Here is a 227,921-nt window from a genome sequence, read left to right as displayed (position 1 = left end):
CTTCCACCAATCCAGGACCTCTGTACCAGAGGAAGTCAGAAGAAGGCCCTAAAAATTGTCAGACTCCAGCCACCCTAGTCATAGACTGTTCTCTCTGCTACTGCACAGCAAGTGGTACCAGAGCGCCAAGTCTGGGTCCTAGAGGCTTTTAAACAGCTTCTATCCCCAAGCCATAAGACTCCTGAACAGCTAATCAAATGGCTACCCAGACTATTTCACTCTACTGCTACTCTCTGTTATTATCGATGCATAGTCACTTTAATAACTCTACCTACATGTACATATTACCTCGACTAACTGGTGGCCCCGCACACTGACTGTACTGGTACCCCCTGTATATAGCCTTGCTATTGTTATTTTACTGCTGCTCTTTAATGATTTGTTACTTTTATTTCTTATTTTTTTAATGTATTTTTCTAAACTGCCTTGTTGGTTAAGGGCTTGTAAGGTAAGCGTTTCACTGGAAGTTCTACTGCGCCTGTTGTATTTGGCGCATGTAACAAACAATTAGATTGGATTTGAACCTGCATTAACTGCTGAATCAGTTTTTTTCAATCTCCCACACACTTCTATACTGTATACACAGACAGCAGTGCAGTACCATTCTTTGTGAACAGGTGTCAGGCACTACATTTCCTTTCTCTGAGCACTGTACTGGTACTGCACTGGTACTGTACTGGTACTGTAGGCCTCAGCTATGGCTGATCTGTGTCCTCTTCCTACCTGAGACCAGACCTGAGCACCCAGCGAAGACATCTGACCAGACACACACACACCACAGTGTCTATATTCCTTTAAAAATATATATATATATTAACCAGCGTTTACCCAATGTATACAGTCGTTTTCAATTGTTCATTATTAATGTCCTGTACAACACTGTGGAGGATGCTGTTTGCTCAGCTGTTGTTTGGCTGATTTGTGTTGTAGGCTTATGCTGTGTTGTGTTCTCTAATCCATTACAAGCAGGGAGGGGGAGGTGGACGGGGAGGTGTGATGCATGGCTCCAAGAGAGGCTGAGCTATTTTTAGTTCCCTGCGGTTGGTTGGGAGCTGAGCAGGCGCTAGGCTCTATAAAAAATCGAGAGAGCTCTCCCACTATACTCCGACTGAGGGTCTCGTCATGATGCCTGGATGGACCCCATGTCCTAAACAAACAACACATCCATTCAGATGCTCCCTAGTTGCTGTCATCACAGATGTTGATCTTGACAGGGTTGTTTTTTTGTCATCTGAAGTAAATAAGGTCTGGGTCATTTTATCATATTTTATTTATCAGATAGTGACTCTGGTTCTGTTGCATAGTGCTTTGTGTATATGAGAGAAACGATATATCCCACTGAGGAAAACTGGACAATGACAGTAGAGCAACGCCCTTAACAGCACGTGCAGAATCCCAATATAAGATGGAGTCTAATTAACCATCACATGCTAGCTCATTTACAGGATGCGTGTTATCAGTCAGGAGTTTTTTTCCTGACCACATGACCTGACCAGGTAAAAGTATTTTTGTCTAGCTGTGTCACAAGACTTTATTGTAGAGTTGACCTTTTCCTCTACTTGGAGCCAGGAGTTGCTGTAGTCTTTGTGTGCCTTTACAGGGTTAAAGCCCTAAAAAGGAGCCCTTATTGTGAAGCCAGGCCATGTGAATGTAATCACTGTTCAATGTTTGTGTGAATAAGGGTGTCAGCCATAGGAACAATAAACTATGATCAAACCCAGCCTGCCTCACTGGAGGTCTTTTGATTACATTGTTTTTGCTTGCCTTGCACATTGAACAAAAGTCATTGTGCATAGTTAGAGGCAGTTTCGCAAGCCAATGGTAACTTCCTTCATACTGGACGCAGAAATTGTATCCACAAGTTCATCTGTCTCAGGGGACTTGAAAAAAATCCTGAAGTATCTCTTTAAGAGACTCTTCAGTAAATGTCCAGTGACATGAGGTCACTGGACAATAAAATAAAGAGCCGTCTCTCCTCTAAGGGCTGTGGTTCTTGAAAGCAAACAAACAAAACAGCAAATGATGCTGCTTTCTCAGGGGCGATGATGTTTTCACCAACACAGACTGAGACGGAGTGCCTCCTGTTCACTGGACAGCTTTTAGAGGTTAGCCGAGTCCCTGGTGAGTTCCTTATGGTGAGATATCACACCAATATACTCTTTAACAAGTAGGGAGGCAGTGTTGCTGTTCGTTTTTATAAACTCCCAATGAAAACCATACATCTTTAAGAAGAACCGAGGGAAAGTTACCAGCAACAGCTCTAGTCACAGTTCACAGGCATAGGACCGTTTTGAGTGTTGTTTCTCAATCTGTTCACAGAAAGATGATTTGACGCTTGTGGGTTTGTCGTGAAGCCTTGTACGGCTGAAAGAAGACGCAAACGATCAAGGCAATGAATAAGTAGAAGGGTAAACTACATTCATTGTGTTTTCTTTCTCTGCTATAGATAGTCTATGTGGGTTGGTTTCTGTCCTCAGGCCGGGGCAGGGAAACAGTAGGAGCAGTGAAATGTCAGGAAGCGAGTCCTAACTCGCCCTCTGCATTGGCTGTGGTCTGTACGGAGAAGACTGGCTGATTGACGGGATGATCGGGGGAAGTGATGATCACACAATGATATGAATGAACAAGTCCAATCATTCATTCAACCTCTTCAGATGTGTGCATCCTCTTTCTGTAATTGGGTGGTACAGTATGTGTAGTAGGCAGGGGTACAACTTTGGTTTTAGAAGTGGGAGGGATCTATATAAGACATGGTGGTTGGAACCAAAAAACTCAAATTTGGACTCATCAGACTTAAGGACAGATTTCCACCGGTCTAATGTCCATTGCTTGTACTTTAGTAGAGATTTCTTTGCAGCAATATATTTATATGTAGATACATATAAATAGTGTAAAAACAATGGCAGCTTCACCTTATCTATAGCAGCTCTGAGGACTGGCTACATAACCACTTCAAGCCTCATCAAAAGCAAATGTGATTATTTTAGCTCAACCCATGCTGTTTTAGTTGAAACGGGAACAGATTTTAGGGGAGAGTGTGTAGGCTGATGTCACACCTGCAAATTGTCTGTTTCTGTATATCTCTTACCTAGACCCTCCTTTCTCACTCTCCCTCTCCTATGCTTTTCCTCCCTCCCTTCTCCCTCGCTATCCCTCTCCTTTCACTCTCTTCTCCATCGCCTCTCTCTCCTTCCCCTTCCAACTTGTCTCCCCTGGAGGTGGGTTTCCAGGGGAGGCTTGGTGCCAGGCTGAGAAGGGGCTCCGCTGCCCGGCCGGTCCGCCTCTCTTAGATCATTACAGCAGATGTTGCTATGTTTTCATTGGGCCCTATCTCTTAGCAACCGCGCAGGCTATTTTGTGGAGCTGTGGCACGGTGGTAGGAGCTGGTGTTGTGCACCGTCTGTCTGTCTGGACCTGGCCTTTACACCCTCAGACCAATGGGCCATAAATATGGCGTTATGAAACAAACGGATAGTTATTCTGTACTATGAATAAAGAAAGGAAGCACAAGGCATTTGGGTCACCCACGTGCTGCTTAGTTTAACCTGTGGCAGCAATTGCGCTTGTCAGCTATTAGCCCAGAACTGTAAGTACGTGAGCCATACTGTATCACTCACACAGCCTTCGTGAAGATACTGTGTTGCCTACTACCAGGGGTGCAACTTTCACTGGGGACGGGGGGACATGTCTCCCCCCATAAATTCTTTAATTGCATTTTTGTCCCCTGGAGTTTTATCATTGGAATGTGATACAAAACGAGGCAACAGTGTGCTTTAGGACCATGCGGCCACCTCCGAGCAGTTGGGTAGGCTGTTTGGAGTGTTTATCCGACTGGATAAAAAAATATATATAGTACCGGTCAAAAGATTGGACACAGCTACTCATTCAAGGGTTTTTCTCTATTTTTACTATTTTCTACATTGTAGAATAATAGTGAAGACGACATCAAAACGATGAAATAACACACAATGCCAAGAGTGCGCAAAGCTGTCAAAGGTGGCTACTTTGAAGAATCTCAAATATAAAATATATTTTGATTAGTTTAACACTTTTTTTTAGTTACTGCATGATTCCATGTGTTTCCATAGTTTATGTCTTCACTATTATTCTACAATGTAGAAAGACCCTAAAATGACTAGGGGTGTCCAATCTTTTATCTGGTACTGTATATGTTCAGTGTATCAGCATAGAATATGATAGTGACATAGGCTAAGGACAGACCAGAGCTATATATACAGCCATATACAATATATATACACGAGATGTAGGCTATTGTATATGGCTGTGTATATATATACCAGAGCTATATATATATATATATATATATATATATAGCTCTGGTCTATACTTAGGCTATCATATTCTGTCACTATCATATTCTGTTCTATACAGAAGGAACATGGACCCTGATACTTAATACCATATGGTGGTATATTCAAGACCAACATAGCACGCAGAACACATCCAATACAGGTATCAAGGTGATGCTTTAATTGACCAAGTTCCGATGATATTGTCACTCCTATCTCCTCCTTTTACAAAAGACACTAAAATTGAAACATTTTCAAAGAGTAAAAAAGTAGTAAATATTGTTCAACCGACGAGGGCTATACCAGAGAAAGCATGGCAAGTATCCAAATCATATGACGATCATAGATAAGAGACAATACATATTACTATTTACATTTAGTAACACAGACAAATTTACATATATTATAATTTATGTATACAGTGCCTTCGGAAAGTATTCAGACCCCTTGACTTTTTCCACATTTTGTTAAATTACAGCCTTATTCTAAAATTGATTAAATTTGTACAAATCCTCAGCAATCTACACACAATACCCCATAATGACAAAGCAAAAAAAGGTTAGAGTTTTGCTAATTTATAAAAAAATACAAAACAGAAATACCTTATTTATATAAGTATTCAGACCCTTTGCCTTGAGACTCGAAATTGAGCTCAGGTGCATCCTGTTTCCATTGATCATCCTTGAGATGTTTCTACAACTTGATTGGAGTCCACCTGTGGTAAATTCCATTCATTGGACATGATTTGGAAAGGCACACACCTGTCTATATATAAAGGTCCCACAATTGACAGTGCATTTCAGAGCAAAAACCAAGCCATGAGGTTGAAGGAATTGTCCATAGAGCGCAGAGACAAGAATGTGTCAAGGCACAGATCTGGGGAAGGGTACCAAAACATTTCTGCAGCATTGAAGGTCCCCAATAACACAGTGCCTCCATCATTCTTAAATGGAAGAAGTTTGGAACCACCGAGACTCTTCCTAGAGCTGGTTCCCCAGACAAACTGAGCAATCGGGGGAGAAGGGCCTTGGTCAGGGAGGTGACCAAGAACCCGATAGTCACAGACAGAGCTCTAGAGTTCTTCTGCGGAGATGGGAGAACTTTCCAGAAAGACAACCATCTCTGCAGCACTCCACCAATCAGGCCTTTACGGTAGAGTGGCCAGAAGGACCCAGTCCTCAGTAAAAAACACAACAGCCCGCTTGGAGTTTGCCAAAAGGCATGTAAAGGACTCTCAGAGACCATGAGAAACAAGATTCTCTGGTCTGATGAAACCTGGCACCATCCCTACGGTGAAGCATGGTGGTGGCAGAATCATGCTGCGGGCATGTTTTTCAGCGGCAGGGACTGAGAGACTAGTCAGGGTCGAGGCAAAGCTGAACGGAGCAAAGTACAGAGAGATCCTTGGTGAAACCTGCTCCAGAGTGCTCAGGACATCAGACTGGGGCAAAGGTTCACCATCCAACAGGACAACGACCCTAAGCACACAGCCAAGACAACGTTTCGGGACAAGTCTCAATGTCCTTGAGTGGCCCAGCTAGATCCTGAACTTAAACCTGATCGAACGTCTCTGGAGAGACCTGGAAATAGCTGTGCAGCAAAGCTCCCCATCAAACCTGACATAGCTTGAAAGATCTGCAGAGAATAATGGGATTAACTCCCCAAATACAGGTGTGCCAAGCTTGTAGCGTCACATCCAAGAAGACTCGAGGCTGTAATCCCTGCCAAAAGGTGCTTCAACAAAGTACTGAGTAAAGGGTCTGAATACTTTTGTAAAATGTATTTTTATTTATTTTTCAATAAATTAGCTATGTCTAAAAACCTCTTTTTGCTTTGTCATTATGGGATATTGTGTGTAGATTGATGAGGGGGGGAAACAATGTAATCCATTTTAGAATAAGGCTGGAACCTAACAAAATGTGGGAAAAGTCTAGGGGTCTGAATATTTTCCCGAAGGCACTGTATATTAAGATCTGTCATTTACAAAAATCATAATGCATTATATCACAAAAAGAGAAAGGCTATCCATAACCTTGGCTTTTAACAACAATTCTCAACCCCACGTTTGGCAACATTTTGACCCAAGCAAACATTTTTTATATATATTGTGTGTGTGTGTTTGGTCAATTTATGGTAGATGGGTGGGTTCTTTGGTTGTGCTAGGGACGTCTACAGCCTCTGATTGGAAGTCTCGACTACCAGTCGGTTGCCGTGGAAACCAGGGACGTTAGTTTGATTAGTTGTGTTGCTTAGTTGGCTTCTGTTCAGAAAATCCACAGGTCCACTGTACAGCTTTGCTGTTCAGTGTTTTAAGTGAGGGCCAGGTAGTAAATTAGTGTGTGTAACAATCTATGAACTGCTATTGTCATCCCAGACTGAAAGAAAGCTTCAGAACATCAACCTTTCAGAACGTCATAAAAGCATCTCCTAAAGGCCTCCACATCCTAACTGCTTCAGTGGCCAAACCACTAGAACCAATCTCCAAGCCTGTTCAAGTCAGAGCTTCAAAAGTCAAAGATGTTCAATTTAATCCATAGTGGTGACGGTAGATGTATCCTGACTTACATCAGACACAACACATGAAGGATCCAAACATCACAAGACATGATTTCAGGCATCTACGGATGATGGAGAAAGACGAAACACTGACTGAGCAGATTCTTCTCAGAGTTTAGACTTAAATCCTCCACACTCCCTATCATCCTGACTCTCACAACAACAACTGCTGCCGCTGAAACCTAGAGTGGATCACACAGCTGTGCAACCAGCTGCTACTACAACCTCACAACCAGGGTGGACTAGAATCCAGAATCAGGACCTGCCCTCTCTCTCATCCTCCTTCCCTTAACCCTTCCCTCACCCAGCCCCCAGAGGCCTCATCACTGTCCCAACTGGCACGGCATTGGGTGAATTAGATCCGATGGATTTGGGGATAATCATTTTAGGCCATCTCATTCACATACAGACGAGAGCTTCCATTAACTCTTTAACCCAAGGCTACTGACCCTGCCAGGGCCTGGTCTCTCCTCACACTGCAGGCCAGCCAGCCCTAACATAGATAGTAACACAACAACACTGGCTTTGGCCTGGCTCTCCATCTGAAGAGCTACACATCAGGCTGGGATGTTGGTCTGGGACATGCATGTTTGTTTGTTTGTTTGTTTGTTTGTTTGTGTGTGTGTGTGTGTGTGTTTGCTTGCCATTGTGCGTGTGTCTGGTGGTGTCCATCTATCCCCAATGACATCCTCCTCCAGTCCAGACACACACAGAACCCAGAGAGGCAGGTCAGGCTGCTACTACAGCCACACACACACACTCCCCTACTACCTCCACCCTGGAGGCTGCTGGTGTGTCATCAGGAGGGGAGGACAGAGGTCCATGGTAAATCAAAGTCGCACACTCACCCACACACTCGGATCCTTCCCTCCCATCCACCCCCATTCAACCCCAAACCGAGTCACGGATGGCGCTTCGTCTTTCAGTCCCAGCCGTTGTCCTTGATCATGTGGGCCAGCTCGATGATGAACTTCCCCTCCTTGTACTTCTGACTGCTCTCAAAGGCATGCTCCTGTAGGGGAGTGTCGGGGTGGGGGAAGAGACAGGGTGAGGGAGAGAGAAGGAGGGAGAGATGGAGGGAAAGGGGAGAGAGATGGAGGGAAAGGGGAGAGAAGATGAGGCTTTTCCAGGATGAGAAACTTCACACTCATTGCCACTGAAAACACTGTCCTCTGATTTCACCTCCAACCTTACTGAACTACGTTACATAATGGAGCATTGCAAGGAGTGCTGTAGGCCACTGCAGATTACAAATGATTACAAATGTAATCAAATGTTTTTACTGTACATCTCAATATCCTATTTAGTCTTTCCTATTCAAGCAGAGAGACATTATCAGGTTTCACGTTCTGGAATTCCACTCAGTCAAGTGCCTCTGGAACTCGATGACGGTGTAGAAACAACCGTGTCAGGGATATTAATGGACTCGCCCCACGTTTCGTTATATCTGGACAGACGTGTGAGGTATGTGTGTGTGTGAGTCATAACAACCCCCCCACCCCCCACCCCCACACACACACATATGGGTCTGAAGGGGGGAAGTGGCAGTGACTACCAGGCATAAAGCCATGCTGATAAACGGGACAGCTGGTATGTGGAGTGGCTGTGTGTTCCACATTGACCTGCTGTTAGAAATACCACCTTTACTAAGCACTGAACATGGAGGCGCAATTATATTTCAGTGAAAATATAAAGCTGTCCACATCTATTACTAAAATATATATATATACACAGGGGAGCAACTTCTTTTAGAAGTGGGGGGACAGAAGTTTTTTTTATCCAGTTGGAAAAACACTCAACAGCTCACCCAATCGCTCAGAGGTATCCGCATGGTCCTAAAGCACATCATTGCCTAGTTTTGTATCACATTCCAATTATAAAACTGGGGATGGACAAAAATGCAACTTCTGAATGCACATATATATATATATATATATATATATATATATATATATATATATATATATATATATATATATATATATATATATATATATATATATATATATATATATATATATATATATATATATATATATACACTGCTCAAAAAAATAAAGGGAACACTGAAAAAACACAATGTAACTCCAAGTCAATCACACTTCTGTGAAATCAAACTGTCCACTTAGGAAGCAACACTGATTGACAATAAATTTCACATGCTGTTGTGCAAATGGGATAGACAACAGGTGGAAATTATAGGCAATTAGCAAGACACCCCCAATAAAGGAGTGGTTCTGCAGGTGGTGACCACAGACCACTTCTCAGTTCCTATGCTTCCTGGCTGATGTTTTGGTCACTTTTGAATGCTGGTGGTGCTTTCACTCTAGTGGTAGCATGAGACGGAGTCTACAACCCACACAAGTGGTTCAGGTAGTGCAGCTCATCCAGGATGGCACATCAATGCGAGCTGTGGCAAGAAGGTTTGCTGTGTCTGTCAGCATAGTGTCCAGAGCATGGAGGCGCTACCAGGAGACAGGCCAGTACATCAGGAGACGTGGAGGAGGCCGTAGGAGGGCAACAACCCAGCAGCAGGACCGCTCCCTCCGCCTTTGTGCAAGGAGAAGCAGGAGGAGCACTGCCAGAGCCCTGCAAAATGACCTCCAGCAGGCCACAAATGTGCATGTGTCTGCTCAAAAGGTCAGAAACAGACTCCATGAGGGTGGTATGAGGGCCCGACGTCCACAGGTGGGGGTTGTGCTTACAGCCCAACATCGTGCAGGACGTTTGGCATTTGCCAGAGAACACCAAGATTGGCAAATTCGCCACTGGCGCCCTGTGCTCTTCACAGATGAAAGCAGGTTCACACTGAGCACATGTGACAGTCTGGTGACGCCGTGGAGAACATTCTGCTGCCTGCAACATCCTCCAGCATGACCAGTTTGGCGGTGGGTCAGTCATGGTGTGGGGTGGCATTTCTTTGGGGGGCCGCACAGCCCTCATGTGCTCGCCAGAGGTAGCCTGACTGTCATTAGGTACCGAGATGAGATCCTCAGACCCCTTGTGAGACCATATGCTGGTCCGGTTGGCCCTGGGTTCCTCCTAATGCAAGACAATGCTAGAGCTCATGTGGCTGGAGTGTGTCAGCAGTTCCTGCAAGAGGAAGGCATTGATGCTATGGACTGGCCCGCCCGTTCCCCAGACCTGAATCCAATTGAGCACATCTGGGACATCATGTCTTGCTCCATCCACTAACTCCACAGACTGTCTAGGAGTTGGCGGATGCTTTTGTCCAGGTCTGGGAGGAGATCCCTCAGGAGACCATCCGCCACCTCATCAGGAGCATGCCCAGGCGTTGTAGGGAGGTCATACAGGCACGTGGAAGCCACACACACTACTGAGCCTCATTTTGACTTGTTTTAAGGACATTACATCAAAGTTGGATCAGCCTGTAGTGTGGTTTTCCACTTTAATTTTGAGTGTGACTCCAAATCCAGACCTCCATGGGTTGATAAATTTGATTTCCATTGATCATTTTTGTGTGATTTTGTTGTCAGCACATTCAACTATGTAAAGAAAAAAGTATTTAATAAGAATATTTCATTCATTCTGATCTAGGATGTTTTATTTTAGTGTTCCCTTTATTTTTTAGGCAGTATATATATATATATATATATATATATATATATATACACACACACACAGTTGAAGTTAACATACACTTAGATTGGATTAATTAAAACTCGTTTTTCAACTACTCCACAAATTTCTTGATAACCAACTACAGTTTTAGCAAGTCGGTTAGGACATCTACTTTGTGCATGACATGAGTCATTTTTCCAACAATTGTTAACAGACAGATTATTTCACTTCTAATTCACTGTATCACAATTCCTGTGGGTCAGAAGTTTACATATACTACGTTGACTGTGCCTTTAAACAGCTTGGAAAATTCCAGTAAATGATGTCATGGCTGTAGAAGCTTCTGATAGGCTAATTGACATAATTTGAGTCAATTGGAGATATACCTGTGGATGTACTTCAAGGCCTACCTTCAAACTCAGTGCCTCTTTCTTGACATTGTGGGAAAATCAAAAGAAATCAGCCAAGAACTCAGAAAAAAAATTGTAGACCTCCACATGTCTGGTTCATCCTTGGGAGCAATTTCCAAACGCTTGAAGGTACCACATTCTATACAAACAATAGCACACAAGTATAAACACCATGGGACCACGCAGAAATCTCTTTAGTCTCTTAGAGATGAACGTACTTTGGTGCGAAAAGTGCAAATCAATCCCAGAACAACAGCAAAGGACCTTGTGAAGATGCTGGAGGAAAAAGGTACAAAAGTATCTCTATCCAGAGTAAAATGAGTCCTATATCAACATAACCTGAAAGGCCGCTCTGCAAGGAAGAAGCCACTGCTCCAAAACCGCCATAAAAAGCCAGACTACGGTTTGCAAATGGCACATGGGGACAAAGACCTTACTTTTTGGAGAAATGTCCTCTGGTCTGATGAAACAAAAATATAACTGTTTGGCCATAATGACCATCGTTATGTTTGGAGGAAAAAGAGGGATGCTTGCAAGCTGAAGAACGCCATCGCAACCGTGAAGCACGGGGGTGGCAGCATCATGTTGTGAGGGTGCTTTGCTGCAAGAGGGGCTGGTGCACTTCACAAAATAGATGGCTTCATAAAGTAGGAAAATTATGTGGATATATTGAAGCAACATCTCAAGACATCAGTCATGAAGTTAAAGCTTGGTCGCAAATGGGTCTTCCAAATGGGCAATGACCCCAAGCATACTTCCAAAGTTGTGGCAAAACAGCTTAAGGGCAACAAAGTCAAGGTATTGGAGTGGACATCACAAAGCCCTAACCTCAATCCTGTAGAAATGTTGTGAGCAGAACTGAAAAAGCGTGTGCGAGCAAGGAGGCCTACAAACCTGACTCAGTAACACCAGCTCTGTCAGGAGGAATGGGCCAAAATTCACCCAACTTATTGTGGGAAGCTTGTGGAAGGCTAACCGAAACGTTTGACCCAAGTTAAACAATTTAAAGGCAATGCTAGCAAATACTAATTGAGTGTATGTAAACTTCTGACCCACTGAGAATGTGATGAAATAAATAAAAGCTGAAATAAATCATTCTCTCTACTATTATTCTGACATTGCACATTTTTAAAATAAAGTGGTGATCCTAACTGAACTGAGTTTAAATGTATTTGGCTAAGGTGTATGTAAACTTCCGACTTCAACTGTATGTGTGTATTTATATTTATGTGTGCGTATATATATCTATATATATATATATATATATATTTGTGCAATATACGACTGATTGTTGTCCTATGGACAGAGTCTCCCACTGTATATGTATGTATGTATTTATGTATACATAAAGTTTATATCGTTTAAAGTTTGCCACAAGCCACCTGGGAGACACACCAAACATGTGGAAGAAGGTGCTCTGGTTAGATGACACCAAAATTGAACTTTTTGGCAACAATGCAAAACGTTATGTTTGGCGTAAAAGCAACACAGCTCATCACCCTAAACTCCCTATCCCCACTGTCAAACATGGTGGTGGCAGCATTATGGTTTGGGCCTGCTTTTCTTCAGCAGGGACAGGGAAGATGGTTAAAATTGATGGGAAGATTGATGGAGCCAAATACAGGACCATTCTGGAAGAAAACCTGATGGAGTCTGCAAAAGACCTGAGACTGGGACGGAGATTTGTCTTCCAACAAGACAATGATCCAAAACATAAAGCAAAATCTACAATGGAATGGTTCAAAAATAAACATATCCAGGTGTTAGAATGGCCAAGTCAAAGTCCAGACCTGAATCCAATCGAGAATCTGTGGAAAGAACTGAAAACTGCTGTTCACAAATGCTCTCCATCCAACCTCACTGAGCTCGAGCTGTTTTGCAAGGAGGAATGGGAAAAAATGTCAGTCTCTCGGTGTGCAAAACTGATAGAGACATACCCCAAGCGACTTACAGCTGTAATCGCAGCAAAAGGTGGCGCTACAAAGTATTAACTTAAGGGGGCTGAATAATTTTGCACGCCCAATTTTTCAGTTTTTGATTTGTTAAAAAAGTTTGAAATATCCAATAAATGTCGTTCCACTTCATGATTGTGTCCCACTTGTTGTTTATTCTATATATATATATATATATATATATATATATATATATATATATATATATATATATATATATATATATATATATATATATATATATATATATATATATATATATATATATATATACATACACAGCAAAAAAAACTTCCTCTCACTGTCAACTGCGTTTATTTTCAGCAAACTTAACATGTGTAAATATTTGTATGAACATAATATTCAACAACTGAGGCATAAACTGAACAAGTTCCACAGACATGTGACTAACAGAAATTGAATAATGTGTCCCTGAACAAAGGGGGGGTCAAAATCTAAAGTAACAGTCAATGCAGCTGGTGGCCACACCAGATACTAAGTACTGCTGAGCACCTCCTCCTCATGGACTGCACCAGATTTGCCAGTTCTTGCTGTGAGATGTTACCCCACTCTTCCACCAAGGCACCTGCAAGTTCCCGGACATTTCTGGCCATGGCAGAACACTGACATTCCTGTCTTGCAGGAAATCAAGCACAGAATGAGCAGTATGGCTGGTGGCATTGTCATACTGGAGGATCATGTCAGGATGAGCCTGCAGGAAGGGTACCACATGAGGGAGGAGGTTGTCTTCCCTGTAACGCACAGCGTTGAGATTGCCTGCAATGACAACGAGCTCAGTCCGATGATGCTGTGACACACCGCCCCAGACCATGACAGACCCTCCACCTCCAAATCGATCCCGCTCCAGAGTACTGGCCTCGGTGTAACGCTCATTCCTTCGACGATAAACGCAAATCTGACCATCACCCCTGGTGAGACGAAACCACGACTCGTCACTGAAGAGCACTTTTTGCCAGTCCTCTCTGGTCCAGCGACGGTGGGTTTGTGCCCATAAGCGACGTTGTTGCCGGTAATGTCTGGTGAGGACCTGCCTTACAACAAGCCTTCAAGCCCGCAGTCCAGCCTCTCTCCGCCTATTGCGGACAGTCTGAGCACTGATGGAGGGATTGTGCATTCCTGGTGTAACTCGGGTAGTTGTTGTTGCCATCCTGTACCTGTCCCGCAGGTGTGATGTTTCGATGTACCGATCCTGTGCAGGTGTTATAACACGTGGTCTGTCACTGCGAGGACGATCAGCTGTCCGTCCTGTCTCCCTGTAGGGCTGCCTTAGGAGTCTCACAGTATGGACATTGCAATTTAATGCCTCCTTGCAGCATGCGTAAGGCACGTTCACACAGATGAGCAGGGACCGTGGGCATCTTTCTTTTGGTGCTTTTCAGAGTCAGTAGAAAGGCCACATTAAGTGTCCTAAGTTTATAACTGTGACCTTAATTGCCTACCAACTGTAAGCTGTTAGTGTCTTAACGACCGTTCCACAGGTGCATGTTCATTAATTGTTTATGGTTCATTGAACAAGCATGGGAAACGGTGTTTAAACCCTTTACAATGAAGATCTATGAAGTTATTTGGATCTTTACGAATTATCTTTGAAAGACAGGGTCATGAAAAAGGGATGTTTATTTTTTTGATTAGTTTATATATTTATTACACACACACACACACACACACACACACACACACACACACACACAAAACTAGTCAAAGGTTTAGACACCTACTCATTCAAGGGTTTTTCTTTATTTTTACTATTTTCTACATTGTAGAATAATAGAGAAGACATTACAACTATGAAATAACACATATGGACTCATGTAGTAATCAAAAAAAAAATATTAAAGCAAATCAAAACATATTTTAGATTATTCAAGGGAGCCCCCCTTTTCCTTTGACAGCTTTGCACATTCTTGGCCTTCTATCAACCAGCTTCATGAGGTAGTCACCTGGAATGCACTTCAATTAACAGGTGTGCCATGTTAAAAGTTCATTTGTGGAATTTCTTTCCTTCTTAATGCGTTTGAGCCAATCAGTTGTGTTGTAACAAGGTAGGGGTGGTATACAGAGGATAGCCATATTTGGTAAAAGACCAAGTCCATATTATGGCAAGAACAGCTCAAATAAGCAAAGAGAAACAACAGTCCCTCATTACTAAGACATGAAGGTCAGTCAATCCGGAAAAATTCAAAAGCTTTGAAATCTTCAAGTGCATTCGCTAATATCATCAAGGGCTATGTTGAAACTGGCTCTCATGAGGACCGCCACAGGAAAGGAAGACCCAGAGTTACCTCTGCGGCAGAGGATAAGTTCATTAGAATTAACTGCACCTCAGATTGCAGCCCAAATAAATGCTTCACAGAGTTCAATTAACAGACACATCAACAGTTCAGACGAGACTGCGTAAATCAGGCCTTCATGGTCAAATTATTGCAAAGAAACCACTACTAATGGACACCAATAAGAAGAAGAGACTTGCTTGGGCCAAGAAACACGAGCAATGGACATTAGACCGGTGGAAATCTGTCCTTTGGACTGATGAGTCCAAATTTAGGTTCCAACCTCCATGTCTTTGTGAGACGCAGAGTAGGTGAACGGATGATCTCTGCATGTGTGGTTCCCACCATGAAGCATGGAGGTGGTGGAATGGTGAGGGTGTGCTTTGCTGGTGACACTGTCTGATTCATTTAGAATTCAAGGCACACTTAACCCTCATGACTACCACAGCATTCTGCATCGATACGCCATCCCATCTGGTTTGCGCTTAGTGGGACTATCATTTGTTTTTCAACAGGACAATGACCCAACACACCTCCAGGCTGTGTAAGGGCTATTTGACCAAGAAGGAGAGTGATGGAGTGCTGTATAAGATGATCTGGCCTCCACAATCACACGACCTCAACCCAATTGGGAAGGTTTGGGATGAGTTGGACCGCAGAGTGAAAGAAAAGCAGCCAACACGTGCTCAGCATATGGAGGGAACTCCTTCAAGGTTGTTGGAAAAGCATTCCTCATGAAGCTTGTTGAGAGAATGCCAAAAGTGTGCCAAGCTGTCATCAAGGCAAAGGTTGGCTACTTTGAAGAATCTCAAAAATAAAATATATTTTCATTTAACACTTGACTACATTATTCCATATGTGTATTTCATAGTTTAGATGTCTTCACTATTATTCTACAGGCAGAAAAAGTTTGACTGGTAATGTGTAAAACACACAGTGCCTTCGGAAAGTATTCAGACCCCTTGACTTTTTCCACATTGTTACGTTCCAGCCTTATTCTACAATGGATGAAGTACAAAAAAAAAAATCCTCAGCAATCTACACACAATACCCCATAACGACAAAGTGAAAACAGGTTTAGATTTTTATTGCAAATTTATTAAAATAAAAAAAATACACATTTTTACTTAAATATTCAGACCCCTTTGCTATATGAGACACGAAATTGAGCTCAGATCCATCCTGTTTCCATTGATCATCCTTGAGATGTTTCTACAACTTGAATGGAGTCCACCTGTGGTAAATTCAGATGATTGGGCATGATTTGGAAAGGCACACACCTGTCTATATAAAAAAAGGTCCCACAGTTGACAGTGCATGTCAGAGCAAAAACCAAGCCATGATGTCGAAGGAATTGTCCGTAGAGATCCGAGACACGATTGTGTCGAGGCACAGATCTAAGGAAGGGTACCAAGAAATGTCTGCAGCATTGAAGTTTATAACCACCAAGACTCTTCCTAGAGCTGGCCGCCCGGCCAAACTGAGCAATCGAGAGAGAAGGGCCTTGGTCAGGGAGGTGACCAAGAACCCAATGGTCACTGACAAAGCTCTAGAGTTCCTCTGTGGAAATGGGAGAACCTTCCAGAAAGACAACCATCTGTACGATACTCCACAAATAAGGACTTTAATGGTAGACTGGCCAGACGGAAGCCACTACTCAGTAAAAGGCACTTGACAGCCCGCTTGGAGTTTGCCAAAATGCACCTAAAGACTCTCAGACCATGAGAAACAAGATTGTCTGGTCTGATGAAACCAAGTTTGAACTCTTTGGCCTGAATGCCAAGCATCAAGTCTGGAGGAAACCTGGCACCATCCCTACAGTGTAGTATTGTGGTGGCAGCATCATGCTGTGGGGATGTTTTTCAGTGGCAGAAACTGGGAGACTAGTCAGGATCGAGGCAAAGATGAGCGGAGCGAAGTACAGAGAGATCCTTGATGAAAACCCGCTCCAGAGCATTCACAGCCCTCCGACTGGGGCGAAGGTTTACCTTCCAACAAGACAACGACCCTAAGCACACAACCAAGGAGTGGTTTCGGTATAAGTCTGAATGTCCTTGAGTGGCCCAGCCAGAGCCCGGACTTGAACCTGATCGAGCATTTCTGGAGACCTGAAAATAGCTGTGCAGCAACGCTCCCCATCCAAACTGACAGAGCTTGTGTGCTTAGAGTCGTTGTCCTGTTGGAAGGTGAACCTTAGAACCAGTTTGAGATCCTGAGCATGTTTTCTTTAAGGAGCTCTCTGTACTTTGCTCCCTTCATCTTTCCCTCAATCCTGACTAGCCTCCCAGTCCCTGCCACTGAAAGACATCCTCACAGCATGATGCTGCCACCACCATACTTCACCGTCGGAATGGTTCCAGGTTTCCTCCAGACGTGAAGCTTGGCATTCAGGCCAAAGAGTTCAATCTTGGATTCATCAGACCAGAGAATATTGTTTCTCATGGTCAGAGTCCTTTAGGGGCCTTTTGGCCAAGCAGGCTGTCATGTGTATTTTACTGATGAGTGGCTTCTGTCTGGCCACTACCATAAAGTCCTGATTGGTGGTGCTGCAGAGATGGTTGTCCTTCTGTTAGGTTCTCCCATCTCCACAAAATAACTCCAGAGCTCAATCAGAGTGACCCTCGGGTTCTTGGTCACTTCCCTGACCAAGGCCCTTCTCCCCCGATTGCTCAGTTTGGCCAGCTCTAGGAAGAGTCTTGGTGGTTCCAAACTTCTTACATTTAAGAATGATGGAGGCCATTGTGTTCTTGGGGACCTTCACCCTTCCCCAGGTCTGTGCCTTGACACAATCCTGTCTCTGAGTTCTATGAACAATTCCTTCGACCTCATGGCTTGGTTTTTGCTCTGACATGCACTGTCAACTGTGGGACCTTGTATAGACAGGTGTGTGCCTTTCCAAATCATGTCCAATCTATTGAATTTACCACAGGTGGACTTCAATCAAGCTGTAGAAACATCGCAAGCATGATCAATGGAAACAGGATGCACCTGAGCTCAATTTCGAGTCTCATAGCAGCAGGGTAGCCTAGTGGTTAGAGCTTTGAAATCCCCGCGCTGACAAGGTACAAATCTGTCGTTCTGCCCCTGAACAGGCAGTTAACCCACTGTTCCTTGGCCGTCATTGAAAATAAGAATTTGTTCTTAACTGACTTGCCTAGTTAAATTAAGGTCAAATAAATAAAAAAAATAGCAAAGGGTCTGAATATTTATGTAAATAAGGTATGTTTTTTTATTTGTAAAATATTTTCAAACATTTCTCAAAACGTTTTCGCTTTGTGATTTAATGGGTTTTGTGTGTAGATTGAGGAAAAACATTGATGTCATCAATTTTAGAATAAGGCTGTAATATAAGAAAATGTCTGAAAACTTTCCGAAAGCACTGTATATAGGCTACATTATAAACTGGGCGGTTTGAACCCTGATTGGCTGACAGCCGTAATATATCAGACCGTATACCACGGGTATGACAAAACATTTGTTTTTCCTGCTCTAATTACATTGGTAACCCGTTTTTAATAGCAATAAGGCACCTCGGGGGTTTGTGGTACATGGACAATATTACACGGCTAAGGGCTGTGTCAAAGGCACTCCGCTTTGCATTGTCCCCAAGAACAGTCCTCAGCCATGGTATATTGGCCATATACCACACCACCTAGGGCCTTATTGCTTAATTATACAGTATATAGGCAACATGATATAGGGCCTACTTAGTCTCGATACATGAAAACAGATTTTTATTTTGAATTAATTCTAACCCTTTGTCTAGTTTGTGATTGGATAAGCCGTTGTTCTTGTTGCTGGTCAAACTGGTCTTTAAATCACTACAGTTCTCAGTGTGGATAGCCCAGCTCTGGTCCATCATGAATGACCACCATCTCTGAACTAGGAGAAGGAGGTCAATTTGATTGAGTACTTGGAAAATATATAGCCCTACATCATGAGAAATATGCCCCTCAGATCAAGATTGAAACTGCAAGGAATCCCTTTACTGAGTCAGCCTATGTACTGTAATGTTACACTTAAGGTAGGAAAAATAGTAAAAAAAATTAAGACCAGAACTCATCCATGTCAATACGATAACATGCACTCAATTGTTCCAAAACCTTTATTAGTTCACAGCGTTTCAATCCTACAACGATCTTATATGCTAATAAAGGTATTATTAATGAAGGTAATAATGTGCCTATCCTTTCTAACTCTAGATACAGTTCTAACCTCCTCTGACACGTAAACACTCTTACACTCACATATTTCCAACCCAGAGTTGTCTTGCAGTTCTCACAGTAGATATCTGCCACAGCATGCAGCCCCGTGAGCAACACCCTCTCTTCCGCCGGCCCGCACCCCACGTTCACCCTGAGAGCGAGAGAGAGAAAGCAAGCTCATAAGCTGTTCGATTCGTAAAGGTCGCCTGTCTATACTGAGTCATAACACACCCACTCACACACTAGATATTACCCAAAAGGCACGTCATACTGAGCTAGATAGGGACCATGCTCGTACAGTAGAAATTAGCATCTTCATTGTGATTGTGCTCACGGGCTGAGGACTGGATCATGGCTGTACTGTAACTACATGCAGACACCGTGATACTCACACTGAGTTGAACAGATAAGCTCTGCCTTGGCTCCCCTGGAAAGACTGCAGGAGAAGAAGATGAGTAGGTTAAAAAGGAGGAGGAGTATCCTCAGCAGTCAGCATTAAAGCCACTTCATTGGCATGATCATTGAACAGCAGGAAATATCCCAGATTTTGCCTTTAAATTAAGACTGACTGACAGACACATGTGCTTTTGTACAGGTGAGGGTTGACTTTACATAGTGTAGCACATGGAAAAAGTCATATTCAAACACACAAGCTGTAGAAGTAAGATGGCGGTGAAATGAGCGACAGAGGCTCGGTACGCTCGTTTTCAGTCTGAAAGTGCAGCGTCAGCTGTAATACTAGGTCCAAGTGTGAAGGAGTCTGCCAGCAGCGCTTTAAGACAGCTGCAGCAAGCACTCAATACCTTTCTAGTTATTACAGTGCAATGCACTGAAAGTTCAAATGAATCTATAAAAACTACAGTATTTATACAGGTCATCCTTTATTTAACCAGGAAAGTCATGTTGAGATGGACATCTTTCAAGTAAGCCCTGGAGCCCAACAGTAGCGTGTTCTCCCATGCGCTTTCTTGGGAATGACTTGCACATTAGGGCAGTTTCCCTTACATACCTGATTCAGCTGATCACCAAACCCTTGCTTAGTAGAATCAGGGTCAAGTTCATTAGGCACAAAACAGAAGAAAACAGAGAGTGTCTATCTGGACTTGTCAAACAAGAAACACAAATGTTCTGTTTTAAAACATTTGAAAACGTTTTCAGTTGTGTGCCCTAATGAGCACCAGCCAGGTGCTGGGCTTCAAAGTGTGAAAGCCTTTAAAAAGCAACAAACCTCCTTGAAAACGGCCTGTGGCGTTGATAGGAGTCAGAAACAGTTATTCCAGTGTCCAAATTGACTACAAAGTGGAAATAGGATGATTCATGAAGGAAGTCTCGTGTAAAAGGAGTTAAGAACATCCGTGAGTCACAATGGGTAAATGACGATGTCCTTTTGCCCACTAACATGGGGTGAACAGCTGCGGTGATTGCTCTGTATCCAATAGCAGCGTAGACAGTGAGACAGACCTGCCCAGCAGCTCCGACTGCTTACATAAGACAGCAGGTTGGTCATTTTTTTAACTTGAGAAATACTGCACCAAACACCTTAGTTAGATGTAAAATTGCGCAACTAAAACATCCTCTGTAAAAACGTCAAACTTAATTACATATTTCTTGAGTTATCTTAGATTCATTCTGGGAATTTTGAGAAAAGTGAAATACGCTTCTGCGTCTAGTATCTGATGAGGGACAAACATCATTAACCAGAACGTGGAATCGGTCAGGAAACACACCTCCAAGAATAAAATCTAGTTTTTCTAATGAGCAACAGATAAACATGTGCCTATAGGGGTGTTCAGTGGCTCTTTAAAGGAAATGTGGCATAGATTGAGGGAAACACTATTAGAGCAAGCAGCATTATTAGGGGATGGACGGTTGTGGTCGGTATGTTAAACAGTCAGTGTTCACCTTGGAGATGAGCTCGTCGTGGTTGGCCAGGTGCGCTCTGCAGTGGATGCAGCTGTAGGTTCGGTGGCAGCTGGGCAGGTAGGCCTGGAAGGTCTTGGAGCGCGTCATCCTGACCATCGGGTGGGGCGGGGTGGGGGGGCGGTGCAGGAAAGGGCTGCCGGCCCAGCTAGGCTCGCAGGGGAAGCACCGCAACACACAGGTAAGGGCCGTGGTGGGGGGCGGGGCGGGAGGCACACACCTGGTGAAGCGGAGCACAGGAGATACACACTGATGAAGGTGGTCTATAGTCAAAACGTTTTTTTTTACCTAATCGCTGTGTAGGTTGTTGGCAACACAGCACAAACAGATCTGGGTCCAGGATAATCCATGTGTGGATATAAAGAGATTTTAACTTGAGTGCCTTGGATATATATATATTGCTGCATATCATTGTCTATCTTTACACACTGTAAGATCCAAAAATCTGTTAGCCTCCATTTGTTCTCTGCATATGAATTAATGTTCAGTAGACAAATTACTTTGCAGTGGAGCATGAATGTGTACAGTATGTAGCCTATGATAAATGAAAAATGTCAGGCATTCTATACCGAGTTAAGCATAGACTGTGATCTCATGATCATTATACTGAGACACAGTAGCCTAAAAATAATTGAACTTTAGACAGTTAACAGAAAGAGGCTTATAAGGGAAAGGCTGTGTGCTATAAGCCTTTAAGACGTCCACTTGTTTTCTGTCGGCTTCTGTCTCTGAGCCAACAGTGTGGGACCGGGGTATAAAGAGACCACTCAAAAAGGTCTTGCCCACACACACTTTAACCCCAAAGTCTTTCCTTTTTCCCTGTCATTTTAGGACAAACATGTGAGGATAATCCTAAAGCAGAGTTTAGCACATATCGAAGTAATCGCCACAATCTTCATAGACTCCAATTAGTAACAGGTTGTTACTCTAAACCAGGGTTGTGGTCAATTCCCTTTCAATTCAGTCAATTGAGGAAGTAAACTTAATTCCAATTCCACATTTGCTTCCTTGAAACGCATTAAGGAATATTGGAATGGGAACTTGACCTCAACCTTGCAGTAAATGAGGTTGCGATGAGGGGGCAATGAGGTTAATCTAGTCAAACAGCCTTGGTTAGAGACATGTATATCTGTTATCTGGCAGGTTCAAGGCCTGTGCTGACATAATCTTGAAATATGGAGCTGAATACAGATCTGATGTATTTAGTTACAGTTAACTGTCAAAGCAGTGATGTACTCTATGAATCCAATATGTTCTGTGGCTAATGGATAACGACTCAACCACACTCTGTAACGGGTGGTTAGATTACCTAGGTCTAGTTCTGTCTCATGGGGATATCACACAAGCACGCCTCACCCACATAGAAACACACACTTACACAGCAGAGTTGATATATGTTGATATGGGGAAATCAAGTATTGTGAAAGAGATGCCTTCTGACTCACTTTCCTTCCAAAGGATCCATTCCCAAGCTTTTCCAATGCATGTCAGTTACTTGAGAGATGAAATGAGAGTGGAGTTTCGTGTGCATTACAAACGGAGAGACCGCCTTGTCTGCACAAATCAATTTAGCCTTCCAAATCACCTCTATCAGTAATGATTTTCCACCTTTGATTCAGATATGGAAAATAATTTGTCCAGGTCTCTCAGTTAGGAGATATTATAAACGTGGTGAATCAAGCCCTGAATGCTGATTGGCTGACAGCCGTGGTATATCAGACCATATACCACGGGTATGACAAAACATGTATTTTTACTACTCTAATTACATTGGTAACCAGTTTATTATAGCAATAAGGCACCTCAGGGGTTTGTGATATATGGCCAATTTACCACAGCTGAGGGCTGTTCTTATACACGATGCAACGTGCCTGGATACAGCCCTAAGCCGTGGTCTATTGGCCATATACCACACCTCCTCTGGCCTTATTGCATAAAATTACGTCTCCATGTGACATATGCACAGAAAGAGAGTAACAGATATAGAAATAGCAGGTGAATATAGTCACTTGTATCTAACATTTTATAGTTCAACTCATCTGTTGCACCGGTTGTTTCTTAGGTGAGAGGCTGATTGACACTTTGAAGAATCCTCCACTCATTTTCATAAACCAGATCATCTTTTGATGTGCTCATCTAGAAAAGGATCTCGTTCAAGACCCCTAATTTGTTTGTAGACTAAATGCATCCACTAGAACAACAACACAGCAAGCAGAGGCTCTACCCTGCTTTGCACCAAAGCCTCTTTGTTTCATGTCACAGAAGAAAATCTAAGACAGCTATGAATAAGTCCAAAAGACTAACCCGGACCCGGTCAAATAATTATCCAAAGGTAACAGGGATGGGATCCACCAATGCTGTCTGAGCTTGCAAAAACTGCTGCCGTGTTTTTCTGACATCATCATCATAATCACCTTCTCCTGTTTCTGTCTGCCCCTCAGCCTCGCCCCTGAAGGCTGATGTTCTGAGCTGTCTGGTATTGGTATAGTCTGGGTGCCACACTACATGCCACATCACTTACCAGCCAAAAGGTCCTCGCTGGTATAAAAACAACAACCTTGCTTACGTAACCGGAGAGGAGCTGCTGCGGTCGCTCTGTCGTACAGAGAGGGACGATGATCGTGATAGCAGCCAGGGGACAGAGAGAGAGACAGAGAGAAAGAGAGCGAGACGGATGGACGGACTGGGGAGCATGCGTCCTTGTGTTTGCGGCCCTAGTTGTCCTTCATAGCACACAGCCCCACAGCTCCAATAGGAGGCTTCATGTAGTTTCCGCTCTCTCTCTCATTCAGTGGCAACAGACAGCATAGTGATGCGTTACATCACTGACAGCAACAGACCGAATCTCAAATCCCCTTATCTGATCATGTGTCCAGGTGTCACGTGTGTGTGTGTGTGTGTGTGTGTGTGTGAGATTGGCTGGGTTTGTGTATTTGCACATATGAATCTGGTCAGAGACAGTGGCTGCCTGGATCACAGTATATAGGGCAGACCTTTAGCCACCACAGTTGGTGGGGATGCCTCGGTTTGGCAATGCAAGGAAGTTGATTCAACATACACACACACCTTGTTCATGTGTGTGTTACATGATCCAAAATTATGTCTTGTGTGTAGAGTAACGTGATTATTTGAGACAACATCGGTCTTTACATTATGATGCAGAAAAAGTATTTACTCAGCATTGGCTTTTAGCGTCACACTTTGAACAGTCATATAGAGGAGTTGAAGTGCTATGTTAAGGCAACACGAGTCTATTAGCGCCAGTTGTCTACAGGATACAACGGTCAACTAGAGGATTAGGCTACAGGCGATTCAACACCCAACACAAGAGCAATAATAAACATGACGTAGACATGTTCACTGGCATAGCACACACCGCCGCAGACCCAGGGTTGCTATTCCACCGGAGTCGGGTCCCCCAGATAGCATTATTATTTTTTTAATGAATGACATGAAATTAGTTTCAAAAGTTCAACATTGTCTCTCAGCCTCATGGAAAAAAATTATAGACTAGCTGGAAATTAGCTCGAAACCAGCACAATTTTCCCAGCCTCGTCCCAAAATGTGTAAAATAGCATGAGATGAGCTATAAAACTGCAAATATACCTTGCGCTACACCAATACATATGATGATATTGTCAGCAGGCAGTATTATGTTCACGCACTCGATGTTCTCATATCGTATTTCTGCCTGCGGCTGCTGGTGGCGCAGGATCAGGCCACGCGTAACGTGTAATAATAATAACAACCAGCTCCACTGCAGATCTCGCCATCCCATCCATGCCCGCAACATAAACAACCAGCTTGCAACATTCTGAACTACAATGGGCAATTCAATTAAAACAGCATATTCAACCATTTATTTGTATATATGCAAGGATTTACCTTTGAATATATGAAAAATATGTTGATCACTTAAAAAACTCGCGCCTCCTCGTTTTCCTCGTAGCAAAGCCAAACCTAAATCCGTCTTTGCATTTCTTTCTAGGTAAATTTCTTCTCCAGCCCTGGCAATCGTGCAGACGCAATGTTTTTAAGCGCGCAGTTCCCAGGCCGAGTTTGACGTAATTACACAGAACCACATTGTACTTCGTCTGGAGACAAATTGACAGCCGTGTCCGCCAACCAATACAGCGATAAGGCATAGCAACACTGCGCTTATTGGTTATGAATAGTCAGGAGCAACCAATACTTTTGCTCGTATAGTTAGGCTGGCTACCTGCAGTTCTATTCAGTTTTAGGATAGAGACAGATATGGACCTGTACTGAATTTGCTGCGGAAATGGATATCATTAAAAAAAATGTGTTTAAATTATGTAAATAGGCAGAATAGACACGGCAATGGACTATGGACTTCAACATCTTAACTTTTGATCCAAGATTAACCCTCCAGATAACTTGTTCTGATGTTCGGTGGGCTCTCCTTATATCCTACTTCAGGGTTTCCCAAACACGCTCCTGGGATCCCCCTGGGGGCACGTTTTGTTTTTTGTCCTAACACTACACAGCTGATTCAAATAATCAAATCTTGATGATGCGTTGGTTATTTGAATCAGCTGTGTAGTGCTCGGGCAAACACCAAAACGGATCATTTGTTTCCAGTCTTTATGTAACTGATTGCTGTCTCCTAGTGGTGGTTTTAAACCACACTCAAGATAATAGGTTAAAGTAAAGGTTGTGTGTGAAAGCAGATCAGTGCCATCTGATGTTTATACTTAGGGGTGAGGTGCCTTATTGCTATTATAAATAGAAACAATCTAATGTCTTTCCAAATGGCTTCATCATCTATAAACTTGCCCTGAGTTAGATGCGTTGCTTTTTCTGTTGATATGCTTGATTGGTGTATATTTTATCCAGTGTGTTTTAGATTCTGTTGTAAATCTTAACTGACTGACGTCTGGAGATTGTTTGTTATAACGTACCATATCTCCGGATGTTAGTGGTATATAAAGCCTAGCAGTTAAGAACGTTGGGCCAGTAACCAAAACGTTGGTTAGAATCCCCGAGCCGAATAGATGAAAAATTAATCGATGCAAGGCACTAAGCCCTAATTGCTCCTGTAAGCCACTCTGGATAACAATATTTACTCAAATGTACATTTCCAACTCTCTCACGTGTTGGATATTTGTTTTGAAACTGGAAAATGGCACAAGAAGATGCACAAAGGTTGCCATTTCTGTCTGGGGAGATGAGCAAAGGGGTTAATTTTAGTATTAGATTGAGGACACAATTTCAATGGATTGACGAGTCAATTAAATCACAAACAACGTCAATTTGGTCTATTTCCGGTCATGGCGGATATGTGCATGTCAATCATGGCATCGTGTGTGAAATATCTTGCACTGGAGATGATGGTGCTCAAAATGTCAACACAGGGGTGGGTTTCTTTCTACGTAGCCAGATACCTGGTTTGGACCCATTTTGGGATGAGGTTTGCTTAACAGCACCTAATGTAGCCTATTAGTTCCAAGATATCTAGCTGTTCAATAGCCTAACATCTTGATGTTCCGATGCTCAGTTGGTAAAATGCATTGACCCAGTCCTAACTTCAGGAAGAGACTGGTATGATGGCCACCTGCCCAAACAGGTTTTGGAACTACTGCTTTACTAGATGCCCCTAGTTGATGTCACCCCTCAGATAACACACTAAACATCAAACTATGGTAGTTGGGGTGTTGTTTATTAGGATCAAACGGTGGGCGAGGGAGTTTCGTTTTTTTAGGATCAAACTGGGAGATGGGGGTCATGATGTGGTTGTGATATTAGGTAGCCTAATATTGCTTAGCCACAGTTTTCTTTCCATCTCCATCATGCACCTGTTTATGAAGGAAGACATTTGAAAGTTATATACACTGCTCAAAAAATAAAGGGAACACTTAAACAACACAATGTAACTCCAAGTCAATCACACTTCTGTGAAATCAAACTGTCCACTTAGGAAGCAACACTGATTGACAATAAATTTCACATGCTGTTGTGCAAATGGAATAGACAACAGGTGGAAATTATAGGCAATTAGCAAGAAACCCCCAATAAAGGAGTGGTTCTGCAGGTGGTGACCACAGACCACTTCTCAGTTCCTATGCTTCCTGGCTGATGTTTTGGTCACTTTTGAATGCTGGCGGTGCTTTCACTCTAGTGGTAGCATGAGACGGAGTCTACAACCCACACAAGTGGCTCAGGTAGTGCAGCTCATCCAGGATGGCACATCAATGCGAGCTGTGGCAAGAAGGTTTGCTGTGTCTGTCAGCGTAGTGTCCAGAGCATGGAGGAGCTACCAGGAGACAGGCCAGTACATCAGGAGATGTGGAGGAGGCCGTAGGAGGGCAACAACCCAGCAGCAGGACCGCTACCTCCGCCTTTGTGCAAGGAGGAGCACTGCCAGAGCCCTGCAAAATGACCTCCAGCAGGCCACAAATGTGCATGTGTCTGCTCAAACGGTCAGAAACAGACTCCATGAGGGTGGTATGAGGGCCGACGTCCACAGGTGGGGGTTGTGCTTACAGCCCAACACCGTGCAGGACGTTTGGCATTTGCCAGAGAACACAGAGATTGGCAAATTCGCCACTGACGCCCTGTGCTCTTCACAGATGAAAGCAGGTTCACACTGAGCACATGTGACAGACGTGACAGTCTGGAGACGCCGTGGAGAACGTTCTGCTGCCTGCAACATCCTCCAGCATGACCAGTTGGCGGTGGGTCAGTCATGGTGTGGGGTGGCATTTCTTTGGGGGGGCCGCACAGCCCTCCATGTGCTCGCCAGGGGTAGCCTGACTGTCATTAGGTACCGAGATGAGATCCTCAGACCCCTCGTGAGACCATATGCTGGTGTGGTTGGCCCTGGGTTCCTCCTAATGCAAGACAATGCTAGACTTCATGTGGCTGGAGTGTGTCAGCAGTTCCTGCAAGAGGAAGGCATTGATGCTATGGACTGGCCCGCCCGTTCCCCAGACCTGAATCCAATTGAGCACATCTGGGACATCATGTCTCGTTCCATCCACCAACGCCACGTTGCACCACAGACTGTCCAGGAGTTGGCGAATGCTTTAGTCCAGGTCTGGGAGGAGATCCCTCAGGAGACCATCCGCCACCTCATCAGGAGCATGCCCAGGCGTTGTAGGGAGGTCATACAGGCACGTGGAGAACACACACACCACTGAGCCTCATTTTGACTTGTTTTATGGATATTACATCAAAGTTGGATCAGCCTGTAGTGTGGTTTTCCACTTTAATTTTGAGTGTGACTCCAAATCCAGACCTCCATGGGTTGATACATTTGATTTCCATTGATACTTTTTGTGTGATTATGTTGTCTGCACATTCAACTACGTAAAGAAAAAAATATTTAATAAGAACATTTAATTCATTCAGATCTAGGATGTGTTATTTTAGTGTTCCCTTTATTTTTTTTGAGCAGTGTAGGTTATTCACAGAGTGTACTACAATTCTACAAAATGAAAATGAATCCCTGAAGAATAAACTGGAATTTATGGTGACACCTTTGGAAAAGGGTGAGATCCGAGTCATTCTGAGTTGACCAACAATAATCATTTTGATTAGTTGGGAGTGTGGCCGCAATCCACCGGAAATATCACTGATTGTAAAAATCCAATATACAACATTAAAATCTAAATAGCTAGAATACCATGCAGAACATTAGATGAACACTCTATTGTTTAAACATTTTCATCTGATTTCATATGAAAGAAACAGGGTTGAAATAGTTCCTCTTATTTCCATTTCTCTTTCTGTTGTGTCTCCTGCCAGTGCAATGAAAATGGGGAGACCTCTGCATCATCAGAGGAAGACTGAGGTGGGTCAATTTTTCTTCATCAAACCATCGCAAATGAGAAATGATTGTAATAGGAAGTCTGTTTTTACTGTGTGTGTGTGCTTGTGTCTGTCGGCAGGAGGATGACTCAATTGACTGTTCCATCAAGGCGTGTGATATTTCAAGAATCAATGCCACATCAACCAGTGCAGGGGGTAAATATCTTTGATTGTCTATTCTCAGTGATTCTGCTCTGTAGATTCTGTCTCAACTGTATTTAGATGGTCATTTTGCTATTAACCAGAGGTTCATGAGGCTTTCTTTGTTTGCACTCTACAGTGCATTCAGAAAGTATTCAGACCCCATGACTTTTTCCAAATTTTGTTACGTTATGGTTTTATTCTAAAATGGATTTAAAAAAAGAATCCCCTCATCAATCTACACACAAAATCCGATAATGACAAAGCAAAAACATTTTTTTAGACATATTTGCAAATGTATAAAAAAAACTGACAGTCTGTCATGACCGGCCGTGACCGGGAGTCCCGTATGGCGGCACACAATTGGCCCAGTGTCGTCCGGGTTACGGGAGGGTTTGGCCGGGAGGGCTTTACTTGGCTTTACTTGGCTCTAGCGACTCCTTGTGGTGGGTCGGACACCTGCAGGCTGACTTCGGTCATCAGTTGTACGGTATTTCCTCCGACACATTGGTGCAGCTGGCTTCTGAGTTAAGCAAGCGGGTGTTAAGAAGCACGGTTTGCCGGGTCATGTTTCGAAGGACTCATGACTCGACCTTTGCCTCTCCCGAGCCCATTGGGGAGTTTCAGTGATGAGACAAGATGTTGGTCACGAAATTGGAGTAAAAAAAATTATAATAAAAACGATTTAAATATAAAATAAATAAATCATTAAACAAATAGAAAAAAATCTAATTTCATAATTATTCAGACCCTTTACTCAGTACTTTGTTAAAGCATCTTTGGCAGCAATTACAGCCTCGAGTCTTGGGTATGATGCTACAAGCTTGGCACACTAGTATTTGGGAGTTTCTCCCATTCTTGTTCTGATCGAAAATGTATGAATTAGCCTCTGTCTGTACATCTATATCTGTATAGCAGACGCTATAGCCTATAAAGAAATACATTGTGAAGCATTTGCCAGTGCGACACACTAGGCTGGTAGAGGTTAAGCGCTCAACATGTAAACAACATTTTGTTGTATTAAATCATTATAGTCTATCAATTGCGCATATATACTCAGTGACTTAGAATGAAGTAGAAATTAAATAGAAAATGCCTTATTAGGCTCAGTCTACAGTGACTTTGAATTCATTTTTAGAAACACCAGTTTGGCCAGAGTCTGTGGCTTCAGGCTCCTGCTATGGTGCCTGGAGAGCAGGCTAGCACCGGAGAATACCCGCTTGCAGAGCCACTGGAGATGTTAAACACCATACATCGCTTGGGGTATGTCTCTATCAGTTTTGCACATCGAGAGACTGACATTTTTTCCCATTCCTCCTTGCAAAACAGCTCGAGCTCAGTGAGGTTGGATGGAGAGCATTTGTGAACAGCAGTTTTCAGTTCTTTCCACAGATTCTCGATTGGATTCAGGTCTGGACTTGACTTGGCCATTCTAACACCTGGATATGTTTATTTTTGAACCATTCCATTGTAGATTTTGCTTTATGTTTTGGATCATTGTCTTGTTGGAAGACAAATCTCCGTCCCAGTCTCAGGTCTTTTGCAGACTCCATCAGGTTTTCTTCCAGAATGGTCCTGTATTTGGCTCCATCCATCTTCCCATCAATTTTAACCATCTTCCCTGTCCCTGTTGGAGAAAAGCAGGCCCAAACCATGATGCTGCCACCACCATGTTTGACAGTGGGGATGGTGTGTTCAGCTGTGTTGCTTTTACGCCAAACATAACGTTCTGCATTGTTGCCAAAAAGTTCAATTTTGGTTTCATCTGACCAGAGCACCTTCTTCCACATGTTTGGTGTGTCTCCCAGGTGGCTTGTGGCAAACTTTAAACGACACTTTTTATGGATATCTTTAAGAAATGGCTTTCTTCTTGCCACTCTTCCATAAAGGCCAGATTTGTGCAATATACGACTGATTGTTGTCCTATGGACAGAGTCTCCCACCTCAGCTGTAGATCTCTGCAGTTCATCAAGAGTGATCATGGGCCTCTTGGCTGCATCTCTGATCAGTCTTCTCCTTGTATGAGCTGAAAGTTTAGAGGGACGGCCAGGTCTTGGTAGATTTGCAGTGGTCTGATACTCCTTCCATTTCAATATTATCGCTTGCACAGTGCTCCTTGGGATGTTTAAAGCTTGGGAAATCTTTTTGTATCCAAATCCGGCTTTAAACTTCTTCACAACAGTATCTCGGACCTGCCTGGTGTGTTCCTTGTTCTTCATGATGCTCTCTGCGCTTTTAACGGACCTCTGAGACTATCACAGTGCAGGTGCATTTATACGGAGACGTGATTACACACAGGTGGATTGTATTTATCATCATTAGTCATTTAGGTCAACATTGGATCATTCAGAGATCCTCACTGAACTTCTGGAGAGAGTTTGCTGCACTGAAAGTAAAGGGGCTGAATAATTTTGCACGCCCAATTTTTCAGTTTTTGATTTGTTAAAAAAGTTTGAAATATCCAATAAATGTCGTTCCACTTCATGATTGTGTCCCACTTGTTGTTGATTCTTCACAAAACAATACAGTTTTATATCTTTGTTTGAAGCCTGAAATGTGGCAAAAGGTCGCAAAGTTCAAGGGGGCCGAATACTTTCGCAAGGCACTGTACATAGTCTCTTTTACTATGGTGTTGAAAACGCAAACCATGACATTGAAGTGCCCTAAGTAGTCGGTAGCTGATCATTGTCTGCAGCCGACTGACTGTGAAGTAATGAAACAGAGTGACCTCCTCTGTGGTGGTCGGAAAACCCTCAGTCTTCTGGCCCCTAGCCCTGTATGGCATTGACAGTGCCACAAAAGCATATTGAAGTGGCAAATTCGATATCAGTTTATAAACACAGGGTCACTACAGTTATTGTTATTTTGGGTCGTAAACATTATTTTGAGTTAATTATGAGGGGGGAGGGTGTTCCATTTATTTTACAATACAAAAGGAGGGTCATGTGAATATGTTTAATGTTGGGAAGAGGGGTGCATTATTTTTTATGACACCTTGAGTTGGACTAGCTCATCCCGCCAAGTAAATGTTGATCTATCCCTAACCTTAAATCAAGACCAATAAGCAAATGTTTGTTTTCATTCATTTTTACGATATAGCCACATTGACTTCGTGGCTGCTGTATCCACTAAAAACCCACGCCTCGACCCGGAAGAACATGTGACGTATGCCATTCGAGTTGTTTCAGGTCAGTCGGACAACAACACTGCTAACAGCACTAGCTACACTTATTTTGTAGCTAACGTTACATAGCGCTTGGTCAACTTGGCCAATAGCGCATATTTACAAAGATTTGTAAGTGCGTTGTGATTTCGACAAAAATGTCAATTTTGCAAGGACAGATTGGATCCATTTTGGAGATAATGGTCAGCGCGACTGTTACAGAAATTAGCAAAGTTTTCGAGGGTTCTGCCTCGTCTGAAGTGCCAACAACGGGAGAGAACGCGAGTGAAACCCCAAATGAACAGGTATATCTTCTGATTGTGTAAAGTATGGCATTTTGTAAACCAGTCCGCTAGTTAATTACACCGAGGTTGCAGCCTCCGCCCTGGGGCGTAATCATTACGCCGAAACGGTTTACTCCAGACGGAAAACGCAAACGAGAGTTGCTATTGGATACATTCAAAAAGAGCCCTCCCCATTTCGTTTTGTTTTGCTTCATTTTGATTCTTAAAGATGCACTATGCAGAAATCGCTCCGCCATTTCCTGGTTGCTAAAATTCTAATACGTCGCCTAATTTCAGTTTGTGACAACACAGTATAGTGTTAACCGCTGTGAAATATTTTCCATAATCAAAACTATTGTTTGTAGCTGGTGTACAAAAGTAAAATATGCAAAAACGAAACTTAAGCACTGGAAACAGAAATAGCTCACACAGAACAGATCTACCGCTTGTTATTCTTGTTTTCAAGGAGCGTGACTGATCAATGAGAAAGACGGATCTATAACCCATGCCTTTGCAGTTGTATGAAAACTGTTTCAGGTATGAACCGGTCCACTGGGATACCAGTGTATTGCCGGCTGCATACAATTCGTTTGGATGGTAAAATGAAACCATCAATACGAGATAAATATCTGGCTACATTCTAAACTGAAGACCATGATTAGTTGATTATTGCTGGGGCGAAAGCGTCACCAAACTGGTAAGGCAAGACAAATTAAAGTAAAGTAACATTCAGGTAATCAATTGTCTAATCTCAAACTCTTAATTCAGACCTCTAGGAGACCTCTAATAGACATGGTACACAAACAGTGAATCCAATACAATTCTCTTCTCAAGAATAGATTATCAGATGTTTTTGCTGGTGTAGCGAAATGCTTGTGCTGCTAGTTCCAACAGTGCAGCAATCCAAATAAAAATATTTAAATATTGATCATTTATTTGACCAAGAAAGACTCAATCTCAGAGAGAGCATCCAAGCGATTGAAAAAGCACCACTCTGTCTCAGTATTTGTAGCCCATGTATATGATGCTGTCTGGACAAAAAGAGCATGGCATGTCATACTCTTTTTGGCCAGACAGAATCAGATACATGGGCTACAAATACTGAGACAGAGTGGTGCTTTTTCAATCGCTTGGATGCTTTCTCCGGTGATATGGTAGTTTCAGCCACTTGCGAATTGAAGGAAAGTTGTCGGGTACACTTCGGATGCTGGAATTGTATTTTTGGATGAACGTGTGAAGGTAACTTCCACTTCAAGTATTTTTTGACAATCAGATGAAAGCATGACTGGTTGTGTTCATGCCACATTTAAAAGGTAATACATTTGTACAGTTTAAATTACATGTCTTTACTATAAAACCCACATTAGAACCGGTAAAGCTGTCATTTGGACTGCTCATTCATTTTTAAAGTCATGCCCCTCTCTGTTTTTGACCATTACTTAATAAGTCTATAAAACACACGGTTGTTGTTAGAATCTTAATATCACATACAGAAGTACTTTTAGAACCAGTTTTAGGCGGGCATGTCATTTTAAATGGTTTCCCCCTGTTGCCCCTCCTCCCGACAGTAGGGTCTGCTCCCAATAGTTGCATGTGCCATGCCCAGTAGATAATCACCCCGATAATTACCTCAACTGAACCTAAACTAAATTCACACATAACACAACAGATCAAATAAATTAAGTATGATGGGGCGAATGCGTGAGTTGATGGGGCGAATGCGTGAGTTGATGGGGCGAATGCATGAGTGGAAGCGGACGATGCATAATTGTGTAATCACCACTTGTGAATTAAGAGCAGGGCGGGCTATTTTATTGATCTATTGTAATTATAATCAGTCCACCGAATCCAAGCAGTCCTATCAGTCAACTCTGGCCTTAGAGTACACAGTCAGTGAGGACGTGCATCTTTTACAATGGCAAGAAGACCAAGACAAATGGATGCACATGCTGTGTTAGCTTTGCTACCAAATCTGAATGAGAACGACTGATGGGGAAGAAATTAATCCTGATGACATCTCTGATTATTCTGAGCCTCCAAATAAGAGAGAATGGTGTGCGCTCAGAGAAGGGACAGCGGCGTTTGCATAGAACGAGCTACTGGCCAATTATCAGCACAAAATGTTATCACAGAGAGCAGGTCCTAAAACATCAGCAACAAACTCACCAGCTTTCGTTGTTTTTTGACATGCTCTAACTGATGCCATTGCTTGAAGACGCACACCATGTAAGCACAAGCAGACGACAACTGACTATTTTTGCCTGCTATCATATCAACACTTACAGTATATTAATTAAAATGCCATTTTCTTTTGTGGTGATTTTCACTATCAAGCAAACCTGACACTTCTAATGTTTAGACTACTGGTGTTTTCATAATTTGACCACGTATGATGCTGACCGTTTGTCTTGGTGGTTGGGGTATTTTTATTTTGTTATAAAAAAAAATCTGTTACCGTGTTCCAACACACATGCTTTCTGTTCCATAGTTTATAACAAAAGGCTCTCCACAAATACAATTGATTGAACACTTGAATTACTGCGTTACGTTTATTTATCCTACAGTAACAAACCAATAAATTATTGTGTTATTTGGAAAACAAAATATCTTCATGTTCTGTTACCTAAGACCATGAACACAACCAAATGATCATTTTTGCGATAGCGTATATGAAATGTATTAATTACACTTAATGTTTGTCTGAATGAATTATAATCGCCAGAAATACTTGTCAGCTACGTTTTATAATGGTAGCTAGCTAGTTTAGTAAACTGAAGTTTGTTCTGTGAATAATATGTATGCCTTCAACTTGCTTTTGTTCTTTTCACTCAGTTGACCCAGTTGACCTCTTTCATGGAGATACTGGCTAAGGAGGCTGTGGACAAAATCTACCAGCTATTCAACGAGTGCTCCTCTGTTCTGCATCTGGAAGTGTCTCGGAGTCAAACTGAGAATGAGGACTTGAAGAAGAGGCTAGACGCGGTTGAGACCGAACTGAGGACTGTTTTAGAAGGGAGTGGAGGACGAGAGAACACATCAGCCAATGGCTGCTGCAGTGAAGTCAAGGTCATCCACCAGTTAAAAGGCACACAACCAGGTGAGACTTGGCATTATGTCAGATAGGCCATCAATCTGGTGTTAGATTGCTTTTGCACACTGTTACTAAAATCAGTGCTTTTGAATTCGATGCAAACCTTTTTGATTTTGACTGCACTCTTTTTCAGGCTTTTGCGCTGGTGATGCAGAAGTGAAACGCTCCCCCATCCTCCACCTGTGGAAAGGGAGACTTCCCTCAACTGTAAACCAGGTAGGTCTATTTGCGTAACTGACAATATTCTGTTAAAGGTTTAGTTCTTGGAAAGCTGTCTGGAATTACTAGGGGGTACAGAAAGTAACAAACTATTTACTTGTTTATATTACACAAGTGTCATTAGTTACCAATTGTATTTCATTATTTAAAGTGAGTACAAGAAGCATTTCATCCCTTTGTGGTGATTTCTGTTGTATGATATCATTATACATAGATCGGAGTCTAAAACTGCTTTCCCTCTCCATCTCAGCACCCCAACATGGAGGACACGATCGAGTCAGTTGTTATCAAAGAAGAAGGGTTGGAAGAGTACCTGTACAACAGCACATCAGACCCAAGTCATTTTTTAGAGAGCCAGGCCCAGGAGGTGAGTGACCCAGAGAACCCTACAGCGGACCCAAAGGACCAAGGTGGCGACACAGGGCCAAAGCGTTTGAGAAAGCCAAAGATCACAGGGGCTCGTCGGGCAAATCCCAAAAAAGAGAACCACCTTAGCTGCAAGCACTGCAGGAAGACATTCAGCAAACTGATCCAGCTGAAAGCTCACCAGGCGATCCATGCAGCAGCGGAGAAACCTTTTATCTGCCAGCAGTGCGGCAGAGGTTTTTCCTTTAAACGCAGCTTGGATGCACACCAGCTGCTTCACACAGGAGAGAGACCGCACACATGTGGCGAGTGTGGTAAAGCTTTCACCCTAAAGCAGCTACTCAAGAATCACCAGAGACTCCATGCAGGGTTGAGACCGTTCCGCTGTGACGAATGTGGCAAGAGCTTTAACCGGGCCCACGGTCTCAAGATGCACCAGATCGTCCACACGGGAGAGAGGAAGTACAGGTGTGAGATCTGCAAGAAGAGTTTCAGCATACCAGGAAATCTCCACAGGCACCAGCGTATACACACCGGTGAGAAACCGTTCCGTTGCGATACGTGCGGGAAAAGCTTCAACCAGGCAGACACTCTGAAAGGCCACCAGCGGATCCACACAGGAGAGAGGCCATTTACCTGTGAGACGTGCGGGAAATGTTTCATTCAAAGAAGTGCTCTGAAAATGCACCAAAGAACCCACGCAGGAGAGAGCGCCTTCCTCTGTGTGGTGTGCGGGACAGTCCTGGCTTGCGTCAACTCCCTCAAGACACACCTTCAGACTCACACAGCAGAGATGCCTTGTATGTGCTCAGTGTGCGGTAGTAGTCTCAGTTCTCTCACTCACCTCAAATCGCACCAGCAACTCCACACTATGGAGAAGCCGCACAGCTGTGGCCTATGCAACAAGAGCTTCAAGTCGGTCAGCTACCTGAACATACACATGAAAACTCACACTGGGGAGAGACCGTTCACCTGTGACGTGTGTGGAAGGATGTTCACTCAACACAGCAGCCTGAAAACCCACCAGGCGGTCCATACTGGGGAGAAGCCTTTCAGCTGTGAAACGTGTGGGAAATGTTTCAGCAACACTGGGAACCTCAACAGGCACCAGCGGATACACACTGGAGAGAAGCCTTTTAGCTGTGACCTCTGTGGGAGGAGCTTCAACCAGGGCAACAGCCTCAAAGCCCACAAACAAATCCACACAGGAGAGAAACTTTACATGTGCGACAAATGCGGGAAGAGTTTTTCCTACCTGAGGAATCTGAAAGATCACAAGTGTTACTATATCTAAAACCAATAGGCATAGCCTCGTATTGCGATGGACCACACTTGGTTTGAACAATTGTCTCGGCATTAAAAATGCATTTATAGGTCAGTGAGTGGCATACTTGACATATGAAGTGTACTGATAAGATTGGTTGTCAAAACAGCCCTATTCAAAGTATTTAATTTTAAACATGACTTGTTTTAGAAATCAACTTTGATTTTGAAAAATGAATAACCAGTTGCCTTTGTTGGGTAGAAGGACTTGGATTGGCTGGTGGTCCAGTAGCTGTTCAATGGAGCAGAGACTAATTTATTTGAGAATGATGTACATCTGTAACCTTTCTTGTCTTGTGTACCTTTTATTATTGTTGTCTCATTTGTGAGCCAATGGTAAATAAAACTCTTGAAATTAGTCCTCTGTGTGTGTGTGTATATATTTTGAAGCATTACTTGTTGTTCTTGCTATCTGTGCATATACAGTGCCTTGCGAAAGTATTCGGCCCCCTTGAACTTTGCGACCTTTTGCCACATTTCAGGCTTCAAACATAAAGATATAAAACTGTATTTTTTTGTGAAGAATCAACAAGTGGGACACAATCATGAAGTGGAACGACATTTGTTAAAAAAGTTTGAAATATCCAATAAATGTCGTTCCACTTCATGATTGTGTCCCACTTGTTGTTGATTCTTCACAAAAAAATACAGTTTTATATCTTTATGTTTGAAGCCTGAAATGTGGCAAAAGGTCGCAAAGTTCAAGGGGGCCGAATACTTTCGCAAGGCACTGTACATCCATACTCTCTCCAACTTGAGACATGCAGTCGCACTCAGAGATACACCTGCTCGTGCTTCTAAATGCCACTAGACGCCACGTTCCCACTGTGCAGAGTCAAAGATACATTCGCCTACAAGTGCTGAGGGACATTATTGCTGAGCATTCGTGAGTGAGCCTTGAGTCAAACTTTTATGGGGTTGAATGTGATTAACCCTAAATTGAAAGAAATTAAGGAAACTGTGGAACATGGGGTCAGGTCAGGCACCCTAAGCAGAACACAGCAGAACACATGAGGTTTGGTCCCTCACCTCCTGCACTGCATTCTAGGTGGGGTGCTGCTGAAGAGTGGCTGGGTGGCTAGAAAGTGGCCCTTAATCTAAATGACAAATTATCTGCTATTAAGTACATTGAGTATGTCAGAGAACTTTAGGGAAAATACCCAAAGGTCTTTGGTCTTCGTGAGTTTGGTCTGTAAACATAGACATTCTGCCATGCCCAATTTGACTGACAGGCAGCAAATGTAGACTTTTGATTTTCAGGAAGGAGGATTGGAGGGAAGGATGATCCTAGATGGGTGCAAGGCAGACCACCATAACCACATATTAAATTAATTAATAAATGTAAAGTGTGCAACAATATCATTATGGAAATCATTAATTGATTACCCTATAAGGATTTGCACATTTGCACACTTACCATAGCAATTTAAGTACCCAAGTTAACCTAACATGAATTAGGTTACCAGTGGAAACAGGTTAGATTATGTGCCCATTGCTGCCCTCAAGGATGCGTCACTGCGCCCCTTCTCCAGAACAACCGCTTGGTGGCTTTGCACCCTCAAGTCTTCGCCCCCCTGGCCGACTTACAGGAGCTTGACTTGGACAACAACCAGATCAAACTGTTCAAGTGGGGCGAATACAAGTGGGGCGAATACTTTCGCAAGGCACTGTAGTCCCTCTAACAGCTGCAACATAATATTGAGCAAATTGAAGGGTTATTGAGGGATAATTTATTTGTATTTTTTTAGGGGTGTGGCTTGTCAGTAGAGCGAAGCATGTCTGAAACCCTGATGAAGACAGCTTGCAGTCGGTTATTGGTTGGTTATTAATTTATTGCATCGGAGCTGCTAGTGTGCTGCTTTTTTTTTAAGGATTCAAATTATCGGGTGCCTACAGGTTGGTGTCCCTCTATGGCGCTAATCACGTTCAACCTCTAAAGGTTGACTCAAGGCTCACTCACGAATGCTCAGCAGTAATGCCCCTCAGCACTTGTAGGCTAATGTAGTATCTTTGACTCTGTACCGTGGGTACGCAGGGATGTGTAATGGCATTTAGAAGCACAAGCAGTTGTATCTCTGAGTGCGACTGCATGTCTCAAGTTGGAGAGAGTATGTATGTATGTATGTATGTATGTATGTTTTGTATCCATGGATGGGCAATTAGTCATACATTATACAGTAAATGCCTTACGTTTATTAACTCCGAACAACACTCATTTGAGTCTAATTCACATCAAGATCTCACATTATGGCAGATATTGTAAATGATCAAGAAATGAAATAAAAATAAAAGCATGAATTTTCAATAAAGCATTTAAAAACAATTCTGTGGCATTTTAAACTTAGATTCTTTACAGTGCATTTGCAATAGACAGTTGCATGAAAGCAATAAACATAACCATCTGAAAACAAAGAAACTGCAAAAGGAAGTCACAAAACCAATACCTAGAAGCCAAGCTGTAAGCACTGTCAGCGTCTCTAGGGGAAATTTGCTTCTGGGGCAGCATGCAACGCTCACACAGGGTTTTAATAGGTTTGCAGGCTGTGAAATGGGTCGGTTGAGTGAGGAACACATGGGTTCACCCTGTAGCTTCTGGGTGTTGTTGATGATCCAGTTACTGATGTACAGTGGCAAGAAAAAGTATGTGAACCCTTTGGAAGTACCTGGATTTCTGCATAATTTGGTCATAAAATTTGATCTGATCTTCATCTAGGTCACAACAATAGACAAACACAGTCTGCTTAAACTAATAACACATAAACAAATCTACGTTTTCATGTCTTTATTGAACACACCCTGTAAACATTCACAGTGCAGGGTGGGAAAAGTATGTGAAACCCTTTAATAACTGGTTGGCCCTCCTTTGGCAGCAATAACCTCAAACAAACGTTTTCTGTAGTTGCGGATCAGACCTGCACAACGGTCAGGAGGAATTTTGGACCATTCCACTTTACAAAACTGTTTCAGCTCAGCAATATTCTTGGGATTTCTAGTGTGAATTGCTCTCTTGAGGTCATGCCACAGCATCTCCATCGGGTTGAGGCGAGGACTCTAACTGGGCCACTCCAGAAGGTATATTTTCTTCTGTTGAAGCCATTCTGTTGTTGATTTACTTCTGTGTTTTGGGTCGTTGTCCTGTTGCATCACCCAACTTTTGTTTAGCTTCAATTGGCAGACAGCCTAACATTCTCTTGCAAAATGTCTTGATAAACTTGGGAATTAATTTTTCCATCAATGATAGCAAGCTGTCCAGGCCTTGATGCAGCAAAGCAGCCCAAAATCACGATGCTCCCTCCACCTTACTTTACAGTTGGGATGAGGTTTTGATGTTGAAGTGCTGTGCCTTTTTTCTCCACACATAGTGTTGTGTGTTCCTTCCAAACAACTCAACAGTAATATCATCTCTCCACAGAATATTTTGCCAGTAGCGCTGTGAAACATCCAGATGCACTTTTGCAAACTTCAGATGTGCAGCAATGGTTTTTTTTTGGACAGCAGTGGCTTCTTCCGTGGTGTCCTCCCCGATGAACACCATTCTTGTTTAGTGTTTTATGTATTGTAGACTCGTCAACAGAGATGTTAGCATCTTCCAGAGATTTCTGTAAATCTTTAGCTGGCACTCTAGGATTCTTCTTAACCTCCTTTAACATTCTGCACTGTGCTCTTGCAGGCATCTTTGCAGGACGACCACTCCTAGGGAAAGTAGCAACAGTGCTGAACTTTCTCCATTTATAGACAATTTGTCTTACCGTGGACTGATGAACATCAAGGCTTTTAGAGATACTTTTATAACCCTTTCCAGCTTTATGCAAATCAACAATTCTTAATCTTAGGTCTTCTGAGATCACTTTTATTCCAGGAAATGCTTCTTGTGAATAGCAAACTCAAATTTTGTGAGTGTTTTTTATAGAGCAAGGCAGCCCTAACCAACATCTCCAATCTAGTCTCATTGATTGGCCTCCAGATTAGCTGACTCCTAACTCCAATTAGCTTTTGGAGAAGTCATTAGCCTAGGGGTTCAAATACTTTCCCCAACCTATATTGTAAATGTTTAAATTATGTATTCAATATAGACAAGAAAAATACAATACTTTACATGTTATTAGTTTAAGCACACTATGTTTGTCTATTGTTGTGATTTAGATGAAGATCAGATCAAATTTGATCACCAATTTATGTAGACATCCAGGTAATTCCAAAGGGTTCACACACTTTTTCTTGCCACTGTACAGAAATGGGTGATCTGCAAGGGCAGACCCAGGAGTTCCCCTCCAGGTGGAGGAACTTCAGGCTCTCCAGAGGCTCCAGTGTCCCATTCACAAGAGTACTGAGGCGGTTTGATTTCAGGTGCAGTTTCTGGAGGTGGTGAAGGCCTTGAAACATGTTAGGGTGTAGCAGTTTGATCTGGTTGTTGTCCAAGTCAAGCTCCTGTAAGTCGGCCAGGGGGGCGAAGACTTGAGGGTGCAAAGCCACCAAGCGGTTGTTCTGGAGAAGGGGCGCAGTGACGCATCCTTGAGGGCAGCAATGGGCACATAATCTAACCTGTTTCCACTGGTAACCTAATTCATGTTAGGTTAACTTGGGTACTTAAATTGCTATGGTAAGTGTGCAAATGTGCAAATCCTTATAGGGTAATCAATTAATGATTTCCATAATGATATTGTTGCACACTTTACATTTATTAATTAATTTAATATGTGGTTATGGTGGTCTGCCTTGCACCCATCTAGGATCATCCTTCCCTCCAATCCTCCTTCCTGAAAATCAAAAGTCTACATTTGCTGCCTGTCAGTCAAATTGGGCATGGCAGAATGTCTATGTTTACAGACCAAACTCACGAAGACCAAAGACCTTTGGGTATTTTCCCTAAAGTTCTCTGACATACTCAATGTACTTAATAGCAGATAATTTGTCATTTAGATTAAGGGCCACTTTCTAGCCACCCAGCCACTCTTCAGCAGCACCCCACCTAGAATGCAGTGCAGGAGGTGAGGGACCAAACCTCATGTGTTCTGCTGTGTTCTGCTTAGGGTGCCTGACCTGACCCCATGTTCCACAGTTTCCTTAATTTCTTTCAATGTAGGGTTAATCACATTCAACCCCATAAAAGTTTGACTCAAGGCTCACTCACGAATGCTCAGCAATAATGTCCCTCAGCACTTGTAGGCGAATGTATCTTTGACTCTGCACAGTGGGAACGTGGCGTCTAGTGGCATTTAGAAGCACGAGCAGGTGTATCTCTGAGTGCGACTGCATGTCTCAAGTTGGAGAGAGTATGGATGTACAGTGCCTTGCGAAAGTATTCGGCCCCCTTGAACTTTGCGACCTTTTGCCACATTTCAGGCTTCAAACATAAAGATATAAAACTGTATTTTTTTGTGAAGAATCAACAACAAGTGGGACACAATCATGAAGTGGAACGACATTTATTGGATATTTCAAACTTTTTTAACAAATCAAAAACTGAAAAATTGGGCGTGCAAAATTATTCAGCCCCCTTAAGTTAATACTTTGTAGCGCCACCTTTTGCTGCGATTACAGCTGTATGTCGCTTGGGGTATGTCTATCAGTTTTGCACATCGAGAGACTGACATTTTTTCCCATTCCTCCTTGCAAAACAGCTCGAGCTCAGTGAGGTTGGATGGAGAGCATTTGTGAACAGCAGTTTTCAGTTCTTTCCACAGATTCTCGATTGGATTCAGGTCTGGACTTTGACTTGGCCATTCTAACACCTGGATATGTTTATTTTTGAACCATTCCATTGTAGATTTTGCTTTATGTTTTGGATCATTGTCTTGTTGGATGACAAATCTCCGTCCCAGTCTCAGGTCTTTTGCAGACTCCACCAGGTTTTCTTCCAGAATGGTCCTGTATTTGGCTCCATCCATCTTCCCATCAATTTTAACCATCTTCCCTGTCCCTGCTGAAGAAAAGCAGGCCCAAACCATGATGCTGCCACCACCATGTTTGACAGTGGGGATGGTGTGTTCAGCTGTGTTGCTTTTACGCCAAACATAACGTTCTGCATTGTTGCCAAAAAGTTCAATTTTGGTTTCATCTGACCAGAGCACCTTCTTCCACATGTTTGGTGTGTCTCCCAGGTGGCTTGTGGCAAACTTTAAACGACACTTTTTATGGATATCTTTAAGAAATGGCTTTCTTCTTGCCACTCTTCCATAAAGGCCAGATTTGTGCAATATACGACTGATTGTTGTCCTATGGACAGAGTCTCCCACCTCAGCTGTAGATCTCTGCAGTTCATCAAGAGTGATCATGGGCCTCTTGGCTGCATCTCTGATCAGTCTTCTCCTTGTATGAGCTGAAAGTTTAGAGGGACGGCCAGGTCTTGGTAGATTTGCAGTGGTCTGATACTCCTTCCATTTCAATATTATCGCTTGCACAGTGCTCCTTGGGATGTTTAAAGCTTGGGAAATCTTTTTGTATCCAAATCCGGCTTTAAACTTCTTCACAACAGTATCTCGGACCTGCCTGGTGTGTTCCTTGTTCTTCATGATGCTCTCTGCGCTTTTAACGGACCTCTGAGACTATCACAGTGCAGGTGCATTTATACTGAGACTTGATTACACACAGGTGGATTGTATATATCATCATTAGTCATTTAGGTCAACATTGGATCATTCAGAGATCCTCACTGAACTTCTGGAGAGAGTTTGCTGCACTGAAAGTAAAGGGGCTGAATAATTTTGCACGCCCAATTTTTCAGTTTTTGAAATATTCAATAAATGTCGTTCCACTTCATGATTGTGTCCTACTTGTTGTTGATTCTTCACAAAAAAAATACAGTTTTATATCTTTATGTTTGAAGCCTGAAATGTGGCAAAAGGTTGCAAAGTTCAAGGGGGCCGAATACTTTCGCAAGGCACTGTATGTTTTGTATCCATGCATGGGCAATTAGTCATACATTATACAATAAAGTCCTTAAGTTTATTAACTCTGAACAGCACTCCTTTCAGTCTATTTCACATCATGATCCCAAATTATGACAGATATTATAACATTTCAAGAAATTAAATGAAATAGTTACTTTTATTTAAAAGAAAAACAAAATAAACTCAGCAAAAAAAAGAAACGTCCCTTTTTCAGGACCCTGTCTTTCAAAGATAATTAGTAAAAATCCAAATAACTTCACAGATCTTCATTGTAAAGGGTTTAAACACTGTTTCCCATACTTGTTCAATGAACCATAAACAATTAATGAACATGCACCTGTGGAATGGTCGTTAAGTCACTAACAGCTTACAGACGGTAGGCAATTAAGGTCACAGTTATGAAGAGGCCTTTCTACTGACTCTGAAAAACACCAAAAGAAAGATGCCCAGGGTCCCTGCTCATCTGCGTGAACGTGCCTTAGGCATGCTGCAATGAGACATGAGGACTGCAGATGTGGCCAGGGCAATAAATTGCAATGTCCGTACTGTGAGACGCCTAAGACAGTGCTACAGAGAGACGTGATGGACAGCTGATCGTCCTCGCAGTGGCAGACCACGTGTAACAACATCTGCACAGGATCGATACATCCAAACATCACACCTGCAGGACAGCTACAGGATGGCAACAACAACTGCCCGAGTTACACCAGTAACGCACAATCCCTCCATCAGTGCTCAGACTATCTGCAATAGACAATAGGCTTGTAGGCCTGTTGTAAGGCAGGTCCTCACCAGACATCACCGGCAACAGCGTCGCCTATGGGCACAAACACACCGTCGCTGGACCAGACAGGACTGGCAAAAAGTGCTCTTCACTGACGAGTCACGATTTTGTCTCACCAGGGGTGATGGTTGGATTCGCGGTTATCGTCGAAGGAATGAGCGTTACACCGAGGCCTGTACTCTGGAGCGGGACGATTTGGAGGTGGAGGTGGAGGTCTGGGGTGTCATGGTCTGGAGCGGTGTGTCACAGCATCATCGGACTGAGCTTGTTGTCATTGCAGGCAGTCTCAACGCTGTGTGTTACAGGTAGACATCCTCCTCCATGTGGTACCCTTCCTGCAGGCTCATCCTGACATGACCCTCCAGCATGACAATGCCACCAGCCATACTGCTCATTCTGTGAGTGATTTCCTGCAAGACAGGAATGTCAGTGTTCTGCCATGGCCAGCGACGAACCCGGATCTCAATCCCATTGAGCACGTCTGGGACCTGTTGGATCGGAGGGTGAGGGCTAGGACCATTCCCCCCAGAAATGTTCGGGAACTTGCAGGTGCCTTGGTGGAAGAGTGGGGTAACATCTCACAGAAAGAACTGGCAAATCTGGTGCAGTCCATGAGGAGGAGATGCACTGCAGTACTTAATGCAGCTGGTGGCCACACCAGATACTGACTGTTACTTTTGATTTATTTTGACCCCCCCTTTGTTCAAAGACACAATATTACATTTCTGTTAGTCACATGTCTGTGGAACTTGTTCAGTTTATGTCTCAGTTGTTGAATCTTGTTATGTTCATACAAATATTTACACACGTTAAACTTGCTGAAAATAAAAGCAGTTGACAGTGAGAGGACGTTTCTTTTTTTGCTGAGTTTATTTAAAAACACAATTCCATGGTATTTTAATCTTTACACTACATCAACTTAGATTCTTAACAATGCATTTGCAATAGACATAATAACATAACAACATAACCATCTGAAAACAGGAAAGAAACCGCAAAAGGAAGTCACAGAAAACCAATACCTAGAAGCCAAGCTGTAAGCACTGTCAGCATCTCTAGGGGAAATTTGCTTCTGGGGCAGCATGCAACGCTCACACAGGGTTTTAATAGGTTTGCAGGCTGTGAAATGGGTCGGTTGATTGAGGAACACATGGGTTTGTCCTGCAGCTTCTGGTTATTGTTGATAATCCAGTTATTGATGTACAGAATGGGTGATCTGCAAGAGCAGTCCCAGGGGTTCCCCTCCAGGTGGAGGATCTTCAGGCTCTCCAGAGGCTCCAGTGTCCCATTCACAAGAGTACTGAGGCGGTTTGATTTCAGGTGCAGTTTCTGGAGGTGGTGAAGGCCTTGAAACACGTCAGGGTGTAGCAGTTTGATCTGGTTGTTGTCCAAGTCAAGCTCCTGTAAGTCGACCAGGGGTGAGAAAACTTGAGGGTGCAAGGACACCAAGCGGTTGTTCTGGAGAAGGAGTCTACGTAAATCATCCAGGGAGTAGAAGGTGGCATATGGGAGATCATGAAGCTGGTTGAAGCTGAGATTAAGCTCCTTTAGGGCACCTAACCCATCAAAGTCTGTAGAAGCCAGTGCTGTGAGGCGGTTGTTGTTCAAATCCAGAATCTTGAGGCTTCGAAGCTTAGAAAATACGCCTTTTGGAAGATCTTCAATCAGGTTTTCATTCAACAGGAGCTCTCTCAGTTCACCAAGGGTAGAAAACTGCTCAGGGTGAATTGCTGTGAGACGGTTGTTGAAGAGCTTCAGGAAGTGGAGTTTTGTCAGACCATGGAAGAGGGACCTAGCGAGAGACCTGAGGTGGTTATTGTCTAACTGTAGCTCCCTGAGACTCTTGGTCTTGTGGAATAGGCCTCTGGGAATCTTGCTTAGTACGTTGTTGTCCAGGTAGAGTTTCCGTAGGCTCCTCAAGCTGGAGAACAAGGCTTTGTGGAGGTCAGATATCTGATTGTTGGCCAGCTGGAGTTCCCTTAGCTTAGGCATCATGTGAAAGAGCCCTGGGGGAATGGATGAGATCTTGTTGCTGTCAAGCTGCAGCTCTCTCAGCCTAGTTAGGTTGTGAAACAGGTCCTCTGGAAGGTATGTCAGGTTGTTATGGTAGAGATCCAGGAGCTCCAGTCTGCCTAGATATTGAAAAACTTCAGAGGGGAGGGATTTTAGGTTATTGTAGCTCAGATCCAATTGACCAAGATGGAATAGACCACTCAATGAGTCCTCAGCTATTTTGCTCAGGCAGTTATTATTCAAAACCAAAATCCTTAGATGGCTGAGCTCAGAGAAAGCATCTTCTGGTATGAAGGTGATGCTGTTCTTCTGGAGGTATAAGCTGTGCAGCTGTGACACATCCCTCAGGGCAGCAATGGGCACAAAATCAAACTTGTTTCCACTGAGGTCCAGATGACTCAGGTTAACTGCTCCCCTGAATGTGCCATTCCCAATGCTAACCAAGTTGTTCTTGGACAAAATCAGCTTTACCAACTTGGAGGAGTTCTCAAACACCCCTTCTTCAAACTCCACAATACTGTTGCTGCTCAGGTGAAGGTCAGTGAGTGCAGGGGCTCCACTCAGTGCCCCGTACTGCAGGCTGTTGATCTGGTTCAGTGTGAGAATGAGCGTCTTCAATTGACCAAGGCCTTGGAGAGATCCTGGGTGCAGGGCCTCCATGTGGTTCTCACTGAGGTCCAGGAAGGTGAGCGCTGAAAGGCCTTGGAGCTGCCCAGGGCCCAGTGAACCCAGGCAATTACCCCTGAGAAACAGCTTGACCAGGCTGCTCATGTTGGGCCAGATGAAGTTGGAGGTCAAGGAGACATTGAGGCGGTTTTTGGTGAGATCCAGGAACTGCAGCTGCTCCAGTCCACTGGTGGGGAATGCCTGGATCAGGTTGTGGGCCATATAAAGCTCCTCAGTACCATCGGGGAGGTTAGGGAACTTCTTCAGCCTCTTGTCCGGGCAGCTGACTGTGACGTTGTCCAGACATTCACATGGTGAGGCAGGGCAGGTAGCAGCGACTGAGATGAGGGCCATGATGACCGTGCTTAAAATCCCCAACATCGGCAGGAAATAGTGCTGATGTGACAGGGAAGGAAAGCGGGCCAACATGAGATGTGAAACAAATATATGAAACTTCTGTTGAACCATAATTCCTGTTTACGGTACACATCCTGCTCAACAGTTTCAATGTAATCTATGCCATTTCATTGTTCCTTTCTTTGGAAATCCAGTACAATGTCTCAATGTCTTGTTAATTACGTGAAAATCTTGCGACTCTACAAACTTGTTGGATGCATTTGCAGTACAGAAAGAAAACATTTGATCACAAATCCAAAATGCTGGCTTATGAGCCAAATGAAAAGTTTTCAGTCTCCAAATAAATACATAGTGGAGTTTGTCTATAAACATGTCAGCACTGTGTAGCAATGAGTACATTATAATTACACTGTGCTTGCCAACTTAATAAATATATACTTTCCCTGTCACTTACTATAAAATGGGACCCAACGGATTGCTTGGGAGTGGCACAATCTGTCTTTCCAGTAGATTCCCTTTCATCATTAAAACTTGTATTGAGATTTAAGGGGCAACCTGCAGTTCAAACAATAACAAAGCGTCCCCACACCACTGTTTTGGTAAAAAGCTTGGGCTGAAAAATGTAATACTCTCAAATTCATGGAGAGAGCTATGGATACAAGGGAAAAAATGGTGTAAACCATGTTTTGAGGCTATACATTGTTTGTTTACAATTACAATTACATGTTTACTAACAAAATAGTAAATGTTTTTGGTTCTGTCGTACCGACAGTTGAACTAAGCTAATGAGGCATTGATAAGTTATATTCTTCAAAAATCATTAACTTTAAAGTCTAAAATGCATCAAGCGATGCAGATTGCCCCTTTAAGAAGTTGCATGTTTATCATGTTTTAGCAATGACAAAAGTGTAAAATGTGTACATGCATTCTGACTTTGAAAACACACTGTTGCATGAAAATATTTGACCAAAAATGGTATTCACTAGTCATAAGTCAACTTACCTTTGAGGAGGAGAGATTAGTGCTGCATCTGATAGCTGTGAGTCATAAATTGTGAAAGGCACAGAGATTAATTCTTCATTTTAAAGGTGAGGTTTTTACGAAGTGTCGGAAACTTCCTAATAGGTCAGCACAATTTCTGCAGTTTGGAGACCCTGTCTGTGACATCAGATCAGTCTCACATTTGATTACCACAGAAAGCTAAGCATGTGTCTAGATGTGACAGATGCATGTCAGTACCAAGAAAATGATAGAAACCACTTCAAAGCTTCATCTGTGACCGCACTGCAATCAGTCGAGGCTGTGTCTAGGGTAAAGCACGCTGATACTATCTTGCTGTGCTTGATCATGTAGAAAATGCAAAAGGCACACACATTTTGATGGGAAATATAGTATTTGTAACCTTATTATTACATAGTAATGTACTGTGCTGAGAGAGAGAGAAAGAGTGCCGCAATGGTCTGTTTACTTCTGGTTCACTTTCTATTTCCTTCTATAATGTAAACTCAGCAAAAAATAAACATCCTCTCACTGCCAACTGTGTTTATTTTCAGTAAACTTAACATGTGTAAATATTTGTATGAACATAAGATTCAACAACTGAGACATAAACTTAACAAGTTCTACAGACATGTGCCTAACAGAAATTGAATAATGTGTCCCTGAACAAAGGGGGGGTCAAAATCAAAAGTAACAGTCTGTATCTGGTGGCCACACCAGCTGCATTAAATACTGCAGTGCATCTTCTCCTCATGGACTAAACCAGATTTGCCTGTTCTTGCTGTGAGATGTTACCCCACACTTCCACCAAGGCACCTGCAAGTTCCCGAACATTTCTGAGGGGAATGGCCCTAGCCCTCACCCTCTGGTCCAACAGGTTCCAGACGTGCTCAATGGGATTGAGATCCGGGCTCTTCGCTGGCCATGACAGAACACTGACATTCCTGTCTTGCAGAAAATCACGCACAGAATGAGCAGTATGGCTGGTGGAATTGTCATGCTGGAGGGTCATGTCCGGATGAGCCTGCAGGAAGGGTATCACATGAGGTAGGAGGATGTCTACCTGTAACACACAGCGTTGAGACTGCCTGCAATGACAATAAACTCAGTCCGGTGATGCTGTGACACACCGCCCCAGACCATGACGGACCCTCCACCTCCAAATCGATCCCACTCCAGAGTACAGGCCTCGGTGTAACGCTCATTCCTTCGACGATAAACGCGAATCGGACCATCACCCCTGGTGAGACAAAACCGCGACTCGTCAGTGAAGAGCACTTTTTGCCAGCCCTCTCTGGTCCAGCGACGGTGGGTTTGTGCCCATAGGCGACGCTGTTGCCGGTGATGTCTGGTGAGGACCTGCCTTACAACAGACCTACAAGCCCTCAGTCCAGCCTCTCTCAGCCTATTGCGGACAGTCTGAGCGCTGATGGAGTGATTGTGCGTTCCTGGTATATCTCGGGCAGTTGTTGTTGCCATCCTGTTCCTGTCCCGCAGGTGTGATGTTTGGATGAACCGATCCTGTGCAGGTGTTGTTACACGTGGTCTGCCACTCCGAGGATGATCAGCTGTCCATCCTGTTTCCCTGTAGCGCTGTATCATAGTACGGACATTGCACTCTATTGCCCTGGCCACATCTGCAGTCCTCATGCCTAAGACACGTTCACGCAGATGAGCAGGGACCCCGGGCATCTTTCTTTTGGTGTTTTTCAGAGTCAATAGAAAGGCCTCTTTAGTTCTAAGATTTCATAACTGGGACCTTAATTGCCTACTGTCTGTAAGCTGTTAGTGTCTTAACGACCGTTCCACAGGTGCATGTTCATTAATTGTTTATGGTTCATTGAACAAGTATGGGAAACAGTGTTTAAATCCTTTACAATGAAGATCTGTGAAGTTATTTGTATTTTTACGAATTATCTTTGAAAGACAGGGTCCTGAAAAAGGGACGTTTCTTTTTTTGCTGAGTTTGTTAGTTTCAATCACCAAGCATATATCTCAGAGCCTAGAAGCATGGCAAGTAAGTTTATGCTAGATGAAAGTGAGACTGTCCTTAACAGGCATGACTAGCACATGACTAAGAAAGCTGCAGGCAATCATAATGTCACAACTCTATGGATAAAATGGGGTTTTGCTGATGATACAATAAAACACTGCCACCACAAGTAAAATAATCATTGATAACCACAAGATGACGCCATCACAACAGTTATAAGGATGCCTCCGGCCATGATGAGGCTACTACTCCACTAGGTGGCCCTCTACAACATACAGAATTGCAACACAGCACAGAAAGCAAACAGGATGACATTGCAACTTCTCACCAACATGATGTTATCTAAAAATGTCAATCAACAAACAATATCAACATAACAAGCAAAAGTATGATCTATACATGAGATATTTAGAAACATAATTCCTATTTCAATGGTAACTTAACCAATGCATTATTTTGTTGCCGATATACTCTTGAAAACCATGATGTTTACAATCAATGGCCTATATTTCTATCTATTTGGTTCCTGTATCAATTTGTATTCAAATAAACAGTTGGACAACATGTTCAATCATTCTTGAATTACAGTCAAGGCTCATCAAATATAATAATGATTCTGTTCACAAAAAGTTATTTCTAAACGTTGAACAACAACATCCTGGGCATCAGGGCCAGGGTTGGACAGATTCTTGATTAAGGGCAGAGCATGGCCTCCAGCGTGCCTCCAGACGTCATAATCTCTGCCAGATTAGAGATGAATGCTGTGGCGCTGCCTACCAACAATTGTAATTAGAACGTTGAGATGACTTGGTCTGAAATATAGTAGGTCAACTGGAATAGAGAGAAGTCACAGTACTTTGTAACTCTCCCCCAGTGGTGTCAGCGCAGAAACAACCAGTGTCCGAGGATATGTAAAGCATTTTGGAGTTTGGATAACAGTGGACCGTTCATGTTGCCATGTTATTATAGGCCTACATTGAGTGGGCTTGTTTTTTTTAATTATAACGTAGAAGTCAAATAGTTAAAAGGGTTCAACACTCTCTCAGCTGAAGTTATAAAGTAACATGTTTGGAATGAATGGACTACCAATGGGTTATTAATACAGTACTAATACTATTAATTCATGAAGCTATATCAAATCAGATCTGCCAAGAGTCTTGAGTCAGACAGTGGAGGCTCTGTTGGACAGTGGACCTGACTGGAGGTGGTGTGTGTTTAGTTCCTCAGGGTCAACCAGGGATGCAGTGGTGAGCTGGGCCCTGGTCGATCACCCTGACCTACTCCGTGTGCACACATCACTTACAATCATGTCCAGGCTCTCTCCGTGGTACACACTGTGGAAAGAGCAGCACCAACTGACGTCCACACTTTACCTGCCTTTGCACATACCCCATTAGGACTATTGAAAATTCCACATAAAGCGGTTTCCAAATGATTTGGTCCCAAATGACTGCCTAATGATGCTTCGGGACTAGATGCTGATTAGAGAGAGTCTGACGTGTGGAACTTGTCAGGTTCACACTGTTTCAATAGTGGCTCACTTTCTCACACTGCTCTTCTGTGCTCTCACACTGCTCTATCACCCATGCGAAACCAAGAAAAGCGCTAAACCAACATCCACTATATGCCTATCTCAATAACAAAATAGCAAGATCCCGGGGACCACAGCAGAATGAGGTGTTCATGGGCCCGACCCTCTCGTGTCCGATTTGTACAGGTGAGACTATAGTCTTTGGTGGTGTGCTTCTGCTGTCATCACCCACTTGGTATAATCTATTAATAGGCGTGAATAATATAGCTAGATTAAAACATAGAAATGCTACACACCAGAGAACAGATGGTTTGTCCTCACAACAATAGAACTTACAAGTGGAGGGGAAATTAAATACAAGTACAGTGGTTGTTTGTTGCTTTGTTTAAGTGTGTCTATTTTAGATAGGGCGCTGTCACCCCTGTTGTCAAATGCCCAAAAGATGCTGTCTGCAGTGTCAAGTGATGACATTACTGTACAGAGTATTGCTTGCCAATGTGGTTGGCGTGTGGTTTATGCTGGTAACTGCTGTTCTACCGATGAATGAATGGGGAAATTGTCTCTTTAAGAACATGGGGGAAGGGTGTGTTACTGAGCCTCCGACGCAGCCCTGCCTATTATTTTGCTTGACGTTCTTCCTTCTTGCTCTTGTCATACAGTTTGGGGATGTCTTTTTATGTAGGCAAATGTTACAACTGATAGTAATGAAGGATATCTGCAAGAATCCAAGATAAATAATTTTTCGAACGTTGATTATTATTCGACGGCTACTTTTTCGGAAGTGGCCCATCGCGAACAGAAAGAGAAAGGGGGTAACTGTATATTCGCCGATGCTTTATCCGCAATTGTCATGTCGTTGTATTGTTTCTGTTGACGGTTAATTATTAAATAATCAACTATGAAATGCTGGTTGACAATTAGTCTTAAGTCGTTCAGTGTTTTGCCTTGGGAGTGGTTGGTTTTGCGAGCATCATTTGGCACCCCCCCAAAAAATACATATTTCTCAACGACAGACATCCACCCATGGTCGTGGTACGCGCAGACTACCTGACCTATGTTTTTAGTTTTGCCAATTGTTTTTATTGGATATAACAAACTTCTGTGTTCCGGACATACACCCACAGGCATCACGGGACCACACATAATTGCTTTCTAAAAAATATTTTTAGTATAGTAATGGTGCGATAGTTAGAATAAACCCATTTTGGTTTCATTTTATTTCCATAATGAAGCACAGCATTGATGCCTTTCTTCACATGAAGAATCAGCCAAACATGAAGTGGATAGCCTAGTAAGTAGGCTATTCAGACAGTTTTCTAGACAATTGTCTGTATAATTTCGTGTTCGGTGCTGCCCTTTTACAATAAAAATGAGTATTGTTTGAGGATACAATTCTGTCTCACTGCTCTCGAACCTGGGGTTGCCGGTAGGATTGGCGTCTATTGCCTTTGAACACTGGCTAGGCGGTGGAGCGGCCAATGTCGACTGTTATCCTCGGTAGAATATAACGTTAATCCTGTACATACCTACATACAAACCAAGTTGGCATTTAGTCTAATAGAAAGGATACCTCAGGGACAATGTCTTCTCGTGCAGCACTACCTGGGAACGATCGGAAATCGGACCTCGTAAGTATTTAATACATTTTACTGCCTTATATAAGCTTTTGTTTATGTCAGACAGTCATGTGAATTACACCCTATAAATGGAACAGTGGCATAGAATCAAGCAAGGTGACAAGTTAACGTATTAAAAAACGACAGGAGGATGCATAAAGCCGATACAATCATTATTGATTGATGGGGGAAGGCTTTCTGCAGCCTATTTGCACTGCTGTTAAAACCAAAATTAATTCACTCTGTACATTTTGTTCAAGTGAACAGAATAACCCATAATACATCATTTTGAGAGAGCACATTCTGTCCCTAGAAAATCTGGAAATCAATAATGATACAACTGTAACACTGTCATACCAGTATGTAATAATATGTCAATTCAATGTGAAACAAATGTGGCCGAGCTAATGCAGTGGCAGGTTTGTATACAGCCTCTCAGGCACATATGTCACTTTGGTTTCAATGTCTATGTTTCACACACTTTTTTTTAAGGAATGCTGAAAAGAGGACATTTTGTTAATCGCCATCGAAAAGCTCTTTACCTCTTCTAATTCCCATCAATCATGAAGGGGATGTTTGGCTTGAGTCTAGTCTGCTCAGTACAGTATCATTGTAGAATAACAGAGCTTAAAGGGACAAGTAGCTCACCCGTTTTGCACAGACCTTTACGGATGACTGGCATTTGAAGCTGGACAGTTTTATCTGTTTATTGACAGTGATCCTCGGCCAGACACTCAGAAGTGTGACAATCCACCCAGTATTTTGATCAAAACATTGGACAGGCCCCAGTTTATTTCTTTATTTACGTAGACGAACAATAGATAAATAGACAATTATATTAGGCCACGCCCACATAACATATTACTTTCTATTGTCTGCTGATTGTTGTTGCTTTTATTTGTTGATCACCCTCTGCTACAATAAATAACCATTCAAATCCTATATCTAAGCAGGTCTCACATTATCATGGCACTGACTTGGTGCTTCCTGGAAGGAGTGGCAAACAATAGCGACACCCTAAAAGGCAGATAGATTCACTACAAAAATGCATTTGAGTTGAATTAGTTAACAAAGCATCATTGACAGGTGGATATACAGAGGGGGATACCATGCTGTGCCCACCCTCATCCATAGTATTAGGGCATGGCAAGATGTTTGTTGATTGGTGGGCTGTAGGGCTATATTAGGATAATATTATGGTACTACACAATAGATGGCCTGAGCTTCTTACATTGTTTTTCTAAAATATATATGTAAAGAAAAGGCATAGAAATCTTCGAGACATTCATGAAGCAGGTCATGCTTGTTGTCCTTTTCAGAAAGGACAGATTCCAGAAGGACTTCCATTCACATCAAGTGACAATACGAGAGTAAATATTTGATAACATGATTCTCTTAATTACAACCACTTTATGCTCACTTCAAGGAATACAAACAGAGTATTGTGTGAAAGCCTATGTTGTTCCGAATGACTGTGTGATCTCGCTCTCCGTGGCGGATGTGAGTAAAACTTTTAAACAGGTTAACACTCGCAAGGCTGCCGGGCCAGATGGAATAACAGGGCGTTTTCTCAAAGCATGCGCAGACCAGTTGGCAAGTGTCTTCAAGGACATTTTCAATCTAACCTTGTCCCAGTCTGTAATCCCAACATGTTTCAAGCTGACCACCATTGTCACTGTTCCCAAGAACTCCAAGGTAACCTGCCTAACCTGCCTATATGACTTTTAAAGGCTGGTCATGACACACATCAACATTATTATTATTATTTTTTAAATTTACCCCCTTTTCATGGTATCCAATTGTTAGTAGTTACTATCTTGTCTCATCGCTACAACTCCCGTACAGGCTCAGGAGAGACGAAGGTTGAAAGCCATGCGTCCTCCGAAACACAACCCAACTGCTTCTTTAACACAGCGCGCAGCCAACCTGGAAGCCAGCCGCACCAATGTGTCGGAGGAAACACCATGGCAACCTGGTTAGCGTGCACTGCGCCTGGCCCACCACAGGAGTCACTGGTGCGCGATGAGACAAGGATATCCCTACCAGCCGAACCCTCCCTAACACGGACGACGCTAGGCCAATTGTGCGTCGCCCCACGGACCTCCCGGTCGCGGCCGGCTGCGCGAACCCAGAGTCTCTGGTGGCACAGCTAGCACTGTAATGCAGTGCCCTAGACCACTGCACCACCCAGGAGGCCCCGACAAAAGCATTATTATACAGGTGGATATATCAGAGAAGAATAGGGTCTGTCTCATCCCAGACACCGACCCACTCCCAATTCGCATAGCGTCCCAACAGATCCTCAGATGACGCAATCTCAATTGCACTTCACACTGCCCTCTCCCACCTGGACAAGAGGGGAAATAACTATGTGAGAATGCTGTTGATAGACTACAGCTCAGTATTCAACACCTTGGGTCCCCTCCAAGCTCATCACAAAGCTGGGGACCCAGGGACTGAACACCTTCCTCTTTAACTAGATCCTGGACTTCCTGACGGGTAGGCCCCAGGTGGTGAGGGTAGGCAACAACACCTCTGCCATGACAACAACCTCTTCCTCAACGTCAGACCAAGGAGCTAATCATGGACTACAGGAGAAAGAGGGGAGAGCACACCCCCCATCCTCATCGACGGGGCTGTAGTGAAGCGGGTCGAGAGCTTCAAGTTCCTTGGTGTCCACATCACTAAGGACTTGACAGGGTACACACACACACACAGTTGTGAAGAGGGCACTACAGCGCCTTTCCCCCCTCAGGAGGCTAAAAAGATTTCGCATGGATCCTCGGATCCCTACAGCTGCACCATCGAGAGCATCTTTGCCTCCCTGCATCATCACTTGGTATGGAAAATGCACCACCCTTGACCACAAAGTGCTACAGATGGTGGTGCGGACAGTCCAATACATCACTGGAGCAGAGCTCCTTGCCATCCATGACCTTTATAACAGGCGGTGTCCCAGCCATCCAAGCCATAGACTGTTTACTCTGCAACCTTCCGGCAAATGGTACCAGAGCATTGGCTCTCAGAACAACAGGCTCCGAGACTGCATCTACCCCCAAGCCATAAGACTGCTAAATAGCCATAAGACTGCTAAACACACACATACACACACCCACACACGCGCTCGCGTACACATACACACACACGCTCGCACACGCATACCGACACAACACAAACATACATACATACATACATACATACACACACACACACACACACACACACACACACACACACACATACACATACACACATACATACATACATACAGGCACTTTTAGACTCATCATTTGCTGCTGCTACTCTGTTCTTTATTTTACTTTTATTATTATCTATCCTGATGCCTAGTCACTTTACCCTGCCTTTATGTACATATCTAGCTCAAATACATCGTACCCCTGCACATTGATCTGGTACTCCCTGTATATACCTCCATTCTTGTGTATTTTATTCCTCTAGTGTTAATATTTTTATTTGTCTTATATTTTTTAGTTCTGCATTATTGGGAAGGGCTTGGTAGCAAACATTTCACAGTTAAGTCTACACCTGTTGTATTTGGCGCATGTGACAATAACCTTTTATTTTATTTGACTTAAATATTGTCATTGTGACACTGCTAAACTATTTATTATTTAAATTTTTTACTTTTACCCCTTTTTCTCCCCAATTTCGTGATATCCAAATGGTAGTTACAGTCTTGTCCCATCGCTGCAACTCCCCTACAGACTCGGGAGAGGCGAAGGTCGAGAGCCATGCGTCCCCCAAAACACAACCCTGCCAAGCCACACTGCTTCTTGATACACTGTTAGCTTAAGCAGGAAGCCAGCCACACTAATGTTTCGGAGGAAACACCGTCCAGCTGGCGATCGAGGTCAGCTTTCAGGTGCTTGGCCTGCCACAAGGAGTCACTACAGCACGATGGAACAAGAAAATCCCGGCCGGACAAATCATCCCCTAACCCAGACGACGCTGGTCCGATTGTGCGCCGCCTCATGGGTCTCACGGTCGCGGCCGGCTGCGATACAGCTTGGGATCGAACCTGGGTCTGTAGTGATGCCACACTGTTAAACTTGATTACCTTTACAGCACAGATCATCAAATGAGCAGACTCCTCTCATCACACCTAATGTCAAATCAAATCAAATCAAATTGTATTTGTCACATACACATGGTTAGCAGATGTTAATGCGAGTGTAGCGAAATGCTTGTGCTTCTAGTTCCGACAATGCAGTAATAACAAGTAATCTAACTAACAATTCCAAAACTACTGTCTTGTACACAGTGTAAGGGGATAAAGAATATGTACATAAGGATATATGAATGAGTGATGGTACAGAGCAGCATAGGCAAGATACAGTAGATGGTATCGAGTACAGTATGTACAAATGAGATGAGTATGTAAACAAAGTGGCATAGTTAAAGTGGCTAGTGATACATGTATTACATAAGGATACAGTCGATGATATAGAGTACAGTATATACGTATGCATATGAGATGAATAATGTAGGGTAAGTAACATTATATAAGGTAGCATTGTTTAAAGTGGCTAGTGATATATTTACATCATTTCCCATCAATTCCCATTATTAAAGTGGCTGGAGTTGAGTCAGTGTCAGTGTGTTGGCAGCAGCCACTCAGTGTTAGTGGTGGCTGTTTAACAGTCTGATGGCCTTGAGATAGAAGCTGTTTTTCAGTCTCTCGGTCCCAGCTTTGATGCACCTGTACTGACCTCGCCTTCTGGATGATAGCGGGGTGAACAGGCAGTGGCTCGGGTGGTTGATGTCCTTGATGATCTTTATGGCCTTCCTGTGACATCGGGTGGTGTAGGTGTCCTGGAGGGCAGGTAGTTTGCCCCCAGTGATGCGTTGTGCAGACCTCACTACCCTCTGGAGAGCCTTACGGTTGAGGGCGGTGCAGTTGCCATACCAGGCGGTGATACAGCCCGCCAGGATGCTCTCGATTGTGCATCTGTAGAAGTTTGTGAGTGCTTTTGGTGACAAGCCAAATTTCTTCAGCCTCCTGAGGTTGAAGAGGCGCTGCTGCGCCTTCTTCACGATGCTGTCTGTGTGAGTGGACCAATTCAGTTTGTCTGTGATGTGTATGCCGAGGAACTTAAAACTTGCTACCCTCTCCACTACTGTTCCATCGATGTGGATAGGGGGGTGTTCCCTCTGCTGTTTTCTGAAGTCCACAATCATCTCCTTAGTTTTGTTGACGTTGAGTGTGAGGTTATTTTCCTGACACCACACTCCGAGGGCCCTCACCTCCTCCCTGTAGGCCGTCTCGTCGTTGTTGGTAATCAAGCCTACCACTGTTGTGTCGTCCGCAAACTTGATGATTGAGTTGGAGGCGTGCGTGGCCACGCAGTCGTGGGTGAACAGGGAGTACAGGAGAGGGCTCAGAACGCACCCTTGTGGGGCCCCAGTGTTGAGGATCAGCGGGGAGGAGATGTTGTTGCCTACCCTCACCACCTGGGGGCGGCCCGTCAGGAAGTCCAGTACCCAGTTGCACAGGGCGGGGTCGAGACCCAGGGTCTCGAGCTTGATGACGAGCTTGGAGGGTACTATGGTGTTGAATGCCGAGCTGTAGTCAATGAACAGCATTCTCACATAGGTATTCCTCTTGTCCAGATGGGTTAGGGCAGTGTGCAGTGTGGTTGAGATTGCATCGTCTGTGGACCTATTTGGGCGGTAAGCAAATTGGAGTGGGTCTAGGGTGTCAGGTAGGGTGGAGGTGATATGGTCCTTGACTAGTCTCTCAAAGCACTTCATGATGACGGATGTGAGTGCTACGGGGCGGTAGTCGTTTAGCTCAGTTACCTTAGCTTTCTTGGGAACAGGAACAATGGTGGCCCTCTTGAAGCATGTGGGAACAGCAGACTGGTATAGGGATTGATTGAATATGTCCGTAAACACACCGGCCAGCTGGTCTGCGCATGCTCTGAGGGCGCGGCTGGGGATGCCGTCTGGGCCTGCAGCCTTGCGAGGGTTAACACGTTTAAATGTCTTACTCACCTCGGCTGCAGTGAAGGAGAGACCGCATGTTTTCGTTGCAGGCCGTGTCAGTGGCACTGTATTGTCCTCAAAGCGGGCAAAAAAGTTATTTAGTCTGCCTGGGAGCAAGACATCCTGGTCCGTGACTGGGCTGGATTTCTTCCTGTAGTCCGTGATTGACTGTAGACCCTGCCACATGCCTCTTGTGTCTGAGCCGTTGAATTGAGATTCTACTTTGTCTCTGTACTGGCGCTTAGCTTGTTTGATAGCCTTGCGGAGGGAATAGCTGCACTGTTTGTATTCGGTCATGTTACCAGACACCTTGCCCTGATAAAAGCAGTGGTTCGCGCTTTTCAGTTTCACACGAATGCGGTTTAATAATGTTTTTGATATGGTCAAAATGTTTCTGCACTGAGACAATACTATACTATCCCCAAATGAACATCTTAAAGTTTCAATGCAGATGTTTTTAATCTCCACATCAAATCATTTTTGGGTAAAAATTAAGCACCTTACTGTGATTTTTTTGAATTACAATAGTCAAAAAGAAACACAAATAGCTTCTTAGCAAAGAGCAATTTCTCATTCAAGAATTTTGATAGAACTGTCTGTGAGTGGTTTGTGGGGAAGGGATAACTGAAAACTAGCTCTTATTGGCAGAGTGGTTTGGAACTCTCTTTCATATGATTAACTCATCTATTAACTAATTTACCACATGGTGATGTCACCAGGCAGGCCAACACTCGATCCCAGCAAAACAGGCTGAAATTTTAGACAGACATTTCAAACAGCTGTTACGCTAAAAGGGCATTTCACAGGGTTATTCCAACCTCATGGTGTGGGTATATACATTACACAGGAAAAACATTTGGTATGCTGCACTGGCCGTTTAACAAAAAACACATGTTGGTGGTCCTTTATGTGGCAGAAATGTTGCAGGCCAGGGATCAAAATGATTGACCTGCTCTTGGAGTCAACTGGGTCAAACGTTCCTTTTTGTTTTAAATCTCTCAATGGAAACTTAGGGGTCTTTCGCTTCCCAGTCCACTTCCCTCCAAATCCGAGATCTATGCTGAGAGAAAAGGAGGTGGCATAACACAAAGTTCACACCGGTCTCCTCCTATCACGTGGCTTGCGCCGTACCTCCGAGAAGGACCCATCTGTAATTAAAATTATTTTAGATTGTATCGTCTTCCTCGGTCTCGTTCTCTGGGACAGCCTGGGGGACAGCCTGGGGGACAGCCTGGGGGTGTGTGGGAGAGTGAAAACGTGTTGCATGAAGGTTGACGTAGTGTATCAGGATGTGTGTAAAGTAGGGTGGGATGGGGCTTCAACATGTTTTTAAGATTTTGATAAATCATTGTTAACAACAAACCAGACCTGTGAGGCTGTTGGCCTAAAATGCGGAATTTCTTGAACAGGGCTGAGAGTAGCATATTTGGCTCAGTAAACAGTTGATTCAACCACCATTTTCAATATCCACATTAGTTTTTCTGCTAGAATAGATAATAGGCCTACACAGTAAATAGACTACTGACTAGAAGATGACATGATGTTAACTCCAGGTGGGGTTTCACTTTGTTGTGCCCTTGTGTGAGACATCTACCTATATCCTTGTACATCAATCTATGTAAGCCTAATCAATGTAAATCCATGTCTGTAAAGCAAAGGAATTTGGTATGTAGGGCAGGCTAATGATGCTTATTCAAAGGCATATTATCTCCCTATCATCATAACTTGAATAATAAACCTAACAACACACATGGTGGCACACATTAGTCATCCAGATTTGAGATTTGCATAATCGCAGTCGCTTCGCACCTCCCGCTCCAGCACGTCCCAGGGATCCAAGTCGTTTTGAGTCAGGCGACTAATGCTGTCTTTGGGCTGGTACAGTTTCGCACCCCCCTGCATTGTGACATCCTCTGTATGCCCCTCTTCTATTCGCTTCAATCAGCACCATCTGGTAGAGTGACCATTACTCTCACTCTCCAGTTGCCCAGCCAGTCCCATGAATGGAGCCCATGTAGGCCCCGTTTCTGTTGTTTTGATCAGTACCTTCACTTCCCTCAATACATTTCTTATCCAGCTCAGCTTGCAAATATACAGAGAACGCCCAATATTGTGAACAAACTTTTAGTCATACATTTTGCTTATAAATGTTTTGTTTTATTTACCTGTCAATAGTTTGTCCCCTTTGCAAATAATTCACGAGCCTCTATAATGTAACCACATGCAGGTCTGAATGAATTAACAGGTTTTTCTTGGTGGCACAGAACAAAGCCATTGTGTGGCCTTGGATTGATGGATTCATGATTTGGCTGTCTACATGAAAAGGAATCCCATTGAAGATATGCAGGTCACATAGGATTGTTCAGTCTGTTGATTTGCATTGAACAGTACCTTGTATCAATGGTGGACTATACTTGACCTGCTCATCTTGTTAAAGATGACTATCGTCTAGTAGAAATGAACTTGATATACTCCCATTTATATGACCAAGTAAGCCTAAGTATCAGGCTAGCTTTGGTTGTGTTGAACTGGTTTATTTGGAAAGCTGTCAGGACAGGAGTCTATTTAAATTGCTTCAAGAACATTCGCACACAGCTCCCTGCTCTGTTACGTAACTGCTGCATTCTGGTGTCACTTTACCTGTGTGTCTCCAGGTCTGAGTGTGGGGCTGGGCGATATATTGCGAAGACCGGTATACTGGTATGGATCCACATTGTTACAATACCATCTATTAAGGTATTTTGATACAGTGCTAAATAAATGCAAAGTTCTACAAATTGGACTACATCACTGTCAATTTTGTCCTAGTTTGGTTGAGTATAAAACCATCAGAACCGAGAAAGACCAATAAAATCCCTTAGAATTAATGTGTGGCCTTTCTAGTGTCATGCATTACTCATAAAGCCTATTAAGATCTTTTAATATTCAGAAAAATTGAAATACCCTCAAATACCGCCATACCGTGAAAAATATTGTGATATGATATTTTGTCCATATTGTCCAGCCCTAGCTAACTATGTTACCTAGCGATGCATAATATGCTTGTGCCAGCTTTGCAAAATACATTTACACATACATGTTATTCAATCATTGCCAGGACAAATGAGCTAGCAACAGCAAGCTAACTAGCTACATTTCCATAAATGTTTAATGCTTTTTGACCTGTCCCCAAATTAATATAATTGGTTCTGAGTTTGTTTTAATATTTCAATCTGCGTGTTCTGATCGCATCTGGTGTGGGAGGAAAAAAAATAAACTTGCGCGCGATGGTGCATGCACACGTGGTCTGGTCAGCATGTAAGACATCTGTTCCACCTGGGGCCTACTGTCGCTTTCCAGAGCGACTAGGCTGCGCTAGAGCATTCCACTCCTGTGTTCGACTGCTACATTTTCATTGAGTTTGAAATAGATTTCAGCTGGATGAATTGAGTGAACATTACAGAAGTGTCACATTCAAGTCAAAAGGTTGTTGTTGGGGGAACTGTTTCAATTTCCACAACTGAAGGGTCACTGTGAAATTGAGCATTGTCTGGATTTGGAAAAAAGGAATGGCCTTTTTGTGGAAAGATTCTTCACCTAAAGTTCATAATTACAAATGATTTAATCTGGATGAATGATTATTGGAAAATGTAAGATTCAGTCCTCATTGAAGACACTAGGCTTGTAGCTGTTGATATAGATGGTAGAGTCATTAGTCCTAGTTTAATTTCATGCCTAGTTTCATATTTGTTTTATAGGGGACTCATAGAATATGGTAGGATCTATCCTATTTACATAAACCTACTCAGTCTCACTGCACGGTACTGCTTGTCCTCCCCTGGCCTCGACGTTGGAAACGTCTTCAGCAGAAGGTCAGATAGGCATGTGTTCCATGCGACTCCTGTGTGGGGTTATGACCAGAGCACAATTGCAACAGTTGAGCAATATGGTAGGCTCAGTCTCGTGACAGCGTTTTGTTCTGTGAGCAAAGCATCTGGTTTCACACGTTGCATACTGTAGTAAAGTAAAATGAACCTTCCTATTGAAGGCTAATGGCCCTGTCTCTCTGAGCCAGTGCTCCTGTGTTTTTGCTGGTGTTTAGGCTGTTTCTTATGGCAATGTTGTATAGATGACCTGTGTAGGCTGTGCAGTGCACTGTAAGTGGCTTTGGATAAGAGCATCAGTTAAATTCATTTCAGGCTCCTCAGTTGCATTGATTAGAGAACCTGACTGAGCAGACTGTGTGTTTGGTTTGTGTGTCGGATGAGAGAAAAAGAGACGGATATCTGACACAGCGAGAAATAAGGCAACATAAATAAGCAGAAGTGCTTGCTGGTAGAGTTCAGTTCTCTCTTTTCATCTGTCTCTGTTGATGTGTGTTTGTGTTACTAGCACGTGCCTATGTGGGGGATTATTAGACCTGTTGCAATGGAAAATTCACTTCAAGGGAAGGAATCCTGTCACCTAATACATCATGAACAGATTTGTATCTGTAATTTGCTTAGTTTGTATAGAAGCTTATCCTATGAGAGATTTGAAAGTGGGATTGTGTGTGTGTGGCCATTTTGTTTTGAACGCATTTGTTGAAGTAGTACTGAATGTGGAGGCTTCAGGCACTCCTCAGAGGCAGATTGTTAAGATATTCAAGTTTGACCCTCATTCTCTTCTGCTCTTCATACAAATACTTTTGGGAAAGACTTCTCACCTCTTCTGGTGCTGAGATATACTTAGGATTGAATGATCCTGATGATAGCTTGAGGGGTTATTCTAGTATTATATTGGTTAGGGTATAAGCCCTGAGGGTATGGACCTTTCCTGCTGTAGTGTTCTTTGCCGTTAGCACATGGTCTTCACATTTCAAGGTTTTGTTTGGGCTGCTCATCTGACGCCAAGGTGAGACGTGTGCTGTGAACAACACTGGCTGCAGTGCCTGTGTGTGTCTAGTGTTCTGGAGCCATTATCCGCAGTGGCTTCTCAGCTCTGTTGCTCATGGTTCTGGTAAAACACCAGTGGTAGTTTACAGACTGGACTGACTGAGGAGAGTACATTCAGTCATGAGTCATGCTGTAGAATTCACTGGCAGGCAGCAGAGCAGACTGTCTGGGACACCCAAAGAATAGAGCATGTTAGGTCATTGCTGCAAACTAATCTGCCCTCAATCAACACAATGGTATTTGCCAAAAGATCAGTCAATGCTCTGGATTAACGGCAAAGCAGGTTTTGTGTGAAAATGTACTGACATGTAACTGCTGTGGAACTAAAAGTAATTGATGGGGATTGATACGGGCAGAAGAAACTATAGTTCACTAGCTCAGTCTGACTTCTGCACGACAGAGCAAACGATCTGTCACTGTATTTACTAGCTTGGTGCCAGTAAAGTAGCCTAATATTGGTTCAGTCAGGTTCCCTAATGCAGCTGCCTGCCAGTGAAAATTGGGATATATGTTTTGGCCAAAGTCTATCAACATTTTTGGATGCTGTCATATTCACACTTTTTACCAAGCTGGATTTCCTTGTCAGCCAGTCCAGGAAACACTGCACAGTTTGATGATGTGAAAACGTGGCATGTCACCGTGCTCTTCAGGACAGTAAGTGACGCTGGCTAGTGTCAGAACTTCCTGTTGCCCAAGTCCTCTTAGATGGGTGCTAGAGAGGATATATTTCAAGCATTTATGAACAGAGACATTCCAACCATCCACATTGGTAAGAGGGACATAGATTTTGTCATTGGTAGCAATTCATATGCCATCATATTTTTCTTGAGGTTACAGTGAGATTATACTCTATGGACAGATCCAGTCTGAGTGAAACACCCATCACAGGCAGAGAGAGTAAGTCTGAGAGGGGGTTGTGGGGTGGAGGGCATTGTGCAAAGACGGAATGCGTGGTGGCGGGATGGTGTAACCCTGACCAATCATCATCCCTCCCCACCCACGTCAGGCAAACTGCACAGCAAAGCTTAGCAGGATGCCTCCTATTGTTTTATTATGCCGCACACTATCCATGTGATCAGAGGCGAACATAGCCCCCAAGCACTGTCCAGCCTTACTCAAAGATGGAAGTGGTTCACATTTGTTTACAGTGGTATGCCCATAGACACAGGTGGTACAGATTGCCATGTAGCCTATCCGAATGATTTATACATGTTAGCACTCATGCTAACCTACGCTTACAGGCTTTTATTGGCCTGTATGCATTTCTTGTAGGTTGCCACACTGACCTAATATCTCAGGGCTGCCCTCACCTTGCCCAGTGATGCACAGGAAACTGAGTGTACCTCCAGGCTGCCATCACATGACTGGGTCTGGACTACTTTCCTCTGAGGGAGGTGAAGCCTTGAGCCTGAAATTCTTTCTCTATTTTACCAGCTTCTTTTAGAAGGACATGGTTGAGAGCGCCAGAACTTAGACTAGAAACAGGTATAGCATACTTGTTGGGTGTACTGGTGTTCATGTCACTTCCTGTTGATGTAGTTGTGGGCTATGACACGACCTGTATCTCCTTCTATCTACTTGACTATGACTAATTCTCTTTTGACCCAGCAGCACCTTCCATTTATTTCAGCTGGTTGAATGTTATTTTGTGGAACATTTGAGATTCTATCCATTCCCTATTGTTTACACTCAAACGGATCCAATCTCTCACACTTGATTATTCTGGCCTTCACCCTCCAGGGTTCTCATGGCCCACACAGAACATTGTTGTAGCAACAAACAAGTAAAAATCACAGGCTTATAGTCACTTGTTTTTTGTTCTTGACGTTTTTGTTGTTGTTCAGTTTCACCTCCAAGACTTGTCTGTGACCCTACTCTGTTGGACTGCTACAACATGCATCCTGCGTTGTTTCATTAGAAAAGGTGTGGATTGAAACAATGGACAGTTTGGTTTTAGGAAAACGGTGCAGAAGGACGTCCTAACTTGGATATCAAGATGCGATTTTGTTTTATTGGGGTTAGAGTATCCCCAGCCGCCCTATGCCAAATGTCTCTCTAGTCTTGCCCCACCCACCTTTCCAGTCTCTCTATGTATGTATCAGCGACACCATCTCGTACTCAGCCCTCTGCCCTCAGCCTTCATCCCTCTATCTGAATGCATTGGCGTGGCAATCGGACGGAGAGAGAGAATCGATGGGATCTCCTTGAAAGGGGAAAATGGAAAGGGGCGGGGGAAAGAGAGAAACCCAGATTGTGAGGTTGGCTGAAAATGAGAGAAATATACCAACACTAGACAAAAGATGGTTGGGCTCGTGTGTGGAGAGGAGAGGGAGCCGAATTGATTTGTTTTTTGGGGAGGGGGAGATGAAGGGGAGGAGGCTAACTTGAGGGCTTGTCACACCTAGCGGGATAGGGATGCAGGCAGGGACAATGGAGCTCGGTTAGAGACAATGCCCAATAGGAGCTCTCCTCCTTCCCTTGGGAGCGAACGAGCGAGGGACACGACATGGGAACAGGTGGATGAGAGGAGTGATAAACCAGACTGGTTGAGGGGGATGGGGGGTTGAAAGGGCTCTGCCAAGAGTAGTCTGATGCAGCACCAAATGCTCTGTTTCACATGATGTGCTGATCTGGGGTTAAGGCTTGTGCGCTTGCTTGTGCATTGCACATTTATGGTTGTGTGAGTTGGTGTCTGCGTGTTTGTGTTCTTTTAAAAAACAGTTTACTGCAACTCCCCAACGGGCTCGGTAAGGGCAAAGGTCGAGCCATGCGTCCTACGAAACATTACCTGCCAAACCGCGCTTCTTAACACCCGCCCGCTTAACCCGGAAGCCAGCTGCACCAATGTGTCAGAGGAAACACCGTTCAGCTGACGACTGAAGTCATTCTGCAGGCGCCCGGCCCGCCACAAGGAGTTGCTAGAGCGCGATGAGCCATTTAAAGCCCCTCCGGCCAAACCCTCCCCTAACCCGGACGATGCTGGGCCAACTGTGCGCCGCCCCATGAAACTCTCGGTCACGGCCGGTAACGACGTGTGTGTTTTAAAGAAAGACAGTTGGTCTCAGTCAGGCAGCGGGATCTCTCCTGGGAATGAGTGTGCACTATTCTGTCGGAAGGTTATACACTATGCCTTCCCTGTGCTACCCTGGCTGTGGTCTGAAGCTGGGAACTGGTTGTGCGTGGGGATACTGATGAGATTGTGGGCCTCATCCCGCTTGCATCTGTCTTTTTAATCTCACGTCTATCTCTCTGGGTGCATTGAATAGTCCTTTGAGGCTATTCAAAGTTCCTAATGCCTTAAGTGACCTGGGCGTTTTTGACAGGTAGCAAGGAAAACCGCTTTCAGATTTATTGAATGATCAAGGGAAGGACGCTCTATTAGTCCTTACCTACGTTAGTTTGCCAAGGATGAAGAGGAGTATTCTTTGCTGAAGCGTTGTTGATTAATGTCGCCATAGCTCCGTCTAAAGATAATGTCGTGGTTTGACTGTTTAAACTAATTTTGGGATGTTCGCTGAAACGTTGGCGTAACACGATTTATATACCACAAAATCATAATTATCTTCATTATAGTGAGTTCCTCCGGAAATATGGATACATGGTCAAATGTTACTTCATTCATGATTTATATTTCAGTTTATAGACATCAGAGTGAACGAGGAGTAAATGAGGACGGTTTGATTCATTCAAACGCGATCCTCTTCTCGCTTTTCCTTTTCCTACCCGCTTTACCTTGAACACTGTGATCTTTTCAAATGAGATCAAGGTAAAATCACTAGGAAAGGAAAAAGGTCACATCTTAGAAACCACCCGAATGCACCCCTCTCCTGCCCTATTCCATTAGGGGCCCCACATGTCCCTTCCCTCACCACACCTCACCTAAATTATTCAGTTGATGAAAAATATTTTAACCTTGTCCCTCCACTTCTCCCTTCCCTCCTCCCTCTCTTTTTCTTAATTCTCCTGCATTGGCACTGTATCCTAAAGTCATTAGTGACGCCACGTTGTAAAGTGTAATCTCTCTGAAATGACACTGTTGCTTCAGGAACACCATGCTGTGACTCTTATCCAAACTATTCTCAAAATGTCGATAGTTATTTGAAATGATTCTAATAAATGCTGTCATAGATTGTGTTATCCAAACTCTCCATTTATGCTTTGTTGACTTGGAACATGCTCCGATGGGTAACCCAACGAGCCAGGGCTCTGTGTAGGAGGAATGTTGAGCCGTCATGTCGCGTTGGCGTGTGAGCGCAACTTGCCGTGCGCTACAGTGTGGTGTCGTGCATTCCAGAGCAGATCGATTAGGAGATGCCAAATTGGGCCACGACACTCGTTTCTATTTTATGACCTGAGGAGCAGGCGTGTGAAGAATGCCAGCAATGTGGGCTGGAATGAGATTAGCTGCCTTCCTTGGCTTCCACAGGCCTCATGAGCCACTGCTAACCCATATGTGTTAATGTGCTAGCTAGCTTGGCGCTACTCAGTATTTACTATCAGCCCAATAGCGTTCTCTAATCCCATCAACAGGTTTTTCTCAACCGACACTGATGCATTACTCATGGCCACTCAACAATCGACATGAACAATTCCATTACACAAAACCATTACAAATGTTGCCTTTGGTAGTTTCAGATGTGTAGACATTTGGGGGTTCTAGATCACCAGAATTTCTTAGATGATGTGTGCTTAAATCAATTGTATGTGTTCTAGAATCATCTATTGGCCCAGAATGTGATTTCACGCCATTGATGTCAAGATGCGATGCAGCTAGATTGTTTTGCATTGTGTTTATGACCCCTGTCTCTTTTCCCAGCATACCTCTCTCTCGACGAGCCGCTCTGAGAAAAGCACCGGTTGGTCGAGCAGATCACTCGGAGCACGATGCCGGAACTCTATCGCCTCATGTTCGGACGAGCAGCCGCACATTGGCAACTACCGTCTGCTCAAGACCATCGGCAAGGGCAACTTCGCCAAGGTCAAGCTGGCCAGGCACATCTTGACGGGCAAAGAGGTGAGACTGGACTGGGCTAGAGGTGTGGATGGGCTAGACTAAGGGGGAGGCTGGACTGGGCTGGTGGTGTGGATGGGCTAGACTGAGAGGTGAGACTGGGCTGGAGGTGTGGATGGGCTAGACTGAGAGGTGAGGCTGGACTGGGCTGGAGGTGTGGATGGGCTAGACTGAGAGGTGAGACTGGACTGGAGGTGTGGATGGGCTAGACTGAGAGGTGAGGCTGGACTGGGCTGGAGGTGTGGATGGGCTAGACTGAGAGGTGAGGCTGGACTGGGCTGGAGGTGTGGATGGACTAGACTGAGAGGTGAGCCTGGACTGGGCTGGGGGGCTGGGGGTGTGGATGGGCTAGACTGAGAGGTGAGGCTGGACTGGGCTGGAGGTGTGGATGGGCTAGACTGAGGGGTGAGGCTGGGGGGCTGGAGGTGTGGATGGGCTAGACTGAGGGGTGAGGCTGGGGGGCTGGAGGTATGGATGGACTAGACTGAGGGGTGAGACTGGGCTGGGCTGGGGGGCTGGAGGTGTGGATGGGCTAGACTGAGGGGTGAGACTGGGCTGGGGGGCTGGAGGTGTGGATGGGCTAGACTGAGGGGTGAGACTGGGCTGGGGGGCTAGAGGTGTGGATGGGCTAGACGGAGGGGTGAGGCTGGACTGGGCTGGAGGTGTGGATGGGCTAGACTGAGGGGTGAGGCTGGACTGGGCTGGGGGGCTGGAGGTGTGGATGGGCTAGACTGAGGGGTGAGGCTGGACTGGGCTGGGGGGCTGGAGGTGTGGATGGGCTAGACTGAGGGGTAAGGCTGGACTGGGCTGGAGGTGTGGATGGGCTAGACTGAGGGGTGAGGCTGGACTGGGCTGGGGGGCTGGAGGTGTGGATCGGCTAGACTTGGGGGTGAGGCTGGACTGGGCTGGGGGGCTGGAGGTGTGGATGGGCTAGACTGAGAGGTGAGGCTGGACTGGGCTGGAGGTGTGGGTGGGCTAGACTGAGGGGTGAGGCTGGACTGGGCTGGGGGGCTGGAGGTGTGGATGGGCTAGACTGAGAGGTGAGGCTGGACTGGGCTGGAGGTGTGGGTGGGCTAGACTGAGGGGTGAGGCTGGACTGGGCTGGGGGGCTGGAGGTGTGGATGGGCTAGACTGGGGGGTGAGGCTGGACTGGGCTGGGGGGCTGGAGGTGTGGATGGGCTAGACTGAGAGGTGAGGCTGGACTGGGCTGGAGGTGTGGGTGGGCTAGACTGAGAGGTGAGGCTGGACTGGGCTGGAGGTGTGGATGGGCTAAACTGAGGGGTGAGGCTGGGGTGGAGAAGTGGGTACTTGACTGAAGAATGGGGTTGGGCTGGTAGGAATAGTGCACACGGCCAATGAGGTTTGTAATAGGCCATTTGACTGGCTGGTTGTGGTGAGAGCCTGGAACATATGGGGTGGATGGATGGTCGTTGTAGTTTTAGAGATTATCCCTTTCATTTTGGACAGAACAAGACTGGGTTTGTTCTAGTCTGTCATGACTTTTAAGGCCTGTGTAGTTGTAAACATAATTTAACGTTAGCCCAAGTCATGACCCACGTTTTTAGGTGTATAATTACACAGGATTGCCATAAAGTTCAACCTAATGACATGGAATGGGATCATTTGGAGGGCAGTGTGTAGTGAACCATTACAGTCCTAGTCTCACTCACACTTTGACCGAGACAAATCACGCTGTTCAGCCATTTATGGGGCCATATGACCTGTTGGTTTGTTTTGGAGTTTGAGCTTTGAGATCTACTAATGCTCTTGAATATGTCACTGTTTTGGTATCACTGATCGTAATGATTTGTCTCTCGCCGTTTCAGGTTGCAATAAAGATCATTGACAAAAACCAGCTCAACCCGACCAGCCTACAGAAGGTGAGTGCTGTTGTGTGGTTGTCATGAGAAACAGTTTGGAGATGCAATGATTAAAATTCTTATCCAGCAACGAGGCCTAACAAAGCATGCGACGTCACACAGTTTTGCAAGACACAAACAGCATCAAGAGGCATTGAGAACCATTCTCTTCATGACATTTGAGATAATGATGGTTACCTTGAATGTAACAGCTTGAATGTAACCTTCCTAACGTCATGGTTTTTGTTTTGATATTGACTATATTATGCTGACCTGCACTCTGTCTGCACTCTGTTCCTACACAGCTGATAACTTTCTCACCTAGGCTACTATCTAGGCTAAACAACTAGGCTAATATCAATATACAGTGACAGGAAGTGGACTCCTGTGTGATTGTTTTGGTGGACATTTGGCCAGTGAGATGATGCAATGGCCTAACCTTTGACCTCATTCTAAGTTCTAGGAGGCTTATAGTGTCTGGGATGTTTTGATGGTTTTATTGTGGTACTTGCTATCCAGAATCCTTGGGGTGTCCCTACCCCGTTGAAATTTAAAATGGTTAAGGTTAGTGTTATGGTTGGGGTAAGGCAGGGATTCCCAAACTCGGTCCTTGGGATCCCAAGGGGTGCACGTTTTGGTTTTTGCCCTGGCACTACTCAGCTGATTCAAATAATCAACTAACATCAAGCTTTGATCATTTGAATTGGCTGTGTAGTGTTAGGACAAAAAACTAAAATGTGCACCCCTTGGGCTCCTGAGGACCGAGTTTGGGAAACACTGGGGTAGGTGTCAGGGTTTAGGGTAGGGACAACGAAAGGATCCCGGATTGCACCAATAATTTTGCTGCATACATACCAGGGATTTCAGGGCCAGTTAAAGGGAAGTTCAGGATTTTACCATTTGGATTTGAGATGGTTCCTAACCGTGAAAGTAGTCTATTTCTCAGATATAGGAGAAACTGTTATCCATTGAGGATGTAGCGATTCACATGTGGCACCTTCAGCATTCTAATGCTAAAATGGCTTGCAAAAAAAACCAAATAAAAAGTAATCTACTAGAGACACAACTCTGATCTGGCTATACCTGCTGATTGTTCAGGTTCACCATCAGCAATAGTTTTGGTAGTTTTGCTTTAAACAATCAGTGTATATGGTCATTTCTTTTATATACAGGGTAAAGTTGATAATTTCATAACAAGGACAGCAATCACATGTGCGAGGCGCACTGCATGGCCGAAGCGAGAGGAGAGGAGAGGAGAAGAGAAGATCTCTCCATAAAATCTTCCAAACGGTCAAAACCATTAGATTTTGAGTTGGGGGTGACATCCAAAATTGTGCTATATATTCATTGGCTATGTCATAGCTAATTTGTAAACAATAAATATTGATACATTACTAACTAAAATACTTAAACTGCAAAAATGACAAGTTAATTAGTAGGTGATGGTGATTTCAGAACCAAAGTGGGGGGACAAAAAACAGTCTACATTTCCCCAATAATCTGATAGTGGTAGTGGGGTGGTAGATGCCCAGGTCTCCCTTATGGCACTGCTCAGGTGCTCATAGACATACGTCATTTACACACCACACAAACACACATTCTCTAATCGCACCCAATCGTTTCAAACCAAAACATGTCGTTCCTGGATCGTAGTCCATGTATTTAGATGCGTATTGAATCTTCTTAAAAGGGAAATATGCACATCCCTATAATCCATAGTTCTGTTTTCTCTAAACAGCCATTACAAACTTCAGCTAGCTTTAGCCACCACTAGCTACAAATCCATGGGAGTGATGGGGCAATGATTTTGGAACATTGACAACTATGCAATGATAATGTTGCTGTCCATAGGCCTACATGATAGAGAGAACTGTAGGAAGGTGCTGCTGTATCATGTGTTGCCCCTCAGTGGAACTAAGTGGATTTCTATTTAAGCATGGAGCGATGCACATAACTGTCCAGTGTGCTCAGAGATCATGGGCAGACGGAGCCTATGTATAGATACATTGCATAGAGAAGCTGTAATCAGATTAGTATGCTGGCCCGACCTCGTATGACTGTAGTAGGCTTTCTTCAGACAAAACCAATGGAGGACAGAGACATATATTGAATTGTGTATGTATGTCCCTCCTCATTTTGAGGCAATTGAACAGCAGACCTGAGCTTGGTTTGACCACACATCATACAGGCTTATTCCCATGGTGCGTCCCTTTTGTACCCTATTCCCTAAAGTGCATTCGGAAAGTATTCAGACTTTTTCCACATTTTGTTACATTACAGCCTTATTCTAAAATGGATTAAAAAATAAATAATCCTCATCAATCTACACATAATACCTCATAATGACAAAGCGAAAAGTTTTTTTTTTAAATGTATTAAAAATAAAAGACAGAAATACCTTATTTACATAAGTATTCAGACTCGAAATTGAGCTCCGGTGCATCCTGTTTCCATTGATCATCCTTGAGATGTTTCTACTACTTGATGGGAGTTGACCTGTGGTGAATTCAATTGATTAGACATAATTTAGAAAGGCACACACCTGTCTATATAAGGTCCCACAGTTGACAATACATGTCCTTTGCAAAAAACAAAGCCATGAGGACGAAGGAATTGTCTGTAGAGCTCCGAGACAGGATTGTGTCAAGGCACAGACCTGGAGAAAGGTACCAAAAATTTCTGCAGCATTGAAGGTCCCCAAGAACACAGTGGGCTCCATCATTCTTAAATGGAAGAAGTTTGGAACCACCGAGACTCCTCCTAGAGCTGGCCACCTGGCCAAACTAAGCAATCGGGGGAGAAGCGCCTTGGTCAGGGAGGTGACCAACAACCCAATGGTCACTCTGACAGAGCTCCAGAGTTCCTCTGTGGAAATGGGAGAACCTTCCAGAAGGACAACCATCTCTGCAGCACTCCACCAATCAGGCCTTTATGGTAGAGCGGCCAGACGGAAGCCACTCCTCAGTAAAAGGCACATGACAGCCCGCTTGGAGTTTGCCAAAAGGCACCTAAAGGACTCAGACCATGAGAAACAAGATTCTCTGGTCTGATGAAACTAAGATTGAACTCTTTGGCCTGAATGCTAAGGGTCAAGTCTGCTCCAGAGTAATCAGGACCACAGACTAGGGCGAAGTTTCACCTTCCAACAGGACAACGACCCTAAGCACACAGCCAAGACAACGCAGAATGGCTTTGGGACAGGTCTCTGACTGTCCTTAAGTGACCCAGGCATAGCCCGGACTTGAACCCGATCAAACATCTCTGGAGAGACCTGAAAATAGCTGTGCAGTGATGCTCCCCATCCAACCTGACAGAACTTGAGAGGATCTGCAGAGAAGAATGGGAGAAACTCCCCAAATCAAGGTGTGCCAAGCTTGTAGCATCATACCCAAGAAAGCTTGAGGCTGTAATCCATGCCAAAGGTGTTTCAACAAAGTACTGAGTAAAGAGTCTGAATACTTATGTGAATGGGATATTTCATTTTTTATTTTTAAGAAATTTGCAAACATTTCTAAACAGTTTTTGCTTTGTCTTTATGGAGTATTGTGTTTAGATTTGATGAGGGAAAACACCGATTTAATCCATTTTAGAATAAGGCTGTAACGTAACAACATGTGGAAAAAATTGAAGGGGTCTGAATGCTTTCCGAATGCACTGTATAGTGCACTATATAGGGAATAGGGTGCCAATTGAGACGCAACTCCAGTCACTCATCATAATCAGTCCAGTTGCTACTGAGGGTCCATACGTGCTGATGAGCATGGTGAGGCATTCACACCTTCCATGTGAGAATTGATGCAGATGACATCACACTCATGCTTCCCTGTTGCTAGGCAAACATGTTTTGATCAACCATCTTCTCACAGACTTCTGACGAGGTGATCTTTGTCTGTTGCACATATTCGGACCAAACCGTCATCTGTTGACCAAACTTTAGCCTCGTTGTGCTTCCACCCTGTCAGCACAACAGGAGCAGGCTCTTACTTAGGACAATTTAATCCATTTAAAACACACAGCTATCGATTGTGGCTCTGTGTAAGGTATTATTTGTCAGACGCGGATACAGATATGGCTGGCACCAGCCACTGCAAATTATACTGTTCACAATTAGTTAGCTACTATCGCTTTGCAGACATCCTGTAAGGTTAACATATTTGTAGACTTTTTGTTGCAAGAAACTCCTGTCTTCAAGTTTTCAGTGATCAAGTGGCCACCATAGGGTTAAATAGGTTTCGATTAGCATATCCATTTCAAAGTAGTTATATACTGTAGCCATTGATTCCTGAAGAATTTATCTTATAAATGCCGGCTGGTCCATGTATGCGTCCCAAATGGCACCCTGTTCCCTATATAGTGCACAACTTTTGTTGGGAATAGAGGGCCAATAACAATGCACCCCCAGCGTTGAGTGGTTGCCTGGTGGGGACTGGGGATGGATGCAGGCAGGGAGGGAGGGAGGGGGACAGGGGCAGTTTGTGATCTCTGCATGCTGAGGTACACTGGTGGATGGATACTGCTGCAGTAGCGCAACGGGCAGACAGTTGTCCTGTCAGCACTATTCTCCTCCCATTCAGGACACACTAGACCAGAGCACCAGGTGCTCTCTCTCTCTTTCTCTCTCTCTCTCTCTCTCTCTATCTCGTTTTGCAACACTCCCCTGTCCCACCCTGTCGTTTTTTCGCCCTCCCGCTCTCATCGCACACTCTGACCTCCTCTCTATTAGTCACCTGCCCCACTTTATTCCTACTTTATTTATTGTCTCTATTCTTCTCTCATCGCCTCTCTTCAGGCGATGCAGGGTAACCACAGATGTACTCTCTGGTGTCTCTCTGGAGGCTGGGGCCCCACAGTAGCTAGCGTCCCACATCCAAGTGGCGGCAGGTGATTTAAGGGCCCAGGCTCCGCCCCCTCCCAGCCAGCTGCCATGCTGCAGTACTCTTGGGGTAATCTGGTTGCATTTTGCAGGCTTTAATCTGACAGTGACAGCAGGGCTGTAGCAGCAATGCTCCATGTTGGCCCACCGCCCCCCAAACTCACTCACTCTCCCTCTAATCCCATTTGTGGCTGCATGGGGGATCCCCGGCAGCTAACACACACACACACAGTGTATTTTCCCAGCAGCTTCAGCATGGTCCACAGAGCCATGAGCAGGACAGACACTTGCGCCCATCCTTTAACAAGCGCTCCATGTATCTGAAACAACCCCAACCACTTACAAACCCATGCCTATCTCATATCCCTAAATACTAACCCCCCATGTCTCATCTACCTCTCCCCTTTCAACCTCCCACCCCCTAATGTCTCCTTCTTACCCCACCCCTCACTCTACCTCTCACTCATTCCCCGTCCCAACCTCTGACCTATTCCACACCAGGCCCTTTAACTTTTAACCCCGATATCCATCTCTCAGTGATAGGCCTCCACCTCCATGTCTCCACCCACCCCATCCTTCACGTCACTTCTGTCCCTCACACCTCACCCACCCTTCAGCCTCTCTGTACCCCCATTCACCTCATCTTCCATCTCTCTCTCTGGTCTTTATTTATTTTATTTAACCTTTATCTGGATGATGTCAAGATTTTCTCAAGCTTCATCATGAGCGTGTGTGTGTGTGGGGGGGGGGGTGTAATCCTTGACCATGTAGGGCCCCTTCAAGAGTCTGGTGCTACTTTAAGAACCAAAAGGGATTCGGGAGGCAGCCATCCGGCGCTGGGAGAGGGATGCAGGCAGGGACGAGGCGGGAGGGGTTGTTATCCCTCTATCAGGCCCCTTCAGTTAGGAGCAGCATTCCAGACAGACGAACAATGGGGACAGCCGAACCTAGAGGGAGTGGGGGCATCCAGGGGGCCAGGGTACTGGAGCTGGGATCCTGAGAAAGCAAGCGACCATGAGATGAGGCAGAACCAAAGAGCACAGACAGAGTGTGTGTGTGTTGTAGAGAAAGGGATATTTTATTTGTATTTATTTTATTTATTTAACCAGGCAAGTCAGTTAAGATGAAATTCTTATTTACAATGACGGCCTACCCCGGCCAAACCCAGACGACACTGGGCCAATTGTGCACCGCATTATGGGACTCCCAATCATGGCCGGATGTGATGCAGCCTAGAATCGAACCAGGGACTGCAGTGACGCCTCTAGCACTGAGATGCAGTGCCTTAGACCGCTGCGCCACTCGAGATAAGGACGCTGCCAGACAGTATGTTTGTGTATCAGAGGGTAGTGTGTATCATTAAGATATTAAAGGAATGAATACAGAGGGGGGCGGGATATTTCCCCACACTGTTGAAGGATGATGGGAAGAGAGGTTTTCATTCTGTTCTTCCAGGGGTCAGAATATGTGCAGTAATTCAGTTTATGAATTGCTGCCCATAGGGTGTGTCCCAAATGGCACCCTATTCCCTTCAGAAAGTATTCATGCCCCTTGACTTTTTCCACACTTTGTTGTGTTACAGCCTGAATTTAAAATGGATTCAATTGAGATTTGGTGTCACTGGCCTAAACACAATACCCCATAATGTCAGAGTGGGTTTTATGTTTTTCAAAATTGTTACAAATTAATAAAAATATGAAAAACTGAAATGTCTGGAGTCAATAATTATTCAACCCCTTTGTTATTGCAAGCCTAAATAAGTTCAGGAGTAAACGTTTGCTTAACAAGTCACGTAATAAGTTGCATGGACAGTGCAATAACAGTGTTTAACATGATTTTTGAATGACTACCTCATCTCTGTACCCCAGACAATTATCTGTAAGATCTTTTAGTCGAGCAGTGAATTTCATACATAGATTCAACCACAAAGACCAGGGAGGTATTCCAATACCTCACGAAGAAGGGCACCTATTGGTAGATGAAAAAAAGAAAGGCTGGCATTTAATATCCCTTTGAGCATATTGAAGTTATTAGTTACACTTTGGATGGTGTATCAATACACCCAGACAGACACAGGCGTCCTTCCTAACTCAGTTGTCGGAGAGGAAGGAAATCACTTAGCGATTTTACCGTGAGGCCAATGGTGACTTTTAAACTGAGGATGGATCAGCAACATTGTAGTTACTACACAATACCAACCTAATTGACAGAGTGAAAAAAAAGGAAGCCTCTACAGAATAAAATATTCCAAAACATGTATCCTGTTTGCAACAAGGCACTATAGTAAAACTGAATTTAAAAAATGTGGCATAGACATGAACTTTGTCCTGAATAGAATGTTATGTTATGTTTGGGGCAAATCCAATTCAACACATCACTGAGTACCACTCTTCATATTTTCAAGCATGGTGGTGGCTGCATCATGTTATGGGTATGATTGTCATCGTTGTCATTGTCATTTGTTTTGTGGATAAAAATCAACTGAATAGAGCTAAGCACCGGCAAAACACCAGAGGAAACCTGGTTCAGTCTGCTTTCCAACAGACACTGGGAGACAACTTCACCTTTCAGCAGGACAATAACCTAAAACACAAGGCCAAATATACACTGGAGTTGCTTACCAAGACGACATTGAATGTTCCTGGGTGGCCTAGTTACAGTTTTGACTTAAATTGGATTGAAAATCTATGGCAAGACTTGAAAATGACCATCTAGCAACAACCAACTTGACAGCTTGAATAATATAAAAATGATGTGCAAGTATTGCAAAATCCAGGTTTGCAAAGCTCTTAGAGACTTACCAGAAAGACGCACAGTTGTAATTGATGACTATTGATTCTAACATGTATTGACTCGGGGGTGTGAATACTTATGTAAATGGGATAGTTCTGTGTTTCATTTTCAATAAATTAGCAAACATTTCTGAAAACATGTTTTAACTTTTTCATTATGGGATATTGGGTGTAGATAGGTGAGGGGAAAAAGTCAATTTAATCTGTTTAGAATTCAGTCTGTAACACAACAAAATGTGGAATAAGTCAAAGGGTATGAAAACTTTCTGAAAGCACTGTAGTACACTACTTTTGACCAGAGCTCTACGGGAATAGGGTGCCATTTTGGGATGCAGACATGGACTGTGGTGTCTTTTCTGTTTGGGATCTATTGATTGTTGTTGCTACCCTTTACAGGAAACAATTGAAATCCGTTGCTGTAGTTCTGGATAGTCATGTGACTTGAATGAGTTTAATGGCTTCTTGCCAAACAAGGTTGTACTACCTCATGCTCTGTGTAGATTTTAATCTGTCTGTAAGGGGTGCGTAACTGGTGGCAGGGAAGTCAGACGCAGGAGAGCAGAACTAGGTAATAGCCGGAGCAGTTTAATAGCAAAACCAACGGCATAAAGAAATAACCAACATGGGTACAAAACCTGACGCCCACCAGGTAACATGTGCACAAGGACTTACAACAAACAATTCCACACAAAGACATGGGGGGGGAACAGAGGGTTAAACACACAACAATTAATGAGGGAAATGAAAACCAGGTGTGTAGGAAAACAAGACAAAACAAATGGAAAATGAAAAGTGGATCGACGATGGCTAGAAGACCGGTGACGCCGAACGTCGCCAGAACAAGGAGAGGAACCGACTTCGGTGGAAGTCGTGACAGTCAGCTTCTCAGTGTTACAGTTACATTATAGGACATCTAGTCCTAAACTATGGTCAAATAATCTATATAATAAGCTGAAATAAACTATTGCTTATTATTACCGTCCGTGAATCATCCAAACACTTAAATGAAAAGTGAATCTAAGTGTGTGCGATCTTAAACTGAAGGTATATTTTATGGAATTATGCTATACCAATTTGGCCATATACAGTCACCAATGTGTGTTTGAACTTTGAACCCAATCTACCCTCAATGCATGTGGGTGCTACACAGGGCAAACCCAAATCCGGATGGAAGCACCTGTAGGCTCCCGAGTGGCACTGCGGTCTAAGGCACTGCATCTCAGTGCTAGAGGCGTGACTACAGACCCTGGTTTGATTCCAGGCTGAATCACAACCGGCCGTGATTGGGAGTCCCATAGGGTGGCGCACAATTGGCCTAGCGTCGTCTGGGTTAGCCCGGGGTAGGCCGTCATTGTAAATAAGAATTTGTTCTTAACTGACTTGCCTACTTAAATAAAGATTAAATACATTTTAAAAATTGTCCTGGCCCCTAGGCACCGCTCACCTGAGCCCTGGCCCCTGGGGCTGCTGGCCAGACAGATGTTGTTGATGCATTATTGGTTCACAAGACACCTTGGAAACCAGACAGTCCCAACCAGGCCCATTGTATTCTCAGGCCCTTCCTTCCAAAGTGACTGTGTGGTTTTAGATGGGCTTGTAACAAGGTCTCTGTTGAGGGGCCATGTTGACAACAGCAGGGGCCTTGGAACGCCCCTCACCACAGTGTCCAACATGAATGGCCTCTCCTCTGCATAATCACACCCCCTTTCCCAGAGGAGCAGCCTGGGTCCCATAGGGACATTAAGGGGGGCTGGGGTGTGTGGGGAGAGGTTTAGAGCAGGGACAGAGGGGTGGAGGGGTATTCTATTGGTGGGGTTGGGGTTAGAGACAGTAGGCTGTGGCACTTGCATCAGATGTTATTGTTTATGCAGGGAGAGAGGGAACAGTCATTCATGGGCGACGGCTGGGTTGGCTGTTGGCGTGGATAGACGTCTCTTTCAGAGAAAGAGGAGGTTATTCAGTCGCTCTGCTGAGTCATTTCAGAGGGGAGCCTGTGTGTTCCGTTTACCTCTCTTGCTCGCTTTCTCTCTGGCTCTCTCTCTGGTCACATGACAGTGTGGTCAAGGGGAGGAGGTGTGTGCTTGTGTGTGACTGTACGTGCGCAATGTGGTTGTGTAAAATATTTGTTGAAGCAATTTGCAAAAATGTCTGTGTGTGGGTATAGCGAGTGTATATGTGTGTGTCCTGTGCAGGCATACTTTGCCTGTGTGTGTGTATGCGACTGTGCGTGTGATTGTTCAGGCGAGAGCTCGGACACAAGGCCTGGATTAAATGGTCTGAGTGAGGCCCGCGGGGACGCGGCCCAGACAAAAACACAGCCTTGTGTTCAACAACTGCCTGTGTCCACCACTGACTGACCCCCCCCCCCCCCCCCCCCCCCCCCCAGTAACCTCGACTCACAATGACACATAGAGAGAACGAGAGAGAGAGAGACAACTTAGTAAACTGCTTTGAGAGAGAGAGACAACTTAGTAAACTGCTTTGAGAGAGAGAGACAACTTAGTAAACTGCTTTGAGAGAGAGAGACAACTTAGTAAACTGCTTTGTGCAAATCCACATGCAAAACAGGAGAAAAACCAGAGGGAGCTCAGAGTTGATTAATTCTGCCTGGTTGTTCTATCTCTGTTTTCTGCTTCAGAGCGAGAGCGGCTTCCGGTGTGACGGACAGGGTGGGAGGGAGGAGGGAGGGAGGACTGCATTAGACAGACGCATACTGTCGATGGGCTGTCCCACCCCCTGGCCTGTCGTGCTGAGGGTGGCAGGCAAGACAGGGCAGAGGTGGGTTGGGGTGGAGTAACTCCCCTGGGAAGATACTGGCCTGGGGATGGGACAAGGACTAGAGAGTCTGGCTTTGGTACCGGGGTTGGTATGGCAACAGTGACGTAGGGCCACTGCCAAGGGAATGGACCAGGAAGTCATTTATGGGCGTGCGAGAGAGGGAGAAAGTGCTAGATAGAAGGGAGGGGGATATGACTGAAGAGAGAAAGAGCAAGGAGGCGGCGGGGGAGGAGAGGAGAGACGGGCTTATCTGATTATTATCTTTAGAGCTCAGGTGAACAGCTGATGCGCTCTGTTCTTTTCAATTCAATTACAGACAGTCTCAAGGGATGTGGGACTGTGTTTGATTTGGATGGTATGTTCACGCATGGAGATGCATCATGTCATTTAAATGATAATATGACATCCCCTCGGTGGGGTGTGAATGTATACTTTGTGGCACTCACAGTAGCTCTGGTCCACATTAGCAGCACTATTGTGTAACATGTCTGCTTCACACAGGCTGATTCTCTCAGACGGGCCACATGCCCACCAGCAGATTCATGGGGGCGTCCAGCTGCCCTGCACAGCCATCTAATAACTTTGCCATTGAAAATAACCGTCTAATAACTTTGGCTTTGACAATTGATAACAAGGGAATCAGTGAGTCAGATTTGCCGAACATGGTTTCTCAGATGTTTTTTTCCCCTGTACGGTGTTTCATCTCACTAGCCTATATCCTACAGTCATGTATCACTAGCCTATATCCTACAGTCATGTATCACTAGCCTATATCCTACAGTCATGTATCACTAGCCTATATCCTACAGTCATGTATCACTAGCCTATAGTCCACTGTATATTTCTTGGGTTTTGATAAATATTTACATTCAGTGCAGGGTCCTGGATACAAATGCACAAGACATTGGTACAACAACACTAAACTAGCCCTCTACCTGAAGTTGAACTTGGTAAACAAAAGTGGGTCTGTGGACACCGCCTGCTTTTTTAAAATTATGTGGCGCAGCGACAAACTGATCAACATCTTGTGTTGCGTCACATACTGTGTTTTTTTGTAAACATGTCTCCATACTGGTTGAGGCAGGTCACTTTGCAGTGCAACAGCACGAAAGGGAGAGCATGGCTACTGTTTCCGACGATAGGAGCTATATTGAGTTTGTCCTCGGGACAATGGGGGCCATAGAATACCAGGAATCTGTTTGGTAATGTCCATGCTGCAGGTCGGCTCATCCAGTCGCCTCAAGCAACACGCATTGTTATGGCATCCTCAATGTATTATTACATCACACCAGGAAGTAGACAGCTATGCTTACATTATGCTATGATGGAACTTTCCCCCGCAAGTAACACCACAAACAATCTATGTTCATATTGTTTTTTTAAACTTCTCCTCCCCCTGGCCATATCCCTAGATATTCTTCCTCGTATTATTTATACGAGCGTAATTTAAATCATTGAATCAGGACACTGTACACCAACGAGCCCAGCTCCGTTCTGTTTGTGCATGTTTATTTGAGACGTGAGTCATTTGCTTGCACAGTCACTGAGGCATACACATTTCAATCGTTCCCAGTTTCCTTCTCTCTGTTTCCCTCTGTCCTCAAGGCAACCCAAAATATATAGATAATCCTAGCAACTTTACTCTTGCCAATTCCGTGTGCAGATATCTTTTTTGAAAGCTGCCGTCGAAGGCCGGAATCACAGGATCGAGCATAGGGGGGCTGAGAAAGAGGCATGGTGAGACGCAGCTCCCTGTGTTTTGGAAGAATGGGCTCGAACTTCTAAGGAAGCTGGTCGCCTTCTCACACAACCATCAGCGCATTCCAGCCATTGTGTGTGTTTCTTTCCCTATCCTTCCTGTCTTTCTCCCTTACTCTCTTTCCTCCTCTTGCTTCCACTCACACTAATACAATAGGAAATGTAACTTTGTGTCTGTCTCTATTTCTGTCTTTATTGAAGTATCCACAAACCTAGCCCACAGTCGCTCACTCATTCCCTTTTACGTGGTCAGAGCAAGCCGATGCCTCGTCACCCAGTCTCAACATATACAGTTGAAAGAGAGGACTCTCTGTGCTGGTGCACACACACACTATAATTATCCCCAAGATGCCGTCAGCTCTCCCAGTTCCCCCACTTACAGCAGATGTCAAAACCAGGAAAGGAGGCTTGTGAACTTGTTCGAGGGAGGGCCGTGTGTGTGTGGGAATATAGTGGGTGTGAGACAGTGTGTATATACGATTGTGTGTCACCTCATAACCGCAGGGCATTGAATCACACACAGCGGCGGCAGACAGTGCCCGTGCTGCACCACCATTGCAGCAACAATGTGATGTGGTGTCTCCACCATTTCTAGAATTAGAAGAGGCTAAAAGCAGCAGCACCTCCTGTGGGGAGGGAGGCTCTGTCGAGGGAGAGAGATACTCTGTCTAGTCAGGCTGTCCCTGGAGTGGTCCTCTCTCTAATTAGCAGAAAGCTAGCAAGTGTTGGAGGGGGAGGTGCGTCCATTTTCCGAGAAGCAGCTGAGCTTCATTATGAATGAATAAATGAGTGACAGTGGTGGAGGCGGGCTAACCTCCTCCTATCCGCCTGTCTGATGTTCAGTTCTTATATTGTGAATCAGGGATTGTGATCATCCCCCACTTTCTTGCCTATCTTCATATGCACTATAATATATATATATACCTGTATATCAGTGTGACTGTGAAGAGTTCCAATTCTGGGGCAAAAAATACTTGAATAATTAAATAACATTCTTTTAACTCGCTTCTGCTCTCTCTCTTTCCTCCAGCTCTTCAGAGAGGTACGGATCATGAAAGGCCTCAACCACCCAAATATCGGTAAGTGCCTCGGCTACACTAATCTCCCCAGCTTCCAGGGTGTAGCGCCGCAGGGCATACCCCACCCTAGAACATCATCAGCCTAACAGCCATCCTCACGCAATGTTCCCCTTTACTGTCAAAACAGATGCTGAGCAGGAGTCAGGACATGTGATATGTACAATAGTTCCCCACTGAGCTCAAAATGATCCTCCTTTCCAGGGGACTCACTCACTCACCCAGACCCCATCGCGCTGCCCCTGTAATGGCCAGAGGGTGTGTCCCAAATAGCACCATATTCCCTATGCGCCCTGGTCAAACATAGTGCACTATAAAGGCAATAGGGTGCAGTCGCTCATGTAAAGCCAGGACAGTAGACTACCTCCATTTATTATAAAGCACACAGTCACATTTAATACTGAATGCAGCTGAACCATAAACTGCTGTACCGTACTGTTGGCATTTACAGCACATCTCCCTTCTCTAAGGAACACACAGTCAATCACTTTGTGCATTATGAACTGTGTGTGTTTGTTTGTGCCACTATACTGAGTTGTCTGTGTGTGTTACAGTGCAGCTGTTTGAGGTGATCGAGACAGAGAATACGCTCTATCTGATAATGGAGTACGCCAGTGGGGGTGAGCAGAGTACCTCCCCTCAATCAGTATCCCTCTATTTCTCTTTCTCATCTGTTTTCTCTCCACCCCGCCCTCACGCTTTCCCTCTCCCCGGTACCTCTGACCCATCGATTGTCTTTTGACCGCCCTCCTCCCTCCCTCTGCACTGTCATTGTCTCTCCCTTTCCTTCATGATCACTTTCTCCCTCTCCACCCCCCCCCCCCTTCTCTAATCCTCACTCCCCTCGGGTGTCCATTTTTCCTCCCATTCTGTTTCTTGCCAAATAAGGAGCTAATAGCCAAGCATGTGCCCCCTCCTGATCTCAACCTCACTGCTTTTCTCCCAGTGGATGTGCCCTCTAGCATGAAGCACTTACTGTTTATAAACACAACACACACACTCATGCACTCATTCACTCTCTTTCAACTCTCTCACACACCACCACCACATATTCCCAAATACATGCATGGGTCACAGACATGTAGACATGCCCATGCATCCGTCACATCAATAAGGTATCCAGATGTGACAGTGGCTCCCTGTACTTCATAACTTCTCTCTCTCTCGTTCTATCACCCTTTGCCTCTTTCTTTCTTTCCCTTTCTCTACCGCCCTATCCATTTTTCTCTCTCGCTTTTTCACTTGCTCTTTCTCTCTTCTCTCGTTGCCCCTCACTTTCTCTTTATTTCTCTCTATCTCTGCCTCTCTCTCCCCCTCCATCTCTCTCTCTGTCATCATCTTCCTCTCACTCCTCTCATCTCTTCGTTAGCCGGTCAATAATCACTCAGTAAATGACCCAAAGTCAACCATAGGGCCAGGGATCAGTGAGATGAATGAGGCCCTAAAGGCTCCATGATGAAGATACTGATCCCAGATCAGGCTCAATTTAATAATCCATCTCACTTATGATACTACAGCTGTGCATGCTCTCCTATGTTTTAGGGGGCGCTGTACTACTATGGCTGACCCTGTAAAGCAACACATTTCACTGCACCTATCCGGTTTATGTTACAATTAAGCATATTTTTAAATATTTGTTTTATGTTCTCCTTGATTCTTACATTGTAATTTCTCTGGTATATTGTGGCATAATGCCGTCATCGCACACACACACACACTCACTCACTCACTCACTCACTCACTTACTGAGTGCCTCATAGAAATACAATATCATTATAGTACAACTCTTCTAAACACACTATATATACAGTAGGGGTGTGCGGATCAGCTGTTTGTTCACCTGCACCGGCCTGCAATTTCTAATAACCCGTCCGCAACCGCCCGACTACATGTCGTAAAGTGTAGATCTGAGGTTCACACCCGACCCTAATCCGCAAATATAACAAATGTGCTACACAGTCAGAGATAGTGGAACAAAACATTTTTTTATAGGCATATGTTAATTTCCAACATTTTTGCAGGCTATTTGTTAGTCAATGTCTGTCAACTTCTATAATTAGATAAATGTAGATACTCATTACTTGTTGCCCTGGAAGACTAATAAACCCTGCTCACCAGAATAACGTAATAAATTGATAGAATGGATGCTTCAATCTAGTTGACATTGGTAAGGTTTTCTCTATCATCTCTGCTTCACTCGCCGGGAGAAAATGCAATGAATTAAATGTTTTAAAAAGGGATTTCCAAATGACATCAGTTTAACCGGATTTAAGAAAATGTAAAGCTGTGAAACTCCCCTACATGTTTCTGATAAGATTGCAGTAAAGAGTGAACCTTTACAGACGGCCCCTAACTGCGAATGCATTCTTTCAAGATACTGAAATAAATAAATCATATTCTAGAGTCAAAATGTACATTTGGTGTATAATTTCACTGCAAGTAATGCTTAATTCTGCAAGATTTCATGTTATATTTGAGAGGTTATAGATCTAAATTCAGTGTCCAGATTTCAAGCTACGATTCCATTTAACCCACCTGAACAGTAGTTCCCTTGATGGGCCATTTGGAAGTCCCCGTCTTGTGACTGTTGAATTTGTATAGCGCCTCACAATCATCACACATAACATAACACTGCTATCATCTTACCACTTCACCAAATCTTTCCCCAACATTAGACTACTGTTCTGTCCCTCCCTTCGATTTATTTTCAACTTTCCATTTCGCAGCTTTTCTCTTATCGAATTAAACTCCAGCATTGTCCTTTTTGCCTCTGTGGATCGAAGTTAACTTTTTCTGCCTAAGTTCCCAAAAGCATTTGGCAATTGGCGTGTATTCTGCGAGCATAAAGTTAGGCCCTAAAGCTCAATCTGCACACTAACGGCAGATAAAAGTAATGAAAGAAAAACCTTATTGTAGCCTCCAGATATATGAATTGCGCAAGAATGATACATTTATGAATGCATCATTTTCTCTTTATTCAACACGGCCACCACCCACCCTTCCTTCATTTCATGACCATTAACCATCTCGGCCCGCGGATATAAGTCACAGATATACGGTATAAGTGCCTCAATTACAGACGATTCAATCAGACAAGGTGTTGTAAGCCTGCTCCTCTGTCTGTTGATGTGGTTTGTCTCTCTGTCCCCCAGGTGAAGTGTTTGATTACCTCGTGTCCCATGGGAGAATGAAAGAGAAAGAGGCGCGGGCCAAATTCCGCCAGGTGAGACGCGACCAAAAATGTATAATCGTAACAAAACCCGGTGAATGGTGCTGAGTTGGCCTGTATTACATTGCAAGCATTACTGTAAGCTTGTATGTGTCCGTGTCTGTGTTGGGCATTTTTACTGTGACTTGTCTCACTCCCCTTCTTTCTCTCTCTCTCTCCCGCTCTCGCTCTCTCTCTCTCTCTGTCTCTCGCGCTCTCCGATCCCCCCTCTCCCTCTCCCTCTACATATATCTATATCTATATCTAGATTGTGTCTGCTGTACACTACTGTCACCTGAAGAACATTGTTCACAGGGATCTTAAAGTACGTGACCGGTTCAGACCTGATGACTTGGGCTCCTTTTCATTGTCCAAAATGACAACCACTCATTGATATTATATATCAATTCATTAACATATGTGAAACACTGATCATCACATTCCTGAAATGAGCATACAACCTCAGCCTGAATTGAACAGACTTTCAGTCCTTAAAGCTGCACTCGGTTATCTTCACCTGTCCCTGCAGGCGGAGAACCTCTTGCTGGATGCCGACTCCAACATCAAGATTGCAGACTTTGGCTTCAGTAATGAGTTCACCATGGGCAACAAGCTGGACACGTTCTGTGGCTCCCCTCCCTATGCCGCACCAGAGCTGTTCCAGGGGAAGAAGTACGACGGGCCTGAGGTGGACATCTGGAGCCTGGGGGTCATCCTCTACACTCTGGTCAGCGGATCGCTGCCCTTCGACGGGCAGAACCTCAAGGCAAGGCCTCCCGCAGCGCAGCCAAATGGCCTTGGCTTTGTCTGAGTTTCAAATGGCTCTCTATTCCCTACATAGGGCACTACTTTTGACCTGGGCTCATATGGTGTGGTCAAAAGTTGTGCACTATATAGAGAATAGGGTGCCTTTTGGGACGCAGACTGTGTCACTGAGGTGTCAATGTCAAGACGGCGTGTGTCTGGTTTGGATGTGATTTAGTTGATGCATTATGTGATGTTTTTGCTTACTAATGCTTTCTGTGGTCCTGAAGGGTTTTGTGCTGATTACTTCATGTTCAGTTGATCAAGAGAAGGGACACGTTGTCTTTTAGTCCATTTGCCATTAATATGTCTTGTGTTTTGTGTAACGTTTTATAACGTTATGTGCACGTTTTGTGTAACGTTATCTGTATGTGTTGTTCCCCAGGAGCTGCGGGAGCGTGTTCTGCGAGGGAAGTACCGCGTGCCTTTCTACATGTCCACCGACTGCGAGGGCATCCTGCGCAGGTTCCTGGTGCTCAACCCCACCAAACGCTGCACCCTGGAGGTGAGGAGGGCAACTGCAGGCGCCACTCAGACATACAGTACACGCAAGCACACTCTCACAAATCCACACACACCCTGTTTGTGGTGTCTTTAACACATGGTTTTATCCCTCCTCATTAGCAAATCATGAACGACAAGTGGATTAACTCTGGCTACGACGGAGAAGAACTGAAGCCTCATATAGAGCCCCTGGAGGACCATAATGATGCCAGTCGCATCGGTGAAGTACCCCCCTCTCTAACTCCCCTCTACTCCCTACCTACGTATTGTATGCCTCCCAAATGGCACCGTTTTTCATATTTTGTTCACTGGCCCCTGGTGGTAGTAGTGCACTATTGTAGGGAATAGGGTGCTATTTGGGACGTACCCACCCTCTTCTTTCTTTGAGCCTGTATCTCTGTCTAACGTCTCTCATCTCTCCGCTCTCCTCCAGAGGTGATGGTGGGGATGGGTTACACCCGTGACGACATCAAAGACGCTCTGACCACTCGGAAGTACAACGAGGTCACCGCCACCTACCTGTTACTGGGACGCATGAATGAGGTGAGGCACAACGAGACAACGTGTGTGTGTGTGTGAGAGAGAGGGTTTGGATAGAGGTAGGGGAGAGAGAGAGAGAATCCTTCCTCGTTTCTGCGTTGCCTGTGTTCCCCCAAAAATGTTGTTTACATTTTTTTATATATATATATATTTCTACCGAGACACGCAGAAAGTTACAAGTATATTTGTAGCGAACAGAGCGAACGCTAGTGTGAATGGATGGGTCATGAGTGCACAGCCACTGCTTGCTCCTCATCTCCCTATAGTGCAGTGGTGCACATCAGTTATATTTAAGATGGTTCCAACATAATTACATTTTCATGCATTTTGGAGTAGAATGTCCTTTAAAAAGTCACCAGAAAAGTCTACAAAATTATCCCCCTCCGCTTCCTTAGCCACCCGTGCTAACAAAAATCCCCGGGGAACACCTGGCGTGCCTGTCTGCCACAATACGTGTGTACGCTTGTCTGTGTATCCACACTGTCCACAGTCACCTGAGTCCTGATCCTAACGTGTGTGTGTGTGTGTGTGTGTGTGTCAGGTGGAGGGCAGCGAGTCTCGGTCAACCAGCAGTCTGAGCCTGGCGCGGGTACGGCCCAGCACCGTCATCAACGGCACCAGTAAACACTCCACCTCCTCCACCACCTCCGCCTCGGCCTCCTCCTCCTCTCACAGCAAGACCACCCAGCGCAGCGCCTCCACCTACCACCCCCGCAGGAGGCACAGTGACTTCTGTGAGTGGGCTGTCTCTTATTCTACGTCCCAAAATGCACCCTATTCCCTATCTGATGCACTACATTTGACCAGAGCCCAGAGCTCTGTTCAAAAGTAATGCACTAGTCAAATGTCGTGCACTATAAAGGGAATAGGTAGTAGTTATTGTTGATATACATTACTGTCTGTCCATCTGGGAGTATTATGTGTCATAGGAGCTTCCATGACATTGCAGTGCATTCTGGAACTATATCCCTTGACTTTTTCCACATTTTGTTATGTTACATACTGCCTTATTCTAAAATGGGTTAAATTGTTTTTTCCCCTCATCAATCTAAACACAATACCTCATAAGGACAATGCAAAATAATTTGTGGGGAAATTTTTACAAATGTATTAAAAATCAAGAACCGAAATATCACATTTACATAAGTACTCATTACTTTGTTGAAGCACCTTTGGCAGCGAGTACAGCCTCGAGTCTTCTCTCTTTGGGGAGATTCTCACATTCTTCTCTGCAGATCCTCTCAAGCTCTGTCAGGTTGGATGGGGAGCATCACTGCACAGCTATTTTCAGGTCTCTCCAGAGATGTTTGATTGGGTTCAATTCTGGGCTCTGGCTGGGCCACTCAAGGACATTCAGAGACTTGTCCCGAAGCCACTCCTGTGTTGTCTTGGCTGTGTGCTTAGGGTCGTTGTCCTGTTAGAAGGTGAACCTTCGAGGTCTTGAGCGCTCTGGAGCAGGTTTTCATCAAGGATCTCTCTGTACTTTGCTCCGTTCATCTTTCCCTCGATCCTGACTAGTCTCCCAGTTCCTGCTACTGAAAAACATTCCCACAGCATGATGCTGCCACCACCATGTTTCACCGTAGGGATGGTGCCAGGTTTCCTCCAGACGTGACACTTGGCATTCAGGCCAAAGAGTTCAATCTTGGTTTCATCAAACCAGAGAATCTTGTTTCTCATGGTCTGAGAGTCTTTAGGTGCCTTTTGGCAAACTCCAAGAGGGCTGTCATATGCTTTTTACTGAGGAGTGGCTTCCGTCTGACCACTCTAACATAAAGGCCTGATTGGTGGAATGCTGCAGAGATGGTTGTCCTTCTGGAAGGTTCTTGTATCTCCACAGAGGAACTCTGGTGCTCTGTCAGAGTGACCATTGGGTTCTTGGTCGCCCCCCCTCCTTCTCCCCCGATTGCTTAGTTTGGCTGGGTGGCCAGCTCTAGGAAGAGTCTTGGTGGTTCCAAACTTCTTCCATTTAAGAATGATGAAGTCCACTGTTTTTTGGATGACATTTAATGCTGCAGAATTGTTTTGGTACCCTTCCCGAGATCTGTGCCTCGACATAATCCTGTCTCATAGCTTTACGGACAGTTCCTTCGACCTCATTGCTTGTTTATTCTCTGACATGCACTGTCAACTGTGGGACCTTATATAGACAGGTGTGTGCCTTTCCAAATCATGTCCAATCAATTGAATTTACCGCAGGTGGACTCCAATGAAGTTGTAGAAACAGCTCAAGAATGATCAATGGAAACAGGATGCACCTGAGCTCAATTTCGAGTCTCGTAGCAAAGGGTCATTATGGGGTATTGATGACGAAAAACATTTATTTAATCCATTTTAGAATAAGGCTGTAACGTAAGAAAATGTGGAAAAAGGGAAAAGGTCTGAATACTGTCCGAATGCACTGTACATCCATTAGTGTCTGACCTAACCCATTAGTGGGTGTTTGTTTTCCAAATAGCTGTCCGTCAATACCTTTTCACTTGTGTTTTAAATGGTTGTGAAGTAGTATTCCCCTCCGTTCTGCCAAGTTTGAGAATGTTTGCTTTGTGTGAATGAGAGTGTGAGGTCACCAGCCACCACTTTACAATTGGGTGAGATATTCATAATTTGTACATTGCCCACTCATCTGTCAGTCTATAATATGCTGTTTATCCCAAACGACTTACAGTAGTCCGTGCAGACGTTTACATATGGGTGGCGCCAGCAGAATTTAAACCCACCGTCTTGGTTTTACAAGTGCCTTGCTCTACCAACTGAACCACACAGGGTCGGACTTTGATTCTCATGTCGTATCATCTGCCCTGTCTGTCTGTTGTGCAGGCGGTCCAGCAGCGCCCCCATCCCACCCCAAGCGTAGCCCCAGCAGCGTGGCGGGGGCAGACAGGGAGCTGAAGGAGGAGGGGGGGCGCATGGCGTCCCGGAAGGTCAGCAGCAGTGTGGTGGGCAGCCGTTCCATCCAGCCCCCCTCCAGCCCCATGGTCAGCAGCGCCAACAACCCCAACAAGTCAGAGATCCCCGACCGCCGCAAGGAGATTATCACCGCCACGGTGAACACGCGCACACACACACATACAGATAGGCCATGTTCCAGGCTGACTGCATGTCTGCAAACCACATATCATAGAGTTATCTGATGCCAGACTGCGCTGTCGAAGGCGTGCCACACAACCATTGGTTGATGCAATGCAATGTGTGCAATGCAGTCGGCTTACAACATGACCTTTACAAATAACTGTACATTATAAACACACACGCACACACACAGGGAAAAGAAGGGTTAACACCATCAAGAGACAATGTTGCAAGAGGTTAATGAAACTAAGATCAGTGTGCGGGGGAATGAACCAATAACACTACGAATAGAGAATCTACAGATTCATGCTCAACTAAGATGTGGACAGAGAGAATAGAGATTCAACGCTAGCATATAGGGAGTCAACATCTGCTAAATATGCGTATGTGACCAATCCGATTTGATTTGATGAACAACAACAACAGTGTGTATGGAGAATATGGAGATGAACCCGAGATGAACCCTTTGAAGGGCTCAGAGGCGCTCTGACAAGGTGGACTGAGAGTGACAACGAAAATTCAACACGGATACTGTGGTTCCTTAAAGTGCACTCCTTTTGACCAGGGCTCATAAGTAGTGCACTATAAAGGGAATAGGGTGCATGGGATGCATCCACTGACACTGTGATGTGGGGTGTAGATGTTATCAGAGTCACGGCTTTGAATAGACATGAACATCCCTAGCGTTATGTGACCATTAGACAATGTCATCATATGGAGGAGTGGAGGGATATACAGTAGGATGGATGCCTTTCTGAATTTCACCAAATCACAATCAATGTGTTATCTAACTGTCATTCTCCCTGACTTTCAGAACAACGTCCCAGCAAGTGCCATGATCCGCAGGAACACATACGTGTGCACCACGGACCGGAACAGCACAGACAGGCCCTCCCTGCTGCAGAACGGCAAGGAGAACAGGTGAGCAGAGCATTTGGGTTTCATGTTTGTGTTTGAGTGTTGCACATGTGCTTCTACATTTGTTGAGTCCTTGAGAATAATAGCAGGGATACATACACTTTCTCAACATTCTGTGTGCATACATAACCTGTGTGTCTTGACTGTACTGTAGTGGTGTGTTTGTGTGTAGTACTGGAGATAAAGAGCTTACTGCTGTGTGCCAGAAGGGGGGGGGGGGTTATCATGTGACCTAACGTCCCAGCTCAGGGCCACGTGGACTGGGGGAGGGAGGGGGTTGGAGATAGAGGGGGAAAGTGGGAGATGGCAGTGTCCCAACTTGACCAGCAGGCGCCTTCTAGGCCCTGTCAATGCAATGCCACGATAGACGGGCTGACGGGACACATACGTGCTAGAGCGCACACACACAGTGCAGCCGCACAAACAAATACACCGCTGCACACACAATGATAAAATGCACAAACCAACACACTCAGAAACAGACACAAATAATAATGCTCATACAAACAAATGCATGCTGTCGTACAATTACATGATATAGACAGATACATTACACAGAAATACACAGAAATACATTAAACAGAAATAGATTACACAGAAATACATGGTCATAGTGATCATGCATTACATTCTACACATGTTTAGTTCCTGCCCCTGGTCTCTTTTGCTTTGGGGCTCAGGTTGAGGGTAAATGATTGTGCTCTGAAACGGCTGCAAATCAACCAAAGGACTCTAATGTGTCTGCCCTACTCGGCCCCTCTCCCTGTGGGTATGTCTGTCTATCAGAGCTCTGGTTATTTAGAGCGTTAAGTGAAGCGGCCCCAGGCCAACAGGGGCTCAGCCAGCCTAGCTAACCCAGCCATTCAGGGAGAACTGTAGGGAGCGGGCCAAGGGGACGAGGAGAGGAAGAGCTCTGCCAAGTGGATGAAAGGATGCCGGGTTAAGAGGGCATGGGGAAGGAGAGGTGGCTACTGCTGGACGTCCACACGCCAGCCACACTTCTCCAAGCAGATGGCCGAGATCTTCATTATCAGTCTGTCACTCTCCCTCTCACCCTCTCTCTCTCTCTTTCTCTCTCACCCTCTCTCTCTCTCTTTCTCTCTCACCCTCTCTCTCACCCTCTCTCTCTCTCTCTCTTTCTCTCTCACCCTCTCTCTTTCTTTCTATTTCTATGCTCACTTTTCTTTTCTCACTCTTTACCAGCCACCATACCAGTCACACCCCTCCCACATCCCCCTTTCCAGGCTGTCCTTCCCTCCTCCTCCCTGATCCCCATCTCCCCGTCACAGTCTGTTTCCACCAAAGGCCCAGTTCTGATTTGGCCTCAACCTTACCTCTGCTGAAAGCCAACACAAGTGGAAGCTCCTTCCCTGTAATGGTTCACCATCCCTCTGCCTTAACACTCAGCTAAGTCCCGCTAAAGCCTTTCTGGGTCAGATCCGTTGTCTCAACCGATACATTAGAACGATGATATGCCCTGGGTTGTCATACATTATGGACTGATCACCTCACTGTTAATGGTTGAGTGATGGATGAATGTGATGATGATCTGATTGTTTTGTCCTTTCTGCTCTCTCTCTCTCCTCTCTTAGCTCCATTTCCCACCGGCTGCCCCCGGCCTCGCCCTCTACCCACAGCATCGCTGGGGCCTCGGGGACCTCCTCCTCCGCGGGCTCCCGCCTCACCCGGGGCTCCAGCATCCGCAGCACCTTCCACGGTGGCCAGCTGAGGGACCGGCGGCCTCCCTCCCACGCCCCTCCCACCTCCCCCACCCTGTCCCACGACGCAAGCCCCCTGCCCCACGCACGTACCCGCGTCACCTCCAACCTGTTCAGCAAGCTCACCTCCAAGCTCACACGCAGGTAAGAGGAGAGTGAAGGGAGTGTGAGGAAGCCCTGAGCTTTAGCCCCCCAGTATAGTGACGACAACAATTCTAGGCTAGTCCATAGTGAGGGTAGAATTCATAGCTTGAAGGAATTTCAGTAGAAACATCAGAAGTGTAAGCGATCCTAGTCGAAACAGCTGAAAGGGACAGGCAGCGTGCAATTTGGAGGATTCTAATAGATGTTAGTTCTATTATACAATGCTGCGCGCGCCATTGTGAAATTCAACACTCGTCAGGGATAGCGACTGCCGTTTAAGCAATTAGATCAAATAAAGATCATGTACGGTCTAGCAAGGACAAGGATTACTATGAGCTGTCGCTCCTGTTACCCCCCCCCCCGTGTTATTTTACTTGTGGAAATCTGGGGAGATCTTTGTTAGTGGAGCACATTTAAACCGCTCATCTGTGTGCACTGATGGAGACAATCAACTTTAGTTTAGATAGCAGGCCTGAAGCAAAAGTCAAAATAAATGTTGATTGAGGCATATGACCATGAAATAGCGCCCTAAATGAGACTAGCATGTAGCAGAGGCCTTGGATCCATTCTGAAATAGACTTGGGGCTTTCCCATCCGGACCCGATATGCATAAATACATTTTTTCAAATATAGAGACCCGTTCCGAACGGACCAGAGGACAACTCATCCGTATAGACCTGGTCGGATCCAGACCCGGTCCGATCCGAGTGAGGGAAGCAGCAGAAAAGTCCATGTTTAAGCTACTTTATTAACCGCAATTGATAAAGCGCGAGGTAGAAACAGGTGACGCTCAGGGCCTGTGCGTGAATGTAAGCTACTGTGAGTGGGAGCGAGTGACACATGAACAGGGAGGAGGTAGGGTGAGACGAGAGACTGCAACCGACCAAGCCGACCCCTGCTATAGTAGACTAATAGCTGCCATAGCTAGGTTATAGCTAGGTTAACCAATATGATTACGTAGTAACTGTCTTGACTGCATCAAACCAGGAGAAGCTAGTTAAGCTAGTAGCTAGCTAGCTAGCTAGGCTAATTGATGCAGCATGCTCTTTCTCGTCCTACAGCTACAAACAACATTCAGAATATAAAGTAGCAGTCTATCTGTTGGCTCTTGGTCGTTGTAGCCTATCCTTTTCTTTAACTTTAAATTCCATCATTTTAATTCCATCTCCATTGATTAGATATCTCCTGACCTTGGTCCCACACAGAGGCTCTATGACTATAGCCTATTGCCGCTTTGATGACTTGTGATTGACCAACAACCAGCGACGCGCCACTCGTGAAAAGCAAAGAGTAGCAGCATAAATTCTAAACTTCTCTCTCTCTCTCTACTGCAGCAATCGCGTTTGGATCTGTATGGGTCCTTCAGGACAAGTCAGTTAAAAGTACACATACCTGTGACAATCAGACCAGACCCGTGTCATTATTTAGAATTCTGGATCCAGAACTGCTCTGGTACTGGATCGGGTCTCGGGTATGTGGATCCGTGAAGACCTCTAGGGTGTAGGCTACAGTGTTAGTTAGTGTGTTAAGGAAAAGCCAGTTAGGCTACTGTAGAGGAGGGCACACAAAGCCCAAGACAGGTGACAGTGACTATCAGTGATACTTGGAACCCTTCCTCAATATGGAGGACATTCGTCTTATCCCTAGAGAGACAGTGGAGTCAGTAAGGTGTGTGTGTCTGGCCATCGGTACTCAGACTAACACTGCTGGAGGGTCTGAAATGCTTCTGACGCCCCCCTCTCTCACTCTCTCCTTAATCTGCATTGATTTTCCTCAGGCTTACTTCCTCCTCTATTAACCACAGGCTTCAAACCCCCACTTACCCAGTTCACCTTCTCTCTCTCTCTCTCTCTCTCTCTCTCTCTCGCTCTCTCTCGCTCTCTCTCGCTCTCTCTCGCTCTCTCTCTCTCTCTCTCTCTCGCTCTCTCTCTCTCTCTCGCTCGGTCTTGGCTGTTTTTTGGGGAAGTGCTTCATGTTTCTGTCTCTTAACTACTTTGCTTTTCCTTGTTAACTTTACTTTTCCTTGCCAATCAGCTGCAATCTTTTATCCTTTTCCCCCTTTATCCATATCTCTTTCTCTCTCTGTCTTTCTTTCTTTGTCTCTCTATTTTTCTTCCTTGTTTCTCTCTCTTCTTCCTCGTAGGGTCAATCTTGACCCCTCTAAGCGTCCCAACTCAAACAAGTCCGTCTCGGGCTGCACTCTTCCGCAGGGATCAAAAACAGTTAGTAAGTTCTTCTTCCCATGTTTCTGGCTCCTTCTCTCTGTCTGCCTGTCAGTCTGTCTGTCTGTCTGCCTGCCTGCCTGTCTGCCAGCACCTCCAACCCCTCGCCCACTCCCCTCTCATTCACAGCATCAGTCTGTGCGCTGTGTCTGTTGTCTGAGTTCAGTTCAAGAGCGCGCCCTAGAGGCCACAGGTGACACAGCATACCCTTGACAACAACAGAACATTAGCAAGCAATAACCCTGCTTTCCAAAGACTTTTAAAATGTGCACACGCTTGTAGTACTTGATGTAGGAGCAGTTTGGGATCCTCTATACATTCTTCTTCTATTTTCAGTTCATGTAAAGGCAGTTGGTTAATGGATGTGTTGTTGTATGAATATCTACCAAATGGTTGTGGCACTTAAAACAATAATACATGATTGGACAATGAAACATTTCTTTATTCTTATCTTTGAAAGTCAAATCAAAGGGGTCTGATGTGGCTTTGGACTCTACGGGCTGTTCTTTACCTTCTCCTAAAGCTTCAGGGTGCACCTCAACCTGATGACAACTTCACTCATTGTGCAGTTGTGTGCCGTCCAGTTGTACTTTTTCACGCAATTGTAAGACGGCGACTCATTTAATGAACTCCATATATTCCTTGCGTTGTTAAAACGTCACCAGTCCCAGAGGCAGTACTGTGAAGCTGTTTCAGTGTTTTTGGTTTAGCCAACCTCCCTCTTTGCCACACAACACAACGCTATCACAAGGCCAAGGAGTTTCAGATTGGAGGGGGTGGTGGTTTTGTTTGTAAGGAGCTGCTGCCATGCGTCCTTAGCATCGCTGACACTTCAAAGCAGGATTAGTTGCGTAATAGAGCCTTTATCCCTCCCCTCTTAACGGGATCCTCTTCACAGTCCCAGCCAGAGGCACAGGCTTGTCAGTCCTTATCCCACCACTCCACTCCACTCACCATGGGCTCCACTCACTCCCTCTCTCCCAGAGAGATTTGACCCAACATGGCAGCCCAGACACTATCCCCACTTGCAGGTTTGTTTTAAGACACTCTACAGCTCAGATCTCTTCCCTATCCTGTTAGATGGAGATTTTATAGAAGGAAAGCTCTAGTCCTTTCAAGACACACCCAGTTCCTGTGATGGCTTTTGGGTTGGTCAGGCTGGTGGAGACGGCATTTGAAATGGGAAGGTTACGAACATGGCGACACTCTTTGTGGTGCTTGAACAGCAGCGCCCCCTTGTGTGTGTTAGATGGATGTGTAATGGGACATCTCAAAAGCTGACCATACTTTAGTGGTAGTAGTCATTGGGCAAACACTATGTGCTTTCATTATGCTTTTTGTTAAAATGTCGGAATAAATGTTCTACAAACTTAGGTAAAAACCATCACAGCACACGTTAGAATTGCCCAGTTATGTCACGCAATGCAAGCAGCAGCAGCTTTCTAGTCCTGAGCCTGAACCTGCCCTGAGCCCTTCCTCTAAAAAACATTCCTAGTGTGGCTTCAAAGTGTATGTTTTGTTTTATTTGTTTATTTATAATTTCCGTACATTTCGGAAGGTTGATGTCACTCTGACTCTGATGAGTTGATGGTGTTGTGGTTATTTCTCTATTGGCTGTTGCTGAGGGAAGGATAGGAACAGAAAGGGGAGGGAACAAGGGATATTTCTCTATTGGCTGATTCATTCCTAACACACACTTTTGTCTTCGTCTTGAGGGTCACAGACGAACCTGAGAGAGTCTGCAGATCTCCGGTCACAAGGTGAGTGTCTACAATACAGTATGTCCCACTGTGATGAGAAACTATTTAATTACAGGCCGAAGATCAGTTTCCCCAAACCCAGTTGTAACCACATTCATTATGATCACACAATGCAAAACTGAACCCAGACCAGTTAGATAGTTGTGCTATCAATCAAAGACTTTCTGTATCACTCCATGTCTGCCCACAATTGGGCAGTATGACAGCTCCAGGACCAGTAGTTACTAAAGGCATTTCTATTCTCTCCCTCACACTGTAGCCTCGGCTGCACAGTCTCTGGTCAGACAGTCTCTGGTTAAAACCAGCAGGTAAAGCTCAGAGCATGGGTCAATGCAGCATTAGCTCTAAATGCCCTTGGTGTGACTCGTAGATAGTAGATGTGGTACTCTGTGATAGATGCCTGTGAGTGACTGCCTCTCTAATTATTTTCTGAAGTAGGTTCCTTCTGTGTGTTTTATCAAGTAGGTTCCTCAGTGTAACAACAACTTCAACTCCCCATCCATTGACATGAACCTCATTCTCACTTACTCAAACAATTTGAATAAATGATTAAATACCCATAATTATGTAGACATGCCGAATACACAGAGCTTCCACTTGTTTCCAAGAGTAGTACTAGTGTGTGGTATTCTGGCTATGTCCACCATTAAACCTACTCCTACTTACACAGCAAATATGTTTTTGCTAGCTTGTGACCGAGCATAGTAAGATGCCACCGCAAGCTGATTCTGTGACCCACCAGGACAGCATTCCAAAGACAAATGTCTGCTTTGAAATGTAAACTTGAATTAGCTGTGCATACCACCAGGGCTGGGCTCAATTCCATTTCAATTGCAGTCAGGAAGTACACTGAATTTCCAATTCTCTTCAATGCTTTTCAATGAGGAAAATGTGGAATTAGATTTGGAATTTGGTTTACTTTCTGAATGGACCGGATTTAAATGGATTTGACCACATCTCTGCAAACCACAGACACCTCCAACAATATACCAACCAACCACCACCAACAATATAATGACCTGAATATATATATACACACACACTACCGTTCAAAAGTTTGGGGTCACTTAGAAATGTCCTTGTTTTCCATAAAAACATACATGAAATGAGTTGCAAAATGAATAGGAAATATTGTCAAGACGTTGGATTTTTAATTGAAATAATCATTTTGTCCTTCAAACTTTGCTTTCGTAAAAGAATCCTCCATTTGCAGCAATTACAGGCTTGCAGACTTTTGGCATTCTAGTTGTCAATTTGTTGAGGTAATCTGAAGAGATTTCACCCCATGCTTCCTTGAAGCACCTCCCACGAGTTGGATTTGTTTGATGGGCACTTCTTACGTACCATACGGTCAAGCTACTCCCACAACAGCTCAGTAGGGTTGAGATCCAGTGACTGCTGGCCACTCCATTATAGACAGAATACCAGCTGACTGCTTCTTCCCTAAAAAGTTCTTACATAGTTTGGATTGGGTCATGCTTTGGGTCATTGTCCTGTTGTAGGAGGAAATTGGCTCATATTAAGTGCCGTCCACAGGGCGTTGCAAAATGGAGTGATAGCCTTCCTTCTTCAAGATCCCTTTTACCCTGTATAAATCTCCCACTTTACCACCACCAAAGCACCCCCAGACCATCACATTGCCTACACCATACTTGACAGATGGCGTCAAGCACTCCTCCAGCATCTTTTCATTTTTTCTGCGTCTCACGAATGTTCTTCTTTGTGATCCGAACAACCCAAACTTGGATTTGTCTGTCCATAACACTTTTTTTCTAATCTTCCTCTCTCCAGTGTCTGTGTTCTTTTGCCCATCTTAATCTTTTCTTTTTATTGGCCAGTCTGAGATATGGCTTTATCTTTGCAACTCTGCCTAGAAGGCCAAAAACCCAGAGTCACCTCTTCACTGTTGACGTTGAGACTGGTGTTTTGCGGGTACTATTTAATGAAGCTGCCAGTTGAGGACTTGTGAGGCATCTGTTTCTCAAACTAGACACTCTAATGTACTTGTCCTCTTGCTCAGTTGTGCACCGGGCCTCCCACTCCTCTTTCTATTCTGGTTAGAGCCAGTTTGCGCTATTCTGTGAAGGGAGAAGTACACAGTGTTGTATGAGATCTTCAGTTTCTTGGCAATTTCTCACATGGAATAGCCTTTGTTTCTCAGAATAAGAATAGACTGACGAGTTTCAGAAGAAGGTGCTTTGTTTCTGGCCGTTTTGAGACTGTAATCGAACCCACAAATGCTGATGCTCCAGATAATCAACTAAGCTAAAGAAGGCCAGTTTAATTGCTTCTTTAATCAGAACAACAGTTTTCAGCTGTGCTAACATAATTGCAAAAGGGTTTTCCTATTATCTATTAGCCTTTTATAATGATAAACTTGGATTAGCTAACACAACGTGTCATTGGAACACAGGCGTGATGGTTGCTGATAATGGACCTCTGTACACCTATGTAGATGTTCCATAAAAAATCAGCCGTTTCCAGCTACAATAGTAATTTACAACAAACACTGTATTTCTGATAAATTTGATGTTATTTTAATCGACAAAAAATGTGCTTTTCTTTCAAAAACAAGGACATTTCTACGTGACCCAAAACATTTGAACGGTAGTGTGAGTGTGTGTGTGTGTGTGTGTGTGTATATATATATATATATATATATATATATTACTGCTCAAAAAAATAAAGGGAACACTAAAATAACACATCCTAGATCTGAATGAATGAAATATTCTTATTAAATACTTTTTTCTTTACATAGTTGAATGTGCTGACAACAAAATCACACAAAAATTACCAATGGAAATCAAATTTATCAACCCATGGAGGTCTGGATTTGGAGTCACACTCAAAATTAAAGTGGAAAACCACACTACAGGCTGATCCAACTTTGATGTAATGTCCTTAAAACAAGTCAAAATGAGGCTCAGTAGTGTGTGTGGCCTCCACGTGCCTGTATGACCTTCTGCTGGAGGTCATTTTGCAGGGCTCTGGCAGTGCTCCTCCTGCTCCCCCTTGCACAAAGGCGGAGGTAGCGGTCCTGCTGCTGGGTTGTTGCCCTCCTACGGCCTCCTCCACGTCTCCTGATGTACTGGCCTGTCTCCTGGTAGTGCCTCCATGCTCTGGACACTACGCTGACAGACACAGCAAACCTTCTTGCCACAGCTCGCATTGATGTGCCATCCTGGATGAGCTGCACTACCTGAGCCACTTGTGTGGGTTGTAGACTCCGTCTCATGCTACCACTAGAGCACCGCCAGCACTCAAAATTTACCAAAACATCAGCCAGGAAGCATAGGAACTGAGAAGTGGTCTGTGGTTATCACCTTTATTGGGGGTGTCTTGCTAATTGCCTATAATTTCCACCTGATGTCTATTCCATTTGCACAACAGCATGTGAAATTTATTGTCAATCAGTGTTGCTTCCTAAGTGGACAGTTTGGAGTTACATTGTGTTGTTTAAGTGTTCCCTTTATTTTTTTGAGCAGTGTATATATATATATATATATATATATATATATATATATATATATATATATATATATATATATATATATATATATATATATATATGCATACAGTTCAGATCATTGAGTGGGGCATAATTGTAGCCTGGTCTAATGAATGAGGTATAATGGTGCAGCATCATTTAGAATGTTGTTGGCTTGAAGAACACACGTGCCCTCAAAAAGGTAAAATTGTGTTGTTAACTTGACTAACTTGTGTTGCTTCCTAACATTCCATTTTATTGCACTCCGGTATCCTCTGAATTGTCCTCTGATTTGAACCACAGATTTATTTTTCTAGAATAGTCTAATTTATGGCATGATTTTAAGTTGGTAGTGCAACTTGTGTATGTTGTGGATGCTACATCCACTCTTCAGTAAAGACTGTTAAAAACATTTTATATACTTTCATTTCTACTGGCCTTGTTATCTATTTTAATGAGTAATTGAGGAATGGATTTCTATTGATAAATTAAGAGTTGTGGCTGTTATTAAACCAAACCCTATATGATACTAATATATTTCTCCCCTGTTCCTCTCTTCCCATCCACGTTAATGCACTTCAACCACACTCCACCTGCATCCTCTTCTCTCATTCAATCTCTCACCCCCAATCACTCCCACGCTTCACCCACTTTGCCCCTGCAGTCGCCATCTACCTGGGCATCAAAAAGCGCCAGAGCCCCGGACCCCCCGATGCGGCTGGGATGTGAGGGTGCGGAGCCCGCGGGACCCGGCGGAGGTGGTGCTGGCGCTGCGCGAGGCGGCCCAGGGCTGCGGCTGCCAGGTCCACCTGGCTGGGCCCTTCCTGCTCTCCTGCACCCACGGGGCGGCCGGCTCACGCGTGGCCTTCGAGGCTGAGGTGTGCCAGCTGCCCGCCGGTCCAGCCGAGACCAGCGGCGTGCGCTTCAAACGCCTGTGGGGGGCGCCGCTCGCCTTCCGGGATATCGCCACAAAAGTGTCCAAAGATCTGGAGCTCTGAGGGCAACAGGGGGTGGGGCAGAGGGCTTCTACACTGGACAGACTGACCAAGGGGGCGGGAGAAGGAGACAGACTGAACCCGCTACCCCCACTGCCAACCTCACCTCACCCCCGCCAAAGACCCGCTTCTGGTGCCACACGGACACGCAGGCACACCGGCACGGACGGCCCGGCCCCGCCACTCACAGACCTATGACCTATGAACCCTGCTAAGGCACCTCAATATTATGTGAATCTAGGGAGTCAAGCAGTTCTTTTTTAATTCCATATTTGCAGATTAAGATATTTTTTGTCAACGTAGTTATGATTATATTATATTTGTTGTCATTCCTTTTTAACAGCTGCTATTTAAAAGGTTTTTAATATTGTTTTTCTTTTCTTCACTTCAATGAGCAATTGACAGACTGAATGCATATTTAAGAAACAAGGGGCCAGCCCTTTCCTAGACAGAACTCCAGGCTATAGAGCAGGGGTGTCAAACTCATTTTGCCCTGGACGCCACATTCGTTCTTCAACGAGGTCCGGACGGCAACACTGAAAATGTGTTATATTTCCTTGCCGTCAAAATTTGCATAAAATTGTCTATCCACCCTATCCATAATTTTTTTGCATTTTTGATGCTCCCTAACTGTCTAGCTTTCATTTCAGTGATTATTAACAATCTGGACACAATCAATAAACTGTATGAATGTAGGTCCATTATCTTATCATTTCTACACAGTTTCGATTTGGCTGTAGTCATTTTTAAATATTTTCAAAATCAAATTTTATTTGTCACATGACCTTACTGTGAAATGCTTACGTACCCTTAACCAACAATGCAGTTTTAAGAAAATACCTATAAAGAGATAAGAATAACAAATAACTAAAGAGCAGCAGTAAATATCAGTAGCGGGGCTATAAACAGGGGGTACCGGTACAGAGTCAATGTGGAGGCTATAAACAGGGGGTACCGGTACAGAGTCAATGTGGAGGCTATATACAGGGGGTACCGGTACAGAGTCAATGTGGAGGCTATATACAGGGGGTACCGGTACAGAGTCAATGTGGAGGCTATATACAGGGGGTACCGGTACAGAGTCAATGTGGAGGCTATATACAGGGGGTACCGGTACAGAGTCAATGTGGAGGCTAAATACAGGGGGTACCGGTACAGAGTCAATGTGGAGGCTATATACAGGGGGTACCGGTACAGATATATAAAAAAAATACTAATTTTTTGTTGTTATTTTTGTGGGGTTTTACTCAAACCCGCAGGCCAGATTGGACCCCCTCGCGCACCGCAGGCCATATAATTTGACACCCCTGCTATATAGGAAGCCGTGCCGAAATACAGAGACGGACAACAAAAAATATTATAAAAATATTCTGTAAAACAAATGCCAGACCCTTCTGCCCATCCATCGTCTGCTCAATTCTGTACGACCCCGTCTGCTACTCTCATCAAGTTTCATTTTGTGTTCTGTATATACCGGAATGTTGGTTGCTAATGAGCAAGGCTGTCTGACATCAATGTCCAAAGCGGAGTAGGTGATGACTGCTCTTCTGAGCCACTAACCTTTTGATTTTCTGCGTTTCAGCAGGTAATGTACACAAGCTTTCTACACATTCTTCTGGTAACACTTTTGGTTTAGCAATATCACCTCTTGTAATTGTATTTCCTCTTAAATGGTACAGCACATCCACAGGGCCAAGATTCCAAACTTGATTTGATGTAAGCTGTGTTTAGTATTATGTTGGGGAATATTGATTGTCACATTTCCACAATCACAATTTGGATCACTTTTTAGTATAAAAAGACCCAAGATCGCATAAAAAAGAAAATGACATCAATTCCTAATTTTCTGCTCAAAAAGAAAAGGATATGATTGATCAAACAGACTATAATAACTACAGCAACGCTAGTTGAATTGCATTAACTATTTATGTCCATTGATGTCCTTTATCTGTGGTTCCCTGGAGGATGAGTTCCGAACTGCTCCTCAACACAGCCCTCGGCAACACTGAGCTTCCCTTCTGGTAGCCAATCAGACTTCTGTATTGCTGAGGGGGGGTAGTTTAGAATGTGACCCTGGGTGACCTTGTTGAAATTAACCCTGACACTCTTCTATAAATGAACCACGATTCCAAGCTGCTCACAATTGATCCAAGTCAGGTAGATAGTCACTCACTCCGGCCTTGACTGTTTGTCACAGCTTTGATTTGCACCAATATACAGTAATGATCCTTGTCGCCTGTCAGTGGGTCATAGCAGCAGACATGCCAGAACATCGTTCCCAGTTGCTGCAGTGGGCTCTTCTAGTTTAGATCTCTCAACCATGTTTCTATTTTCTCAGCTCAGACTGTGTTGTTGGTGTCGCTGAATGTTCCTCAACCTTCCTTGTTTTCTGAAAGTCTGTCTGGCCTTTGTAAATGGCTCAAAGATTCATCAACAGTGGATGATGTTCTCATTACAGAGTGTGCTTGTTTGTCACTGTTACACCTCTGACCATTTCCGCCAGCCTGCCTACACTGGACTGCCTGCCCAACACAATAACAAATCTTCAGTTGTTTTCAAACTCCATTTTCCACCTTATTCCTTTTGGTAAAAAGATTTATTGCACACATGTATGGCGGTAGTACATAGTAATCCATGACACTACAATGACTTCAGTTTTCCCGTTGCAAGGAATCATGGGAGATTTTATTTGCAACAGGTGGCCACAAATGTCTTAAAATGTGAAAGCTGTGATTTTGTGCAATTTTTGGGCAACTTTGCCCAAAATAGGACCTCTTGCCCAACAATTCCCATATATATTGCTTAAAGCTTAGGACCATGCTTCAACGGTAGGAAGTAGTAGAGCGTTTGAAGCCGTCGCTGTTATCGATAAAACGGGGTGCAAATATGGAAATGACTGACCTGCAGTCCTGCATGTCTCATAGGAAAATTGTGTTGAAGCAAAAATAAATTCTCCTTTCAAACTCTGACATTTTGGATCAAGTTTATTTTTGTTCTCACTGTGGTTGACGTGGTCTCAGTAGATCACAGGTTGGTCATATGTGTAATGGATGGTTTGGAATTCCCATTGTTAGAGCCTCTCCTGTCCATGATATATGAGACACCATACACATTGTCACGTTCATATAAAGTGGCATTGTTTACGTCGTTACATAGCAACCCACTACCACTACTTATAAAACTACTAGTCTTAGCACCTATAAGTCATCATGACCACCTGCCTTCGCCTCGTGGCTATGACCACATCACAGCCTTGATAAGAATGTCATAACACATGGCCTCTCGTTTTATTGCTTAATTGTACCATGGTTTTAGGGCATTTACGAGGCTGCGCTCACTGAGTTTGTGTGTGTGTGTGTATGTGTGCAGCAAGAATGTGTGCGTGCGAGGGTCTGTGTGTGTGTTTCGAGACCATACATCAGACAGTGGGGTTGATTGATAACTGGGGCTTGTTTTATTTGCTCAATACATTTTTACAACCAAAAAACGGATTTCAGATTTGGTGCATTAACATAGCGATGGCCCATGGCACCAGACTATGCGATAGTCCTTTATTCCCAGGATGTTACGAAAAGAACGGGACAGATGGTAAAACGTGACTGAGGGAGGAGAAAAATAAATGATGAAGAGAGACTGAAGGAAGGAAAAAAAAGAGTTGGATCAGAGTGGAGTGTCTTTAGGAAAAGTCCAGGGAGGATGTCTCCTGCCCGCGTGACGACAAGGCTACTCATTTTTATAATACAAAAAGCACAAGTGCCGCTTTACTTCTGGGCGGGGATCATGCCGTCGATGGCCTCTCCCTTCTCCAGCTTCTTCTCCATCTCCACCATGAGCTTGACGCCATCCACCACCATCTGCACCTGCTGCACCTCTGAGGAGCCCAGACGATCAGCGTTGGAGATGTCGAAGATTCCACCCACGGAGGCCGTGTCCACACCACCTGCAGGCAAAGAGGTCAAAGGTGAGTCTTCATAATCCTTAACACTGGTGTTCCATGATGTACATGTCAGGTTAAATATGGCTTTACTCGTCACCTCAGAAATGCATATGTAATGGCAGTGTAATAACATTTTATGGACTATTGCTAGGTATAGTATGACTTCATGCATTAAGACTGTAAAGAGAGTAGCTCGTACCTGTGCCGCGCTTCTGCAGACGCAGCCTGGTCAGGATCTCCTCAAACTTGGCATGTGTGCTCAGCTTGGGCAGCTTGACGTGCACGCCACCGCGCAGGCCAGTTCCCAGGTTGGAGGGGCAGGTCAGCACATAGCCGAGATGCTCGTTCCACATGAAGCCGTGGTTGTGCTTCTTGAAGACCGCCTCAATCTGCACAAGGTAGAGAAGGACAGGAGACAAGAATGTTCCAGTGAGTGCGTTTTCAGGTGAGAATAGCCAACCGAAAGGGATGTGTGTTTCGACTACTGACTATAAGAAAACCCAGCTGCCATTTGTTGTGAACAAGCGATAAAGAACAATCTAGGTATTGACAGTGTGTCAGTTCTGTAGGTTCTGTGGCTAGCCTACCTTCTGCAGACCAACGCAGAAGCGTCTGAAGACCTCCTTCATGTTGCCTCCCTTCTCCATGGAGATGACACGCAGGTGATCCTCCTCGTTCACCCAGACCAAGAAGCTCTTGGCATCGTTGTGCCTTCAGATAGGAGGGAGTACGTATTACATGAATGTGGGACATACTGTACATTCATTATCTGGTTTAACCAATGGTATTGTTTTGGTTTCGGGTATTGGTATGGGCCTGTGTCCTGGGCACTCACCAGATTCCTCTTGCGTCGGGCCAGTCACGGGCCATACCAGCGGACAGCAGCAGGGGGGAGACGGGCTTGTCAAACAAGAAGTGGTCGGCGATCAGCTGATCCTGCTCGGCATCGGTCATGCCATTCAGGGGGTAGTACTTTCCCTTGAACTCACCATCCAGTGTGGCCAGGGCTGAGGGGAGAGAGACATGAACATGAGATTGACATGGTCGTGCTCCATGGCAGCACAGCTGACCCTGATTTTATAGTGCTGATTTTACTGAGGGCTCAGACACTCACCCTCGATGGACAGTTTCTCAACCATTCTGCGCTCGCCACGGCTGTTGTGGGGGGGCAGGGTGTATCCCTTGATGCTGCGTCCAGTACGCACACGGCTGGACAGGACGTAGGCGGGGTCAAGATCATCACCTCCCTGTAAACGGGAAAATGAATTATGTCGCTCTACACATGGAAGTCATTCAAATGCTGTCTAGTCACCACGGTCCACTGCAGCCTTATATATTAGCTAAGAAATCAAGCTTGCAAAAGGAGCAATGAAGAAATGTGATTGCCATGACCACTTTCTTCACTCACCTTCAAGTTCTCGAAGTTCAGGTCGGTCTTGTGTTTGTCGGTGGGCTTGTAGCCTCCGTGACGGTCGGAGATGATGGGGTCGAACATATCCTTAAAGACTTCGTAGCACTCTTCATCACCAGCAACGCAGCCGACGGTCATGATGAAGGGGTGTCCTACAGACAGAAAGAGAATTAGTGAAAACTATTGCCACAGGAAAACTACATGTAACAGGCCCCCCATCAAAGTGCATTACCAACAGTCTCATTTTTCATGCTGATAGTGTATTAGTTAATAGCACTAAGAATGTTTTGCTTTCAGGTGCCCTTATCAGCCACCAATCAGAGTAGATCAGGACATGCCTATCCTGTGACCTCACAGTGCCCTGACGGGTCTTCCTGTGTGTGTGCTTCCAAGTCTTACCAGGGTTGTCCACACCGGTCTGGGTGCAGTCGTCCAGGGTGAAACCGGAGGGGGTAGACTTGCTCCTCAGCTTTTTGTACATGTCCTTGGTCAGCACCTTGGCCATGTGGTTGTTGTGCAGGGAGAGGTCTGGGAACTCCTCTACATCAGAGAATTTCATCTTGTAGTCATTGTGGCAGTTCTTCGTCATGATTGCGGCTCTCTTTTGTCCTGCAAAACAGAGAGGGGGAAGAAGTGTGAATCTATGCATGATGATCTGGCACACTGTAACGAAAGCCCTCCCAACTAAATATTCAAGAATGGTGAAAGAACAGTATCTGGGTCCCTAACAACAGAATTGTGCCACAAAAGAGAGAGCATGATGGGTTTTCAGAAGAAAATCACAAGGAACTGTCCTAGCAATGGCCTAACAATACAACCAATACCACTAAATATACCATATTTTGTGATTTGTAGTACTGAGTCTCCTAGCGTCTTATCTATCAGTGTCCTGACCCCTCCAGCCACCGCCTCATGTTTCCACGGAGAGTGACAGGGGTGTGATCTACGTGCTTTTATGCACTTAGCAGCAGAAGGTATTTTTAGACCAGGCCATCCACTCTACACCCTCTTGCTGTGGCTATACTCTGACACTGGCATGCAAGCCACCTTCCCATTCCTTCAAGGGAAACACCATCACTGCAGCCTAGTCTGGCTACCCCCCAGTAGGCGGTACCAGAGAGTTTCAGAGACTGACTTGATTCATTCTCCGGTCATTAGCACAACTGACCTTCAAATCAGAACGAATAGGATCTCAGATTAACATCTGAACTACAAACATGTTGTGGAATAATTGCAGACATTATAGAAATTCAATACTTCACTTTGCATGTTTTCTTTCAGCAAAATATCTAAAATGACTCAGTGTCATCTATAGATCACCACTGGTAACAAATCAACCAGCCGCTGTCCTGTGACTATCCCTCCTCTACTAACAGCCGTTAGTGATCATGGCTGTTTTCAAACTAGTGCTCTCTTTTTACCAACAAAACTTTTAACAAAGTTACGGTTTGCACTCAAGAGGATGACGAGTAAAAAGGCATAAGAAGTAGTTTAAAGAAGAAAAAACAGTAGATCTTCCATTTTAGGAAACGCTGCAAGAAACTGAAGAGGAGTCCAATGCAAAAAACCAAGAAGAACCGATTTCAGGATTCCAAGTGGTGCGGCGACGGAGAGGTTTCAGAAATTCTTATTTCTACTTTAAAACTCTTTTCCAGAAGCTCGCTGCCTAGTAGGTTTTACCTGCACAGGAGAAAAGAAGGAGGTAACGTTCCCGGGATCCACCAAAGCCAATATAGGAGTTACCCAACTTTGACAGGTGTTAGACCCTAGTTTATATACCCAGACCTTTGCACCCATTGGCCGGTTTGTCTCTGAATTCTCTCACTCGATTGGACAGCCACAACCCCTGATGCCCAGTTTAGTTTCTAAAAGGCATGAACTTACATCACAACACCCGAGACGGTACAACAGCTGTGCCTACCCCCTGAACGGCAACGTCCCCCTCCTCCTCTGATTAGCTAGTTGAGGTGGGGGGGTTGAAGGAGACAGTTGAAGTAAAGCGACAGTTGTAAAAAGACACTGTCTCCGGGGACACTGTTATAAGTGTTCACACTGAGAGATTGAGGGATCCTGGGGGAACAAATAACTACTATGTCTAAAAGCGGAAGCTAAATGGCATATATTATATTACTAGTTGTGGGGTTTCATGGGAGTTCTCCCCTACAGTCATTGGAGCTCCCTCTCATTCATCTGTAGTGTGTTTGGTGCGTATTCCCGCCCCCTTGGTCCTAATTTGAATCAGTCAAAAAAAAGTAATATGATTTTGCATAGGAATATGGTTATGGTCCCTTGAGAGAGATGGCGAACCGGAAGAGGAGAAAGGAGAATGCCACTTCATTGAGCATTTCATAAACAATACCTGACAATATGAACCACAAACTGGAACTGTGTGACACACTCCTCTTGGATTCAGAGCAATTGCACTTCGCAGAGGTTTTTGTTGAAGCTCATAGTCAATCAAGGCTTAATGTGATTTCACACAAGGTTAAACAATGTTATTGAGGAGACATTTTTTTTTTTTTAAGTATTCCGCACAGTGCCATTGTGTCTCCCAGCTCAATGACTAGACAGAATGAACAATCCTCACACTTCAGTGTGCCGTACTTACAAATCCATGCCGGCCACCCTCTACCCTGAGCTTTTGTGCCAACCATTCTGTCAGGACAAATCTACCAAACTGTGCTAGATAATATATGCCTTCATGTCTATTTCTAGCAGCATGCCAGGGCCCTGCCAAAGAAAGATGCTGTGTCCCCATGGGGTGCTAGTCATAACAAACATGCACACACAGATAGAAGAAGAGTCTTTAGTTGGAAGGACTGCATAAGATTGAGTTGAAGCATCTTTTTTTAACTAGGCAAGTCAGTTAAGAACAATTTCCTATTTTCAATGACGGCCTGAAAACTTAACTGCCTTGTTCAAGGGCAGAACGACAGATTTTTATCTTGTCAGATCAGGGATTTGATCTTGCAACCTTTCAGTTACTAGTCCAACGCTCTGACCACTAGGCTACCTGCCGCCCCAGGTTGTCTAAGCATCTACTGTATACAACCAAAGTTTGCTGAAGCAGATTTAGAAAGGGTAAGAGTGATAGAGGTGGATTGTCGAGGCCTTGTGCACAAGCCTCCTTCAGTATATATTATCAAAAGTATTATTAAGTTTAAAAATGTGTTCAAAATTCGATCTTGTGTATAAAATGCACCTTACATAATACAAGAGGGAAATTGGCAAGGGTACCAGCCAGTGGTTTTATATCAAATTATTTTGAGATGTTCAGCAGGAGTATGAGATATAGCAGGTGCCTTGTGTCTGAGATCTATTACATATCAGTAGTGCAATTACTGACAGATATTAAATCAGAGAGAGCCCCTGTGACAACAAAATTGTTGATGGGTGTGACGCAAACACTTCTAATCCCTCCCATTATGCAAAGTAGGGGGCAGCCAAGAGAAGCTAAGCTCAGTCAGTACTTATTGACGTGCTCAGGGGTTTTCTATTGCAACACTACTGAGGGGTTCAATGTAATAACCAAATGTGTGAAGACTCAATGACCAGGTTCATATTTCAATGACCAAGTTCATATTTATTAATGAGGGAAATGGAATGTGTCTCTGCAATATGTTTCAAGCTTGCTACACTCTGTGGAACAAAGCATTCTCTAAAACAGGTGTTCCCAACCTAGGGGTCCTTCCTTGCTTAAAGGGCAACAAAAAAAATATCACTATTGTTTATACTGATCTAAAACAAAGTATAAATAGGATAGAAACAAGCGGTAAAATGCCCGAAGAACATGCAACTCTGCTGCACATGGGAATATCTTTGGTTTGTCATTATGATATTCAGAAGCCGAACTATGACATTCCAAAGGCAAAGAGTCAAATAAATTAGACTTTGCTTGGGAAGTAATCTTATGCAGTGTGACTCTCTCGCTATCAATTGATCTATTCACTTTCTATAAACTAAAATATGTATCATTAAATTGAGAGGTCATATAAATAATCATAATAAAACATATTTGGTAGTGGAATATTACACTACATGACTAAAAGTATGTGGACACCTGCTCGTCGAACGTCTCATTCCAAAATCATGGGCATTAATATGGAATTGGTCCCCCCTTTGCCGTTAGAACAGCCTCCACTCTTCTGGGAAGGATTTCCACTACATTGATGCAGGGACTTGCTTCCACTCAGCCACAACAGCATTAGTGAGGTTGGGCACTGATGTTGGGCGATTAGGCCTGGCTCGCAGTCAGCGTTCCAATTCATCCCAAAGGTGTTTGATGGGGACGATGTCAGGGCTCTGTCAAGAGTTTTGTTAAACTATGTAGAATTGCAGGAAATGAGCTTCAAAACAAAATGTTCCTAGGTCCCTCAAATTAAACAAAATCAAGCTGGTGGTGTATTTAATATAGGCCTTGTCAATAAACAATAATACATGTGAAAAAGGGGGCCCTGGGGGAAAAAGTTTGGGAACCCCTGCTCTAAACCCCCAGCAGAGTAGCAACAAGACAGGTTTAAGTCTGTGTGTGTGTACATGTACAGTATGAAAACTACCGTTCAAAAGTTTGGGGTCACTTAGAAATGTCCTTATTTTTTAAAGAAAAGTACATTTTTCGTCCATTAAAATAACATCAAATTGATCAGAAATACAGTGTAGACATTGTTAATGTGGTAAATGACTATTGTTGCTGGAAACGGCAGATTTTTTAAATGGAATATCTACATAGGCTGACAGGGGCCCATTATCAGCAACCATCACTCACTCCTGTGTTCCAATGGCACGTTATGTTAGCTAATCCAAGTTTATACTTTTAAAAGGTTAATTGATCATTAGAAAAGCCTTTTGCAATTATGTTAGCACAGCTGAAAACTGTTGTTCTGCTAAAGAAGCAATAAAACTGGCCTTCTTTAGACTAGTTGAGTATCTGAAGCATCAATCAGCATTTGTGGGTTTGATTATAGGCTTAAAATGGCAAGAAACAAATAACTTTCTTCTGAAACTTGTTAGTCTTTCTTGTTCTGAGAAATGAAGACTATTCCATGTGGGAAATTGGCAAGAAACTGAAGATCTCGTACAATGCTGTGTACTACTCGCTTCACAGAAACAGCGAAACTGGCTCTAACCAGAATAGAGAGTGGGAAGCCCCGGTGCACAACTGAGCAAGTGGACAAGTACATCAGTGTCTAGTTTGAGAAACAGACGCCTCACAAGTCCTCAACTTGTGAGCTATGTCATGCCTATCCTCCCCTAATATGACTGACCAAATTAGTCTCTGGCCATGTCCCCATGACCCTCCCATGTGCCCAGTCAACCCCCATCCATCCTCATTATTAATGCACCATGGTCAACAGCATTACCATGACTGCATGTTGGGCACACAACTCACGTTTGCAGCTTATTTGAGGTTTCCTTTTTAAATGGTAATCAACCAATCAATAAAAAATATTAAATCTTGTTAACCAATCAGTCATTTCATTTGTAAAACTTTTGAGATTTGTAGTTCTGCCTTTTGACCATGTAGAACAAGATACACCTACATACAGAATACTGTCCATGCATAGGTTTGATCATTCTGAATTCCGTCTACACACCCGCTCTGCCAACTGAGGCCTCCATGACACATGATGGACTCTCCACCTGGGTGCCTGGGCTCTGCTTGTCTCTGTGCTGGTGTGAAGCCAGACCAGACAGGTTCTGCTTGGTGAGGATGCACTGTGAGGAGACGATAGAGAAGGAGAAGAAGGGGAGAGAGTGATGCACTCTGGGCCAGTGCCACACTCAATTTAGCCTGCCACTTTATCCTCTCTTTGGCTTCAGCTGCCTGGGCTGGCAGACAGGAGGAACAGTTATGTAAAGCTAGCCGCAGCTTGAGGAAGAACGGGGACAGGGTCCCCGTGAACTAGACCCTCACTAAGCCCCTGCTGTGGAAGCTCCAGTGAGCAGGGAGGGAGCGATAAGGGAGCAGGGAGGGAGCGATAAGGGAGCAGGGAGGAAGCGAGACGGGAGCAGGGAGGCAACGAGAAGGGGAAAGGGAGGGAGAGAGAAGGGAGCAGGGAGGGAGCGAGAAGGGGAAAGGAAGGGAAAAGGAGGGAGCGAGGAGGGAGCGAGGAGGGAGCAGGGAGGGAGCGAGAAGGGAGCAGGGAGGGAGCAGGGAGGGAACGAGAAGGGGAAAGGGTCTCCACACACATGACAGCTACTCCTATAAAGCACCTTGTGTTTTATAAAGTTCCTCTGTGATCGGAGTGTGTATGTGTGTACTTCAGAGGAGGCTGGTGGGAAGAGTTATAAGAGGATGGGATCCTTGTAACGGCTGGAATGGAATCAATGGAACAGAGTCAAGTACGTTGTTTCCATGTGTTTGATGTGTTTGATACCATTCTGTTGATTCCTTTAACAAACAACATATGCTGAGCACTTGTTGGCTGCTTTTCCTTCACTCTGCAGTCCAACTCATTCCAAACCATCTTAATTGGGTTGAGGTTGGATGATGCAGCACTCCATCACTCTCTTTCTTGGTCAAATAGCCATTACCCAGCCTGGAGGTGTGTTGGATTCATTGTCCTGTTGAAAAACAAATGATAGTCCCATTAAGCCCAAACCAGATGGGATGGCGTATCGCTGCAGAATGCTGTGGTAGCCATGTTGGTTAAGTGTGCCTTGAATTCTAAATAAATCACTGACAGTGTCACCAGCAAAGCACCGCCACACCATAACATCTCTTCCATGCTTTATGGTGGGAAATACACATGCAGAGATCATCCGTTCACCCACACCATGTCTCACATAGACATGGCGGTTGGAACCAAAAATCTCACATTTGGACTCATCAGACCAAAGGACAAATTTCCACCGATCTAATGTCCATTGCTTGTGTTTCTTGGACCAAGCCAGTCTTCTTATTATTGGTGTCCTTTAGTAGTGGTTTCTTTGCAGGAATTTGACCATGAAGGCCTGATTCACACAGTCTACTCTGAACAGTTGATGTTGATGTGTCTGTTACTTGAACTCTGTGAAGCATTTATTTGGGCTGCAATTTCTGAGGCTGGTAACTCTAATGAACTTATCCTCTGCAGCAGAGGTAACTTTTTGTCTTCCTATCCTGTGGTGGTCTTCATGAGAGCCAGTTTCATCATAGCACTTGATGTTTTTTGCGACGATTTGAAGAAACTTTCAAAGTTCATGAAATTTTCCATATTGACTGACCTTCATGTCTTAAAGTTATGATGGACTGTCATTTCTCTTTGCTTATTTGAGCTGTTCTTGCCATAATATGGACTTGGTCTTTTACCAAATAGGGCTATCCTCTATTCCCAACCCTACCTTATCACAACACAATTGATTGGCTCCAAAAGCATTAAGAAGGAAAGAAATTCCACAAATTAACTTTTATTAAGGCACACCTGTTAATTTAAATGCGTTCCTGGTGACTACCTCATGAAGCTGGTTGAGAGAATACCACGAGTGTGCAAAGCTGTCATCAAGGCAAAGGGTGGCTACTTTGAAGAATCTCAATCTTTGTTTAACACTTTTTCGGTTACTACATGATTTCATATGTGTTATTTCATAGTTTTGATGTCTTCACTAGTATTCTACAATGTAGAAAATAGTAAAATTAAGAAAAACCCTTGAATGAGTAGGTGTCCAAACTTTTGACTGGTACTGTATAGGTAGGGATAAAATGTCTTGGCATGGCAATGGCATAGATAATTAATAGTAACAGCAGCATATTTGATGAGTCAAAAGAGATTAGTGCAAAAAGGGTCATTGCAGATATTCCGGGTAGCTATTGGTTAACTATATAACTAACCATCTAGCAGTCTTATAGCTTGGGGGTAGACGCTGATCAGAGTTCCGTTGGTTCCAGACTTGGTGCATCGGCGGTAGCAGAGAGAACAGTCTATAACTTGGGTGGCTGGAGTCTTTGACAATTTTTAGGGCCTTCCTCTGACACCAACTGATATAGTTGTCCTGGTTTGCAGGGTGTTCAGCCCCAGTGATGTATTGGGCCATACGCATTACCCTCTGTAGCGCCTTGCGGCTAGATGCCAAACAGTTGCCATACTAAGCTGTGATGCAGCCAAGATGCTCAAGGCGCCGCAGAGGGTAATGCATATGGCCCAATACACAGCCAATGGTGAAGCTATGTAACTTTTTGAGGATCTGATGGCCCATGCCTAATCTTTTCAGCCTCCTAAGGCGCAAGAGGCATTGTCGTGCCCTCTTCACAACTGTGTTGATATGTGTGGACCATGATAATTCCTTAGTGATGTGGACACCGAGGAACTTGAAGCTTTCGACCTGTTCCACAACAGCCCCGTCGATGTGGATGGGGGCGTTCCCCGCCCTCCATTTCCTGTAGTCCACATTCAGCTCCTTTGTCTTGCTGATGTTGAAGGAGAGGTTGTCTCTGACCTCCCTGTAGGCTGTCTCATCGTCGTCGTTGATCAGGCCTACCACCATTGTCATCTGCAAAATGAATGATGGCGTTGGAGTCGTACGTGGCCACGCCGTAGTGGGTGAAGAGGGGACTAAGCACGTACCCCTGAGGGGCCCCTGTGTTGAGGGTCACCATGGAGGATGTGTTGTTGCTTACCCTCACCACCTGGGGGCAGCCCGTCAGGAAGTCCAGGATCCAGTTGCAGAGGGAGGTGCTTAATCCCAGGGTCCTTAGCTTAGTCATGAGCTTGGAGGGCACAATGGGGTTGAACGATGATCTGTAGTCAATGAACAGCATTCTCACATAGGTGTTCCTTATGTCCATGTGGGTAAGGGCAATAGAGATTGTGTCATCTGTGGATCTGTAGGGGTGGTATGCAAATTGGAATGGGTCCAGGGTGTCTGGGATGATGGTGTTGATTTGAGCCTTGAACAGTCTTTCAAAGCATTTCATGGCTACAGATGTGAGTGCAATGGGGCGATAGTCATTTAGACAGGTTACCTTGGCGTTCTTGAGCACAGGGACTATGGAGGTCTGCTGAAACATGTACTGTAGGTATTACAGACTGGATCAGGTAGAGGTTGAAAATGTCAGTGAAGACACTTCCAAGCTGGTCAGTGCATGCTCTAACTATGCGTCCTGGTAATCCGTCTGGCCCTGCAGCCTTGTTAATGTTAAACTGTTTTAAGGTCTTACTCACATTGGCTACGGAGAGCGTGATCACACAGTTGTCTGAAACAGCTGTTGCTCTCATGCATAGTTCAGTGTTGCTAGCCTTGAAGCACGCATAGAAGGTATTTAGCTAATCTGGTAGGCTTGCATAACTGGACAGCTCGTGCCTGGGTTTCCGTTTGTAATCCATGATAGTCTGCAAGCCCTGCCACATCTGACGAGCATCGGAGCCGGTAGGATTCGGTCTTGGTCCTGTATTGACACTTTGCCTGTTTGATGGTTAGTCGACGGGCATAGCTGGATTTCTTATAAGCGTCTGGATTAGTGTCCCGCTCAATGAAAGTGGAAGCGCTCCTCTTTATCTCAGTTGAGATGTTGCCTGTAATTCATGGCTTCTATTTGGGATATGTACATGTACTGTACGTACGGTCACTGTGGGGACAACTTCATCTGTGCACTTATTAATGAAGGCGGTGACTGATGTGGTAAACTCCTCAATGCCGTCAGATGAATCCCAGAACTTATTCTAGGTTGTGCTAGGGAAACAGTCCTGTAGCTGATACTGACACTAATTGGGTTTTTGCTTATAAGCAGGAATCAGGAGATAGAGTTATGGTCAGATTTGCCAAATGAAGGGTGAGGGAGAGCATTGTATGCATCTCTGTGTGTGGAGTAACGGTGATCTTAATTTTTGTTCACCTCAAATTCATAGATGACATGCTGGTAGAAATGAGGTAAAACAGATTTCAGTTTTCTTGCATTAAAGTCACTGGCCACTAGGAGCACCGCCTCTTTGTGAGCATTTTCTTTTTGCTTATGGCCTTATACAGCTCGCCGAGTGCAGTCTTAGTGCCAGCATCAGTTTGTGGTGGTAAATAAACAACTATGGAAAAATATAGATGAAAACTCTCTTGGTAAATAGTGTGGTCTACAGCTTATCATGAGGTATTCTAACTCAGATGAGCAGAACCTCGAGACGTCCTTAATATTAGGCAGGGGTGTCAAACTCATTTCATGGAGGGCCTAGTCTCTGCAGGTTTTTGTTTTTTTCCTTTCAATTAACCTCTAGACAACCAGGTGAGGGGAGTTCCTTACTAATTAGTGACTTTAATTCATTAATCAAGTACAAGGGTGGAGCGCAAACCCGCAGCCACTCGGCTTTCCATGGAATGAGTTTGACATCTGTGATATTAGAGATCAGTTGTTGTTAAGAGACACACCCCCTACTCTGAGCTTCCCCGACGCAGCCATTCTGTCCTGCCGATGTATAGAAAACCAGCTAGATTTATATTTACAATATCCTCGTTCAGCCACGACTCTGTGAAACATAGGATATTACAGTTCTTCAGATCACGTTGATAGGATAGTCTCGAATGGAGCTCATCCAGTTTATTCTCCAGTGATTGCACGTTTGCCAATAGAACGGATGGTAGAGGTGATTGATCCACTCTCTGACTTAGTCTTGTTGGGGTTCCCGCACGCCGGCCTCTATAGCACCATCTCCTCCTTCTTCGAGTGTCGGGGATTCGGGTCTGATCCGCAATAATCAATATGCCTTTCTCCTCTGACTCATTGAAGTAGAAGTCCTCATCCAAATGGAGGTTAGTGATAGCTAAAAAAATGCACAAAACAGAAGAATTGGTCAGGAGCCCGCAAAACGGCCACCATTCCACATTATATGCTGGAGTTTGTCAATCTACAATTGGCTTGTTGCTTATTGAAATTAAAGCATGAGTAACAGGCGTCACTGTGCTTGCTTAACATTTAGCTTCCTTCCTTACATGTGTGCAATGGGAGTGATCCTGGATCCTCTGCTTCGCAAACACACGTGACCGCCCCCTTGAAAATGTCTTTGCCAACTACGATACCAAAAAGCTAGCAATTTTATAGCGCAAGTGGAGATATTTCAAGCTGGGGAGTGAGGTTACATTCCAACTCCGTTACACATGCACAGGATAATACATTGGCTTCTTAAATAGGATACTTTTCAACATCTAGGGAAGCCTAGGTAGAAGAGGCCTAGAAGAGGTTGAAAGAGCAGAGAACTTCCCTAGAAGCGATGATGGCTGTACTATACGAAACAGAATATGATACAGGAAGTAAACGCTGGGCTACAGTGACATCTTCTTTGGAATCCACACATGGTGTGACCTCTGAGCGGCCAGTGTCAAACATGTACACCTATGTAGAAAAAAACATTTTACCAGTTTGCAGACCCTTCAAATAGATCCAGCCCTTGAAAGGGGACACCATAAACATATGTGACCTTGTTGCAAAGTGGAATAGAATGAAGTAGAGTTCTAAAGACTAGACAGAGAAGTGGGGTTTGTGTTGTTGGTTTATACTTCTCTCACTGTCTGAGTTTCAGATGCCTTCTAAGATATCGGGTAGCATTGTAGTACCATGTACACTAGATCGTATAGATATTTGTAAAGCACTTCAATGTGTTTAACATTCAATTTCACATAGAGGTGTCAGAGCCTCCTCACAGTACAACCAGCTTACCATAGCCATCACTATTTCAATACTTTAACACATTACAGAATCAAAATAACCTTGTAAGATTGTGTGTGGATTGGTGTTGCTATTCAAAATGGCAGTGGTATGCATCTCAGGGCCCTATATTACATTTTCTATGTACGAATTTTCTGTGCTGTCGGCACCACAGCTTACCTGCCATGGTCAAAATTATAAACAAGCTAGGAGCCTGCTATCAGGCTGCCTATGGAATATACTGTATACTGTAGCTGCAACATGTATGTCTGTAACTGGAGGAGAGAAGGATCAACCCACCCAATCACAAACCAAACTCTACCCCCGAGACCAATGGTATTTAAACCCAACAACTAGCCTTCAAATTGATTACATTTACATCCCTTATCAAAATGAAAAGAAACCAATAAATACATTTACACAAAATTGAATTTTTCAAATAATCTCTCAAAAATGTTTATATATTGTCACATACACATACTCTTAATTTTTTGTCCCCCCCCCCCCCTCCAAAAAATGAATTCTTACAAAAATTACCAACCCCACTGCAGTTCCCCTCCACTAGGGATTTTGAATACCACTGCCCTAGATTTTTTAAAGTGTTTTAATTGAACTAGGAAAGTCAGTTAAGAACAAATTATTTTTTTTACAATGATAGCCTACCAGGGAACAGTGGATTAACTGCCTTGTGCAGGGACAGAACAGATTTGTCCCTTGTCAGCTCAGGGATTTGATCCAGCAACATTTCGGTTACCGGCCCAACACTAACCACTAAGCTACCTGCCACACCTACCTGCCACGACCTTAGATACTTCTTGATAGCCTAGATCTGAAAGGATCAAATAGGTATGGCAACAATGTATGGCAACATCGTAATGTGTCAAAGGGTAGGTGATAGCTAGACTATAGGTTTATATGTGATTGGTCCTAGGATGATTGAGAAAGTACACATTGTCAAATCAAATTTATATAGCCCTTCGTACATCAGCTGATATCTCAAAGTGCTGTACAGAAACCCAGCCTAAAACCCCAAACAGCAAGCAATGCAGGTGTTGAAGCACTGTGGCTAGGAAAAACTCCCTAGAAAGGCCAAAACCTAGGAAGAAACCTAGAGAGGAACCAGGCTATGAGGGGTGGCCAGTCCTCTTCTGGGTGTGCCAGGTGGAGATTATAACAGAACATGGCCAAGATGTTCAAATGTTCATAAATGACAAGCATGGTCAAATAATAATAATCACAGTAGTTGTCGAGGGTGCAGCAAGTCAGCACCTCATGAGTTAATGTCAGTTGGCTTTTCATAGCCGATCATTAAAAGTATCTCTACCACTCCTGCTGTTTCTATAGAGTTGAAAACAGCAGGTCTGGGACAGGTAGCACATCCGGTGAACAGGTCAGGATTCCATAGCCGCAGGCAGAACAGTCGAAACTGGAGCAGCAGCACGGCCAGGTGGACTGGGGACAGCAAGGAGTCATCATGCCAGGTAGTCCTGAGGCATGGTCCTAGGGCTCAGGTCCTCCAAGAGAGAGAGAATTAGAGAGAGCATACTTAAATTCACACAGGATACCGGATAAGACAGGAGAAGTACTCCAGATATAACAAACTGACCCTAGCCCCCCGACACAAACTACTGCAGCATAAATACTGGAGGCTGAGACAGGAGGGGTCAGGAGACACTGTGGCCCCATCCGATGATACCCCCGGACAGGGCCAAACAGGAAGGATATAACCCCACCCACTTTGCCAAAGCACAGCCCCCACACCACTAGAGGGATATCTTCAACCACCAACTTACCATCCTGAGACAAGGCCGAGTATAGCCCACAAAGATCTCCGCCACGGCACAACCCAAGGGGTGGCGCCAACCCAGACAGGAAGATCACATCAGTGACTCAACCCATTCAAGTGACGCACCCCTCCTAGGGACGGCATGAAAGAGCACCAGTAAGCCAGTGACTCAGCCCCTGTAATAGGGTTAGAGGCAGAGAATCCCAGTGGAAAGAGGGGAACCGGCCAGGCAGAGACATTAAGGGCGGTTCTTGCTCCAGAGCCTTTCCGTTCACCTTCACACTCCTGGGCCAGACTACACTCAATCATATGACCCACTGAAGAGATGAGTATTCAGTAAAGACTTAAAGGTTGAGACCGAGTTTGCGTCTCTCACATGGGTAGGCAGACTATTCCATAAAAATTGAGTTCTATAGGAGAAAGCCCTGCTTCCAGCTGTTTGCTTAGAAATTCTAGGGACAATTAGGAGGCCTGCGTCTTGTGACTGTACGTGTAGGTATGTACGGCAGGACCAAATCAGAGAGATAGGTAGGAGCAAGCCCATGTAATGCTTTGTAGGTTAGCAGTAAAACCTTGAAATCAGCCCTTGCCTTGACAGGAAGCCAGTGTAGGGAGGCTAGCACTGGAGTAATATGATAATTTTTTTTGGTTCTAGTCAGGATTCTAGCAGCCGTATTTAACACTAACTGAGGTTTATTTAGTGCTTTATCCGGGTAGACGGAAAGTAGAGCATTGCAGTAGTCTAACCTAGAAGTAACAAAAGCATGGATTAATTTTTCTGCATCATTTTTGGACAGAAAGTTTCTGATTTTGTCATGTATTATTAAAATACTATGTTATTCCTACACAGGGTCAAGCACATAAACATGAAACAAAATACATCTTTGTAAACAGGTCCATTAAAATAGTGTCTCTCAGTTTGGGTGATGAAATCACATCCATTGAAACCAGAGCCAGTTTAGTCACTTGTGCTGGAGGGGCTATGTTTAGTGCCACAGTGTAAAGTTCTCCATCCACCGGTGCCAGATTGGCTGATTAAATTGCATCGACTCAGCAGTCAGTCTGTCTGTCGTCTATTTACCGATACCTCCTCTCCTCGACCTGTGACTTTAGCACAGTGGATATCTACTGACCAGAATGACATAGCCTAGATGGGGTAATGACTGAGTGGGTTGTCGATGTACATCAGCAGTTTCCCAAAGTAGGGGTCATGACCCTTTTTATTTTTTACTAGGCAAGTCAGTCAAGAACAAATTCTTATCTTCAAAGACAGCCTAGGAACAGTGGGTTAACTGCCTTGTTCAGGGGCAGAAAGACAGATTTTTACCTTGTCAGCTCAGGGATGCAATCTTGCAACCTTTTGTTTACTAGTCCAATGCGCGAACCACTAGGCTGCCTGATATGAAAATGGGGGGGGGGGGGGGGGGGGGGGGTCGCTGGAAAATTTCTCATATCTTGAGAGAAAAAAAACATGCCGGGCCTATACAAAATAATACAGATTATGTGGTGTTGTGTCCCAAACTAGGGGACACCATTGTAACGTTTTTTCTCCTCCTCTTCTGAGGAGGATTAACAAGGATCGGACCAATACGCAGCGTGGTAAGTGTCCATGATACTTTCATATTAACTGAACACGACTCAATACAAAAATAACAAAGTGAATGGAAACAAAAACAGTCCTGAATGGTGACACAAACAACAAAACAGGAAACAATCACCCACCAAACACAGGTGGGAAAAGGCTACCTAAGTATGATTCTCAATCAGAGACAACTAACGACACCTGCCTCTGATTGAGAACCATACCAGGCCAAACACAAAACACAGCATAGAAAAAGGAACATAGACAACCCACCCAACTCACACCCTGACCATAATAAAACAAAGACATAACCAAATAACTAAGGTCAGAACGTGACAACCATGTGGAGTCGCCAGATATGAAAATGGGGTTGCGGAAAAATTTCCAAAATCCTGGATTTAAAAATACACATAAACAGAAACTCACATCAATACCTTTGTCAGATAACACTTTTAAACAAAGAATGTATGATATGTCTAGCAATCAAGAGGAAACTGACTGAACGACTCAAACTCCACAGCTTATGATCTCCAAATGGACGTTGTGAGGGCTGAGATGCCCGTGCATTGACTTTTGTTCGCTATACATGTCGGGGGATGCTTGCTATTCACGAGGACATATTGTTCTGTCTCACGATTCCCGAGCATGAAGCGGCATATGGGATGTTTAGTGTGCTGAATGACTATATTGACGGAAAACAGATTTCATATGGGATCAAATGGTGTGGTGGGCTTTTGCACAGATGGCTCCATCTATCACTGGACTCAAAGGGAATTCCCTGCCGTCTACCTCTGAGCATTAAATGCCACATTCAAAACAACTGGGGACTGTGAAATGGGAAATATCTGACTTCCAACTTCAGTGCATTCAAGACAACTGGGAAGTCGGAAAAAAATAAATAATGTAAACTCTCATCCAGGTAGGAATTGCAACTTGTGAAGTCGGGCCTCTTTCTGGAACTCAGACTTCCCTACCTAATGATCACTGACGTCATGATTTGACCTCATATTTTTCAGAGTTCCCAGTTGAAAGCACCATAAAACTCATGGTAGGCTACCCTAACCACACCCCCCCGTCGCGACATGCATCAAGCACTCCTATCTCATTAGTGGTGATGATAAGATACATTGTGTTAGACTCATTTGCAATTGACTGCCCCACATCGAAAGTATGTGAGGGTGAGTTGAGAAGACAATCAGAAATACTGCTAGACCGTTTTTCAATTGATTGCCATAGCCCCAAATAAAAAGTCAACATTGGCTGTTAATTACATACTTTTTTTCACATGGGTGGGGATGAGAGAATTTTCAGATATCAAGATGGGGTTGTGGGCTAAAAAAAAGATTGGGAACCCCTGATGTATGTATTTTACATCGTTACATTGCTTACTTACTTTACATGTTGCCATGAAGACATTGCATAAGATCCACTACCAGCGCCCACCCCCAAACACACACTAACCTCCACACACTGACTGATACACACTCGTCCAACTGTCCTATGATTCTCCCCTCTCAGGCATGGCCAGTATGTACAGAGACAGCTGTCCAGTGGGCGTCAGTTGATGTAACGTTTGCTTCTACCATTTGCCAAACCCCCTGGACACAGACGCATATATCACATTCCCTGCGATTAACACAGGCTTTCCACAAACCCCTATCTTCTGGAGCTTTAAGCCCCACTGCATACAATGAGCTATGGGAAAACACACACACAATTAAACATTAAACGAACCATCCACTCTGCAGGATTACATGGACGCTGGCTCGCGTTATAATATAGAGGAATGAGGGGATTTCATGGCATAAACCAGGCCTACAACAGTTCAAACCACCGACATTTGGGAGATAATTTGATTAGCATCATAGGAATCGGTAAGATAAATAATTACTTGTGGGGCGAGTAATGATATATTTGACATTGACATCACACTACAAAGAGTGGATTCTCTTTATTACATTGCCAGAGATATAAATCTAGAACAATATTGGTAGGACAGTTTTGTACTGTTATTAACCTCAAATGTTATATTATATGAATTACTTATTTTAGTATGTATATATATTTTGGGGGCTCAGAGGGAACAGAATAGCATTTGCAGACCTAAATAAGATTAAAATAATAAAGGTGCCAAAACTAAGGCCAACTGGCAAATGTAAATATTCTGGTCTACGCCACTGAATTTAGAATTGGGTGTAGAATGCACTGCAGTGTCACTGATGCTGTCAAGCAGCTGCCCTGACCCCTGAGCAGTGTTCACCTAGGACAGGGATGGGAAACTCCAGTCCTCGGGGGCCTGACTGATGTCACGCTTTTGTCCCAGCACCTGCTAACACACCTGACTCCAATAATTAACTAATCATGATCTTCAGTTTAGAATGCAATTAGTTTAATCAGCTGTGTTTGCTAGGAAAGAGTGACACCACTCCGGCCCCCAAAGACTGGAGTTGCCCATCCCTGACCTAGGACATGGGGAGTAGTGAGGCCAAGCTGCCCTTAAAAGGTATGAGTCTGCCTCAGTAGCCACACCAGCCCAGCAGCTGAACCATCAATCACCCAGATCGTATAACTGCCTGCAGACACCCACCGAGTGATCTGCTCTCTGTCTCCCTCTCTCTTCATCTCTGTAGAAGATGCCACTGTGTTCTATAGTCCATGTTGGTCTCTATAGCCTTGCAATTAGTCTCACATTGCTCCTGCCATCATTTCCCATCACTCTGACTTTTCATGCAACCTTTATCTTTGCAATGCAAACTTATACATTAATGTAGCACTTTAAAACTAAAATCTCATTCCATCACAGCCTAATAAATTGACAGCCTGTCATAGAGCAGTATCATTTATATCATATGTATATTATACATAATATATTTTTTATATACACTTTTTTATGCATTTATTTAAAATAAAATGTGAAAAGAGCAGTTTATCTCGGTAACAGTCATCCTTGCAGTCCTGTCTGTGCTAGTTAGTCCTGTCACTCGCAGTTCAGAACACCGACAGATAGATGGCCTTGTCCTCAGAGGGAGATGGCATCAATCTACCGCGGTGCATGGTGGGAATGAACAGATCAGGTAAGCTGAAATGAGACCGTCTGAGCCGCAAGAACAGGTGAATGATTACTGTAGGCCTACTGTTAATGCCGTCGTCCAAAGATACCTTGTTATCTTGGTCCCATAACGAACAAATAGTGGATGTTTTGACGCGAGGAGTCCAATTAACTTTAATGAGAGCCCGAATGAAAAGCGGAGATACGCAACAAAAAGAGGTCGACAACTCGCCAAAAACCTGGAATTAGTAGCAGGTAGGTTCAAAATTACTTTTGTTGATCGTACTCTTGTTAATGTTTTCACATCAACATTTTCTTTGACGTGTGGATCATAATTGTGTAGTTTCAATGGCTGCGTTATATCCCAATGGTATTTTATTTTCTTCTCTCACAGCTGCTTTAATGCCGAATTGTCACTGTATGCTTATAGTATGTCATCAATACATTTGACAACATTTATTTATTTTGATTAATAAATGTTTTTCTTTCTTTATTTGTCTGTAGCCTACGCAGTATAAGTATTCCTATACAATTTAAAACGCGTTGACAAAACCACAACAATGCACACACAGGCCTAACCATCTGTTGTTATTGCCTAATGTTATACAAATGCAAATTCGTAATCTATATAAAACCGTGTGCATTGTGAAGGCAGACAATGTCTAATATTGGAAAACATCCAAATACAATAGCTTATGGAACAGTCCTCCTGTACACGCGTACATGTTGTTTATCTGTCTCTGACTGGTATTGCATTTTTCTGACAGGATGCTCCTCTGTAGGCCACCATCCAATTTATTGTAGGCCTATGGTAATTGCTTCTCAATTTCTCATTTAGGTCTACTGACCTGCCAAAGTGTCCTAGTAAGTGCATAAAAAGGCCAAAAGAATGCATTATAAAAATGATATATTCTAATTTTCTTAAATATATTATATTTTCTTAATTATGTAAATATAGAGCTGTAGGCCTATTCATCCATAAAATGTGAAATTTACTCATTTGGTTTGCACACAAAAAGTATGATTATTGCATTGAAGTTTCACATAATGCAACAAATCTTGTCTACTTTCTATGACTGACATGATTAAACCTCATGTCATTGTTAACAAGATATAGTACCTTAAGATCAATTTCTCAGAAAGAAATGGGTAAATCCATTTGAATTCAAACCCTTCCATACATACAGTGCCTTCGGAAAGTATTCAGACCCCTTGACTTGTTCTACATTTTGTTACGTTACAGCCTTATTCTAAAATTGATTCAATTGTTTTTTCCCCCTCAATCTACACACAACACTCCGTAATGAAAAATCAAAAACAGGTTTTTGGACATTTTTGCTTATCTAGAAGAAAGACACAAAAAAAATTATATTACATTTACATAAGTATTCAGACCCTTTACTCAGTACTTTGTTGAAGAACTTTGACAGTGATTACAGCCTCGAGTTTTCTTGGGTATGACACTACAAGCTTGGCACAACTGTATATGGGGAGTTTCTCCCATTCTCTGCAGATCCTCTCAAGCTCTGTCAGGTTGGATGGGGAGCATCGCTGCACAGCTATTTTCAGGTCTCTCCAGAGATGTTAGATTGGGTTCAAGTCCGGTCTCTGGCTGGGCCACTCAAGGACATTCAGAGACTTGTCCCGAAGCCACACCTGCGTTGTCTTGGCTGTGTGCTTAGTGTCGTTGTCCTGTTGGAAGGTGAACTTTCGCCCCAGTCTGAGGTCCTGAGCATTCTAGAGCAGATTTTAATCAAGGATATCTCTGTACTTTGCTCCGTTCATCTTTGGCTCAATCCTGACTAGTCTTCCAGTCCCTGCCCTGAAAAACATCCCCACGGCATGATGCTGCCACCACCATGCTTCACCATAGGGATGGTGCCAGGTTTCCTCCAGACGTGGCACTTGGCATTCAGGCCAAATAGTTCAATCTTGGTTTGGCCTGGCAGCCAGCTGTAGGAAAAGTTTTGGTGGTTCCAAACTTCTTCCATTTAAGAATGATGGAGGTCACTGTGTTCTTGGGGACCTTCAATGCTGCAGATATTTTTTAGTACTCTTCCCCAGATCTGTGCCTCGACACAATGCTATCTCGGAGCTCTACGGTCAATTCCTTTGATCTCATGGCTTGGTTTTTGCTCTGACATGTACTGTCAACTATGAGACCTTATATAGACAGGTGTGTGCATTTCCAAATCATGTCCAATCAATTGAATTTACCACAGGTGGACTTCAATAAAGTTGTAGAAACATCTCAAGGATTATCAATGGAAACAGGATGCACCTGAGCTCAATTTTGAATCTAATAGAAAAGGGTCTGATTACTTATGTAAATAAGGTATTTCCATTTTTAATTTTTAATTAAATTTTCTAAAATGTCTAAACCTGTTTTCACTTAGTCGTTATGGGGTGTTATTGAGTTTTTTTATTTAATCAATTTTAGAATAAGGCTGTAACATAACAAAATGTGGAAAAAGTCAAGGGGTCTGAATACTTTCCAAAGGCACTGTATTTGCCCATTGCAGAAGTGGTCAGAAAGTGACTTTTTGGACATGAATGCCAAAACATTCAAGAGAAAAAGGTGCTCCAAATTGACCCATTTTGCATACCCCACCATAACCTGAGACATCCATGTCTTCATCACTGGAAAAAGACCACATTTTTTTACCATTAACGTAAATTATCTAAAAACATTTAAAGGGAGATTTTTTTTCTTCCCATATTTGCATATGTTGCAGCTTAGACCCTATTTTACATAATTTGAGGTTTTTGTTGTTCCCGCCATTGGTTGAGACACAACATGCTCTTGAATACAGGTTGAGTGTCTTGTTTTGGCTGATTTATGTACTAAAATGGGAGTAGAATTTACATTTCAACTTTCAAATGGTACCATATGGTTGGAGTTTCACATATCAGAGAAGGTTGACTTGAATCTGTTTTAAATGATACTCAGTCTTCTATAAGAAACCTATTGAAATCATAAAAATATAGATAATAGACATGAGATGCCATTCGACTGAGGGTGGACCGGCGGTCATCTTTTGTGGTAGTAATTAGAAGTTAATGTCAATTGAATTTATATTCCAATGGTGTACCAGCTAAATGGCAGGGGTCTGAAGGATAGGTACATTTTCTCAATTGTTTTTCTATGATTGAAATGACACCCACCCTGTATTCAAGAGCAGGTTTTGTAAACGATGGTAGGCACAACACAAAAACCTCATTTACGTTAAAGGTTTAAAATGACCATTTTTATTTAAAAAATGTAATGTTTTACGAAATAATCCAATAGTTTGTCAACACTTTGTGAGCTTTTAAATGACATCAAACTGAACCGTTAATATTTTCCAGTGATGAAGACATACAAAATGTGTCAACTTTGAGTACTTTTATCTTCTGATTTTTTAAATATATATATATTTTTTTAAATCTCTTTTAGTCCTCATTTGGACTAATCTTCCAAGAGTCCTTAAACATTAAAATAGAATTTATAATATGAACACAATTTCACATATAAACACACTGTTACAAACAGACAGACATACACTAACATATTGACCAGATAAATACTGATAAGGTCCAAGAAGTAACTTTTTGACCACTCCTTCCGTGGGCGAACATGTATGGAATGTTACTGTATGTTTAAATCAAAATATGTCAAAAAGGGATTGAATTCAAATGGATTTACCCAAGTATTAAATAAGAGCACCGCTCTTTTCAACATTAAATCTGTTATAGGTCCTTTATAAAACGACTGCAGCGTGAGTCCCAATCAATTCCAATGACCACTGTTGTTTACAACTGTCATATGCTGCCCTCCTCCCAGGAGCCACTAGTAAACCGATATCTGTGTGTTAATGTATGGTCTGCTGCAGATGGCCTGCCTTTTGGTGTTATGCGGATGCTGCCTCCTGCTCAGGCCCAGCACAGCTCCCTCTTGTTCCCCATAGACACCTGTTTCTCCTCTTAGGCTCTTGGCTTCACAGCGCAGCCCTCCTGTCTTGTACCCCCGTTAGTATTGGTATGGTGGAAGGATGATCAGAGGCCTTTTATGCTCATGATTCGAGTTCAGGCTGCCCATCTGGTCTTTGAGAAGCCAACATATTATTATTTTTGTAATCATTTTTTGAAACCATCCTCTGTGCATCAGCATGTTATTGCCACAGGGAGAAGAACACATAACCAGAAATATGACACCCACTACAATTGTATTTATTTGTATCTGAAGCAGGTCATGGCTGGTCTTGTATTGTGTTTTCATTTCATGTCAGAACTGCACTCCAACCATATGATTAGACCTGGTCTTGCTGGACCCATTGTCATTGTACTACACATCCCACTCCAACCCCTCAATGTGGCATGATGCCTCACCGACCAGGAAGTAGGCTACATCATGTGTTATGACTTGTCATTGTACTACACATCCCACTCCAACCCCTCAATGTGGCATGATGCCTCACCGACCAGGAAGTAGGCTACATCATGTGTTATGACTTGTCATTGTACTACACATCCCACTCCAACCCCTCAATGTGGCATGATGCCTCACCAACCAGGAAGTAGGCTACATCATGTGTTATGACTTGTCATTGTACTACACATCCCACTCCAACCCCTCAATGTGGCATGATGCCTCACCGACCAGGAAGTAGGCTACATCATGTGTTATGACTTGTCATTGAACTGGGCGGCTGTCGGCTCCAGGCTTTATGCCTTCGGGCTCACAGGAGCAAAATGGCACCGTTGTACCAGGATGTGTTTTACATACAGTCCCATTGGTGTTTTTGTTGGCTATTCACTGTTTCCTTTGGCTGCCAGAATGCATAGTCATGGTTCTGAAAGTTTGCATAAAAATCCCCAGGCAGATCACTTTACAGTTTCAAAGGATCTGACAGGCTGTCAGGGCAGCATACCGTTATCGTTGTTGACACCCCCCTGTGATGGTAAACATAGGCTACACTTGTAGTTTTGCACTTTGTACAGAACTTGGAGGATAATAGTATGTTCTGATAAGATGTTTTGTGAAACAGCTATAGGACAGATACAAATGGATTGTTGTCATTATGGTAGGCTTGTGTGCTATTAGTCTGGTTTAGCTTATTAGAAGTGGCAGCATTTAATTATGTGCTAGCGGTAATATGGCAGTAATATGGCTAATGGATACACTCCACAGTGTTGTGTTGGACTAAGCAGACAATGTGTAGGCTGACCATAAATCCTTTCTCCTCTGTGTGTGTGTCTGTATTTTACTGTAACTCTCTAGTCACAAGACTCTAGCATACCGGCAGTGGTGAAAGTATAGTTGTATATCTATAGCTAGTTGGTCAGCCTACACATTGTCTGCTTTAGTCCAACACAACACTGTTTACTGTGGAGTGTTAGCCATTAGCCATATTACTGCTAGTGCATAATTAAATGCTGCCATTACACACCAATGTTGGACCTTTATTCAATTTGTGTGTCCCATACGTGCATATATACTGAGTATACAAAACATGAACTCTTTCCATGACAGACTGACCAGGTGAATCTAGGTGAAAGCTATGATCCCTTATTGATGTCACTTGTTAAATCCACTTAAATCAGTGTAGATGAAGTGGATGAGACAGGTTAAATAAGGATTTCTAAGACTTGAGACATGGATTGTGTATTGGTGCCATCCAGAGGGTGAAGTAGTAGGTGCCAGGCGCAACGGATTGTTTTAAGAACTGGAACGCTGCTGGGTTTTTCACGCGCAACAGTTTCCTGTGTGTATCAAGAATGTCTTCACCACCCAAAGGACATTCAGCCAACTTGACACAACTGTGGGAACCATTGGAGTCAACATGGACCAGCATCCCTGTGGAACGTGTTCAACACCTTGTACAGTCCATATGACCGTGTACAAATATTTAAAAAAATTGAACCTTTCTGCCTCCTCCTCCATACAGGGTTGAGCTGAGAGGCACCATGCTGTCGGGGGAGGAGATTCTGTGCAGCACGCGGCAAGTGATAGCGGGCCTTGAGGCGCTGCGAGGTGAGAACCACACCCTCCTGGACAACCTGCAGGAGGTGCTGGAGGACCGGCCGGTGGCCGAGAGTGGCAGTGTGGAGCAGGAGAAGAGTGGCATCATCCGCCAGTCTCTGGAGAGGATAGAGCTGGGCCTGGGAGAGGCACAGGTGGGGTCATACTGGAGATGGCAGAATGGGTGAAGTTGTATTTTGACTGTATTGGATGTGTACATGTTTATATGCACACCTACTTCACTCTCTCGCTCTCTTTCCCTCTCCATCCCCAGGTGATGATGGCTCTGTCGGCCCACCTGGGCTCCCTGGAGGCGGAGAAGCAGAAGCTGCGGACCCAGGTACGGAGGCTGTGCCAGGAAAACCAGTGGCTGAGGGACGAGCTGGCCGGGGCCCAGCAGAGGCTGCAGGACAGGGAGCAGGTGGTGGTCACGCTGGAGGAGCAGAACAGACACCTGCAGTTCATGAGCAGTATCCGCAAGTACGACCGGGAGTCGCCATCACCGGTAGGTCACAGACCACCACAACCAGGGTCGTATTCATTATACACCAAACGGGGAAGAAACAGACTGATACAGTGAGGAACTACCAAAACTGCTCATATTCGTTTTCCATTGCACAATGTTTTGCTATGGTGTACCCTAATGAATATGACCCAGTGCATGTCTTTGCCTCGGCTTTTATGTTATTACTAAAGCTAAGCTGTTGGTGGCTTATCAGAGCAGGTTGCTATGTGTTTCTCTGTATAGTTCATAGTTAAACCTTTATTTAACGTGCCTAGTTAAATAAAGGTTAAATAAATCAAATAAAAATATAGGTACTTCTCTCCGCTCTGTACTATCGATCTAGTTATGTTTTCTATGTCGACAGGATGACAAAGAGACGGGCTCCACCAAGGAGTCCCTAGATGACCTTTTCCCCACGGACGAGGAGGAACAGTCACAGAGTACGTGCACTCGTCAAATGAGCCGGATATTCTTGTCTGTCTATCTGCTGTGCAGACGAGCTATGCATGTATGTTTGTCGATGTCTCGGTGTGACTCTGTGTTGTATAGTCTGTCACTCGCTGTGTGTATGTCTGTATGTTTGTGTTAATTAATATTTGTGTGTCTGTATGAATGACTCTACCTCCCTCTCGTGTCCTCCTGTCCCCCAGTATCTCAGCCCCACGGTAGCAGTGCGGCAGCAGCGGCCCAGCAGGGAGGCTATGAGATCCCGGCCCGCCTGAGGACCCTTCATAACCTGGTGATCCAGTACGCCTCCCAGGGCCGCTACGAGGTGGCCGTGCCCCTCTGCAAACAGGCTCTGGAGGACCTAGAGAAGTCCTCAGGCCACAACCACCCTGATGTGGCCACCATGCTCAACATACTGGCTCTGGTCTACAGGTGAATGGAGCCACGTTAGCCTAGCATATCATCCATGCTAGCTCTTACTGTGGGGGATTTCCATAGTGTGGCTGGTTACGTTAGCTGTATGCTAAAGCTAAAGGCTGTTTTTCTCTTCTCTGCAGAGACCAGAACAAGTACAAAGAGGCGGCTAACCTCCTGAATGACGCGTTGGCCATCCGGGAGAAGACCCTGGGCATAGATCACCCTGCGGTATGTTCCTCTATAGTGAAGTTCAAGCGTCACCAAAATGGACAAAACAAGAAGTCTAAACCATGCATAGCTAATGGCTTTCCCCAGCACAGTGGAAAAGCAGCTACAGTATGTAACCAGTGGTGTAGGGTAAATGTTTTTTTGCCCAACAGTTTACCCACCAGAACGTATTGAAGGTATTGGGAGCGTTTTCTTTTTTCACCGCGACCGGCGATCAGAGAATATCACTGGATGTAACTAACAGTACTGTATTTGTTTATAGGTGGCAGCCACACTCAACAACCTTGCTGTACTGTATGGAAAGAGAGGGAAGTACAAGGAGGCTGAGCCACTGTGTAAGAGAGCCCTGGAGATCAGAGAGAAGGTAATGAGGCAGTAACCTAGCAGCAACGTGACTAGAAACCCTGCCCTCTGATGGACCAATGGCAACTCTGCAAGCATTCTGTAGTATAGCACTCCTACAGTACTATATTGTACTATCATTTCTCAGTCATGCAAGCAAAAAATCACATACCTATTACTCATTACTTCTTTCAACAATAAATAATGACTTGTTACTCCCTGGGATAAGTAATTTGTTACACTACTCGTTATATTACGTTGCGCGTCCTCACTCGATGTAAACAATGTCGTGTTGCTTGCAGTGGAGAGGTGCACAATTGACATTTTACTGTTATATTCTTGACCTACCAAATCAAAGAAATGGGAGTATGTTTCTGCCACTATTTATCTCCCATCACAAATACTTATTTGGATCAGTGACTGTAATAGGAAATGAATGATAACATCAGTAACAATCAGTTTATCAGTAACCGTATAATTTCAATTGGAACAGTAACTCTATGTTATAATATAATTATTACCCAAACCTGTTAATCCCCACCCCCCTCGTGTCGTTGGCAGGTGTTAGGCATGGACCACCCTGACGTGGCAAAGCAGCTGAACAACCTGGCGCTGCTGTGTCAGAACCAGGGCAAGTACCAGGAAGTGGAGCAGTACTACGAGCGTGCCCTGCACATCTACCAGAGCAGGCTGGGCCCCGACGACGCCAACGTGGCCAAGACCAAGAATAACCTGGTGAGGGATGGAGAATAGGAGAGGGTGAATGGAGGGAGGGGTATAAAGGGGGGGTGGACATGGTTGGCATGGTCACTGGGCTAGATGCTACCATATTATGTGTGTGTGCGTATAATATGCTATGATTGGGGAGAAGTGGGGGACTTTGACCCAAGCTGCATGCGTGTGTCTATCTGAGGTGTGATAGTGCTATTTGTGACTCTAGTATTGCTGTATTTCTGACTACAGGCTTCATGTTACCTGAAACAAGGGAAGTACAGACAAGCTGAGGCTCTGTATAAAGAGATCCTGACCCGGGCCCATGAAAAAGAGTTTGGATCTGTGGATGGTGAGAGCAAACTCATAATATGATCTTAGAAACCTGCTCTCTAGATTCAGTAGCATTTTGATCCAAAAACGGTATATGTATTGGAATTGAAAATGTACCTCAGATTTGTACTGTAAATAACTAATTGTACTGCATGATGCCACTGATATGCATCCTCTGTGATGTTGGTGTCTCAGGTGATGTGCGGGACATCTGGACCCACACGGAAGAGGAGGGCTCCATGCAGGATGGGCTGGGCAGTCTGAAGCGCAGCGGCTCATTCACCAAGCTCCGCGAGTCAATACGCAGGAGCAGCGAGAAGCTGGTCAGGAAGCTGAAAGGAGTCGGACCTCAAGATACCACGCCTCGGACTCCTGGGTAAAGACCAAGTCCTCAATCTGCACGTGTTAGCTCTCAAAATGATGTCCAATTTTTTTACTCTCTCTTTCTTGTTCTCCCTCAGGATGAAAAGGGCTAATTCTCTGAATGTGCTGAACGTGGGTGTGAGGGAGTGTCAAGAAGCAGCAAGGGTGAGCAGCAGTTTCTGGCTTATTCTCACATTTCTGTACAATATGATTGTTATAGTGTTTATTCATCCTTTCATTTTATGTGTTTCATATCCTAAGGCATTTCTCTGGCTGTGTGTCATCAAAATTAATGTGTATATATAGTGTTATAGTGTTTTGTATGGTCTTCCAGAACCCCTGCAGCCTGACAGAGAACCGAACCCTGAGCTCCAGCACCCAGAGTCTGGCACGGCGAGGATCCCTCAGCTCTGCACACTACACCTCTGAACACTAGCCCCCCCCCCCCCCCCCCCCCCCCCCCACACACACACACACACACACACACACACACACACATCCAGGAAGTACTCTCATACAGCTCTGGTCCCTACTCTCCGTCTCAGTGAACCTACATGGGTCACTGCAACCCCCTTCCCTTGCTCTGTTTTTAAATCGAACAATGATCCGTTTAAGTTTGTTTACTGCACTATGTTGTAGCGGGTGGAGGTCACTGATACTCCTTGCCTGCTAGTTTTATCCCCTGGTGCCCCAGTTCTGAGGTATAGATTAGGATACACACAGCAATGAGGACTGGTTTGAGAGATGCAGATTGAATCTGTTTCAGACCAGATTTAATAATGCTCTGTACAAGGAGGGAAAGCTTGAATTCTTCAACGATTGTTCACAATTATGAACATCTTGATATTTGCATTTTAACTGCAGTTGGGTCAACAAGTAAGTGTCTGCAGCTATTGGATGTTATCCAAATTAATTTATCTATGCATGCAAAAAAGTTCTTATTTATACAATGTGCTTTTTAAAACGTGTTACATTCTGATTTTATCTCCTTGTGTCCATTACCAGCGGTACTCTTTTTGGCACTAGGTGATTTTAATTCCACAATTTAAAACATATTTACTAATATCTATTGAATGTGATGCACAAATAGTGTATTGGCTTCCATGTTAGGTTGTGGTAAAGTGCTCTCCTTATTCCACAATACTAGAGCAAAATCTGCACTTCCCAGTCCAGCGGTAGAATGCAATTTGTCTAAGGCTTAGCATACTGTAAAAATATGTTTGTACAATGTTTAGAAGATTTTATTATGAGCAGATATAAAAAGCTTAAGCTATTTTGATAGCCCAAAAGTAAAAGCACTATGTGCCTGTATGTAATATCTTGTTTTTTTTATTTGTCTCAGTTTGGGATACATTTACTTTTTTGGATAGCTAGCTAATTTAAATTCCTTCTGAAACATGTTTTTAAAATGATTTGATTTTGTTGTCTATGCATCCTACACAGGATGTTATCAAGAGTAAATATGCAATTCGAGGGACAAAAAGTGATTAATTCACTGTGGTGGTATTTCCAAGTGATCATTTAAAAGGGTGGTAGAGGAGTCACTATTGTAAAAAGATTGTTAACCCATTGGGGTGGATGGAGGGAGTTCAATGTGGGTTGCGAAAAGGTCGCGAGTTTGAATCACAATGAGTCTTGTTTTCCAACCTTAACCAATCACATTTCTCATTTGATGTTGACTGAATAGCTGTATACATGTGGGAAACAATTGTGGAACCCTTCCTCATGCTGCTGCAGTGGACTAGGCACTGGGACAAGAACCAGAAGGTCACAGGTTCTAATCTTGCCCTTTCGTTCAACGATCAACTCTGGCCTAAAAAGAGGGCACAATCCGACTGTGGACAAGATCAGGACACAGAATGCATGTTAGCACCATGTACAGTATAAACAGGGCTATAAGCTGACAAAGCACAAGGGCTCTATTCAAACGGTGTCAAGCTTTTCATATGCAGCGTTTTACCATGAATGCAATCTCCATTAACATTGCCTTGAAATTTCAATCACGCTGAACTTCAGTGATACAGATTGAATAGAGCCCTCCCTACATCTTGTTTATGTAGAATTATGTTAGCTGTTACATATGGAGAGCTTTCTTTGCAGATTGTCAATGTTATTGAAAATTACAAATATATTTTATATCAGGAAACCATAGCAGACAAATGTCAAATAAAGTATCTCTTCAATCCACTGTGTTCATGCTAGCCTTGTCTGGGTATGTTTCATGATGTACATGTTGTCATGACGTGGCCCTTTCTGGGTCTAGATCATGTCTTCTCACTCTCTCCTACACCCAGGTTCTGTTATCTCAGGTTGTAAATTCCTGACGGAGACTCTTCCCCCTTTTCATGCAGAGACCACAGTGAACAAAGGAATTAATGTGGCCGAACTCCTAAATCCCCAAAATGGGAAAATGAAACAAAATGTTCACTTATGAGGTGAGAATGGTCTGTGGACACTTAAGGGACAGGCATGATGAGTGTGTTTCATTTGGTGACCTCAGAGAGGTCAGGAAACACACAACTATTTCTCTGAATGTGTACATTTCTCAATTATGGGGTTTGCATCTAATTCTTGTATAAAATTAGTCAAGATTCAAGTATTTGTGAAATGTGATGTTAAACCTTTAATGTGAGAGAATTGTATTCCCTTTAAAGTTTAAATAAATCATTGGCCCGCCCGTGAGCACAGACATGATCAGGCATCGTAGAACCGCCTTTCCTATTGTTACGAATAAAAAACCCTCCTGAGGAAATCCTCTTTAGAACGCACATACCTCGGTGTTAACTGAGGTGGCACAGGTTTGAGTGCCAAGACTGAGCAAACCCACAGCGTGAGTTATGATTGCGAATTGTTATTGAATTCCTAACCATACCACATGGAGAATTGGCTACACGGCTGGAAATGGTTAAACTCAGACTATAGATCCATACAGAATAAGAGCAAATCTTAGATACTAATTACATAAACATCTGAGAACATTTCTGAATGGTACTCTGAAGTATCCATTCTAACCACGAAAGACTGATCTTCAGGGAACAGAGAGAGAGACTCGGATGAACTCTCCAGCAGACGGACCAGATTCCAACAGAAAAGTTCAACACATGGGCGTAAATATATATTGATTGCAATTATTCCCGAATGAGTGAGCGTTCATGTGCAAAGGATTAGCATTTCATTTCATATAATTAACTGTGTAGTGATTCCTTTTGTCTTTCCTGCTCTTTCTCAGTCCACACCCACTTCACTTTGTCCACCAAGCCATAATATCGGTTTAGCCCACTAGGGAATCTTCCCTATCATTTGTTAGTAACATATGTTTGTTCATGCATTTCTGTGATAATTTATTTAGTTAGTAAATAAAGTAAAGTCAATTGGTGTATGGATGATTCACAGTAAAAGGTTGGGTTCGTGCAGATAACCAACAATTTACAACGTTTGGAATGAGACTGACGTGAGGTATAAAATAATTAATTAATCAGATATTAAAATATCTGAAGAGTTATATTCGGAAAATTATAACTTTGTAATCTGAAGATTTTCTGTGGTGTCCCGACTTCCTAGTTAATTACATTTACATGATTAGTTTAATCACGTAATAATAATTACAGAGAACTGATTTGATAAAAAAACAGTCTTCACTTTTAAATGATGCCAAAGACACGTCAATGTGTTAAAAAAAAAACATGCCAACTGCATGGTAGAAACTGTAAACATTTATTTTTCGGCCTACCGGCTTATGCAAATATACATTTAAAAAATAAACTATGTACAGTAGGACAGTATTGGAACAGCGACTGTGGGTTTGACTGGGTGATGACACTTCCTCTTAGGCCTGGTGAGCAATCTGGGCGATCTTTTGCAGCATGTCCTCTGACTGCAGCTGCTCCAGTGTCAGCAGAGACAGGCCCAACTGGTCCTCCTGAGGGGAATGGATAGGTTAAGGGGAGACTTGGGAAAGGTTCAGTTGGCAAAAACATTGAACGTTGCAGTTAGAGATGTCATGAATAGAGCTGATGTGATTTCTTATTCTACAAGTCAGACAGGCGTCTACATAAAAATAAATCCACAGCCCTGCTAAACATGTTCCTGCTGTACCTGTCTGAAGGGCTGGGCCATCTGGCGTAGGAAGTGTTTGGACAGCTGTACGGTCTCGTCGATGGTCAGGTTGAGGCTGCCGTCAGTAAGGTGCTCCTGGATCCACCGGGGCAGCTTCCCTCGCTTGTCAGCCCGGGCATAGCGCTGCAACGCAAGTGAGAAACGATTGTTCCAATTCTCTTCAATAGCCTTTTTTATTGTACCCATTTATTTTGTTACCATTGATGTGACAGCATTATGGAACAACCTGCTGTGACCTCAGTGCATTACGGCTTTCAAATTCAAGAAAGCCACAAAATTTAGAATTTTTATTCGGATCCCATTAGCTGACGCCACAACGTCAACTAATCTTCCTGGGGTCCAAGACAGAACTAAATTACAAACATTTTTTTTAAACAAAATGATCATGGTAGAGTCTATCAATGATCAGAGTGGTAAGAAATGTTCCTTTAAAACTAGACACGCCAAGTTCTGAAGGTCCTCACCTTGTCTGCGAAGATCATCAAGCCGTAGTCAGTTTTGCCCCTGATGGCGCGGCCCACACACTGCGCTGCGTGCCGCATGGCGTCAAACGTCAGGAAGTCATTCTCTCTAATCTGGAACTGGTCCCGCAGGTACTCCAGACGGGCCTGGTAGAGATGGACAGAAGAGGAGAAGGATAACTATTTTGGAAAAACAGACCATTAGGATTAAAGGAAGTGAAAGAATTGCAGGACAGAGGGCTGAGGAGGACATACGCTGAACAGAAGAGAGGAACAGACCAAAACAGTGAATAAAGCAGAAGAACAAGGGAAAGATGATGAACAGCAGAGGAGTTAGACTGACCTTCAGGATCCGGCTCTGTGTGTAAACGTAAGGCACTCCGAACATGATCACCGCACGGCCAAAATGGTGGACTGAGGGAGATATTTGAAGAGATAAGTGATATGAAACTAACTACACATTACCTATGCTGTAACTTTGGTGGCCATTTTGTTTAGCAAATGAGCCTAATGGAGGCTCTACTACTATGTTACAGGAACTAAACAACACTCACCAAAGTCGATCCCCTCGGACACCTTCCCCCTGGCCACAGACAGCAGGATGGCTCCTCTGCCGTTCTCACAGGCCTGGGGCACAACAGATAAAGGGTCAGAGGTCACAGACAATGACAGAAGACAACCTAAGACAGTCAAAGAAAGGGTATCCTGACCTCCTGGTATTTCTCCAGAGCCATGCTGGTCTCTGCTGCGTCTGGGGTCTCGATGAAGATCAGCTTGTTCCTCTGGACGTTCTCCAAGATGCCCTACAGACAGAGACACAAAGGGGCAGGACAAGAGGACAAAGCTTACTCAACGTCCAGATTACTACCTTGCAAAAAATTACATTTCTGGCCACAATTCTATTTGCTGCCAATAAAATGCTAACATAGATATGTCTACTGCTATAACAGTACAGACAGAACAACAAGATATTCACTTTTAACAACATTTATCCTCCCTTCCATTTGTGGACCGTGTACACACACCTGCTCATACCACGACGCCACAATGTTCTCCATGTAGGTGTAGCTGGTAAAGAAGGCCACGATGCCATCTGGCACAATCGCAGACATCTCCAGCAGCAGGTTGCCATAGTTACGGATGACAGCTGAAAAATTGAACCCAGACCAGGTTTATTTCAGTGATTTGTTTTCACATCTAAGGAAAGGAGAGTCTAAACTTACAATAAAGCACAGCAAGCTTACAATATATAGATACAATGTAACAATCACTAACCAAAATCTTCACGCGTCTCAAACTTGGAGGTCATGGCCACCTGGTCGTTCCCCCTCCCCACCACCTGAAAGAGGAAGAGCTCAGTGTCACCCCCTTCCATCCTTTCTGAAGCGCAGCATAGCTTGAATTAACCACTCAGGTCATATCATGTAGACTGTTTCTGAGGTTACTCACAAGAGGGCAGAGGCAGGTACGTGCCAGCGTCATGGTGAAGGATGCCACGGTAACAGGCCGGAAGTCCAGGATTCGGGGGTAAATGTCCAACGGTGAAAGGGTCTGTGGGTAGAAACATGATCAGAAGTAGACAACCACAGGGTAGGACAGCCGAGCCAACACACAGCCAAGGGATCTAGTGAGAGGATCAATGGAGAGAAGTGATGATCATACGACTGAACTGACTGCTGAGGCTAAATAATAAAAGGCTAAATAATATACTGAAAATAATATAAACTGTCAAACTTTACATTTCTGTTTGCGTCGCATGCAAATTCATTGATAAACTAAATTCTGAATGGTGGTAAACATTTTTTTATTTAAAGCCGCAGATTTATTGTTGATTTGGTACTGAGAAACACAAAGAAAAGCCATTTGTCCCTCATTAACACATGTACTAAGTTTACAAATGGCACTCTAGCCCAACTGCCTTGGAATGTGAGTGGCCCCATCTTGGAGAGATGATACCATCAACAGGTGTCTTATAATCACAGATTAGTGGCTAGGTCACAGTTAATCTAGGAACAGAGGAAGGGGAGAGAGAGAGATTACCCCTGACGTAATGATGACAGACTGGAAGCGCTCGAACACAGGCTTGATGGCAATGGAAGGGTCCATACAGCTGAAGGGAGAGGAGAGAAGAGCAGGGTTAAAAGTAGATCCCATCCACTTGCATCCTGATGGATTATTTCACCCTTGGCTCTTGCAGTGGCACAACATCTCATCCATCAACATCACACCGTTCTGCTGGCAAAACAGAACATACTCAACACAAATGAACCCCACCTGAAGTGCAGCACGGGGTTAGCAATGGTGGGGGTTCTGTCTTCAAAGGGTTCAATGATGATGGTGAAGCCTGATTGTGGAAGATAGCAAGGGAAAAACAAAGAAAATAAATAACCACAGAGCTGTAGCCATGTAGAGGTAACATAGACACAGTCAGCCTAGGGAGGTTCAGTACCTTTGCTGTAAGTGCTGACCAGAGTGGCAAAGTTGGAGATGAGGGTGATGGCTGAGAAGTCTGCGATGTCCGCAATCTCTAAAGTCCTCAGCAACGAACGCAACCTCTCGGCACAGAATCTAGAGAAACAAATAGATATGTAATATAAGGAGTGAGTAGGAGTTACTAGAAACTTCTTTCAATGTACCAAAGAGACATAATCCACGATGGAGTCAGTTAGGTGTAGGAGCATTTGGTTGACATTGCCCGGTGCCCTGTTGGACAGAGTTTGCACATGTTAGGACCTAAAGTGGAAAACTCCACCAACCGAGGGCACCAGGCTATACAAAACTAACACAAAAGGACTGTAGAAGTTACCTGAGGGGCTTGCGGTCAATGCAGACCTTCTCAAAGATGTCTTTGAGGAACTGTGGAGCGCTCTCCTGCACCACATGGTGAATCCTCAGCCTGGCCTTCAGGTACTCCAGGAAACGCTTCATGAAGCCCACAAAGTGCTCTGCCGTGCGGATGCTGCCAGGCACGGCCTCTGGAGGGGGGAAAGAAAGACAGACAGTGCGGGGGAGGGAGGACAGAGTATAGAAACGGAAAGATCGATACATGAAAACCTGTTTGAGCATAAATCGATTTAAATATTCAATAACTGGTTGTTTTCGACTGGACTCCAGGGGGCTAACCTTGGAGGATCTCATCTGGCAACACGGGATTGGACATGTAGATGTCGGTCTCCCTAGCAACGTTGGCCTCTTTCAGGCCCTCCACCAATCGTCTGTACTCCTCTTTCAGTTTGGCTGCATCTGTCTCCTTTATCCTACAGCAGAGGACAAGCGGTTGAGATGACATCAAAACCCTCTACACTTTTGGGGCAAGAACAACAAACTGGTTCAGTCGGTCTCATTATAGACACCATGTACATTCTCCTTTGTACACAGAACATGACAGTGGTTCTAGTGCTGCTCTCCACTAGATCCACTAGTGTATGACCTTACTTGAGAATGGTGTTCTGTAGGGTCTCCACGTTGGCCTGACTGCGGTCCAGAGTCCTCCTGGTGATGTTGACGCTCATTGAGTCGATGCACACATTGTCTGAGGAAGAGGAGGATGGAACGTCAGCTTGCGGAGGCTTGAAACAGTGGGTTGCTTAAACAGCTGAATGTCCTTACCGATGTTATGTGCTTCGTCAAAAACAACCACTGATTTCTTGGAGAGCTCCTTTGAGACAAGGTCTGCAATCTTTGGGTCCAGGAGGTAGTGGTAACTGTAAACTATGATGTTGGCATGGAGGATCTGTATGTGTTAAGGAAAGAAGCAAAAAGGAAAAACACCGCCACTAATCCATCTCCTTCATAAAGTAATGCCACAGAGTTTCTAAACCCAGAGGTGCAACGTCACGAGACGTCCGGGAACGCTTGTGAAACAGACCAAGCAGAGCAGGCCAGGGTTTGAGAAGACATTGCGAGAAGAAGTGAAACATCCTTGGCTGTTAATTTTCTCAAAATCTAAAGGCACAACCTAGATTCGAGCCAATGTCTTAAGTAGTTGAACATGTTAATACTGCAACCTTGTGAAAGTGACAAACAGACACGTTTTCATTTGTAAAAAAACAACTTTATCGCCGAAAGGGCCTATGATTTGACTGCCTGCACATGCTCAGTTCGGCGTGAGACGATCGTTAGACCTGATTACGTGTTTCTATGCTTGAGCTTAGCTAGCCAACGTCAACTTGACATCGCCTACAAGTGTGATCGGCAATTTCGATTGGAGAAGTAGTTTCTGCCCATCTTCATACTGTACCGTCTTTAGTAATGCTGTCAAATATAACATGCTCCAAAAACACTGGTAAAAGAAAAACATCAGATGCTATGACAATGGGCTATTCTTACCGAATAGCGTGCTAGGTAGTAGGGGCACCAGCCTTTCCTCCGCCCAAACTCCTTCAGATCGTCCAGATTGTAGACTCCAGCGGGGAGAGGCACCTGCTTTCCCATAGCATCAAACTCCTGGAGCAGAGAGACAGAGTCAGTCAGGCAGACAGACAGAGGCGTGGAACTCTCCAGATCACTCTCTTTGTCACAATCCCAAGCCCCTCACCTCATAGAAACGGCAGGAAGGCAGGCTTGGGTTGCTGTGCCGTTGGGCACGGATGTATGACGCCGTCAGGCTGTGACATTTCCCATCCACCTCCTTCCCAAAGCGTAAGGAGCTCACCTGAACACAAAGAATCATGCAATTTGGACCATGACATGGACACACACAATTTAACTACATGCAAAGAAATGCTCTATATTGAACACACACAAATGTGTTTGAAGAGCGTTATAGAACCACTGTTAGTGGGTATCATCGTGAAGATATGTGCACTGACCGCTAGGGCCGGGCAATGAAGTTGTCTATCGCGACCCTTTACAGACATAGAACGCAGTACAGTAGTAACATGTCGATAATTGATAACTTTTCAGACAATTGAAAAGGTGTCACATTAGAAGCGTCGGTACCTTTTCAGGCAGTAGAATTCTGCCTGTATATCATGTTTTATTATTTCCATGACAACAATAAACATTGCTGATTGATGTGTTGCGTACGCTGTTTTTTTATGGTAGGGTAGCTAGATGTGCTTTCTTTCTACTGAATGTCTTGGTAAGTTGTGATATTTAACAAACTTTAAAGTACCTTTTTTTTAAGGAAAGAGTGGTCTGCGCGCAGGCAGGCTAGAATTGACTGTTCTGCTCACCCACTGATGGACTTTAGTCTCGCTTCAGAAGCAACATTACTTTACAGACAAGTAAAATGCTGTTCATGTCTCCAGAGAAGGGTTGGCATTTAAAAAAGTCTGTGTAGCCTACCCTAACAGACAAACAATCATGCTGTAGTGCTTTCAAGGGGACACATACCATTATATCTGAAAAGGGTAATCGATACAAGCAGCCTACTGTAATTTTGTAATATGAGGCTACTTACCTCGGGGTGAACACACAGGTTTTTCCGAGAGGAGAGCGCCAGAGCCAGGATGTTGTTCTTCTCACCCGTCTCCTTAGAATAGAACTCCATTAACTTCCTCAACTCCTCCACCACCTGACAGACAAGGAAGCAACATGGCATCAGAGAAGGGGATGATAAACATATGTTCTTCAAGGCCAGGGGAGCACAAAGAAAGGTGTGAGAGAGAAAGAGAGGGAGAGAGATCACCTTCTCTATCTCAGGAACAGTTCGGGAACAGTAGATCAGCTTTGTGACTTCAAGGGGATACTCCTGTCAAAGAGAGGAGAGATCACTGTATAAGAGGACCAAATGGTGACAAAGGTTCTTCCAATAGAGTCCTGATGGAGGAACGGAGATATCTTGACTCACCCGCTGATATGCAACAATCAATGACAGAAGAGAGATCGTTTTCCCTGTTCCCGATGGCATCTCCAGAACTCCATGTCCCTTTTGATAAACAATGTGTTACCATCATGCATAGGGCCATAGCATTAGGATTGATCTACAACAAGTGGCATGTTGCTGGGTCTCTATTTACCTTGGCATCCAGGGTCCTCTTGAGTTCCAGCATGTAGGAATATTGCTCTGGGTAAATGTAGTCATATGGGAAATAGACTAGCAACCCTTCGATGTTGAGCCTAGAATAAAAAGGTAGTAGTCATAGTAAGGGCATTTCGACAGGTAACATTCAGCATATAGCATTAGCTATATAAAAAACATAACTAGCTGGCTAGCTAACTCCCCTATTCATCTGTGGCCAAGGTCGTTCCAACAGACATCGCACGGTGTAATGTTTATAGTATAACCAGCTAGCTAGCTTACGATAGCCAACTGCTAGCTATGTTAGCAAAGAGTTTACTAGCCACAGTGCTAACTTTGCCCTGTCTAAGAATCTCTCTGCCACGAGCACTTACTTCATTTCAGTGGATTTATTGCAGCAGCGAGCTAGCTGCTTATGTGTCAGTCACTTTTTTTTTTTGTACAATAAATAGATGCCTAGCTAATTTATTGGCAAAACAAACCCCTTCAACCAGCTAGCTAGCTGTGTTCCACACTAGATTTCTTCAGACATCCTCAGTCTACACAAAGCCCTACCTTTTGCTTCTCTGATTGGCTGCAGAATTGTGAGCTAATCCTATGGTCTTCTCTGATTGGGTTTTGTATGCGTCCCTCAATGGAAGTACGTACCATTCCTGTAATCAGAACTAACTCGTCAAATATCGAGTTAAATGTTGAGCTGAATCGCATTTGTGGAAACCAAGACTGTTCTCAGAGCAGACCTGGTTGTAGCTAGGTATTTCTGAGTCGCGTCGGGGAAAAGTTAACCCTTTTCCTAACCTTAACTTAAATTGTCCTAAATGTCCAAGTTAATTCTCCTAAACTGTTGCGTAAATTCTCTACGACACTTCTGCTTGTCAAAACCTGCAGACTTGTCTGAGAGCAGTTTGAGTATCCACTAAAGCGATACAGCCAGCCAGGGAGGTTCAGAGAACTATTGTGCAGTCTTTTATTCAACTTCATAAAATGAAAGAACTGAAATACTGCAGACTAAAGGAAGAATAAAGATTTACCCGAAAATAACATTCTATTTATATTCAACATGAGCAGAAGGTATTGTCATAAGAGTAGTAAAGGTACTGCCTATATTGTTCATTTGACAAGATGTATGGTAGGGGAGAGTGGGGTAAGTTGAGCCATTTTTACATTCAGCATTACTCCATCAAGGGAAATATGGTATTCTTTCTAACAAAGATATGTAAACATTACAGTTTGAAAACATACTGTAGCTTGTCCAAAAAGATTGGTCTCTTGGCACAACTTACCCCGGGAATGGGGTAAGTTTAGCCTCTGGACAGGGTAAGTTAAAGGTAGATTCAGCGATATAACATAGATGCAGAAAAGAAACAGCATAATGAGTCAATTTCAGTAACAACTAAGAGCATTGAAGCACAGGGCTTAACTACTTTTCTTAAATATTTTGTGTATGGTTTCCTAGAAACAAGGGTGGCTCAACTTATCCCACTCTCCCCTAATAGGTTGTGTGGTGGGATTACCTCAATATTAGAAAAGATAAGCCAGAAGTTGCAGTTTCCTCAGATTTAGGGCTGTCCCGACTAAATAAAATCTTGGTAGACCGAAATTCATCTGTTCTTTTGACCAATCGATTGCTCGTGTATTTTTCCTTATATAGACCCACCCTATGTGTTTTAATAAAATCAACAATATCTTTTGAGCTTGTCTGATGCTTTAAGCTTATGGTTTGATGCCTCCAGAGGGCGCCAGAGATCTAGATAACCAGAAGAAAAAAAACTTAACCTGGCCCAACTAGTCTCCTCCTGCTCTTGGGATATTTTCTCCCTGCAGACTGAATTGTTGGCTATATTTACATAGTTGACAATAGAAGTTACTTTGTAGGTTTATATCATTTTCATTTAGATTTGGATAGAATTTTGATTAATCACATGACAATGATTTTGAGATATGAAGATGTTATTATAAATTAGATGGAACTGTTTCATGAAAATGTGGATATGAAAACCATAATTGGCACATAGATCGTTAGACATTGTAAGTTAAATTGGCATTCCATGTGAGAAAGGTTTGCTATTCCTCGTGTAGCCTATCACCAGCAACTTCAGGAGAGTAGTGGCAGAATCTGCAAAAGCCAGCAGGGCAGGAGCTCACCAGAGCTAAGTACCGGCATCTCAAATGTTCTACTGCTTGAGCTCCTGTTCCTCTTAGAATATTAGCTCAAAAGTATTGTGGAGCTCTTGCACCTAAATATAAACAAAACCAGCACCCAAAATGAGTACCAGAACATGTTTCAGTCCAAGCCAAGCACTGATAAGAAACCTATTTTATGACGTTTCCACTGGATCAGAGCATGACAATTTTCCCTTTCACACTGAGTGGTTATTGAAAGGGAAAGAACTGGAAAGATTTTTCTAATACATTGAGGAACTTTTGTAATTTGCAATGAATGTAAAAACAGACTTTGTTTGCTTGCTGTTTGAGGTGAAGAAAACAATACTTGAGAATATCCACAGGTCATTCATTAGTGGTGGTGCATTAAGCCAATCAGAAATACTATCAGAGCCCCAAATCGACACATTTATGCCTACATTTGCATGCAGGCCAGGTAGCCTATAGGCCTACTTCTATTTTCACGTCCTTACTCAACATTGACACGAGCGCTCAAAACAAAAGACACAGACTAAATTGACAGAACTCTTAAATGTAATGAAATAAACCAAAACTTGTTTCTCACAAGTGCAGCATATATTGTGCACTCTGCAAACAATGTGCCCACTCCGACAATGCGAACAGGAAGACTGGAATAATAATATTGGATGCAATTAAAGAAATGACAAAATTAAAGAAATGACAAAAATTGTAGATCAGAAATTACAGGAATTAACGGTACATGTACTACTGGTTATATATGTAATGGGGAATTAATATATACTAACGGTCAAACGCAAACAATTCACACAATGAAGTTATGAAACAATAAATGTCCACAAATTGGCAGGAGAGAGTGCATTCTGGAGAGAGAAGTGCATTGTGCATCTGGGCTAATGTCAATACGACTTCTGCATTGGCCATTAAGCATTTACGGCGATATGACCACAGCAGAATTCAGGGCATTCATAATTATCGTACTTCACCGAGAAATGCGAAGCTGTTGTCAAGGAAGTGAGTTTGTGTTTATACAGGATGTACCGCCCCCACCTACTGTCAACCAATCATGTCAATGCGGAGCTATACAGAGCCCTCCGCATTGATAAAATATTTGGCAGGCACATGGCGATGCAGCACAGACCTCGATTTGGCATCTGCATGACTCTGGAGGCTCTGCATATGCGTCACACTCTCCATATGGAGCCTCCAACCACATTTGCGAATCAAGCATGAATTGGCTTTTAGTCCAGGCCTCCGCAATGTATTAGTTCACTGAGATGGACACACACACACATATATATATATAGAGAGAGAGAGAGAGAGAGAGAGAGAGAGAGAGAGAGAGAGAGAGAGAGAGAGAGAGAGAGAGAGAGAGAGAGAGAGAGAGAGAGAGAGAGAGAGAGAGAGAGAGAGAGAGAGAGAGAGAGAGAGAGAGAGAGAGAGAGAGAGAGAGAGAGAGAGAGATAGTAAATAATGAGTAGGCTGTCCAAACTTTTACCTGGTACTTTGTATATCTAATATGTACTGTGTATATGAGTATATATACACAGTACCAGGTAAAAGTTTGGACACGGCTACTCATTCCAGGGTTTTCTTTATTTTTACTATTTTCTACGTTGTAGAATAATAGTGAAGACATCAAAACTATGAAATAACACATATGGAATCATGTAGTAACCCAAAAATTGTTAAGCACATTTTTATTTATTTAACCAGACAAGTCAGTTAAGAACAAATTATTATTTACAATGGCAGCCTATCCCAGCCATACCCGGATGACACTGGGCCAATTGTGCACCGCCCTATGGGACTCCCAATCATGTGATGCAGCCTGGATTCAGGGACTGCTAGACCGCTGCGCCACTCGGGAGCCCCAGATAAAAATGTTTTATATTTGAGATTCTTCAAAGTAGCCACCCTTTGCCTAGATGACAGCTTTGCATGCTCTTGACATTCTCTCAACCAGCTTCATGAGGTAATCACTTGGAATGCATTTAAATTAACAGGTGTGCCTTGTTAAAAGTTCATTTGTGGAATTTATTTCCTTCTTAATGCATTGAGCCAATCAGTTGTGTTGTGACAAGGTAGGGGTGGTATACAGAAGATAGCCCTATTTGGTACAAGAGCAAGTCCATATTATGTAAAGAACAGCTCAAATAAGAGAAAGAGAAACGACAGTCCATTATTACTTTAAGACATGAAGGTCAGTCAATAAAGAACATTTCTAGAACTTTGAAAGTTTCTTTAAATGCCGTCACAAAAACCATCAAGCGATATGATGAAACTGGCTCTTATGAGGACCGCCACTGGAAAGGAAGACCCAGAGTTACCTCTGCTGCAGAGGATAAGTTCATTAGAGTTACTACCATCCTCAGAAATTGCAGCCCAAATTCACAGAGTTCAAGTAACAGACACATCTCAACATCAGCTGTTCAGAGAAGACTGCATGAATCAGACCTTCATGGTCAAATTGCTGCAAAGAAACCACTATTAAAGGACACCAATAAGAAGAAGAGACTTGCTTGGGCCAAGAAACACGAGCAATGGACGTTAGAAAAGTGGAAATCTGTCCTTTGGTCTGATGAGCCCAAATTTGAGATTTTTGGTTCCAACCGCCGTGTCTTTGTAAGACGCAGAGTAGGTGAACAGATGGTCTTCACATGTGTTGTTCCCACTGTGAAGCATGGAGGAGGAGGTGTGATGGTGTGGCGGTGCTTTGCTGGTGACACTGTCAGTGATTTATTTAGAATTCAAGGCACACTTAACCAGCATGACTACCACAGCATTCTGCAGCGATACGCCATCCCATCTGGTTTGCACTTAGTGAGACTATCATTTGTTTTTCCACAGGACAATGACCCAACACACCTCCAGGCTGTGTAAGGGCTATTTGACCAAGGAGAGTGATGGAGTGCTGCATCAGAAGACCTGGCCTCCACGATCACCCAACCTCAACCCAATTGAGATGGTTGGGGATGAGTTGGACCGCAGAGTAAAGGGAAAGCAACCAACAAGTGCTCAGCATATGTGGGAACTCCTTCAAGACTGTTGGAAACGCATTCCAGGTTAAGAGAATGCCAAGAGTGTGCAAAGCTTTCATCAAGGCAAAGGGTGGCTACTTTGAAGAATCTCAAATCTCAAATATATATATATATATATATATTTTTTACATTTAAATTTTTTTTTACCCCTTTTTCGTGGTATCCAATTGTTGTAGTAGCTACTATCTTGTCTCATTGCTACAACTCCCGTACGGGCTCGGGAGAGACGAAGGCTGTATGTCATGCGTCCTCCGATACACAACCCAACCAGCCGTACTGCTTCTTAACACAGCGCGCCTCCAACCCGGAAGCCAGCCGCACCAATGTGTCGGAGGCTACACCGTGCACCTGGCAACCTTGGCTAGCACCCGGCCCGCCACAGGAGTCGCTGGTGCGCGATGAGACAAGGAGATCCCTACCGACCAATCCCTCCCTAACCCGGACGACGTGCGTCGCCCCACGGACCTCCCGGTCGCGGCAGGTTACGACAGAGCCTGGGCGCGAACCCAGGGACTCTGATGGCACAGCTGGCGCAGCAGTACAGCGCCCTTAACCACTGCGGGAGGCCCAAATCTCAAATATATTTTGATTTGTTTCACACTTCTTTGGTGAGAACTTGATTCCATATGTGTTATTTCGTAGTATTGATGTCTTCACTATTATTCTACAATGTGGAAAATAGTAAAAATAAAGAAAAACCCTTGAATGAGTAGGTGTGTCCAAACTTTTGACTGGTACTGTATATACACTATCGTTCCAAAGTTTGGGTCACTTAGAAAAATGTCCTTGTTCTTGAAAGAAAAGCACTTTTTTTCCCATTAACTTAAAATGTACAGTGTAGACATTGTTAATGTTGTAAATTACTAATGTAGCTGGAAACTGCTGATTTGTAATGGAATATCTACATAGGCGTACAGAGGCCCATTGTCAGCAACCATCACTCCTGTGTGCCAATGGCACTTTGTGTTAGCTAATCCAAGTTTATCATTTTAAAAGGCTAATTGATCATTAGAAAACCCTTTTGCAATTATGTTAGCACAGCTGAAAACTTTTGTTCTAATCAAAGAAGCAATAAAACTGGCCTTCTTTAGACTAGTTGAGTATCTGGAATAACAGCATTTGTGGGTTCGACTAAAGGCTCAAAATGGCCAGAAACAAATAACTTTCTTCTGAAACTCGTCAGTCTATTCTTGTTCTGAGAAATGAAGGCTATTCCATGTGAGACATTAAAAATCAGCCATTTCCTGCTACAATAGTCATTTACAACATTAACAATGTCTACAATGTATTTCTGATCAATTTGATGTTATTTTAATGGACAAAAAATGTGCTTTTCTTTCAAAAACAAGGACATTTCTAAGTGACCCCAAACTTTTGAACGGTAGTGTGTATAAAAGAAAGGAATGATACAATGGTACAGCATCTAATTCCCATATTTATTTCATACATTACAGTTATATACATAACAATTGGAGATACACTGTAATTTAACAACGCAATAGAAGAACATGCTGAAGGATTCGATTCAAGTCCACAAATTGCACAGCTGTTACAAAAGAGAAACCTTCTCTGGTCATCCCACTCTATTTAAAGGATTTTGAAGAAGCTGCACATTTCTGATACTTTGATTCTAATGCACTTTAGCCCCCAGAAAACAACATTTTGACCTCACTTTTTGCCCTGCTCGAACTGCTGCATGTTGGGTGTCATTCTTACATATGCCACTAGATGGCAAACTAATACATAGCATACTCCAGTCTTGATCGTATTGTTCTGACATAGAACAGTAAAATTCAATCAGATGTACATACAGAATTTTAAAAAATGTGTTCCTGGAAGAATATCAGCAATATGATATTTCAGGGGAAAAAAACACAAACCTTGAAGTCTTTTTAAGTACATTAATTGTATTTTCAGACAACTACGTTTTATCCTATCACAAAACTACAGAGCTTACTTAGAGAGTTAGTGAAGTATAAATTATGCTGAAAAACATGTAAAATGATAGTCTGCGAAAAATTTGGGTGGGAGAAATGATTGTCTCTCCCCCATTGTGATTCTGAATATCAAAAGACAAATGGTTGGTTCTGAAGCTGCTGTGTATTCAGTCTGGATATTATATAGTCCCACATTTACAGCCGTCTTAAGTCCCAGGCTTTTTAGCCTGTCAGTCCTGGCACTATCCTCTGTCTGTCTGTCTGTCTGTCTGTCTGTCTGTCTGTCTGTCTGTCTGTCTGTCTGTCTGTCTGTCTGTCTGTCTGTCTGTCTGTCTGTCTGTCTGTCTGTCTGTCTGTCTGTCTGTCTGTCTGTCTGTCTGTCTGTCTGCCTGTCTGCCTGTCTGCCTGTCTGCCTGTCTGCTGGACCAGCCCAATCATCATTAGGCTATATGGAGGATGGTAAAAAAAAAGTGTACCAGACACCTCTCTGCACAGCAGTGTCTAAACCCCTTTCCCCCCATCTGCTCACAAATCACAGTGGTCATCAACACTCTTGTAGCGGTCCATGATCCTCAGCACATCCTCCAGGATGGATGGCCCCAGGTCCAGATCCAAGCCCATCAGGGACTCTGAGCGGGAGACACAGGGAGAGAATCTAGGGCACACAGTGGGCGACTCACTCCGCTCGCTCCTCAGGTCCTCATTGCTCAGGCCAGCGTCTGAATCCAGGCTCAGCCCCCTCTGAGGTTCCAGGGGGCCACAGCTCTCTGACATGGAGTCCTCTGAGGAGACCTCTGAGAAGGAGCCGGAGGAGGGCACCAGGTGCCTGAAGGAGGCAGAGTAATTAAGGTCGTGGCAGGGGTCCATGTAGCAGCCGACACCCTGGTCACACACAGACAACGATTGATGCCGCTGCTGGTTGTGGTCGTTGTGGTTATGGTTGTTCGGCTGAGGTTGGTGCTGCTGCTGCTGTTGCTGTTGCTGCTGGGACGGGGGGGTCAAGTCCTCCAGGTGGAGCCGAGGTGGCTTGGGAGGGGCCTGTTCGGGGGCGATGAACACAGGCATGGAGATGGTGCTCTTCAGCAGGCTGGTGGAATGGTGGTAGGGATTGCGGTGGTTGTTACAAGAGTGGTTGAGTCCTTTGTCGTTCATGGGATAGACTTCATCCAGCTGCCTCTCCATACTGTGGGACCGTGGTAAGCCGTTCAGGGCGGGCAACATGTCCATCTTGCCCTGTAAAAAGCCTACGTCTCCGAACATGTCGCCCTCTCCCTCCAGCCCGACATGGGCACTGTGGCGCATGTCCCCTAGCGGGGGGCTAATCATGTCACTGGACAGGACGTCTCGCAGCTTGAGCTTCTTCCCTCGTTTGGGTGTGGTAGTCTTTAAGTACATGGGCGTCTTCGCTGGCATTCTGTTTCCCAGAATTCAGTTTGTGAGGGGATCGTCTCTCAGTGATGAGATTTGCACCTCCTTTTAAAATGATTTTTGTAAATGATTTTTTTCCTTTGTCCGCTTCTTAGTGATCACAGTGGCATGTAGGCCTTGAGCTGAGATCAACGCACTCTCAAAAAGTCACCATTATTCAATAAGGGTGGTGGGTGTTCCAGCTTCAAAACCTCCCTTCTTCCTTATTCTTTGTCCTCTCTGAAGATGAAGAATCCTTTGGCTATCTTTATGTCTGCTGTTTCTCTGACGGGGTTCAGTTGCTTTGGGAATGTGACATCAAAACGCTAGTCTTGGAGGTCTGTGGAGACACAGAGAGAAAGACAGAGAGATTTACATCCTTGGAGCCAGAGGACAGAAATACAAGGGGAAACACTTCAAGAATCTGTGTGTTTGCTGAGAGGGACTGGCTGAAACCACCCAAAAATGCCTATGGTTTTACATGGCAGATGGTGTGTGCTGATTTGAGGTTTGTGTGGGGTGTTGCAGTGAATCACACAGTAAATCATACATCCTCGGGAATTTGTTGTGCATTCCAAAGACTTGCTAGACTTTTGTGGATACACAATTTTCCAAGGAAGTTATTTGTTCAAAAGCATTTTGTGTGCGTCTCCCTGTGTGGTAACCTGTTATCAGGACCTCTTTGTGTTTCCTCCAGAGCTGTGTGCACATTACACTAACAAGCATTTAAATGCATGTTAACTGTAGCCTTTTTCTTCAAAGCCCATTTGGATGACAGACATTACAAAAATCAAAAGTTGCTCATCATGATCTGTGGTCTTTTGCATAGCATCTTTATTCCTGCTGATCATACACAAAAGTATGTGGACACCCCTTCAAATTAGTGGATTCGGCTATATTTAAAAAAAAATTAAAAAATGTAACTAGGCAAGTCAGTTAAGTACAAATTCTTATTTACAATGACGGCCTACACCGGCCAAACCTGTGCCAATTGTGCGCCGCCCTATGGGACTCGCAATCCCGGACGGTTGTGATACAGCCTGGATACGAACCAGGGTGTCTGTAGTGACGCCTATAGCACTGAAATGCAGTGCCTTGGACTGCTGCGCCACTCGGGAGCCCCAAAATGTCAGCTACACCCATTTGCTTACAGGTGTATAAAATTGAGCACACTGCCATGCAATTTCCATAGACAACCATTGGCAGTAGAATGGCCTTACTGAAGAGCTCAGTAACTTTCAAAGCGGCTGTTTTTCATGGATCGGGCTAGGCCCCTTAATTCCAGTGAATAGAAATCTTAACACTACAGTATACAATGACATTCTAGATGATTCTGTGCTTTCAACTTTGTGGCAACAGATTGGGGAAGGGCCTTTCCTGTTTCAGCATGACAATGCCCCCTTGCACAAAGTGAGGTCCATACAGAAATGGTTTGTCCAGATCAGTGTGGAAGAACTTGACAGGCCTGCACAGAGCCCTGACCTCAACCCCAACAAACACCTTTTGGAACTCCCACTGTGAGCCAGGCCCAATCGCCCAACATCAGTGCCCGACCTCACTAATGCTCTTATGGCTGAATGGAAGCAAGTTCCCGCAGCAATGTTCCAACATCTAGTGGAGAGCCTTCCTAGAAGAGTGGAGGCTCTTATAGCAGTAAAAGGGGGACCAACTCCATATTAATGGCCATGATTTTAGAATGAGATGTTCAACGGGCTGGTCTCCACATACTTTTGGTCATGTAGTGTAGTTCGTGGCTGTGCTCTAAGCTGACTCACTGATGATACTGCTGACTGCATTCAGCTGACGACATTATCGTTAATCATCTCAGTTAATGGAATCCCCACCAACCCGAGGACTTTACTCCTATTTAGCCATCATCTTATATTCCAGTAAACTGTTCTGTTATGAAAACTTTCTTAACCATGAATCCTGTATTTAAAAGTTAAAACAATTTCAATGTCTCATTAGGTTTGAGGTGATTTGTGTATGAATCATATCCTTTAGGAGTTATAGTACTGTTGTCACACTTGATATGTGTTGAGATGCTACACATTTTCTACCACAGCCAGTCGACTCCTGGCATCTCTAACCGTTATGTGAATTTTAACACAAGCTTCACATATGAAGCTGCTTGAGGTCTTTATAAGAGAGGTGTTGAGACTTGTCGGTGATGATTTGCAGTGTTAATTGACCGCAGAGTCGTTAGCCACATTGTGACAAGGCATTGTGTCACTGAGTAGTGACAGCAGATGCGGGCTGATAGTGAAAGATTGCCCTGGCAATTGGACTATACCATTTCTGTGACACGCCAACAGACATGATACAAACAGCCTACTATTCTCTGAGATAGACAGAGAGATTAAATCATCTTTCTTGAGTAGGAAGTAAACAATATTTCACCCTTCTATCTTTATATTATGTGTCTGGCAGATTGTATGTAGGGAAGTGAATCTATAAACATGCTGGTTGACAAACACAACACAACAGGGATAAAGTGCTTGCCCATGTATGCTGACAGTCCTGCTACTGCATGACAATGCTGTAATCCTGTTCTGCTCCACTCTTCATTCAGAAGGTCCTGGGCCCTGCTCCTCACCTATTTATGGTGAGGGATTTACCCTAATTCCATCACAGAGGAAGTTTTATCAAACACAAGCACACACACACGCACGCACACACACACACACACACGCACACACACACACACACACACACACACACGCACACACACACACACACACACACACACACACACACACACACACACACACACACAGACTACTGATGAGACAGCTGGATGAAAACTGACAAAAATGTTGAATTACTCATCACAAAAGTGACAGTTCTATTGGGCTCCCGAGTGGCGCAGCAGTCTAAGGCACTGTATCTCTGTGCAAAAGGCATCAGTCCCTGGTTTGAATCCAGGCTGCATCACATCCGGCCGTGATTGGGAGTCCCATAGGGACTGTTTGGGTTTGGCCATCATTGTAAATAAGAATTTACTCTTAACTTGCCAAGTTAAATAAAGGTTAAACTAAAAAAAATATGCCTAGATATTTCTTGTTAATTAAAATATTAATGGGGATATTTAAAGGTCCAATGCAGCCACCTTCAAAAAGAAGCAAAGAGCAAAGAGCAATTTCTCAAGCAAGAATTCTGGGAGTGGTCTGAGTGGGGAGGGGGAAACTGTAAACTAGCTGTTATTGGCAGAGTGGTTTGGAACTCTCTTTCTTATTGGTCTATTAACTAATTTACTGCCTGATGATGTCACCAACTCCATCCCACCAAAACAGGCTGAAATTTCAAGTGTACTTTTCAAATAGCTATTACACTAAAATGGCATTATCATCCTCTTCAGAACATCACAGTATATTTCCGAACTCATAGTGTGGAAATATATACAAAACACAGGAAAATCACGATTCTGACTGCATTATGTTATATTTTGTTATTATTTTCTTGAACACATATGTAACATAATTATTCTATTCAACACCTGTTTGTAGTTTATTTCTGCCACATATGGTTTCCATTTGCGTTGTGTATCAAAAGGTTATACCATTATACCACCAGTTCCGCACTCCTTGTTACTTCTCTACCCGACCAAGCAAAGTGGCTATTAAGAAGTTGTGCTTCATTCCTTGTCCTGAAACTCTTAATTCGGCCATCCCAATGGCACGCAGTCCCCTAATCAGAATGCGTCTTGCGTAATGTGGTTGACATTTTGCTTCGTTTTTCTCTCTTCTGATGAACAAAACCAGGCCAACAAAATAACCCAACGCCCAATCTATTAATTATTCTACTAGTTTATTTTTCATTAGGTGCAATACATTATCCAGACGTTTTTGGAGGGAATACTCAGGCTATTGCGCAAACGTATTGCCTGTCAACTTTAACGTCATTAATGTATGTTGTGCATTGTTGTGCATATTATATAGCCTACCTAGACGGTATAATTGAATCAAACCAGCAGTGAATTAAATCAGTTCAATGTTGAAGAGGTAATACGTAAGCACCGATATGTATGGCCAATGTAATTCATTTGTCATATGGCTTGTGGAAAACACATTTCTGGGTTTGAAATGAGATTGTAGAGAGAAAGGCTCTGATTTATTTTCGTGATTAAGGTCCCAGGTTATTGTGCCCTTGTGTAACAGTCTCACTCAGACCCAAACTGGTTGAACCAACGTGGAATAGACGTTGAATTGGCGTCTGTGCCCAGTGGGTGGGTTGTACCAACACAAACCTTATGTAATAGTTAGGCTCTGAGATCATCCAATTCCCGGACATCCCCCAGTTAACTATTTGGTAGGCTACCGCTGTATACCTGCTAATCCACACACACAGCTCGGCTATTTTAAACGCGATTATTTTCTAAGAGAGCAATACATAGGTTTACGTTTGTAGGTCTATAGGACACACGCTTGAAGGAGTAGTCGTTCACGTTTATTGAAGAGGCCATTGATTAGGGTATAGCAGAGGACTACTATATAAGGCTGTAAATAATGGAACGATGGCTACAGTATTATATGGTTATAAGGAATATACCCAAACAAAAGTACGAACATGTGTATAGCAAACAACTGAATTTAAAGTGGCTTCTTCTCACTGATGTATTTTATATCTATTTGATAGAGCGTCGTGAGGGTCGCGTGGCTCACACTGGTTGACATCTCTGGTAGTGGAACACCCTGTTATATCATAAGCACTATTTATTACACTTGTAATCTTCTTAACCTATTAGATCCATCATAATCAGATGCAGACAGTGGTTCCGACACATCGAATTGCATCGGCTACCAAATTACGCACATTTAAACTGCTCATCTCATGTGAAGACTGTCATTTCAACACATTTTGATTTCATTGTTGGTAATCAAACAGGGGTATAAATTATTTTCTAATTTGCAGACATGCAGGCTAGCGAAATATAACCTATATATTATTTTGTATACTTTAGGTAAGAGATATTCAGACAGAACGGACAAGTGACAATAGCTTGCAGCCATAATTACTTGTGAAACAACAGTTTTAATGTCATAATAATAGCCTAAACAGAAGTAAATAATAGATTATTGAGTGAATACTTGCCTACCTTGTAAAGGAATAGCTATATTTCCACAATGAATAATCACGGAGATGTGTCTATAGTCCACCATTAAGGCGGCAGCTTCTCTGGTTAGTTTAAGAACAGGTAAACCTCTTACTGCGAACTGTTTCTGTAGTCGAGGAGCCTCACAAACAGTTTGAGTGGAGAAGCGAGGGGGCGTGATGGTTGTGAATGAAGAAAGTGAAAGGCGATCCTGTGATGCGCGCTCTTGTGTGCAATTAACGATTGGTAAAGTATAGTAGGCTAAATAGCATGCAGCAACAAATTATTCAAAAACATTGTGATAGTAAATTCATCACACAATCTATTAAATATTTGGCTAAGCATAACACATCAGTTTTTAAAGTTCAATGAACATACATTTACAGCACATACATTTGATGCGCGCATTCTGCATATGGGCCAACCAATTAAGCATAGGCCTAATCATTCTGAGTATGTGATATTGTGAAAGTCAGCCTTTAAAATGGAACCGTCATTGCTTTTCCCGTCTCTGGGGAACTGTCTTGATGGCCAATAACTACCTAGGCAGGCGTTCTGTCCCGCCAGATAATGAATCTGATTGGAGTTCATCCGAGCAGGTGCTTCTCTCTGAAAGTGAAGTGACAGCACTGTTCGCCAATTTCATTTGTAGACTTTACCTGATGCCCTGCATGCGCATTTTTTTGGGACACAACCCAAAGACCTGCGTTGTTGCCTTGTTCACGTAGACTAACCTATGTTTCGACCTACGCCTACTCTGCCTATGTGTTTAAGGTTTAGTACATGCCATCTAGGCAACATCTCATACACACCTGGTCTACTGTTGCAAGAATAAGTTTAGGCTATATTTACTCCATAAGAACTTTCACCATGCACAACAACTTTTATGTCTCAATTCAGCACTTTGAAAAGTTTACAGGTAGGCCATTATGAAGGTAATTAAAGACAGTGCGCTATTTAGGTAGCCCAAATGTTGGCACCGTAAATCTACCCTGTTAAAGTCAGAAATACCGTCGTCTGCTGGTCTCAGAGCATTACAATCCGTGCCACTCCATTTAGTATAATGATACTTTACATTGGGTCAACGCGAATTGTAGGACATATAGTATCCTACATCTCGATCGCACCAATTTGCTTTGACCCTTTTATACTGAACAAAAATATAAACGATTTCCTTCTCATAGAGTTGATCAGGCTGTTGATTGTGGCCTGTGGAATATTGCCCCACTACTCTTCAATGGTTGTGCGAAGTTGCTGGATAATGGCGGGGACTGAAACTGTTGTACACGTCGATCCAGAGCACCCCAAACGTTATCAATGGGTGCCATGTCTGATGAGTATGCAGGCCATGGAAGAACTGGGACATTTTCAGCTTCCAGAAAGTGTGTACAAATCCTTGCAACATGGGTCTGTCTGTGCATTATCATGCTGAAGCATGAGGTCATGGCGGGATGAATGGCACGACAATGGGCTTCAGGATCTCGTCAAGGTATCTCTATGCATTCAAATTGCCATCATCAAATGCAATTGTGTTTGTTGTCAGTAGTTTATGATGTTGAAGTAAGCAAATCGCTTGCCCACACCATACCATACAAGTGGTCTGGGGTTGTGAGGACAGTTGGAAGTATGGCCAAATTCTCTAAAATGTTGGAGGCAGCTTTTGGTAGAGATATGAACATTACATTCTCTGGCAACATCTCTGGTGGACATTCCTGCATTCAGCATGCCAATTGCTTGCTCCCTCAAAACTTGAGACATCTGTGGCATTGTGCTGTGTGACAAAACGGAACATTTTAGAGTGGCCTTTTATTGTCCCCAGCACAAGGGGCACCTGTGTAATGATCATGCTTCTTGATATGCACAGGTTTCAGGTGGATGAATTATCTAGGCAAAGGATTTTTTTAAAAATTAAACGTAACCCTTATTTAACTAGGCAAGTCAGTTAAGAACAAATTCTTATTTACAATGACGGCCTACCAGGAAACAGTGGGTTAACTGCCTTGTTCAGGGGCAAAATGACAGATTTTTACCTTGTCAGCTCTGGGATTCAAACCAGCAACCTTTCGGTTACTGGCCCAACACTCTAACCACTAGGCTACCTGCCGCCCAAAATACTCACTAATTTGTGCCCAACATTTGAGAGAAATAAGCTTTTTGTTCGTATGGAACATTTATGGGATCTATTATTTCAGCTCATGAAACATGGGACCAACACTTTACATGTTGTGTTTATAATTTTGTTCAGTGTAGTATGATATATTAAGTTCTACTGTATGATATGCTACCTTTGACTGCTTTAGCGTGATATGCTACATTAAGTTAGGGGTTAAAGTTAGGGTTAGGATTTAGGTTAAAGGGTTAAGGGTAAGGGAAGGGTTAGCCAACGTACTAAGTAGTTGCAAAGAAGCTCAAAAAAGTAGTAGGTAGTTGCAAAGTTGTTAATTAGCTAAAATGCTGAAGTTGTCAGTTCGCATTATACGCCCATTGACCACGACCAACTTCCCTCCCGTAATTTTTATAAAATATGATATGTTTTGCTCTGAGGCTAGTCTGATACGTTAGGTCTTCAAGACTCATACTGACAACAGAGCATTAACTGATTTGGGGTCCATGCGTTATGCTTGCAGCGTGGATTAGAAACAGCTGTTTCACAGTCGGTGTTACTCTTCGGGCGGGTCTGCAAGACAAACATTTTATTCCGCTGAATTGACTTAACACTGTAAAATTGCATGCAGGCAGAACAACCCCAAAACAATCTACAAAAAAAACATCTTAATTTAACTTTTATGGTCTTGTGGTTTAAATGCTCATTAAAGTTCAACCCAAGAACTTGCCAGTGGAATTGTTGACAGGTTTCAGAACACACACACACACAAACACACACACACACACACACACGCACACACACACACACACACACACACACACACACACACACACACACACACACACACACACACACACACACACACACACACACACACACACACACACACACACACACACACACACACACACACACACACACTTCCAGCCTTTGAAATGTTGGGAGAATCAGTACACAAGATAAGAAATTACACAGGCCAGAGCAGTAGACTGATAGTAAATGTGGATAGATCAAAGACAGTACAAGCACACTACAAAATGGGAGAGATGTATGAAAACGGTTGAGTAATTGGGGACACAGACAGTGTCAAGAGGACCCCCTCAAAGATTGTGGGTGCCCTATTCCTCCACCCCCACCCATGCCTCTAATCTGTCTGTTCTGCTGTGGATCTTCCATGCCTGTGGTGCTGGGTTTATCAGGGGGTCATATGCCGCAGTTCTTCCTTGCTCTGTGGGTTCAACAGGTGGCCCCTCCCAGTCTGGGTTCTTCCCACAATTCATTAGAAAGTCTCAGATGGCTACCTAAATCCATCAAGGGCTCCATTGTTGATAAGAGAACACTGACAATCATACAGTATTCGATTGAGCAGGATTTGGGCAGTGAAAGTCACGGACAATGAACAGATGAGCAACAGAGTGACCTCACAAGCAGGAATCCTGGGAAGTGTTCATGTCATGTGGTTTCCATTATAGACAATTCTGAGTTCTTCAGCTAAACTCGAGGGAAATTGGGCTGCAAAGCTCCATTTGGAAAGGATGACTCAAACCGGGAAGGTGACGAAATAATCAGGCCGTAAAGTTGTACTAAGTGTCAGAGTCTGAGGCAGCAGTAGCATTGACTCACTCACAAATTAACTGCAACTGTCTACCCAGTTTAGAGTAGGATGTGCAAGTCAGTTATGGTTATAAACTCACAGTGAAAAACTACTGGACACTTTTGCATCAATAGAAATCGGTAAGGAAGGAGAATGGCCATCAATGCTTATGTGTTGGTATTGGTGTATTTCAGTTCTTTCCAGTCTAATTTAAAACGTGTCGTAAAAAGACAGTCAGTCTTGTTGACAGACAACCAGAAAATTTCTGTGAAATTTAACAAGGAGACAATTAACATTGATTATAGAATGCCTTATTGAATTAACTTTGAAAATTCATTCTTGGTCACTTTTTCCACACACTTTTTTCATTGGGTGTATAGGCCAAGCCTGTGAAACACATAACAATGAATGATGAAACAGGAGGGTGCGAGGCAGACTAAAATAGCAGAGGGTGAAGGAAGGATGCTGAAAAAGTAGCCATCCTCCACACCACTGTACACACAAGCAGGTAGACAATATGGAAAGTCAGTCTCTCTGTCTCTTCTCTCTCCCTCTTTTGTTTCTCACTCAGACACACATTTGATATTTTAGTCATTTACCAGATGCTCTTATCCAGAGCAACTTACAGTAGAGCGCATACATATTTTTTTTGTACTGGTCCCCCATGGGAATCGAACCCACAATCCTGGCGTTGCTAGCACCATGCCGCACTCACACACACACTTCCCTTTAAGGAAGGCCAGCCATTCCTGTCTCCTCCCTTTCCCATCATTCCCTCTGTTCCCCCACGACAGGGCCAGGGTGGATTCGTGGGTCATGGATAAGGGCACGCTAGAACAAACAAACCAAAATAGACAAAAACAAAGAAAAGAGGAAGAGAATAAACTCTACATGGCCAAACCTGGGCGGAGGGTTACTTGATTGGTAGATGGTACATTGGGCTGGAACATTTTTATGGAGGAAAGATGATTTACTAAACCTGATTTGATAGAAGTCGCATGCGTGCACACACACACACACACACACACACACACACACACACACACACACACACACACACACACACACACACACACACACACACACACACACACACACACACACACACACACACACACACACACACACACACACACACACTACTAAGAGTGAACCTGGGAAATACTACAGCTGAGCAGTAAGATGAATAAACAGAGCTCACGGCTCATTGAATGTGACCAAGTCTCAAGGGGAGGGAGGGCACAATACTCCAGTGAGTGGGGTGGCAAGTTCACACAGTGAGAACCCAGAAGGCCTTTTCACAATTTCTCATGCCAACGTGTACCCTGAAAAACGTGTTTTTGGAGCAGAGGGGCGTGTTGGAGTTTGGGTGCCAACTCTAGTTAGAGTATATCTTTCTCCACTTCCACATATGGATTCTGGGTTTGTGTGCTTTTGACCACAACAGGATGGAGAGATATCCATGTTGAATGCTGGCGGCGTGTGGAGGGCGAAATTGACAACACTTGTTTTCTTAATCACCATAAATCAGTGCTGCTTGTCTTGGTTGTGTTGTAGATCATACAGTGCATTCAGAAAGTATTCAAACCTCTTCCCCTTTTCCACATTTTGTTACGTTACAGCCTTATTCTAAAATTGATCAAATAAATAAAAATACTTATCAATTTACACACAATGTCCCATAATGACAAAGTGAAAACAGGTTTTTATTTATTTTTGCTAATTTATATATATTTAAAAACAAAATAGTATTCAGACACTTTTCTATGAGATTGGAAATTGAGTTCAGGTGCATCCTGTTTCTATTGATCATCTTTGAGATGTTTCTACAACTTGATTGGAGTTGACCTGTGGTAAATTCAATTGATTGGACATGATTTGGAAAGGCACACACCTGTCTATATAAGGTCCCACAGTTAACAGTGCATGTCACAGTAAAAAACAAGTCATCGGGTCAAAGGAATTGTCCATAGAACTCCAAGACAGGATTGTGCTGAGGCACAGATCTGGGGAAGCATACCAAAACATTTCTGCAGCATTGAAGGTCCCCAAGAACACAGTAGCCTCCTTAAATGGAAGAAGTTTGCAACCACTAACTCTTCCAAGAGCTGTCCGCCCAGCCAAACTGAGCAATCAGAGGAGAAGGGCCTTGGTCAGGGAGGTGACCAAAAATCCGATGGTCACTCTGACAGGGCTCCAGAGTTCCTGTGTGGAGATGGGAGAACAACCATCTCTGCAGCACTTCACCAAGCAGGCCTTTATGGTAGAGTGGCCAGACGGAAGCCACTCCTCAGTAAAAGGCACATGACAGCCAGCTTGGAGATTGTCAAAAGGCACCTAACGCCTCTCAGACCATGAGAAACAAGATTCTCTGGTCTTATGAAACCAAGATTGGCCTGAATGCCAAGTGTCACGTCTGGAGGAAAGCTAGCACCTTCCCTGCGGTGAAGCATTGTGGTAGCAGCATCATGCTGTGGGGATGTTTTTCAGCAGAGATCCTTGATGAAAAGCTGCTCAAGAGTGCTCAGGACATCAGACTGTGGCGAAGGTTCACCTTCCAACAGGAGAACGACTCCAAGCACACAGCCAAGACAATGCAGGAGTGGCTTTGGGACATGTTTCTGAATGTCCTTGAGCGGCCCAGCCAGAGCCCGGACTTGAACCCGAGATACCTGAAAATAGTTGTGCGGCGATGCTCCCCATCCAACCTGACAGAGCTTGAGAGGATCCGCAAAAAGAATAGGAGAAACTCCCCAAATATAGGTGTGCCAAGCTTGTAGCGTCACACCCAAGATGACTCGAGGCTGGAATCGCTGCCAAAGGTTATTCAACAAAGCACTGAGTAAAGGGTCTGAATATTTATGTAAATGTTATATTGCCATTATTTATTTTTTATATACATTTGCAAAACATTTAAATAAACAGCTTTTGCTTTGTCATTATGGGGTATGTTGTGTAGATTGATGAATGGGGAAAACATGTAATTCATTTTAGAATAAGGCTGTAATGTAACAAAATGTGGTAAAAGTCAAGGGGTCTGAAAACTTTCCGAAAGCACTGCAATGCCAGTTGAGTCAGAGTAGAGAGACAACTAAATCCTAATTCCCTGTGATATAACTGCTATTACAAAGTCATGTGGAGATATTACTTTCTCAGACTATCAGTTCATAAGCGCCTAAAAAGAAATGTAGAAGCTAAAAAAAAGCATATCTGTAAACATGCTTCACGGCAGTAAAAATATTTTTTTATTTTAGTCAAACTTAAATATTCAACAAGTTGAGACCAATTAGTTCCTGAACACTCATAATATATAATATCATTAGTACTTCAAAGTATCAACATATAAAGTACTGAATCAAGGGGAGGGGGCCTGCTGGAGAGTACTGTGGACTTTTCACTGTGTTATTTCCAAATGAAGCCAGAGCTTTATTTTGAAGTTTCTTAAACGGTCACTTTGGCGTGGAGGAGCAAAGCTGTCTCTACCGTATGCAGACCAGAGTATTCTCATGAAAAGCAAGCATTGCGTGGAATTCTTCCAAAGGGGACAGGAAACGGGGGGAGGCGTACAAACTGGGATTGAAGTCCCATGGGAATCGCAAACTTGACAGTTCCAGACATTTTGCACAACACTTTGGAGGGGTCCATGCTGTTCACACAGAGGAGGAATAGAAAAACCCTCAACCCCCACCCGACCCCAAAAGAACACAATTGACCCCATGTGCGTAAGCTTCCCATGTATACGTCAAGAGCAGTACATTTTTCCATAGTTAGACTCACTCCAGACTGAGGGTGTTTTATTGTTATGGATATTATGACCATTTTGAGATGTGTGCATTCATTGTCCACAGAGAGACAGTCACTGGCATGCAACATGGGCCTACGCCACCAAACACAACAACGTGTACACCAGAAAGCTCTCTGTGTCATATCTCCACCAGACACATACCAAGAGGTTGATGTCAGTGTGCTCATACAAATATACAATAATGTCACTGATGCAGAGAAAACGCTAAGGTTTCATTGTTCATGGGAGTAGATTTTAAAAAAAATCATATTTTCCCCCATGATTGTCCCTGAAAATGTTTGCCTATCTGATGCATATATACTTTCAAAGGGAAAAGAAGATGGCATGACAATGTTGTGCAAATTTAAAGGCCGATTTCCCAGACACAGATTTAGCCTAGTCCTGGATTTATGAGCGCTTTAAATTAGGATTCTCAATTGAGAATGCTTTTTAGTGCCAGACTAGGCTTAATGTGTCTGGGGAAAAAAAACGTTAAAATAAAATGATGGTTAATGTTTTCTGCGTCCGACTCCTCCAGAATAGCAGCTCAGACAGGAGTTTAGAAGGATTCAGCTGACGTTGAGACAGCGTGATCAAGCAGGAATACTGAATACTCAGAGGAGCCCCCAGCTGATGGCAGTACTACAAGTCCTAGGTGCCTCAAATCCTGACCTAATTTTAACCCCTCAAAAAGGTCCAATGCAGCCTTAAAGGTCCAATGCAGCCTTAAAGGTCCAATGCAGCCTTAAAGGTCCAATGCGGCCTTAAAGGTCCAATGCAGCCTTAAAGGTCCAATGCAGCCTTAAAGGTCCAATGCGGCCTTAAAAGTCCAATGTGGCCTTAAAGGTCCAATGCAGCCTTAAAGGTCCAATGCAGCCTTAAAGGTCCAATGCAGCCTTAAAGGTCCAATGCAGCCTTAAAAGTCCAATGTGGCCTTAAAGGTCCAATGTGGCCAAACAAAAATAGCTTCTTAGCAAAGAACAATTTCTCAAGCAAGAATTTTGCTAGGACTGTCTGGGAGTGATCTGAGTGGCGAGGGGAAAACTGAAAAGTAGCTGTTGTTGACAGAGAGGTTTGGATTTAATTTACAGCGGTGATGTCACCAGGCAGGCCAAAACTCCACACTAAAACAGGTTGACATTTCAGGCTGTCTTTTTAAACAGCTCTTACGCTAAAAGGGCATTATCATTTTCACAATTTCACAGTATTATTCCAACCTCATGGTGTGGAAATACAGTGCCTTGCGAAAGTATTCGGCCCCCTTGAACTTTGCGACCTTTTGCCACATTTCAGGCTTCAAACATAAAGATATAAAACTGTATTTTTTTGTGAAGAATCAACAACAAGTGGGACACAATCATGAAGTGGAACGAGATTTATTGGATATTTCAAACTTTTTTAACAAATCAAAAACTGAAAAATTGGGCGTGCAAAATTATTCAGCCCCTTTACTTTCAGTGCAGCAAACTCTCTCCAGAAGTTCAGTGAGGATCTCTGAATGATCCAATGTTGACCTAAATGACTAATGATGATAAATACAATCCACCTGTGTGTAATCAAGTCTCCGTATAAATGCACCTGCACTGTGATAGTCTCAGAGGTCCGTTAAAAGCGCAGAGAGCATCATGAAGAACAAGGAACACACCAGGCAGGTCCGAGATACTGTTGTGAAGAAGTTTAAAGCCGGATTTGGATACAAAAAGATTTCCCAAGCTTTAACATCCCAAGGAGCACTGTGCAAGCGATAATATTGAAATGGAAGGAGTATCAGACCACTGCAAATCTACCAAGACCTGGCCGTCCCTCTAAACTTTCAGCTCATACAAGGAGAAGACTGATCAGAGATGCAGCCAAGAGGCCCATGATCACTCTGGATGAACTGCAGAGATCTACAGCTGAGGTGGGAGACTCTGTCCATAGGACAACAATCAGTCGTATATTGCACAAATCTGGCCTTTATGGAAGAGTGGCAAGAAGAAAGCCATTTCTTAAAGATATCCATAAAAAGTGTCGTTTAAAGTTTGCCACAAGCCACCTGGGAGACACACCAAACATGTGGAAGAAGGTGCTCTGGTCAGATGAAACCAAAATTGAACTTTTTGGCAACAATGCAAAACGTTATGTTTGGCGTAAAAGCAACACAGCTGAACACACCATCCCCACTGTCAAACATGGTGGTGGCAGCATCATGGTTTGGGCCTGCTTTTCATCAGCAGGGACAGGGAAGATGGTTAAAATTGATGGGAAGATGGATGGAGCCAAATACAGGACCATTCTGGAAGAAAACCTGATGGAGTCTGCAAAAGACCTGAGACTGGGACGGAGATTTGTCTTCCAACAAGACAATGATCCAAAACATAAAGCAAAATCTACAATGGAATGGTTCAAAAATAAACATATCCAGGTGTTAGAATGGCCAAGTCAAAGTCCAGACATGAATCCAATCGAGAATCTGTGGAAAGAACTGAAAACTGCTGTTCACAAATGCTCTCCATCCAACCTCACTGAGCTCGAGCTGTTTTGCAAGGAGGAATGGGAAAAAAATTCAGTCTCTCGATGTGCAAAACTGATAGACATACCCCAAGCGACTTACAGCTGTAATCGCAGAAAAAGGTGGCGCTACAAAGTATTAACTTAAGGGGGCTGAATAATTTTGCACGCCGAATTTTTGAGTTTTTGATTTGTTAAAAACGTTTGAAATATCCAATAAATGTCGTTCCACTTCATGATTGTGTACCACTTGTTGTTGATTCTTCAAAAAAAAATACAGTTTTATATCTTTATGTTTGAAGCCTGAAATGTGGCAAAAGGTCGCAAAGTTCAAGGGGGCCGAATACTTTCGCAAGGCACTGTATATATATAAAACCCCCAGAAAATTCACATTTTTGACTGATCAGGGATGCTATATATACACACAAGGAACAGGTAAGTACCTTCACTTCATATAAACTCAGCAAAACAAAAAAAAGTCCCTTTTTTAGGACCATGTCTTTCAAAGACAATTCATAAAAATCAAAATAACTTCACAGATCTTCATTGTAAAGGGTTTAAACATGGTTTCCCATGCTTGGAAAACTTAGGACACTAAAGAGGCCTTTCTACTAACTCTGAAAAACACCAAAAGAAAGATGCCCAGGGTCCCTGGGAGACAGGACAAACAGCTGATCATCCTAGCAGTGGCAGACCATGTGTAACAACACCTGTACAGGATCGGTACATCCGAACATCACACCTGCGGGACAGGTACAGGATGGCAACAACAACCACCCGAGTTACACCAGGAACACACAATCCATCCATCCGTGCTCAGACTGTCCGCAATAGGCTGAGAGAGGCTGGACTGAGGGCTTGTAGGCCTATTGTAAGGCAGGTCCTCACCAGACATCACCGGCAACAACGTCGCCCATGGGCACAAACACACCGTCGTCGTTGGCCCAGACAGGACTGGCAAAAAGTGCTCTTCACCGACGAGTTGCGGTTTTGTCCTGCCAGGGGTAATGGTGGGATTCGCGCTTATCGTCGAAGGAATGAGCGTTACACCGAGGCCTGTACTCTGGAGCGGGATCGATTTGGAGGTGGAGGGTCCGTCATGGTCTGGGGCAGTGTGTCACAGCATCATCGGACTGAGCTTGTTGTCATTGCAGACAATCTCAACGCTGTGCATTACAGGGAGCACATCCTCCTCCCTCATGTGGTACCCTTCCTGCAGGCTCATCCTGACATGACCCTCCAGCATGACAATGCCACCAGCCATACTGCTCGTTCTGTGAGTGATTTCCTGCAATACAGGAATGTCAGTGTTCTGCCATGGCCAGCGACGAGCCCAATCTCAATACCATTGAGCACGTCTCGGACCTGTTGGATCGGAGGATGAGGGCTAGGTGCCTTGGTGGAAGAGTGGGGTAACATCTCACAGCAAGAACTGGCAAATCTGGTGCAGTCCATGAGGAGGAGATGCACTACAGTACTTAATGCAGCTGGTGGACACACCAGATACTGACTGTTACTTTTGATTTTGACCCCCCCCCCCCCTTTGTTCAGGGACACATTATTCCATTTAGGTTGGTCACATGTCTGTGGAACTTGTTCAGTTTATGTCTGTTGTTGAATCTTGTTATATTCATACAAATACTTACACGTTAAGTTTGCTGAAAATAAACGCAGTTGACAGTGAGAGGACGTTTCTTTTTTTTCGCTGAGTTTAGATTTAAGAGGATTAGTAGTCAGTAGTCTGTTAGTTAAAGTGTTCTTTATTTTCCTTTGTGGCCTATAAGAGGTAGGCCTATTTGCTACTTTTCAGATTCCACCCAAAGAAAATAAAGACATTTTCAAGGTTCCAAAAGCCAACAGCAACAATTTATGACGATTTGGGAGGGGCAACACTCAAAGTAGGCTTGTCTTTAGCTGAGGACTAAATATAAAACCAAAAACAAACACTACTGTAGTAGGATTTCGTATTATTTTTTTGGTGTGTTCATTCCTAGGCTACTGTTGCTGATTTGTTCGTTGCCAGGGGGATCGTGAGGAAGTTCATGAGCAGTTCTGGAATTAGGCCTAAGTAACACTCCCTCTATCCTGAATGCCAAAAACGAAAGGCATTCCTGTCAAAAAAATAGCTGGGTACAGGCCAAGAATTTCCCAATATGGTATGGAATCAGTTGCCTGAATACTCACTACCTCAGCATTCACATACAGTACCAGTCAAAAGTTTAGACACACCTACTCATCAAGGGTTTTTCTTTATTTTGACTAGTTTCTGCATTGTAGAATAACAGTGAAGACATTTAAAACTATGAAATAACACATGGAATCATGTAGTAACCAAAAAAGTGTTAAACAAATAAAAATATATTTGAGATTTTTTAAGTAGCCACCCTTTGCCTTGATGACAGCTTTGCACACGCTTGGCACTCTCTCAACCAGCTTCATGAGGAAGTCACCTGGAATGCATTTCAATTAACAGGTGTGCCTTGTTAAAAGTTAATTTGTGGGATTTCTTTCTTTCTTAATGCGTTTGAGCCAATCAGTTGTGTTGTGACAAGGTAGGGGTGGTATACAGAAGATAGCCCTATTTGGTAAAAGACAAAGTCCATATTATAGAAAGAACAGCTAAAACAAACAAAGAGAAAAGACAGTCCATCATTACTTTAAGACATGAAGGTCAATCAATGCGGTACATTTCAAGAACTTTGAAAGTTCAAAACTCTATGATGAAACTGGCTCTCATGAGGACCGACACAAGAATGGAAGACCCAGTGATAGCTCTGGTGCAGAGGATAAGTTAATTGCACCTCAGATTACAGCCCAAATAAATGCTTTACAGAGTTCAAGTAACAGACCCATCTCAACATCAACTGTTCAGAGTAGACTGTGTGAATCAGGCCTTCATGGTCAAATTGCTGCAAAGAAACCACTACTAAAGGACACCAATAATAAGAAGAGACTTGCTTGGGCCAAGAAACACCAGCAATGGACATTAGATAGGTGTAAATCTGTCCTTTGTTCTGATTAGAGATTAGAGAGTCCAAATTAGAGATTTTTGGTTCCAGCCACCGTGTCTTTGTAAGACGCAGAGTAGGTGAACGAATGATCTCGGTTTGTGTGGTTCCCACCATGAAGCACGGAGGAGGAATGTGATGATGTGGGAGTTCTTTGCTGAATTCAAGGCACACTTAAACAGCATGGCTACCACAGTATTCTGCAGCGATAAGCCATCACATCTGGTTTGCGCATAGTGGGACTATCATTTAGTAAAAATAAAGAAAAACTCTGAGAAAGTGTCCAAACTTTTGACTGGTACTGTACATGTTTTAAGAATAAGTCACTCTTAGTTCTTCAACAACCAACCAACCATGCCTGAAACTCAGTGACACTAAACCATATTAAGCCAACAATAGGTTATGTCATAATTAAGTCTGACTGCAATCATTGAAGTTGTTTGTATTGACGAGGGGAAAGGAGGGTCTTTGTACAAAATAAAGTCATCAGCAATTGGATCGTCTCTAACCAATCAGTGTATCAACCCATCGGTATCTGGACAAATCAGATGGCCACAAATGTGCTCACATTCGGTGAAGCGTCGGGCAGGTTCTCGGATCCAGACTCATTGCAGAGAAGAAGCTCACGTCCCTGGGCGTGGCCTAGCGTTTGGCAAGAGCAAGGAGTCTGGGTAGCCAAGCAAGGTGTCATCAGAGGTTTATGTTAATGTAAGCTCCAGTGTTATTGGCCGTGTTCGAGAGGATCAAAACTGTAATGTATCATAGGTAAATTATGACTGACTGATCTACAAATAATGAGTAGTTATTTATGATGCAAGGTTCTTTGTCGATCAGTTGGCAGTCGCCTGCACAGTCGGCAGCAACGTCGAACTAACCCAATGTGCTCCCATCAGCAGTTCGACATGAAAGACTTGTGGCGAGCATAATCAACAACCTCTGCATCATTCAAGACTGTTGCTTTGTGAGAAGGTGTTGGAAATTCAGTTAGCCATTATTACTGTGTAAGTAAATATCATCTTAAAAAGTACCCAGGGCCTTGCCTTGGCTCCAAGTCAGAGCAGGTCCACCGGAACTACGGCCCAGTGAGTCACAGGTGCTGACCCGCATAGATGGAAATAGAATAGTGGAATAGTGTGAGCCTTCTGGGTAAAACACTAGGATAAATCCTTAGTAGAAATGCACCATTAGTAAAAGAGATCTGTGATGGATGATGATGTGACTTCCTGGAGCCAAGAGACATCAGGATGGAAGGAAATTAATCACAAGGATCATGGTTAAGCAGGAAACACTAGGATGACACTGTGATGACATACTACTACAGAGACGCCTGCCCGCCCTAACGTCTAGGCTGCCCATCAAACTACGAGAAACACTGGTCAGTTACTGGTTGATCACATTTCACCTTTATTAAATACTTAACAACCTCCCCTACAGTGACTGGTTACAAAATGGTACCTCTCATCAAACAGGACATTGTTCAATTTACAAAGCAGTCACTTTTTGCAAAGGGAAAACAAAAAAAGACACTTTTGTAGCAAGGTCACCCCAGACTTTTCATACCCCTACAGATTTGTGAGTTTATTTTATTTGTTTGAAACTTCAACAAAACAAGAATGTCAGTGTCTGTTTCTCCTCTCACGGTTACAGGCTGCATCGCACTTAAATGCAGGCGGGAAGTCTCTCTCACCAAATGATTTGATTTAACTGTCATGTGACATAGGGAGGAGACAGGCAGATATAAGTATAAAAAAAATAAATTAAAATGATCATAACTCACAAATGACAGACGGACACTCATGACCGTTGTGGTTTTCAATGATACAGTTCTGACTCAGTGGCAGAGAGGTGTGAGTGGAACCTCAAGCAGGGGTGTGTGGGGTGGTGGGACCAACATGGCCAACATAGTCATAGGCATCACCCCGACACACAACAAACAAACAGACAGAAGAGGCTAGAGAGAACACAGTGCTGAAAGAACAGAGGGCTCAACAGCCGACAGAGGAGAAAGACTGACAGATAACAGACAGACAAGCACAAAGAAATTACTTCAAATCAAGCAAACAAAAGAGTTGTATTCATATATAATATACTGTACTGTTATAACGCTACAGGCAGAGGGATTGGCAGTAAATATTCTCTATGTGTTATCTTAGCCTGCGATTGAACTAGAAAAGATACAATGATTGACAAGAATTCTTCCCACGGCGACAGTGGAAGTCAGTGACCTGAAAGGGTTGGTGGGATGGGACAGAACGGTTGATAAAGGGAGTGTTTGGAGACTGGAGTTACAAACAAATACAAAGGGAAATTAACAGGACTAGGAGGAGCATAAATGAGGAAGTACAGCCCATTTAAATCTGTGGACGCTTATGTTACTGTTGTCCAACAATTGTTTTCTCTTAAAGCAGGGAGGAACTCTCATAAAGGGAATACATTTATTTATACATCTGTTTGTTTTAAAATAGAGGTCTCTCTTTCCCAGACTCCAACATATCCCTCCCTCCCACACCCCCTCCCTCCCCGGCCCCAAAGTCTGTTATAGAATCTCATTAGCAAACACTGCAGGTGTGACGCCTGGCCAACACGTTCAAACGTTCACCGTCTGTGGCCAGTCTGGCTCCCGCCTCAGTGCGCTCCTTGCTGATGCGCTCAGTGTTCGTGTCTAAAACAATATTTGACCAGCCAGGTGGATAGGTGCAGATATCACTGGCAAAAGGGTGATGCCGTGGGGTCAAAGCCTTTGAAAACCTCCTTCAGAGAAGCATTGTCCTGCTCCGTGGTGGTGGTGGTGTCGCCAGGCTGGGCAGGGCTGTTCCCACCAAAGGGGCTGCCGGAGCCGCTGGGCTTGCTGGCCTGTTTCACCATGGTGAAGAGCGAGGACACAGGCAGGTTGTGGACACCCGCCGGGGCCTGCTCAGCAGCACCAGGGGGACCCTGTCCGGCCGTGGAGGAGCCAGAGGCAGCAGGACCTCCGGGGGGCCCGGTGGACGGCGAGGGTGCAGGCTTGGGCCTGGGCCGGTTATAGCTGTTGTAGCGGTCAGTGGACTGCTCGCTACTCTTCTCTGGCTCCGGCTGGTCCAGGGCAGACTTACGGACAAACAGGGGCTCCTTGGCCTTGGGCTTGGCTGGTGCTGCCTCAATGGGTTTGGGCTCTGTGGGGCCGCTGCTGGGGGTTGTGTTTGTGGTGGCACCAGGGCCCTCAAGTTTACCTGCACTAGGAGTCCGGGGGTCATATAGACTGATCCCACTCAGCACACTGCTGCCACCAACTGCACCCGCTCCCCCTCCACGGCCCACCCCACCTGCAGACAGTAGCCGAGGGTCGTAGGGGGCGATGGTGGGGGAGGAGGAACCGGAGGTGGGTGGAGGGGCTACCGGGGAGACCGTCAGAGGGGGGACAGGGGACTCTGAAGGCTGCTTCAGGGCAGATTTCTGCGGCTGGAGCCGTGGGTCAGCGGGGGCTTTGCGGGCCATTCGAGGATCGACAGGCTTGTCGACAGGGGTGGGCAACAAAGCAGGAGGCGCCGGCAAGAGGGTTGTTGGAGGGACGAGGGGGAGAGGAGGGGATGACTGCGAGGGGCCGGATGAGGCGTTAACAGTCTTGAGGATGCGAGAGAGCAGCTCAAAGTCTGGGAGGGAGGAGGAGGCTGGGGCGGGGGGTTCTAAGGAGGGAGGGGCAATGGGTGGGGTAGGGGGAAGGGCTGCCGTGTGGATCCGCTGCTGGCTGCGTGAGAGGCGGGGGTCCATGGCTGAGACAGGGGGGATGCCTGGGGGGAGGGGGAGGAGGTCCTGTTTAGGGATTGGGATGGGGATGAGGTCCTCAGGGTTCCATGTCACTGTCTTAGCGTACGGGGGCATGTGCAGGAGAATGTCCTTCTTGATGTGGCTGAACTGCTTCAGCTGGGAGCGCGGGTCCCTCAGGGCCATGCCCATCAGGGGGTCCAGGGGGATGGGCACAGGCTTGTCCCTCAAAACCCTCTCCGTCTCCTCCTCTTCTGCAGGGGGAGCCGTGAGGGGCGGGGGCTTGTACACCAGGGGGGCGTCTGGTTTAGGGGTGAGGGTGGCGGTAGCAAGCCGGGCCAGGCGGGGGTCTGCAGGGGTGACGGTGGATGCCGAGGAGGGGTTGGGAGAGTCCAAGGCCTGGGCAGAGTCTGTGGCCCGGGAGAGGCGGGGATCACGAGCCAGCCGGGGGTCCCCCTGGCGGGGGTCCACCGGTCGGATGGGGGGGTGCGCTGGGGAGCCTTTCTGGAGGCGGGGGTCGCTGGGGGGGCCCTCAGGTTTGGGGGGCCCCTGGCTCTGCTGGCGGAGCGTCTTCAAAATGGACGTGACACTGCCGCCTCCATCCTCATCCTCACTGGAGTACCAGTTAGCTGAGTCACCTAGGAGATAAAGCAACAGGAATCAGTGATGACACCCAGTTTAGAAACCACAATCAGATCAGAAACCACATCCACCGAAAACTAGGGGTGTGAACGAATTTGGGACCCTTAAAATTAAGAATGTTTTTCCCCCCACAATTTTGATCACAGTGCATGCAGCTGGCTCGCCTGCTCTTTCTTTTTGCTAATGTCTTCGGTCTGTAGCGTGTAGAATATCCTAGCCTATTCATTGTTGACAGGCCCTGCTTTACTGAGGTTACGAGACATTGCAAGCCAAGAAATTTCGAGACAACATTCCATTGGGAGATACAGCTTTTGATTGCCGGTAGATAGGCCTAGTGTACAGCTCTGACTCTGTCTGCCTGTTGGCTGACCTGCCTATACCGTGCCCCTCCTCTCTCTTTCCGTCCCTGGCTAGCTCGCTATGAAAGATGTGAGTTTGTGTGTTCTCGGCAGTACGGCAACTAATCAGTCTCGTCCTTTCCAAAATATACTGAATCTTAGGAGTCAATTCCTAGTGGAAAATGTTTTCTTTCTACTAAATGTCTTGTTAAGTCACGGTATTTCAACTTTAAAGTACATTTGTAGGAGAGTGGTCTTGCGCGCAGGCAGGCAGCTCAAGATAATTTGATTGACAGTTCCTTTACAGAGAAGTATAATGCCTGTTCACTGGTGCTTCAAAACTATCTCCAGAGAAGGTTTCGTGTTGGCATTTAAAAAGCCGTAACGTACCCTTACAGCCTTATAAGGGTATATGACTGCGGTAGATATGACTTCATTGCCCTTCCCAAGTGGTCATAGGACCATTATTCTGCATTGACATGGAATTTTATTATATTTTTCTTATAGTTTTAATGGAAATCTGAAAAAATTGCTGTTTTAAACATTAAAGCAAAATTGTCCATTTGTCACATCCCTACTGAAAACCACCTACAATCAGGGCCGCGGGGCCAATTTTTTCTGGAGTGGATGGTCGGGGGCCGGAACATAATTACAAATAATTTGTAGACTGCAATTTGACCGCAAGAAGCACAAACAGATATAATATTTGAATAAAGCATCATCATTTCAGACCTTACTTACATTTGTATACAATCATGTGTACAGTATCGCTCTATTACGCGTGGGAATACTTGGGAACAAATTTCCAAAATTACATTTTTTAAAAACAGTCTTTTAAGTCCAACAATAAAAAAAAATATTTTAAAAAACAGAAAACTTGGCCAAATAAAAACAAACGTGGGCCAAAATCAGCCCGCGGGTCGTCAGTTGGAGAACCCTGACTTAAATCAATGTCAGTGCCCAAGATAATTAGTAAAGTATCTCACACAACAACAGCTCCACCTAGCGAGGGTGTAGAGGCCAATTGGAGTCCCTAATCTGATCGATGGGAGTATATTACAACCACAGCCCAGAGGATGTTGACTCTGCTGAGGGCTTCCAGTGAGGGTCAACGGTGTTATACAGACATTTTCTGCCTCCCCGTGATACATATACACTACCAGTCAAAATTTTTGGGTCACTTAGACATTTCCTTGTTTTGTTTTTTTTAAGAAAAGCATATTTTTTTTGCCCATTAACTTAAAATTTATCAGAAATACAGTGTAGACATTGTTAATGTTGTAAATGAATATTGTAGCTGGAAACGGCTGATTTTTAATGGATTATCTTCATAGGCGTACAGAGGCCCATTATCAACAACCATCACTCCTGTGTTCCAATGGCAAGTTGTGTTAGCTAATCCATGTTTATAATTTTAAAAGGCTAATTGATCATTAGAAAACCCTTTTGCAATTATGTTAGCACAGCTGAAAACTGTTGTTCTAATAAAAGAAGCAATAAAACTGGTCTTCTTTAGACTAGTTGAGTATCTGGAATAACAGCATTTGTGGGTTCAATTACAGGCTCAAAATGTCTCAAAAACAATAACTTTCTTCTGAAACTCGTCAGTCTATTCTTGTTCTGAGAAATGAAGGCTATTTCATGCGAGAAATAACCAAGAAACTGAAGATCTCGTACAACGCTGTGTACTACTCCCTTCACAGAACAGCACAAACTGGCTCTAAACAGAATAGAAAGACGAGTGGGAGGCCCCGGTGCACAACTGAGCAAAAGGACAAGTACATTAATGTCTAGTTTGAGAAACAGACGCCTCACAAGTCCTCAACTGTCAGCTTTATTAAATATTAACTGCAATACACCAATCTCAACGTCAACAGTGAAGAGGCAACTCCGGTTGCTGGCCTTCTAGGCAGAGTTCCTCTGTCCAGTGTCTGTGTTCTTTTGCCCATCTTAATAATTTATTTTTATTGGCCAGTCTGAGATATAGCTTTTTCTTTGCAACTCTGTCTAGAAGGCCAGCATCCCGGAGTCGCCTCTTCACTGTTGACATTGAGACTGGTGTTTTGCCTGTAATCGAACCCACAAATGCTGATGCTCCAGATACTCAACTAGTCCAAAGAAGGCCAGTTTTATTGCTTCTTTAAATCAGAATGACAGTTTTCAGCTATGCTAACATAATTGCAAAAGGGTTTTCTAATTATCAATTAGCCTTTTAAAATGATAAACTTGGATTAGCTAACACAATGTGCCATTGGAACACAGGAGTGATGTTTGCTGATAATGGGCCTCTGTACGCCTATGTAGATATTCCATTAAAAAAATCAGCCGTTTCCAGCTACAATAGTCATTTACAACATTAACAACGTCTACACTGTATTTCTGATCAATTTGATGTTATTTTAAATCAACAAGAAATGTGCTTTTCTTTCAAAAACAAGGACATTTTTACGTGACCCAAAACATTTGAACGGTAGTGTACATTTGTGACCAAACAAAAGGAGACAGGAACACTGTAAACTTTCCACTGACTTACGCAAGCACTTTTCGGGGCTAAAACCGTACAACTTATGAATCATACGATTAGCTTTAGTTGTGTCCTAAATGGCACCCTATTCCCTTTATAGTGAACTACTTTTGACCAGGGCCCAAGCCAGGGTTTACACAGCATATGCACTCGACTCAAACTTTTTTATGCGCTCTATGTAGCCTATACGGGTGAGTGCGACCTCTAGTCAGTATTTATATTGTGTCTGTATCAATATTGCATAGTTCTGCAGTGTTTGCACTGCCAATACACTGTTTATACTGTGTCAGTGGGAATTGTTTGTTTTGTCTATGGAGAATTGAGATGGTGCCTGCAGTAATTTCCCATGGTGGTGCATGCCAGGTTTACCAGGCCCAGGAGAAGTGCTTATGTTATTGCCTGTGCTGGCTTGCCGTTATATTAGTGTCTAAGCAAAATAGACATCAATACCGTGTCGACGGCTCGAGGGCCACATCGGAATTTCAACATTTATCGAGGGGAAGGGCAGTTATTTGAAAACGTATAGGTCCATTATAATTTCAACAGACTGTACATTCTATCTAGTTTTAGACATTCAAGAGTGGCCTGGGTGGCTTAGACTGGTGGAGCACTTCAGCAACTCTCCTCCATCTTTCCTATCTCTATATCCTATCCAATAACCCTTTTTCTTTCTTTTTTTGAGTGGCCTGGAGTGTTTTTCAACCCCCTAGAGTCAAAGCCTGGGGGGGTTCTACTAAGCTAACGTATGGAATTGTTTTAAGATGATCATACCAAGGATCATTTAGATATTTGATTTAGAATTTTAGGACCCCTTTAGGTATAAAAAAAATATATTAAAAAATGTTTTAATGAAACATTGAACGTATGTTGCCCCTGGTCTACAGTGTGTGTGAAGAGCGTACCGTCCACATCCCTCTCTCCTCCCCCCTTGGCTAGTCTGGCCCTCTCCTCGTCCTCCTGCTGTTTCTGCTGGATTCTCAGGAACAGCATGCGCTGGGCCGGCGGCAGGAAGTCGGGCATGCCCATCCCCGCCTGCTGACTGGCTGAGCCTCCGTTAGCAGGGACGTCCGGGCCTCCCATGGAGCTCTGGTTTCCTCCCGATCCTCTTCCTTCTTTCTCGTCCATCCCTCCAAAGCCCTGGAAGTCATCACCTGGAAGGTACAGGAGGAGGTTGAAAACTACAACACTCAGACACATTACAGCACAGGTTTAGATTCCATCTGAAATTATATTGGATGGGCCAACATTAGTATATTGGATGGGCCAACATTAGTCTGATGCGAACAGTGACTGTATGCTTCGTTCATTATGTGGTACGCTGTCAGCTCAGTTTACCTTCCTCCTCCACCCCGTCCATATTCATGTCTTGCTGCTGGTTGAAGAAGCTGTCAAAGAAGTTACTCCCTGGAGGAGGTCCGGGTGGCATCATGGGCCCCCCTTCTGAGCCAAAGCCTGGCATCATGGGGGGTCCTCCGGGGCCCATGGGCGGGGGAGGACCCATTGACATGTCTGGGGGCATCATGCCAGGTGGAGGAAACCGAGGCGGAGGCCCACCAGGCCCACTGGGGAGCCCTTGGGAGCCAGTTGCGCCAGCTTGGCCTGTGGCAGTTCCTGGGGTCTGACCTCTGTAGAGAGAAGAATTATTGATGTTCCCAGTACATACTCAAACTATAAAACCCACATAAATAGGTTTGGATGGATGTGAAAAGCTCACCTGTGATTAGCTAGTTTCTGAGCTAGCTGTCCCGTGGGCTGCACCTTGATCTCAAACAGTGAGGGGATCTTCTTCCCACCATTGCCGGAACAGGGGGGTGGGGGGCCCATGGATGGTGGTGGGGGACCATTGGGGTTGGGAGGGCCTTGGTAGGGGCCACTTTCTGGGTAGGGGGGAGGGGGGCCAGGACAGGGACCGGGCCCTTGGGTAGGCCCTGGGCCGGGGAGGCCGTTGGGGGACATGGGGCCCTGTGGTGGTCCAGGAGGTCCAAAGTCCCCAGAGCCAGAGTTGTCAGGCGGCCCTTGTCTGGGCGGTGTCGGGAGCAGGCCCACCCCTGGAGGAGGCTTGGGAAGGGGGTTGATCCCCTGCTTCTTTAGCTCCTCCACCTCCTTCTCATCCTCAGCTCCAGCCTCGGCATCCTCCGCAAGCATCTAGGAACACAAGAGATGAGAAGGTGGTCAAAAGGGGTTAACAGACTAACACAGACAGAGCAAGAAACTCCAGAAATGAGAAGAGAGTGAGTGAAAGTGTGAGAGCGTTAAAGAAACAGAGGTGGTGTCTAAATCCACTTGAGGAAGGCTCACCTTGTTTAGCAGGTCTTGGGTGTCGTCGGTAAGAGGCTCGTGGGAGAACATGCATTCGTCTCCATTCACACAGCTCCCGGTGGTGTGAAACAGCTTGCAGGGGAAATCACGTGCCGGCGAGTTAAAGAACTATGGATCGCCTGGATGGACTGAACTCACTCAAAGACTGTTTCATGGCCATATAGGCCCGATATTCAAAATGCGTCTCAGGGCTAGCACTTGTATAGGCTATATTAAACATGATAACTAGTATGGCCGTTCTAGTTATGCTAGCTGTAAACACATACTGAAGGGAATATATGAAATGTCCTATCTGATACAAAGTGGACTGCAGGTAAAGGATATCATGCATGTAGGGGCAGTTTTCAGCCCGCGCGCAGAAGCCGGTGATGTAGAACTTGCAGAGTTCTTTCTTCTTGGGCAGCTCAATATCGTGGCTGAAGTTGCAGTGTTCCCCCTAGAAAGTTGGCAAAGAGATAAAACGATCAAAATCTTAAAAAGCAGTTGACGGTAACATTTTAGAAGAATGATTTGACATTCTATTGAGAATGCCTGGCAAGAACATGATCTCCGCTCAAATTCCATGATTTCCTTCTTACCCAAGTACAGCGGCCCTCCATGTAGTACTTGCAGATAGCTTTCCCTTTCTTGTCTTGGTGCTTGTCCCCCTGGTGCTTGTTGTGCTGGCCTCCTCCTCCATCCTGCACCACAACACAAACAAACAAACAGGTTCTATTTGGCCTTGCGGTGAGGTCTTCCAACGATTACAAGTTTTAAAGTGTTATCAGAAATCCAACTTGTACAGGTTGAGTATTCATTCAGAGGAGCGAGCAGGTCTGTAAGGTGTTGGTTTTATTCTCACCCCCATGTCCCCCATGTCTCCATTGTTGTCCTCTTCGTGACCCTGGTCTCCACCCCCTCGGCCCCTCCCTCGGTTCCGCCCTCGGCCTCCACGGTTCATACCACGCCCTTGTTTCCCACGGCCCCTTCCCCGCCCACCTTTGCCACCTGGTAGGAGCAGGGAGAGAGACACTTCATCAGTGGGCTACAATGGAACAAGACAGGCAACCATTTTGGATCGGGTGCAAAGCACGTTTACTTAGGAAGGACATCAGAACAGCTAACCTAGTATGTATATTACAGTAGCATGACTAAGTATTGTTTAGTATGAATAATTCTGACAGCCAACTCACCCCTTCCACGGTCTTTGGACTTCCTGTACTGAGAGTATTCATCATAGTCATCCTCACCCATGTGGTCATAGTCATCATCTCCATACTAGAACACAACATCAATTGGATGAGGAACAATTCAGAAACAAGAATATACTTTCCTGAGATTTTCAGCACTTTGCTGCTTTAGCAGCACACCAGTATGTTTGATAGATCATTTCACATTGTCTGTGCATCTGGGGCCAGAGGATGACTGTCTTTGACTCACCTCCATCTCATCTCCTCCTCCTCCCCCTCCTCCTCCGTACATCATCCCTTCTCCGTCCTCGTTGTCTCCACCCATCTTGCCCCCTCGCCCCCGACCCCTGCTCCCTCCTCTTCCTCTACCTCCACGCCCTCCTCCTCTCATGCCTCCTCGACCTCGCTGGTTCTTCATACGACCTTTACCTCCTGTGGAGAAAGAAAACGAAACACTGTCAGCACCTTGTGTCAGCATATGAAAGGCACGCGAGGACCTGCAAGCAAACTAGTAACGGTTGTTCAATTCACCTCTGACCCCATTTTTGCTACCTCTGCCCCCGCGACTGTTGCCCCTTCCACCTCCATCGCCACTGCCTCCCTCTTTGGCCTTGCGGTACTGGTTGAGCTCCTTGGTGAAGTCATCGTAGTCTTCATCGCCCATCTCCTCGTCCTCCTCTCCCTCGTAGTTCTCCTCTTCATAATCACCGTAGCCCCCATAGCCTTGCTTGTCCATCTTTACGTAGCTGCCCTTCTTAGGCATGGGTCCACCGTGGCCGGCGGACGGGGCTGGTGGGTAACCTCCAAGGGACTGGGAATCAATCAATCATTGTTAGACCACTGTGATTACATGGTAGTAAACAGATTAGCAACTCCACAGCAAGTGTCTTCAATCGTGTGATTTAGAGCGCCGCCATGGGGTAACTTACAGAAGGGGTGTACGTAGGGCTATAGTCCCGATACTTCCTCTTCTCACCTGGGCTGTAGTCAGAGTCATCGCTAAAGTCTGAGTGGTCATCACTGGAGGAGGCATGGCGCTGTAACACCACACACACAACAAGGAAGGAGAGATAGGTTGAGTGAAAAAGTACTTAGAAACATCTTTAGACTACAGTAAGAAAGCAATAACCTCCCTGATCTGAAGGGTCTGTATCGGACGATGACAGCCAGAACAGAGCTGGATGTGAGCCACACACACACTCTTACTTTGTGCTTGGATTTGCGTCTCTTCTTGGCTCTCCTCTTCTCCTTCTCCCGCTCCCTCTCTTTTCTCCTCTTCCTCTTGTGGCGGCGGGCCTTCTCGTCGTCCTTCTCATCGCCGCTGGCGTGGCGCTCTTTGCTGCGGTGAGTTTTCTCTGGGGGGGCCGCCTCTGCTGCTGCTGTTCCTTCACCTTCATCTTCTCCTCCTCCTCCGGCACTGGGCTCCTCTGCCACCTCCACCTCTCCACCATCATCCTCCAGCTCCCCCTCTTCCAACTCACCATCCTCACGACTGTGACAAACAGAGGACAGATAGATAGGACATCAAAATGCTGTTCAAGCCAGGTCTCATCCGTGTAGTTCATGTTTGGACTCCCAGTATGTGACAGGTAGAGGGTTCCTGGGTGGTGAGCATTCCATTCCTAGACACCCGCACAAGACTATAGCAATAAGGGATCAAAGCTTTTTGTCTGGGGGAAAAGTACAGTGGAATAAAATGGCATTAACAACCGTGACTGCTAGTTTGGGAATTTGGATAATTCATTTTTCATGATAGAGGTAACATTGCGAGCCTCAGGAACCTGTTTTACACATTTTATATTTATAACTTGTATAGCCCGAGCGAGTCACTTCCCTCATGTTCTAACTCGAGTAACTCAATTTGTAGGTTTCAGACGCTAATTATTGCGTTTCCTTGTGTGTTTCTGTACGTTTGTCTTGACAGTGGAGATAACACGGTTATCCGCAGGGCCAATCAGCTGTTGTTATCCTATGACAATGTCTGAGAGCTGCGTTTGTCTGAACTCGTCAAACAGTCACACCACCGTTCACCCACAAACCATGACACACCGTAGGCTGCTCTGCTGTAACACTCTGATGAGTTAAGAGCGTTGTGGTTGGGTGACTGGGTTGGCTGTTATTGCGGGTGACATGAAGGACCTAGTGTCTGCTGAGAGTCAAGAGGGCCAGATCATGAAGGACCTAGTGTCTGCTGAGAGTCAAGAGGGCCAGATCATGTTTTTATTAGATTGACCACATCGGCATAGGCCTACTGACTGTATGCTGGAGATAGGACTGCTAGGGTGTAAAGTTTGTGTTATTTCTGTGTCAAAACAGGCTGAGTTATTGTGAGGCGTGTCAGGGATAAGGTGGGTGTGCTCTGTGGTAAACAAATTATATGGCAGTTAATATATGGGACAGCAATCAATAACAGCAAGTTTCTCTGTGAACAGCATTTCAATATAGGTATGACATTTCCATGTGAGTGTAGTGTGTACACTGAGCTTCACTGTTTTGTCTCTATGGTCTGGGAAAAGTTGAGAGTGATGCAACTATTGTGATGTAACAGGTTGGGGGAGGGCGATTTAGTAGGTCCCAACTTGCTGGACTGGACATGGGCAATCCGTTGGCTTTCATTACGCAGGGTGGATTCAACATCAACATACAACACTATGTCAAGGACATTTCGAAATCGAGTTAGTCATTCCTGTGCAGGGAGACAGAAGTGTTTACATCGAAATAATCTTAAACAGTCTGCTATTTATCAGTGAAGACAGAGTCAATTTCATCTCTCAACAGTCCTCAACAGCATGCAATATGCTTGCATAGGAGATTACAAATATTTAACCAACAACCAATACAAATCTCAAACGTTACACAGAAAACCACAACAGTCAAAACTATATTACAACGGAATAGCTAGGCCTAAATGTAACTAGAGAACACAGACAACAAGAAACAGATACTTTTCCCCCTTGCCAGCTTTCAAGGTGTAGTTTCACAGAGACACCATTGCATGATTTACTGAAATACACTGCCGTGACAATAAGGCAGGCGTGGCGGTGATAAGTAGGATATGACCACCATGTCCATTTGAAGCCTCACTTTAGCCATCAAGTCCAGCCTACAGAGTTAACAGATATTTGCTGACACTGATCAGAGCAGGCTTGAGTAACAGCCTTGCTTTCAGTGTCTGGTATAGCCTAATTTCAAAATGGTCCAGGTTAGGCCTTTATTTTATTATTCAAATACAGACTGGAATAGAATTGACTTTTGGCCAAAGTACACAGAAATGGTTTGGGTAGTAAAACAATGAGTTAGATGTAGGCTATAGAATAGACTATACTCGTGATCATACAGACCCAATCTGTGCACATAGGCCTATAGTCCAATTGAAACAAATAAAATGTAAACTGATCTCTCTTTATACTCACACCACACGGTCCACACCAAATCATCAACGTACTAACTTCCTATCTAGGACATGACTTTCCTCCTGGGCCAGAGGGTTGCTGGGTCTTACTAGTCTCCCGCTCCTCCTTACGTTTAGTTATCCTAAGTTTACTCTCAGCCAGAGAGGGACCACATATAGACCTAGTCACTCTTAAATAAACCAAATTAATCTAAACATTTTTTTTCTCCTTCATTGTCAATGGCATGGTTTTACAACCTGGCCTAAAACAATGGAGTCCACATAATTTAACTCAGCACAGCCTACCCTTAAATCAAGATCTGCCATGGCAGTCACACAAACACTCACGTCCCTCAAGAGGCGCAGGGAGGCCATTCTTGATGAGCGCAGAGCTTTGCATTGCTGGGGGTTCTATAGACTGACATGGGCACACACATAACAAAGGCTCTACTGACACAGCTCTGACTCTTGGCCCCTTTCCCTAGTGGGGTGCCAGGTACAAGTATTGAGGATTCTGTGGAAAAAGGTTTATCATGAAAACACTTTATCATGATTTTGCTCAGTTCAGATGCCAGCCAAGCCAACGTATACTTCTGCAGAGGTGTGCCACTCCCATTGGCTGGGAGAATGCCTAACCATTTGCCTGTGCAAAGAGATGTTAGGGTCTGGCCAAACCCGATCTTGTCTTGTACTAAATTAAAACTTACTCTTACAACTAGAGGTCGACCAATTAATCGGAATGGACGATTAATTAGGGCCGATTTCAAGTTTTCATAACAATCGGAAATCGGTCATTTTGGACGCCAATTATTTTCCCCACCTTAATTTAATCTTTATTTAACTAGGCAAGTCAGTTAAGAACACATTCTTATTTTCAATGACGGCCTAGGAACGGTGGGTTAACTGCCTTATTCAGGGGCAGAACGACAGATTTTTACCTTGTCAGCTCAGGGATTCAATCTTGCAACCTTACGGTTAACTAGTCCAACGCTCTAACCACCTGCCTCACGAGGAGCCCGCCTGTTACACGAATGCAGTAAGAAGCCAAGGTAAGTTGCTAGCTAGCATTAAACTTAATCAATCATAATCACTAGTAATAACTACACATGGTTGATGATATTACTAGTTTATCTAGCGTGTCCTGCGTTGCATATAATCGATGCAGTACGCATTCGCGAAAAAGGACTGTCATTGCTCCAACGTGTACCTAACCATAAACACCAATGCCTTTCTTAAAATCAATACACAGAAGTATATATTTTTAAACCTGCATATTTAGCTAAAAGAATTCCAGGTTAGCAGGCAATATTAACCAAGTGAAATTGTGTCACTCCTCTTGCATTCATTGCACGCAGAGTCAGTGTATATGCAACAGTTTGGACCGCCTGGCTCATTGTGAACTAATTTGCCAGAATTGTATGTAATTATGACATAACATTGAAGGTTGTGTAATGTAACAGGAATATTTAGACTGATGGATGCCACCCGTTAGATAAAATACGGAACGGTTCCGTATTTCACTGAAAGAATAAACGTCTGTTTTCGAGATGATAGTTTCCGGATTTAACCATATTAATGACCTACGGCTCGCATTTCTGTGTGTTATTATGTTATAATTAAGTTTATGATTTGATAGAGCAGTCTGACTGAGCGATGGTAGGCACCAGCAGGCTCATAAGCATTCATTCAAACAGCATTTTTGTGCGTTTTAACAGCAGTTCTGCTGTTTATGACTTCAAGCCAATCAACTCCCGAGATTAGGCTGGTGTAACGATGTGATGTGAAATGGCTAGCTAGTTAGCAGTGTGCGCGCTAATAGCATTTCAAACGTCACTCGCTCTGAGACTTGGAGTAGTTGTTCCCCTTGCTCTGCATGGGTAACGCTGCTTCGAGGGTGGCTGTTGTCGTTGTGTTCCTGGTTCGAGCCCAGGTAGGGGCGAGGAGAGGTACGGAAGCTATACTGTTACACTGGCAATACTAAAGTGCCAATAAGAACATCCAATAGTCAAAAGGTATATGAAATACAAATGGTATAGAGAGAAATAGTCCTATAATTCCTATAATAACAACAACCTAAAACTTGTTACCTGGGAATATTGAAGACTCCTGTTAAAAAGAACCACAAGCTTTCAGATGTCCTCATGTTCTGAGCAAGGAACTGAAACGTTAGCTTTCTTACATGGCGCATATTGCACTTTTACTTTCTTCTCCAACACTTTGTTTTTGCATTATTTAAACCAAATTGAACATGTTTCATTATTTATTTGAGGCTAAATTGATTTTATTGATGTATTATATTAAGTTAAAATAAGTGTTCATTCAGTATTGTTGTAATTATCATTATTACAAATATTTATTTTTTTAAATAGTCTGATTAATCGGTATCGGCTTTTTAAAATATATATATATATTTTTAACCGGTATCGGTGTTGAAAAATCATAATCGGTCGACCTCTACTTATGTAGTAGCCTATTATAGTAGTAGCCTACATTATGTAGTAGCCTATTTCAAACTGAGATTACAAGAGTTTTGGTTTATTAACATTACAGTAATAAAGGGTGTATATGAAAATGATAGTCATGCTGGTTCGATTTCCTGACAAATGCGTGGAACAGCAAATGCAAAGCACCTGTCAACAGCCTCCTCTGGGTTTTATAGCCTACATCACAACGATTTTGCAAACAGACGAGTCAGGAAATGATAGCACTCACTACTGCCAATTAGATAATTAGATAAGGCTCTATCTAGTCTACTCTATGCCAAGGAACTATTAAAAGAAAAGTTACACTTGGATCCAAATATATAGCCTAATACAAATAAATAATCCACAATCTAAGGATAGGCTTGGATAATCACACGTCAAACAAGGCAACCTTTACTGTTGCTATAAAGTTGTGTGCGTGCACTGGACACACCCTATGTGGTTCCAAGTGCATAAATTGAGTTAATACTGAAAGTACCAGGTACAATCACTAATGTATACTCACGTTTTCACTTACAAATACATTTTACAACACTATTCATGCATCATCACAACAGGATTACATCTTAATTAAAAAAATTCCCTAGTTATCAATTAAACTACAAACAATGGGCCTTTATCAAAATTATGGGAAGTACTTACTGTGAGAGGTTTTCTTCACATTCTGCACTCAAAAGCATAGTGGTCTCCCCACTTTATTATTAGGGTTTGTGGAATGTTATAACTTGGGTTGTTGGGGGGGAATGAATGTTGCAGACAGGGCAATCAGGTAACTAAATAGGGAACATTTGTGTTTTACTTCACTTTTTAGACATCTGAAATGCTTTGCAAACTTTCAACACAGTTCTGGGATTTGGTGGGTGTTTGGAATAACAATCTAAAGTAAAATAGCAGTCTGTCCTGAGAAGAGAGAAGGGGGAAACTTTATAGGGGCACGAAATTAGGCGATTTTCCTGAACGTGCATGGAAGAAAATCCATTCATGTACAGATTTAGTAATTACTTTTTGTATGGGTGGCACAAACACATTCCATGTGGAGATTAGAACGATAAAATAATTGTGCGATCACTTTGGTTACATTGTTGCTGACTAGTTCGTATGATCAACTGCACGCCTTGGAATTGTATCAATTTCTTAATTGTTAGTGATTAAATGTTCTATCAATAGCTAGCTAGTTGGCTTAGTTAACGTTAACCTGTGGACCAATAGTTAGCTAATAGAAGCAATTCATTTTATTCGCCGATTCAAGAGGGCTCGGTCTACTGGGTGACAAATGTTTTCAACACAACTAGCCAGTTGCTACAAAGGCAGGCACAATGGCGGCCTTTGGTTTTACTAGCTAGTCTGGCAAGCTAGCTATCAAAAAAGAAACTGCGTAGTTAGCTAGCGTAACTCGTTAGCCACGTCGTTACTTAGCTGGAGTGCCAATAAAGGAAATGCATACTATTTCCAACGACTGTCTAATGAAATCAATTACAATCAAGTCGTTCATCTGACCTGAAATACCTAGAATGGAATGATTAATTAGGAAACGGATTTAATTCGCCCTATTGGCTTGGTGGATAGTTTGCAAACTGCCTTTTCTTTCACGAAGGGAAGCCAGCTAGCCAACTAGCTAGCGAGTTGGAACCTTAGCTAGGCCTTTCTTTGCCATGTAATTTTGCAAAGCTTTTGTGTTCAAAAACGTTTGGACATCTAGATAATTGGACATATATTCAGAAATTAATTAATTTTAGCTAGTTAATGGTGGACAATTAGCAAGCAAAATAATATCCTCTTTTTTTCTTCATTCGGTCTTTACTTTGATGGGGATGCAACTTTGCTGGATCAGTTATTTGAACTGATGGTCATTTCTTCATAAAATAACTTCTTGAAATACTTATTCAAACTGAACAGATCCCATGATCATTTTTGACCTTCCAGTTTGCGCTGAGCAACGTTTCAAGATGGCGTTCGTTACCTCTGTACTTGTTCCCCAGAAAAAGGCGACTTTAATCCCTTTGAAAGAAAAAAATGAAAAAGAACCCCGTGCTTTTTATGCCTAAAAAGCACAGGACAAATAAATAGTTTGATAGAAATATGATTGTAGAATTACTCGACCTTTCGTCAGTGAGAAGACTGTGTTCGTGGTTGGTTGTTGTTGGGGAGTTTGGATGGACAGTCATGCTTTCCACAGCCATTTCCTCTAGCTACATTTAGGTGCAAAAAAAATTACAACTCTACTGGCTTATGCGTCACTTAACTTGGATCTACAGTACTTGTTAATGGTTTTAGGAAGAGTTTCAGTTCATAGTAGTCAATTCCCCACTAACAGTTGTTAGAGAAATAGGTAGAAATTGTGTCCTGAGGTTCTCCGTCCTACAGTTGCGCTGTAAAATGAAACTCATCCACTTAAAATGGCTGTCTCCTCCAAAGAGAAGGGGCGGGATATTCCGAACGTGACGACATAAACCTTACGTTCTCATACGTTTGTCACGGAAATACCCGAACGTTCTTCGTTCAGCGGTTGTCAAAGAGCACTCTTTGGCATAGGTCTATGCATATCTGCAGCCAAGGGGTCTGGATTTTAGGGCACATTGAGGTATTCTTCTGCTTGTCCAGTAATTTGAACAAGTTCACCTTTCTCTTAGATAGTTGGCCCTCAGTTCCCTCTCCATGACATGACTATTGGCGGTAGCTGTGGACGGCAACGTGTGTCCCCTAGTCTGTGAGCATGTCCTGTACTAATTATAATTCACGATTAAAGCCACAGTCAAATTTCAACTTATCAGTAACCTTTAATTCATTGATTGGTTCAACTGTTTTGCCATATCACAATAAAATAAAAACCAAGGACCAGGTATAGGCTCCATTGTTCATGTTTTTGTTGCCATGGGAAACTTTGTAAATAAATGTAATAGCTTCATGTTTTAATAGTAATTTCCTTTCACAGAATGTCTGAGCACTGCATGTGAAAATGTAATAAATACATTTCTTCCACTGATACATTTTTGTTGGTATGCCCATGCTATGATGGTATCAGTGGAGGCTCCTCAGAGGAGGAAGGGGAGGACCATCCTCAGTGAATTTTATAAAAATATATATTTTTAAACATTTAAAATGTTATCCTTTTTAGATAAAACTATACTAAATATAATCACGTCACCAAATAATTTATTAAAACAACACTATTTTGCAAAGAAAGTTTACAGTAACCTCAACAGCACTCTGTAGGGTAGCGCCATGGTGTAGCCCGAGGACAGCTAGTTTCCGTCCTCCTCTGGGTACATTGACTTCCATTCAAAACCTAGGAGGCTCATGGTTCTAGCAATGCACTGCATAAAATGTGGTGAGTAGTTGACTCAATGAGAGAGAATGACAGTAGTTGAACACATTTCTTCCAAAATGAAGGAGAAGCGAGAGAGAGTCATTTTTTTCACTTACTTAGCTAGCAAATGCAGCAAGTTAGTTTAGCCTACTGAAACACCCTGCTCAAACAGAGGGATGCTATGTTAGCTAGCTGGCTATGACTTTCCAACACAACACTGGAACTCTTCCAAGTCAAGGTAAGCTTTTGGTTTTACAAATGTATTGCCACCGGGGCCTGCCTGTGTAACTACTTGCTGACTACACTGTAGCGTTACTGCATGAGTGTAGCGGGTTTACTAACGCATTAGTTCTATTAGCTATGCTGACTATGACGTTACTTTAGCTAATATGGTGGCAACGATGTAGGGTTCGGCTTGGAAAGGCTTTTTCACCTGGTCAAAGGTGTGTTGTGCATTGAAGTACATAAGCGAAGGGAAGAGGTGAGAGGAGGAGAGCGCATGGATGCGAGGAGGAATACAACGTGGCTGCTATGAAAGTGAACTGTGTTTACGCATGCTCAGCGGTGTATTCATTCCCCCGATTCTGCTGAAACTTTTCTTAAATGGAACAAAATGGGTATAAGCATACCTGAATTTGTCTAATAGAAACTCTTGTTTGCAACTGTTAGACTAATGATTACACCCTATATCAGCTATATGCAGGCAAGAGTGTGCAGGGCGGTATTGAATGTCATTGTCTGTCACTGTCTTTCACCTCAAATTTGTCTCTCGACCTGTGTGCATCTACGTTGTAAACTGTCATTCATAGGCTAGGTTGTAGCAACCGCATGATGGGTATAGGGAAAATCATGTATTAGACTAAATCTATCGCTGTTACATTGAACTGGGGGAATGGAATATGAATGACAGTCATCCAATATGCTTTAATAGAAACAAGGCCATGCTCATGAAAAAATAATTGTCCTCCCACATCTTAAATGGCACTGACCGACACTGGCTGGTATGCATATGTCTTACAGTGAGAGGAAAACATAACCAGGAGATGTCCTAGTCTTTTGATAAAGTCACTAAAGTTTAAACCTCAATGAATCTGAGTGTGTACTGGTCTACTCTCCTCTCTAACATTTTTAGATACAAAAATCAGAATCTTGAATGAACTTAATTTTAACTTTACCCGTTGTCAGCTGATTTCGTCTTTCTGCTGGTGGAAATATGAGACAAAATATCCACAGCAAAGTATTATTAAACCGACTCAAAACACGGGTCTCTGTGTATCTATCACGATTTGTTTGCTCATCACCTAAGGCAGGGGTGTCAAAGTCAAATGGACGGAGGGCCAAATAAAAAAATCAGCTACAAGACGAGGGCCGGACTGTTCGAATGTTCATTGAAAAATTGTTAAATGACGCATATAGTCTAGTGAACCTAATTGAACCTACTGAAAACCTAACAAATATATTACAATATGATCAGATAAATAAAGCAATATTTTCTTATGGCTCTGTCAGTAATCTTTAATTTTCAACAGACACAAAAGACAAATTTCCTTTATATAAATATCCCCATAACATGAACATTAAATGAAAGAAACCGGTATTCAAGGCACCATCAGTAGACTATATTTTCTATTTTAGCAAAAGTGGGCTAAATTTACTTCAAAGAAAAAACAATAATAGCAATTTTCTATCATCCACTCAACTGAAATATTTTTAAAATATAATTGGATTGAAATACAAAAAAATAAAGTGCAAAAATCTATTAATCAAAAACAACACTTTGTTTAAGGAGAAGTAACATGCAGTGAAAACAAATATTAAATTTTAACTTTTAAACTTGAACTGAGTAAAAACTCTAAATATGTGATTGCACAGTAATGTTCACTTGTTTGAGGTTGAGGGTGATACTTGGTGGTGTCCCATCTTTTCCACAAGTTCATCAATGTTCGGGGTAAGGCTCTGAGCTGAAGAAATCCTCAGAATTGAGTGGAGGTGTTCAGCAGTAAGTCGACTTCTGTGTGATGTTTTGTTCAGGTTCATCAAAGAAAACAGTTGTTCACACAGGTATGTGCTGCCAAACATAGACAACGTTTGAGCAGCCTGGATGCGCAGCTGGGGCATTGTGCCGGGGAGGAAACGGGCGAACTCCGCAGCACCCACTGCCGCATATTTTGCCCTCAGTGCATCATTGCATTGGAGGTCAATCAACTCCATTTGGAGGTTTGGTGGTGAGCTTTCCACGTCAACAGCAAATGGGTTACCGAGCAGTTCCAACCTGCTTTTTTGTGCTTCAAAGTCAGCAAATCGGCGTCGAAAGTCAGCGGCAAGCATACCTATTTTATCAGCCAACTGTGTGCTCGGGAACGCACTGGTAGAGAGCTTCTCTTTCATGGTCTGGCAGCTGGGAAAGTGGCTCAAATTTTCTTTCCGCATCTGCGTCTCCCACAGAGTCAGTTTGGTTTTAAATGCCTTCACTGTACTGTACATATCAGAGATGACACGATCCCGACCCTGCAGCTGCAAGTTTATTGCATTCAGATGACTCGTAATGTCACACAGAAAAGCCATTTCACACAGAAACATTTCGTCTCGGAGTTGTGTTGTGTCTTTCCCTTTGCTGTCCAAGAACAGACAAATCTCCTCACGAAGCTCGAAACATCTTTGAAGCACCTTTCCCTGGCTTAGCCATCGCACCTCTGTGTGATAAGGCAAATCACCATGCTCCGTTTCTAACTCCGTCAGAAATGCCTTGAACTGGCGGTGATTCAAACCTTTGGCTCTGATAAAGTTAACTGTGCGCGTGATGATGCTCATTACATGCTCCATTTTCAAGGCTTTACCGCACAACGCTTCCTGGTGTATGATACAATGATAAGCTGTCAGCTCACCTGTCGCGTTTTCCTCTTGCATCTTTTCCCGTATCTTCGCCACCAGTCCGCTCCTGTGTCCACACATCGCAGGTGCTCCGTCGGTTGTCAAACCCACGAGTTTTTCCCAAGGCAGCTCCATCTCATTTACACATCTTGACACCTCTTCATACAAATCATGCCCCGTAGTTGTGCCATGCATAGGACGTAAAGCCAAAAACTCCTCTGTCACGCTTAGGTTGGAGTCCACTCCGCGGATGAAAATTGACAACTGGGCAATGTCAGAAATGTCGGTGCTCTCATCCACAGCCAAGGAATATGCAATAAAATCTTTTCCCTTTTTCACAAGCTGCTCTTTTAGATTGATGGACAACTGGTCTACTCTCTCGGCAATGGTGTTTCTGCTCAGACTCACATTTAAAAAGAGTTGCCTTTTTTCTGGGCAAACTTCGTCACAAACTTTAATCATGCAGTTTTTGATGAAATCCCCCTCCGTAAATGGCCGGGCTGATTTAGCGATCTCTTCTGCCAAAATAAAACTGGCCTTTTGTAGCCTTTGTTCCATGTCCATATTCTTGTTTTTGTCCGCGTGTTTCGTTTCATAATGTCGTCTCAGATTATACTCTTTCAGTACCGCCACACTTTCTCCACACAGAAGACACACAGGTTTTCCAGCTACCTTCGTGAACATATACTCCGACTCCCACCTTGTTTGAAACCCCCGGTTCTCAGTATCCACCTTCCGTTTTGCCATTTTTGATGGGTATCTGAAAGTTAATTTTACTGTGATGCTGACGACTGCTGTGCCAATAAATATTGAAATGAAGCAGCCTACTGCTCGGTGCGTCACCTTTGCATTGTGGGAAATGTAGTATTGGTGCGTGTAAAAGATCTGCGGGCTGCCGGCTTGCTGCGGGCCGGTTCTAATAATAAATCAAGATCATCCCAGGGGCCGTAAAAAACCTTCTTGCGGGCCGGATGTGGCCCGCGGGCCTTGACTCTGACATATGTGACCTAAGGGATGTGCACAAGACGGAAGTACATCCATGTGATGCATGCATACTAACCGAAGTCTTGCAGGTATTTACATGGTTTTGTGCATGTGCCAGGTGATAGAAATCTCAAAGGCAGTACCATCACTCTAAAAGGTTGGGTGAATAATACTGTCCTGTGGATATTTTTTTTCTCAAATTTCTACCCGAATAAGGACCAACCGCACATACAAGTTCAAATGCAATTTCGTTCAACATTCTGGCTTGTAAGGAAACTTTCCACGTTTTTTGCAGTGCTTTAATTCAGACTGTGTTTGCAGAAAGTTTGCCTGACAACTCAAACTGCATTTTTACGCTGCTCTATGTTCGCTACAGAATAAGTCATGTCTGTGGGCGTAGCGTAGCGTTTGGGTATCCAGGTAAGCAGAAAGCTGGTATCAGAGTCTGATCTATTAGGCAACTAAATTATATACTTCTCAACAGATGTCTTAAGGCCCCTAATAACTGACACAGGGTCATATATTTGTTCATCCCCCAGTAATGTGTACTGGTTGGGGAGGCAAGATGGCGGGTATGCTCGAATGGTTGTCAGACTTGGAGATGGAGTCAGGGGAACCCATTGAGGTCGGTAAGAAGACGGGCAGGGAAAAAATATGAAAACATTTTAATTTCTGCCGTCCAGAGGGAACGTGTGCTCCGCACCACGTGACTGGGGAGAAGAACTGTGACTAGCGTTCCTCTCCGGAAAACAGGGTGCCATTGAAGGAGTGATAACTGGGGTGCCGTTAAGTGTTGAGGAGGGTCAACTGAAGTTGAAGATTCCTGGTGTCTGTAATGCTCACCGTTTGGTGTGACGCAGATCCGGTGGAGAGCGTAGTGAAACAGAGTAGACACTGTCTGTACTACTGAGTTTTGATGCAGAGTTTTTACCAGATAAATTCAAGTTAGGATGTGTCAGTTTTACCGGGAGAGCTTTTGTCCCGAACCCATTACGGTGTTTTAGGTTCCAAGCTTATTGTCATCTTGCAGTAGTGTGTAGGAAGAGATTCCTAGATATGAGAAGTGTGCAGGAGGACATAAGACAAAGGAATGTGTAGTATCGGTGGAAAAGGTTGTGTGTGTGTGTCAACTTTTAGGGGTACCCATGGTGCTGGAGATCAGAGGTGTCTGTTGAGAGAAAGGCAGTTGAGGTTGCCAGGATCAGAGTAGTGCAGGTGTCATTTGCTGAGGCACTGAAGAGAGTAGTAGAGAAAGATGGGTTCACTCTTAAGGAAAAAGATTGCAGTCAGAGTGCAGTATAACTGCAGTATGCTGCCAGTACTGTGTCCAAAAGAACACTGTTTTTTTTACTGCAGTAATTTTGCAGTGTAACTGCAGTTAGAGTGCACTATAACAGTACACTGCAGTTATTCTGCAATTACTTTGTCCAAAATACCACAGTCGACTGCAGTTACTGCACTTATACCGCAGTTTCAAAACTGCAATCTTTTTTGGTAAGGGCAGGGTGAGGAATCCTAAGAGGATCCCTGTGAGTAGGATGAGGTCAATAGAGAGTGATAGGAATAACATGTGCTCCAGTAAGTTTTTTTGTTGTTGCCGTTCATAGCCATGGTGGTCAACTGTACCGCAGGAATGGAATGTAAATCACAGAGGATAGATGTTGTGGTGGCAGCTGTAGAGAAGCACTTGGGCGTACAATATTTTACTGCAGAAGAGTTACAGGGTGTAGGATCAGATAGGACCAAAGTAATGGAATAGTGATTTGGTTTTAATGGTGTACGGTTAGTTGGTAGGGGATTTTTTTTTCACAAAGTTTAATGAATTCATACTACAGAATAGTAGGCTGATACACAGCCAATACAGTAGGTGGTGGCATGCGCCTTTAACATTTGTTTGCGGACCGCCATAGTACCAAAGAAGAAGACAACGTCATCATCCAGCGTCCGTTCAAATCAGCGATAGCGGTACTCTCCCCGAATCTAAAAAGGGAAATATTAATCCCATTACTATTAAACTAGACAAATAAACCAGTTTGAGATGATAGACATGATTGAGAAGGAGGAATCTATCATTAGCGAGGAAGAAGCGGCTCAGTATGACCGGCAGATCCGATTATGGGGTCTGGATGCACAAAAGAGGTAGCTATTAGCTAACGTTGGCGTCCATTGTCTCTGTAGGTAGATCACCTATTATTTGTCGGTACTAAATACAAATGCATTAAATGTTAAATTTGAACTCTGCACACACTTCGCCATGATATACAGTATTTACAATGCTTCTCAATCCGTTCCTGGGGTGCACAATTTGCTTTGGCCCAGCGCTAACACAGCTGGTTCAACTCTCCAACTAACGTTAGCCAGCCAAGACCTTGAATTAGATATGCTCGAACTGGGCTAAAACAAATATGCACTCCTTGATCACACAGCAATAATTGATTGGAAAACACTGCAAATGTTGATGTTTACATAATTTATTAATCTGCACAAAGCTTGCATGTTTTGTCTTGAAGGCTTTCCACCCTATATTGTATGATGGAGCCACATAGCTAATAAAGGTGTTGGTTGGTAATCTGCTTCTGTTCCAGGCTACGGGGGTCTCGTGTGCTCCTGGTGGGCCTCAGGGGCCTGGGGGCTGAAGTGGCCAAAAATCTAATCCTGGCTGGAGTGAAGGGGCTGACCCTGCTGGACCACGAACAGGTACAGACCACAATACACAAAGTGTGTGTGTGTGTGGGGGGGGGGGGGGGGGGGGGGGGTGTAACAGAGTTAGGTCAGAGGTAACCTAAAGTAACAGGTGTAAATAAACATCTGAAATTAGATCCAATACATACTGGTCTTGACGAGAAGGAAAAAAACTGTTTGGGGAGGTTCTCTTCTGCACTGTCCAACCAATCCAGTAAATGTGTAGGAGGAGTTAAGATGGAGTGTCACCTTGTTAACATCCAAAAGTGGAAGTCGGGTGAAAGGCTCTTTCCATTCCCCCTGAAAACCGGAACATCTGGTTGTTGGGGACTCTGCAGAGGCCAGGTGAGAGGGAACCTTCCGAAGTAGGCTAATGGTGGGATGAAACACTGAGAAAATTGCAGGAGAATATAAATTAATTTTACAAACCACTAACTATTTCTGCTCTCTTTCTTCTCAGGTGACAGAGGAGTCATGTCGAGCCCAGTTTCTGATTCCAGTGACTGCTCAGGGCCAGAACCGAGCCCAGGCCTCCCTGGAGCGGGCCCAGTACCTCAACCCCATGGTGGAGGTGAAGGCAGACACAGACAGGGTGGAGACCAAACCAGACAAATTCTTCCTTCAATTTGAGGCAGTGAGTACAGTAGTGCAGGGCTGGCCTATTGTCAAGATTACTTTTGTTAATTATTTTCTGTTACCCTAAATGGCCACTAGATGGTGCTTTTACACCATACGTCTTACTACATGTTGACCTGGGCAGCAGATTTTTTTCTGCAATTTTTTTGTGGTTAATTTTTCACCCCTTTTTTCTCCCCAATTTCGTGGTATCCAATTGGTAGTAGTTACAGTCTTGTCTCATCGCTGCAACTCCCGTACGGACTCGGGAGAGGCGATGGTCGAGAGCCATGCGTCCAACCCAGAAGCCAGCCACACCAATGTGTCGGAGGGAACACCGTACACCTGGCGACCGTGTCAGCATGGTGCCCGCCACAGGAATCGCTAGTGCGCGATGAGACAAGGATATCCCTGCTGGCCAAACCCTCCCTAACCCGGACGACGCTGGGCCAATTGTGTGCCGCCCCATGGGCCTCCCGGTCGCGGCCGGCTGCGACAGAGCCTGGACTCCAACCCAGAATCTCTAGTGGCACAGATGCAGTGCCTTAGACCACTGCGTCACTCGGGAGGTCGATTTAAGCTGTTTTTGACTGATGATGAGTTCCATTGCATGTAGTTGCACTTTGTTCACAACATTAATCTTTCTTTGTAGAACTTAGTGATAAGTGCTCCCGAGTGGCGCAGCGATCTAAGGTACTGCATCTTAGTGCCTTTGTTCGATTCCAGGCTGTATGACAACAGGCTGGAATTGGGAGTCCCATAGGGCGGCACACAATTGTCCCAGCGTTGGTCCAGGTTAGGGTTTGCCCAGGGGTAGGCCGTCATTGTAAATAAGAATTTGCTCTTAAGTGATTTGACTAGTTAAATAAAAAAAGTGTTTTTCATTGGCTATCCCTGTTAAGTTCACGATTTTGGCAATTAAGCCCTTCACCTACTTCCCCATAGTCAGATGAACTCATGGATACCATTTTTATTTCATCCAATATGAAGGAAGTTCTAGGTAGTTTTGTGAGCCAATGCTAACTAGCGTTAGCGCAATGACTGGACGTCTATGGTATCTACTCTACTAGCATGCTATTAGTTACCATAGACTTCTAGTCATTGCTCTTACTCTAGTTAGCAACTTCCTTCAAACTGCACTCAGACATACAAATAGTATCCACAAGTTCACCTGACTCTGGGGAAGTAGATAAAGGGATTTATGATGCATGTACATATTATTTATAAATTGACGGAGTAAGGGAATTGACAGTTGCCGGTAAGGGGGGGGTGAAAAGAAAAAAATAAAGACACTCGAGCTTGGAGATAAATACGTTTATCTAACTTATGTCTGTACCGCTAACAAGTAGAAACATAGATTTTCTGTGGTGTTTGGTTCCAGACACACTGAAAAGCAAGCTGTCTGATGTGCTCTGCTCTCAAACATATAGTGGTGGGGTTTTGAAGAGACTCCTCATCAGATACTCATGGATTTTCAAAGCGCAAACAAGCCGCTTCCCCAGTCTGTCTGGTGGAGAAACGGCGGACGCGTCCCGGGGGGAGTGCTAATGGAAGTTCAGGAGGAGGGGGAGACAAAATGGGCTGTGCTGTAGACTGCTAGCTTTTTTTATCTGCTAGCTATGGATATGTCTTGTTTGTGTGGCTCAGCACTGAGAAACTGGAACTGGTTTAAATTTGCTAGAATGCATGATAAGGGGCTGCTCTTTTTAGTCAGCGTGTTTTGGGATTAATATGTCTGGATTATAGCTTTGATCCCGAGAGAGTTTGTAGGTGTTTTTGTCTTTTTAGAGATCATTTGAGGCAACAATTCACACCCACAACAAACAAACTTACTCATTTACTTCACTCAGAACACTGGTATACTCACCCTATTCTCATAACCACTCATTCTCTGCATGTCTTTCACTTCACTTCTCCCTTCACCTCCTACTAGGCCCATTCTCCGTTAGGTTCCATTGTACAGATAAGCTAAATACCCCCCCCCACCCTTTCCTTGCTTCCTTTTCACTCCCTCGTCTCTCAAACAATCCAGCTCAGTGTCCCTCTTCACAAAGCCCTTGCCGGAGGCCATTGAGAGGAGGTGTCCAAGCTGTACGCCTCCTTCAAAAGGAGGGAGGCTCTGTGGACAGACAGACAGGCTGTCCAGGCTGTTAAAAATCCCTGTCCCTGCCAGTACCAGCACTCCCAGTTCCCTCTGCCAATCCCGTCTAATGAACTGCAGCAGTAGCCCAACATGTCCAGCCAGGGTCTCCCTCGGTGTCTGTCACCACAACAGAGGGCTTGCCTTTTTTGTAGCTGGCAACTAAAGCCAATAGGACTTCTATAATAGTCTGCAAGGCTCTCCCTTCCCCCATAAGACCTTCTTCATATGAAGTTGAGGTGTGTGGTTCAAGGAAGATCTCCGGTCCATTTTTCAGGCATCAAGCACCCAGCTTTGATGATTAGTCTATCAGTCTTCATTAGCTAAGGGCAAAGCAATTAAAAACAACTTCAACCATGCAGTAACATGTCAATCAGCTGCCCTTGGTAAAACACTGGCGCGTGTCGTGAACTCAATGCTGGCACCTCCCAACGTTGTGGTACTTTGTGTTCCGGGAGGGCCCAGCGTGTACATTGCAGGGATGCCACAGACAGATGCCCGTCAGCTGCCAGACAGCCCCTTATCTCTAGCCAAGTGTGGAGTGTGTTGGGTTTGGTCTGGAGGATAAGATGGACCCAGCCCACGGGTCAGTTTTTTTAATAAGGCCAATCTTCTGTTCCCCACCCTGTTCAGATAGAACACACTGGCCAAAACAAACTAGTCGATTCTTCGACAGAATAACATATTTTGTTTACTTGAACATGTTTTGTGTCAAAAGGACGGGGTGTCTATTGTAGAAGCTGGTATGTGTGATGATCAAGGGGGTAACTAAAGGAGTAGTAAGGATTGCTATGGTTGAATCTATCTAAAAGGTGTGTGTGCGTGTAAATCCAGAGTTAGGCCTACTTGTTGATCAAGTACTTTGTCATCATTCCCTGCAAGGTCTCTCAATGAACATGAACACTACATATACAAAATGCGTGGACACCCCTTCAAATTTTGGGACTCGTTGACCCGTTGCTGACAGGTGTATAAAATCGAGCACACAGATATGCAATCTCCATAGACAAACATTGGCAGTAGATTGGCCTTACTGAAGAGCTCAGTGACTTTCAACGTGGCACCGTCATAGGATGCCACCTTTCCAACAAGTCAGTTCGTCAAAGTTCTGCCATTCTCAAGTTGCCTGGTTAACTGTAAGTGCTGTTATTGTGAAGTGGAAACGTCTAGGAGCAACAACGGCTCAGCCACAAAGTGGTAGGCCACACAAGGTCACAGAACGAGACCGCCGAGTGCTCTGAGTTCCAAACTCCCTCTGGAAGCAACTTCCGCACAAGAACTGTTCGTCGGGAGCTTCATGAAATGGGTTTCCTTGATCGAGCAGCCGCACACAATTCTAAGATCACCATGCGCAATGCCAAGTGTCGGCTGTAGTGGCGTAAAGCTCGCCACCGTTGAACTCTGGAGCAGTGGAAACGCATTCTCTGGAGTGATAAATCACGCTTCACCATCTGGCAGTCCAGCGGAGGAATCTGGATTTGGCGTATGCCGAGAACACTCTACTTGCCCCAATGCATAGTGCCTACTAAAGTTTGGTGGAGGAGGAATAAGTGTCTGGGGCTGTTTTTCATGATGCATGCTAGGCCCCTTAGTTCCAGTGAAGGGAAATCGTAATGCTACACTATACAATGACATTCTAGATGTTTCTGTGCTTCTAACTTTGTGGCCCTTTCCTGTTTCAGCATGACATTGCCCGCATGCACAAAGCAAGGTCCACTCAGAAATGGTTTATCGAGATCGGTGTCAATGAACTGGCCTGCACATAGCCCTGACCTCAACCCCATCAAACAGCTTTGGGATGAATTGAAACGCAGACTTCGAGCCAAGCCTAATCACCCAACATCAGTGTCTGACCTCACTAATGCTCTTGTGGCTGCGTGGAAGCAAGACCCCCTTCAGCAATGTTCCAACATCTCGTAGAAAACCTTCACAGGAGAGTGGAGGTTGTTCTAGCAGCAAAGGGGGGACAAACTCCATATTAATGCCCATGATTTTGGAATGAGATGTTCAATGTTGAGCAGGTGTCCACATACTTTTGATCATGTGATGTAGTGAGCACCATGGGATTTGTAGTTTTAGCTGCTCTCTCTGACTTTGTCCTCCCCTCCCTTGTTCCTCTCAGGTGTGTCTGACAGGCTGCTCGAGGGATCTGATGGTGCGCGTGGACCAACTCTGTGCCCAGCACAACATCAAGGTCTTCTGTGGCGATGTCTTTGGTTACCACGGATACATGTTCTCCGACCTTGGCCAGGAGCACAACTATGTTGAGTGAGTGTTGTGTTTGATTGTCGAGTGTCTGTTTAATTTACTTGTCCCGATTGATCCTCAGTTATGCTCATCTGTCCCTTGTTTTGATGCCCCCGTCCAGGGAGAAGCCCAAAGTAGTCAAGCCCAAAACAGACGAGTCCAATGATGGACCTGAGGCCAAGAAACCAAAGGTTGACCCCAATGAGACCACCATGATCAAAAAGGTGAGCGTTGTATAAAAAATAGCTCAATTAGTGTTTTATCAATGTAATGAATGTTATCCTCCTCCAGATCTAATGACGGCATGTTCCTTGCCCTTTGGCGCTCTCTCTATCCCAACTGAACAGACTGCCAGCTTCTGCTCCTTGAAAGTGGCTCTGGAAGTGGATTGGACCAATGAGAAGGCCAAGAGCAGCCTGAAGCGCACCCCCGTGGACTACTTCCTGCTACACGGTACCTGCGCCTCAATAATTCCACAAAGCCATTGGATATAAATATCTATTTGATAAAAGAGAGTTGGATCACTAACTGGCTGCCATCGCGTCTTTTTTCTTTTGCCATAAGAAACAGTGGAGCTATAGATTGATGCCCTCTACACGTGAGCGCCTGCAGCTCCAATGATATCGCCCCCCCTTCCTGTTTTGGTTGTTGTAGCATTGCACCCTGTTCCTGTTCCTAGTCTGATATGGTCCCTTTATTAGCCTTCACCTGGCTTCATAGACCGTCTTAACATGGCTCTGTTTCCATCACAGGCTCTCCATGGCCAGTCTTGTGTGACTTTAGAACAGAGACACAAACCGCTAGGCACCACCCACGACACCACACTACCCCCGCAAGGCTGCCAACTCTATCCTGCCCCTGTTGTTTGGCTAATATTAATATAACAGCCGGAAAGGAAAGAAGCTGTTCTTTTGTTTGTTTTTGTGGGTTTTCAGAGCAGTTCTACAGCATTTGTGTTTCTATAATTAGGTCTAGACGTTGTGGTATCTCTCGACTGAGCTGTTCTTGAGGAAGTGGAGCTTCCTCTGTTACTGTGTCCCAGGAGTGGGGGGGTGGGGGGGTTAGCCTACTGTATGAAACCATAACATCTCCAGAGGAATGGAAGGCAGAGCAGGCGTGGGGGGCACATGACGGTTTTCCCTCAACTTTGATTTAGTTAATGTCATTTGAATGTGTTGTTTTTGCTTCATCCCTGTTTGAATCTGGTCAAGAATGTTCCAGACTACTCATTTAAGACAATGTTTACTGGTCTACTTTGCACAGATGTCTTTGTACGCTTACATATTGTGTTAGTCCGTGCCAGGTTTTGAGATAATTCTGTGATGTTTAGTTGGTGATGATTCAGGTGATGATGGTGATTGATGTTGGGTTTTATGTGTGTGCTCACGTGCGTGTGTACTAGCGAGGTGTCAGTCTGGTGGAAATAGCCGTGGGCGGACTGGGCTCCATGATGTGATTGATGGACAGCTAAAAAGAGGATGTTATGACACCTGTTTTAACACTGAGTGGGCGAGGAGAGCTGCCAGCCTTAAAGGGGGGTTTAGAGCCTAAAACGTCTCAGTGGCAATGGTACGTCCATCTCTTGTTTATTATTTGCCTTTTAGTAATATTCAGACTCCAAACCACATCCTCCTCATTTTGGCACATCTGCCCACGGTCTCGCACAGGATGGGTGTAGTACTAGTGTTGCGTGCTGACAGGACAAGGACAAGAGTCATAGATGTCTGATCATGGCCTTGTCAAACTGATCAAAAACTGCAATTTTTCACGGGATGATCAGTATTTAATTGGAACTTTGTGTGCACTTTTTTTCTGTGAGTGGAAGTGAAGCTAGCCAGCCAGTGTCATACGAGCAAGTGATAGAATGACAACCCCACTGACATTTCCTTAGTAACATATTCTGTGTTGGGTGGAAAACGTAGCTCGGTATATGTAGCAACTTCTTAACCCATACAATCAGAGCTTCTTCTATGGTTTCCTGCACTTCTCCACCACTCGTCCTGTGGTTCACACTCTCTCTGCGTTCCTCGCTTCTCTCCCACAGTACTGCTGAAGTTCCGTACAGACAAAGGTCGCGACCCCCACCCAGAAAGCTTTGAGGCAGACGCCACGCTCCTGAGACAGATCCGGGATGATGTCCTGGAGGCCATGGGGCTGAGTAGCGAACTGCTGCCTCACGACTTTGTCAGGTGACTGGCTCAATTCAATGCATCACTTGACAGCCATTCACATATTTAGTTGGACTCTTAGTAATATGTTTGTAGGGGACTGTTGTTTGTAGGGGACTGTTGTTTGTAGGGGACTGTTGTTTGTAGGGGACTGTTTGTAGGGGACTGTTTGTAGGGGACTGTTGTTTGTAGGGGACTGTTGTATATGCCAGTGAAGGTAGTTCTTAGATATATCAAAGATAATCTGTGACTGACTGCTCCATTCTGAGCTATTTCAGATTTTCAGAGTTAAGACAATTGTTAATTCATCCTTATGAACTCCAGAGTTTATGTATTTCTGTTTGACAGTCATGTTGTTTTGTGATGTCATCAGCTACTGCTTCTCTGAGATGGCCCCTGTGTGTGCTGTGGTGGGAGGAGTGCTGGGACAGGAGGTTGTCAAGGTTGGTTGTCAAGTTTTTTGGGGTTTTTTTTGTACATTGACTTTCCATTAGTTGCTGTAACTTTAAATCATTCCGACTAGAGGGTGACCAATTATGATTTTTCAACACCGATACCGATTATTGGAGGACCATAAAAAGCAGATACCGATTAATCAGCCGATTTAAAAAAAAATATATATATATATATATATATATATATATAATTTAAAAAATAATAATTTAAAAAATAATAATATGTTTAAATTTATTTATTTATTTGTAATAATGACAATTACAACAATACTGAATGAACACTTATTTTAACTTAATATAATACATCAATCAAATCAATTTAGCCTCAAATAAATAATGAAACATGTTCAATTTGGTTTAAATAATTAAAAAACAAAGTGTTGGAGAAGAAAGTAAAAGTGCAATATGTGCCATGTAAAAAAGCTAAGTTCCTTGCTCAGAACATGAGAACATATGAAAGCTGGTTGTTCCTTTTAACATGAGTCTTTAATATTCCCAGGTAAGAAGTTTTAGGTTGAGGTTATTATAGGAATTATAGGACTATTTCTCTCTATACCATTTGTATTTCATATACCTTTGACTATTGGATGTTCTTATAGACACTTTAGTATTACCAGTGTAACAGTATAGCTTCCGTCCCTCTCCTCGCCCATACCTGGGCTCGAAACAGGAACACATCGACAACAGCCACCCTCAAAGCATCGTTACCCATCGCTCCACAAAAGCTGCGGCTCTTGCAGCGCAAGGGGATCAACTACTCCAAGTCTCAGAGCGAGTGACGTTTGAAACGCTATTAGCGCGCACCCCGCTAACTAGCTAGCCATTTCACATCGGTTACACCAGCCTAATCTCGGGAGTTGATAGGCTGGAAGTCATAAACAGCTCAATGCTTGAAGCACAGTGAGGAGGTGTTGGCAAACGCACAAAAGTGCTGTTTGAATGAATGCTTACGAGCCTGCTGCTGCCTACCATCGCTCAGTCAGACTGCTCTATGAAATATCAAATCATAGACTTAATTATAACATAATAACACACAGAAATATGAGCCTTTGGTCATTAATATGGTTGAATCCGGAAACTATCATTTCGCAAAACTTTCAGTGAAATACGGAACCGTTCCGTATTTTATCTAACCGATGGCATCCCTAAGTCTAAATATTGCTGTTACATTGCACAACCTTCAATGTTATGTCATAATTATGTACAATTCTGGCAAATTAATTACGGTCTTTGTTAGGAATAAACAGTTCGCAACGAGCCAGGCGGCCCAAACTGCTGCATATACCTTAACTGCTTGCACGGAACGCAAGAGAAGTGACACAATTTCATGTTAGCAGGCAATATTAACTAAATATGCAGGTTTTAAAAATATATACTTGTGTATTGATTTTAAGAAAGGCAGTGATGTTTATGATTAGGTACACATTGGTGCAACGACAGTGCTTTTTTTGCGAATGCGCATCACCATTTGGCGAAGTAGGCTGTGATTCGATGAGAAATTAACAGGCACCGCATCAATTTATATGCAACGCAGGACACGCTAGATAAACTAGTAATATCATCAACCATGTGTAGTTAACTAGTGATTATGTTAAGATTGATTGTTTTTTATAAGATAAGTTTAATGCTAGCTAGCAACTTACCTTGGCTTCTTGCTGCCCTCGCGTAACAGGTAGTCAGCCTGCAACGCAGGCTCCTCGTGGAGTGCAATGTAAGGCAGGTGGTTAGTGTTGGACTAGTAACCGGAAGGTTGCAAAAAAGAATCACCCAGCTGACAAGGTAAAAATCTGTCGTTCTGCCCCTGAACAAGGCAGGTAACCCACCGTTCCTAGGCCGTCATTGAAAATAAGAATGTGTTCTTAACTGACTTGCCTAGATAAATAAAGGTATAAAAAAAATCGTCCACAATCGGTGTCCAAAAATACCGATTGTTATGAAAACTTGAAATCGGTCCTAATTAATCGGCCATTCCGATTAATCAGTCGGCGTCTAATTTATACTCTACTGACTATACTGGCTCTGAACTAGTGTGAAAAATCACACACCAGACTGTCTGCACCACATTTACTGTTGTGCAGCTTTCACTGGGGAGAAAGATGGCATGTTATATTTTGGGGAGGCAGAAAGCTAACCACTTGACAGCAGGCCGCTCCACTTGATTCTGGGTTCAATCCAGAAATACCCACTGATATGTTTCAGTCCTGTGGGGCTTTTGGGGAGATGTAGGGGACCAGTGTGTCTCTTCGGTGTTGCTGTTTTGGATATGACCTGGGTATTGGAAAATAAGGGAAGTGTCACAGTCCTACCTGTGTTTGAGAGTTGAGGAAGCCAGGTAACGTCAGTCAGCACAGACAACCCACTCAGCGGGATTATGGCACTGCGCCAGGCTGTCTGATGTAATGATGAAACCGGATGAAACTGCCTGCAACCGGCAGACATCGCACTGGGTGAAGTCAAGTGATCACCGATCACACAGCGGACCCCATGCTCACGCAGTGGAGCGGACACTAGAGTACACCCCATGTATGCCTTGCAGGGAAAGCTGCTGAAGCTCCCACAGCAAAGCTATTGTGGGTTTAGTTTGAGAGATGGTGAGGTAGTGTGTGTGTGGTTGGTATTAACGTCACTGTGTGTTTCTACAGGCTCTTTCCCAGAGAGACGCACCACACAAGAACTTCTTCTTCTTTGACGGTATGAAGGGCAGCGGGGTAGTGGACTACTTTGGCCCAAAGTGATCGACCATACTCCCACCAAAGGAGGGAGAGGTGTGTGCATAGGACAAATGCAGTAACAGTTTTGAGTTGAGTTACTTTTTTTTCTCCAGTCAGACTATTTATCATTGTGTAACCATTCACCTCAGCTGAAAGTTCAAGTGTTTCAATAGGCGAAAAGAATTTGTCATTGTACATATTCTCTTTTTCATACCTAGGCACACAACACCCCTATTAGACGGTTTCTGCAGCCAACGTTTTGGAATTTCATTTTTTGGGGGGCTGTTAAACCATCCATTTGTTTCAAGCACACAGTTTTTACATTTTGTAATAAAAATATTGTGAACCAAATTAGTCTGAGGGGTTATTTGGAAATAAGTAGTGACAGTGTTGGAAAAAGTACTCAATTGTCATGCTTGAGTAAAAGTAAAGATTTCTTAATAGAAAATGATTCAAGTGAAAATCACCCAGTAAAATACTTATTGAGTAAAAGTATTTGGTTTTAAATATACTTAAGCATAAAAAGTCATTTTAATTGCTAAAAAAAAGTGGAAGGAAACGTATAAATCATTTTTTTTTTTTTTATTATTTAAAAAAAAAATGTTATATTTTTTTTACAATTTACGGATAGCCAGAGGCACACTTCAACACTCAGACATAATTGACAAACAAAGCATGTGTTTAGTGAGTCCACCAGATCAGAGGAAACGGAGATGACCGAGGATGTTCTCTTGATAAGTGTGTAAATTGGAAAATGTTTCTAACCTACTAAGCATTCAAAATGTAATGAGTACTTTTGGGTGTCAGGGAAAATGTTTGGAGTAAAAAGTGCATTATTTTTCTTTAGGAATGTAGTGAAGTAAAACTTGTAAAAAATATAACTAGAAAAGTGAACTACAGGTATCCCAAAAAACGACTTAAATAGTTCTTTAAAGTATTTTTACTTAAGTAGTTTATACCACTGAGTAGTGACATTGAATGACTCAGTGGTTGTCGCAGTGGATCATATAGGTTCAAATGAGTGGATATACGGCCTGGTGTTAAGTGCATGATGTCATGCCACGTGGGTGAAAGCGCTGATATCAGTGCCCTGCAGCAGCAAAACAAAGGGACTGTTTCAGGTGCTTCCAAGAAATGCCAAACAGGCCAATAATGAGCAGGGTAGTTTCCTCTTCGGTCACCCAAACAAGGGATCTCTCCCTCCATCATCGGCAGGTGGATGGACCGGTAGAACTGGTCTAGCAGGTACTATAGGTAGGTACATAGAGGGAGTGGCAACCCCCTACACAGAGGGCCCCATGTACATTAGAAGTGTTGAGCTATTGACATTTGACTGACTTCTCATTTACATTTGGTATTTAGCAGACGCTATTATCCAAAGCGACATACAGTAAGTAGTGAGTGCATACATTTCGTTTTTAAAATTCTGGTCCACCGTGGGAATCGAACCCACAACCTCAAGCACCATGCTCTACCAAATGAGACACACAGGAAATCTCTAGGCATTTTGAAAGTATATTTTACTTGGCTGTGTAGACTACTATTTTCTGCATTTAATGCCCTTGCGAGAAATGACCACATGTATGGTGAAACTGTCAATGTAAAGGATGTTTTTTTTTGTTTTTTTTCAATGTTTTTGTCCTTGACCATGAAACTGCAGAGAAGTATCTTCTCAACCTAGAGGGACAAAGCAGCATGATATTCCACATAGTTTGTGTTTGTTTGTGTATCTGTTTGTGACTTATTGAAGGGAGAAAAAGCACCTTGGCACCAAATGTCTTGTTTTTCGACTGCAGAGGGAATTTGTGGAAAGGAAAACAGCCAGAGCCTTGAAATGAAACCCATGACTGATTAAGCCCCATAAGGAGTCACTGCTCTTTTCCTGGGATTAAGGAAAAAGCAGGTTTTATTACGGATATGGCTTTAAGCCCATCCTTTTAATTAAAGCACGTCTCTTATCTCCTCACGCTGACCAACCCACTAATCCCCCCCCCCTCTCCCACTCACCAAAAAAAGCTACCCCCTCCAGCACTGGTCATTCATTTTGTAAAGACTGAGCAGCAAAGATCCAAGCGGTCGCTCCCGACACCAATCACAATGGGGCCCTCATTCTGCCACTGACGCGGAGAGATTCAATTGGTTCAAATATGGCACAGAGTGCAGGTGAGGACCTCTGGCCCAGGTGTTATCTGTTGACTCATTGCAACGGGGCTCGGAATCTTATTCATTATAAGTAGGTGTCGTTCTTGTTTTTGAGACAATGTGGAATCCAGGCCATGTTTAGAACCACGAGAACAACAAACAACAAAGCCTTCCTGAATAGAGGACATAGCCTACAGTTCAACAATCTCGAAACATTCCCACGTAATATCATTAGCAGCCAGCATCAGAGCATTACACACGTACATGTTTTTAAGCTTGCGTTACTGTGTAGTTACTCAAGATGTCTCTGTGTTCGTGTGATCTGTTTTCTGGGAATCCCTGACATGTTCTCCAAATATGTGGTGTTACTGTTTGTCACGCATCTCCAGACCAGCACACTGACCATCACACGCTAGTCACAGTCCCCCATTCATCCACCAACAGGAATCAGGTGACAAACCACAAAGAGTCATTGGTGTGATAAGATCTTACCAGTATAATAGAGTAGCAGAAACAGTAGACCAGTAAAAGAACATAACCTGAGATTGTTCTTTAATCCAGGGCCATGAGGATAAAGTACTTTTGAACCAACTGAAGTCATTGTATTAACCTTGCGCTGCAAAGCTCCACTATCCTTTTTATCACAGACAATCATATCATTCTGTTATAATCTTTATTTTAAAGGCCCAATGCAGCCATTTTTATCTCAATATCAAAGCATTTTTGGGTAACAATTAAGTACCTTATTGTAGTTGTATTAACTTAAAATGGTCAAAAAGAAACAAAAATAGCATCTTAGCAAAGAGCAATTTCTCAAGCAAAGGTTTTGTTTGGACTGTCTGGGAGTGGTCTGGCTCGAGAACTAGCTGTTATTCACAGGAAGGTTTGGAACTATTTTTCTTATTGATCTATTAACTCATTTACTGCCTGGTGATGTCACCTGGCAGGCCAAATTTCCCTCGAACCAAAACAGGCAGTCTTTCAGGCAGTCTTTTCAAACAGCTCTTACACTAAAAGGGCTGTATTATAATTGTCATAATTTCAGAGTATTAATCCAACCTCATAGTGAGAAGAAACACATTTTTGACTGCACTGGGCCTTTAATAAATCTGATAATCTTACAAAAGAATACAAGCCAAAACAAGTAAATAGATTTCATATCTTTATTGTTAATAAGGAAACAAATCTGTACAAAAATTTCATGTAGAAAGTTCAGTAAAAAAAAAAAGTCAAAAACAGCAAATTTACACTGCATGAAACTGAGAATGAGATTCCCACAAAAAAATGTGGTGCTACTTTACAGCAGTGCGATCCCTCTGTGAGAGAGTACATTGGAGAATGGAACCACAAGAAGTCACATAGTCGCCACAGGAAGTGAACCACGCCACGGCACACACCACAGGATGTCATGAGGCTGTCACAGGAAATGAACAACACGTGCTCCGAACGCTATAGGGGACGCCCAGTTTCCCACAGAAAAAAAGGTGCTTGGTTATTCTCACAGGTTCTTTGCTTAAAGGTGTAATGACATTGCAAAAAGGGGCTCCAAAAAATAAATAACCTGAACTGAAAACAAAGCATAGACTGCAGTAATGTTAAGGCTTTATAATTGATACAGTATGGCAACACAGAAAATAGGATGATCACAGTTGTATCCATCAGAACGTCTGTTTCAGGTTTACATGGCAAGTTGGGACTGTTAACCTCTTGGGTTCAAGGTTAAAACTGTAGGCTTCAGTGAAGGCTCAGTTTCTCCCACTTGACATGCAAACGTTCTCAACTGATTTCAACCACTACATTGCTTGTTGTTGTGACCTCTTTCTAGACATTTGGACACATGTTGTTCCTCTTTGTAATGCTTTGAATTGATAGGGACAGTTGTTGGTTCACAAAAAATGGTTGGTGTTTCTTAAAAGCCCTGATTTCCTGGACGCTTTGAGATAAAACGTTGTGTACAAACTGACTATGGAAACTTTTTAATGGAATGCCTTGGCAAAGACAAATATCAATGCTCTAACACGGTTGACGGTTCGCCCTTTGTGTAACTGGGGATGAACTGACTGGTCAAGTTATTCCAGTCTATTGTCAGATATTTATCTTTAAGCTTATTCAATCCTCATTTTATGGGTTCTTGGCTTTCAGATAGATTTAGAATTAATTTTTTATTAGGAATGAATGAAAAAAAAAACTTATTTCACACAGAAAAAGTCCATACAAATTGTATTTTTGAAAACGAAACAAAACGCTACAAAACGTGTTTAACGTCAAAATAAAGAAAGGTCTTCAGTTTCTTCTCCCGAACTACAATACATGTATTATACAATTGAGGGGCAATTTGATTATCATTTAGTAATCATGAAAAGATAAACATCCAAGTCATGTTTTAACCAGAAATACCATCTCAAATCCACTGGATTTAAATACACTAACTGCTTCCAACTGTTGATCCAAAGACAAAAACAACTGCACACATGGCAGATTTCAAACACAAACAGAGAACTTACAATTTAAGTACGTTTAAAGCTAATTGAATCTTATCCAATGATAACAGGTCTTCACGATGGCTTGTTACTGGCTCCTCCTATCCACCTCCAAACCAAACCACCATCTCCCAAAACAAATATATACAAACAATTTAACACTGGTAATAATAGAGGGATTGTCCGACAGTGTTACAGCTCAACTCAGAGCCCCCAATAGAAGTGATGGTCTGGTAACTGGCTCATATAGTGTTCTGTGTGTGTGTGTGTGTGTGTGTGTGTGTGTGTGTGTGTGTGTGTGTGTGTGTGTGTGTGTCAACCACTGCTCCATCCAGGGTCCCACACACCAACCACTGATTGTCCTGGTGATGGGAGCGATAGAAAGGCACAGAGAGGTCAATGAAATGTATTCAGATTTGAAGGGAAGAGTAGCATACATTTCAATTTATATACACCACTACACTCTTAGGAAAAAAAGGTGCTATCTAGAACCTAAAAGGGTTCTTCGGCTGTGCCCATAGGGTTCTCCCAATGGGGACAGCCGGATAACCCTTTTGGAACCGTTTTTACTAAGAGTGTACTGGCTCTGTTTACCAAGTCAAGTTGGTCCTGTCTGAAACTATAGGCCGACCTCTACAGCAGATCCCATATAGTATATCGCTATAACTTATCCCAGCAGTAAGCTTGGCTCATCCAGCGATATAAACTGATTCGTATTAACCATAGTGTGACTTACAGGGGATTCTACACAGGCCCCTCAGTACCCGCATCAAGCCATGCTGTCGAGCAGTTGAATTGCTCATTCTACTGTACCATGACCTTAATTGGAAGAAGTTGTACACACACATACAGGGGCCATAGCCTCTCCGCCAGGTAAAGCCCTCACGTCGCCACCACACCACACATCAGTGTGCTTCACAGTTTACAAGAAAGGACAGGAACACACACAAGCCCACACGGTCTGGGAGACCAACCTGGGTCAGAATGCTTCATCAGGAGCTGTCCCAAAGAGAGATTGAAAAAAAAAAATATATATATATATATATATATACACAAGATGTACAAAAGAGACTAAACAAAAGGGGTTTGTCCGATCCAGCGGACTGAGTCCATTCTGAAGCAGTCTGGGATTGGTCCAGTAGGGAGCTCCGGCGTGTCCAATCCCTAGGGTCAGTCTATCTCAGTCGGTACAGAATGCTGAGGGTATCCGAGAGGAAGTTGAGGACTCCTAGACATAGGCCTCTCCAGTCCTGCCGTTGGGGGATGCCACCCTGAGAGAGAGAGAGAGAGAGAGAGAGAGAGAGAGAGAGAGAGAGAGAAAGAGAGGGGAAATTAGTCCTCCCAAAATAATTGTGGCCTTTCAGTCTTGACGCTTGTTCAAATGAACATTTGTGGACAAAGTGACATTGGCAAACCATGGATATAATGAAGAGTCTGACTCTGAGACAGTAAATAAGGGATAGAGGTTACATTGTTGATGATTGCAGTGTATCACCACACGGACATAAGTGACCTAACACTGAATTGACTTAGCTCTCAAGATATATTTAGAATAGCTTGGGTCTTTACAAACATCTGCAATTTCACCAAAAAATGAATTTAGAAATGCCATAGGATAGCATCCACTGTCCCCTGCTTTAAGAGAAAGCCTATATCATAATGATAGGATGTTGTGGCTATGTGCAACCACTATTACACAGTTTATTACTTTCTAGATCCCATACTTTTTAATGGCTTTAATATCCACTTGCTGGAACAGCTGAGATGTTATCGCGTGCGAGTCTATCTGTGTGGGTGTGTCTGTCTGTGTGTATACGGTGCACCTGGGTGGAGTTAGGCAGTCTCAGAAAGACACTGTCTGCAAAACAGAGCCAGGAGAGGCGACACATCGCCCGTCAACAGCAGCTTTGAGTCACTCACTAAAAATAACCCTGCTCTTTAGTAGGAGAGAGAGAGAGGTGAAAAAGAGAAGACGAGAGAGTGTGTGAATGTGGGAAAGAGACAGAGAGAAGTAGTGAAAACCAGACACTGACAGACAGAGAAAAGTAATGAAAACCAGACACTGACAGACAGAGAGAAGTAATGAAAACCAGACACTGACAGACAGAGAGAATTAATGAAAACCAGACACTGACAGACAGAGAGATGCTAGCAGAGAGCTTAAAATACACAAAGAAATAGAGGAGAGTTACAGCTCAGACTCAGAGAGAGGGAGGGAGAAAGAGGGGAGAGTTACAGCTTTGACTCAGAGAGAGGGGGGAGAAAGAGAGGAGAGATACAGCTCAGACTCAGAGAGAGGGAGGGAGAAAGAGAGGAGAGTACAGCTCAGACTCAGAGAGAGGGAGGGAGAAAGAGAGGAGAGTTACAGCTCAGACTCAGAGTGAGATGGGGGAGAAAGAGAGGAGAGTTACAGCTCAGACTCAGAGAGAGATGGAGGAGAAAGAGAGGAGAGTTACAGCTCAGACTCAGAGAGAGATGGGGGAGAAAGAGAGGAGAGTTACAGCTCAGACTCAGAGAGAGATGGGGGAGAAAGAGAGGAGAGTTACAGCTCAGACTCAGAGAGAGGGAGGGAGAAAGAGAGGAGAGTTACAGCTCAGACTCAGAGAGAGGGAGGGAGAAAGAGAGGAGAGTTACAGCTCAGACTCAGAGAGAGATGGGGGAGAAAGAGAGGAGAGTTACAGCTCAGACTCAGACTCAGAGAAAGGGAGGGATAAAGAGAGGAGAGTTACAACTCAGACTCAGAGAGAGGGAGGGAGAAAGAGAGGAGAGATACAGCTCAGACTCAGAGTGAGAGGGAGGGAGAAAGAGAGGAGAGTTACAACTCAGACTCAGAGAGAGGGAGGGAGAAAGAGAGGAGAGATACAGCTCAGACTCAGACTCAGAGAGAGGGAGGGAGAAAGAGAGGAGAGTTACAGCTCAGACTCAGAGAGAGATGGGGGAGAAAGAGAGGAGAGTTACAGCTCAGACTCAGAGAGAGATGGGGGAGAAAGAGAGGAGAGTTACAGCTTAGACTCAGAGAGAGATGGGGGAGAAAGAGAGGAGAGTTACAGCTCAGACTCAGACTCAGAGCGAGGGAGGGAGAAAGATAGGAGAGTTACAACTCAGACTCAGAGAGAGGGAGGGAGAAAGAGAGGAGAGATACAGCTCAGACTCAGAGTGAGGGAGAAAGAGAGGAGAGTTACAACTCAGACTCAGAGAGAGATGGGGGAGAAAGAGAGGAGAGTTACAGCTCAGACTCAGAGAGAGGGAGGGAGAAAGAGAGGAGAGATACAGCTCAGACTCAGAGAGAGATGGGGGAGAAAGAGAGGAGAGATACAGCTCAGACTCAGAGAGAGATGGGGGAGAAAGAGAGGAGAGTTACAGCTCAGACTCAGAGAGAGATGGGGGAGAAAGAGAGGAGTTACAGCTTAGACTCAGAGAGAGATGGGGGAGAAAGAGAGGAGAGTTACAGCTCAGACTCAGAGAGAGATGGGGGAGAAAGAGAGGAGAGTTACAACTCAGACTCAGAGAGAGGGAGGGAGAAAGAGAGGAGAGTTACAGCTCAGACTCAGAGAGAGGGAGGGAGAAAGAGAGGAGAGTTACAGCTCAGACTCAGAGAGAGGGAGGGAGAAAGAGAGGAGAGATACAGCTCAGACTCAGAGAGAGATGGGGGAGAAAGAGAGGAGAGGTTGAGAGGTGGGAAGAGAGAAAAACAGAGTAGAGGAGGACACGAGGTAAGAGAAGATAGAGAATCACTGACCACACAGAGAAAGAGGGGCACAGTAGGAGAGGTCACAACACAAGATACAGGGAAAAAAAGCCCTGAACAAGAGAAACGGTAGAATGGTGGTGAGTGAGTGTGTGTGTGAGTGTTTGTAGTGGACTATGACCCTCACGTCCCTGTGGTTTAGTCACCCCTCCCCGACCCCCACCCCCTCCTAAGCAGGCCTTTTGTTGTTACTTGCGCTAAGGAAGTCCTTTTAGCTAGCCTGCCTGTAAACAACATTTCCCAAAATCCCCTGTCCTTCCACTGTTACCAGACAGCAGGGCAAGAGCCAGTTTAACCAGGGCAAACAAAACATTACCAACCTGATCCACAGACCAAGGGCTTTATTATACTGGAATAAACCTGACAGTTTATTATGTGTGTGTGTGTGTGTGCGAGCTGTCTGCGTCACGCGGAAAGGGAATGTTCGGCTCGGCAGAGGCATGTGAGTGAGTGAGCGCTGGAGTAGGGTGAGGTCAGCTGTGTTTGTCTGCAGAGGGGGAGGCAGGTTGCCGGGTGCCGGGGGGGGAAGAGATTACCCTGTGTTTACTCCTGCGGCTGCCTCACTGACTGGCTCCTCACGCGATACAGCCCAGCAGGGGGAGGGGGGGAGGGGGGGAGGGGCAACTGGAAACTGGAAACTGAACTTCAGTCACAACACTCCCAGCTCATGGATATCAGATTGATCCATTTACACCACTGACACACACACACCGACTTACACATGCACATTTAAATTGAAAACAACTACACATTTATCAGAACTCACCAAACAATACACCATCTCATAAACAGATCATTCGTGTGGACATTCGTCCTTACCATTCTCTGGAGGATCGTAGCGTTCAAGTCGTCGCCGATTCTCTTGAGCTGGTTGGCCACTCTTTCCACCACCTCGTTGTCCAACCGCGGGTCCGCTACTCCAGGGGCTCTGTGCTGGGGAGAAGCCTGGGGAGAACGCTCTCTCTGGGGCAGCAGGTCAGGCAGGGGATCCCTGGCTGTGGTGTCCTGGAGCTCTCTGTCTGGGTCTGGGGAGAAAGAACAACACGTGTGCCATTACTGCCTCTGGCAGACAGCTGGACCTCCATAGCCCACCACGACCATCTCTGAAACACAATATCAACTAGACTATATCAAAGGCAGTGCAGACCAGGCTGAATCAGGTCAAGTTTCGGTAGGAGGCAGATTGTGGATAGTCTGCTGGCACATAAAACATGTCTCCTGTATATTGTTGTTTGTCTAGTAACAAGAATATGATCCAAAACATCCGCTCCGTCACCCCAAAATGCGATCCCCACCCCCCCGTCCTCACTTCTCTGGCTCCATAAGAGTCTTAGGTGTCTAGAAACAAGCATGTCCTCTGGTCTAAACCATATAGACTACAGTCTTAATGGTGGCTAGGCTGCTTAGCAACACAGACCCATTGTTTAATGGGTAAACATGTACCCACCCCCCCCCCCTCCCCTCCCCTGCCCCCAAAGCACCCCTCTTTTGAAAGTCAAACTAACAATGAAACCCCCCCACCCCTGTCAGACTGTTCAGACTAGTCTTGAAGAGTTTTTTAAATCTTGGGGGTTGCCACCGTTAACCCTGTATTTTCCCCTTCAAAATTAGAATGTAATCTCCTAATCTGCTTAATAAGTCTAGAATACTTGTGTTTGTGTACTACAGTGTTTGTTAGAAGGAGGAGCTCCTGTCTACTCTGTATAGATTCAGAATAGGATAAAGCTTATTTGCATAGAGGTAAAAAATGCAATTTTATTACCCTCTTATTACTGCAACGCAAACCGACGACACTGAAAGTACTGTGCGCATCACTGCCACTGCCGACCGTCATCGAGAAAATACATTTAATTCAATTCAATTCAAGTCAAGTCAAGTTTATTTGTCATATGCACAGTATACACGGGTGTACACAGTACAATGAAATGCTTTAGTGACCTTATACAAACTGTGTCGCTGTGTCAAGATTCAAAGACACTTCAAATTAAGTGGAGGGAAAAAACTCTGCGCATCCTATGAACGGGTTCCGTCCAATTTCCTCCCAAACCCCACTGTGTTTGTTCACAACCCTGACAGAGAGCTCCACAGGAAGCAAGGCTCCTGGCTACAGCGGGATTTGTGTCGCTGTCATGAGTATTTTCTGATCCTTAAGATGCAGGTGACTAGAGAGCGAGAGGAGAGAGAGACAGACAGACAGAGAGAGAGAGAGCGAACAGAGCCTGACAGAGAGCTCCACAGGAAGCAAGGCTCCTGGCAGAAGTGGGATTTGAGTCGCTGTCATGAGTATTTTCTGAGACAGAGAGAGAGAGAGAGAACAGAGGAACTCTGGCTTGTTGCCAGGGTAACTATAAGATGGTGCTCCCAGAGATGGAATCAAGCCATTGGTGGACAGATTCAGGGGCTAGGCTGGGATAGGGTGGACAGGCTGGGGGGCGGGGTGGGACCAGTCTGCCCGGGGACTGGGGAAGAGGCAGTGAGAGCCAGAGAGCGCAAAGGTGGGAAACACAAGGAAGGGGAGCGGCTGAAAGAGGGATTACAGAGGAAACAGAAATGGTCGAGTAGAAACAGCGGCGGGTCTAATAGAAGGAAACGGGGAGAGAGAGGGTAGGTTATGCCTCTAACCAAGGAGGGGAACAGACTGCTCACTCTATGGGAAGCTGTGAGCAGGAGACAAGTCTCGACATGCCACAACAGCATTTGACTTACAGACAGAAAGAGAGTACCAGAGAGAGATACTATTCCAAACTATTCCTTTCAGTTGCAAAGCCACGTGCTCAAAATGCTTCCCTCGCCCCCTAAGTAGCTCCGTAGCCCAAAGCCTGCAGCCCTAAAATCCTCACATGCACACCAATACCACACCAGTACAACCCTGAACTCTTCTCTGACAAGATTCAGAGAAATAGCCTAATCCACACTTACCATTGCAATAAATTACCGTGACAATACCCCACATACTGTAGCTTGTGTCCGTTAAAACATAGGCTAAACTTTCCACTCCTGTCAATGGATGTGAAGCTCCTATTCCAGATGCAATACTCTGACTGCCTTCTTCCAGGCCCCTCCCCTCATTGGTTTCCATCTCAATTGTTTAGGTTTGTTTACTATTTCACAAGCATGGACACAGCAGATCAAAGGAAGTGCATAAAACAGCAGCAAATGTGTAACATTCGGTTGAGAGCTTTCTATCTGGGTTCCAAGGGCAAGCTTCTTAGGTCATACTAATGGCAATCTAGGTAAAGCATCAATAGGTTAAGGCTATATAAGGGAGGATGCTTAAAGGGCGCATTTTCTGCACTGCTTGTATTTACATCCTAAGGTGATGTACTTGGTGGAAAATTAACAGGTGAGGAACTTCACTTAGATGTACAAGCATCAATGAGTCGTACAAGTACAATAACAATCACATTGAAGTCTATTGCTTCATATGCAAAATGCATCTCTATTTCATCTACTTTCCTTTTCGATCGACTCACACATTCCATCACACAGTTGAGGGGGAACTTTCCCATCCAATGCCACTGCACTGGCGTGCGAGCATGGTGTCCTTTGATGCTAGTATTTCCTCATAGCAGTAAGCTATTCAGAGCTACCATTTGTAATCCTATTCTAACATGACCATGGTTTCTGCCTCAGTGGCTTACCATTTAGGCCTATGCCTAAGAACTGTGTATTAGCAGCAACACACACTACATGAAACATCACAGTATCCAGCAACTAGTAGTAATAACCTACCTGTGCTTGCTCTTGTGGAGGTGTCCAGTGGATGGATACTGGGGGGTGGGGAGGCTTCTCTCTGTGGCTGGGGGGGCAGAGAGCCCTGCCTGGGCTGGGTGTCCATGTTGGGGAGCAGTTGGCAGGACTGGTGGTATGCAGCCTGGAGAGGGTTGTTGCTGCCACCAGGCCAGGTGTCTGGCCGCTGGACCTCCATGCGGCAGCTGTGTTGTCTGCCCCGGCCATGGTGGTCCACTCCACTCTCCGTCTGGGGGCGGGCCATACCAGGTGCAGTCTGTTGATGTTTACAAATGCATAACAAAATTGTAATAGACATTGACTGATTGCCCCTTTTACAAACCGTTGACACCTGGTTACTATGAGCGGTGAATGTCTGTGTGTAAAGGCATTAAGCTGTAAGATAAGGCATCAACATTCTAAATGGTCATTCTAGTCCCAAGGTTTGCCAAAGTATTCATCGTCTTGTCTTTTGCCTCCCAACTTAAATAGCGTAGCCAGCAATACACTCCTATGGCAAATGTGTGGTGTACAGCGTTCAGCCAATCAGGTTGCACCTGTCTGTTTTTACCCCTGCTGTACACAATGTCCAGAAGTGGCTAGCCACCCTAGCATGGTAGTGGAAAATTGTGTTTTATTAAGACAGTATACACATTTTTCTGGGGGGGGGGGGGGGGTTCGGCAGCCCTCATATTAAATGGAGTTGAGGAAACCGACGCCTTTGCAGCCTGATAAGAGTATGTTTACGTACGAACCGGTCACTGGGGACATGAGTGTATTACCAGCTGGGCTGATTGCTGTGACTGGAGGTAATACCAGTGATTTATATATACACTAGATGACTGATAGGGTGCGCTGTATTAAAGCCACCATGTCTTCATCTTGGCACTCCCACATCGTTGTAATAATATATTTTGGAAGATATAGAAATGCATTTATTAATGTCTACATTAGTTTTTTGCCACATGTATTCTATTACATACACCTTAATGCATACTTAAAATTATATTAAGTGGGCTAAATATAAAAACCCAAAAATAAATATGTATTTTTTTTTTTTCGAGATTACTAATGCTACTACAACAAAAAATACTTAAATAGATGTACTTTTGTTCTTGATGCATTTAATTGAAATACTGTAGAATTCCATTCATTCCTACAGACTGTGGTGTGTATTCACAGATGCCAAGGGAAGGCAGGCTTCACCCAAAAATGTCCAAAGAAAAAAGATAAAAACATATCTCTGTCTTCATAATTTTCCTTCAATCCGCAAGAGGCTGACTGTATCTCACCAGAGAAAGCATTCGAGCAAGTGAAACAGCGCCCCTCTGTCTCTGTATGTGTTGGCCATCTATCTGATTCTGTCTGGTCATAAAGAGTATGACATTGTTATAGAGCAAACAACGCAATTATCACAACACATAGGTTTTAATAAATTATGGCTTTTTTTCTGACTTGGTTTCACCAGTGATTTTTACTCATGCACCGCTACTGATGGAGGGCCAATATGGCCGACCGGTGTCTTCAAAGCCTCTCAATGACCAATACATAGGATCAGCAACCCAGGGTTTATATACATCATTGGGTATGACACCACGTCAGGAACAACTATGCCCTAGGGGTTTCGGTGCTAGGGTCATTCATAATGCAGCGCTGGAAATTTCTCAGAACCATATATCACGCAACATTTTACATTAAATTGTGTTTAAAGGTATAAGCTTAAAATACCTAGTTCCACGAGAAATATAAATTGCCTTAGCATATGGAGGTCCAGCGGCCAGACACCTGGCCTGGTGGCAGCAACAACCCTCTCCAGGCTGCATACCACCAGTCCTGCCAACTGCTCCCCAACATGGACACCCAGCCCAGGCAGGGCTCTCTGCCCCCCCCCCCCCCCAGCCACAGAGAGAAGCCTCCCCACCCCACCAGTATCCATCCACTGGACACCCCCACAAGAGCAAGCACAGGTAGGTTATTACTACTAGTTGCTGGATACTGTGATGTTTCATGTAGTGTGTGTTGCTGCTAATACACAGTTCTTAGGCATAGGCCTAAATGGTAAGCCACTGAGGCAGAAACCATGGTCATGTTAGAATAGGATTACAAATGGTAGCTCTGAATAGCTTACTGCTATGAGGAAATACTAGCATCAAAGGACACCATGCTCGCACGCCAGTGCAGTGGCATTGGATGGGAAAGTTCCCCCCTCAACTGTGTGATGGAATATATATATATATAAATATGTATGTTTTCAAACAGTGACCCAAGGGTGGGCTACCTCTCAAAACATCGTTTTTTCCCCTCCCTCCTCGACGGACAGTTGGACCTACCTACCCATGTGCGTTATGTGTCCGCTAGATGGCAGCCACTACGCCCTCGTGAGCGCGACGGTTGTTTATAAACAAATCCAGAAGCCGATTGACATGCGCTCCTTCACACTACAGCGCGCGCCAAACTCTGTCAGTGGTAACACACACAAAAATGTTTGTCCGCTTGTCACTATTGCAACGCTTGATATCATTTTTTGCTCAACTAATACATGTATTTACGTTGTAACACGCAAATCGTATCATTCCTATCCGACTCAAAATACATACAACGTTTCACACGGAAATGATGAAGTATGGGGGAAAAAAAACATTGAAGGTGGATTGTGATGCGCAGGAGAAACAGTTCCACTCAACACGGGTCTGCCTCGGTCTAAACTTGTTGAAATACTGCCTGTTACTGTCATGTAATTGAAGATGAAAAAACGCTCAACATGGAATAAAAAATATGTGAATTCCATATCTCTAAGTTGAACGTGGAAATGCATCACTGGGCTTCTGTCATGTGTTATCTTATCTGTTCCTCTCCTCCACACAACCACTAAAGTTCACACATCAAACTCATGACCGCCAAGTGTGTAAAACAAGACACCACAAAGGATTTTGCGAAAGCAGCAACCAACAAGAAGATGCCACTTGAATATCACACCAACACACTTTTTATCTTACAGGAAAACCCCATCCGTACCGCTGACTCCTACCACGTCAATCATTTATTTTCAAAATATTATGAAATAGCTACAGTGATTGCGTCGAAAACTATCTTCTGAAACTACTACGATTACAATGTAGCATGCTAGCTATAATATCCTAATTTGACGTGTCAAGTTATTTTGACAGCTAGCTAAATCCACAGCCGAAGAACCCTTTTAGGTTTTAGCATATTTTTGTCTAAGAGTGTGCTATAGCTAGCTATACATAACAGCTCTATCTTGATACGGTAGCTAACGTTAGCAGCCTGTCAAAAAAAATCCGCTCTGCTGTAGCCAAGTCCTGCAGCATCACCAAAACATTTGCTCATTTTTAAGACTTACTTGATGTATCTGATGATTCGTGATTACTGTAAATCTGTCTGTAGTTGAGGCACTGTCGATTGCTTGTTGACATCAGAATATGTGTCCAACAAGCTGTTTGACTCGCGACTTGTCCTTGCGTTAGATGTTGAAGAAAGTCCACTTGTAGTTTGTGACATTCCACGTTTCCCACTACGATTGTCAAAACAGTCAGCACATACAAGCCGTCTAGTCTTCTTTTATTCCACGGAAATCGATGCTTATCCAACCCGTTTTCACGGAGCTATGGTCCAAATGTTGATTACAGGGGAGACTGTTTCATAGTGGTATCACTTTGCTTTCACTCCCGCGGTTGCCTGTTTCGCCACGCCCTCTCCACCATGCATGACAACATGTCCTGACATGCACCTCGACTAGAGAAATGTTGCTGCTCTGTTTCAATACCCCGGACAAGACTATAAAGGAAGAAACAAAACACCTTTTTGCCCAACCCTGCCCCCTTCCCGCCCCTTTTGCTTTCCTGTGAGTTTACCACATCTGTTGCAGCTGTTGTGTTAACGGTAAACAAAGTCTGGTTGTATAGTTGCTGGTGCCTCGAGCCCATGGGTGCAAGAATCTGTAATACATTTTAGCCTGTTTTATGCATACATTGGATTGTCAACAGCATATCAGTAAATCAGCAGCAGCATCATTATCAATGCATGCCTTTGTCAGACCATCAAATTATTGTTTGTCTCTTTTGGTGTGTTGTGAAGTTGAGATGAGGTATGAGGACAATTGACTGTATATGACAAGGGTTCAAAGTGCCTCTGCATTGCATGTTAAAACCCGTTATACATGACATAATACGTTATAACCTCGTTATAACCATGGGCTGAAAAGTACAATAACACAGAAGCAT

The 227,921-nt window shown here is 44.0% G+C and overlaps 11 protein-coding genes and 2 long non-coding RNA genes across 21 annotated transcripts; 5 read left to right on the top strand and 8 right to left on the bottom strand.

Annotated features, from left to right (window-relative positions):
* Positions 1–4,468: 4,468 nt before the first annotated feature.
* LOC110507618 (protein yippee-like 2) lies at positions 4,469–25,389 on the bottom strand. Its single transcript, XM_021587719.3, has 5 exons — positions 25,112–25,389; positions 21,209–21,446; positions 19,699–19,742; positions 19,349–19,457; positions 4,469–7,878 (listed from the first exon to the last, which is right to left on the bottom strand). The coding sequence occupies exons 2-5, from the start codon at positions 21,323–21,325 to the stop codon at positions 7,789–7,791; spliced, it is 360 nt and encodes a 119-aa protein (XP_021443394.1). The 5' UTR covers positions 21,326–21,446; positions 25,112–25,389; the 3' UTR covers positions 4,469–7,788.
* A 60-nt stretch (positions 25,390–25,449) lies between these two features.
* Positions 25,450–29,212, top strand: LOC149971239 (uncharacterized). The gene is made up of 3 exons (XR_016492665.1): positions 25,450–25,639; positions 28,994–29,039; positions 29,137–29,212. It is a non-coding gene; the product is annotated as an uncharacterized LOC149971239 (long non-coding RNA).
* Positions 29,213–32,296: 3,084 nt separating this feature from the next.
* Positions 32,297–38,001, top strand: LOC110507613 (uncharacterized). Its single transcript, XM_021587712.3, has 4 exons — positions 32,297–32,665; positions 35,477–35,741; positions 35,869–35,951; positions 36,205–38,001. Exons 1-4 carry the CDS (start codon positions 32,519–32,521, stop codon positions 37,612–37,614), a joined length of 1,905 nt encoding a protein of 634 aa, XP_021443387.2. The 5' UTR covers positions 32,297–32,518; the 3' UTR covers positions 37,615–38,001.
* An 8,167-nt stretch (positions 38,002–46,168) lies between these two features.
* Positions 46,169–49,515, bottom strand: LOC110507607 (uncharacterized). Its single transcript, XM_021587702.3, has 2 exons — positions 49,356–49,515; positions 46,169–48,392 (listed from the first exon to the last, which is right to left on the bottom strand). Exon 2 carries the CDS (start codon positions 48,375–48,377, stop codon positions 46,323–46,325), a length of 2,055 nt encoding a protein of 684 aa, XP_021443377.2. The 5' UTR covers positions 48,378–48,392; positions 49,356–49,515; the 3' UTR covers positions 46,169–46,322.
* A 3,896-nt stretch (positions 49,516–53,411) lies between these two features.
* LOC110507606 (MAP/microtubule affinity-regulating kinase 4) lies at positions 53,412–107,902 on the top strand. Of its 6 annotated transcripts, XM_036965364.2 has the most exons (19): positions 53,412–54,504; positions 70,228–70,425; positions 72,249–72,302; positions 85,513–85,561; positions 86,113–86,178; positions 88,711–88,781; positions 89,035–89,091; positions 89,296–89,532; positions 89,956–90,075; positions 90,195–90,294; positions 90,508–90,617; positions 91,156–91,348; positions 93,435–93,661; positions 94,501–94,607; positions 96,197–96,466; positions 98,610–98,692; positions 100,404–100,448; positions 100,708–100,756; positions 104,603–107,902. In XM_036965364.2, exons 1-19 carry the CDS (start codon positions 54,457–54,459, stop codon positions 104,934–104,936), a joined length of 2,418 nt encoding a protein of 805 aa, XP_036821259.1. In that variant the 5' UTR covers positions 53,412–54,456; the 3' UTR covers positions 104,937–107,902. The 6 variants fall into 6 exon arrangements, with proteins under 6 accessions (XP_036821259.1, XP_036821260.1, XP_021443376.1 ...); XM_036965365.2 differs by lacking the exon at positions 100,708–100,756; XM_021587701.3 differs by lacking the exon at positions 98,610–98,692 and having other exon boundaries at positions 104,603–104,716.
* A 462-nt stretch (positions 107,903–108,364) lies between these two features.
* Positions 108,365–112,026, bottom strand: ckmb (creatine kinase, muscle b). Its single transcript, XM_021587698.3, has 8 exons — positions 111,962–112,026; positions 110,681–110,890; positions 110,279–110,433; positions 109,985–110,117; positions 109,706–109,877; positions 109,458–109,581; positions 109,070–109,259; positions 108,365–108,873 (listed from the first exon to the last, which is right to left on the bottom strand). Exons 2-8 carry the CDS (start codon positions 110,868–110,870, stop codon positions 108,695–108,697), a joined length of 1,143 nt encoding a protein of 380 aa, XP_021443373.1. The 5' UTR covers positions 110,871–110,890; positions 111,962–112,026; the 3' UTR covers positions 108,365–108,694.
* A 16,213-nt stretch (positions 112,027–128,239) lies between these two features.
* klc3 (kinesin light chain 3) lies at positions 128,240–139,837 on the top strand. Of its 2 annotated transcripts, none has more exons than XM_021587697.3 (12): positions 128,240–128,328; positions 134,231–134,459; positions 134,579–134,809; positions 135,174–135,249; positions 135,460–135,688; positions 135,814–135,901; positions 136,164–136,265; positions 136,805–136,978; positions 137,207–137,306; positions 137,483–137,663; positions 137,749–137,815; positions 137,985–139,837. In XM_021587697.3, exons 2-12 carry the CDS (start codon positions 134,250–134,252, stop codon positions 138,084–138,086), a joined length of 1,560 nt encoding a protein of 519 aa, XP_021443372.2. In that variant the 5' UTR covers positions 128,240–128,328; positions 134,231–134,249; the 3' UTR covers positions 138,087–139,837. The 2 variants fall into 2 exon arrangements, with proteins under 2 accessions (XP_021443372.2, XP_021443371.2); XM_021587696.3 differs by having other exon boundaries at positions 128,276–128,558.
* A 1,511-nt stretch (positions 139,838–141,348) lies between these two features.
* ercc2 (ERCC excision repair 2, TFIIH core complex helicase subunit) lies at positions 141,349–149,088 on the bottom strand. Its single transcript, XM_021587694.3, has 23 exons — positions 148,567–149,088; positions 148,191–148,290; positions 148,022–148,099; positions 147,860–147,922; positions 147,632–147,745; positions 146,765–146,881; positions 146,557–146,673; positions 145,837–145,960; positions 145,663–145,759; positions 145,351–145,484; positions 145,034–145,202; positions 144,677–144,795; positions 144,502–144,571; positions 144,268–144,337; positions 143,677–143,778; positions 143,503–143,566; positions 143,253–143,374; positions 142,938–143,030; positions 142,782–142,854; positions 142,571–142,641; positions 142,231–142,374; positions 141,746–141,889; positions 141,349–141,569 (listed from the first exon to the last, which is right to left on the bottom strand). Exons 1-23 carry the CDS (start codon positions 148,569–148,571, stop codon positions 141,477–141,479), a joined length of 2,283 nt encoding a protein of 760 aa, XP_021443369.1. The 5' UTR covers positions 148,572–149,088; the 3' UTR covers positions 141,349–141,476.
* Positions 149,089–154,792: 5,704 nt separating this feature from the next.
* LOC110507600 (cdc42 effector protein 2) lies at positions 154,793–162,010 on the bottom strand. Its single transcript, XM_021587693.3, has 2 exons — positions 161,815–162,010; positions 154,793–157,059 (listed from the first exon to the last, which is right to left on the bottom strand). The coding sequence occupies exon 2, from the start codon at positions 156,723–156,725 to the stop codon at positions 155,838–155,840; it is 888 nt and encodes a 295-aa protein (XP_021443368.2). The 5' UTR covers positions 156,726–157,059; positions 161,815–162,010; the 3' UTR covers positions 154,793–155,837.
* A 14,164-nt stretch (positions 162,011–176,174) lies between these two features.
* On the bottom strand, positions 176,175–193,818 carry LOC110507076 (zinc finger CCCH domain-containing protein 4). Its single transcript, XM_036964895.2, has 14 exons — positions 193,502–193,818; positions 186,734–187,019; positions 186,457–186,564; positions 186,059–186,338; positions 185,778–185,959; positions 185,531–185,615; positions 185,200–185,345; positions 184,937–185,038; positions 184,683–184,794; positions 184,338–184,447; positions 183,754–184,184; positions 183,375–183,664; positions 182,942–183,190; positions 176,175–179,173 (listed from the first exon to the last, which is right to left on the bottom strand). The coding sequence occupies exons 1-14, from the start codon at positions 193,579–193,581 to the stop codon at positions 177,498–177,500; spliced, it is 4,137 nt and encodes a 1,378-aa protein (XP_036820790.1). The 5' UTR covers positions 193,582–193,818; the 3' UTR covers positions 176,175–177,497.
* Positions 193,819–200,276: 6,458 nt separating this feature from the next.
* On the top strand, positions 200,277–211,932 carry sae1 (SUMO1 activating enzyme subunit 1). 2 transcript variants are annotated; one of them, XM_021587692.3, is made up of 10 exons: positions 200,277–200,702; positions 201,149–201,260; positions 201,706–201,879; positions 206,123–206,268; positions 206,369–206,471; positions 206,595–206,700; positions 208,292–208,436; positions 208,789–208,858; positions 211,513–211,635; positions 211,800–211,932. In XM_021587692.3, the coding sequence occupies exons 1-9, from the start codon at positions 200,602–200,604 to the stop codon at positions 211,603–211,605; spliced, it is 1,050 nt and encodes a 349-aa protein (XP_021443367.1). In that variant the 5' UTR covers positions 200,277–200,601; the 3' UTR covers positions 211,606–211,635; positions 211,800–211,932. The 2 variants fall into 2 exon arrangements, with proteins under 2 accessions (XP_021443367.1, XP_090080643.1); XM_090224517.1 differs by having other exon boundaries at positions 200,466–200,702; positions 211,513–211,670.
* On the bottom strand, positions 201,019–204,417 carry LOC149971238 (uncharacterized). The gene is made up of 2 exons (XR_016492664.1): positions 203,728–204,417; positions 201,019–201,634 (listed from the first exon to the last, which is right to left on the bottom strand). It is a non-coding gene; the product is annotated as an uncharacterized LOC149971238 (long non-coding RNA).
* A 2,940-nt stretch (positions 211,933–214,872) lies between the features above and the next one.
* Positions 214,873–227,597, bottom strand: LOC118944728 (uncharacterized). 2 transcript variants are annotated; one of them, XM_036965267.2, is made up of 4 exons: positions 227,042–227,597; positions 223,684–223,957; positions 220,771–220,976; positions 214,873–217,474 (listed from the first exon to the last, which is right to left on the bottom strand). In XM_036965267.2, exons 2-4 carry the CDS (start codon positions 223,943–223,945, stop codon positions 217,379–217,381), a joined length of 564 nt encoding a protein of 187 aa, XP_036821162.1. In that variant the 5' UTR covers positions 223,946–223,957; positions 227,042–227,597; the 3' UTR covers positions 214,873–217,378. The 2 variants fall into 2 exon arrangements, with proteins under 2 accessions (XP_036821162.1, XP_090080644.1); XM_090224518.1 differs by lacking the exon at positions 223,684–223,957 and having other exon boundaries at positions 227,042–227,339.
* Between the last annotated feature and the right edge of the window lie 324 nt (positions 227,598–227,921).

Source organism: Oncorhynchus mykiss, chromosome 27, assembly GCF_057628025.1.
Source record: "Oncorhynchus mykiss isolate SJ-2025 chromosome 27, ASM5762802v1, whole genome shotgun sequence".
Taxonomy (NCBI): Eukaryota; Metazoa; Chordata; class Actinopteri; order Salmoniformes; family Salmonidae; genus Oncorhynchus; species Oncorhynchus mykiss.
The sequence above is the reverse complement of the archived record's forward strand: the minus strand, read 5'-3'. Positions and strand labels throughout refer to the sequence as shown.

What these genes read in the sequence shown, in the direction of transcription:
- LOC110507618 (XM_021587719.3), bottom strand. Translation starts at nt 21,325, where the DNA reads ATGGTCAGGATGACGCGCTCCAAGACCTTCCAGGCCTACCTGCCCAGC. An exon ending in GCTTATCTGTTCAACTCAGT is followed by an intron (nt 19,458 to 19,698) that starts GTGAGTATCACG and finishes TCTCGCTCTCAG; the next exon opens with GGTGAACGTGGGGTGCGGGC. An exon ending in CAACTCTGGGTTGGAAATAT is followed by an intron (nt 7,879 to 19,348) that starts GTGAGTGTAAGA and finishes ACTCCCCTACAG; the next exon opens with GAGCATGCCTTTGAGAGCAG.
- LOC110507613 (XM_021587712.3), top strand. Translation starts at nt 32,519, where the DNA reads ATGTCAATTTTGCAAGGACAGATTGGATCCATTTTGGAGATAATGGTC. An exon ending in GTTAAAAGGCACACAACCAG is followed by an intron (nt 35,742 to 35,868) that starts GTGAGACTTGGC and finishes ACTCTTTTTCAG; the next exon opens with GCTTTTGCGCTGGTGATGCA. An exon ending in TTCCCTCAACTGTAAACCAG is followed by an intron (nt 35,952 to 36,204) that starts GTAGGTCTATTT and finishes TCTCCATCTCAG; the next exon opens with CACCCCAACATGGAGGACAC.
- LOC110507607 (XM_021587702.3), bottom strand. Translation starts at nt 48,377, where the DNA reads ATGTTGGGGATTTTAAGCACGGTCATCATGGCCCTCATCTCAGTCGCT.
- LOC110507606 (XM_036965364.2), top strand. Translation starts at nt 54,457, where the DNA reads ATGTCTTCTCGTGCAGCACTACCTGGGAACGATCGGAAATCGGACCTC. An exon ending in ACCCGACCAGCCTACAGAAG is followed by an intron (nt 72,303 to 85,512) that starts GTGAGTGCTGTT and finishes TCTTTCCTCCAG; the next exon opens with CTCTTCAGAGAGGTACGGAT. An exon ending in TAATGATGCCAGTCGCATCG is followed by an intron (nt 90,295 to 90,507) that starts GTGAAGTACCCC and finishes GCTCTCCTCCAG; the next exon opens with AGGTGATGGTGGGGATGGGT.
- ckmb (XM_021587698.3), bottom strand. Translation starts at nt 110,870, where the DNA reads ATGACGAAGAACTGCCACAATGACTACAAGATGAAATTCTCTGATGTA. An exon ending in GACCGGTGTGGACAACCCTG is followed by an intron (nt 110,434 to 110,680) that starts GTAAGACTTGGA and finishes TTCTGTCTGTAG; the next exon opens with GACACCCCTTCATCATGACC. An exon ending in TCTGCAGAAGCGCGGCACAG is followed by an intron (nt 108,874 to 109,069) that starts GTACGAGCTACT and finishes CTTTGCCTGCAG; the next exon opens with GTGGTGTGGACACGGCCTCC.
- klc3 (XM_021587697.3), top strand. Translation starts at nt 134,250, where the DNA reads ATGCTGTCGGGGGAGGAGATTCTGTGCAGCACGCGGCAAGTGATAGCG. An exon ending in TGGGCCTGGGAGAGGCACAG is followed by an intron (nt 134,460 to 134,578) that starts GTGGGGTCATAC and finishes CTCCATCCCCAG; the next exon opens with GTGATGATGGCTCTGTCGGC. An exon ending in AGTGTCAAGAAGCAGCAAGG is followed by an intron (nt 137,816 to 137,984) that starts GTGAGCAGCAGT and finishes ATGGTCTTCCAG; the next exon opens with AACCCCTGCAGCCTGACAGA.
- ercc2 (XM_021587694.3), bottom strand. An exon ending in GGTCAGCACTTACAGCAAAG is followed by an intron (nt 144,572 to 144,676) that starts GTACTGAACCTC and finishes TTCCACAATCAG; the next exon opens with GCTTCACCATCATCATTGAA. An exon ending in CACAGAGCCGGATCCTGAAG is followed by an intron (nt 142,375 to 142,570) that starts GTCAGTCTAACT and finishes CATCTCTACCAG; the next exon opens with GCCCGTCTGGAGTACCTGCG.
- LOC110507600 (XM_021587693.3), bottom strand. Translation starts at nt 156,725, where the DNA reads ATGCCAGCGAAGACGCCCATGTACTTAAAGACTACCACACCCAAACGA.
- LOC110507076 (XM_036964895.2), bottom strand. Translation starts at nt 193,581, where the DNA reads ATGGCTGTGGAAAGCATGACTGTCCATCCAAACTCCCCAACAACAACC. An exon ending in AGTCTTCTCACTGACGAAAG is followed by an intron (nt 187,020 to 193,501) that starts GTCGAGTAATTC and finishes TGTTTGTCACAG; the next exon opens with TCGTGAGGATGGTGAGTTGG. An exon ending in GAGACATGGGGGACATGGGG is followed by an intron (nt 185,039 to 185,199) that starts GTGAGAATAAAA and finishes GTTGTGGTGCAG; the next exon opens with GATGGAGGAGGAGGCCAGCA.
- sae1 (XM_021587692.3), top strand. Translation starts at nt 200,602, where the DNA reads ATGATAGACATGATTGAGAAGGAGGAATCTATCATTAGCGAGGAAGAA. An exon ending in GGTCTGGATGCACAAAAGAG is followed by an intron (nt 200,703 to 201,148) that starts GTAGCTATTAGC and finishes CTTCTGTTCCAG; the next exon opens with GCTACGGGGGTCTCGTGTGC. An exon ending in AGACCACCATGATCAAAAAG is followed by an intron (nt 206,472 to 206,594) that starts GTGAGCGTTGTA and finishes CCAACTGAACAG; the next exon opens with ACTGCCAGCTTCTGCTCCTT.
- LOC118944728 (XM_036965267.2), bottom strand. Translation starts at nt 223,945, where the DNA reads ATGGCCCGCCCCCAGACGGAGAGTGGAGTGGACCACCATGGCCGGGGC. An exon ending in CTCCACAAGAGCAAGCACAG is followed by an intron (nt 220,977 to 223,683) that starts GTAGGTTATTAC and finishes CTTTCTCCCCAG; the next exon opens with ACCCAGACAGAGAGCTCCAG. An exon ending in CTACGATCCTCCAGAGAATG is followed by an intron (nt 217,475 to 220,770) that starts GTAAGGACGAAT and finishes TCTCTCTCTCAG; the next exon opens with GGTGGCATCCCCCAACGGCA.